This window comes from Ctenopharyngodon idella, chromosome 9, assembly GCF_019924925.1.
Source record: "Ctenopharyngodon idella isolate HZGC_01 chromosome 9, HZGC01, whole genome shotgun sequence".
NCBI classification, from domain to species: Eukaryota; Metazoa; Chordata; class Actinopteri; order Cypriniformes; family Xenocyprididae; genus Ctenopharyngodon; species Ctenopharyngodon idella.
In genome coordinates, this window is record NC_067228.1 from 1,890,714 (window position 1) to 2,131,407 (window position 240,694).

Sequence of the window (240,694 nt, forward strand, 5' to 3'; positions counted from 1 at the left end):
AGCGTGTTGTGGCATGAGTTGAGACGGCGGCCCATGTCCCCTTCACCAGCACCGCAGCCAGATCACAACAGCGCCGGCCGCCAACAAGGCGCTCATGTCCTTCAGGAACCTGCAAACAATAGGTCAGAACATGAATATGGGGAAAAACGTCAAGTTTGACGCTTTTATGATTGCAAACTTGAGTCGAAACTTGCCCTGTTGAGTGATTTCTGAACGAGCACTAATGCAGAACGGATCATAGAACAAGAGCTTTGAATATTTCACTGCGATGCACTTTGACCTTTGACTCTGCGGAGGCCAGAGATGAAAGCGGCGTGTGTGGAACGGAGGATGCAGCTAAACAAACACTGAGCGCCGACAACGAAACGCATTTATCAGCCTAATGCGAGCGTGGCGGCCGCTGCTGCATTATTTAAGAGGCTGATGGCCGCGGCTGATTGATATTCATGAGATCTGTAGCCTCAGGGTGTGTGTGTGTGTGTTGTCATCGCGCACACACACGCTGACAATCAGGTTGCACAAGGTAGCTGTCAAATCACTGCAGCCGAATGTGGGAGTGACGGCGCGCAAACATCCTTCAAAATGAATTCTGCAAACTCCCATATTCCCTCTTATCGCAGCACTCGAACAGCGTTTGGGCCGTGATGCACAGAGAAACAGCTTGCTCTCTTATCCGCACCGGACGCCAGCCTCGACAGGGGACAAAGAGGAGTGCCAGGATCTGGTGACACCATACGCTCGCACGGACACATATGACAGCACCTTCGAACGAGGACAGAGAGCACAAACACGGCGTGAAATTGAGCAACAGAATTTGTCACACTGAATGTAAAATGCACAAAAACAGTTTAACGGCTTAAAAAACATGACTGTGCGTTTGTGTTTTTCCATAAAACGGCTTTTTTCCTCAAGCATCCGAGGATGGAGTCCACATTCAGCGCTAATAGGCCCGTGTGTAGCAGACAGAAACGATGTTTGAATGAGACGTCTCGAGCCTCACGGCCGAGCGCGCCGGGAACTGCTGACAGGAGGATTGGGGAAAATGAAACAGGAAAGAGAAATACACAGTTTGATGGCACTATCAATCCACGCACATCTAAATGAGACATAGGTGTTGCTGTCAGACGAGCACCGCGCATGTATTGATTTTGTCAGCGTAGACAAATAGGCTGTTTGTTCTGCATGCCGTTTGTGAAATGAGACGAGCGCTGCTGTTGGTATCGCCAGTTTGTTCGACACAGACGGCTACCAATATAAGCCACGTCTCAAACCCTGAAAAACCGAGGAAAAAATTAATTCTAAAATACAAAAGGCTGTCTTAAAAATGAACAGTAAATTTACTATTTAACCACAACAGTGCATTTATTTACATTTTGCAGATTAGAGCTGGATATTGACAAATTTCAGAACTCAATTCGATTTCAATTCAGAAGACTGCAATTTGATTCGATTTCAGATTCGATATTGATTATTTTGGATTTAAATAAAGGTACATGGCAAATTTTCTCAAGGAAAAAACTCAGTTGGTACTACATTATAATTTATTAGCCTATAATACTGAAGGTTAAAATTAACGGATTTGTATACAAACACTTAAATTACACAAAGAGTTAGTTACAATACTAACTTTACATAACTAAACATTTAAACAGTGCCTACTTATTCAACCACACATTAAATATTGAAGAACAATAAACATTACAATGAATATGTGATATGGTGCATATATTTAACAAAATGCTCCTCTCCAGAGTTGATTTTTCTAGCTTATTAACAAGTTTATGGTCACTGAACATGGTTTTTCTGAGGTAAAGTGACATCTTGTTGACAAGCTGTTTTCGACGTCTTCGAAGCGCGGTTGAAGCACTGATTAAGCGATAACATGAGACAATAAATTGTCCTGTATCTATTTACATACCTTTTGGTATTCATTCATGTTTATTTCGCGCTGTAGCCCGTTACTGGTATTGAAGATCGACGAAGAGATGATCCGTTCACGTGCGCTGCGCGCGGGCGCTTCACTTGATCTGAGGCGCGCGCCGCGTGATCTGTCAGCACATAAAAGAGCGCCAAAACGGTTTTTCTTGTTTGAATTTCATAATAAGACGGACAGAATTGGAAATCCAAGACTTTGTTTCTTATCAAAAGTAACGAAGAACAAAGCTTACTGCGATTTAATGGATGAGAGGTGCGCTAAAATGTTGTGTTTATTCATCAACTGTAAACAGGCTAGAATAACCGATTTTTTTGGATATACGAATCGATATCGGTTTGTAAAAAATGAGAGTCGATTAAAATCGCGACATCGATATTTTTTTTTACCCAGCCCTATTTTAGATGCTTTCAGACATGTTATCATGTGTAATCTATGCTCTTAATTAACGATTGCTTATAATAGGTTTCCTTCATATCCGCGATTAATACAAGCCCCAAGTCATTATTTTAGTCAATTATGCTCAGATGATTGACAGCTGCCTAAAAACACTGTTTATTACTAAACAAAGAGACAAATTTAAGAGTGATTCTCATGATATTAACTTTGCGACAAAGTGAGTTTAATTCTAATTTTAATTTTAAAAAAAATGCTTTCAAGTCATCTCTTAATACAATACAAAGAAACTTCACAGAAATAAACAGGAAAATAACAGAATCAATGATGCAAACTTCATCAATTATAAGACAAATTCAGCTGTAAAGCAGCCCTAAAAAGACAATATCACCATTATTCCGCTCAGTGTTGATGCAGTTCAAATTTTCAGGTCAAAAAAACTGAAAGTAACAATTGTACTAAACTAAATGCATTTATAAATCTGATTTCACAAACGCCAACGCTGAGAGAACGAGGACACTCGGATGCGGTTCATAAGACGCTTGTGTGATCAAACGCCTCCATCTGCTCAATGAAACACACTGAACAAAACCAATCTCCACAAAAGCCAAATTTCATATTGAAATACAACAAGTCGCCATGATCAACCAGTCACTACACAGATCAAGTGCACTTCACAGCAACTGTTACAGTAAACGGCAGCGCTCATACATTAATAAATCGCACCAGCGCATGAATGTCCTCACCTCACCCGAAACGCAACCAGCTCAGCACTACCACACCGGACTGGAGAACGTCTCCATCTCAATGCATCGAGCTCGGATGAAACGTTTCAGAGACTGTTGAGATCTCAGCAGCACATTCACCTCCTCTGAAACGGCATGAGCCCCAACACCAACAACTAGAGCCATTTTCATTTACAGTCACAAAAAAAAAAAAAAAAGGAACGATAATCACCCCGAAACAAACTGTTTGCAATGCCCTGCCTTGAGCAAAGTTCTGACAACTAATTTCTAAAGTCCCTCTGCATCAAACACTCACCTGACACATGTTCGCGGTTATTATTTCCATCGGTCAGAGGGTTAGTTTCCATAGTACCAGAGGCTGCATCGGCTCCCCAAAGCGCCTCCTCCTCCTCCTCATCCACCTCCTCCTCCTCTCTGTGGCTCAGTCTGCAGCAAGAGCTCCTCCGTCTGCGTCTAACTGCCAGAGCCCATGGCTGAGACTCTCGCCCGAAGCCTCAGAGACAGCGGCAAATCAACGGCTGGCCAACGTGATGTCAGCAGCGCTCAGCCAGTCAGAGCGCGCGGCTGCGCTCGCGGCACGTCACTGGCTAAATTGAGCTCTTCATTAGCCAAACAGCCAAGCCCGAGGTGTCAGGGGGGAGACGTGGGTGGTTTACCTTCACCCCCAACCCCAAAAATACACCGGGAGCGCGTTGTTAGGAGAGTTAGTGGTCTACAGAGGCTGGGTCACACGCCAGCTCGATTTCAAGAGGGTTTAATCAATAATTGTAGGGCGCTTTTCAATTGCCGCTTGCATACGGACAGTCATTATGATTAACGTCGTTCAATTAAATGGGCCACAAATGCCACCAAATATTTCAAATGCACAAACGAGTGTTGAATTGAATGTGGAGCCGTTTTCAGATAAAACGCTGTAAAACACTCCCAACAATCAACAAGTCAACTCACCTATATTTCTATAGTGCGTTATGCAATGCATATTGTTTCAAAGCAGCTATAAACAGGAAGATAACAGAATCAGTGATGCAAACTTCATCAAATATGAGACGAATTCAAATTCTACAGTAAAGCAGACAATAGTGTCATTATTCAGATGAATTCAGTTCAATGTTGATTCAATTCTGTTCAATGTTGCAAAATTCGTCAATTATGAAACAAATCTCATTCAGCTCTACAGAAGACGATAGTGTCATTATTCAACTCGATTCACTTCAAGGTTTGTTCTCATCTGATAGTGTCAGTGCAGTCGAAGAATATTATTGAATATTAATTGCTTTTTAAAAACCAACAAACAAAAACAAAAAACAGTGGCAACAGATTAATATAACAAAGACGTATTCTAACAGAGTGTTTGGTGTTAATTTGATTTTAGACTTAACTACACTCTAAAAGATGCTGGGTTAAAAATAACCCAAGTTGGGTTAAAATATGGACAAACCCAGTGATTGGATTGTTTTAACCCAGCGGTTGGGTTGTTTTAACCCAGCGGTTGGATTGTATTAACCCAGCAGTTGGGTTGTTTTAACCAAGCGGTTGGGTTGAATGTTTGACCCAACCTGCTGGGTAGTTTTATTTAACTCAGCTATTGTTACTATAAAAATTAATATATTGCTTGCTTAATATGAACCCAAAATAGGTTGGAAATTGACAATTATTAATATGTTTAATAAATGAACAAACCTAGCAACTGGGTTGTTTTAAACCAAGCGGTTGGGTTAAATGTTTGACCTAACCTGCTGGGTAGTTTTATTTAACTCAACTATTGTTACTATAAAAAAATACTATATTGCTCGCTTAAAATGAACCCAAAATAGGTTGGAAATTGACAATTATTAATATGTTTAATAAATGAACATTTATTAATAAGTTTAATGAATAATAATTAAATAATAAACATTTATTAAATTGCTTATTAATAAATGTTCACCTTTTGATTATTACCATTGCCTCTAGTAATTATGTGTCTGATTTTTAATTTCCAACCTATTTTGGGTTTATTTTGAGCCAGTCATAGTCATTTTTAAATCAATAGTTGAGTTAAATAAAACTACCCAGCAGGATGGTTCAAACATTTAACCCAATCACTGGTTTTGTCCATATTTAACTCAACTTGTTTTTAACCCTGCATTTTTAAGAGTGTACTAAGGCAATTTAAATATAACTGATGAATATGCATCATGCAACTTTTTAAAGAAGGTAATAACACCACTAAAAATGGGTCCAACAACACCCTGGTTCCACCATCTGAAGAAAACTCACAGTAATTTACATACAATTAAACCAAAATTCTCATTTAGTTGGGCTCACATCTTTACACGTCCACTGCTCTGAAATAATTGCACCGCTGATAAAATGCATGCAGGAATCTCACCCCATAATCAATTTATTTCAATTGTGTGTGTGTGAACTATTACTCAACGAGAGGAGATGAAGGTTTGCTCCCGAACGGACACGCGTGTCTCTCAGACAATTACTGCAGCTGCAGCATCACATGGATGCACTAATATCTATTTGCAATGAAGCACCACAGAGCTGCGATGCAGGAAAGCGTGCGTTCACTGAATGCTGTTACATTAGTCCTCAGAAAACTAGGGATTGCGATGAGTAATAATGCGGTAGCACATAATATCCTAATAATGAGAAGATGATGAGAAACATTATGCGAGCTGTATTTGTGCGCCGTTTTATTGACAAACGTGAGCAAATAGCCGCGAGTCTCGCATTAAAATCGTCTGTGACGTGTTAATATTTGATGACTTCTCCCGAAAGCGCACACGCTCCATCTTCGTGTTATCTGTAATTGCTCAAAGGAACAATGAGGTGCTGAAAACACGACCCAAACTGACACGCGTGTCATTGAGCTGCCGCGCAAGTTTATTACCCGTGTTCAGGTGGTGAAGTCAGATTGACAGGCGGAGGTGCGAGCGATGCGCGAGTGGGCGAGAAGCGTCAACACATCAGGGCGCACGGGTGGAGCTGCTGCCAACAACTGTGGCGTGACCTTCCCGAAAAACCCTGAGCCAACATCACAGCATGATGAGCACACCGCTCTCTCTTCGCTTTAACACGTGAGCGCCGGTGACTTCAAGACTGACGAGGGTTCATGTCACTAAACAGGATGTTTCTCAACACATTAGTCTACAAGATTGGGCAGTTAAAAAGGAGGACCGTCACCACGTGCTGGTGAGATTCACAGCAACGCTACACAGAGAGGATAATGGGAGAAACACACTCGATGGCACTGCACCTGCAGCAGTCTCACTGCAACACCTGTGCGCAGTCAGAGAGCAGACCATCATCATGCGGCGATGGGAAACGATCCCCCCTAATTGCCCTTGACTGTTGCCTACAGAAGTGATCACTTCACAAAGAAAGAACACAACACTGCTGATCATTAACTCATCGATTAATCAAGTGTTCAATGTAGATATCAAGAGAGAAGGGCAATCAATGGCCCGTATGTAGGTCTATACGGACGCTTTTCACATTTCTGAGATTCTCAGAAGTCGTCATAGTTAGGTAAACTTCTATAAGTGTTAGGCCGCATGTCCACCAAAGCGTTTTTAGCCAGCTGAAAACACTAGGCACTCTGCTGAAAACGCCTAGCTGTGAGCACTTGAGAGCGCTTTTTCAGTTGAGATGCTATTCAGTTGATTTGCAGTGGAATATCCATATATATATATATATATATATATATATATATATATATATATATATATATATATATATATATATATATATATATATATATATATATATGTGTGTGTGTGTGTGTCAGGGATGCAGCAATACCATTTTTTAAAGACCGAGTATGAGTACCGATACTTTTTTCTGGTACTTGCCGATACCGATGCCTATACATTTATTAATTTCTCTCTCTCTCTGTTTTTTTTTTTTTTTTTTTTTGGTGATGTTGCAGTTTTCCAAGCACAACACAGTGAGACTAATGAATGTAGGACAGCTTCTTTATTATTACTATAATGAAAAAAGAAATAATTTTTATGTTCTTGTCACAAACAAAAATTTCACAGTGTCCAATAACCTTCAAAGGCCATAATTACCAATATATATAATTGTTATATAAAAAGAAATTTACAAATTACAACAAAATACAACAAATACTATAGAGATACAAATTAAATAAACTTGTTTTTCAGATACAGTAGGTTTATTTACCATGTATACATTTATTTTACATCTTTTGTTGTTTTATTAACATTAATGACAAATATAGGCTACGGTCCCTTTAAGACCGAATCCATGGATGCTGACGCATATCCTGTTTTCACCCAAACGTTTACGTCGACTTAAGCCAAAACCGACTGTACTTACGTGTGATACTCCACACGATGGACACTTTGACAACTATGTGTGCATTTGACCATTCAGGCGCGAGGAGAACTGATCGCGTGCTGTCTGAGAGAACTGGGATCGCGCGCAAGAAAGAGAGAGAGCGCTTCTGATCTGTGTCATTCAGCGCAGTTCCGCCTATCCCGCCTTCACTAATCGATAACAAATTGTGATTGAAAGCATGCAGTTCGCAAAGTGTGGGTTGTCATCGTTAATTTTGAAGTATTTCCACATCCCTGAGGCTGACATTGTTTCTGCTGCTGCCGCCGGTGTCTCTGTGCACGGAAAATTCTGTCAGTTATGTCACGCGAGGTATCGGTCTTTGGTATCGGGGGTATTTTTACGAGTACGAGTACGAGTACGAGTACGAGTACACAAGCTTGGTATCGGGCCCGATACCGATACTGGTATCGGTGCATCCCTAAAATATATATATATATATATATATATATATATATATATATATATATATATATATATATATATATATATTATACACACACAATATAAAGTATTTGCTCTGGGTCTTGTTTTGAATGATTTTGTTCCGTTATTCCATTATGCTTGTTGTTGTCATCTGTTGTACAAGCAGAATGTGGCGGTTGGTCAGTGTTGTATTTGTCCCGCCCCTCCTCCACTGTGATTGGACGGCTGGGTACAAAGTGACAGTGATGAGCACTGCATTTTACCCAAAGTTGAACATTCTTCAACTCTCGCCGACCGGTAAAAACTGCAGAGCGCTCAGCGCTCAAGCGTGAAATAGACGCTCAGCACCTCGTTACGCTCCTGACGTTTTAAAAACATGGCACTCCCATTGAAAACAACTGGAAAAATACGCTAGCCGTGGAAAAAAAACGCTTTGTAGCAGTGAACTTGATAATTGCCCCACCGCGGTGGTAGAGCGCCACCAGTGGTGGTCCTCCAAAACACATTAGCTGCATCCGAAATCAAATACTTCTTTACTTTATAGTACGCAAAAAACAGTAGTATGTCCAAATTTATAGTATTCGAAAAACAGTAGGCGAAAAGTACCCGGATGACTTAGTACTTCCGGTGAGATTCTGAAGTGCGCATACGATGGACACTTTACTTTCCCATGAGGCCACGGGAGAGAATTTGTGAATAGATTTGAAGGGATGTTACTGACGCTGGTTGGTCATGTGACAATAACAACATGGCGGATGTAGTACGTCCGAATTCATTCATACTACACGCATTCGTACTATATAGAACATACTTTTTCAACGGTCGTGAAGTAAATTTAAATTCAAATGTATTACCTACTGAACAGTACACGATTTCGGACGCAGCTACTTTGTATGTATGTGAATAATGATTTACGTGAATATTATGACAAGTGAAGCACAAAGCTTTACAAAATAAAATGTTACATTGCAACCATGGAAACATTTGGATTTGTGCCGAATAAGAGAGGTAGCCTACATGAGGCCCATAAATTTAAGCCATTTGTTTTAGGGGCGTGCACAAATAGTCGAATATTCGATCTGTAATTAATATTCGAAAAATAAAAATACTATTCGAATTTTACTATGTTGCTTTGCTGGCCGTAAATGCAGTGAATCCATGATAAATCCTAAGCAGTAAAACTCGCAGTTATAACTAAATGCACCGGGTGGCGCTGTGGAGCATGTTTAACAAGTTAATTTTATTTAATCATCACAATGTTGTCGTTTAAAAAAATAACGTCATATTCGAATATTCATTTTTTACGAGCCCAAATATTCGAATACAATACTTTGGGAAAAATGCCCATCCTTAATTTGTTGGCTTTGTATTCTGTCTTGCGATCTGGTCACCGGATTTTCCAAGAATTTAACAACATTCCACAAGTTATTCCACTGAACATGTAATCTATGGTTTCTTTTCTCAAATGTCTCACCGATTTTCGCAGGGGATTATAAGCGTTTCTTTCTTTCGTTCAATTTTAATTACTATATTCACATCCTTTCCTGTGGTAAAGTAGAAAAACGCTGTTTACTTGCACGTCAAATTCTATTTAACACCATTTGCGCTGAATGGAAACTACTACAAATATCAGTTTTGCGTTACCATTTGCTCCAAAAGCAAAAGAATAAAAATGCAAAATAGCATTTCTGACTTTCCAAAAGAGGAAAAAAAAACATTGCAAGATTGATTAAGTTGGTCAGAAGAGAGAAAGATGTCAAATTTGTCATCAATTCATAAATTAAATTAAATTTATGTGTTAAATTTAAGTGTTTAAATTAGAAACACTCGCACAGCAGCGTGAACTAGTTTAATGTAATTTAATGCCAAGGTAATATAACACAAAGTAAAGTGTTATAGATGAAAAAAAAATGAAAAAATAAAAACCTTTGCTAGATTTGCAATGCAATAACTGTGGAAATGCATCATTGCAGTCTGTGAAAGGAGTAAATTAAATAAAAGGAACTTTTTTTACACAGTGTTTACTCTCATATTCTACCAAAATATACTTGAAAATATTGTAGTCAACATTTGAAGTGGATCAAAACCTTTCATCAAAGTTGTCCTAAAACCTTCTTCTTAGGACAACTTTGATGAAACTGTAGTTTTGTGTAAAGATTTTGGCAGTGACAGGAGGAGGAACTTTTAATATCAGACAAAGTCTTGCGGAAAAGTGGATCTATGAATCATGGGAAAAACTGAAGGGTTCATATCTTAACATGAACAAATGATTCAATCTCATATATTATGCATCAGCATTTCAATACTGAAAACATGACGGACAGGTGATGCTGAATCTGATTGGCTAGATTCAGGCCAGATTTGCAGGACAAAGAGAGAGAGACGGCAAAAGTTCCTCCAGAATAAATCAACTCAAGCCCAGGATGGACGGCGGCCTCGTCCTCCTCAGTCACTGTCAATTTCCAAGTCATAATCCTTCCCAGATCTCCCTCATCATCATCCCTCGCTCGTGCTGCCGGTGAGAACGGCGGGAGCAGGTGGGCAAGATTAACATTCCACATTTCCTCTCATAAAACCTGCCGCTAAGGGGGAAGACTTATAGATTTTCAATATTAATCAAGCGCTAACCCCTTGGGAGACGCACCCACCCCGTTCCAGGCATTACTGTTCGAACTCCTGGATTTCCAGGAATCAAGTTCTCGGGAAGAGGAGAGACGAGAGAATAAGAGAATCCCGACGCTTGACAGCCACCACATTCGTAAAATCATCATCCCCTTTCTGAGCTCGGCCGCAACAAAGGAAATCAAAGTAGCGTCTTCACTCACAGCGCTAAAGCTGCAGATCGGAGGGGAGGGGGAAAAAATCATCTGTCAAATAATTATAGCTCGTCCTACGATTTCACAGTACAGTTGTCTTTTTCTTTAGCGCGAGGATGAAAAAAGCACCGCCAGCATTCAGCCAGAAAACACCTGGCACAAAGCTTGCGAGACAACAGTTCCAAGTGCTCGGCCGCTTCATTTACATTATAAAGAACGCATAATGGCAGCGCTTACTAATTAAGCCTCGCAATGCAATTTCTCTTCCTGGAAAAAGCAAAATAGGAGGGAGCTAAGTGACAAACGCGTTTATTTACATTTTTCCCTAAGGACGGTGTGATTCCTGCATGGAGACGGTGGAAAAAAAGCCTAATGAGGTCCCCGGAGGCCGAGCAGGAGAGGAGCCTTCATCGGTACGTGACAGCGCTCGGCGGACACTGTTCCATCCTCATTAGAGCAGGGGAAAGATGCCGCTCTGGTTTAGGATGTGTCAGCGAGCAGCGACAGTGTTCCTCTTCACCGTGACATCCTGCTTCTGTAGCACAGGACAGGTGGGGACAGGAAACGGCTGGCGATGTGACGCTTAATGCACACTTACTGCCATGCACCCGCTCGCCGCTCCTTCCCGCATCTGTCCTCGGGTCACACGACAATTACAGCCTGAGAAATTTTCGATTGCATGAAGCCGAGGGCGGCCTTCGGCACTTACTCTCTATCCAGGCTAATTCTGCTTCATTTGATGCAACTGATTCCTCACATTATTCTTCAGTGGCTCAAGACCATGTGAATTGGACTTGTTGAACGTTCTGCGGTCTCAGATGCAAACTATGGACTTTTTTGCATCTTCTGCAAATGTAAAATGAAGGGATTTAAAGGGTTAGTTCACCAAAAAAAACAAAATCATTCATCTTCGAAACTACGGCTGCCCCTTGTAGTTGACCAAACGTTAATCAACAAGAAGCAGGGCCGTAACCACCATAGACACTGAGGGGGACAAGTTCCCCCCAACAGTTCCCCCCCCCAATCTCTGATATTTCTTAATGCTACTCTCCATTACGTACCACTCTGTTTGTTGTTAGGATGACAGACAGTTTAAAAAGTTATATTTTTAGGCTGGTCTGCCTCAGCGGTCTAACAGCGCTCGTCAACGTCAAAATGACGGCCGATCGGATCAAAGAATGTGGGCTTACTATTCACTGAAAACGAGCACAACTTTTAGTTTTTGCAGTGAAAGAGTGCATGTGTGGTATATAGCTAAACCTTTAACATTTGACAACTGTTTTAGGATGTCCTGACCCACAGTAACATACAGTGATGTAAACTACTCAGCTTTTTTATTCAATTTATCCATTTTGTGATGTCATTCATAACCAAATGTGACGTGTACTTGTTGAACGTACTGCTGTGTCATGAACATGTCCAGATGCAAACTATGGACTTTTTTTTTTGCATCAAATGTGTGTGAAATGGATTTAAAGGGTTAGTTCACCCTGAAAATGAAAATTCTGTCATCATTTACTTGGCCTCATGTCATTCCAAACCCATAAAACTTTCACTTATCTTCAAAACTATCAGGCCAAAAAGTGCTGACAAAACTCACCAACCTCTGCTGTCACACGTCAATCTACACCCTGTCCACACCGGACGCGAGCGGCGCGACGCGTCAAAAGACAATAGAACCCATTATAATCAGTGATATTGTCTACACTGGATGTGGCGCGACAACAAATTCCCGACCGTAAACAGATTCCCCGTTCTATTTCTGATGTAGTCCAAATGCTTTGCAACGGTCGGCTTGTCGCGTTAAGTGTAGACAGCCTTTAGCTGCTCCGACACGGCCTGATGAGACAACGGTCGCGTCTGGTGTAGACACGGTGTAACGTTACACCTGGAAAAGCGCAACAGAATTCATGAAGTTCTACACTTGCTCCATAGATGTTCATCTACCACATTCTCAGCTCTCTTTATAATAGTAGAGCTGCACGATGTTGGATAAATTGAAAATCACCATTTTGTTGTTTTTTTTGTTTAAAGGTGCAATATGTAGTTTTTCGTCCGCTAGAGGTCGCCTATTCAAAACAAAAGCGTAGCTTGATGACGCCAAGTTTGAGCGAGGAATCTTGGGACATGTGGTCTTCACCTCACAGCCGGTGGAAAAGAATCGGGACGGGACTTGGGCAGAAATCGTGTTCATGGATGCGATTATTAACATTACTGTAGTATGAAGCAGAGCAGGACCGAGTGCTGTTGGAGCAGAAACGAGTCCGCTGGAGCGATTCCTAATGAGAGACAAACGCCACACGCCTCGCAAGCAACTTAATTTTTATTATGCCACAGTCGCCGGCGCCACTTCCGCTTTTTCCAGTCAAGCGTATGAGGTAACACAGCTCTGTTTATCATATTAGATACACTTGAGTGTGTTGAAAGTGATGTTATAACGTTACCATTGACAGGCGACTCGCTCACATGTCCCGTATCCTTGGTTAAAATAGTAATTTTCCTCACGATTTACAAATAGTTGGAAACATTTGGGATATTGTAAGTACTCACCTGAACAAAACATATAACACTGACCTAGTGGTTTTTGGATATTTTACTGCAAATCTATTGCAGCTTCAAGAGATAACAATTTTGAAAAGACAACTAAAATTTTTTTTAAATAATTTGAATATTTTTTATTTCAAATTCAGTTTGAATGAATGATGATTCATAAAGACTTCCCTTGTTTCATTACTGGATGAATCAGCATTTTTGCATGAATCTCTTGAATGAATGATTCAATGACAAATACATTTTTTTAACTGTCACTCATCATCTCCTATGTAATTGAATCTTTATTTGGAGAGTAAAGTTGCTTTCAAATTGTGATTTACTCTATTTTGATCGCTACTGAAGACATCAATGTTTATATCCGAACTATAAACTTTTATCCAGTACTTCTGTGATAATTTGTATTATTGTAAAACAGAAATAATGATACTGTGTGGTTGAAAAGTGTGTTTGTGAAGCTGTTTCATATCTAATAATGACAACTGCTCTCTCTGGATTCAAACGCAGATCTGAATGTTCGCTGCGATCGTACTTGTCAAAGCTTTAATAGACAGAGACGAATAGCTGTCATTTAGGAATAAGATCACGTGGGTGTTTGAATCAAGATTGCGATCTTTTAACGATTAATCATGCAGCTCTTCTTGAAAGTGTGTTATTGTGATCTGATGGGGTAAAAATAAAGATCATTTGAATTAAACAAAAGCACACGGGTCAGTCCATCTTAAGTGGTCCACCGTTTACAATTTTTTTTAGTGCTTGAGATGGAATGAACGAAAATATTCTCAACATGATTGACCTTTAATAGGATGCAAACCTCAACACAGGAAGAGCTGACAGTATTACATCATTTACACTCTCACAGACCAGCAGCTCTCATTCAACTGCAAATGCAAATATCTACAGAAAGAAACCTTAAGAGAGAAAGAAATGTCACTTCAATCACTTGAGAGACGCCAGCAGCAATTAAAGAAAGAGAAACAACTCTTAAGTTGCAGAGATTGTGAGCGGTACAAACCACACTAACACATGACGATGAAGGGCACCGCTGCACCACGGGACGGGATCCAGCGTTCTGCCAGCACATACTCTAATTAGGTCAACCGTGCACTACACGTCGACCTCTACCTGGATCTGAGGGAACCTGGACAATCACATGGGATACGCTTCCCGCTCATGGGAACATCCTGACTGCGGTTATTCGGTTAGAGCACACAGTCGCTCCTCAGAGCTCGTGCCAATTTCACAAATCTGAAAACGGCAGGTTTTTCATTTGTGTGAGCAGCAGAATATTACAGACCTCCAACTTTCTTGGAGAACTGAGCCGGTGAACCGCACAAGATGCTTTTCTCTGCGAAGTGCAGAGGCGAAACTGTAATGTTGTGGAAACTTAATTGACTCGATGACCCGCTGCATTGATGGATGGCTCTAGATACCCAGAGCATTCAAAAGACAAGAAAGACTGATGGGTGAGCCGGTAATGGCGTTAAACCTGCACAGAGGTGGATGGAAACGGCCACCCGCTGCGTCAAAGCAAGAGCTCAACAAATGTCTGGTGTCAGACGCTTCATATAGAGACGGGAAATGAATGTCTCTAATGGGTGATGGAGGAAAAGATGCAGAAAAAGCACGGATCCAGTTCCTTTAACACAAAAAATCTGTCAGGAACATTTCCATAGCAAAAGGCCAGAAGAGAGGGCCACAAAAAGTGAGAATAAAATGCTAAAAGGTTGTAAGAGAGAGCGTGGAGGGCTTTTACGTGCAACACCGGAGGGACGGGCTCTCTGCGGCGCGACACATGATGGTACAGTCAAGAGAGATGCAGCGTATGCAGCGACAGGCACATCAACGCTCTAATGGAGACTGCGTCTATTATGCTTTGTAAGAAAGCTGCGAGTTGCCATTCATGGACCTGTGCTCGATTCGGGTCAGGCAATTACCGCACACGCTCTGAGAGCACGGCTTAATGTCTCAAACTGCACAACCACTCTTAACGCAACACCAATGAAAGACGACACTCTGAACCAGGGGTGGATGAGTTCAAAGCCGCTCTATACTGCCATCGATTGAATAACATACTAAATGTTCTTTAAAACAACAGATCTTGTCTGATATATCGCAGATGAAGTTAAAACCGATGTAGCGTCACACTGGAGGGATGGACATTACAGTACAGCCTAAAAATTGCTGGGTTAAAAACAACCCAGGTTGGACTGAAAATGGACAAACCCAGAAATTGGGGTGTTTCAACCTAGCGAATGGGTTGTTTTAACCAAAGACTATAGAATAACACAAAACGTGTCTCTCCTATTGTTTTGAATGGGAGAAAGTGCAACGCGCAATATGTCGGAATAAGTCCCGCCTTCTAAATAAGAGCCAATCACTGATTGGTAAAGTCATCGCATCACTGCAGTGGCCATTAGAAGCTCCGGTTCCTATAGAAACAGTCAAACGCACGCCTCAGAAATGTTCGCGCGTCTCGTACCTCGTGACACATTTAGGTCTGCGCATGCGCATTAGCTTGATCCAGCCTGAAAAATACAGGTTTTTTTTGTCATGATTCGAGCGTTTAGAAACAAAATTTATGAGACAGTTGTTGTAAGATTTCATTGGTGATTTCAAATATGAAATTTAAATCGAAAGCTTGGCAAACAGCTTTGGAGAATTTGATGTTTCCCTATTCAAAGAGATAGGAGTTGCACTTGAATGTCCGAGAGGCGTTTCAAAGATGGCCGCCAAGTGAAATTACTTATCTTAAAGGGACTTTGGTTTTAACCCAGCAATTGGGCTGTTTTAAAATTGGGTTGTTTGGAAATGGACAAACCCAGAAATTGGGTTGTTTTAACCCAATGAATGGGTTGTTTTGACACAGCTTTAAAAATTATTATATGTCTGGCTTAAAATGAACCCAAAATAGGTTGGAAATTAAAAAAAATCAGACACATAATTACTAGAGGCAACAATAATAATCAAAAGGTGAACATTTAATAATAAGCAATTTAATAAATGTTTATTTTGTTTGATTATTATTCATTATTCAATGTTCATTTATTAATAGTGATCGACCAATATTGATTTTTTAGAACCAATACCGATAATAAGTGTGTTTATGTGCCCGATAACCGATATGCAGAACCGATATTTATTTACTGTTATACTTGTTTTTGACACGATTACAACACCACTGAACTGAACAAACCATTTTATTTATAACAATCACTCCCTCCTTGCATAGAAAACAAAAATCTTACTTATACACCAATAAATAAAAAAGTGCATTGTTACTAAACTGTTTTTGTTGAAAATTAGTTGTCTTTAATGCTAATTTTAATCTTCATATTACAAAAATAATTGTATAAAAAGCATCAGCAGCAACACTATTGTTAACAATAAGCAAAATAAATGTAGAATGTCTAATGTTTTCAAATGGAGAAAATAAATTAAAGACAGGAGTCAGATAAACTTTGCAGAATGTAATACTTCATTTTAAACTACAGTTTTAGTAGATTTATAAGCTGTTTAATAGGCTAAAGAGTGAAGAATAATGTTAAATAACTGAATAATATTCTCTGGAATATTGGAATATAACAAACAAAACATTGTATTTTATTGCATTTCTCAACTGGTATGTTATATCAGAATTATTAATAATGTTTTTGTCGTTCTAGATTATGAAATATCTGCCGACAAAGCGCTGTTTATCTATGCATTTACACAGAACTATACTTAAACTGTGATCGCTCGCGGAGATAATTATAATTATTTTACGTAGAGTTGCGTTTACTTGGATGTTTATTAGCGAATTAATGGTTATATAGTAAATGTTTATATAATTATGGTGTTTTAAACAAGTGAATCTTGTTAAAAGTTACATATGGCGGCCGTGCTGCTGGAGCATTTCCTGAGAGAGAACAGCAAAATGCAGACGACTTCACGAGACTAATGATGAGCATACACAACAGAGAGAGAGAGAGAATTAAATCTTACGTTGGCTATGTGAGCTTATCTCTATTTCTTTCTATTTCTAATCTAATTTGTGCATTAATGGCTGTTATGTTAAATAAAGTTTACTAATTACAGCAAAGCAGGTAAGTATACTTTACATGTGCACGCCGTTGTCTCGTCTCCCCTCAGATGCGCTGTAATGTTGATCCTGCGCGGAATTCTCAAAACACCCACAAGATGGCGCCGTTTATCAGTAAGTCCGATATTACAAAACCGATATCCGATTATGGCAAAATGATTAAATATCGGGGAAAATATCGGTAAATCGATATATTGGTCGATCTCTATTTATTAAACATTAATAAATGTTAATTTCCAACATATTTTGGGTTCATTTTAAGCAAGTAATACAGTAATTTTTTTTTTTTTTTCAAATAGTTGAGTAAAATAAAGTTTATTTGAGTTAAATAAAACTTATGGAGCCCTGTATATGACATGCAAGGGAAAAAATTGTGCACGATTTACTAATTCGTACCCTCGGTTTGCTAAATCGTGGGAACAAATAAGTAAATCGTATTACCCTATTGCTTTTTTCCTGCATGTCATGTGCAGGGCTCCGTAAAAACAACCCATTCGCTGGGTTTGTCCATTTTCAGCCCAACTTGGGTTGCTCTGAACCCAGCATTTTTTAGAGTGTACATTAGCAACAGTTTAGTGTAACAGTAGTGCTACTTCAGTCTTTCACTGTCATGTGTCCTAAAGACGCCTACTCAGTTACAACAGGATCTTCGCAAAATCGACTATTAAACCGCTCATAGTAAAGGCTTAAACTAAGGCTGCAACTAATGGTTATTTTGATAATCGAGTAATGATTTCCCAAAATTAAGTTCTCTTTCGCCTCTTCCTGTGCTCGAATAGTTTAAAATTGCTTTAATGTTTCAATCGTCAAGACTTGGAAACATATGCAAATCACATGCGGCGTATCACTGTGTGGCGTGGTCCATACAGATGACGGACGATACGATACACCCCTAGTATATAGTATGTAAACTATATGTCATACAAAAAAGTAAAAGAAAAGCACATTGAACCTACACATTCACTTATATAGTAAGTATATTACATTTATACCTCATTACAAGTCCCTTTACATTTGCTGCTCTCATAAAAAATAATATGTAGCAGCATTTTAGATATACATTTAACAAAATGCATATTTAGCAAAGTTGCACTCCTATTGTAATCTGTTTGATGCAGTGCACGCATGTGTTACAGATAAGGATGTAAGTTACAAATAAATGTAAGTTATGCACATTAATGCTTTAAACAGCACACGCATCTGCCAGAGCACCTGACAGTAGCACACACATCTTTATGCATATGTTAAAAGCGCCGAATATAAAGTATTCTCATGTTCAGGATAATCTAAAGCAGCTCACTCGTGTCACTATATTTCAGAATTATTTTGTCCATAGAAATGTGTTACTTACTACTGTAAAATGACAGGATGAACAGATGTTTTCCATGCACAGCATGCAGGCATGATTCATTATTAATCAAATTCAATTATCGATCAATTGTTGCAGCCCTAGTTTAATTAAATCCTTAACACCATGTATGAAGCTTCCCAGTTGAACTCTGACCCAGAACACCTCGACTATATATATATATATATATATATATATATATTATGGGGGAAATTTTGCACAGCCAAGCCACATTTTCTTCTGTAAATGTAAAATCAAATTGTAATATTATTCCAGCACACCTCCTGAACGTTGTGGCAGCAGAAACACATTTCATTATCATGCAAACATGAAAGTAATATCCCCATGCAGCACTGCAAAAGCAACACTAATTCTGCTGATTACAGGTGAGAAGCAATATCAGTATTCTCCACTACTCCTGAAATACTCCTCTAACACCCTGTTTAATTGATAAACTAACGGTTTTGAATTAAAGGTTTGACATTAATGACATTTTTATTTTACTTACTTGAGAAGCACAAGAAATGTGAAAGTTTCTTTACAAATACTGTGACAAAAGGCATCCAGATTGCTACTTATTTTGAGACTGACTTACTGCATCACATCACAGCAGTGAATCTCAGGCTACGTTCACATTCATCCGGATGAGACTGAAAAAGCATCTTTTTCCTCTACATTTCGTCCATGTTTTTTGTTTTTTGAAGACACTTTCTCAATGGGATGAATTTGAAAATGCAGTTATGTTGTAGTTTGGACTGTGCAAACGAAGGTATTCGAGATCGATGACGCGTTTAGTCATGTGACGCATATTGTATCTATATATATCTATAGTTGCACTGGCACTGTTGCGCCGACCTCACTTTCACAAAATTTACTCTCAATTGCTGCAGCAAAACATGGGCTCGAAATTTACTTTTTTACTTGGTAGCACTGGTGCTCCCAACTTCAAAAAATTAGGAGCACCAGCAAAAATTTAGGAGCGCCACAACTAAAAAGCCTTATCATTCGCTTGTCCGAATAAAAAAGTTGTTTGTCTGGAAAAAATAGGATTCTTGTGTAAATATAATTTATTCTGAAGCGATATTCTCATCAGTGTTCATTCAGTTTTGACATTTAAATTTGCATATTTGTGATATTTACTCCGAGGGCATTTTTTTTACCTTTAATAAGGGCTTTTTCCTCTAAACTTATTGCTTCATTTTAAAGTCTTAAATTTGATCAGTAAATTCAATTAGAATAATAAGACACTATAGGGCTGTTACAGTCAAATTAAATAATTTACACTGAAAAATTACAACGGAATTAAATAATGTTATGAGATTGTTTTCGTTTTTTTTTGGAATATACAAAGAAATGTTGGAAAGTATGATACTTTTAAAGAAGAAACTAAACCGCCAGTAGGTGTCGGCAGGTGACCGTTTGAAGGAGTGAGTCATTCATTCAAACGATTCATTCAAATGGATGATTCATTCATGAATGAGGCAGTTGTTTATGAATGGGTCATTGAATTTGACTCAACCGATTCGTTCAAAATGCTGAATCATTCAGTAATGAAAACACGATTATGTTGTCATGAAATGCGTGATGGTTCTGCTGTGATCTTTGTTCGGAACTATTTTCGCTGCTGAAACAGAACAAAAACAGCCACTATTGCGTCTAAAATGTGAGTGATTTAATTTTAACTACTTTTTACAGTTTATTGAACTGTTGTATGATACATTTTCAATCGTGATGGTTTTATTCAGGATATTCGGGAAAACTGTAGGCCTACTCTTGGTCGTGTAATGTTGCTTAACTGTATCATATAAACATAAAAACTCAAGTGTTAATGTCGAGCCCTGTGTAACAGTGTTCTTTTCCATTATCTCTCTTCAGCTCTTTACATTTTGCATGATAGTTAGCTCCCCATCACGTGACAACAGAACGCTGTGAAAGGGCTGAATGACTGCTAATATTAACCAAACTAAAATCTGCTTTAAACTTAAGAATGTAAAGATGAAGTTTAATTGGTTATGTGACAGAACGGTGGACCGGTTACTGCATCAGCTCACAGCAGGCACATGCTGTGCAGTAATACAGCGAACGTTTTGTAGAGAAATTAAAACAGGTCGCACCTCAACAATTATTAGCACTCGCACAAATGCTCCCAAATATATTTTGAGGTCTCAAACATTTAATTTAGGGAGCATATGCCACTAAAATGGTCGCAATTTCGAGCCTTGAGCGGTGTTTTAGACCCAGTGACGCCGAGTATGTGGTTTTCCTATGGAAATGGGCTACTTTAACACTTTTCAGGGGTTGTTTTTCATGTCCGCAGGTTGAAACGAAACGATGATATTTACTATTTAGTCCCTGGAATGCAAATTTTACCAGGGGAACCCCGTCAAAAATGCGGCTTTTTACCAGGGGACCCCCCTGAAACGAGATTAGACTAGTTTTGAGTAGCAATTAGGCGGGTTTTGTTGTGAAAACCTGGCAACCCTGTTTAGACCAAACATGGCATGGCGATTGAGTGTGACCTGGATGCACCAGTAAGTGGTGAGACATTTTGATAATAAAATGATCGTGCCAGAAGAATAGCTTAAGGATTTTATTATATCTGGTCTCAGACTGTGTCCGAAATCGCCCCATACACCCTTAAATATGGCACTATTTGAGGACACACCCATATGTAGTGGTGTCTGAAACCATAGCGGACGTTATTAAGTGCACTCATTCAATCCCACAATGCACCGCAATAACAAGTACAACCGAAGTATGCTCAACGTCTAAAGAATACCCATAATGCACTGTGAGAGTCACGCCGAATGAATTCCCAGATGGCGCCCGCAGCTGAATCATCCATCCATCCATCCATCCAAACAGCACTGGTCCAATGTGGCTACAGCGTAATATCATACAGTTATAAACTCCTTTTTAATTTATTATTAAATTGTTCCATTAAGGTTTATACATAGATTCCATCACAGAGTTCATCTTACTACTGGAATTACCAGTTTGCTAAGATTCAAATGATTATTAAACAGCAAGCATAAACTATGCAAAAGTGGCGACCCTTCCAGCAAATTAAATGTCAGAATTCACATTAACTCCCTATATTAGTGGATCAATAGTGGGAATGGTGAATGAGGGTATAGGGGGCGATTTCAGACACAACTTTTGGAAGACGCTAGTTGTGGACGTAACCTCAAATCACAGCGTTTGCTGCATGTGACGACAGATACGAACCTGCTGATTAAAACAGTTCAGGCTCGGGATTTTTCTGAACGGATTCATGAAGGCCGCTCACGGCTCTCAGGTGAGTTGGTCCCGCGGGGTGAATGATGTGCACTACAGTACATGTGTTCAGTAGAGCTCATATATCACCAGCACACTATTAATATCAGCTGCTGACAGATACAGGCCATAGAGGAACACCGCCGAACAATACTGCTGATAAGAGCACTTATACTGTGATAAGACGCCGCAGCAACATCACACACATGCATCTGGACTGAAAACTACCAAATGGTAAATATATTTTCAACCATAATGTCACCACCACTTGTTTCAACACCTTGTGATTGAAGGCAGATTTGCAAATCGGCTTTCAGTCGATGTGTGTCCTGATGCATTAGCATACAACATTGTGCTATGTCACTACTAAGTGCACTTGACAGCTACAGACTTGATGCATCCCTTATTTAACACGCCTAGTTCAACTCATCCGCTCATTACAAAACAAGCACACTGTGCATCTTCAGTCGCCAAACACAATAAAAGTCAATTCAATAAAGCCTACTGTATCATATTGGATGCATGAATTTCTAAGGCTTCTAAAAATTCAACATGATCAAAACTTTGCTGAACACACAATCTATTACATGCCTTCTGTTGTCTGATTCATAGTTCATACTTTTTATCAAGTAAAAGGCTTTTAGTATCACTGTAAAAAGTCCAACTTCAGGTCATGGTCTTTTTGCTGTATTATAAAGTCAACATAAGAATAACTTTTATAATATTTCACTGAATGAAGCAACTTAGGTTTACTTAATTATCTATACATCCACATAAAGGTACTCACAGTCACCAATTCTTGTATTATTATCTGTTTGATATAAATCTCATCTCAAATCATCTCACAAATATGACTGACTTAGTATGTCATAATTATTATATTTACCAAAGCACAATTTTTCTTCTTTTATGGAGGAAATTGGCTTCCATAGTATAAGGCCAATCAGATGCAGAATAAACAATTGTGACTATACAGAGATCATATTTAACCATATCTAGGTAAATACTGCATTGCTAATATCTTCTAAGCAGCCGTGTCATTCAATCTGACTGAACCTCTCACTGACAACAGTTAGCATATTAGCTCTGCTGCTAACAGACAGTCAATAATAAGATACGTATTTGACAGCAAGTTGACATTTATGAGGCCGAAATGTAAACTCAAAGTGAAATCGATTAATGCAGATCAGTTAATATTAAAAGTGAATGTATTCGTGTGACATGTCAATTACTTAAAATCACAGGCCTGTAGAGTTCAGTCACAGCAGCCGGCGCCTGTTTCAATGAAACACATGGCGCACTTATTTACAGTAGCAGTGAAACCACAACATGAATAAACCGAGCTCTTCAGACGATATACAGGACTACTACAGTCAGCTTATTTTTTAAAACGAGCTGTCTTAACTAACCAGCTAATGCAGATACCGCGTTAGCAAACTCGCTAATCAGCCGCTCATGCAGCCGTTGGACATATTCTCAACATGAATAAACAAGTATAAACATATTCTTACCGGTTCCGTTAAAGTATGTCGTTTGTGGACGGTAATGATAATATTTTGGAAGCGTTTGTTGTCATTTAATGTGGAAACATAAGTGAGCGACCGCTGAAGAGAGCGGCGTGGAACACTTTGAAGGACACCTCGTTTGCTCCAATCAGAACAGTCTATTTGCGATCGAGAGCCAATCACTTCACAGTGTTGAGCTGAGAGGCGGGTGTAAGCGTAAGGGCTCTATAAATATCAGCAGGAGCTGTAAAAGCGACGCACATGAGTGGAGATTGAGCGGTTGTAAGACGTATTCATGTTTATGCCAATGTTTGTGATTTTTCCTGTGATGTATGTGGGTAATTTTAGGTAGATAACTACAGCACTGTTGTCGTATTCCTCATTTGTGAAGTTACCATCTCTACAACTCTTTATACACTACAGATTGTTTTAAAGCAGCTTCACAGAAATAAGCAGCAAAATAACAGAATCAATGATGCATATATTTAATCAAATAACCAGTAAATTCAGCTGTAAAGCAGCTCTAAAAAGACAATGTCATTATACAGCTCAAAATTCAGATCAGTGTTGATTCAGTTCAGTTCAATAACTGCGTAAAGTTCATTATGAAACAAGTTCAATTCAGCTATAAACAGCTCTGACAACAATGTCATTATTCAGCTCAATTCAGTTCAAGTTTTGTTCTCATCTGATAGCGTTACTGCACATAAATGTATTTTCACTATTAAACGCAACTTTTGTATTGTAACATTGCACTCAAAAGTTAAAACTCTAAATTCATTCACCTTTTTTGTTTGATAAGATCACATTTTTGCATTTGGCTGACGCTTTTATCCAAAGTGCATTGCATTCAAGGTATGAATTTACATTTTATCAGTTCTTGCTTTCCCTGGGAAACAAACCCATGACCTTGGTGTTGCTAGTGCCGTGATCTACTGTTTGAGCTACAGGAAAGTTGAAGTACAATGTTTGAATATGATTAATTTGCATTCGAACTGGAAAAAAAAAAAAAAACAATTCAGCATGTATTTTTTATTAGTTTACCTAACAAGTCACATATGCTAACTAATAAACAGGGACTGGGCATTTCGCTCGCTGTCACTCCAGTCGCACCCTCTGAAAAAGATATTTTGTCAGTTTAGTTACACTAATGCATTTGGCAGAAGCATCATTGCATTGAAGGTACACATTTTATCAGTTCATGCATTCCCAAGGAATCGAACCCATGACCTTGGTGTTGCAAGCGCCATGCTCTACAATCTTGAAAATAAAGGTTCTTTACTGGCATCAATGGTTCCATGAAGAACCTTTAACATTTTTTAAATGTTCTTCACACTAAGAAAACATGGTTCTTTTAAGAAGGTTCTTTGGGGAACCAAATATGGTTCTTCTATTGCATCGCTGTGAAAACCCCCATTCTGGAACCATTATAATTTTCCAAGGATCAGCATTCTCCCCTAAAAGTGATCAGGCAGACCAAACCTTAAGTCGTAGAGAGGCTTGCCCGGATCAGCCTGACGGGGGCGCTACAGCGGGGAAAATTATGGAATCGCTTATAACTCCTAAACCGTTAGACGTAGGCTCAAGTGTCTTATATTGTTGGAATCCTTGGCTCAAGACAGACTGCATGCCTCAGAATCATTTGTTGTTCTGGTGAAATTTTCAGGTATATATATATATTTTTTTTTTTTGAAAAACCTACTTTTGCGAACTAGTCTTAGGTTTTTGACCCAATCTGAACCAAACCCTTGCAGCGAGATGAGTCTGATTGTCAATAATTATCAAAAAAAGTTGAAATTCCGATTCACGGTCTCTAAGGGCCGCCAAAACGTTCGAAGTGGGCGGAGCCACTTTTACTAAAATGGCTATAACTCGTGAACAGAATGAGATATTTTCACCAAACTTGGCACAGCTATGTAAGAGCTCATTCTGTGGTCGCTTGTAAAAAGGACGCGGCAACTGGCCACTTGGTGGCGCTATAACAGGAAAAAAGACATGAAAATGGCTATAACTACTTCATCATTAGTCCGATTGACTTGAAACTTGGCATGCAGTGTCTTTGTCCAAGGTGCCATAATTGTCTATGAGGACATTGACATATCTCAAAAAACATGTCCACCATCAGACAATGAAATTTGAGCAGCTATCGGACAAGGTTAACGGAGGCCAGTCAGAATAAAACTCGCTGGGCCTGTTTGACTCACGGCCCTAGAGGTCTGTGAGAAATTCAAAAGAAATCAGCCACTGGGAGGCGCCTTCGCATTTTTCACGTACGTAAAAAATCGTGTATCGCGTGATTTTTCACACACATCCACGACATGGTAGAACTCCTCTTTCTGAGCAACTTTGCCTCTAGGACCGCCGCTGTCCATCGAATCGTTCGTTAAATATTGAAGATTATTTCAAAAACTAACTTTGGCGAACTAGTCCTAGTTTTTTTTGGCTCAACCTCGATAACTGTTAAATAGCTTTAAAAAACATATTTCCAATGGTAAATTGCCTGTATTGTCTGTAATGGTCTTTTCCATCTATGATCGAGATGGTTACAGGCTTGCTAAATAAAACAAAAAAATCTTTTTATGCACGTGCTTAAAGGCCTTAAAGCGCTTGAACCCTGATAATTGTTGCTTGCAGCTATATTTTTTAAGAGTGTCTGTTTGAGCTGCAGGAAGGCACTAAATCATTGTTTGTTTTTGCCCTCCCTCCATTTACAGGAGGATCTTCAGATCCGACAGTCTAACCCTAACTGCACAAAATAGCCTTGATCTGTGGAAACGCTTTCAGAGCCTTTTTCCCCTGTTGAGTTGGACAAAATCCATTTGCTTTTCACAGTTTAACACGGTCCGAAGCCGACCATCAGCACGACTGTAGCAAAGAGCACTTCCAGACGATCCCGCGCCCTCATATAGGCACCGCCAAAGAAAGCCGTAATTCAGCAAGGGCAGCCTCTGCTTCCCGGCCTTCTCTCTAAATTGATTGATACCTTTGAGAAGTCACTTGCTGACGTTCATTCTCCTGTGAAGAGATGCTGTTAGTTTTATATAACGCTGTGTGGGAGGCCGGTGACGATCGCAGCCCATCCAGTGCATACGGCTCTGCTGGGTGATGTGTGGGCAGCCGCTTTTAACAAATGGATACTGGCTCACACTCAGGTTATGGGGGAGTACAGGAATAAAATTATGTAAATACCCTCCAAAGTAGTGACACACACACACACACACGCTCAAACGGAGCTTGAAATATCTATTGATTTGTGTATTTGTTGAATATTGTGTGTGTGTGTGTGTGGGTCTGCTCTTAATTTGGAATGGCAAATCCAGAAAATGAAGCTGAATTTAAACTCGAGATCAAATAAGAGAGTCGCTTCCACTTGAATATTTAGTTCAGACAGCAGCAATTCATTGGATTTCAGAGCATTGGCTACTAAAGACAACAGTAGTTCAATAGCTGATCATACAGACATAAGTATTGGCTGAGGGAAATACTATATGCTGTGGTTTATTGGCTATAAATCTGATCTAATCAATCAGCTGCTGCACTTTACCTGCCTAAATATACCTTTTGGTAATATTTATTGTCTGTATTTACTGTTGTCTGCTACATGTGTCACCCGGTTTTTAGCTGCTTTACAGTCGAATCAAATTTGGTTCATATTTGATGAATTTTGCAACATCGACAATAAAATGAACTGAATCAACATTAAACTGAATTGATCACACTATTGTTTTCTGTAGAGCAGCTGCTTTGTATATGAAATTGAATTTGTTTCATAATTGATTAACTTTACACAAAAAACATGATGGAAACATGTTATCTCTACTGACTGAATGAAGATTGAATTAAGTTATTTGGACATGTCTAAGTATTGCTGAGTTCACACAGTTTAGTTCATTGTACATGTTTCCATCATGTGGAATCACTGTCCATGACTGAATACATTTCAGACAAAGAGATAAATATGGCCTTTTTTTAAATTTTATTTTAAGTTTTGGCAACCAGAAAATGGTTACATCCATGACAGTTGGGTTTTTTTATTAAACTGTAACTTCCCAACAAAGTCTCCCCATTTTCTCATCTTGCCAAAAATGCAAAAAATAACACTTTATTTCAACATTTACTCTCCCTATCAAGCCCCATGCAAAGCATGATGTGAAATGAAAGTCCTATTTTCTATATATAGAAAATGTTTCAATGTTTACATGAAAACATTGAGTTAAGACAAAAAGTATCCGTTTCATGTCAGTGTAACATGATGAGAAACACAATGATGTTAAATCAAAATGAATTATTTAAATTAAGTATGATCTGTAATCTTGTGTAAAAACACACAAAAATATAGCTGCGAGCAGCAATTATCTGGGTCTTTAAGCACATGTGTAAAAAGGAATAATGTTTTAATTAGCAAGCCTGTAACCATCTCGATCATAGATGGAAAAGACCATTTACAGCCAATACAGGCAATTTACCAAAAGAAATATATGTTTTTTTAAAGCTTTTTAACAGTTATCGAGGTTAAGTCAAAAACCTAGGACTAGTTGTTTTTAAAATAATCTCCAATATTTAACGAACGATTCGATGGACAGTGGTGGTCCTAGAGACAAAGGTGCTCAGAATGAGGAGTTCTACCATGTGGTATGAATGTCGTGGGCGTGCACGAAAAATCGTGAGATACATCACCCTTTATGCATGTAAAAAAACATGAAGGCGCCCCCTGGTAGCTGATTTCTTTTGAATTTCAAACAGGCCCAGCGAGTTTCATTACGATTGGCCTCCGTTAACCTTGTCTGATAGCACCTCAAAATTCATCGTCCGATGGCGGCCATGTTTTTTGAGATGCGTCAGTGTCCTCATAGACAATCATGGCACCTCGGACGAAGACACTGCATGCCAATTTTCAAGTCGATTGGACTAACGGTGAAGTAGTTATAGCGGTTTCATGTTTTTTTCCTGTTATAGCGCCACCAAGTGGCCAGTTGCTGTGTCCTTTTTCACCTGACCACAGAATGAGCTCTTACACACGTGTTCCAATTTTGGTGAAAATATCTCATTCCGTTCACGAATTATAGCCATTTTCGTAAAAGTGGCTCCGCCCACTTTGAACGTTTTGGTGGCCCTTAGGGACAGTGCATCAGAATTTCTACTTTTTTTTGATAACAATTGACAATCAGACTTCAGAGAATCTCGCTGCACTGGTTTTGTTCCGATCGGGTCAAAAACAGGACTAGTTTGCAAAAGTAGGTTTTTAAAAAAAAATCCAAAATACCCGAAAAATTCGCCTTGTCCATTTTGAGCAAAGGATTCCAACGAGTTAAGAGCGATTTCGTACTTTTGACGGCTGTAGCGCCCCAGTCAGGCCAATCAGGGTGAGTCTTCGTGACATTGTGACGGTTTGAGTACTACCAGCTCTCAAAGTTTCAAGTTTCTACGACGTATGGTTTGGTCTGCTCAATCACTTTTAGGGGAGAATGCTAATCCTTGGAAATTTGACAATTACAATAGAGTTTCAACGCTACACACTTGAACTTCTAATAACACTCAATTTCAACATTCATTCTCCTTATGCAATCTGATGCATGGGAACTAGAACTGTTGCACTCATTCATCTTAAGTTCAGCTTAATATAATCAGTTATTGAGTTCACTTAACTTTTCTATTAAGTACAATGAAGTTTCAGTCATATTTGAGTGAAATAAGCTTAATTTTACTGTTTACACTCCTCTCATGTTTCAACATTTTTTAAAGGCAAAAAACAAAAATGCATGATGGGGTGATGAAATGAAATCACCTGTGCATGGTGTTTCTTTAGTCAAACAGTCTGTACATTTAAAAGCTGTGCTCTCAGACGAAATGATTCACTGCCAGTAAACACCATGAGAGGATTTCTGGATATGTGTAATGTGGCTTGATCCTCTACAGAGAGCATCAGCTTCAGAATTATAATCAGGTATTCTCTTGCATTCAGCCGCTTGAACAGCAGCCATTCAAGAAAGCAGAACAATACAGCCATCAGCACGACGTGACAGCGCTTGGCTTATCTGTCCGAACCACGCAGGTCAGCCAGCCAGCTTTACGACCCCGTCCAGACCGTGAGTGCACGTACGCGCCGCTATTTCCCCTGATCCTCCAATGACAGCGCAAATCCTCATAGTGTCTCATGATCCCAGGACTTTCTGTTCTGATATATGATCAGCTCTGGAGGCTCGACTGTGCGTGTGTGAAGATACACAACATACTGTGGACAGACAGTCCCCCTCCAGACAGGTTATTTATCTGTAAATTGATCGGCAGGACTTCAAGGGAGGAGGCCGCCACTTGTCTCCTGGTGAAATTGGGAGGGCAGCTTGCGCTCGCACATTCAGCACAGCTTTAGCGCTTTATAATGGAGCAATCTAGCTCCCCTCACATTCCCCAGATGGCTTTTTCCCTGTATTATTCATCCCGCAAAATGTTTTCCAAGTTTATTGGTCCCCTGCAGCCATATTTTACTGGCCAGTTGACCTGCGTCATTCATATTCATTTGCCCGTCCTAGTGAATATCGTCGCCTCAGGGGGTTTGTCTTCACACTGACCCGAGTGCTTGTGTTGGATTTCCGAGCCATTTCATTTAGGAGTGACTGAAGCGCGCGCTCGCAACAGCTCAGTGGAAACGAATGGAAGGATTTGTGGATTCCACGGCACTATTTACAAAAGTAATCGTCACGGCCAATCTGCAGGATAGATCTAGTCACACTGTGGGCGAGTATAACAGATTTCATAGATGTGGACGTATGCAAAGAACCAGAAAGGATCAGAAAGAGTGATGTAAAAGTGCAGACGATACTCAAAACTATACAGTCATTCATCTGCCCTTTACAAGATGTAATATAAGTCTCTGGTGTCCCCAGAATGTGTCTGTGAAGTTTCAGCTCAAAATACCCCACAGATCATTTATTATAGCTTGACAAATTTGCCTCTATTTTGGTGTGAGTAAAAACATGCCGTTTTTGTGTGTGTCCCTTTAAATGCAAATGAGCTGCTGCTCCCGGCCCCCTTTCCAGAAGAGGGAGGAGCTTTAACGGCTCGCGCTTCGGTCGCTCAACAACAACAAAGCTGGAGAATCTCACACAGCCAAAATGAGGATTGTCAGTAACGGTGTTCAGCCTTACATTGTTCAAACCGGAGTCGACACTGATGGAGAGACTCAGGAAGAAGTTACAACTTTTAGACGTTTCTGAATGGTTAGTGGATAAATTTATGTAGTTGCTGTGGAGTTGATTCAACTCATCCACTAGCATGTGCCGTCATGTTAATCTTTTGTGCAAATCCAGCGTTGAATTGACCCTCGTTTGTGAAGCAGTCCGGCGTAAAATGACGGCATGACAACAACACTCTACTACAACAACTCTTCCTCTTCTCTAAAGCAGCCCAACATGGCCTCGCCCCCTTTGTTGTGTGTTCTCGGGGACGGGGTTCATGTAAATTTTGGGGTTTGTGATGTCACTAACCCGGGAAGAAGCTTGTTGTAGTCCCTACCAGCCGTTTGTTGTAGTCCTTAAACAGAGAATTCTGTAAAAGAATATATCTCTCTTTGCATTGAACTTTGAGCATCGTAACTTTGCAGATGTTGTTTATGCTCAAACAGCAACATTACACACTAACTAAAGTTAAAAATGAGAAAAATGTTTTTGAACCAGCTCATTTAAATGGACTGTACAAACCAACCTTTTCACTAAAATGAATCACGCCATTTCAGAGAGAATTTCTAGCGGAGCGTTTGATTTGTGCTTCAGCTCTTCACTGCAAGGCCGAGTGCAAAATATAATGAGACATAAAACCAACCATGTAATCTTTGTAATGCTACTAGAGAAACTAGCTTGTTGCTTGAAAAGCAACACTATTACTGACATGCTACTGGAAAAGATTTAAATTAGCAGTATTTCTACTTTTAGTGAGTTACTCTCTAACACTGTAGCAGAACGACAGCGTTATACTGTCATTAATGGACTGTATTGCCATCTGCCTTTAGGCTTCTTTATATAAAATGTGAGAGTGCTGCGGGCGAGAGAGAGAGAGAGAGAGAGAGAGAGAGAGACTCACCTGCGTGGGCACACAATGACCCGGATTCACCCATGACCCGCTCTATATTCTCTCTGTACAACGACTATTGACTCATTTGGGTCTATTTTTATTTCTCTCAAGGAATTATGTGTGGTTGCCAAAATAATTCTGTAAAAATAAAATAAAAATGTATACAGAACAACCTGTATATTTTACAATTTAAAACAAATTTACAAAAATTTAACTACATTTTAGACTGGTAAATCCAAGAGTCCCTTTCTGCTGAATTAGCTATTAAAACCTGTTTTGATCCTTTAACATATACTGACATCCAAATAACACTGCTGTTAAAGAGAAAGACATATACGTTCATCACAAGTTGAGGTAAATACGAGTAGAAGATGCACAATGTCATACACACAAATACAAAACACCATCACGGCAACATGACACTAAAATAATGCAATAAAGAAGAAGAAACATAATTATTAAAATGAAAAACAAAACCTGAGCCGTCATACAAGGAATTCTGGGAGTGGATTTTCACTGTAAATTATAAGATGATTTATACTTTTTTTATTTCCAAAAATGGTACATTTACGGCATCTTAAAGTAAAATTACATATAATGTAACATTAGATCTATTAGTTTTCCCTAGCAAGGAACAGTCAACCAATGAACAGGTCTTTACTATAGCTTTTTGACAGCCTTTTACAGTTAAAATTACAATCATTTTTTACAGTGTAACTGAGAACCCAAAAAGCCCCATTAAACCATCTTTAAAGTGAACCTATTAAGTCTTGATTTTGTTTTCAGGCTCTGTTAGAACAGGTTTTCATGCTTGAATGTTCAAAAACACATTATTTTCCCCATATTCTCCATTGTTCCAGCTCCTCTCATCCCAGTCTGTCAGTAACGCTCTGGGGTGTGTTTCCCAAAAGCATCGTTAGCTAACTATCAAAGACTTTATATATAGAAAGACGGCGCACTCGTATTATTATGAATGGGAGAAAGTGCAACGCGCAATATGTCGGAATAAGTCCCGCCTTCTAAATAAGCCAATCGCCGACTGGTAAAGTCATCGCGTCACTACAGTGGCCGTTAGAAGCTCCGGTTCCTATAGAAACAGTCCGATTGAGACACGCAGTTAGGTCTGCACACGCGCATTAGCTTGATCCAGCCTGAAAAATGCCGGTTTTTGTCATGATTCGAGCGTTTAGAAACACAATTTATGAGACAGTTGTTGTCAGATTTCATTGGTGATTTCGAATATGATATTTAATCGAAAGCTTGGCAAACAGCTTTGGAGAATTTGATGTTTCCCCATTCAAAGAGATAGGAGCTGTGCTTGAATGCCTGAGCGTTTCAAAGATGGCCGCCGAGTGAAATGACCTGTCTTTAAAGGGACTTTGCTCACTATGGTCGCAAGTTCTGTCATTATCAGCATAGTTTAATGAGTCAGTGCTTCCCAAAACCAAAGTTCCAACAAACATTCGCTAAAGCATCACAAACTTGTGTGGTTGGAACAACAGCTCTCGACTTGTGGTTAGAAGCAGAGTTTCTTGTTTGCATGACATGTGGGCTTGATAAATCCTTATCTTGAGCAAACTAAGCAAGCTGACATTTAGTATAATCTATATCTTTTAGTTCGAATATATACAAATGTCATTTACGTCTTTTAGTTTGTCGAGAGATTTAAAGCACCGTTTTTGAAGAGTGCGTATGTGCTCTAGTATGTCAGAAAATAAATAACTGAGATAAATGAGAATTAGTCCTCAGATGCCATGTCTGTAATTTATAGCAAAAAATCTAGCATTAATTTCGATCACAAACAGATTCATTACTCCACTACCTGCGTGACATCATTCACCAACGTGGTTGAACGACAGGTTTGCGACAATACGTTTTCGGGAAACAGTTGTGACTAGCTAGCTGATTTCTTCAATGATGCATCGCACTATGGTAGTGAAGCAGCGAGTCGTTGTATGGGAAATGCACCTCTGTTTAGTTCCTGTCTCTATGAAGCCCCTCCTTCTGAAAAGCACAATGTGCTCTGATTGGTCGGCTGGAGCAGTGTGTTGTGATTGGTCAAACGCTTACCATAACCACCAGTTTCAACACACTACTAACTAACTCAACCAGGCCCCGCCCCTTTATTCTGCATATGAATTATTTAAATGAGGAATATTGTGACACGTTCGTTCCCGGAAGAAACTCAAGACTACAATGGAGACATTTCAGGGAGTTCAGAAGGACTTTGTAACTTTGAAGAGATTTTTCATGCTCAAACAGCAACATTACACACTAAAGAAAGATGAACATGAATAACATATAGCATTAATGTGACCCCTTTAAGTGAAACGCCAGTGTCTGTTGATATATACTACAGTACGATATTTGAAGAAATGCTCTGGAATGGATTAGATGAAGACAGATTAAAATGCTTCACTGAGGAAAAGCAAAAAATAAATGGCTAATAATATTCTGTTCAGAAACGAATGAATAGCAAACACGGCCACACGGCTCAGCCTCTCCACGGGTTCAACGCTACTGAACTGATGATAACGTAGAATAATGAGAAAGGGAGCGCGCACACAGCTGCGTTCTGAGCGCGCCTGCGAAGGCCAGAAAGACCCACAGAGCAATAATTATGAATCAAGCACAAACTCTAAATGCATCAGCAGGTGAATATCAATAGAGTCTGGATGTATGCTGACACGATCCTGCGGGTCTGCGCCAAAAGCACGTATCCGCGGGGTCGCCGACAATTAAGAGAGATAATTGTCCTGTGTCGCTAGCGTGGCATCGCTGGCCGTCTTTGTTACGGGGCTAATGAATTGTCACAGCTCACGTTAAGATGTCAGAACGAGTTCATAATGCTATCTGACAGAAATCATCCTGTGTCAAATTGTTTGTTTATCTCGTCTGCGTGAGGTTTGGCGAGTCAAAAGATTTCTCACCTGATGCATGTTGAATGTCGGCCTTCACATCTTACTACAGGACGGGACTAGAACAAAACTCGAACTGAATTGAGCTGAATGATGACACTATTGTTGCTTAAAACTGATTTGAACTCGTTTTATAATTTGTGAACTTTACACAGTTATTGAACTAAACTGAATCAACATTGAACTGAACAATGATGATTTCCAGACATACTTTATGATTTCAATTGAACACTTTTGTGTTTTTCCCCAGAAAAAAATGACGCTGCAAATGAAGTGTCCTCTGAGAAATCAAATCCCATCCGGACAGTTTGTGAATATTCCCATTTCTCCTCATTTATTCCGAGCTTCATTGAATACTTTAACTAAAGTCCACATTGTGCTGCCGAATACACCTTCATTATGGATTTTTGCCAACTTTCTGGGTAAAATAACAGTTGGTGGACAGCCAGCTATCATCATTCTCTTAATTAATTCACCAATAATAAATGTGCACACATCCAGAGAACAAGACCTCCTGTAACACCCACATCCAGAGATCTCCATCAATATGCTAATAACTGTAATTTCATTTAGAGAAGCAATTCTGGCCAAACAGTGCTTAAAAATAAAGGTTCTTTATTCGCATCTATGACTTTAAAGGGGTCATAAACTGAGAAATCTAATTTTCCTTGAGCTTTTGACATGTAAGAGGTCATCGTACTATAAGAATATCCTGTAAACTTCCTTATTAGTCCAAAAACAGCTTTTATTGTAACCAAGCCCAGATAACGACTCGTTGTGTAATGTGTCTCTTTATTACATAATAGTGTGACAAAACTCCGCCTCCGCAGAAGAAATCAACGCCTACTTCATTATTGCAACATTAGCCCCGCCCACTGGTGTGTTAGTGAGATGAGGAGGAGAGAAGAGCGATGCAGACTAAAATAACATTACCTTTCAAAGGATCCTAATGCAGGAATATGATTATTTATTTTCAATAATGTGAATGTCTCAGTTGAGCTTTATTTATTTGTATTCGGTACATTTCACTGTGGATTCTTTGGTAAATCAATCGCATTTCGTGTGCAGGCTTTGCAAACAGACTTTTACAATATGGACTCGACAGTAATGCAACAACTGAGTTAATTCTAATGCCTGATCTGATATTAATGATTCATGTACAGTCAGATGATCTTTGTCTATGTGTCAGTAAATCAAACCAGTGACTAAACGCTCAACTTCACCTTGTTTCTCTTAGTAAATGATCTGTTATTTAAATTATATATAGAAAGCGATCAAAGAACGCTCCCTTTACAATCACTGGAGCTGTCAATCAAACAGTGCAAGTTTATCAGTGACTGAGTTCTGGAAAAAGTTCCGTTATAAACGAATCTCTTATTTAGAGAGATTCTCAATGCGTTTGCACTGTTAGTGATGATGAAAGCATTCGTTAGTGTGCAGAAATTGAGTTTCAATGACGAGATCACTGCTTCACATGTCTGTGATCGGCTACAATGTTCATCACTGCAACCTTTCATGCCACAATCTAAATATAATGCTATAATCAACACTTTTCACAATTAGTTAACCTTGAGAGCTGTAATAGTAAAAATGTGCTAAAAGTTTTCGAGAGAGTAATACTATTTCATATGCAAAGATGTCAGCCAATCACAGCAGTGGGCGTTTACACTGAAGTCTCACAGCAGACACGCCCCTTAAAACAGAGCGTTCAAATCAGAGGGCTAAAATCAGGGTAGGAAAAATGCCTTTTATTTCTAAATTATGAAAATTTTTTATGTAAAAATCATACAAACATTATAAGTGCACCGCAGGAAACATTATAAAACAATAAAACAACACAGTTCATGATCCCTTTAAAATATGTTCTAAGAATGTTTTGCTAATGTTCCCATTAAATTATGAAAACATGAGTTTTTTTAAATTTCTTATCGATTGTACAAACATTAAGGAAACATTCCATTTGATCATTTTGCACACATTAATAGAATGTTACTTTTGAATGTTCTCTGAACATTCCGAAACAAGTAGTTACATTTAAAAAACGTTAGACAAACAAAACATTTCAGAAAATAAGTTCACTGAACGATATATAAGTAAAGTTTTTCTGCTAATGTTTGAGAACATTATTAAAGACCAGATAACTCTGAATTAACATTCTATTAATGTTACCGGAAGAACATTTGGTCATAACTTTGAGTGAACCTTGCCAGAGCATTCTCTGTAAGCTGAATTAACATCCATAGAATCTTTCCATTGCACAAAATGTTCTTTCTTGTGATGGTAAAAGGATCTTTAGATGTTCTTCACACTAAAAAATATTTAAGAAATGTTCAACCAAAAATGGTTTTCACTTTGAAAACCCCCTTTCGCAGCTTATAGGTGTTTCTGTGGAGCTCCATCATCTCTGTACTGCAAACATACAGAATGAAAGGCTTGTGCTGAATCAATAGGCAAATTACAAGTGAGTTATAATTTGCTCCTCACTGGGGCACAGAGATTATGGGGTCGAGCTGGAGAGGTTGGTGTCAGCAGAAGGGATTCTCTGCTGTCAGGTGGCCGGTGTGTTGGTGAGATAACATTTGGATGTCCTGCGCTCTGTTGTCAAGCAACCGACCCCAGATGCGTCTGTCTGCAAGGCTCCCGCAGACAGACATGATTAATGCACGGCGAGGCTGCCCGACATCGGTCTGAGACTCTATTGTGTGCGCCGGGTCCGGCGGGGGGAAGGAATCGGAGCAATTAAAAAGGGAACACCGCTGGCGAGCATCACATTACTCAAACGCCTTCAGCGCAGAGCCGAAGAGGGCTGTTTATATCACGCTGATCCTGAGCCGTCGTAAAGGCACAAACACGGCCAGTCTCAACGATCAGAATGAAAACGGCCAATGAGAGCCAATAAAACCTTCAGCTTTGATTTGCAGCCTCCAGTCAGAATGAGAAACGGGACGTTCATGTCCACTGCTGTCAACACTGTCATAGAAAAAACATGTCTGGTGGATGTTTAGATTAGACTGAGGGCAGTTATTTCTGCTAAATATGACCCAGTTTCTAACCTTTTAAAAAATCTTTTGTGGTTTAAAAGACACTTAATATTCAGTTTATTATTGATTTGGCTGCACTGACACTATTGGATGAGAACAAAACTTGAACTGAATTGAGCTGAATCGAATGTTTCATAATTGATGAATTTTGCAACACCAGTTTTATTTTCTTATACTGTGAACTGTCCGAACAAGTTAAACTGAACTATTTCAGACCTCTTTGCAAATCCGATTGATTAATAGTGATTCATTCACAAATCACTACTTCTACACAGCTGATAGCAACATGCATGACATGATTTCTGAATTATTATCAGGGGAAATGATTATCAGTAATGTTTCACTGGTAAAAGTAAAGGCCTAGTAAAAATGGCCTTGACCACAAAAACATGAGATCTGAAACACACAATGACATCAATGTTGCTGTTTTATGTGAGATAAAAGTTGAAATTATGACATACTAAATCATAATTATGAGAAAAAATGTTTACATTCAAAAATTATGAGATAAAAATAAATAATTGGACATACTAAGTCATAATCATGAGATAAAAGTTGAAATTACGACATAAAAACTCATAATTATGACTGTCATGAGAAAAAAAAATCGAAATGGACATATACAAAATCATAATCATGAGAAAGAAAATGTTGAAATTATGAGATAAAAAGTCAAAATTATGATATACCAAGTTATAATTATGACATTCTAAGTCATAATTGAGATAAAAGTTGAAATTATGACATATTAAGTCATAATTATCAGATTTAAAAAAAAAAATCGAAATTGACATACTAAATCATAATGAGAAAAAAAATGTTTAAATTATGATTTAAAATGTTGAAAATTATGAGATAAAAAGTAATAATTATGGCATACTAAGTCATAATTATGAGATAAAAGTTGAAATTATAATATACTAATTCATAATTATCAGATAATCAAAATTGACACAAATTCATAATTATGAGAAAAAATGTATAAATTATGACTTAAAGTCGAACATTATGAGATAAAAAGTAAAAAAAATATGACATACTGTCATAATTATGATAAAAGTTGAAATTTTGACATACTAAGTCATAATGATCAGATTTAATAATCAAAATTGACATACTAAATCATAATAAAAAAAAAAATTAAATTATGACTTAAAAAGTCAATTATGAGATAAAAGTTGAAATTATGTAATGACTGTCATAACCATGAGATTTAAAAAAAATCGAATCGAAATCATGAGAAAAAAATGTTATGACTTGAGTCAAAAATTATGAGATAAAGAAAATCTAAATGATGTACATATGACTTACATACTAAGTCATAATTATCAGATTTAAAAAAAAAAAAAGATTTTTTTTTTAATAATTTAAATTGATAAAAAGTAATAATTATGACATACTAAGTCATTATCAGATAAAAAAAAACTAAATCGACAAAATTATAATTATGAGAAAAAATGTTTAAATTATGACTTAAAATCGAAAATTATGATAAAAAGTAAAAAATTACGACATACTAAGTCCTAATTATGAGATAAAAGTTGAAATTATGACATACTAAGTCATAATTATCAGATAAATAATCAAAATTGACATACTAAATCATAATTATGTGAAATGTTTAAATTATGATTTAAAAAGTCAAAAATTATGAGATGATGACATATTAAACCTGAGACTTGAATGTGAAGCACAGTGACATCAGTGTTGCTGTTCTAGGTGGTTCTTGCTGTCACAAGAGTCTGAATAATAAAAATCCTCTCATGCACACACAGCAAACTGAATTCATGTCATTGTTTGTGAGAAAGCCAGAGCTGACTGTCAATCATCTGTCAGTCTTTTGTCCTGCTGTTGTTTATGTTGCAGTAATCGTGGGGGTGTTTGGAGAAGGTCTTGTGTCCGTTAAACGCCACTTGCTAATGCAGACTTGTGAAATCTGTTCGCCGTCCAAACCGATTAATGGCAGCGCGCTAGATGTGTGGCTTCTCTTCCCTCCGGCGATGATGTTAAATCATTCATAACACTCACTCCCCGTCATAATTCATCTGCCGTTCAGAACCTTCTACTTTGATTAGTGTACACGATCACGGCCAATGCGGTTTAATAACACCAACAATAACGTCCTGCACACGGCGGTGTGTTTTATGTGGAGCAGAAACACAGAGATTAATGATCAAACAAAAAAGGATCATCTTTTTATTCTTTTCTACAAGACTTTCATTTTCAGAGGATACAGTATGGAAGCCCATTTATGAGATTTTTATGAGATGAAAAGTCGTAATTATGACACACATAATTGAGATAACAGTTGAAATGATGACATACCAAGTCATAAAAGGTTTATAATTAAAAAGTTATAATTTACTTAAAAGATTTAAGTTATAATCATGACATAAAAAGTCAAAATCATGATTTAAAGTCAATTATGACATAAAAGTTGAAATTGAGACATACTTATGACTGAATCATAATTATATTTAAAAAAATCAACACTAAATCGTAGAGAAAAAAGTCAAATCTGACATACTAAATCAAAATTATGAAATAAAAAGTCAAAATTTAAAGTCATAATTGACATAAAGGTTAAAATGATGACATACTAAGTCATAATTATGAGACAAAATGTTGAAATTATGAGATTAAAAAGTCAAAATTACAATATACCAAGTTATAATTATGACATTCTAAGTGATAATTGAGATAAAAGTTGAAATTATGACATACTAAGTCAAAATTATCAGATTTTATAAAAAAAAATCGAAATTGACATACTAAATCATAATGAAAAAAAATGTTTGAATTATGATTTAAAATGTCGAAAATTGAGATAAAAAGTAAAATTATGAATTATGAATCATAATTATATCAAAAAATCGAAATTGACACCAAATCAGAGAAAAAAGTCAAATCTGACATACTAAATCAAAATTATGAAATAAAAAGTCATTATGAGATTAAAAATCGAAATTATGAGACACTAAATCAATTATGAGAAAAAGTCAAAATTATGATTTAGTCATAATTATGAGATAAATTGAAATTATGACACACTAAGTCATAATTATTAAATTAAAAATCGAAATGATGAGAATCATAATTATGAGAAAAAATTTCGAAATTAGGATTTAGTCAATTATGAGATAAATTGAAATTATGACATACTAAGTCATAATTATTAGATTAAAAAATTGAAATTGACACACTACATCATAATTATGAGAAAGAAATGTTGAACATTATGACAAGTCTAATTATGACTAAGTCATAACTGATATTAAAAAAAAATACAAATTAATAATTATGAAAAATATGTTGAAATTGACCAAAAGTCGAAATTATGACAGTCATACTAAGTCAAAATTCTGACATAAAAAGTCGAAATTATGATTTAAAAAGCCATAATTATGACATAAAAATTTGAAAGTCATAATCTTGACTTTTTATGTCACAAGAACTTTGACTTTTTAATAGTTTCTTCTTATGTGACGGAAACAGGTTTCCATAGCCAAGCGTCTGTAAGTGTTAAAGTGTGTTTGACCCTTATTGTAGCAGCTAAACAAGAGCTCCAGGCCTCAGAGATCTGCTGAATGCAGCTCATATCCTCTAGCTGGCAATATCTGCCCTGGAATATCACACACACATCATCATATTCTGTGGCTGCTGTGATTAAACACACTTTCCGGCTCAACTTTGTGTGTTTGCTTTAAGCAGAGCTTGAGAAAGGAGTGATTTTCAATAATGAGTGTGTGAAGTATTGCGGTGACATTTATTCTGTGACTGCGGTTTTGAGCGCCGAGACATGCGGCCGTTCTTGACACAGACTTTCTCTCACTGTCATTTAATTAACCCGCCGCCGATTAAAATGTTATCCGCCTTTATCTCAGACCAGCTTTTTGATTGTTGAGATATATGGAAGTAAACTATTCAGTGTTTTCCTATTGTGTTAAGACAATGCAATATGATATTTGGAGGAGTCGCTCCAAACCTGTATGACTTTCTTTCTTCAGTAAATGAAGATATTTTGAAGAAAACTGAACTACACAACATTGGACCCCACTGACTTTCATTATATGGGGACATTTGTCAAAATATCTTCTTTTTTTGTTCCACAGAAGAAAGTAAGTCATACAGGTTTAGAGTGACATGAGGGAGAGTAAATGATGACAGAATGATGCATTTACTTAAGAAGAAACATTTCTGAGATATTAAGTCTTGTTTTCTGAAAAATTAATTAAAATGATGCATCAAAGTGATCAATGCTGAAATCAAAGTGAGTTTATGCTTAAAGCAAGAAAAATATCTGCCAGTGGGGTCAGAAAATTAAACTATTTTTCTTACTTCACTGGCAGATATTTTTTTCTTGTTTTAAGCACAAACTCACTTAATTTTCATACATTTTCAGAAAACAAGACTTAATATCTTCAGTCATTTTGCTTCTCCAGTAAATGTATCTTGATTTAAGAATGTTTAGATATTTGTAATGGAAAATCACAGAAATACTGAGGAAGAACATTTTTTGAAGGTATATTATTAATTCATTTCTTGTGAATTTTAAATTTCACATTAATATTTGTTGTGTCTAGAATGTTTATTTCCAACTTAAAATCCTTAATAGTTTTTGTTTTTTAGTCAAATAGAATGAAGTGAAATGTGGGCTTGAGTAACCCATTTAATGTTCACATTATAATTGGCTTTATTTATCCATATACACCGTGTCCTAACTAGACGCGACGCGCAATAAAAGCTATCTTTTCCATGTGAATCAGAGTTTATGTCCTAACTAGATGCGACACGCGATAAAAGCTATCTTTTCCATGTTAATCAGAGTTTACATCCTAACTAGCCACAATGCGATGCGCAATAAAAAGGTATCTTTTCATTGTGAATCAGAGTTTTTGTCCTAACTAGCTACGACGCGATGCGCGATAAAAGGTATCTTTTCATTGTGAATCAGAGTTTTTGTCCTAACTAGCCACGACGCGACGCACGATAAAAGGTATCTTTTCATTGTGAATCAGAGTTTTTGTCCTAACTAGCCACGACGCGACGCGCGATAAAAGCTATCTTTTCCATGTTAATCAGAGTTTTTGTCCTAACTAGACGCGACACGCGATAAAAAGGTATCTTTTCATTGTGAATCAGAGTTTTTGTCCTAACTAGCCATGACGCGACACACGATAAAAGCTATCTTTTCCATGTTAATCAGAGTTTACGTCCTAACTAGCCACGACGCGACGCGCGATAAAAAGGTATCTTTTCATTGTGAATCAGAGTTTTTGTCCTAACTAGCTACGACGCGATGCGCGATAAAAGCTATCTTTTCCATGTTAATCAGAGTTTACGTCCTAACTAGCCACGACGCGACGCACGATAAAAGGTATCTTTTCATTGTGAATCAGAGTTTTTGTCCTAACTAGCCACGACGCGACGCGCGATAAAAGCTATCTTTTCCATGTTAATCAGAGTTTTTGTCCTAACTAGACGCGACACGCGATAAAAAGGTATCTTTTCATTGTGAATCAGAGTTTTTGTCCTAACTAGCCATGACGCGACACACGATAAAAGCTATCTTTTCCATGTTAATCAGAGTTTACGTCCTAACTAGCCACGACGCGACGCGCGATAAAAAGGTATCTTTTCCATGTTAATCAGAGTTTACGTCCTAACTAGCCATGACGCGACACGCGATAAAAAGGTATCTTTTCCATGTTAATCAGAGTTTACGTCCTAACTAGCCACGACGCGACGCGCGATAAAAGGTATCTTTTCCATGTGAATCAGAGTTTACGTCCTAACTAGCCATGACGCGACGCGCGATAAAAGCTATCTTTCCATGTTAATCAGAGTTTATGTCCTAACTAGATGCGACGCGCGATAAAAGCTATCTTTTCCATGTTAATCAGAGTTTACGTCCTAACTAGCCACGACGCGACGCGCAATAAAAAGGTATCTTTTCATTGTGAATCAGAGTTTTTGTCCTAACTAGCTACGACGCGATGCGCGATAAAAGCTATCTTTTCCATGTTAATCAGAGTTTACGTCCTAACTAGCCACGACGCGACGCACGATAAAAGGTATCTTTTCATTGTGAATCAGAGTTTTTGTCCTAACTAGCTACGACGCGATGCGCGATAAAAGGTATCTTTTCATTGTGAATCAGAGTTTTTGTCCTAACTAGCCACGACGCGACGCACGATAAAAGGTATCTTTTCATTGTGAATCAGAGTTTTTGTCCTAACTAGCCACGACGCGACGCGCGATAAAAGCTATCTTTTCCATGTTAATCAGAGTTTTTGTCCTAACTAGACGCGACACGCGATAAAAAGGTATCTTTTCATTGTGAATCAGAGTTTTTGTCCTAACTAGCCATGACGCGACACACGATAAAAGCTATCTTTTCCATGTTAATCAGAGTTTACGTCCTAACTAGCCACGACGCGACGCGCGATAAAAAGGTATCTTTTCATTGTGAATCAGAGTTTTTGTCCTAACTAGCTACGACGCGATGCGCGATAAAAGCTATCTTTTCCATGTTAATCAGAGTTTACGTCCTAACTAGCCACGACGCGACGCACGATAAAAGGTATCTTTTCATTGTGAATCAGAGTTTTTGTCCTAACTAGCCACGACGCGACGCGCGATAAAAGCTATCTTTTCCATGTTAATCAGAGTTTTTGTCCTAACTAGACGCGACACGCGATAAAAAGGTATCTTTTCATTGTGAATCAGAGTTTTTGTCCTAACTAGCCATGACGCGACACACGATAAAAGCTATCTTTTCCATGTTAATCAGAGTTTACGTCCTAACTAGCCACGACGCGACGCGCGATAAAAAGGTATCTTTTCCATGTTAATCAGAGTTTACGTCCTAACTAGCCATGACGCGACACGCGATAAAAAGGTATCTTTTCCATGTTAATCAGAGTTTACGTCCTAACTAGCCACGACGCGACGCGCGATAAAAGGTATCTTTTCCATGTGAATCAGAGTTTACGTCCTAACTAGCCATGACGCGACGCGCGATAAAAGCTATCTTTCCATGTTAATCAGAGTTTATGTCCTAACTAGATGCGACACGCGATAAAAGCTATCTTTTCCATGTTAATCAGAGTTTACGTCCTAACTAGCCACGACGCGACGCGCAATAAAAAGGTATCTTTTCCATGTGAATCAGTTTACATCCTAACTAGCCATGACGCGACGCACGATAAAAAGGTATCTTTTCCATGTTAATCAGAGTTTACGTCCTAACTAGATGCGACACACGATAAAAGCTATCTTTTCCATGTGAAACAGTTTACGTCCTAACTAGCCATGACGCGACGCGCGATAAAAAGGTATCTTTCCATGTGAATCAGTTTTTGTCCTAACAAGACGCGACGCGCGATAAAAGCTATCTTTTCATTGTGAATCAGAGTTTTTGTCCTAACTAGCCACGACGGCGACACGCGACGATTCTATTAGAAATGGTTTCTATTTTTCTGCGACGTTGCGGCTGGAACAACAATACAAAGTATGGCAATGATAATCTCAGGTACTGTTTATGTGCTTTATTTAATGTTAAAAGCGTCTAATGTAAGTTTAAATATCATTCTGTGTGTCTTTTATAGCCGTACTGAAAGCAACAATGAACAATTCACCTCAGATCTTCAAAACACATGAAAGGAAACAAGAACGTTCAAACTGTCAACTCATTGTGAACAGACAAGTGTATTCTATGACAAAGATTGTTTCAGTAACTCAGTATGTATTTTTAATAATGTTAAAATGGTGTAATATTCATGAATTTGATTATGTACTTATCCATTTAGTTGCGAGTACCATTGGAGTGAGAGACTCCGCCCACGCGCTCTTCTGATTGGCTGTGATTTTTGATTGACTTTATCGTGTCTCAAAGTCGCGTCGCGTCTGGTGTGGACAGACAAATTGTTGGAATCGTATAGTTTTAGGATGCGGTGTCAGCTAGGTTGTTCAGGATAGAGTATCCGTTACACTTTACATTAAAGCTGCAGTCTGTAAGTTTTGCCTCTTTGTCGCCATCTATGTTTGCATTTGCAGTTAATTGCGGAATTATCATCTTCACGTGGGGTTGTGCATCGGCACGGCTCCTCAGCGCGGATGAATCTAATGTTTTGAGAATGTTTGCTGTCAGTCAACACACCGGTGTGGATACTGTACTTCGGAATCACATAATGTAGTCTTGGAAGTATGACCAAAATAAGAATTTTCACCGGAAAATGTCACCTGAACAAGTAAGTAACATGTCTGCCACTTTTGTTCTGACAAACTGAAGCATTACAATAAATCGCGCTGCAAGTGGTGATTAAATCTAAAGATCTAAAGCTCAGATCACATCAAACCGTGCAAATTATTATTATTGTTATACTTTGTTCTCAAATTGTAAATGTTAACAACATCAGCATTGCGTGTATTTAGTGTGTATTAGCGTTACCTGTAGATATCAGTTTCTGTACAGTTAAATCTCTAACATTAATTTGTCATACCACACAATCCGCCATCAAAATGATGATTAATTATTGCAGCTGCTGTGAGAAAAGGCTATAAATGATCCGCCACCAGCAGCATCCTCACATGATATAGCTACTAGCTGGGCCTCGTTCTTTATGTAAACAGACGTGACGTAATGATGCAAAGACGAACGGCTGCATGCTCGAAACCCACCAATACTGATTTTATTATAAAACATTATTACCGTTGTGAATCGGGCTAAAGTAAGAAGATAGTTTTGAACACTGGCTGGTTATGTATTTGCTCAAAAATTGATCTTGGATCATTTTTAACCAAAAAAAATGTTGCGGACAACAGCTTTAACAAATTAATCTTGGTTAATGTGGATTTATAAATAAAAAAAATCATTCTTTTTTTACACTGAAAATAATTATTTTCTAACAAGACAAAAATACTAAACAAGATACATTTACTTGAGAAGCAAATGGTTAAATATGGTTAAAATAAGAAAACAATATCTGCCAATGGAGTCATATATACTGTATATATATATAAATATATATAGTCTCATTTAATCTTCAGTCATTTCAACCCAACCTCAAGGCAATGTGTACGTATTTTACGAAGTGGCTAATTCGTACGAATTTGTATGATTTTTGCTAAATCGTACGTATTTTACGAGTTGCCAAATTAGTATGAATTCGTACGAGTGACCTATCCCTAACCCCGCCCCTAAACCTACCCGTCACTGGGTATTAGACGAATTTTACGTACAATTTGGTCGTGAGATAGTGTTGGTTATTTTGCTTCTCCAGTAAATGTATCTTAAGAACGTTTAGCTATTTGTACTGGAAAACGACAAAAATACTAAGTAAGAACATCATTTTTTTGCAGTGTATTCACACAGTCCGGTCTACAATCACAGTAACTTACACATGATTATGTAACAGCCACACAGAATAATGCTGAACACATTCTTACAGCAACTTCATAAGCTCATCGCACAACTTTTGTTATTTCTCAGGTGGTTATTTCTTTTCCTTTGCCCTTTTTTTTTTTGCTTATGCCCAACATTCTCTATTATTAAGCAGAAGTCTTGGGTGAATTGTCTTTAGCAGCATCTGCTGACCACGGTCTTGGGGAGGATGTGCTCACCTGGAGGCGCTGCATACAGACGGCCAGATGCTGCGTAAGCGAGAACGGGACATCTATCATCTGTGGCTTTCAGAGGAGTGCCGGCATCTGGGGCCGGAGCGCAGCAGCGGCAGACGGACGCCATCACACACCTAGGAAGATGTCGTCACTTCTGACCCCAAAAGTCACAGTTACCCTTAATATCACACACATATGCAAACTTTGTTCAATTTTGAAAGTACTTGCCCAATGTTAGTTTTAGTCATATCAATGGTTCATGATATTAGATTGTGGCGAAATTTTACACTGCAAAAAAACGATTGTCTTCTTCAGTATTCTTGTCTTGTTTTCCAGCACAAATATCTAAACATTCTCAAATCAAGATACATTTACTTGAGAAGCAAAATGACTTAAGATGTTAAGTCTTATTTACTGAAAAAATCATTAAAATTAAGTACGTTTATACTTAAAACAAGAACAAATATCTGCCAATGGAGTAAGAAAAATCTTAATTCAAAGGGAAAACAAGAGTATTCTTCTGACCCCACTGGCAGATATTTGTTCTTGTTTTAAGCACAAACTCACTTAATTTTGATACATATTTCATTGAACAAGACTTAATATCTTCAGTCATTTTGCTTCTCCAGTAAATGTATCTTGATTTAAGAATGTTTAGATATTTGTACTGGAAAACAATCTGATCAAGGTTATTATAAATAAAAACTAATACCATAAAAAGGTTATGTTTTGCTATTTGAAATAAAATAAACATTAACTGACTTTCAAAACGTTTTATTTCAGCAGATGCCCTCTGTGTAACTTGACGTACTAAAATAACTACAACTAAATTACTAAAACTATAAAGTCGGCATAAATTGGAAGTTGCGGTCATCTTTTTTCCCATGTTGTGCCGTATATCCGAGTGAAACTGTGTCATGACAAATCGGGTCCTCCCTCAAAATCAGGTCCCCCCAGAGTATATACAAATGATATTAAATATTAATATAGCTTTTACAGGTAATATAGCTTACTATATAAATGCGTAAGAAAACAAATTAGTGCATAATAAAACTGTAATATCATAACTGTTAGGCTAATATAATTATTATTTAATATTATTTATTAAGTGAATAATTGAATATCATTAATTTGTGAAATATCTGGACATTTAACACTTAATTTGACACATAATTACATTAAAGGTGATTGTGAATACATGTAGGGTAAGTGCAAATGCATGTATAAACTAAGCTATCAGGCTAATACAGATATAAATCGTCATTGTAACGTAGTTGAAACTGCATTTTTATAACATGATTTTGTAGGAATTGCAAACAGGCGCTAAAGAGAGTACCTATTAAAAGCCATTTGAACCAATGGGATTGCGTGGGGTCCTAAAGGAGACCTGATTTCGACCCAATTTGTCACTACAAGGCTTCTGGAACAAGAACAAATGTAGGGCGGGGCTTGATTTTGTCTGTGGGGAATTGATTGGATGGTTGTGGTTTGCTATTGGTGGATCACATGTGAGTGACAGGTTGCCCCGCCCTCGTCATCAGAGAAGAGATGCTGCAAGATGAAGTAATTCTGATTCAAGATTATGAGGAACATGAATTTAAATGGATTTATAATAAACAGTTCTATATTACATGAAACAAAACAAAAAAAAAAGCAAGAATTGCCCATTTTGATGCCATAAAAATAAAAGATAGTGCTAAAATAACAGATTCTCATGACATACTGCTGTGTGACACCACACTGACAATCAAAAGGACAGGCAGCTGGACACATGAGCTTCACACACAACATACACCTGAAATGAAAGCAGAGATCTCAGCCTCTCATGTAGCTCATCATTCCCTGGCCGCCCGTCCTCCTCCGCACCCATGATGCCAATAATCTGCCACAAAACCAGTGTCTGAAAACTGCTGACAGGCCACATATGACAGACTGATGCGCTCGGCCTCATCTCGCTGTGTTTGAGCTGTGAGACTGTGAGCGGCGCAGGTACATACGGCTGCTGACCAGCTTAATATAACACACGGAAAACTGTGAAACAATATAACATATTATATACAAAATAACACCAGGATTCCTGTGAACAAAGTGTAAATTAAACTAGAATGAATCTGTAAGTAGTGTTAAAGCTCACCGCACATCTACAGAGTGCTAAGGCATTCTGGGCGGTTGCATGGATGTTGCTATGCAGCAGGGTTATTATGGACTTTAAGCAACAGCTACTGATGGAACGGCAACAGCGACCAGAAGTAAACTGTTAACTGCCGTGGCCAAAGATCACTAAGCAACAATAAAGAAATCGGCATAATGCAAAGTATAAAAAATGTAATTTAAAGGGGACCTATAATGCCCCTTTTACACAATGTAATATAAGTCTCTGGTGTCCCCAGAATGTGTCTGTGAAGTTTCAGATCAAAATACCCCATATAGCTCGTCAAAAGTTCAAATGAGCTGCTGCTCCCGGCCCCCTTTCCAGAAGAGGGCGGAGCTTTAACAGCTCGTGCTTCGGTTGCTCAACAACAACAAAGCTGGAGAATCTCACGCAGACAAAATGACAAAAGTGTTCAGCCTTACACTGTTCAAACCGGAGTCGGACACTGATGGAGAGACTCAGGAAGAAGTTACAACTTTTAGAATGAAACTGGACGTTTCTGAATGGTTAGTGGATAAATTTATGTTGATTCAACTCATCGACTAGCATGTGCCGTCACGTTAATCTTTTGTGCAGATCCAGTGTTGAATTGACCCTCGTTTGTGAAGCAGTCCGGCGTAAATTTACGTACATTTGGCGTACAACAACTCTTCCTCTTCTCTAAAGCAGCCCAACATGGCCTCACCCCCTTTGTTGTGTGTTCTCGGGGGCGGGGTTTATGTAAATTTTAGGGTTTGTGATGTCACTAACCCGGGAAGATGCTCGTTGTAGTCCCTACCAGCCGTTTGTTGTAGTCCTTAAACAGAGAATTCTTTAAAAGAAAATATCTCTCTTTGCATTGAACTTTGAGCGTTGTAACTTCGCAGATGTTGTTTATGCTCAAACAGCAACATTACACACTAACTAAAGTTAAAAAAGTGAAATCATAATCAACCACCCCTTTAAACAAAAAGCAAGAGAAGGTATAATGCTTTTGGCATTAAATGATATACAGATATAATTAAAATGCCACATAACCATAAAACATAACATTTACTTTTCTAATCTGTCACGTATTAATGACTAGGGCAAATTGGCTATTCTCCAGTATGAGACGGTTACAGTAGAATGTCACAAAGTCGCAGTTAAAGTCGTGCATGAGCAATAGAACGCCGTTACCGTTCCATCAGCAGCTGCTGCTTAAAGTCCCTATGAGTGTTGGGGAAAAAGTTACTTTTAGAAGTAATGCGTTACAATAGTGTGTTACTTCCTATAAAAGTAACTAATTGTGTTACTAACTTCCTTTTTATGGAAAGTAATGCATTGTTACTTTTGCGTTACTTTTTCCTCACCTGGGCTGGGCTTGCTTGTTTGTTTTTTAATAACAACAAAAAAGTTCTATTTTTGGCAAATGTTAAAACCCTTTCACACCAAAAGTGCATATTTACGCCTGTACAGTAGAGGGCGCAGCTCAAACAAACCGTTTTGTTGTAAATTTAAAAGTAATGTGTTACTTTACTAGTTACTTGAAAAAGGTAATCTGGTTATGTAACTCGCATTGCTTGTAATGCGTTACCCCCAAAACTGATTATTATCGTTAACTAAAACTATTTAAAGCATTTTTTGTAATTGAAATAAAGCTGAAATAAAATATAAATATTAGTTGAAAAATATAAAATGTTGCAATGGCAATAAACTGAATTTTAAGTTGAAGCAACGCTATCTCATGACCAATTCTTACGTATTTTACAAGGTGGCTAATTCGTACGATTTGATTGATGGGTAGGTTTAGGGGCGGGGTTAGAGGTAGGTAATTTGTACGAATTCATACGAATTGGGCAACTCATATGATTTAGCAAAAATCGTACAAATTTGTGAGATCGTGAGATCGGGTTCGTTGAAGCACTAAAATTAATAACTGGAAATAAATAAAAAAATAATAATAATAAACCTAAATTGCAATATTTAAAAATAATAATAATAATAATAAATAATAATAATAAAAAGAGAAAAGCACATAACGAAATTAAATATAAAAATAAAAGCTAATTCAAAATATTAATTAACCTAAAATAACATTGCCGTGCAGTTGTTATTTCTTATTGTCTCGTGCGAAAAGAGTCATGTGATCCAATCTTCTGGTCTGTACTTGTGGCTCGGTTTCTGTGGGATTGTTACATTTACATTTATGCATTTGGCAGATGCTTTTTACATTTATCCAAAGCAACTTACATTGAACAGGAAACTATTCCTCATCTGTAGAGCTGCTTGTTGAAATCATTTAATAAATGATGCACTTTACAGTTATTGAACTGAACTGAATCAACACTGAACTGAATTGAGCTGAATAATGGCACTATTGTCTGCTTTACAGCTGAAATTTGTACACTGATTCTGTTATTTTCCTGTTTATTACTGTGAAGCTGCTTCGAAACAATTTATATTGTATAAAGCACTATAGAAAGAAAGCACCTTTCATTTAAGTTATATATGCTATTAGTCCATAGTCCATACCACTTAGTAAAGCTGGATGTGTTTTGTTTCATATATACTGTACAGCTGTTCATTTCTGGATATATATCTCTGCTGGATCTGGTGAAACAAGCCTCGCTGCAAATTAAGAAGCACAGTTTTATTCAATGAAAACCATTATTCACAGATGTAAAATGACTCCAAATGAAACAGAGAAAGTTTGTTAATGAAACACATTGAACTTCTTGAAACAGGCATGTCTAAAGAAGGAATCAAACTAGTCCTTCTTGTTATTGTCGATGAGATCCTCCCCTGAGTATTTCAGCGAGGCAGAGATGACCCGTCTGTCGCTGCCATGGTAACGTCAGAATAAATCCTGCATGTTGCTCGCCAAGCACTGATATTTATAACCATCCTGAGCTTCATGTTAGATTGTTAACCTCTCACCACAACAGGATGTTATTAAATTCATGTAAAATTCCAGAGCCTCTAATTTCCGAGCACGTTACGGACGTTTATTCAAGGGTAAATCTGTTCCCTACAGGAACACTCACATCAGATTGTTCATGTCAAAGCCGGTATGTGAAGTGTGTTCATACACACACGCTGCTTCATGACAACATGACAGCTGACAGCACGACAGAAGCTCATCGAGTTGATTCAAGTTTGATTAAAAACATCTACAATCTGATTAAACTGCTGAGAAAACTTGCATGTTTATCAGGCGAGTGAGGAACTTTATTTTCCGTCTGGATTTCTTACAGTTATGTTCTATTTTAACACAGGTAGCCAGGTAGATTTTTCTATCTTAATTGAAATTTAAAAGATTGCACCAACTTTAGCAAATCAATAATCAAGAACATCATAATTGGAACTTTAAAAACAGATGGGTTTAGTTCAGATGGCTATGGGAAATTGTTTCCGCCACTAAATAAAAAAAAGGTAATTGCGACTTTTATCTCACAACTTTGATCATTTTTCTCAGAATTGCGAGATTTAAATTTGCAGTCAAAAGTCATAATTGTGTTATAAAGTCAGAATTGCGAGAAATAAAGTCAGAATTGTCATAAATTCAGAATCGTGAGAAATAAAGTCAGAATTGTGATATAAAGTCAGAATTGCAAGAAATAAACTTAGAATTGTGAGATATAAAGTCAGAATTGCAAGAAATAAAGTCAGAATTGCAAGAAATAAACTTAGAATTGTGAGATATAAAGTCAGAATTGCAAGAAATAAAGTCAGAATTCTGTGATATAAAGTCAGAATTGCAAGAAATAAAGTCAGAATTCTGTGATATAAAGTCAGAATTGCAAGAAATAAAGTCAGAATTCTGTGATATAAAGTCAGAATTGCAAGAAATAAAGTCAGAATTCTGTGATATAAAGTCAGAATTGCAAGAAATAAAGTCAGAATTGTGAGATATAAAGTCAGAATTGCAAGAAATAAAGTCAGAATTGCAAGAAATAAACTTAGAATTGTGAGATATAAAGTCAGAATTGCAAGAAATAAAGTCAGAATTCTGTGATATAAAGTCAGAATTGCAAGAAATAAAGTCAGAATTCTGTGATATAAAGTCAGAATTGCAAGAAATAAAGTCAGAATTGTGAGATATAAAGTCAGAATTGCAAGAAATAAAGTCAGAATTGCGAGATATAAAGTCAGAATTGCGAGATATAAAGTCAGAATTGCGAGAAATAAAGTCAGAATTGCGTGATATAAAGTCAGAATTGCGAGATATAAAGTCAGAATTGTGTTATAAAGTCAGAATTGCGAGATATAAAGTCAGAATTGCAAGAAATAAAGTCAGAATTGCGAGATATAAAGTCAGAATTTTGTTATAAAGTCAGAATTGCGAGATATAAAATCAGAATTTTGTTATAAAGTCAGAATTATGAGTTATAAAGTCAGAATTGCGAGATATAAAATCAGAATTTTGTTATAAAGTCAGAATTGTGAGATATAAAAACAGTCTTTTTCAATTGGACAATATAACACGCAATTGCAATTGCACACAAATCATAGGTGTATATGACTTTCTTCTTTCTGATGAACACAGTTATAGATAATAGATAATAAATATCTTGACGCATCCGAGCTTTAACGTGTGCGCCGCCATCTTTATAATATTGTCTTTGAACTTCCGTTTTTGTGGTAGCTCTGTTTATTTCTATGGCATTGCTGTTGAGGAATAATTAGCTGGTGAAGTGGATTTTCTTATTGTAAGTGGATTTTCTTCGGTCTGGTGGAAGCTAGATATTTTACTTCATAACTTGTTAAATATGGATATTTTTTTACACAAAGGCATCGCTTTGCTTCAGAAGGTCTTTATTAACCCCCTGGAGCTGTGTGGATGGAGGCACTTTCTTGAGCTTCATACTCGTTGGTCCCGTTCACTGCCATTATAAAGCTTGGATGCGTCAGGATATTTATTAAAATTTTTCAGATTGAGTTCATCAGAAAGAAGAAAGTCATGTTGGCCTAGGACACCTAGGATGGCTTTGAGGGTGAGTAAAGCTTGGGGAAATTTTCATTTTAAAATAAACTAATCCTTTAAAGAGGCTGTATGTAGAATTCAGAAACCCTTGTTATTAGCGACACTGGTGGCCGTTAAGTGAACTGCTCGTGCACACGTGACGCACAAGAGACTAAACGTGATCCAATGACCCAATATACTCACGGCAAAATTATTTTTCGTTCTTTGCTTAAAAGTAAAAAGAAATTGTAAATACCTTTTACGACGTTTAGATGAATATGTAAATATGTGCTGCGAGTTTTCCTCTCAATGACAAAATAAACACACAACAAAAATGACAGCAGTTCAGAAAGCATCTGATCATAGCGATGTGGATGTGTTTGAGCCAGTTCTGCGATTCATCGACAGATGAGGTAGGCTAATTAAAATTACACTGTTATGATAGTTTGCCTCGAGGCTTTCGGGAGCGCGCGTAACTGTCACATCATCATGATTTTCCCGGCAAAAACGTCCCGAGTGCTTCACATAAAAATCAGTCTACTGGCTTTCATAGACAACCTAGAAAGTTGAGGAAAGTCTTGTTTATTATGTTTCATATATATATATATATACATAATAAAAATCAAATAATGAGTCAAAGAAAGATCTTACAAATCATGACTGATGTTATTTCAGGTTGGTCACACTAGAATGTCAAATTGAGCGCATTGCATTGTGGGATACAATACTTAGCGCAGTGTTGAACATGTTGGCAAATGTAATGTAAGGTCAAGGGCAAAATGAAAAATGTTTATTTTGTGCAGGTCATGTGCAGGAACAGACATACTGGAGACACATAGAGCACTTTCACAATGGTATGGAAGCTGTTTCTGCCATGGAATAAAAAAGGTAACTGTATCTTTATCACACAATTATGACACTTTTTCTCACAACTTAACACTTCTAAATTTATATCTCGCAAACTCAGATTTCTGCATTTATATTTTACAATTCTGAGAAATAAAGGCAGAATTGCAATTGCGAAAAAAGTCGGAATTGCGAGATAAAAAGTCACAATTATCTTTTTTTATTTTTTATTCCATGGTGAAACAAGCTTCCATACAATGGCTATTGTTCAAAGCAGCTTCACAGAGAACAATCACAGTAATAATCTCTCAAATGCTGTAATGTCCTCATTTAGCGGTTCAATTAAAATAAAAAATGCCTTAATAGCTGTGTCTATAGTAAGAGTATGGTAGTAAGGTATTCTTTAATTAAATCATTTTGAAGTCACGACTTGATTTCTTCCACTGTTTTTCTCTTTCATTATAAATTTCCTTTTTTCCCTCATTAACAAACGCATTTGCTCATTAACAGTGAATGTGCAGCTCCGTTAATTACGCTGAAACTCTTTAAGAGCGCAAACTATAAAGACACGATACTTTTTAGATGATCACATGACGTGAGGAACAAAAGATTTCATGAATCAAATGATAATGCTGAAGTCAAACATCTCTGTGACTTCAGCTCAGCCTCCTGAAATATAATCTACACATCAGCAGCAGATGCATTAATGCGTTTGATCTTTCCTAATGCCTCCGTCTTACAGTGGATCTCAATGGAGCAGGACGTCACGCTGCTACAGAAAACAGCAGCCTCTCTCAGATGTGTCCCTCTAAATTGTTTGCCGTGACATTTGGGGCCAAAGCAATCCATGCCTCATTTTCTCAGCCTCAAAGACCAGCAGTCCATTAGATCGATAGCGCAGAGATTTCCTGTCCCCGCGCGAGCGTAAATATCACACGCGCACGCGCCGCTTTTGGCAAGAACGAGACACGCTGTCAGTTTGCTGCGCGTCGCCGGGAGATTTGATGAGAGCAATCGGGCCTTTCCGTAATGCACGTGGGCAGCACAAAAGAAGCTTTACAGTAATTGTGAGTTATTAAAACCGGTAATCACCCCCCGAGCGCAATGAGGTGTAATGAACTTCACTGCTGGAACATCGTACAGATAAGAAGTTCTCACAGAGGCAGAAACTGATACGGCTCGTGTTTGTTGCGGCGCTCGTGAGAGAAAGTCATCAGCTGTAACCCCAGAAGTGCGTTTTCCCCGATCGGCACTCAAAGGGAATCAAAACAGCATTGAGTTGAAAAGCTCATGCGCTGCCGCCCACCCGCGCGCACCCACGCGCGTCCACCCACGAAGCCTCTCAAACCCCACAATGCAATGTTTCCAGCAGTGGAGCGCACAGGGACTGTGCTGAAGTGCTCAAATGGAAAAACAGTGGGTCATCACTATATGGAAGCTTATTTCTGCCACATTTCTGATTATATCTCATAATTCCTGGTTATAAACTAGTTAACATATCGCAATTCTGAGTTTTTTCTTGCAGTCTTGCGATTTTTTTTCTGCACTATGGATTGCAAAAAAATGATTGCAGCTTTTTCATCTGACAATTCTGACTTCTTTTTCTTGCAATTGCGCAGTTCTCACAAATTCAGAATTTTGACTTTTTTCAAAATTTTTCGAGCTGATGAACGATAAAAACGTTGACAGCCAATCAGAATCCATCATGCTCTAAAGAGCTTGAGCATTTAAAGCGTCTGCTGTTGTGGACGCTAATAGAGTTATCGCTATAGTTATTGTTCTTGCAATTGCGCAATTCTCGCAAATTCTGATTTTTTTCTCGGAATCGCCTGGAAAAAAAAAAAAAAAAAAAAAAAAAAAAATCGCAAGACTGCAACTCAAAATTCTGAGGAAAAAACTCAGAATTGTAAGATGTTAACTAGTTTATAACTAGCAATTGTGAGATAATCTCATAATTCTGAGAATAAGTTGTGAGATAAAAATTCGCAATTAAGGCCCGTTCACACCAATGATGATAACTATAACAATTACGATAAAGATTGTGAGTCCTTACACAACTATAACGATAACAACGCAATAACACAATATCGTTGGAATCACTTTCAGAATTTTTTTTTCAAGCTGATGAACAATAAAATCATTGTTGAAAGATTTTTCTCAGAATCACGTGAAAAAAGTTAGAATTGACCCTTCGCGGGAGTTTGATTGACAGGTGATCTAACCAATCATAACACCGAATCCGCCATTTTGTCCGACAAAGCAGTCAGGGGAGTTAGCAGATTAACGTTGGACTTCAACTTGAAAAATTATGTGTACTGAATTCTTTCTGTGGTTGAAATGTGGTTCATTCATGTTTATTTGATTATATAAATTAACTAGTAAGAAGAGATGATCGGTTTATGAGCCGCTTGATTTGAGACGCTACAGCAATCTGTCACGACACATTAAAGAGCCACAAAACGGTATTTATTGTTTAAATTTCTTTAAAAATTACAAAATTTGAGATTTGAGACTGTTTCATATCAAAAGTAACCTGCTCTGTCTTGTCTGTCGATACGTTGTCAGTGTCCTCTTTGCTCTGCGATGTATTTTTCACTGCGTGAGAGCGGCATGGCTTGTCGGACATAGCAACAGTAACTAAAGGAGGCGGGTCTTCGCGAACGGTCAATTGTGAGATGAAAAGTCGCATTTGATCCGTAGTGGGGGGGAAAAAACAATCGCATGACTGAAACTGAGAATTGCGATGTTAACTAGTTTATGACTAGCAATTTCGAGATATAATCTCACAATTCTGAGAATAAGCTGTGAGATAAAAAGTCACAATTAAGGCCCGTTCACACCAGGGATGATAACTATAACAATAACGCTAAAGATATAGTTCTAAAAATCGTTCAGAGTCCATACACAACTATAACGATAACGACACAAAGACACAATATCGTTGGAATCACTTTCAGAACTTTTTTTTTTTTCGAGCAGATGAACGATAAAAACATTGACAGCCAGTCAGAATCAATCCTGGTCTAAAGAGCTCCAGCATTTAAAGCGACAGACGACAAAACTGCAGCGTCCTTATAACAAACAGAACAATATTGTCTGCTGTTATGGATGCTAATATAGTTATCGTTATAGTTATCGTTCTTACAATTACGCAATTCTCACAAATTCAGAATTTTGACTTTTTTCTCGGAATCGCCTGAAAAAAAGGGGGGAGGGGGAAGTCGCAAGACTGCAACTCAGATTTGTAAGATATTAACTAGTTTATAACTAGCAATTGCGAGATAATCTCACAATTCTGAGACGAAATTTTGAGATGAAAAGTCACAATTAAGCCCCGTTCGCACCAAGGATAATAACTATAACAATAACGATAAAGATTGTGTGTCCTTACACAACTATAACGATAAGGACACAAAGACACAATATCGTTGGAATCACTTTTTTAGAACGTTTTTTTTTTTTTTTTTTTCGAGCAGATGAACGATAAAAACATTGACAGCCAATCAGAATCCATCCTGCTCTAAAGAGCTCGAGCATTTAAAGCGACAGACGACAAAACTGCAGCGTCCTTATAACAAACAGAACAATATTGTCTGCTGTTATGGATGCTAATATAGTTATCGTTATAGTTATCGTTCTTACAATTGCGCAATTATTGCAAATTCTGAATTTTTACTTTTTCTCAGAATCGCCTCAAAAAAAAAAAAAAATTGCACGACTGCAACTCAAAATTCTGAGAAAAAACTCAGAATTGCGAGATGTTAACTAGTTTATAACTAGCAATTGCGAGATAATCCTACAATTCTGAGAATAAGTTGTGAGATAAAAAGTCGCAATTAAGGGCCCGTTCACACCAATGATGATAACTATAACAATAACGATAAAGATTGTGAGTCCTTACACAACTATAACGATAACAACACAAAGACACAATCACTTTCAGAGTGTTTTTTTGAGCTGATGAACGATAAAAACATTGACAGCCAATCAGAATACATCCTGCATTTAAAGCGACAGACAACAAAATTGCAGCTTGCGCTTATAACAAACAGAACAATATCGTCCGCTGTTGTGGACGCTAATAGAGTTATTGTTATAGTTATCGTTCTTGCAATTGCGCAATTTTCGCAAATTCTGAATTTCTCAGAATCGCCTGGAAAAAAAAAACAGAAAAAAAAAAAAAAAAAAAATCGCACGACTGCAACTCAGAATTCTAAGAAAAAACTGAGAATTGGGATGTTAACTAGTTTATGACTAGCAGTTTCGAAATATAATCTCACAATTCTGAGAATAAGTTGTGAGATAAAAAGTCGCAATTAAGGCCCGTTCACACCAAGGATGATAACTATAACAATAACGATAAAGATTGTGAGTCCATACACAACTATAACGATAACGACACAAAGACACAATATCATTGGAATCACTTTCAGAATGTTTTTTTGAGCTGATGAACAATAAAAACATTGACAGCCAACCAGAATCCATCTTGCATTTAAAGTGACAGACAACAAAACTGCAGCTTGCGCTTATAACAAACAAAATGATATCGTCCGCTGGTGTGGATGCTAATAGTTATCGTTATAGTTATCCTTTTAGGTGTGAACGAGCCTTTAGCTTTATTTTTTTTATTTTGTGGCAGAACAAGCTTCCACAGATCATCGAGGGGGCAGAGGTCAATAATCAAAGGTGCTTGCACGGCCGCCAGCTCACCATTAATGAACGTGATTCGTCATTTATGATTTAATTGGGACCATCTTTATTCATCAGCAAATTTCTGCTGGAGTATTAGAGGGCTCGAGAGGGATTGAGTCGTTTTAATTGCGAGTGAGCTGGCAACACAACACGAAACCATGCGGCGTGGGGGAAATGCAGCCAATATTTCATACATGCATCAGCATTTTACACTATTTCTATGTATTGATAATTAAAAAAGCTGATGACACCAATTTTTTTTTGGTTCAATATTAGCATATATTTAATATGTTCCCACATTGCTACATGCTAGCTTGTTCTCACTATGGTCCTTTCATGGATTTTTTTTCATTCATGGATAAAGACACACTAGTCAAGTCACATTTACTTATTTCTACAGCGCTAGATTGTTTCAAAGCAGCTTCACAGTAATAAACAGGGAAATAACAGAATCAATGATGCAAACTTCATCAAATACGAGACTAATTCAGCTGTAAATCAGCTCTAAAAAGACAAAAGCGTCATTATTCAGATTGATTCAGTTCAGTGTGGATTCAGTTCAGTTCAAAGTGAACTGAAACACACTATTACAAAAACAAAAGAGGTCTGCACTCTAAACAAGTACTACATTTCAGCTGAAAGCCTTCTTCAGTGTGATTATGAAACATCAACATCTTATTGAAATAGTTGCTGATGTCAACAAACACCATCAGAGCACGAACGCTGCAGAGAAACCGCTTTTGAAATGATAATGCGCACTGGAACAGAATGGAAATGATACGGTTCTGTATTGAACAGAAGCTGTAAGGAGTCTTTTTTTCCCGAACGGATCTCTGAATGGCGTCACTGGGGAGCGTTTGAAAAGCTATACACCTGTATTCATTGACAGGCAATTTGCACGAGCTTGAGGCGCGTTCAGATTTACAACGGGTCACACGTCCCGTGTGAATAAGCGTTGTGGGATCGTGTCTTATATTTTAGTGGTCGGTTTGTTCAACTCGTATCCATTAGGAGTGTTCTGACCATTAGCTTCCTGTGCTCACGCGCTCTCTCTCTTTCTTTGTGGAAGAAAAATAGGCGGCAGGGGTTGGAAAGACAGAGGCGCCAAAAATAGAAGCCATTACTCCATTATTACAGCCTATCGTCTGTTGCTAGGCAATGGTATCAGATTAACACTAATTATCATTTTATCACACTTTCTTCTCTCCGACGTTCCCTCTTTCCTTGGCTCTCTGCTTCATTCCTCTGCAGAGCCGAATCGCAAATAGGATCCTATGCATTGAAGTGCTGTCGGAAACCTCTGAATCCATTAATCAACATATCTCGGTTCCGAGGCTTTTCATTCGTTGCCGTTATTACATGAGACTTAATGAACATTGGAGAAGTCAAACCCAAGCTAACAGGGAACGTTCTCAGAATGTTCTGGCAAGGTTCTTTCAAAGTTATGAACAAATGCTCTGCACTCTAAAAAATGCTGGGTTAAAAACAACCCAAGTTGGGTTAAATATGGACAAACGTATTAATAAATGTTCATTTCCAACCTATTTTGGGTTCGTTTTAAGTGAGCAATATAGAAATTTTTAAACAATAGTTGAGTTAAATAAAACTAACCAGCAGGTTGGGTCAAACATTTAACCCAACCGCTGGGTCAAAACAACCCAATCGCTGGGTTTGTCCATTTTTAACTCAGCTTGGGTCACTTTTATCCCAGCATTTTTTAGAGTGCATGTTTGGGTCATACAAACCCAACCATTAGTTTAAATTTTTAAATTACATTTTTAAACCCAATTGCTGGTTTTGTCCATATTTGACCCAAGCATGGGTTGAAACAACCCAGCATTTCTTAGAGTGTCCCAGTAACGTTAATGAAATGTTCGTTTAAAGTCTTTAATAATGTTCTCAAAACGTTAGCACAAAAATGTTATTTATGCATCTGTCATGAAATGTTTTAGTTGGACATTCATCTAACATTTTGTAAACGTTACTATTTACTACACTCTAACAAATACTGGGTTAAATACAACCCAAGATGGTTTGAAAATGTACAAACCCAGCAATTGGGTTAAATGTTTGACCCAACCTGCTGGGTAGTTTTATTTAACTCAACTATTGTTTAAAAATTACTGTATTGCTTGCTTAAAATGAGCCCGAAGTATGTTGGAAATTAACATTTATTAATCAGTTTAATGAATAATAATTAAACAACAAACATTTATTAAATCTATTAATAAATGTTCACCGTTTGATTATTATTGTTGTCTCTAGTAATTATGTGTCAGATTTTCAATTTCCAACCTATTTTGGGCTCATTTTAAGCCAGAAATACAGTAATTTTTAAACAATAGTTGAGTTAAATAAAACTAACCAGCAGGTTGGCCAAACATTTAACCCAATCGCTGGGTTTATCCATGTTCAACCCATTTCGGGTTGTTTTTAACCCAGCATTTTTTAGAGTGTTGGGTCAAATATAGACAAACCAAACCAGTGGGTATAAAAATTTCATTAAAAATTTTAAACCAAGCGGTTGGGTTTGTCCATATTTGACCCAAGCATGGGTTGAAACAACCCAGCATAGAGTGTCCCAGTAACGTTAATGGAATGTTCATTCAAAGTCTTATAATGTTCTCAAAACGTTAGTTGGACGTTCATCTAACATTTTGTAAATGTTACTACTTACTACAGTCTAAGAAATGCTGGGTTAAATACAACCCAAGTTGGGTTGAAAATGGACAAACCCAGTGACTGGGTTAAATTTTTGCCCAACATGCTGGTTAGTTTTTTTCACTCAACTATTGTTTAAAAATTACTGTTTTGCTTGTTTAAAATGAACCCAAAGTATGATGGAAATTAACATTTCTTAATACATTTAATAAATGAACATTTATTAATAAGTTAAATGAATAACAATTAGCCATTTATTAAATAATAATAACCTTTATTTTCTATCACGCCTTTAAATGTCTCAAAGCGCTTTACAGAAACAAATAAAACAACAAAGATACACAACACAATATAAAGATTAAAGTTAAAGCAACAAAATACACTATAATCCACTATCCACTATAAAATAAGCACAATGAAAAATTGATACAATCATTAAATTAAAAGCAACCCTAAAAAATTTGTTTTAAATTGCTTATTAATAAATGTTCACCTTTTGATTATTACTGTTGCCTCTAGTAATTATGTGTCTGATTTTTAATATCCAACCTATTTTGGGTTCATTTTAATCCAGCCATACAGTAATTTTTAAACAATAGTTGGGTTAAATAAAACTACCCAGCACGTTGGGCAAACATTTAACCCAACCACTGGGTTAAAACAACCCAATCGCTGGGTTTGTCCATTTTTTATACCTAACTTGGGTTATTTTTAACCCAGCATTTTTTAGAGTGTTGGGTCAAATATAGACAAACCCAACCATTGAGTTTAAAAAATTAATTTATAATCTTAAACCCAACGGTTGGGTTTGTCCATATTTGACCCAAACATGGGTTGAAACAACCCAGCATTTTATAGAGTGTACTTGTTTCAAAACATTTCACATTCAAAATTAACGTTCCAATAATATTTGTAAAATGATCAAATGGAACATTCATTTTGGAACATTCGCATAAAACATTTAAAAAACTGGCATTTTGAACATTCTGAGAACATTCAGACTTTGAATGTTATCAAATTGTTCTTAGAACATATTTAGTTAGCTGGGCCGGCCGAACGCACCTTTATATTCTCGCACTTGGAACGCAGACGGAAACGCACCATCTGGAAAAGGAAAGTTATAAAAACACAGCCAAATCCAACAATCCTGTACGAACATATGAAGACTTCCAGCTTTTTTTAATCAGACTCGTGCACATGACTGACAATCACTTTCCTCGTCTCTTGGCAAAAGTACAGCGAACGCCGTTTTGTTCTTTGAGAACAGATTTTGCTGCTAATTAACAGACACATGGAGGTGGTGTTTAGGAAGCGCCCTACATTGAGCCGGTGACGGCGTCTGAAAACACCTTCCTCTCAGTTTCTGCTGTGATTTATTCCTGTGGATCTCTGGCGCTCGTGTAGGCCGCAGCTCGAGGGCACAAGCGCATTGTTCCAAACCTGCCCATTGTTTCTGAGCTCAGGGCCAGTAATGAGGGACCGTGGAGGAGCCGAGCGCTGCGCTGCGCTGCTGTCAGAGTGAAGAATGCAGCCGCGCAGCACACACACACACACACACACACACACACACACACACACACACACACACACACACACACACACATATAAATGAGAGCATATATGTCTGTTTAATTAGAGGTACTGACCCAGTGTTGCTTTAATACACGTCTTCCATTAGTCAGAGTAAATTATTCATACTATTGAACATTAAACCGGTTTAAGCTGTGATGTATCACAGGGTTTCTCTTTCTCACAGCAAAACATTTTTGCACATGTTCATCTTTCAAAGTTCTTTGTCTTGCTCATTTGGGGTTTAAAAGATATATATATATATATATATATATATATATATGTATATATTAATATATATATATATATATATATATATATATATATATATATATATACAGTACTAGTCAAAAGTTTGGACTCTACTATTTTTAATGTTTTTGAAAGAAGTCTCTTCTGCTCACCAGGGCTGCATTTAGTTGATCAAAAATACAGAAAAATCTGTAATATTGTGAAATATTATTACAATTTAAAATAATGGTTTTATATTTTAATATACTTTAAAATATAATTTTTTTCCTGTGATCAAAGCTGAATTTTCAGCATCATTACTCCAGTCTTCAGTGTCACATGATCCTTCAGAAATCATTCTGATATGCTGATTTGATGCTCTATTATTATTGGCGCTCTATTAATGATGTTTTTTTTAGGATTCTTTCATTATTAAAAAGTTCAAAAGTCTTTACTGTCACTTTTGATCAATTTAATGCATCCTTGCTGAATAAAACTGTTCATTTAAATTATTAAATTAAAATTTTAATCCATTTTCAACAGTGATAATAATAAGAAGTGTTTCTTGAGCAGCAAATCAGCATGTGACAGTCATTCGTCCTCATTTCCAAAGCTCTGTTTATCTCAATTTTGCATTTACACATCTGAAACAATGTGCAAGTGTGCTTTGATTACTGAAAGACGAGCCGCATTTATGTTTCCAGTAAGTTCCCCATGATTCCTGCACTAAGCGCCTGTGCTCCAGTTCCCACAAATTCCTGACTCTTCAACTTCCTCAACATCTCACCTTGAAAATGAGCCATCCCGCTTTGATTTATAGCATCGGAGGGAAGAGTTTCCATCTTCACCCCCCGAGTTGTCACAGCCATTCTATAATTGGATGAGCCGCGTGACCGACCTAGCCGGCGCTTTTCGGGCGGCCATCTTTGGGAATTTTCCTACGTTTTGCACTGAATCGGAGGCAAAAAGTAGGACGTTGTTCATGTTGTCATTAATTGTGCTTCCGTATCTGGGAAAAAAAAAGCCACTTCATTGTCCTCTAAGAGTAAAAGCAGAGAGCGAGAATCTTTCCTCAACAACCATCACTGACCTCAAAGTGTCACCTGACCACATGACTCGTTTCATCCTCGCTGCCTCATTGTGTCATCGCTCTGTTCCAGAAACCGTCCTCCCATTCAGCATGTGAGAATCGACCTCAGGACACCAGGATCTAGTCGAGGATGGATTCATGACCTTCTGTAACTCTTACACGGATCTAAAGGTGTTCCTGAAGTCATCAGAGTATCGACGTTACACACGTACAGCCGGTTTCAGAGCTGTTCAATCTGCTTTGGGTCACTGCAGACTGTCTCTCCTGAGGATAGAAATCCAATTAGCTGCTGAAAAAACATCATGTATTTCACGCTAATTACTCTTGCTGTGTGTGATACACTATTTCTGAGACTTCACTTCTTTACAGAAGTATATTTGTTTTTTTTAGTTCTGTATCATGTTCACTGCATGAGAGCCACTAGAGTCACTTTTCAGCTCTAATAAGCTCGTGTTTACAGTGATTTTGTTCACAGATGATCTTCGACATGACGTGGAGTGCATAAAACCCTCTTTACCATGGTAAAGTAACACAGCCTCTCATAGATTGTTGCTGTTAAAAACTAAAGGAATTTAAATTAAGACAACATCACAATCAACAATTTAAATCTTAACAATCTTATTCAAAATAATAGATAAATACTATATATACACACACATATACAGTATACATATATATACCCTGTATATACACATATATACGTGTATATATATATATATATATTTTTATATATAATGTATGTATATATGTGTATATACAGTATATATATATATATATATATATATATGTATATATGTATACTGTATACATGTATGTGTGTTTGTATATATATATATATATACTGTAAATACACACACACATATATGTATATACATATGCGTATGTACAGTATATATATATATATATATATATATATACACACACAAACACACACATATATACAGTATACATATATATACTCTGTATATACACATATACGTATATATATTTTTACATGTATGTGTAAGTACAGTATATATACACACACACGTATGTATGTATGTATGTATATGGTGTGTATATATAATCTATGTATATATGTGTATATACAGTATATATGCATATATATATACTGTATATATGTGTGTGTATACATACAAGTGTGTGTATGTATGTGTGTGTTTATGTACAGTATATATATATATATATATATATATATATATATAAATATATATACACACGTATGCGTGTATATAATGTGTATATGTAATGTATGTGTGTATACAGTATATATGTATACTGTATATATGTGTGTATATATACTGTACATACACACATGTATGTGTATGTACAGTATATATACATACACACACATACACACACACACAAACATAAATATATATATACATAAACATAAGTATACATTATATATATATATATAAAATTATGTATATATACACACATGTATTTATGTGTAAATACAGTATATACATGTGTATATATGTATGCTATATAAATACATACATACAAGTGTGTCTGTGCATACATATATACACACACATACACAGTGTATGTATGTATATATACACATGTATATACATATACACAAAACTGTATATATATTTTTTTATTTAATTAAAAAAAAAAAAAACATTTTCCCATCTACCGACAGGCCTAGTCTTTTTGACTTGTTTCATACATCCTACAGCTGCTGAACTCTTGTTATGTGAATCTGCTCACCTGCCCTCTGAACACTTTAATTCAAAACGCTTCTTGTTCAACCTTTTCTTCTGCATCTCACTGAGCCTCTGCATCTCTCTCTCTCTCTCTCTCTCTCTCTCTCTCGGAAACAGTTGTCATGGCAACCCGCAGAGAAGAACTTTCTTCACTATGCCACTTTTAGAAACAAAGTTAGCAGAATTCCTCCAGGGTTCAGAGAAAGAGGAGAGAAGATCTACAGGTACCGCAAAATCACGCTCAACGACCTCAAATGAGGCCTAGTGGAGAAAACGCTGTGAATTAACCATGTTTTACCTGCATCCTGGGATGATGTGCAATGCAGAACAAACTCGAAAACCAACCAAGTCTGGTTTAAGTTAGTCCCCATTCACTTTCTTCGTCAAGCGCAGGCGCAAATCACATCTCGCGCTCAAGCAGATGCACACAGCGTCAAATTGTCTCCCTCGTCGGCTGTCAGCGCCAGCGATCGTGTCAAGACACACATGTAATTTTACCTCAGCAACAGCTGCCTGTAATTACTCCCCGCATGCACCGCTCTTGAAAACAGCTTGATTTTTGGTCGAAGCGGTTCGGCGCTCAAAAGGTTCTGCGAACACACATAAAGACTGCGGAGCTCGTGCTTGTAAACAGTGATGCACAATCAGAAATGTCATCATGTGGGTGAATACTAAAATAATACTCAAATGAACGAGGAAATCAAATATATGATTACAGCAACAGGCTTTCCTAGACATCCACACTGACTAACTTAATGTTTTATTCAATATTATAGTCAGTTAGGTCTCATTCACACTGCAGTTTAAATTCGGTGTCACTCCTAATCTAAGGGTTTTCTTCTGGTTTTGAAAAATCTATCTATCTATCTATCCATCCATCCAATTTATAGGCAAAGAGATGTATCCAGAATATAAACGCAACATGCAGTTTCACATTAAGCGTTTATATTCTGGATACATCTCTTTGCCTATAAATTAGATGGATGGATGGCGGAACAAGTTCACCCCACCAGCTCATTGTGGCTTTATCTGTAGCCGTCGCAAACACTTAGTTAGAGCGGGAATCAAGGCTTCGTCGGGACAGCATTCTTGCAATGCACGGAAAACAGCAATTAAACAACATTTTAAGATGAAGAGGTGCTCTTTGGTTTTCAACTGCGATAACCAGGGACTGACATTAACACCCGCCAAATGCGGGTGGATTTCAGCAGTGGCGTGTATCGCAGTCACTCCTACTAGCCACTTTGGCGGGTTGAATTTTATATATATATTAATTTTTCAATTGTAGTATTTTAAAAACGCATCTGAAGTAAACTAAGTGCAATGTAGTGTTGTCAAAAATGTTGATTTTTCGATACATATCCTTACTGAAATATCTGAAACGCTTCCAATACTCATTTTCCGCAGAATAGATACACAATAGCTGTGCTTTCTTGCTCTCTCATCTCTCTGACAGTGAGTCGACACACAAACCCGCCTTGTTTCATTTGCTCCAGATGAATATTGTTGGTGTTACAGGGCTTAAATTTCGGCGTGGGATTGCACGTATTGCGCATAATTTTACTCATTTTCGCAGATATTGTGCTCACACACCCAAAGCGCGTGTACATAAAGCTGTCTCTCAGTACTAGTTATTTTTCACTGCTTAAACAGTCAAATACACACAAAATAACATCAAAATGCCGGTCTTGGCGAGTATTCATGTAAACACAGTCATGTTTTAAGTGAACGTAAACAGTTGAGAAAGAAAACGCATGTGTAACAGTATAATGGATCCCTGCATCAGGTCTTAAAGTGACAGCAGCCTAATAAACCTGCTGCAAAATCATGAGATAATTTTAAAAATATCTATATGGAAATTTTCCCCCATGGTATCGATGTCAAAATTGTGGCCAGTGAAAATGCTGAGTGGCTAGTAACTTTGGAAAACCACTAGACACAATGGCTGATGAGCGAAAAAGTTCATGTCAAGTCCTGGCGATAACTAATGTGTTCCTCACGGAATCAGACACTGCTTCTTTTTAACGTATATAAGACATTTCCCATTATGAATTATAATAGCGCTTGGCTTGTTGGGTCGGATTGCTTTCTCATCTCAACTGAACCGCTCCAGAGTTTGTTTTCAATTGGGCCGAGACCACCTCGTTCAGGCGATCTTGGAGCGATTGCTTTGGTGCGGATATGAGCATGACTGCCGTGTTCATGTATGCCTAAACGAACCGAACTAGGCAGAAAATGCACCAGGTTCAGAAACAAATGCTCCAAACAAGCCAGGTGTGAAAACGTCCCAAGTGATTTTAACGTTTTTGAACATCCCGCTGTTTCTAGTAATTGATATGCAGGTGCTGATGGATCACAAGTGACCAAAATTTGCATTTTGTTCACATATTTCTGTTTTTCTCCTTTTGACAGGTGATCTAAATAATCATATATAAACACCACAATTGCAATATTCCATAAAAAAGTAGGAATTTTCCATTTTGATTTCATGGTGACTTTAACTCGTCCAAACTCCTGTGTGAGCCGCTGACAAGAGAACGACCACAGATGGCATGATCGCTTTTCATTAATTTACACCTTTTGAGGCAGATGCACAGTTATTTTTATAAAGGTGTAAAGTCTGGGCGCCATCTCTCGCTCATGCCGCTACAGCGAGTTCAACGTCAAACATGATTGTGTGATATTTATACAATCACAGTCTGCATCTGAAAGAAAGTCAAAGTCATTTTTGAGAACTTTAGAGCAAACTGGAAAGAGTTTCAGTGTTTTTAGTGACATCACCCAGCTGAAAAAAGCTGGTTTATACTGGTCTCCCAGCTTGACCAGCCAAGACCAGCCTGGGAGACCTGGTTGGTTGGTTTTACAAATATCTAAACATTCTTAAATCAAGATACATTTACTAGAGAGGCAAAATGACTGAGGGTATTAAGAAAAATCATCAAAATGAAGTGAGTTTATGCTTAAAACAAGTATCTGCCAGTAGAGCCAGAAAATAAATTTAATTCATAGGGGCAAACAAGTTTATTTTTCTGACCACAATGGCAGATATTTTTACTGTACTTGTTTTAAGCATAAACTCACTTTATTTTGATTATTTTTCAGAAAACAAGACTGCGATCAGCAGTTATCGGGGTTCAAGAGCTTTAAGGCCTTTAAGCACATGCGTAAAAAGATATGTTTAAATTAGCAAGCCTGTAACCATCTCGATCATAGATGGAAAGACCATTTTTACAGCCAATTTACCATAGGAAATAGATGGTTTATAAAGCTTTTTAGCAGTTATTGAGGTTGAGCCAAAAACCTAGGACTAGTTCGCCAAAGTTGGTTTTTGAAATAATCTCTAATATTTAACGAATGATTCGATCGACAGCTGGTGGTCCTAGAGGCAAAGTTGCTCAGAATGAGGAGTTCTACCATGTGGTATGAATGTCGTGGGCGTGTGCGAAAAATCGTGCAATACACGATCCTTTATGCACATTAAAAACGCGAAGGCGCCCCCGATGGCCGATTTCTTTTGAATTTCTCACAGGCCTCTGGCGCTGTGACTCAAACAGGCCCAGCGAGTTTCATTCCGATTGGCCTCCGTTAACCTTGTCTAACAGCAGCTCAAATTTCATTGGCCGATGGCGGCCATGTTTTTTGAGATGCGTCAGTGTCCTCATAGACAATCATGGCTCGTTGGTCAAAGACACTGCATGCCAATTTTCAAGTCAGTTGGACTAACGGTGAAGTAGTTATAGCGGTTTTCATGTTTTTTTTCCTGTTATAGCACCACCAAGTGGCCAGTCACTGCGTCCTTCTTCACGCGACCACAAAATGAGCTCTTACACACGTGTTCCAAGTTTGGTAAAAATATCTTATTCTGTTCACGAGTTATAGCCATTTTAGTAAAAGTGGCTCCGCCCACTTCAAACGTTTTGGCGGCCCTTAGGGACCGTGAATTGAAATTTCAACTTTTTTTTTGTGAATTATTGACAATCAGACTCCGCAGAATCTTGCTACACTGGTTTGATTCTGATCTGGTCAAAAGCCTAGGACTAGTTTGCAAAATATGTTTTTCAAAAATTTTCAAAAAGTTTCGCCAACGATGTAAGACACCGAGTCTTGGTGATGTAGACGGTGTGAGTACCACCAGCCCTCAAAGTTTCAAGTCTCTACGACTTACGGCTTGGTCTGCCTGATCACTTTTAGAGGAGAATGCTAATCCTTGGAAAATTTAACAATTACAATAGGGATTCAGAGCTACGCCCTTGAACCCCTTAATATCTTCAGTTATTTTGCTTCTCCAGTAAATGTATCTTGATTTAAGAATGTTTAGATATTTGTGCTGGAAAACGAGACAGAAACACTGAGGAAGAACATCATTTTTTGCAGTGCATGCTGGGTGATCAGATTTAACCCAGTGAAGACCAGCAAACCACTGAGGCTGCTTTGATGTTTTTTCAACTCAGTAAGAATCATACAACAATTCAAAGTGTTCAAATCAAATGTGTGAACGTTTCCACTGCTACGTGATTACTATTAAAGTGGCTTGAAGCTTGAACAAAAGTTAGACGGCAGTCACACACATTTAATGAAGCAGAGGAAAGACTGCGTTCACAATACACAAAAACAAAGGGATGGAAATCATTATTGGAAAATCAGCGCATGTAAAGAGAGACAGGCAAACTCCACCCACAAGCCTTCAGAGATCACATCTACATGTGTGGAAACCTGCATGAAACGGTAAATTCACAGATCAAATGCGTTATGCATGACCTGTAGAAACACTTCTGGGAGGTTAGCAGACCTCTACCTGCCGCTGCGGCCGCCTGCAGCAATCACCGCCGTCTGCAATTACTGCCACCCGCAATTACTGCCACCTTGCCGGTGTCACGGACTCTCCGGCTCGCTGATTAACTGCGCCCGGGGCGGAGGGTTCTGCCTCGCTTGGCCAATGCTTGTCAAGTATGTCTGAACTCTCTTCAGCTTTCAATAAAGTCAGCCAGCAATTGCAACTTAGTTGAAGACGGCGAGAGCAGGATCAGCGTGAAGCTCTCGCTTTAAATAACAAGCTCTCACACGGAGAGTGACTGTCCTTTATTTAAACACAACACAAAAGTCATTAAAACCAGGAGGAGCTCATGTCTCAATCACACTACAGTCAAAATCAAATTAAAAAATGTGCACACTGTACCACATTGATGCCGTTGACCACAAATGAGATCAGTGAAAATGAGTGAATAACGGCTTCAATTTCAGTCTGTAATCATATGACTTACATGACAGTATACAGTAGGAAAACTGACATATTATTGAGATATTATTCAAAGGCTATGTTCAGGCAAATCAGATATTTTCTCAAATCAGATCTTTTCATGCACACTATTAATTGCAGGTGATCAAATAAGATTTGTGTGGCCAGACATGACCAACCTAACGGCATGGATTGCTTTGATAACGGCGTAGGCGTACCTACGTATGTGACGAGGGTTTCAAAACGGATGAAGGAAAAATGAAGGTACATCATCTCACTCTTCAAATAAGCGCCCTGTCGAGCTGAGATGCAAAACTCTTCCGTCACACAGGAAAATGCTGAAATTTTTGGACATACCATTTGAACACCGTATACTTTCGGCATTTACGTCACCAGTTTTGACGTCGCATTAAGAGTGATGCAAAAGATCAGATTTGAGTCCAGACTTTGACCAGGGTTGCCAGGTTTTCACAACAAAACCTGCCCAATTGCTTCTCAATACTAGCCCAATCACGTTTCAGGGGGTCCCCCGGTAAAAATCGTGTTCCGGGGGGTAAAATCTGTGTTTTCGACAGGGTTCCCCTGGTAAAATTCGCAATCCAGGGGCTAAATATCATGTTATTTGGGGTTGCTTCAACCCGTGGACATGAAAAACAAACCTCGACAAATGTTAAAGTAGCCCAATTTCGCGGTAAAACCGCAGACTTGGCAACAATGACACATCTGTAAAGATCTGATTGGAGTAGCATTTCAAACCACCTCCATTTGTGATTTGAATCAGATTTAAAGAAGAGAGGAAAAAAAAAGATTTCATGTGTTTGTTTGTTTTTTGCTGCTGTCCAGACTTTCAAAAACCCATCTGGATAAAATCTGGATATGCAAAAAGTCTTTTTATGGAAGCTTGTTTCCGCCACTAAATAAAAAATAAAAAGGTAATTGCAGCTTTTTATCTCACAATTCTGACTTTTTTTCCCTCACAATTGTGAGTTTATATTTCGCAATTGCAAGTTATAAAGTCAGAATTGTGAGATATAAACTTGCAGTTGTGAGAAAAAAGTCATAATTGCGAGTTTATATCTTATATCTAGTGTTTATATCTCGCAATTCTGAGATTATAACTCACAATTCTGACTTTATTTCTCACAATTGTGTCGTAATAACAAAAAAATAATATCGTAATAACCTTTTTTATTTTTTATTTAATGACAGAAACAAGCTTCCATGGATTTTTGCTAGCAGTCTAAACATGGCCAAAATGCTGTGAAAGATTTTGTAGTCTTATTGCGTAGTTGTGTAGCAACGTCGATTGTGTTATTATCACAAATAAAACAATGAAACATGCCAAATTGTGCCGACATCATTTTTATCCAGACTCTCATAGGCTACAAAGAAATTATGAACACATACAAAAACAAGAGAGAACCAATGAAATATTAATATCTAATTACGTTGTAGTCACTTTATGCTTTTTCCTGTGAGCTTTTTGTTTTTCTATGCATTTTTTTGCACAGTAAAATAAAACCTGTAAAATAATGTCAGATATATACCTTCAATACATATACAATTTGTCTCTAATATTTTAAATCCATTTTTTAAGTTTTTTAATGTTTAAAGTTCTCTAAAATGCTAGTCATTCATTAATATGCAAAAGAATTACAATAGTATGCAAATGCTATTTGTTTCAAGTAATTTCAAGCAGATCACATTAATCGTTGAGGTAAAACATATGTAGCTTGACAGCAAAATGACTTTGTTTCAGAAAACAAGACTAAATATCAAAAGTCATTTTGCTTCTCAAGTAAATGTATCTTGATTTAAGAATGTTTATATATTTTCACTGAAAAACAAGACAAAAATACCAAGTAAGAAGCCGTGTGTTTGTCAATCTTTTCCTTATATCAGCACACTTGGGGCTTCAAACAGAAGGAAACGAGGTTTGTTGTATTAGCGCAGCGTGCGCGAGCATCCCTCCACGCGACCGCTTTCCTCAACTCAGGAAACTAATCTCCTCGACACGCCGTTAATGGCATGCCAGGAAGGTGTAAAAAAAGAGGGAAGAGAAAAGAGTGTCTGCAATCTCACCTCCCCTCACGAACATTGTCACACACTTGCATTCCTCACCTCCAATTAGCAAGAAGAGGGTCCTAAATATAGCAGCCATCACACTCCAATCAGATCGCGGCGAGAGACTCTGGAGAACTTGATTATCTGATGATGCGTGTGTGGAACAATGGAGGAAAGGTTGGAGAGTTAGTTGGCCGGATCGTCTCATCGGTGGCCCGTCCGATCGATGACTTCCTAAGATGGCGCTGCGAATGAATCGATGGAGATAAATTGTCACTGTGATTATCAATTGTGTTATTGATCGCGTCTGAAAGCCCGCGCTTTTGACTGACATCCAGTGTTCGTCGTCAAGTGAGGCCTAATGTGAGCATCACTTCGGACATGATACGAACATCTAAAGCACCGGTGAAAAAATCTTACACTCCAGAGATGACAGCAGAGCTGTCAGCCAACGATTCAGAAGTGCAAAAAAATATTTTCTTTCTTAGATATCTGTAGGCTACTGGAAAAAAAGGACAAAATACATCAGTTATTCCCCCTTGTGGAGGACATTAAAGTCACCATGAAATCAAAATGGATGTTAGCTTGTTTGCACTGCGTCACTGCGTTGCTGTGGCGCGAAATGCAGATGGAGGGCAGGAAGTGATTTTCTACATAGAAACTCAAAATGCCTATGTTTTGCGTCGTTTATGGTTGCTCAAAATCGATCAAACCAAGAAACCACAAGGATCTTTTATCATTTTCAAAAGTTGTTGTTCATAAGGAGGAAAAATGCAAGGAATTGAATGAAAAACGCAGGAAAAGGTGGCTTGTAAACCATTTCAAATAAAGATCACAATTCTGAATATACACCTAAACAAAATAACATGTAATTTACTATGTTCTGACAAAATAATAATTGCTGGAAAAAATGTTTAATTAATTTGAATGGATTATTTAAAAAAAAAAAAAAAAAAAGGTTTTGAATGAATAACTCATTAATAAATAATTGTTTCATTACTGGATGAATCTGTTTTTCAACGAATCTTTCGAATTAATAATTTAACGACAAATATATTTTTAACAGTCACTTGTCGGCACCTAGTGGCGTAAGATGTAATTGATACAACCGTTATTTGAAGCGCCAAGTTAGTTTCAAAAGGTGGTTTGCTCTATTTTGATCGCTATCGTAGACATCAATGTTTATATCTTAACTTTAAACGTTTAATTTGAATATTTGTAACACAGAAATAACTACTGTGTGGTTCAAAACTGCTCTCTTTGGATCAGCACGAACACAGATTTGTCTGGTATGATTTTGTCAAAGGTAGACACTGGTGAATCGTTGCCATTAATAAAATAAGATCGTGTGGGTGTTTGAATCGAGATCTCAATCTTTTTACAGTTAATCGTGCAGCGACATCTCTTCTCTGATGATGAGTTTAGTGGCGTGAGGGCGGGGCAACCTGTCAATCACATCAGATCCACCAACAGCAAACCACAACCACCTAACCAACATATACATCCCGAACACACTCACAAATTTCAGAAGCATTTGATTCTGGAACCAGGCCTGATTTCAAACCACCTCTCACTGCAACTGAACCGCTTCATCAGTCAAAGTCTCAACGGCAGATTGCTCAAAGTCTCAGTGCTTCAACTTGCACTATTTCTGAACACTTCTTCTCTTCTAACTGTGTTCTTTGCATGTGCACAGAGGTAATTAAAAGGTGGGCAATGTCCCAAACCCCCAGAAGCTCATATGAGGCTTGTCAATGGTGTTTGGTGAGACGCAGAGCTAGTGGACCCTGAAGGTGCAGATGTCCTTACCGTTCACACTCAGTCAGCGCGGGACTCTCAAGGAGACATATGTAGGTTTGTCCTCAGTGGTCCTGACATCACATGAAGCCTTTGGAGGTTGTTGAGGAGACACATAATGAAACAAATGGGAACAAACGGCTAAATTCTTCTGGTAAAAGAGCTGAAAAGCCCTTTTTGGTATTTCTCTTAGTCTTTTTTTGTGCTTCATTCACTGATATCAAACAGGATCTGAGGGGCATTTGCTCCGCTTGAGCCTTTCAAACATGTGAAGCTTCATTATCTTCCAACTCTAAATTATGCCTACTTTCTAAAGGGCTAGAGTCTTCGCACACGGGGTTCAAGTGCTTTAAGGCCTTCAAGCATAAAAAGGTATTATGTTTTATTTAGCAAGCCTGTAACCATCTTGATCATAGATGGAAATGACCATTTACAGCCAATACAGGCAATTTACCATAGGAAATATATGGTTTTTAAAGCTTTTTAACAATTATCAAGGTTGAGCCAAAAACCTAGGACTAGTTTGCCAAAGTTGGTTTTTGAAATAATCTCCAATATTTAACGAATGATTCAATGGACAGTGGAGGTGCTAGAGGCAAAGTTGCTCAGAATGAGGAGTTCTACCATGTGGTACGAATGCCGTAGGCGTGTGTGAAAAATTGCATGATACACTATTCTTTGCAAACTTGAAAAACGCGAAGGCGCCCCCATTAAAGTTTCCACGCTTCTTTAGAATCACGTGACAGATATGCACACCCAATTTCAAGAAGTTCTACACTAATCAGGCAGGAAGAGGACCACTTTCAGCCATTTTATGGGATTTGGCATAGAAATACATAGTTTTTATACCTTTTTAAAAGTTATAGCACCGCCTATGGGCCGATCTCCATAAAAGTATGCATGCTTCTTTAGAATCATGTGCCGCATGTGCTCACGTAATGATGCGAAGTTCTGAGTTTTCGTTTAGGAATGATAGGCTTTTGGGTAGACTTGGCCACGCCTATTTTCTAAATGACCCTGCTATAGCTATCCAAAGGACAAAGTTGAACATTTTTTTGATAACTATTGACCTAGAGAGTCCCGAGAATTGTGCCGCAGTGGTTTTATCGAGGTTGAGCCAAAAAGCCTAGGACTAGTTCACCAAAATTGTTTTTTGAAATAATCTCCAATATTTAACAATTTGATTGACAGCAGTGGTCCTAGAGGCAAAGTTGATCAGAATGAGGAGTTTTACCATGTGGTACAAATGTTGTGGGTGTGTGCGAAAAATCGTGCGATACACAATCCTTTGCGCAAGTGAAAAACGTGAAGGCACCCTCCGGTGGCCAATTTCTTTCGAATTTCTCACAGGCCTCTGGGGCCGTTAGTCAAACAGGCCTAGCAAGTTTCGTTCCGATTGGCCTCCGTTAACCTTGTCTGATAGCTGCTCAAAATTCATTGGCTGATTGCGCCCATGGTTTTTGAGATACGTCAATGTCCTCATAGACAATCATGGCACCTTGGACGAAGACACTGCATGCCAATTTTCAAGTCAATCGGACTAACGGTGAAGTAGTTATAGCCATTTTCATGTCTTTCTGTTCCGTTTCCTGTTCTTCCTGTTATAGCGCCACCAAGTGGCAAGTCGCCGCGTCCTTTTACACACAGACACAGATTGAGCTCTTACACGCGTGTTCCAAGTTTGGTGAAAATATCTCATTACGTTCACGGGTTACAGCCATTTTTGTAAAAGTGGCTCCGCCCACTTTGAACATTTTGGCAGCCCTTAGGAACCGTAAATCGAAATCGAAATCTTTTTTTGATAATTATTGACAATCAGACTCCAGAGAATCTTGCTGCACTGGTTTGGTTCCAATCGGACCAAAAACCCAGGAATATTTCGCAAAAGTAGGTTTTTCAAAAAATCTAAAATACTCGAAAATTTCGCTACGCGCTTGAACCCCTAAAAATGAAATCCAATTCAATATCACAACTCATACTAATATGACACTAGTAGAAGATGCGCGTGAATAAATAAAGATGATCTTGGCTTCTCTGTTTGTGTTCATCATGACGTCACTGTAACAAACACAAACACACACTTGTGTTTCAAGTACAAGTGGAAACGTCCTGAGTGTCAGAGAGGCAGGACGTACCGCATATGTCCTCGTTCACCGTGTCTGCCGGTGTCCCGTGGTAAAGGGTCATTCTGTCGCCCGTCCTGCCATGGTGAGGGGACATCTGTTAGCATCGGCGGTCGTCAGGCTGTGTGCCAGCGGCTGCCATGATGACCAGACCATGACCCTGAACACACACACCCACACACACACACCTGCTCCTCAAACATACAGCAGGAGAGTCGCTTTCATTATTCACATTCTCTGTGGGCAGATTCATCTCACAGTCTCTGATGTGAATGTTCATTAGAGCAGGTCAGCAGGATGAACTACCCGGATTTAAAACACATTCCCATTATGCATCTCCAGATCTTTCTTTGTGACGTTCTGAGGATCAAAATATCTGAATAAAGAATCTGGTGTTTTCAAACTGGGCTTCAGGGATGTAAAGCAACGTAAATATAAGAAGATTAAACTAACTTTTGAAATGAATACACTGCAAAAAATTATGTTTTTCCTCAGTATTTCTGTCTTGTTTTTTAGTACAAATATCTAAACATTCTTAAATCAAGATACATTTACTGGAGAATCAAAATGACTGAAGATATTAAAAAATCTTTAAAATTAAGTGAGTTTATGCTTAAAATAATAAGAAAAAAAAATCCCAATGGAGTCAGAAAAATAATCTTGTTTTCCTTTTGAATTAACCTTATTTTTCTGACCCCATTGGCAGATTTTCTTGTTTTAAGCATAAACTCACTTAATTTTGATTAATTTTTCATTAAACAGACTTAATATCTTCAGTCATTTTGCTGCTCCAGTAAATGTATGTTGAACGTTTAGATATTTGTACTGGAAAACAAGACAAATATAACATAATTTTTTGCAGTGTAACTACGCTTAATTTTTAGTTCATGCTAATAAAATGTACTAATAAATTTTTTAAAAATCAAAAGTGATGCAGAAGCAATTTCCACTCAAAAAATTCATGATTATTTCAATGTGTTACTTGCCATTTCTTTGTAAAATTTGCTCACAATTTCTAAGTAGAAAGACTAAAATAGCATTTTCTTGTAAATCATACTCCAGTAATCTCTGTTTTATTTACAAATTCGAAAAATATTGTTTTACAGGGTGAATAAACAATTGCATTAATAAACAAAGATTAAGAAACATATTGATCAATGTTAGCTAATGCATTAAAGATCTAATATCTGCGTTCACATGAGTTTCAGAAGGACAGATCGACGGTCAGCACCTCGGTGATTGACAATCACACCTTATTTATAATCCCAGCAGCTGATTAATTATGCGCTGCAGCTCATTAATTACTGTCAGCACGAGTCTCCAGTCAAAATGGCAGGTAAAACTGTTCAAATCGGTGTGTCATATTTATCTTTAAAAGCAGCTGCACACATACAGGCTTTAGTTTGAGCACTTTAAGGAATGGTAAACACTGACTGGGGTTTTAAAGATACTTAATATTCAGTAATATCATTGATTCGACTGATCTGAATAACGACACTGTTGTCTTCTGTAGAGCTGCTTATAGCTGAACTGAACTTGTTTCATAATTGATGAACTTTATGCAGTTATTGAACTGAACTGAATCAACATTGAGCTGAATAATGACATTTTTGTCTTTTTAGAGCTGCAGAATTTGAATTAGTGTCATATTTGATGAAGTTTGCATCATTGATTCTGTTATTTTTCTGTGAAGCTGCTTTGAAACAATCTGTATTGTATAAAGCGCTATAGAAATAAAGGTGATGGTTTAATTTTAAACAATAAAATCATCATTACAAGGAACAAGACAGAAACTTGAGTGCGACACACATGTACCTCATTAACCTTGTCTTACATTAAACGATGATCTATAGAGCCGGTGGAGATCACCTAGCAACAGCACGCATCCGTCACGAGGAATTCAGTGCTTCCATTTGACGAGTGCATTGGTTTTAATTGGCATTAGTTGCTGCGATTTCATCTTTTTCGAGCGTCTCTATGATAAAGACATTGGGACAAATGACGGTGGTGTGGCTACAGCGATCATCAGTGCAGGGAAAGAGCTTCTCTTGTGCCATTAGAGGTCTGCTGATTTCCCATCGGAGGAGTCGCCGCACCAGTTATAGTACCATAAAAATGCAGATTGTGACATTCTCCTGCGTCGGAGGTTGCGGCGCCCCAGTTCTCTGCTCAGAGTAATTAACGCTGGACTGCAGCTGCCGCTTTGTCCTTAATACAAATCAAGCTTTATATTTCAGGAATCGCTCACCAAAACAAATTATATCATCAATTACTCACAAAAGAAGATTCTTCAGCCACTGTAGCTCAAATTGCTCTAGAAGTTAATGCTGGTTCTGATAGAAAGGTGTCAGAATACACAGTGCATCACAGTTTGTTGCGTATGGAGCTGCATAGCTGCAGACCAGTCAGGGTGCCCATGCTGACCCCTGTCCACCGCCGAAAGCACGTGCTTTGGCCAATGTTCTGTTGGGAAACTGGCATCCATGTGGATGTTACTTTGACACGTACCACCTACCTAAGCATTGTTGCAGACCATGTACACCCTTTGACGGTATTCCCTGGTGGCTGTGGCCTCTTTCAGCAGGATAATGCGCCCTGCCACAAAGCAAAAATGGTTCAGGAATGGTTTGAGGAGCACAACAACGAGTTTGAGGTGTTGACTTGGCCTCCAGATTCCCCAGATCTCAATCCAATCGAGCATCTGTGGGATCTGCTGAACAAACAAGTCCGATCCATGGAGGCTCCACCTCACAACTTCTGATATAAACTCGCAGTTATAAAGTCAGAATTGTGAGATATAAACTCAGTCAGCCCTTTTTTCCTCCAAATTTGACTTTATAACTCGCAATTGCAAGTTTATACCTCATAATTCAGATAAAAGATGTCAGAATTTCGAGATATAAACTCGCAATCGTGAGAAAAAAAGTTAGAATTGTGAGAAAAAATTCAGAATTGCGAGTTTATATCTCACAATCCTGACTTCATTTCTCACAGTTTTGAATTTATATCTTGCAATTCTTAGATTATAACTTGCAATTCTGACTTTATTTCTTGTAATTTTGAGTTTATATCTCGTAATTCTTACATTTTTATTCTTACTTGCAATTGCGAGTTTATATGTCGCAATTCTGAGAAAAGAAGTCTGAATTGTAAAATAAAAAGTCGCAATTACCTTTATTTTTTATTTAGTGGCGTAAACAAGCTTCCATAGTAACATTACCATACACTGTAAACCCGGATAAGTTGGGCTAACTAAAAAAATTTGAGGTAATCAGTTACATCAAATTAACTATCAAGCAGAACTATCAAGTTTTGAGTTTGTAGTACTCATGCATATTAATTGCTCCTAACTTGAAGTACTGAGTTAGCTAACTCATACATTTTGATAGCAATTAACATCAAATATTTAGTTTATTAACTTTTTTATTTTGAGTTCTTGCAAATCAAATGAGTTATTTATATAAAAAAATTCAACAAATGCCAACTTGCTAATTTGGTAACATGTTAACAATAGCATGGTATAGCACTTGAATTAATACAGCAATTTAAAACATGTAACTTACCTGCTCTCATACCAAGCCGCATGTGCTACTTGTCACCATGATGGTAACTCTCCAAAAACCCACATTAACAGAAACTCTTCTAAATTAGCATAACAAAACATTAATCACTACTAAATATCCCTTACCATTAATCTTGCACAAAAAAATAATTTAAAATTAATTTTAGCATTTACTCTCCCTTTCGAGTGCCATGGGCAAAGCATGCTGGGAAACAGAAATCCCAGTCCAGTTTCAGTTAAAATTAAGTTAGTCAAAATTAAAAGAAATGAGTTCATACAACTCAAAACAATAAAAAAGTTCAGTTTACTTGAAATATGTCAGTGCTGTGAACTCAAAAGAAAAAGAAAGTTCTAAATACTCAAAGCAATTAATTTAACTGAAGTAATTTGTTCAATTTAAGTTTGTCCTACTCAAACCATTTAAGTATTTTGAGCGTTAGGGTTTACAGTGTAATGTTAACATTTTTAAAACATTTAAAAAACTGGAAGTTTTGATCATCCAGAGAACGTTCAGAAATAACTTTGACGTAACTTAATGGGAACTTTAGCAAAATGTCCTTAAAACATATTTTTGTTAGCTGGGATGGAAATGGTCTTTAGTATTTAAAGGAATTAAATAAAGGATTTAAATGGATTTCATCTTCCAGAAAGAAAATATCTAGAAAATATAAGCGAGTTTCTTTATTAGCCATTTTGGAGAGAAACACCATGGAAGCCCATTTTCGCCACACAAGGAAAAAAATCATGCTTTGGTAAATCATAATAATTATATATAAATTGAAATTATGACATACTAAGTCATATTTATGAGATTTAAAAGTTGAAATTATGACATAATTACGATTTAGTATGTCCTAATTATGACTTAACATGACATAATGTTGACTTTTTGTCATAATTATAATTTTTATGATATTCCATAACTATATATAAAGTCGAAATTGACATACTGTCATATTTATGAGATTAAAAGTCAAAATTATGATTTAAAAGTTGAAATTATGACATAATGATGATTTAGTATGTCATAATTATGACTTAGTATGACATAATGTTGACTTTTTGTCATAATTATCATTTTTATGATATACCATAATTATATATAAAGTCTAAATTATGACATACTAAGTCATATTTATGAGATTAAAAGTCAAAATTATGATTTAAAAGTTGAAATTATGGCAATTATTATTCACTGTCATAATTATGACTTATAATTATTTTTATGTAATAATTTTAACTTTTTTTCTTCATAATTATGATATAAATTCTGACTAATTATGATTTACCAAAGCATTTTAATTTGTTATGTGGCAGAAATAGGCTTCCATAATTTTTGGAGTGAATTCATTATAAATGTTCACAGGTCAGATTGGTTTACAGACGAAGGACAGGCTGGCTGGTAGTACTATATCAGACTCCCAACCTCTGTCTCACCGGAGACAAGGATGAAATAAAAAGCTGTTTCCTTTACAAACAGAGCGCATTCATCTTTCAAGGCTACTCTCGATGTTGTTTTCCCATTTAGACGTGACCGCGCGGCCTCTTGTTTGGGTCGGCCGTCTGTATGGCTGTCAGGGAATGAACACAGACAGAGGATCCAAGTGCAAGAATAACAATATTTATTGACAGGAAAATGCTGTACAATAACTTCACTCCAAGGGTCAGTCGAGGCAGAGGCTGTGGCGTGCAGAGTGGCGAGGCACTGGGTGGCGCAGGGCTACAGCGGGTATCAGAGAACAAGGATAATCCAACCCAGAAAACAGGGCACACGACGAAAGTCCAGAATCCAAAAACCAGGAAGAAACACACAGAGAACACGACACCGGGAACAGCCTGCAACGAACTGACAAAGACACATAAGGACATGCACAATATATAACAACCACTAACAAGACACGGCTGGCAACAGATCGCAATCAGACCATAATGGGTGACGCCCACACAATCATTCACTCACACCCAACACACACACACACACACACACACACACACACACACACACACACACACAACAACACACGAGGGTGAGTAAGTGAATCCATGAACCGTGACAGTACCCCCTCTCCTATGAGCGCCTCCTGGCGCTCCCAGGAGAGCCTACCTGTTGATAGTAATCATCAATAAGAGAGTGATCCAGGATGTCCCTGGCAGGAACCCAACTCCTCTCCTCCGGACCGTAACCCTCCCAGTCCACCAAGTACTGGAATCCGCGTCCCCTTCGCCTAGCGTCCAAAATACGACGAACCGAATAAACGGGTTCCCCATCTACGAGACGCGGCGGGGGGGGAACCGGAACCGGCGGATTAATGTTAGCATGAAAAACAGGTTTGATTTTAGATACGTGGAATACGGGGTGAATTCTACGGTACGCTGGGGGGAATTTGAGGCGGACTGTCACCGGACTAAGAATCTTGGTGACAGTAAACGGGCCAATGAATTTAGGTGCCAACTTATTACATACGGAGCGGAGCGGAATGTTCCTGGAAGAAAGCCACACTTTTTGTCCGACGACGTATACGGGAGGCTTCAGCCGGTGGCGATCGGCCTGGGCCTTGGTGCGCGCTCCCACCTGAATAAGAGTCTCTCGGGCTCTTCTCCACGTGTGACGACACCTCTGGACGAAGGCGTGAGCGGAGGGGACCGCGACTTCGGATTCCAGACTAGGAAAGATAGGTGGCTGGTAACCTAGACTACACTGGAAAGGCGACAGGCCCGTAGCCGACACTGGTAACGAGTTGTGCGCGTACTCCACCCAAGGAAGCTGCTGACTCCAGGATGAAGGATTCTGAGCTACCCGACATCGCAACGTTCTCCCCAAATCCTGGTTGGCTCTCTCAGCTTGCCCGTTACTCTGGGGATGGAACCCAGATGACAAACTAACAGTCGCTCCCAGTAATCTGCAAAACTCCTTCCAGAATCTGGAGGTAAACTGGGATCCCCTGTCAGAAACCACGTCTACCGGGAGGCCATGAATACGAAAGACGTGATTAATGACAGTAACCGCTGTCTCCTTGGCAGAGGGTAATTTGGGCAAGGGGATGAAATGTGCCGCCTTCGAGAACCGGTCCACTACGGTCAAAATCACCGTATTGCCCTGTGAAGGAGGGAGGCCTGTTACGAAATCTAGCGCTATGTGGGACCAGGGTCTTGAAGGGACAGACAGCGGTTGAAGAAGCCCATCTGGGGAACGATTAGAAATCTTACCACGAGCGCAGACAGAGCAAGCCAAAACAAAATTGCGAACATCGCGAGCCATGCAGGGCCACCAGAATCGTTGCTTAACCAAAAACATGGTACGACTAACCCCTGGATGACAAGCCAGATTGGAATCATGGCCCCATCGGATAACGTCTGGACGTAACCTCTCTGGTACAAATAATCGACTCGGTGGGCACCCGGGCGGAGGCGTTACCCCTTCTAAGGCCGTGTGGACCTTCGACTCGACCTCCCATGTGAGTGAAGAGACAATGAGTCTCTCAGGTAAAATACACTCGGGAGTGGACGGGCGCTCGGAACGATCAAAAATACGAGATAAAGCATCGGGCTTGATGTTCTTAGACCCGGGACGATATGATAGAGAAAAATCGAAACGACCGAAAAACAGAGCCCACCGAGCCTGCCTAGAGTTTAGTCTTTTAGCGGATCTGATGTATTCTAAATTCTTATGATCGGTCCAGACGATGAAAGGTACCCCCGACCCCTCCAACCAGTGACGCCATTCTTCCAAAGCTAATTTGACCGCCAGCAGCTCCCTGTTACCAATGTCGTAATTCCGTTCGGCGGCGGATAAGCGATGAGAAAAAAACGCGCAAGGATGCATCTTATCGTCCGTGGCGGCGCGCTGGGAAAGAACTGCCCCTACCCCCACCTCTGAAGCATCAACCTCCACCACAAACTGACGTGAAGGATCAGGGGCGACAAGAATGGGAGCCGAAACAAAGCGGCTCTTCAGATTGGAAAATGCAGCCTCAGCTGTATTAGACCACCTGAACGCCGTTGCGGTGGAGGTTAAGGCGGTCAGAGGAGCGGCTAGTTGGCTGAAGTTGCGAATAAAACGCCGGTAAAAATTGGCGAATCCCAAAAACCTCTGCAGGGCCTTACGGGAATCTGGGATTGGCCAATCCACCACAGCCTTAACCTTGTCAGGATCCATGCGCACCCCCTCAGACGACACGATATACCCTAAAAATGGAACTGACTGTGCATGAAAAACGCACTTCTCCGCCTTGACAAAAAGCCCATTCTCTAGCAGCCTCTGGAGCACTCGTCTGACGTGTTGCACATGTTCCTGGAGAGAAGAAGAAAATATCAATATGTCGTCCAGGTAGACATAAATGAACTGATCGATCATGTCTCTCAACACGTCATTAACGAGTGCTTGAAACACGGCGGGCGAGTTGGAAAGGCCGAAAGGCATAACCAAGTATTCAAAGTGCCCTCTAGGGGTGTTAAATGCCGTCTTCCACTCATCCCCCTCCCTAATGCGAACCAAATGATAAGCGTTGCGCAGGTCCAATTTCGTGAAAAGAGACGCGCCCTGCAGCCGTTCAAAGGCAGAAGACATCAACGGCAAAGGATAAGTATTCTTTACCGTGATGTTGTTCAGTCCTCTGTAATCAATGCACGGCCGCAGCGACCCGTCCTTCTTACCCACGAAAAAAAAACCCGCCCCCGCGGGAGACGAGGAAGGGCGGATGATCCCAGCTGCCAGAGAATCAGAAATGTATTTCTCCATGACCTCCCTTTCCGGATTAGAAAGTGAATATAACTTGCCTTTAGGCGGAGAAGACCCTGGTACTAAGTCTATGGCACAGTCGTAGGGACGATGCGGAGGAAGAGAAGCAGCCCGGGACTTACTGAACACTTCCTTCAGGTCAAGGTACTCCTCTGGCACGTTTGACAGATTCACCGACGACTCCTGTAACACAGAACGAGACACAGAAGAACAGGCAGACAACAAACAAGACGCATGACACTGGTTGCTCCATTCTGCCACGGACCCCTGACCCCACTCGATCCTGGGCTTGTGTTTGAGCAACCACGGATGACCCAAGACGACCGGATGAGTAGTAGATCTAGAAATAAAAAATGGCAACTGTTCAGTGTGATTACCGGAAGTGATGACGGTTAAGGGCTCCGTGGCGTGTGTGATGGTGGGTAGCTTCTGTCCATTAAGGGCGATGACAGTTATGGCATGTTCCAAAGGGTGAATGGGTATGTGCAAACGCGTGACCAGATCATAGTCCATGATGCTGCCCTCCGCCCCCGAGTCGACCAGAGCCTGGCAGGTGTGATGCCCCGATACCCACTGTAGTCTCACCGGGAGGAGTGTCGCAGATGAGGATTTATCCAAGGAAAGACCACCCGACAATAACCTCGGTACTACTGTCGGGCTCTGCCTTTTACGGGACACTCCCTAAGAAAATGCCCCGCCCCTCCACAGTACAAACACAGTCCCATCTCTCTCCGGTGTAATCTCTCCTCCCGGGAGAGCCGAGCTCTACCCACCTGCATGGGTTCAGGATCGAACGGGGGACCGACCGTGTTAACTCCGCTGGCACCGCTCTCCTCCATTTCCTCGAAGCGCGCTACGGGCCTCTTACGCGCCGCGCGTTCTTGCAAGCGAGCGTCCACCCGCAGCGCGAGCTCAATGAGACCGTCGAGACTGGTGGGTAGATCCAGCTGGTAAATCTCCTGCTGAACACGGTCGGCCAACCCATGCAGGAACATATCCCACTGCGCCTCCTCGTTCCACTTGCATTCCGCTGCCAGGGTGCGGAATTTGATGGCGTAATCAGACACTGGTTGGATTCCCTGCCGCAGATCCGCGAGTTTGCGCGCGGCCTCCCGTCCCGCCACCGAACGGTCGAAGACCCGTCTCATCTCCTGCGACAGGGTGTGGAATGAGGAGCAGCACTGATGTTTGTTCTCCCACACCGCTGTTCCCCACAACGCTGCGCGTCCCGTCAGAAGCGTCATGACCAACGCGACTTTAGATTCCTCAGAAGAAAACGTGTTAGGTTGCAAAGAGAAATAAATAGAGCACTTCGTTAGAAAGGCTCTACAAACATCTGGTTCTCCAGCATACCTCTCTGGTGCAGGAATACGCGGCTCTTGTTGACTGCTGACGTTGGCGGATGGGTGGGGAACAGACGGTGGAGCTGGCGCAGTGGGAGATGAAAGATGTTGAACCTGGGTAGATAACTCAGCCACCTGCGCCACCAACGCCTGAACGGCACGAGCAGTGGCCACCACTTGCTCGTCCTGATGATCCATCCGTTGAGCACTCCTGCTCAAATACTCCTGAAGATCCGACGACCTTGCTGGATCCATAAGTGGTCAGTTCGTTCTGTCAGGGAATGAACACAGACAGAGGATCCAAGTGCAAGAATAACAATATTTATTGACAGGAAAATGCTGTACAATAACTTCACTCCAAGGGTCAGTCGAGGCAGAGGCTGTGGCGTGCAGAGTGGCGAGGCACTGGGTGGCGCAGGGCTACAGCGGGTATCAGAGAACAAGGATAATCCAACCCAGAAAACAGGGCACACGACGAAAGTCCAGAATCCAAAAACCAGGAAGAAACACACAGAGAACACGACACCGGGAACAGCCTGCAACGAACTGACAAAGACACATAAGGACATGCACAATATATAACAACCACTAACAAGACACGGCTGGCAACAGATCGCAATCAGACCATAATGGGTGACGCCCACACAATCATTCACTCACACCCAACACACACACACACACACACACACACACACACACACACACACACACACAACAACACACGAGGGTGAGTAAGTGAATCCATGAACCGTGACAATGGCATAATGCAGCACATCGAGGCGTCTTCAAACCCACGTCCTCATATTAAAGACCTTCCACCCGAGCTCAGAATAGCGCTTTATCTCATGCATGCCGCGTGATGAAGTTTGACTTCTGAGAGCCCAACGTTCAGAAGTATTATAGCGGGAGCAACATTTATTCACAGATGCCAAAGTTGAGCATCTGAAAGGAAGTGCTGACCTTTAGCCTCAGATAAATGAATCTGAAAGCACGGAGCAGCTCAATACGGATCCCATTTCTGCTTGATAATAGCGCCGCTGTGCAGATGTTTCGTGAGAAGGTTTTTATCAATCTAGCCTTGAACAACAGAGATGCATCTGTATACTGGAGATAAAATGCTCAAAATGTGATGTGTCGGTCCGCTTCAGAAGAGGACACACTCTTAAAAATACATTGATGGTTCCATCAAAAACCTTCAACCACTAAAGGTTCTTTATAGTGGAAAAGGGTTCTTTAGATTATTAAAGGGGCTGTATGTAAGAATTTTCATGTATTCATCACATTTTTATTGCCAGTGTAAGGAGTTTGTAATGAAACTTAAAAAACAAGACCTTTCCCAACCTCCTACACTCTAAAAAATTCTGGGTTAAAAACAACCCAAGTTGGGTTGAAAATAGGCAAACCCAGCGATTGTGTTGTTTTAACCCAGCGGTTGGTTTGTTTTAACCCTTAACCCAGTGGTTGGGTTGTTTTAACCCTTAACCCAGCGGTTGGGCTGTTTCACCCAGCGGTTGGGTTGTTTTAACCCAGCGATTGGGTTGTTTTAACCCAGCGGTTGGGTTGTTTTAACCCTTAACCCAGCGGTTGGGCTGTTTCACCCAGCGGTTGGGTTGTTTTAACCCAGCGATTGGGCTGTTTTCACCCAGAGATTGGGTTGTTTTAACCCAGCGGTTGGTTTGTTTTAACCCTTAACCCAGCGGTTGGGTTATTTTAAACCAGTGGTAGGGCTGTTTTCACCCAGTGAATGCATTGTTTTAACCCAGCGGTTGGGCTGTTTCACCCAGCGATTGGGCTGTTTTAACCCAGCGGTTGGGCTGTTTTAACCCAGCGATTGGGTTGTTTTAACCCAGCGGTTGGGCTGTTTTAACCCAGCGATTGGGCTGTTTTAACCCAGCGATTGGGCTGTTTTAACCCAGCGGTTGGGTTGTTTTAACCCAGCGGTTGGGTTGTTTTAACCCAGCGATTGGGTTGTTTTAACCCAGCGGTTGGGTTGTTTTAACCCTTAACCCAGCGGTTGGGCTGTTTCACCCAGCGGTTGGGTTGTTTTAACCCAGCGATTGGGCTGTTTTAACCCAGTGATTGGGCTGTTTTCACCCAGTGATTGGGCTGTTTTAACCCAGCGGTTGGGTTGTTTTAACCCAGCGAATGCGTTGTTTTAACCTAGCGAATGTGTTGTTTTAACCCAGCAAATGGGTTGTTTTAACCCAGTGGTTGAGTTAAATGTTTGACCCAACCTGCTGGGCAGTTTTATTTAACTCAACTATTGTTTAAAAATTACTGTATTGCTTGCTTAAAATGAGCCCAATGTTTGGAAATTAACATTTATTAATATGTTCAATAAATTAACATTTATTAATAAGTTCAATGAATAATAATAAAACAATACACATTTATTAAATTGCTTATTAATAAATGTTCACCTTTTGATTATTATTGTTGCCTCTAGTAATTATGTGTCTGATTTTTAATTTCCAAACTATTTTGGGTTCATTTTAAGCCAACCATATAGTAATTTTTAAACAATAGTTGAGTTAAATAAAACTGCCAAGCACGGTGGGAAAACATTTAACCCAATCGCAGGGTTTGTCCATTTTCAACCCAACTTGGGTTGTTTTTACCCAGCATTTTATGAAAGCCTGTAGAATGATTTTTATGTGAAGGACTCTTGATGTTTTTGGCGGGAAAATCCAAAGGATGTGATGCTTACGCGCTTCTATGACACATGAAACTAATGCAGGATAATCTCAATATGTCATGCAAAGAAAAGTGATTAATTCAAACTATAGTCTCACATAGATCTAGATAGTCTATAGTCTCAAATATACTTTATAATCAAACTATCATAACAGTGTCATTTAAATTACCTCATCTATCAACATGATGCCGGTGAATCGCAGAGCTGGTACGACAAACACATCCACATCGCTATGATCAGATGCTTTCTGAACTGCTGTTTTCTGTTGTTTTTGTTGTGTGTTTATTTTGTTAATGAGAGGAAAGTGTGCAGCACATATTTACATATTCATCTAAACGTTGCTCTCAGCAGCGTGGACGGCGTTGGGATATTTGTTAACAGTACAGGTATTTACAACTTCTTTATACTTCTAAGCAAAGAACAAAAAAGAATTTCGGTGTGAGTATATCGGGTCTTGAATCACGTTCAGTCTCTTGTACGTCACGTGCACGAGTGCGAGAACAAGCAATAACTTGCTCCTGCAGTTCACTTAACGGCCACCGGTGTCGCTAATAATTTCCGTATTCTACATAATATAGTCCCTTTAAAATGTTCTTCACACTAAGAAAAAATGGTTCTTTTAAAAGGATTATTTCCTGATAATTTACTCACCCCCATGTCATCCAAGATGTTCATGTCTTTCTTTCTTCAGTTGAAAAGAAATGAAGGTTTTTGAGGAAAACATTCCAGGATTTTTCTCCATATAGTGGACTTCACTGGGGTTCAACGGGTTGAAGGTCCAAATGTCAGTTTCAGTGCAGCTTCAAAGAGCTCTACATGATCCCAGACGAGGAATAAGGGTTTTATCTAGAGAAACCATCGGCCATTTTCTAAAAAAAAATAAAAAATTATATGCTTTTTTAACCACAAATGCTCGTCTTGCACTGTACTGATCCAGTGTTTACAAAGCGAACATGCAAAGACTAAGTCAGCTCTTTGAAGCTGCACTGAAACTGACATTTGGACCTTCAACCCATTGAACCCCAGTGAAGTCCACTATATGGAGAAAAATCCTGGAATGTTTTCCTCAAAAACCTTAATTTCTTTTCAACTGAAGAAAGAAAGACATCTCGGATGACATGGGGGTGAGTAAATTATAATTATTAATATTATATTAATTCTGAAGTGAACTAATCCTTTAAGAGCTGTTCGCTGAAAGGTTCTTCTATGGCTTAGCTATGAAACCTTTATTTTTAAGAGTGATATGGACCGAACGCACAGCCGTCCACGTGTTATTGAGTAGAACATTTAGCGAAAGTGTCATGAAAACTTTCCTGCTACCATTACAGCCCACCGTGACACGACACGAGTCTGAGAGAAATAGAGAAACGCAAGAAAAAGCGTGACTTTCACAGTCCGTCCGGCTGATGTGCCAATGGCAGCAAAAATGCACAGCGAACCCGAAGTCTTTCGCATGTTCTTTAACAACCTGGCAGCTGTGAGACACATGATTGGACGGCCCTTATCGCCGTGGCGACACTGCCGCTGCATTATATTTTTAACCTGCGCAGAGACAATGGAGCCGGGTTTGGTGTCAATCACAAAGTTGGACTCGCGGCGGCTGATGAGGCCTCAGAGTTGTGTGTGAATGTGTGTTGTCAGCCCTCGCGGTGACACGGATCCTGCTGAGATTCTCCTCAGATGACCGACAAAAGCAAAGTTTCTGCGGGAGATGAGCTTCTGGAACTTCTACACTGACACTAAAAAAGACAGACAAGAGCAAAAACCTCATTAAACAACAGGCTTTATATATCTTTATATCACATCAATCAGTGATCAAACCTTACTGATCTGCTCTTCATACACGTTTGATCTTATTTTTCTCTCAGAAAGCTCCACTTCAAAAAACTAAACATTCTTAAATCAAAATACATTTATTAGAGAAGAAAAATGATTCAAACAATAAAAATTATCTGCTGGTGGAATAAGAAAAATAAACTTGTTTTCTGACCCCATTGGCATTTCATTTAACGTTTTACAATACTTAATATCTTAAGTCATTTTGCTTCTCAAGTATATATTTTTATTTTAGAATGTTTAGATATTTGTACAGGAAAACAACAAAAATACTGAGGAAGAAAGCAATTTTTTTGCTGTGTATAAAAACACGATTAGAGGAATCATTCACACATTATAAAAATATGTTTGACCCTTTTTACATTTCCATGTTTCTCAGACGCGGAAGTCGTCATAGTTGGGTAAACTTTTATAGCGTGAATGAGAGACTACATTAAATTGTTATTTTTTGCGCAAATAGCAAAATAAAAGCTCCACAATAGTGTTTTCACAACCTTCAAAAAGAGGGAAAAATAGAGAGCGATTGATAACAGCAGTTAGAAGAGAGAAAGATGCCCTCACAGCAGCGTTAACTAGCCTATAGTTTTTGTTTGTTTGTTTGTTTGTTTGTTTTTTGGAAATTTGATGCAAATGTAATATAATACTAAACATAGTGTTATAAATGTACATACATTTTTTTAAAAATGAAAATATAAAAAACGTTGCAGGATTTACGATATTGATGACCGTTAAAACGCAGCAGCGTTAACTAGTTTTTTTTTTTTGTAATTTGATGCAATTGTAATATAATACTAAATATAGTGTTATAAATGTACATACATTTTTTTAAAAATGAAAATATAAAAAACGTTGCAGGATTTACGATATTGATGACCGTTAAAACGCAGCAGCGTTAACTAGTTTTTTTTTTTTTGTAATTTGATGCAATTGTAATATAATACTAAATATAGTGTTATAAATGTACATACATTTTTTTAAAAATGAAAATATAAAAAACGTTGCAGGATTTACGATATTGATGACCGTTAAAACGCAGCAGCGTTAACTATTTTTTTTTTTGTAATTTGATGCAATTGTAATATAATACTAAATATAGTGTTATAAATGTACATACATTTTTAAAAAAATGAAAATATAAAAAATGTTGCAGGATTTACGATATTGATGACCGTTAAAACGCGTCATCACAGTCTGTGAAAAGGGCGCCAGAGCAACAACAGTAATATATGTAAACCGTCTGTTCAAGCTTCATAATCATAAGTTTTTACTGTTTTCTGACAGCTGCCGTATAAAGCGCTCCGATGAATCTTGCGAGTCGTCTCTGTCCATTGAACAGATAATGGCCTGTTTGGCGGCGGCGGTCGTCAGATAAACAAGGTGAGCTGTAATCTCTCGGCTGTCGGTGGATTTGTAGCTTGGCTTCAGGAGCCCAAACTAAGATGACATTTGAGAAAATCCATAGGCGTCACTGGCCTTTGGAGAGACAAACTCATGGGATGGAAAAGACAATTAGCAGCATTTCTGCAGTGCGATGGAGGGGGTTTTGCTTTTGTCTCTCTCAAACCTCTCGACGCGTCCACGGCCACCTGAGAGACACAGAAAACAGTCAAAGCGTCATTACACAGAAAATGGCCCAAAGAGCAGCACCACGATCTGTTTCTGCACTGATATGAACGACTGGGACTCATTTGACCCGCAGATACACATAGAGCTCATTTAAAGGAACAGTACAGCGGAAAATGAACATTAACACGGCTAATCAATCATATTCTTCTCCAGTACATGTCTAAATAAACGAATTACAAATCAATACAATGCAAAAAAATGATTTTCTTTGCACTAGAAAATACTAAACATTCTTAAATCAAGATACATTTACTTGAGAAGCAAAATGACTTAAGATATTTGACTTAAGTTTTATATACGACAGTAAATGCTGCTCCTCACTAACTCCATCTCTGTAAGTGCAGTGAGTTTAACATGTATTTGGAAATGCAATGTGCGCTAGGTATACTTAAGTTCACATTTGCATCATTTCAAACATTTTGCGAATATTCTGTCCATATAAAAGCTTGAGGTTTTGACGTTTGAAAGTGAACAATTTAAGACATTAACATTAGTTTTTTAACTTGTAGTAGTATTAGTTGGTAACGGAAACATGAAATCGGAATCTTGCAGTATTATAAATGATTTATCGGTGCACATCATATTTTTTACATTCATGTGCCTTGTAATCTTGAATCAGAATAACTTGCAGCGACATCTCTTCTCTAATGAGGAGGGCGGGGCTACCTGTCACTCACATGAGATCCACCAATAGCAAACCACAACCATCCAATCAATTCCCCATGAATAAAATCAAACCCCGCCCTACATTTGTTCTTGTTTCAAAAGCCATTGTGGTGAGAAATTAAGTCCCCCCAGGAATCGGGTGTCCTTTAGGACCTCAAATGATCCCATTGGTTCAACTGACTTTTAATGGGTAGTATTTTTAGTGCCTGATTACAATTCTTGCAAAATCACGTTATGATTTATATTGTTTAAAATGTGTTATAATGACCATTAATGTCTTTTAAATAACATGGTTCATATACTAGTATGTAACTGAAAGCAATAGGTTGTGAAATCAAGCATTTCTTGTTCTAGTGGCATAGCATACATCTACCCGATTAGCCTACTAGCTTAGCTTTTTTATGTTTTTTGCTTCCAATATATTTACATGTTTCAAATTAATGATGTTTGTGTGTACTTCGCATGACAATTAATTTATTAAAAATGTATTATAGTATTTTTATATACTATAGGCCTACCACATTGCTATTGTGTAAAATTAATATTAAGTTACTTTTAAAGAACATAATCCTTATTCTTATAAAAGAAATATATTGTTAGGCATGGTTGTGTTTCCAGTTTGATTTAATATGCACTAGGCATTCGTTTTATATTTCAAACATGTTGTTTGTGCACTTAATGTAATGGACATCATACAATAGTTAAATAGGTTATAATTAGTCAAGACTTTGCGATAACTTTTGATCAGGCATTACTGTCTGGGTCCTGAAGGAGACACGGTTCCTGGGGTCTCATGACACCGTTTCTCTTGGATATACGTCACAATAAGAAGTAAAAGACTAGCACAACTTCTGTTTCATGCCGACTTTAATGAATATATTTTAAAATTAAAAAACAATCCAAACAAAACACTGTTAATCTGACTATTTACCTCCAGAGAACCGTGAACATGCGAATGCACCATTATTGAAAATTTTGCCTAAAATCTCAGTTTAAGTATTTCAGCTGACAAAAAGGGAAGCCCAGCATTTTTAATGCAGTTCCTCTCCCTCATGTCGTTCCAAACCCCTATGATTTTCTTCCTTCTGTGGAACACAGCAGACGTCACACTTCTGTATATTCATCACTAACAGTGACGCATCTTCACATAGCATGTGAATATACCTGACGAAAATACGCCACAAATGAGATTCACAGGTTGCAGGAGAAAATTTTCATGGAATAACACCTCAAATGAGTGTCTGTTTCTCACACAAAGCATCACTTCTGCACCTGAAGGTCAACACGACCACGTCACAGACTATACGGAGCCCCTAAAGGAACATGGTGATGGGAAAAAAAGAGATGTTATGTTAATGCTTTTGTGTTGTCTCGCAAATGTTTGAGAAACATTGCGTTCGCCCGCAAAGAAAGTTTTGCAAGCGAACGCAAAGTTTCTCGGGGGAACGTAACTATTTTGCGAGCGAACGCAAAAGCATTGCCATATCATATTTATTTTTCCATCGCCATGTCCCTTCAGGGGCCTCCGTAGACTACACCCTCTCAAGATGTCGAAGAGAAACACAAGATTTACCACGTGCAACATCTCACATTCGCTCACAAGTTTGATTCTGACCTCTTGAGCTTCAGACTGCCATCGGTGGTGTTTTGCATCAGTATCTTCTATAATAAGCAGCATGTTTTGTATTAGTTTCTATGACGGAGCGTGTTAGTGCCCACGCTTCGATTGAGACACAGATGGCGCAGTATTTTAGTGGCTGTTGCGTTCGGTGTGTAGGTGTTGATGTTGTACTACATGTACAGAATAAGCCCTCCGCAGTCTTGGGTTATGTAAAGTTTAACTGCATCTCTGCTTACAAAAGTTTCACTAGCCATCCGCCCATCCAACCAGACTAACGCTGATGTGTTTAGATTAGAAGATAACTGTGAACTACCAGCTAAACTAGGAGATGTGGTTGTGCATTAATGACTGTTGTGCTAGAAATACATCAAATACTTTGGAATTAAACCTCCTGCACACACACACACACACACAGAACATTAATGGTGTTTTTACCTGCACTCTCAATTTGTGGTTCGTTCTTCATATGTCGCCAGAGAAACACCAGATCTGGCTAATTCTGTTCTTGAAGCGCACATGCAGATTAATTTAGCAGATCTGGATTGAGCTCTTTGACATATGAATGAATAAAAATCATCATCAAACCCTTGATATTTTGATAGTTGGTGAGAGAAGTCCCATGATTGTGCACAATAAATGATATTGATATTGAAAAATATCAATATTCAATACCACATATATTGTCATATAGATATTTTTATTATCTCATAATTTTTTGATCATTTGGGTAATTTTGTTGTAATAGCTTGCACACTTTATTTGAAACTTTGAATTAACAAATAAGGCAATTAACAGTAAACAATAAAATAAGCGAAAATTGCAAACAATAGCATAAATAAATACAATAGAATAAATAGACCAATTAAATAAACGCCGCTTGAAGTTTTTCAGGTGGGTCTAACAGTAGTATTCGGCTAAGAAATACTACAGAAATTAAATAAAATAGGCTAATCAAATGTAAAATAACACTGGATAGTCATCATTGTAAAAAAAATAAAATAGATACAGATGCTTAAAGTCACGAGCAAAGAATGACTTTCTCTTTGTCTTCAGGATTATTAGGCTGCTGTCACTTTAAGAGCTTATCCAACATACTGTTAATACAAGGTGCAACTATTTACATTCCAAAATTGACTGTGTTTACCTGAATACTCACCAAGACGGGCATTTGGACATAATTTTGTGCGTATTTGATCGTTTAAAGTCCCCCTGAAATGAAAATGTAAGTTTTTTAGCTTTTAGTATGAATATGTTAGCCTTAGTGGTATGAATAAGCTGGTGTGTTCCAAAACAATGACAAAATTCACATTTAGGAGATATAAGCATTCAAAACTTAGTCTCTCACTTTCGCTAAAATGGATCACGGATTTTCATGACATCACATCACACTTCAGCTTCTCATCAAATCTTCTGTCCAATTAAATGCTCTCTAGAATCTGAAGTCCCGCCCCCTCCTACACTATCAAGACACTGAAGCTGCAGCTGAAATCGGTCATTTTTTTTGTTCACACATTTACTAGTTTCTACATGGTGAATGGCACATAGTGCACTATATAGAGAATAGGGAACGATTCAGAATGAATATGCTTTCCATTGACGTGAATGAAGTCTGTTTTCGCGTTAGTATAACGTGAACTGCCGCAGCGGGGCGGGGCTGTTCGATATATCGCCCTGTCTTCCTGTTTCAGTTGAAATCACATCAACACATTGAATAATGCTGCACGTTCCAAGACACTTCAGCGGGCCTTTAAGTGCAGTAAGCCACAAAAATAACTAAATTTGGTACTCACAAGCTGTTTGAGAGGCAGCTTTATAGATCAGTGGTGCGCTCGCTTTTGGTGTGAGTGCGAAACCTGTGGGAATGAGTAAAATTATTTGCAATACCCACAACCCTGCGGCGAAGTTCAGGACCTTTTTTGACAACACAAGATCAAACTCACTAAACAAGTTTATAAAGTTACAAAGAATCATCCAAACATGAACTGAATGAGTTAGAAGAAATACATTATTAAAAATGATTTTCTTCCTCAGTATTTTTGTCTTGTTTTCCAGTTCAAATATATCTAAACAAATATCTGCCAGCAGGATCAGAAAAATAGCCTAATTTAAAGTGAAAACAAGAGTAGCCTATTTTTCTGACCCCATTGGCAGATATTTTTTCTTCTTTTTAAGCATAAACTCACTTCATTTTGATGTTTTTCAGATAAGACTTAATGATTCAAGAATGTTTAGATATTTTTACTGGAAAACAAGACAAAAATCTGGCGGTGTAGATCTGACGGTGTTTGGAGAGGTGTGAGATGTTCTGATGAATTATTAACATGTTTAAGCGAAACAGCCCTCCTGGGCTCATTCGGCCACTGCGTTTGATGTCAGCGCTTTTAAAAACTGCACCTGTATCACCTTCAGACACTCAAAAAGAGAACGGGAGCATATGTTAACCAACCCGCATTCCGGTCATGGAAGGTTGTGCCGCAAGAACAAGAGCATGATGGGAAGAGAGCAAGACAACCTGGAAGATATTTATTCTTGTTTTAAGCATACTTAATTTTGAACTATCATGTTTCGCAGTGAATGCCGTCACATACTATCAGCACACACTCCAATTAACACCCTCAAGAGCGGCTGCGTGACCCAGTACTGCAGAATATTATCTTCTCGCTTACCTGACGCCTACCTAGTGCTCTCACCGGGCAGCAGCATTCAGGAAGCAGCTCTTAAAGGCCCGTCAGAAACGCTGCCACTCAACCTCCTCCACCGTCTTACACATTTACATCCATTTCAGTGCTTCACTTCCATTGCTGTGGTTTGATCCAGGAATCGGCGCCGTGATAAAAGTCTCTGGTGATCAGATGTCAAAAGCTTCACCATGACAGAGCGCAAGCCATCTTTAAGACTTGCTATAGTTTAATAATGTTCAGGGTTTGTTCATGATGAGCACTAGTACTAGAAAAGTTTTGGTGAAACTATTTTGCTGAATCTCAACTACATCCAGATAATTGTTACAATTCTGCTCCACAAGTTCCATTTTTAATCCATCGCATATGACACTAGAAGCTATGCTCAATATGAATCAATAAGTCGCAGCTAATCATCTGTCTGACCCACCAATAACGAAGCAGTTATGCTCCAAAATAATGCACGCGGCGGTCACTTCCTCTTCATTCTTCACTGTGATGCTCAGAGACATTAATTATGGATGCATATGTGCCTCTCCAGCAAACACACACTGGAAAACTTTCATTATGCTCCAGTCGTTCAGACCCGGAGCTCGTGTTACAAACCGAACTGCAGCTATTGGACATTTCTGACATCGAGGTTTGACTTAATGACCAGGAGACGGACATATAGGAAGACACAAAGGCGTGATGTGCCGTCGAATCCCACATTAATGAATAGCGCAGCGTTCCTGTTCTGCTGATGCCACGTGGCTCTTATCAACGCCGAGATGCTGACAAGATACGTCCCTCCATCCCAAAAACCCAGTGCCATAAAAATCGCTGTGTCGCAGCACCTGCCTTTTTTGTCTATTCATGCTGTCCTTGCCACATCTCAAGCGCTGCAGCAGCAAGGAGCTTCTCAACTTGTCGTGAAACTTTCTGAGATGGATCTGCAGCACAGTTGTGAAAAGATACTGAGTCAATGAAACTTTTGAACGTGTAGATGGCGCTTTATACGACACGTGAGAGATGTTTTCACAAACACACAACTATAGAGTTCATCAGTGTTGGTTCCGGAAGTATTTTTTCCACTAGAAATTAAAGGGGACACATCATGAAAATCAGATTTTTTCCGTGTTTAAGTTTTATAATCAGGTCCCCGGTGCATCTACCAACCCAGAAAAAGTGAAAAAGGACAACCCAGTAACTTTGTTTTGGTAAGCCTTTCTCTGCAAGCATGTGAAAAAACGAGACGCTCAGATTTCGTTCCCCTAGTGAGGTAGGAAGGGAATCTTATTATAATATTACCGCCCCTTAATCTGCACGTTTCCACCCACGGCGCCGCCATTTTGTTTTCACAAGCGACAACGGTGAACCAGCTCTAACACCATGGCAAAAGCTCAAGCAAATCATGCTAACTGTTCTGTCGTCGAGCACAGACGAGCACTGAACACTATTTAGAGTCTCGTTAGCTTGGATAGCCTACAAGTTGACCCTGACAAGCTCGATTGCTAAAAAAGGAGCGATATTTTGGAAAAACAATTAGACCATTCACAGCATTTGATAGCAATCATAAACATTAGCCTGGTGTGTATGACTCTGTTTGGCAAACAGGTACGCTATGTATAGTGGGCGTCCATACGGGTTTTGCACAAAACATTAACATGACGGCACATGCTAGTGGATGAGTTGAATCAACTCCACAGCAACTACATAAATTTATCCACTAAGCATTCAGAAACGTCTAAAAGTTGTAACTTCTTCCTGAGTCTCTCCATCAGTGTCGACTCCGGTTTGAACAATGTAAGGCTGAACACCGTTACTGACAATCCTCATTTTGGCTGCGTGAGATTCTCCAGCTTTGTTGTTGTTGAGCGACCAAAGCACGAGCTGTTAAAGCTCCGCCCTCTTCTGGAAAGGGGGCCGGAAGCAGCAGCTCATTTGCATTTAAAGGGACACACACAAAAACGGCGTGTTTTTGCTCACAACCAAATAGGGGCAAATTTGACAAGCTATAATAAATGATCTGTGGGGTATTTTGAGCTGAAACTTCACAGACACATTCTGGGGACACCAGAGACTTATATTACATCTTGTGAAAAGGGGCGTTATAGGTCCCCTTGATTAAATATTACAAGCCAATCCAACCAACCAGCTACAAGGAGAATCATAACATTACAAACTATAATTTCAAACAAAAATTGTTTGAAAATCAGACAAAATAACAAAAGACTGAGACTATAATGCATTGCAATTAAAAAACGATAGTGAAATATAAAACTATTTATTTAAAGTTGTTGATTATATGTTGTATATTATATGTTGTTAAAGTTTTATGCAAAATATGCATATATATATTATGTACATATATTTTGAGAGCATAGGGAGACTCGATTACATCATTCGTGGTGCATGATGGGAGTGGGTGGAGCTAAAGAGCTTTTAGGTGTGTTTGGCTGTATCTGATATCTCCCCCTGTATCCTTAAATAGGGCACTATTTGAGGGTACAACCAAGTGTAGTGGTGTTCGAAACCATAGTGGATGTTTTTGAATGCACTCATTCAATCCCATAATGCACCACAACAACGAGTGTTCAACCGATGTATGCTCAACGGCTAGAAAATACCCATAATTCACTGTAAGAGTCCTTTGATGGTGCTCGGTATGCTTTTGAATCGCTCTCGCGTCATACACCAATCGTTCGCCGCATCGCTACTTCATGTCGAACGCACCAGTTTTGTTGCGATGTGCTTACCGCGACTCTCTGATTGGTGGAAATTTCTGCACAGCATCATGGGTAATGTAGTTTTTCAACCTCATTGATTAACAACATCTGAACTCACAACAGGTCTGTCTTCAAAGGTTTTATAAGTTATTGTTAAAAATCACTTTTCCTTTTGGAGAAAATGAATGGAGGTTTTACTTCCGGAGCCCGACTGTTGCGCTCTATTCAAAAGCAGGTCACTTTACATTGCGAAACACCTAACTAGAGCCTTCAATAGATGCCGGCCTTATCTGCAGCCGCAGCACAAGAGATGGAACGCTGCCCTCCAATGAAGCTCTCGTCTGGATTACGCTAATCCAATAGTCATTCTCCATGCCGCCTTCCTCTTCTCTGGCATCGGCGCCTTTCAAAAGGGAGCCATTCACATCCCTAATGAGATTACGAGTGGAAACCAACATTTCCAGGGATTGTTTTTGGAAGGGAACGAGCGAGTTATCGGTGTCTGTCACTGCCGTTCTAACACCTGTCATTGGAATCGATCCGCCGGACCCGAGCTCACTTAATCTCAGAGGGCAGAGAGTCAGTGACCGGCATCGATCGGCCATTTGTATGCATGGGAACGTGCGAGGGCTGTTCTTTTAGTGAGGGTAAAATTGGTTTTGGACGTGCGTGGGCGTCGCTGTGTCATTAGGGGCTTCGCTGCTGACTCTCCTGCCCACTCGCTGAGATCTCGTCCTGTGAAGAATGGCATAATCCTCCTGGGCCGAGTCAAAAACGGATGGATGGTGGGTGGATGGAGTAGTGAAATCCGTGGAGGAGGATATAGAGCCGTACGGTTTGATGCACAACTAGAACTTAGGGCCATCAAAGTGGTTGGTAATGGTTGAAGGAGGACCAGGATGTTCACGTCCGTGCCGATCCTGGGACGGAAATAGAAAATGTGGTTATGTGTGGCGTCAGGGGTCGTAGAAAAAATCAGCATGTTAACAGAGACACACCGAGTGAGCAACATTCACAGACTGACTGCAAATGTTTGAAAGACAATATTCAGTAATATTGATTTGGCTGCACTGACACTATCAGATGAGAACAAGTCTTGTTGTTGTGAACAGGCCTTTCGCGTGACACCCGTCCACCTGGAAAACATAATAGTGTCAAGCATTAAACAAGGCTATAAATACATGCAGCTCTTCATTGACGGCCAATTACTTGGTGAGATTCCCAGAGAGCAGCTGAAGTCACCGACGAGACCATCGGACATCTCTCTTCAGCACAAATCAATTTACACATCGGCCTTTCCATGCCCATCATTCACACACCCTGAGTGCAGGTCTTTCAGGAAGAGCCTTCATCCTTTCATGCGGCTCTTTTCATCTCTTTGAAGAACGAACCTTCTCCTTTCATGAGCAGCTGGAAATAAACACACATGTAGACAGTCAGACCGGCTTTCATGTGTTTGCTGTGGTGTGGCCTCCATCTCCACCTCACTATATATATATAAAATAACATTCAAATGAATGAATCTCGAAAAAAAATTCAACACATATTAATATAAAAATTATAACACTTTCTGTCTTTATTTGACCTGATTTTGCCCTACCCTATATATATATATATATATATATATATATATATGAGATTATATAAATGTATATATAAATAATATAATATGAAATAAAATATATATTAAAAAATATATCAATATATTATCATATAATTGTAAATGAGGAGATTATGGTTTATATATATATATATATATATATATATATATATATATATAAAATTTAATAAATATAATAAAATTAATAACATAATAATATAAAATATATTATTAACATTAAATATATTAAAAAAGTTATATATTAATACAAAATTATAAACCATGAAATTATATGGTTTTATATATGGAAAATATATAAAATAATATGACATAATATAAAAAATATCAAATAAAATATATATTGAAAAATATAACACTATATGAGATTATAAGGTTTATATATAAAAAATAATAATAATATAATAAAATAAATAAAATATAATATAAAATATATTATAAACATTAAAATATATTAAAATATTTATATAATATATTGATACAAATTTGGTTTTATATATATGAAAAATATATAAAATAAATAATATAAAAAATAATATATATTGAAAAATATAACAATATATGAGATTATATGGTTTATATATATATATATATATGATTTGTTATGTACTAATATAGAAAATGATTAAAAAATGATAATTAAAAATATAATTAAAAAATGATAAACCATGTAAATCATTTGACCTGCTTTGCCAGAATCACCTTACTATATGTATATATATATATATATGTGTGTGTGTGTGTGTGTGTGTTTGTTGTTAAATTAAATGCTATATAATTTTTTATTATAAATGTACTCTGAATCTGTCCATGAAGAAATAAAACCTGCCGTCATATTGAAGACTTAATGTCCCTTTTCAAATAAAAGCCGTGGCTTTGACGTTCACGGCTCTATAACTGAAGTTCAAACTTTTGAAGAGATCACGGAGGTCAGACGGCATCATAACGGTGGATATCAGAGCTGAGATAAAGCTGATCTCTGCAGACAGCGGCGCAGCACGGACTCATGGGTAATGACCCTCTCAATATGCTCTCGACACGTATGTGCAGACTGTTACACTGCAATAACAAGCGTGAAACGCTCTTCAATATTCAGTTGTTTGCAGAAGCGCTCTCATCTATAGCTGTAGAGTCCTAACTATAACTGACAGAGAGGAGGGAGGGGAAAAGAAAGAAAGTAAATCACACATTGCCCTCAGACTGTTTGCTTTTCCAAGCCGTTGGTGTGAAAAAAAAAAGCTCCTGAAAGTGGTGAACGCTGCTCTGCGGGAGGATGAGGACTTAATCCAGTGCCTGAAAGGTAAGCAAGGGCTTCGCTGGTGTGAGGATGTTGCTGTGGGAACCATGATGAGAAATGAGCGCGTCTAGTGGAAGGGAACTTGAACTCTTCCCTGCAAAACAGGTCAACAGGCTCTCACTGGTGCAGCATGGGAAATGTGTAGAGCTGCTCCATCATCACACACATTTCAGTGGTGACTTTTGGACCTTGTGTAGTTTGAAGGAGGTTGGAGAGCACAGAGATGGATCAGAATATAAAATATTTGGGTGGTCGCATATAAAACATCTGCATCATATCGTCACTGATTCACTGTGTGAAATGGCGGTTTTGAGTTTGACACTCCTCGTGCACTAGATTGACAACGCGTCGACAGACAAGACAGAGCAGGTTACTTTTGATATGAAACAATTTGACAAATGTTGTCATTTTTAAAGAAATTTAAACCATAAATACCGCTTTGTGGCTCTTTAATGTGTCGTGACAGATCGCTGTAGTGTTCAAGCGGTTCGTGAACCGATCATCTCTTCCTACTAGTTAGGCTAATTTATAGCATCAAACATGAATGAACATCAGAAGGAATGTTGTTTCAACCGCGGAAAGACGTCAGTACACACCATTTTTCAAGTTCAAGTCCCCACTAACTTCCCTGCCCTGACTGCTTTGTCGGACATAACAGCGGATTCGGCGTTATGATTGGTTAAATCACCTGTCAATCAAATATCAAAATTCTGAGAAAAGAAGTCAGAATTGTGTGATATAAACTCACAATTGACCCTTCACCGGGAGTTTGATTGACAGGCGATCTAACCAATCATAACGCCGAATCCGCCATTTTGTCCGACAAAGCAGTCGGGAGTTGGACTTCGGTGGACTTGAACTTGAAAAATAGTGTGTACTGACGTCTTTCCGCGTTTGAAACAACATTCCTTCTGATGTTCATTCATGTTTATTTGATGCTATAAATTAACTAGTAGGAAGAGATGATCGGTTCACGAGCCGCTTGAGCTGAGGCGCTACAGCGTTCTGTCACGACACATTAAAGAGCCACAAAACGTTTTTTATTGTTCCAATTTCTTAAAAAATTACACAATTTGAAAGCTGGGACTTGAAAAGCTGGGAATATCATAAGTAACCTGCTCTGTCTTGTCTGTCGACATGTCGTCAGTGTCCTCTTTGCTCCGCGATGTATTTTTCACTCTGTGTGGCGTGACAGAGCCATGGCTTGTCGGACAAAGCAACAGTAATAAAGGGGGGCGGGGCTTTGTTATAATGTGCATTTGTGAGGGAAAAAAGACTGACATTTTTTACAGTATATCTCGCAATTCTGACATTATATCTCGCAATTCTGACTTTATAACACAATTCTAACTTTATATCTTGCAATTCTAACTTTATAACTCACAATTCTAACTTTATAACTTACAATTCTGCCTTTATATCTCGCAATTATGACATTATATCACAATTCTGACAATATCTCGCAATTCTGACTTTATAACTCGCAATTCTGACTTGATGTCTCGCAATTATGACATTATATCACAATTCTGACTTAATATCTCACAATTTTGACTTTATATCTCACAATTCTGACTTTATAACTCATATAACTGAGTTTAAATCTCGCAATTCTGAGAAAAAAGTCAATTTATTTTGTGGCAGAAACAAGCTTCCATAGATATGTGTTCTTGTTTTAAGCATAAACACTTTATTTTTATAATTTTTAATATCCTGTCACTACACTTCTCCAGTAAATGTATCTTGATTTCAGAATGTTTAGATATTTGAACTGGAAAACAAGACAAAAACACTGAGGAAGAACTTCATTGTTTGCAGTGTATGTCTATAAATTCACCCTCTGTTCAGTTCAATTCAATGCATTTAACCTGAAAACATGTCACGCCTTAACATGCATGAAAAAACACGACCTGTTCCTGCTTCTCCCTCAAAAACAGTTAGGAGAAAATTAATAAGACGGCTCGCTGAGAACAACGAAGTGCGCGTGAATCGCAGGTGACGAATGCACGCATCTGACACTCCTTGTCAACTACAAAAAGCCGCGTGTTCAAATGGCCCGGATCTCAGCGAGCGCAGCTGATGCAGAAAGCGAGAGGCCGCTCAAACGTTGACAAACGGAGGCAGGAGGAGGGCGTGCAAAGAAACACCAACACACAGCCTCTCTCTCTTGCTATCTGCCGCTTTGTGCTGAGAGAAGATAAACGATTTGGAGCTGTGTGGGATGTTTTCCCCCAGGAAGCCGGTAACAATGCCAAGATGCCGGTGGAGGAGTGAGGGGAGAGCGGCGTAGGAGGGACGGATGCTGTATGTGTGGGGTGGGATACGGGAAAGCGACTAAGAAAGACATGATTTAATGGGATATGGGCCTCAAAGCGGTTTAGAGGGTCACCTGATCGAGCGCTGAAGGCCGCCCGCCGTGCTACTTTTGCCATTTAGCTGCAGATCTCCCTACAGACGACCTCTCAGAAATCAATGGCTGGAATAAATGCTATCGTATGGGGCATGACGGGACTGGAGATGCCGGGCTGACCCGAGCGAGTGTGCGCGTTTGGGGCCAAAAATCGTTCCCGCTCTTTGGTGGCTTCCCTGTGTTTCTCAGAAAAATCCCAACTAATTACTGGCTCTTACTCCAAAAGGAGGATCGATAGCAGCGTCTGCGTCTGTGTCTAACCGGCCCACCGGTTCATGACTCCCATTTGAAAATGCCAACATTTACACTCCATGATTGTTTGAATTCTCGAGACACCACATCGCTTGTTTTCCTGCTACAGATGTGGGAAATCATAAACTAGATTTCTTCAATATCACATGACATGATCAAACTTTACATACCAGGTTGGAGGGATGATTCACATGTGCTGGAGAACAGGGTCACTTCTGAACATAGGACAGTATTTTTGTCCAGTTTTCTAGTACAACTATCAAAACATTCTTAAACCAAGATACATTTACTGGAGAAGCAAAATGAAAATGAGTTTTTGTTTAAAGTCCCCCTGTAGTCAATCATTTTTATCCCTTAAAACTCATCTTTAATCACAAAAATGACATATTTAAATGTTTTTTCCTTTGGAAAAAAACTTCATGCTTAAAATGCCTCGGTCAACTTTACTGTAGTAAACGCTGCACAATGGCGAGTTGAAATACTGGTTTAATTCAACCATATATGTTTGAATCAGAAACTGATTCAGAAGTGGAAGAGTGAATTATACAGCCTCGTCTACAAGTCGATGTATCAGAACCCAGCAAACATTTGGACGTTTAATGACCACTGAAAAGGTGTCCCTCCGACACGTCCCGTCATGGTTGAAAAATAGTTTAAAAATTAAATTTGAATGGACGTCTTTGACGTTATCTAATTAATTCATTATTATATATGGAACTACATGTAGCCGAAAGTAACAATTATACATGCAACCCTAGAGAAGGTACAAACGTATCTGTGTGCACTTTTAGGAAATGTTCTGTTACACATATTTACCAATTTATGCCGTCTTACCGCGACTATTTTTGGCCAGGGACATGACATTGCCGTCGGACCAATTTTTGAGACTCCCTTGCTTCAGAATGGTCATAGTTAATGATATGCTAAAGCCTGCCGGCACGTTGACGTGATTGGTTACAAGGTAGTTTGTGACGTCAGAAACACCAGCGATTTCAAACCGCGTTTTTGAGACTGTCGTTAGATCACTGCAGTTTTAAGGAGAAAAATACTCAGAAATGGTGTTGACTTATGAATTTGCACATGGTTTGTCTTAAAGCATATTAAAACACCACATAGACATATAAACAACATTAAAAACTCCATACAACTTTAAACAAGATCAAATATCTGCCAGTGGGGTCAGAAAAATACATTTAAATCAAAGGAAAAGCAAGTTGAAATTTGACCCCATTGGCAGATATTTGTTCTTGTTTTAACAGTTTCAAACAGTTTTTGGAAAACAAGACTTAATATCTTCAGTCATTTTGCTCCTCAAGTTGATTTAAGAATGTTTAGATATTTGTACCTGAAAACAAGAGAAAGTAAAAACAATTTTTTGCAGTGTAAATATCTTGCATACGAGAATAGAGGCAGCTGAGGTATAATGGTTGCCACTGAGTTGTTTCAGGAGATCAGAGAGGGTCCATTAGCTCTCTTCATCAATGATCAGCCCACGCTCGCTCTTAATTCTGCTTTCTGGAACTGGTAAGAATCGTCTTCAGGACGGCTTGTACATCAGCAAACCTGCACATCACACAGACACATAAAACACAGCCTGTCATGGGACAGGATCGGCTGTGTAATGGTATTTAGCCCTTTCTCCGGTATAATGGGGAATATAAGCCGTACGCAACATGAGGCCTGTGATTGGCTTGAGGTGTTGAAGCCGAACCAGTGAAGCACGAACCACCTACGTAGTCCTATCTGCTCCTATTTAGCAATCAGTTAATCCTGACACTAATCTGCACGTCTGGCTCTCACAGAAAGAGGCCAGTGCAAATTCATTTAGGAGTCAAAGCCACCAGTACAGGCCTCATGATCTTAAAATTAGGTCTAAAATGATGTTTGTTGCCGAGCCGAGTTGAAACAATCAGTTCTGATGTTCATAAATGTTAAAATCTCTAGTTGAAGCGCAACCACATAAGCTGATGGTTCATGAAGACTTTGCGGTTTTCACTTTAAAGAGATCTTGACACAGAAGCTTATGCAACCTATTGCATGTGGGAGTTGGTATTTGAGGCACAAAACCAGATTTAGATAATCTTATATAGCACTTCCTACACACACAAACCATTTTTTGTGGCCAGTGCTGACCTAACACTCGCTGTACAAACAGATCATGTTTTTATTATTATGTGCCGCCTGTTAATTTCAATAAGAGTACACGAATATACTAAAAAATGGATCGTTCACCCAAAAATTATCATTCGCTCGCCCTCATGTTGTTCAAACCTGTTTGACTTTCTTCTGTAAATGAAGATATTTTGAAGAACGTTGGGAACTTTTGACCCCATTGACTTTTATTATACGGACAAAACACAGTTGACCAGACTCATCTTTTATGAACGGTTAATATATTGGTGTCTAGGACGGCGTGAGGATTTAAAAGCTTAGAACAAAGTGTTAACTGTCAGCAGGACACTTGCTGTGCTTTTTTATATTCCCAAACACATATTTTAGTAATCATCATAAATTAGGTATCATTCGAAAGCTTAACACTCGAAGTTCATCCTGTGAAATGTTTTGATTTCAATGGCATGAAGAGCGCTGAAATATCTGGAAAGTGTTTACTGGGAGTCTGAGCAGGGATGTAGAAGTAAAAATCAATAATAGGGCAGTTGTGGCCTAATGGTTAGAGAGTTGGACTTGCAAACTGAAGGTTGTGGGTTTGAGTCTCAGTACTAGCAGGAAATGTAGGTGGGAGAAGTGAATGAACAGCACTCTCTTCAACTCTCATTACCCACAACTGAGGTGCCTATGAGCAAAGCACCTAACCCTCAATTCATCCCCGGGCACCGCTGCAAAAATGGTGTGTGTGTCTGGAAATGTGCAGTAACTATCGGCCAATCTCTAAACTGCCTTTCATCACTAAGCATTTAGAGATTTTTTTAATATTTTGGATGTGTTCCGATCAGGTTTTAGATCATTACATAGCACTGAGTCAGCTCTGTTGAGGGTTACAAATGATATCTTGCTTGCTCTGGATTCTGGCTCTTGTGTTGGTTTTGTTGGACCTGAGCGCGGCATTTGATGCCATTGACCATAACATTCTTCTTGAACGACTAGTGTATGGTAGGTATCAAAGGCACTGCATTTTAATGGTTTGCTTCTTAAATGGAGAATAGGACTTTCTCTGTAAATATAGGAAATTTTTCCTCATCATCTGCGCCTGTCTTGGGTGGTGTACCCCAGGGATCTATTTTGGGACCTTTATTGTTTTCCCTTTATATGCTTCCCTTGGCCCACATTTTTAGAAATACGTTTCATAACACTGTTATGTGGACGATTCTCAGTTCTCCCTTCCAGTAAGGCTTGATCTTCTAATCATTTGCTCTTAACTGTGCCACAGTGTCGCTACAAATCAAAGGATGATTGGGCCTTTTCTGTGGCTGGGACCAAGCTTATCATGTGAGGTTGGACATTTTTAAATCTACTCTTAAATCATATTTTTATTCTTTAGCTTTTGGAAACCTAACTTTTAGACCTGCTTTGTACGCTGTACAGCACTTTGGATCAATCTATACTGTGTTTAAATGTGCTCTATAAATAACTGTTGTTGTTGTTCATGGTGTGCGCACTTGGATGGGTGAAATGCAGAGCACAAATTCCAAGTATGGGACACCATACTTGGCTACACGTCACACTTTCACACTTTCACAGGCAATACTTAGTGTTGTTTGTTGTTCAAATGAAAGAAATCACAAGTGTGACACCATCTGAAAGAAAGCTTCATCAGTGACAGGATTAAAATTGGCATGAAACAAAAGTTGCAACAGTTTTTTCTTCCCTATTGTTATGTATGTGTAATGGCTTCTGGACAAAGAAAAAAATGTAGGGCGGGGCTTGATTTTGTCCACGGGGAATTAATTGGATTGCATTAGTGCCCGCCCCCTTTTTCAGCAGCGCTGGTTCCGGAAGTATTTTTTTCCATTCGTTTTTTCCCATAGGGATTTAAAAAAAGTCTTCATTAAAGACTTATAAGCCATGAACAAAGACAATCAGCTATGAGGCGAATCACAACACTAAAAACATTGCGAAAATCGGACAAAAATACAAAGGTACAAGACTGTGTACTTAACAGCTTTAGTGAGGGAAAGAACTACAATCCCATGAAGCACTGCAAACAGAATAATCGAATTAAAAATGATGGAGAAACATAAAACTACTCATTTACAAATGTTGATTATATATATATAAACATACAGTATATATATTTTAAGTTTATTGCAAAATATGCAAAATACAAACATTTATGTATTTTGAGAGCGAAGCAAGATTACGCCATTCGCAGTGCTTAATGGGAGTGGGCGGAGCTAACGAGACCTTTTGGCGCATTTTGCTTTTTTCAACTCTCTAGCCGCTTTTCCAAAATTACCCGGAACAATTTGTCCCAGGAACTTTTTTCCCAGAACCTTTTTTTTCCACCCAGACCTGTTGCTGTCTACGTTTCTATCGTTATCTAAAGTACCGTAAAGATTAAGTCTGGTGACGTAGGACTGCGCGCGACATTCCGGTTCCTGATGGATTTCGTCATCGGTCGTATTTTTAAACTCCATTGTTGATTCAAATAGCAAACGACTTTTACTACACGCACAGCAACAGGCTTTTAAAAATGGTGGCCAAAATAAAATGCTGCGTGGAGTCAACCAATCAAAATGCTGCATGTTCAGCACCCATGTACCACCCCCAAAAGTTCCGGAACATTGGAAAAGTACTTCCTAGCGAGCAGGAACTTTCCAAGGGGGAAATTTTTGCCCAGAACTTCATTTAGACACTGGTTCCTGCAGTCGAAACACACCGAGTACCACCCTAAAGTCCCTAGCTCCTGGGGAAAGTTCCTGCAGTGGAAACGCGGCTTCTGATTGGTGTAATTTTCTGTACAGTATGGGTAATGTAGTTTTTCACCAGGAGTTCCGCTGTTAAACACAATTATTATACAAAAAAATAATGTGGGCTGACGACTTCAACAGATCTATTAACAACCTCGTAGCTCACAGTAGGTTTGTCTTTAAAGTTACCATTCAAAATCATTTTCCCTATGGAGAAGTTCGGAACCAGACGTTGAACTATTGGTGGATCTCATGTGAGTGACAGGTTGCCCCGCCCTCGCGTCAGTAAACACCCATCAGAGAAGAGATGTTGCTGCAAGTTATTATGATTAAAGATTACAAAGAAAGAAAGAAAAAAAAAAGATGTGCATGGACAAATCACTGATAACGAACACTGCAATATTCTATTAAAGAAAAATAAGAATCGTCCATTTTGATTTCACTTTTAGAAAACTATCAGACAGTGTCAGTGGGTTTATTAGAGTTTATTCAGCTTTTGACAAAAAGGGCAAGGAAATGTATTTGACATCAACTGTAGTAACCCGTCCGAGTAACAGACAGTCGGCGCGGTGCTCAATCACCACATCCAGCTCGTAATCCGCCGTTATCCGGGCCGCATCTGTCTTCTCCAACAGCGCGGTGCCAGCCGTGATTTATGACAACAAGCCCGTGCTGCTCGGAGGGGGTTTAGCGCAAGGAAAAAGAGGGAGACGACACTGAGCGGGAATACAGTTTGAAAGTAGAGCAAAAACTTTGTGAAAATGGGTTTGCAAATATTTTTTTTCCCTCTGCTCTAAAGTTATTGTAACATGTTTGGCTAGGACGCGGTGTTGAGAAGAGCTTTCAAACTGGAACAAAGGCAGAAGTTCTGAACCTCCTTTTGTTGTCGCCGCCGCCGCCTCGATTTTACGCACCGCATCAACTTTGTGTTTTCCGCGCGTTTGATTTTGGACAAGGTTTGGCCTTCGAAAAGGGAATTCAAAATAACAAGGCCTCCATCCTCCACAGACATGTGTGTGAAAATCTGTCCGTCGTCCCGAAGAGACCGGCGGGGGTGTGCGTACGCTCCGCCGCCCACGCGCTCCTCGACGCGCTCTCCTCACGCGTGTGCGTGCCAACACCAAACAGAAAAAAGAGGGGAGTCGGAGAGGTTGGAGACGGGGGAAGTGCTGAACGTCGCCATGGCAACAAGAGCCGTGGAGTGATAAGCGGCGCTCCGAGTGTTAAAGCGTTTCACAGCCATATCTCTGTTTATGGAAACGCTACGGGACCAGCCAGCAGACAGCGATCAAGCTGTGAAGCGCTCTCCCACGGCACCGATCGCACGGTGCCAAGCCAACGATATCTCAAGCTGTCTCCCGCTCGCAACCGCAGAGTAAAACAGAGCGCGATCGGCGCAAGATAAAGTGCTGAAAAGAAAGTTTTGCTGTAGCTCAAGGAGAAGAGCGTGAAACTAACAACACCATGGGTTCGATTCCCAGGTAATGCATGAATAAGAAAAATGTATAGCTTTAAATAAATGCATAAAGGCCCGTTCACACCAAGGCCCGCATTAGAAAACATATAGCAAACCCTTCATAGTTGCCTATCTTGGTGCCACAACGTTTTCTACCGCAGGAATAATTTTAGAAAAGCATATCTTTAACACACAGAGATATAAAATATAAAAATATTCCAGGCTACAACACAAACAGTAACAACTTTTGCGCATAAGACCGGCTTAAAGGGATAGTTCATCCAAAAATGTAAAATGATCCCATAATTTAATCACCCTCAAGCCACCCTAGGTGTATATGACTATCTTATTTCAGACTAACATAATAAGAGTTATATTAAATAATATCCTGGCTCTTCCCAGCTTTGTAATGGCATTGAATAGTGCCTGAGTTTTTGAAGCCCCAAAAAGTGCATCCATCCATCATAAAAGTAATCCATTCGGGTTAATAAATGCCGTCTGAAGTGAAGCGATTCGATTTTGTAAGAAAAATATCCATATTTAAAACTTGATAAACTATAATCACTGGGTTCTGGATGACCTCTGAGCCGACGTATGACGTAGGTGTAGCGTAAGTTTAGGCGAGAATTGACGAACGCGGAAGCGCAGAAGATTGAGCAAAACAAAACTTTAAGATATAAGAAAAGAGGAGCTACATCATCCATCAGGTCGGAGGTCATCCTTCCACCGGAACTCGACTCTCTCGTAAACGCACGTACGGCCGATGCTGGAAGCCAGTGATTATAGTTTATAAAGTTTATAGTTTTAAATATGGATATTTTTCTTACAAAAACCCATTGTTTTTCGCGTACAGACGACAACGTTCACATGAATCCGTGAAAACGATTAAAAACACTGTATTATTCATGCCAGGCCAGTAGATGGCGATGCCACTTTGTAAAGAAAAACTACGTGCCTTTAGACTGAACACGTAATACGCATGTGTATGACATCACAGTTTTCACAAATTCGCATTTTTGTAGTTTACATGGAGATGATACAATGGTATCGTTTTCAAAAATTGTACTTTGAAACCCGTTTTCAAAAGTTTGAATTTTCAGGCCCCCAAAACGTAGCTGTTGTGTAAATGAACAGCCAAAATGCATAAAAAGTTTTCAGTTTTTAAAAAACATTGACAGCCAATCAGAATCCATCCTGCTTTAAACTGCAGCCTGCGCTTAGAATAAACGTTATCGTCCGCTGGTGTGGACGCTCATATAGTTGTCATTATATTGTTATCGTTATAGTTATCGTTCTTGGTGTGAAAGTTTCGAGACGTCATAGAGAGTTATTTATCAGCTGAGCAGAAGTTAACGTCCCGTATTGACGATCTAACGTCAGCATTCATTTAAAGCCCTTAATGGGTATGACGTAGCGTAAGCAAAGGTAAGAATTGACGAACACGGAAACAGAGGATAGAGCAAAACAAAACTTTTCGATATAAGAGAAGAGGAGCTACGTCATATGTCGGGTCAGAGGTCACCCTTCCACCAGAACTCAACTCTCTCGTGGGTACGACCACTGCCGGAAGCCAGTGATTATAGTTTATAAAGTTTATAGTTTTAAATATGGATATTTTTCTTACAAAAACTTGCATGTTTTTCGCATACAGACGACAAAGTTCACACGGATCCACGAAAACGATTAAAAAAACGCTGTATTCTACTGACAGGCCAGTAGATGGCGATGTCACTTTGTAAAGAAACTCTACGCGCCTAATTTTCGCGTTTTTGTAGTTTACATGGAGACGATAACGGTTTCATTTTCAAAAACGTGCACTTTGAAACCCGTTTTCAAAAGTTTGCATTTTCAGGACCCCAACGCCATTGTCGGCCAAAATACATAAAAAGTTTTTCCGTTTTTAGTTGAAAATGGTGTCGTGTAAACACAGCGATTTTTTTTCCATCTGATGAACAATAAAACATTGACAGCCAATCAGAATCAATCCTGCTTTAAAGAGCTTGAGCATTTAAAGCGACAGACGACAAAACAGCACGCTTATAATTATTGTTGTAGTTATCTTTCTTGGTGAACCCGTCACAACTATAGCACAACTATAACGAATGATGTCGTTGGAATCACTTTCAGAACTTTTTTTTTCCTGATGAACAATAAAAACAATGACAACCAATCAGAATCCATCCTGCTTTAAACTGCAGCGTGCGCTTAGAATAAACGTTATCGTCTGCTGGTGTGGACGCTCATATAGTTGTCATTATATTGTTATCGTTATAGTTATTTTTGGTGTGAAAGTTTCGGGGGTCATAAGATGTCATAGAGAGTTATTTATCAGCTGAAACAGAATCTGGAGCAGAAGTTACTCAAACTAACGTCCCGTATTAACGATCTAACGTCAGCATTCATTTAAAGCCCTTAATGCAATTAAAGCACCGCGAGCGGCACAAAGCGCTAATGAGGCAATGATCATGAAACGAGAACAACGACAATAACAAGTTTGGCTGGAAAGCCTAATTATGTTCAGACATTTTATTATTTTCATCAAGTCACTGCGACTGAATTAGGAAGTTCTTACAATGCAGACGATCATATTGGTTTGACATTTAGATCTGGTCAAATGCACGAGACTGACCCTGCCGACTGATAGCACAGACTGACAATACATCATCAGACAGACTTCTACATTAATGACATTAGCAGAAAGCGACTGACGTTATGGCGAAGCAGCACAAGAGCGATATATAAACGTCTGAATGCACTTGACGTGATCTCACCTCTGATCTGAGACAGAAACCGATACAATGCTACATGATCTCAGCTTTTTTAATTCACTACTACTAGTCAATGAGTAACGTGTGTGTGTGTGTGTGTTCTGATGATGTTTCCTAAGGCGAAGTGTTGAGAAGTCAATCTAAAGCTGCTCTCATCAAACACACAGTAGGGGAACTGATATTATTAGCATGTGTGAAACCCAACAGATATAAAACCATTTTAACATCCGAGCCGAGGTGATGAGACCCTCAGAAGTGCCATTGCCTCGAGGGCCGATCCAGAAACAGCCGTTTCCCGTGATTACATGTGAAACGTTTTAACTCTATAAGAACAGCAGGAGACACCATTGCCGTTCGCTTGTTGCACTAAAGCTGTGTCTCATTTAACCAACCCGTCCTGCACCCGACGGATGCGGTCAGAAGAAAGAGGTGTCGGAGGAAAAGGCTCCGGCGAGCCTGAACTCGTCCCGCATGAGCACGCAGAAGAGGCGCTGCGGCAGGGCTTTGGAGTACGGCGCGGGACGCGGCACGCAGGTCCGCAGGAGAATCTCCCGTCCAGCAGGGGGCGGAAAATCCGGAACTGCTTTCTTGTCATCCGTCCCTCCCAAACGGCCCGTTTCTTCCTCCATCGGAGCCAACAGGGCGGCCTGAACACATCAGCACACAAAACACATCAGGCATCACACTTTTCGTAAAGGTTTTTTCTAAAAACATCTGTAGAGCTGCTTTATAGCTGAATCAAAGTTGTTTCGTAATTGACAGATTGTGTCAATTATGAAACATCGACACTAGGGCTGCGACAATAAATCGATGCTTCTCGATTCTGAGATTTTCCGACTGCATCCCGATTCTCTCTCAAATCGATTCTGAGATTAGTTTTTAGACAGACGGCGCTCTAGGCTAGTTTTTAACCGCATGCTCAAATGCTCATGAAGAAGAGCGCTGAAGAGTCTGAGAATGTATTCGCACCTCAGAATGCTTTTATGATGCAAGATTAATGTAAATGTAAACCTTTTCGAAATTTATGAATGATTATTTTATAGAAGGTTCAAGTGGTGTGTGTAAGAGTACGGCTGTTTCTAAAGCACGCAGTGCCATCTGCTGTTAAAAACTAAGCTCAGAATCAATCAGAGAGAGAATCGCAATGCATTCTGAAAATCTCAGAATCGATCCAGAATCATTTCTCGATTCGCGATGCATCATAATCGACACAGTTATTGAACTGAATCAACATTGAACTGAATAATGACACTATTATATTCTGTAGAGCTGCTTTACAGCAGAATGTCTCATAATTGATGAAGTTTGCATCAATTATTCTGTTATGTTCCTGTTTATTACTGTGAAGCTGCTTTGAAACAATGGCCATGTACACACTACAGTTAAATTCGGTTGTCAGTTCATCTTTTAGTGCTTAATCCCGTTCTGCACACACACACACAATTCAGTAATTTTCAGGATTAAAAACCACATTCTACAACCAAATTAACTCCCGAAAAATACAGGTAGTGACAATGCAAAGGGAGATATTTTATTTACAGAAATCATTGTTTAAGGACTACAACAAATGGCTGGTAGGGACTACAACAAGCTTCTTCCTGGGTTAGTGACATCACAAACCCTAAAATTTACATAAACTCCACACCCGAGGGGATGAGGTCATGTTGGGCTGCTTTAGAGTAGAGGAATAGTTGTTGTACGCCAAATGTACGTCATTTTACGCTGGACTGCTTCACAAATGAGGGTCAATTCAACGCTGGATTTGCATAAAAGATTAACATGACGGCACATGCTAGTCGATGAGTTGAATCAACTCCACAGCAACTACATAAATTTATCCACTAACCATTCAGAAACGTCTAAAAGTTGTAACTTCTTCCTGAGTCTCTCCATCAGTGTCGACTCCGGTTTGAACAATGTAAGGCTGAACACCGTTACTGACAATCCTCATTTTGGTTGCGTGAGATTCTCCAGCTTTGTTGTTGTTGAGCAACTGAAGCGCGAGCTGTTAAAGCTCCGCCCTCTTCTGGAAAGGGGGCCGGGAGCAGCAGCTCATTTGCATTTAAAGGGACACACACAAAAACGGTGTGTTTTTGCTCTCTCCCAAATAGGGGCAAATTTGACAAGCTATAATAAATGATCTGTGGGGTATTTTGAGCTGAAACTTCACAGACACATTCTGGGGACACCAGAGACTTATATTACATCTTGGAAAAGGGGCATTATAGGTCCCATTTAAAACAACAACAAAATATCACACCTTTCTATTTTATTTACTCCATAAACTGATCGCTTCTATGAGCCAAGATCAAACAAACCCAAAAATCCTTATTAAAAAGTGGACATGACATCACTTCTGAGAAGCAGAAACAACGACGCCTCTGTAGACGGTGGTTTAGTTAAAATTGCAGAACATAACGAGTCTTTGGTCGCTGTAATATTAATTTAGTCAAAAATAGGATACCAAACACGCGAGGCGCCAGAGAGCTGATATGGTTACCACTCTGTCAATCATCTCATCAGGAGTGAGTGTCCATACACAAGGGGATTCACTCCCAAATTTAAATTCGTTGTCACTCCTATAACTTTAGTGTGTACATGGCCAATCTGTACTGTATAAAGTGCTATATGAATAAAGTCTTGACTTGAAAACGTGTTATTATAATAATAAGCTAACAATGTTACATAAACCTATTTGTCTTTTACCAGAGAACAACAAAGCAAAGATGCTTCTCAACAAATGCTCTTAGTGAGACTTAAATGAGTGTGTTGAGACTGCAGGAGTGAAGCAAATTGACACAGTCTATTTTTTTTCCCCTGTACAGGAACAAATTCCACTAATTGCAAAGCTGATTGCAAATTAGCAAATGTCTGCTCACATCTCAGAGACTGAACGTGGCGAAAGAAAATGTACATTCTTGATTCAGATCGACCTACAGCGTCTGTGACGTGACGTCCATCAATTTGACTCGTCACTTGGACAGTAACACACTTTGGCGGGTTTATTACAGGGATGTTTTTGTTCAATCACACAACGAGGCATGAGCTGAAACATGTGACCTCAAATGACTGCACTACACACGGAGAACATCACTCACTATCTCTACGGCACTGAGACGCATCTAAAAACAAACCTCCACGTCCATCAGGAAGCCCTGGAATGTGAACGAATCAACGTGAGGATGAAAATCAAAAAGCAGCGGTTAGTGACAGACGTTCAGATGATAATCCAGATTGTGTTCCTCATTGACATCAGCATCTGTCTGAAACACTGCAATAAAATGTTTTCTTACTCAGTATTTCTGTCTTGTTTTCCAGTACAAATATCTAAACACTCTTAAATCAAGATACATTTACTGGAGAAGCAAAATGACTTTGGGGTCGGAAAAATAATCTTGTTTTCCCTTTAAATTAAGATTATTTTTTTGGACTCCGATTGCAGATGTTTTTGTTGTTTTCAGCAAAAACTCAGTTCCTTTTGCTTCTCCAGTAAATCTATGTTGATTTAAGAATGTTTAAATATTTGTACTGGAAAACAAGTCAGAAATACTGAGGAAAAGTTTTTTGCAGTGAATGATGGGGTATCGTATATAGTGTCAGATGTTGCTGATTTTACCTCATCGTTGGAGTCGGCCAACTTGACAAGAGTGACAGACAAGCGGTGTTAGGAGAGAACAAACAAACAAACAAAAAGATGAAGAAAAAGAACAACACAAAATACAAGGCCAAATAAGCACATTTTTAAAAGTTCAGTCCATGCCGCATGCTGTAACGTGCAACGGTGAATCTCACCACACCACTCGACACGTGCAGGTCATATTTCAAGCAAAAATCAAAAGGAGAAAAATGCATTTAAAAAAAACAATGTCGATTTTTAAAACCATTACAATATTATAATGACAATTAAGCACAATTAAAAGTGCAAAAACAAGTTAAATTATACAGTATTTATACATCACAGTGACTGCAGTTGTACTGCCTTTAATTGATAAATAATCGTATTACAGTAATGAGAATCATCATTAAGAATAATGCGAGCGGGGGGAATGTGGTTAGTTGTCATGACAATACATGTTACAAAAATCTTAAAGGATTAGTTCACTTCAGAATTAAAATTTCCTGATAATTTACTCACCCCCATGTCATCCAAGATGTTTATGTCTTTCTTTCTTCAGTCAAAAAGAAATGAAGGTTTTTGAGGAAAACATTCCAGGATTTTTCTCCATATAGTGGACTTCACTGGGGTTCAATGGGTTGAAGGTCCAAAAAAATAAAATGTATATACTTTTTAACCACAAATGCTCGTCTTGCACTGCTCTGTGATGCTCCACGCATTACGTAATCATGTTGGAAAGGTCACGTGTGACGTAGGAGGAAGTACCGATCCAGTGTTTACAAGCGAACGTGCAAAGACTAAGCCAAACGGCCTTTACAAACAAAGGTAAAACAACGAAGACGGACGATTTTGAAGTTGGAGTACTTCCGCCTACGTCACGCGTGACCTTTCCAACATGATTACGTAATGTGTGGAGCATCACAGAGCAGTGCAAGACGAGCATTTGTGGTTAAAAAGTATATACATTTTATTTTTTTGGACCTTCAACCCATTGAACCCCAGTGAAGTCCACTATATGGAGAAAAATCCTGGAATGTTTTCCTCAAAAATTTCTTTTCGACTGAAGAAAGAAAGACAAACATCTTGGATGACATGGAGGTGAGTAAATTATCAGGAAATTTTAATTTGAAACTGAACTAATCCTTTAAAGTATATAAGTATATATAAATATTAGTTTTGATTTTGGGTTGAAATCCGAGGGCGAGAAGAGGAAAGAGTACAAAATGTGCTAAACATGAGATTCTTGAGATATAATGTTCCTTCTGAATGTTATTCCTATAAAAAGCAATTTGTTAAAGAAACCGAAAATTAATAAAGAATCTGATTGGTCTTTGGTGCAGTAATGCTTTGGATGAGTCCGGGTCACGGCACCACATGATCTGTTCATTGGTGACACAATGAAAACATCCAAAACATGATCAATCAGAGCATTTCTTTGAGAGATCAGTGCATGCACATATCCATAAACACATGCAACAAAACCCAGCCGCTGTCTCTCCTCCTCTGTGAGGTCCGTCTCTCTTTCTCTTTCTTCCAGGAAATCTCACCTCATTTGAATCCCTGATTTCACATGATTTACATGGGGATGCTTGGGATAATTATTGCCTTTCTATTTGCAGCCTGGCAACACACAGGCTATAATTTAGTCCTCACACACACACACACACACACACTGCAGACGGAGGAGGGGGGGGCTAATTGAACGAGAGTTTCAGGCAAACAAACTCAATTTCAAACAGTTCTCACTTAAAGAAAACTTGTGAGACGTCTGAAGCTCATCTCAAGAACCACAACGGCTGACATTTCATCGCTCATATCGCATTTTCGGCCTGTTTAACTTTAAGTAGCTGAGAATTACAATTTATACTGGGACCATTAAGCACAAGTGCATCCTGGGAATGACGATGACACAAATAGAAGTGTCTAATATTAAGAACTAACGGGGGAAATTAACGTCCTTCCCTGAGGTTTCAGGTGAATCTCAATGGAAGCACCTCAAAATCAAAAGAAAAAATAAATGCATTATAATTTTGAAATGCGCAATTAATTGATTTCCAGGTTTCCAGGTCAAATCAATCAATTGAAATCAACCAATTTCCGACCTGGAAACCTCTTTGAGAGATTGACCAGGCAATAGTTAATGCGAGGACGACATTTAGAGTCGTTCATCAAACACGCTGTTTAACCGGCACACTCCATGAGAATCTTTTTTTAAACAAATCACTCGCCCGGCGTGTTTAATTACCTCTGTGTCACATTAAAGCTCTAAATGAAACTAAGACATCTGCTGCATTTCATTAATTTAGCTAATTATGACAAACAGAAAAACAGCTTGAGCAGATTTTTAAATGTATTTTTTAAACCCTTGGCTCTTCCCGCTGTTAAAGTCGCTTTGAGATGTTACGATGCGAACGAGTCCGGCACGTCTCACAGATATGAAGCATTCATACAGTTATTAACACGCGACCGTCCTGTTGATTTTACGTCTCGGTAATACTTTACTATACAGGTTACATTAGTTTAGTTAAACTACATTGTACAGTTAAAATAATTTATTAATCTTCCATTTACTAATACATCAGTAAAATCTGTTAATATTATTTAATGAACTAAAAATGAACAGAGATTAATAAATACTGTCACTAAAGGGACCTTATTGTAAAGTGTTTTCACTTCACTAACATTAGTAACCTCAAGAACAGAATCATACATTCACATTTATGCATTTGGCAGATGCTTTTATCTAAAGCAAGCATGGATGCACATTGCACGATATTATATATAAAGTATTTTCCATCTCATTTTGGACGATTTTGGCCCAATGTCTCTATGAGAAGAGAGAATCCAGTTCACAATTATGATAAAACATATCGATCGGATGCAGATCTCTGTGTGTGTGTGTTTTTACCCGCTGAGAACTGACGAACAGTTTATGTATGATACTTCCAGCAGGACCTCGACCAGCACCGACCACAGACACCTCAGGCTCCTCCAGCAGACAGCTCACAAACCTGAGAGAGACAGACAGGAATAACGCTATAATGTGAGACAGTGACTGTACAGTACAGTGTTTAGATGAAGGAAGAGGAATATTTATCATGTTCATATTCGTCTGAGAAATGCTGCCGTAATACAGAGAAAAACAACTGCGCCTGTGTGTGTGTGAATTCAGCCTGTTCAACACAATCACACACACACCTGCACTGAACTGTCTGTGTTCCTGCGGGCAGCTCCGGGTCTCGTCTTAATGAGGCCGGTGTGTCTGTCTTGACCAGCCTGCTGTGGCCCCAAGCGGCCCCTGGGAACTAACGAGTATCGGGAGACTCTGCTGACATGCCCTTCCTGCCCCTGTCAGACTGACAGCACATGCTCCGCCCCTCTTGCTCAATACAACACCGTTCCCTTCCTGCTCGATACGGCTCTGCCTCCTTCTGAATGATACGACTCCGCCCGCTTCTGCATTACCTTCTGCTCAACACGACTCCACTCTAGTGCTCGATACAGCTCCTCCGCCCTTCCTGTTCAACATGACACCACCCTCCTGCTCGATATAACCCCTCTCCCTCATTCAACACGACTCCGCCCTCCTGATCGATACAGCTCCGCCCCTCCCACTCAACACGACGCCGCCCTTCTCGCTCAACATGACTCCACCCTCCTCTCCGCCCCTCCCACTCAACACGACTCCGCCCTCCTGCTTGATATAACTCCGCCCCTCCCACTCAACACGACTCCGCCCTCCTGCTTGATATAACCCCACCCCTCCCACTCAACACGACTCCGCCCTCCTGCTTGATATAACTCCGCCCCTCCCACTCAACATGACTTCACCCTCCTGCTTGATACAGCTCCACCCCTCCTGCTTGATATAGCTCCACCCCTCCTGCTTGATATAGCTCCGTACCTCTCCCTCGACATGGCTCTGCCAGCCTGATCAATACAGCTCCACCCCTCCTCCTCAACATGACTCCACCCTCCTGCTTGATATAGCTCCGCCCCCCCCCACATAACACGACTCCACCCCTCCCCCTCAACATGGCTCTGCCCGCCTGATCGATACAGCTCCACCCCTCCTGCTCAACATGACTCCACCCTCCTGATCGATACAGCTCCACCCCTTCCCCTCAACATGACTCCACCCTCCTGCTTGATATAGCTCCACCCCCCACTCCACACGACTCCACCCCTCCCCTCAACATGACTCCGCCCTCCTGCTTGATATAGCTCCGCCCCCGACATGACTCCACCCTCCTGATCGATACAGCTCCACCCCTCCTGCTCAACATGACTCCACCCTCCTGTTTGATATAACCCCGCCCCTCCCACTCAACACGACTCCACCTTCTTGCTCGATACAGCTCCGCCCCTCCCACTTGACACAGCTCCACCCCTTTTGCTCGACATGGCCCCGCCCATTTCTGCCTGACACGACACATTCACTGTTCCAAACATGTATGACTTTCTTTCTTCTACTGAACATAAAAGAAGATATTTTGAAGAATGTTGGGAACCAAACAACATCGGACCCCCTTGACTTTCACTGTATGGACAAAAAAAACAGACATTTCTCAAAATATCTTCTTATAGAAGATAGGACGTCATACAGGTTTGGAGTAACACGAGTAAATGATTAAATCTAACGGTCAGAGAGAGTGTGACATGATCCTGAAAAACTAACATTCACTAACATTGGTGAGCTCAGGAGCAGAATTATACATGTATGCATTCAGCAGATGCTTTAATCAAAAGCAAGCAGGGATGCACAAATTGCATTTATGCCAATATTCAATATTTTCCTACACATTTTGATTGATACACATATTTACCTTTCTGTGAAAAGAACACAAAGTCTCTTCTGTAGCACAATGAACTTCTTGTTGCTTATGATGAAATGTAACTTTCACATTCGCTGAACTCAAAAAAGGAACTGAGTTCAACTTGGCAAGATGTGAGACGTGACATTTTTTATGTTGCTTTCAAACAACACAAAACACATTCTGCTCGAGAGCACTAAGCAGCGGCAGCTTTTTTAAACTTCGACTAAAACGTTTATTTAGAGAACAATGAACAAGGCTGGAAAAACAATGAATGGATCACCAACAGCACACTTTAATTTTAACCTAAGAATATTCACTAAATTAATTCCAAAATAGGAGCATACTGTGGCTTTAAACTGTGAAAATTAAACTAATGAGCAATGTTAAAAATACTGACTATAGCCTCATATTTACAGTATATTATAGGATTATTATTGTTAACTAAAACCACAAAAAACATTATCATTACTTTAAATAAAATTATATATAAAGAACTGTACTTGTTTTATTTCATGAAACAAGTACATGAGTATGGTACATCAGTATGGTCAAACTAAACAGACGTTACCTCTCCAGATCGTCGCCATCTTCCTCCCGCTCTCCTTTGGTGATGCCAAACTTGGCCTTGAGCGAACGTGCGCGTGCAACGACGGCCTCCACCGCGCTCATCTGATTAATAACATCCTGACAACACAGAGCAGACACATGTTCACAATGCGAGCGCAGCAGCGGTCTGAGAGAGTGGCGTGACCCTCACCTCCATTTTCTTGAAGTCGGGGCTGGGGTAACGCAGCAGTTTACTGGCATGAGAGGTGAGCTGCTGGAGAGCCTTACGCACGGACGGGATGTCTTCAGTCGACTCTGGAAGAACATTCACGTCATGTTTAGAGCTACATCAGAAACACTGTAGTGGTGTAGTGGTTTCACACAAACCTTCTTCCTTGATTTTGAGAAGAGCAGCGTGTAGGACGCAGGGCAGCAGATGCCTCGTCAGATCAGACGCTTTCTGCACCGACAGGTAGTGCAGCACCTACACAAACACACGTTTATATAAAACAATCTGTTTATGCCAATATTTTCCCATTCAGATTTAGCCAATTATAACGTCCAGTACCAACTATAACTAACACATACCATAAACTGCTTGCAGAGTTTGAATTAAACAACAAGATTTTATTTATGAATCATTTTTTTCAGGCAAGGATGCTCCCAAATGTCCCCAAAATGTCAGATTTAGTTCACTTCTGAAGATATATATGTGTGCAGACTAAAGCTAATAAACACATCTACCTCTCCCATTGATTTCTATTGTTCTTAAATGAATGACATTGACATTACCACATCTTAGTGTTTTCAGATTGGTCATTAACCAGCTAACAAAAACATGCTCTTAGAATGTTTTGTTAACATTCCTAATTTATGAAATTGTTATTAGGGGCCAAGCACCGAAGGTGTGTAGCCACCTATTGTATCCATTGGCGTTGTTCTTCTTATTTTTTCTTCTTCTTCCGTTCTGGAAGTCTATGGCAGCCCATAAATCCGGTTGTGGGAAAGTTATGAAATTTGGCACACTGATAGACGACAGTCTGAACTGTGTCCATAGCAAATTTGGAGTCTCTAACTCAATCCCTCTAGCGCCACCAGCTGTCCAAACTTGCACTTATATTTACCAATAACTTTTGAACCGTAATCAAAGACTATTTGAAAATTTTCCACCATTTTGAATTTTCCGAAAAACATACTTTTTCGAACTCCTAGGCCGTTGCTCCGATTTTGATGAAAATTGAACCAGATCATCTTCAGATCATGCCGACAAAAAGTTGTGGAATTCAAGTTGATTTGTCAAACCGTTTTCGAAAAACGTGCGAATGATTTTTAAGTAGTGCTTGCTAAAATAGACATAAGTCTGTATCTCCTCAACACTTTATTGTATTCAGACCAAACTTGGTCCATGTCATCACAAGCATGACCTGAGGTAACATGCAGCATTTCGGCGCAGGACCACCTACTGGCCCGGAGATACAAAAATGGCTATTTTGGCTTATAATGATATCAAATTGGCCATTTTGGGCGTTGACCATTTTGAATTTTGTAGTAAAATGCTGTATTTTACGAACGCATGAATGTATCATTACAAAACTCGGTATAGGTCATCGGCGCGATGCCCTGAAGGAGTTTCGGACCAGCATACAAAAATTATTTACATGCTTATAACTTTGGATGTGGTTGACTTATTTTCACAGCAGTCATCTCCTTGGATTCCTGAATCCTTGGCAAGTCCAATGGTTTGTGCAACGTTGTGATTTAGCGTTTAAACAACATTCGCGAATATCTTACAAACCATTAGTCCGATCGAGACGAAACCACAGGTCGTTGACTACATGCTAATGACCAATTGTCAAAATTTTGATACTAAGTGGCAAAAAAATGCAATCAAAGTCAGGTGTGGGTAGTTTTTATGTGTTCATACATATAAATGTCTATAACTCCTAAAAGAAATGAGATATTTTCACCAAATTTGACACGCTTATGTATAAGGACACATAAAAAGCTGGACTCTAATTGAACAAAACATGAAATTGGCTCTAACTACAGTACTGTTGGTCTGATTGACTTCAAAATTGGCATGCAGTGTCTTTGTCTCAGTTGCTATCATAGTCCATTATGACATTGTTGGTCTGCTGCTAGCTTCCTTGTGCGCTTCTGTTGTGCTTGGCCCCTTAATTGCTGCTTGCAGCTATATTTTCTGAATGTTCTCATTCACTTTTAAATATGGTTTTCTTGGGTTATATGAAAATTAAGGGAACATTCCATTTTCATTTTGCAAATCCTAATCTAATCCCCAGGTTGGTCGTAACTGTTGTTGGTAACTCTTTAGTTTAGGGTCCAATTCTCACTATTAACTAGTAGCTTATTAGCATGCAACTAGTTAATAGTGAGAACTGGACCCTAAACTAAAGCTTTTTAATTGTTGAATTATTTGAAAACCATTTGTGATTTAAATGTAATTTTAAGCTAATTACTTGTTATATTTTTTTAACACCGCTTCTGATTGCACATTTGATTTTAAGCATCACTGATGCAGTGGACTGTTGGGAAGGTTCAGTGTGTGTGTGCTTTAGCGCTGCACCGCTGCCCTCGTGAGACGCCTGCCTTCAGGCCGTCCTACCACACCGCAGAATACATGCACGACTGTCATTGGCCGGGACACGTTACTGGAGCAAAACACAGTAGAGGAAATTAAATCAGCAAATGAATTCAGAGTAAATCCTGCAGCTTCCCCACAAGGGCTCGACAGACGGTTGAAGGACAGAAAGAGACGCGACCTTCACGGACGCCAGCGTTCTCCTGAACTCCCTTTCAACTTGCCAAGCCGAGTCCCTTGGTAACACCTTGCATTTTAACCCACTTCCAGCAGACCTGCCTTCTGATTGGCTGGTTTGAAGAATGCATGGGACACACTGAGTTTTTATAGTGCATAAGAGTGAAATAGTGACAGAAAGATCATGATCATTTTGTGAAAGGCTTGAAATGAACATTACATTAATCCAACACACTCAACAAAAGATCAGGCTCATAAGTTCCTGTGAACTTGTTGTTCTGACCTTCTCAGCCTCTTTGGTGTCATCAAACAGCCTCTTCTGTCGGCGAGCTGGCGTGGCTTTGGCCGTTTCCCAGGCCTCAACCCACATGTTGCCCGGGATCTTCATGCGGGCACTCAGTTCACCCCGAACGACCGTCTGGCCTGCCTCATCGCTCACTTCCTCCTCCACGTAATCTCTCGGGGAATACCAGCGCACAAAATCCTCCAGGGAACAGCCTGGATTCGCTGCCTGTGGAAACACACATACACACACACACCTTGAGTTTAATGTCATACCTGAACTTAAGAAATGTTCGGGTCATATTTCATCCAAACAAGGTTGTTGCTGAGCTGTTTTGTGTGGTTTAATCATATTTGTTCCTATAAAAAATAAAATGTTTACAGAAAATGAAGCCTGCTTTTAGCACCATTACAATTGTTTGTATCGTCTGATTCATGACCATAATGATAATACATACACAAATACATACATACATGTATAGATAAAAAATGAGCAGAAATGCTCTGAATAAAGCATTGATTGTGTTTTTATTGGTGCAGTCCTGCAGCACTGAGCTGCGACTACAGCGATTCATCACACGTTTCTATTGTAAATGAGCTGGAGACAAATTCCAGCCGCAAACTTTCTCAGGATGACCTTTCCGTCGGTCGCTGAAGTCCTGCACGCTTTCATACTCCATAATTACTGAGACACAAAAACAAGACATAATGATGCTGCAAGTTTCAGCGAGGCTTTGAGACTTGCAGACAGATACACGTTTAATTCCAAGCGCACTTCATGTCAGACCTCGAACTGTGTGCTGCTTCCTGTGGAAGAAAACGACAGCACAGTCGACGGAGGCGTCGTGTTTGGAAAGGCTTCTTCACAGCAGTGTTGCCATGTCTACTTATTAAAAGCGTTTTTTGGGCTTATTGTTTATGCTTGGCTCATAAAGTGAACAATTTTACAGAGTTATTAAAAAGAGCAGGTGCTATTTCGGTCTTATTTTCTGCATATGATGTATTTTGGTTTATTGTGAGCTTGTTCTTATTCACTGCTTTTCTAGCAAGATCTGGCAACATGAATGAGTCAAGGCTCATCCCGCTTTCCCTGTGAGTTCTTGCACAGCACAGACGAGAGATACATCTTCTGATGCACATTAAAATACGTATTTTAGTGTGCATCAGAGATGCATCTCTCATATCTCTCTTGTCGTACGTCATCAAAGGATTAGCTCACTTCAGAATTAAAATGTCCTGATAATTTACTCACCCCCATGTCATCAAAGATGTTCATGTCTTTCTTTCTTCAGTCGAAAAGAAATTAAGGTTTTTGAGGAAAACATTCCAGGATTTTTCTCCATATAGTGGACTTCAACAGTGTGAAGGTCCAAATGTCAGTTTCAGTGCAGCTTCAAAGAGCTCTACATGATCCCAGACGAGGAATAAGAGTCTTATCTAGAGAAACCATCGGCCATTTTCTAAAAAAATTAAAACTTATATACTTTTTAACCACAAATGCTCGTCTTGCACTGCTCTGCGAAGCGCCACGCATTACGTAATCATGTTGGAAAGGTCACGCGTGATGTAGGCAGAAGTTTTACATTTTTTTGTAAAGGCTGTTTGACTTAATCTTTGCACGTTCACTTTGTAAACACTTGCTCGGTACTTCCGCATACGTCACGTGTGACCTTTCCAACGTGATTACGTAATGCGTGGCGCATCACAGAGCAGTGCAAGACGAGCGTTTGTGGTTAAAAAGTATATAAGTTTTATTTTTTTAGAAAATGACCGATGGTTTCTCTAGATAAGACCCTTATTCCTCGTCTGGGATCGTGTAGAGCCCTTTTGAAACTGACATTTGAACCTTCAACCCGTTGAACCCCAGTGAAGTCCACTATATGGAGAAAAATCCTGAATTCAACTGAAGAAAGAAAGACATAAACATCTTGGATGACATGGGGGTGAGTAAATTATCAGGAAATTTTAATTCTGGAGTGAACTAATTCTTTAAAGGGATTGTTCACCCAAAAATGAAAATTCTGTCATCATTTACTCACCCTCAAGTTGTTTCAAATCTGTATGAATTTCTTTCTTCTTCTGAAAACAAAAGACATTTTGAATAATATGGTTAACTAAACAGTTGTTGGTCCCCTTTGTCTTTTTCCATACTATGGAAGACAATAGGGCCCATTAACTGTTTGGGGTCTATCAACTGTTATATTCTTCAAAATATCTTCTTTTGTTCAGGATCCATTAGTGATTAGGGTCCAATTTTCACTATTAACTACGAGTTTTACCTCAATAAACTCCTAATTAGTGCTTATTAATAGTTGTTAAGTTGTTGTTAGTTTAGGTATTAGGTGGGATTAAGGGATGTAGAATATGTTCATGCAGAATAAGGCATTAATATGTACTAATAAACAGCCAATACCCTAGTAATAAGCATGCTAATAAGCAACTAGTTAATAGTGAGAATTGGACCCTAAACTAAAGTGTTACCGAAGAAAGAAATTCATACAGGTTTGGAACAACTTGACGGTGAATAAAATGTGACAGAATTTTCTTTTTTGGGTGAACTATCCCTTTAAAAACAAGTTGTTCAGTTAGTTAATTGGATTGTAGAATGCGGTTTAAATTAGTGAACTGTGTGTGTACAGAACAGGATTAAGCACTAAAAGCTGAACTGACAAACCGAATTTAGCAAAGTCTTAACAAACACTGGGAAAGCTGTCAGGCCGAATCTGGCATTGTGCTGGAGAGTTTTTCCACAGGCACAACTCACATTTGATAAAGAAGGTGAAGATCTAGTTTGTAATGAGTTACTGCTGTTCATCCTTACAGTCACTCGTTACTGGTTCAGCGCTGACGGCACACTGATCACCTCTTACAGTGGATGAACCAGCTGACGCCTGACTGTGGAGCGGTGCAGCGGTATGATGGTGTGGGAGCGCGCCGTCACACTTTTAAGACGCCCCATTCATCATATTCGGGTCTCTCTGCTCTCCACCCGGAGGGAGATGGTAATTAAAGCCAAAATGCCAAATTATGCTTGGCTAAGCACAATTACAGACAGCACTGCTGCTAAATTTAGAGGCCATCTTCAGCTAAAGGGGCCATTTACTGTGATCGCTGCGCTCACAGCAGTCCGCGCCACTGCAATAAGACGAGCTGGTGTGTCTGCTCAGGAAATTAGAGCATTTTGTAGGGCAGTTGAACAGGCTATAGAGAGGCAAAATAGACACAAAATGTCACCTTTCCACATCGGTCTCGCCCCCCGGTGTTCAAAAACGAGCATTCTCGCTTCATAGCGCACTAGAAGAAGTTGGAAATGAGGCTGCGCTCGCTGTGCTTACGGAACGCTCCATTCCCACACATATCCCTTGTTCCTTAATCTCTCGGGTTTGTCCATGGCATAACGCTGCGGGATAATTTGCCGTTATCCGACGGAGAAAGATGGAAGGGTGGCGCTTATGAAAATGAATGATGCTTCTCCCTCTGGCTTCTGCCAAGCAGTGTTTTTAAAAGGTGAAACCTATGAAAGATTCAGTGAATTGTGCACAGATGAAGATGGGAGGCATTGTCTGGGCTGAGAAAGATGTGAGCGGGTATAATCTGGTTGTTGTCTCATTCTGCATTGCCATGTGAAATCTGTCATTCAGCCCAAATGTCCAAAACAAGCTACTCACACTGCAAAAAATGAGGTTCTTCCACAGTATCTTTGTCTCGTTTTCCAGTTTAAATATCTAAACATTCTTAAATCAAGATACTGGAGACGCAAAATGACTGAAGATATTAATTCTGAAAAAGGAATCAAAATTAAGTGAGTTTATGCTTAAAACAAGAAAAAACATCTGCCAGTGGAGTCAGAAAAATAAACGTGTTTTCCCTTAGAATTATGATGATCTTGTTTTAACATACATTTAAAAATTCTATCATGATATTGTGATTTCGATTTTAAAGGGTTAGAGACTTTAACTTTAGTTAGTGTGTAATGTTGCTGTTTGAGCATAAACAACATCTGCAAAGTTACGACAGTCAAAGTTCAATGCAAAGGGAGATATTTTCTTTTAAAGAAATCTCTGTTTAAGGACTACAACAAACGGCTGGTAGGGACTACAACGAGCTTCTTCCTGGGTTAGTGACATCACAAACCCTAAAATTTACATAAACCCCGCCCCCGAGAACACACAACAAAGGGGGTGAGGCCATGTTGGGCTGCTTTAGAGAAGAGGAAGAGTTGTTGTAGTAGAGTGTTGTTGTCATGCCGTCATTTTACACCGGACTGCTTCACAAACGAGGGTCAATTCAACGCTGGTTTTGCACAAAAGATTAACATGACGGCACATGCTAGTGGATGAGTTGAATCAACTCCACAGCAACTACATAAATTTATCCACTAACTGTTCAGAAACGTCTAAAAGTTGTAACTTCTTCCTGAGTCTCTCCATCAGTGTCGACTCCGGTTTGAACAATGTAAGGCTGAACACCGTTACTGACAATCCTCATTTTGGCTGCGTGAGATTCTCCAGCTTTGTTGTTGTTGAGCAACTGAAGTGCGAGCTGTTAAAGCTCCGCCCTCTTCTGGAAAGCGGGCCGGGAGCAGCAGCTCATTTGCATTTAAAGGGACACACACAAAAACGGCGTGTTTTTGCTCACACCCAAACAGGGGCAAATTTGACAAGCTATAATAAATGATCTGTGGGGGATTTTGAGCTGAAACTTCACAGACACATTCTGGAGACACCAGAGACTTATATTACATCTTGTGAAAGGGGCATCATAGGTCCCCTTTAATCACAACTTTGAAACAATATTTCACAGACACAAACATACTGTCGGTTTTATTGACAATATTTGCGGGCACTACATCTTTGCATAAATGATACGTGATGTGTCGGTTACTTTTCTTCATGCCTTTCTGAACTCTTTTCATAAGGTGCACAGTTCACAAATGCCTGTATTAACGATTGTTGTTCACCTGGTTCAGAATGTCCCATTGATTTTCTATGTACTAGACGGACGTGTTTGACTGCTGCGCTCACGTCTTTTAAGATAAAAGTTCAACTTAAAAACACATCTCTAGACTTGTGTCTCACATTTTTTACCGCAAAAACACATTCTGTGTGAATGGCCTCTATTCTGGACGGCACTGGAGATGTTCTTCCAGTTGACAGTGGTCAGAATAGTTTTACACAGAAGGGTCTGTTGGAGATTTGACAATGAATTGCAGGTGACAAGACTGACAAAAATCTGCTGCCAGGACACAAAAATGAAATGACTCCAGAATGCAGTGTAATCCTCTCATTGTGTCTCAAACAAATAACATACTGTGACATGAACACAGAGCAGCGGCCTCACCTTAAATGACTCCATGTCTGAGAGCAGGCAGGCGCTCTGCATGCGGGCACGGAGATGGGCACCTTCAGCGGACGTGCCCAGTTTGGCCAGCACCTCCGACTGCTCCTCCAGCAGGTCTTCAGTCATGGGCGCGGGCTCCTGCGACACACAAACAACAGTTTATATAACTACACCCGTAAGACCTTTGTTCATTTTCATTTCAGTGAGGCCTCTATTGAGAGAAAAGCCACCAAACCTCTCAAGATCCATAAAGGATCATATTTAAAACATATAAACATATTTCAAAAACATATTTAAATCAGTTTATGTGAGCTCAGTGGTTCAATATTAATATTATAAAGCGACGAGAATATTTGTTGTGCGCCAAAAAAAACAAAATAAGGACTTTTCAACAATATCTCATAATGGCCGATTTCTGAGCTTTACGAATCTTTTGTTTCGAATTAGTGATTCGGAATAGTTAGTTTATCAAATGGATAAACTGCTGAAATCACGTGACTTTGGTGCTCTGAACCACTGATTCGATTCGTAAAGCTCCAAAGCAGTGTTTTGAAATCAGCCATCACTAGATATTGTTGAATAAAGTCGTTATTTAGGTTTTTTTTGGCGCACAAAAATATTCTTGTCGCTTTAAAATATTAAGGTAGAACCACCGTACTCACATGAACTGTTTTAAATATGTTTTTAGTACCTTTATGGATCTTGAGAGGTTCAGTGGCTTTGCTTTCAATGGAGGCCTCACTGAACCATCGGATTTCATAAAAAATATCTTAATTTGTGTTCTGAAGATTAACGAAGGTCTTACAGGTGTGGAACGACATGAGGGTGAGTAATTAATGACATTATTTTCATTTTTGGGTGAACTAACCCTTTAAATTTACCTTATTTGGATGGTGAGACGTAAATTAAATTTAAACCAGACAATTATTGTGGTTATCTCAAATAATTGCAATTAGATATAGTAACCACAATCAGATGATTAATCAATAATCATGACAGGCCTAGTGCTGACAGTAAAAAATAAACAGATCATTGTACTAAATATCTCCAGGCTGCTGTCAATCATACACAGATGTGTGCAGCTCTGTGACCTTCATGCTTCAAACAGGCAGCGAGTCATTTTTGAAAACAAAACACACTGCTGATGTAGAGGAAGAACACACACACATAAACGTCATGCTTGACCTAAAGGAAATCAAAACCCAACCGAATGTGGAATGAAGGGGACGTATTATGCCCTTGTTCAAAGTCTTGATGTTGTTTTTGGCTCTACTAGAGCAGGTTTTCATGTTTGAATGTTGATTATTTTCCTCATATTCTCCATTGTTGCAGCTCCTCTCTTCCCAGTCTGTCAGTAACGCTCTGTTTAGTTCCTGTCTCTATGAAGCCCCTCCTTCTGAAAAGCACAGTGTGCTCTGATTGGTCGGCTGCAGCAGTGTGTTGTGATTGGTCAAGCTCTTCAAGCGTGTTTTGGAAATGTCCCGCCCCTTACCATAACCGGCAGTTTCAACACACTACTAACTCAACCAGGCCCCGCCCCTTTATTCTGCGTATGAATTATTTAAATGAGGAATATTGTGACATGTTTGTTCCCGGAAGAAACTCAAGACTACAATGGAGGCGTTTCAGGGAGTTCAGAAACAGTGTCACTGATATGGAGAATAACTCGGCCTTGAGGGACTTTTGCAGAGCTTTTTCATGCTCAAACAGCAACATTACACACTAAAGAAAGATGAACATGAATAAAAGCACAATAGGACCCACTTTCAATAAACGACTGCGGATGAGTTTGAAATGTTTGTGTGATTCTGAGAGCATCTGGTGTCACATCCCATATAACATCACTGAAGTTACTAACACTGGTTTCAAACAACATCTTTTATCTTCCTGCACTCAAACAAACCTCTCTCTATCTCTTGTTTTCCAGTGAAATCTTAACAACATATCTCGTCTTGCTCCACTGCAGCGATTATGGCAGCAAACTCCCGTGAGACCGGCTCTCAACACATCAGAACACAAACTGGATCTGGTGGCTGCGGATCTCACTGTTCACAAGCAGATGGGTCACTGATGCATGCTGGGAATAATGGCCAGTTCAGAGAAGGTTTTAATACAATTAGAGAAAGCGTAAGCCGGGGGCTTCAAAAGGGCCGTTAGCATTTGGAGAGTATAAATAGTAGTGATGAACAGAAATTAATATTTTACTGAAACTGAAAGTTTTCATTTAGCTGAAAACTGAAAAATAAAGTTTTTAAACATTTACATTGCACATAAGGCAGTTTTTATATAAAAATAAATAAATAAATTTTATATATATATATATATATATATATATATATATATATATATATACACACACAGTGCTCAGCGTAAGTGAGTACACCCCTTTGAAAAGTAACATTTTAAACAATATCTCAATGAACACAAAAACAATTTCCAAAATGTTTAATATACCATCTGTTTAACTTATAACATGAAAGTAAGATTAATAATATAACTTAGATTACACATTATTCAGTTTTACTCAAATTAGGGTGATGCAAAAATGAGTACACCCCACAACAAAAACTACTACATCTAGTACTTTGTGTGGCCTCCATGATTTTTAATGACAGCACCAAGTCTTCTAGGCATGGAATGAACAAGTTGGTGACATTTTGGAACATCTATCTTTTTCCATTCTTCAAGAATGACTCTTTTAGAGACTGGATGCTGGATGGAGAGTGATGCTCAAATTGTCTCTTCAGAATTCCCCATCGGTGTTCGATTAGGTTCAGAACAGGAGCCACTGAATCACTTTCACCCTGTTCTTCTTCAGAAATCCAACAGTGGCCTTAGTGTGTTTAGGATCATTGTCATGTTGGAAAAGCGCACGACGACCAAGGGCACGGAGTGATGGTAGCATCTTCTCTTTCAGTATAGAGCAGTACATCTGTGAATTCATGATGCCATCAATGAAATGCAGCTCCTCGACCCCAGCAGCACTCATGCAGCCCCACATAAGGACACTGACACCACGTTTTTTCTTCGTATTCCTCACCTTTGCGACTCCATACAGTTTTGAAGCCATCAGTTCCAAAAACATTTATCTTGGTCTCATCACTCCAGAGTATAGAGTCCCTGTAGTCTTCATCTTTGTCAGCATGGGCCCTGGCAAAATCTAGACGGGCTTTTTTGTGCCTGGGCTTTAGGAGAGGCTTCTTTCGTGGACGGCACCCATGCATGCCATTCCTCTGCAGTGTACGCTGTATTGTGTCACGGGAAATAGTCACCCCAGTTTGGCTTTCTACTTCTTCAGATAACTGCAGTGAACTTGCATGCTGATTTTCTTCAACCCTTCTCATCAGAAGACGCTCCTGTCGAGGTGTTAACTTCCGTGGACGACCTGGACGTCTCTGTGAGATCTTTTTTAAATTTTTGTACCACTTTTGCTACAGTATTCTGACTGAAAAGTAAAGCTTTGCTGATCTTCTTGTAGCCTTCACCTTTCTGGTGTAAAGAAATGATTTCCTTCTCAGGTCTTGTGACATTTCTCTTCCATGTGGTGCCATTGCTGACAGCATGAAATGGGAAGGGGTTTTAACACCCTTTTATAGTCAACTGTCTGCTGGACACCTGTGTAATGAATAATTAGACTCACCTGTGGTTGAATTCTTGTTAAATTAGACATTTGTAGTCTAAAATTTAGCTTTGCTCCAGAGACTTTCAGTGGGGTGTACAAATTTTTGCATCACCCTAATTTGAGTAAAACTGAAAATTTTGTTCTCTAAGTTATATTATTAACCTTACTTCTTTCATGTTATAAGTTAAACAGATGTTACTGTATATAAAACTTAGTCTTGTCAACATTTTGGAAATTGTTTTTGTGTTCATTGAGATATTGTTTAAAATGTTACTTTTTTTTAAAGGGGGTGTACTTATTTATGCTGAGCACTGTATGTATATATATATAAACTGTATATACTTATACAACAGTTCTTTCTGGTTCTTGAATCTGATTGGCTGAGAGCCGTGCAATATTCTAGTGATAACAGCACTCCTACCTTTTCACCATTTGTATCACTTCGCTTCAAGTGCCTGTCATGGCGGCCGAGCAAAACCACCGTTTTTTTTTTTTTACAAATACTACACTTGTTGTACCACGAACTGTAGTTTTAAGAGTTTTTACGCGAGAATGTAGTTGTTTAGACATGAAATATGTGACTCATATTTAATCATAGCGCCTATTTTACAATTTGTTTAGATGTTTTCGGAAATGCGAGCTCCAGGTCGTCAGCGGCCACTCAGTGCTCGAGTACCCGCCGAGAACAGCGTCATCTCTGACAGTGCTTCGGGATATCTTTTAGTGTTTAAACGTGATATAATTCATTTTGGGTACATAAAATGGGCAATCTTTGGTCTTATTAATCTATTACTTGCTCCTGAGAAAATCGAATTGGGCTACGTTAAATTTGATAATTTAATATTATGACTAAATTTTACTTGCATCCTCTAGTAGAACAATGCTTTTGTAAGTTTGACTGAATTGTACAATTGTGTTTATTTCCTATTGTCATTTATAATGGCTATTGTTGTTAATTTAAATATTGTTGTTCAATAAATATTATTTTATATAAATATGTTGTATTTGGTATTGAGAAAGAGTCCATTAGTGCGTAATATGAATTGAGTGAAAGTTACATTAATACGCCATTAGATGGCGGCAAACTTTACGAGTGAATGAATCAGTCGCAAGAGACTTTTAAATTGAAAGGGGCTTTTGTAAACAAACAATCTTGTTTTAGTGCTGTTATTTTTAAATTTATTTTGTGGAGAAAATGTATTTTTCACTTCCAGAACACGACTGTTGCATTCTATTAAATAGCAATAAATCCCTTTTTATAATGGTAAAAATAAGATTGAAGTTGAAAACAAACCAATAACTAACTTTCAAAGCATGTCAAAATCATCAAAGCAGTAAATCAAGAGTAAGAACAATCTGAGTGATGCTTAACCAGTGTCACGCTGACCTGTGTGACGGGGATGTAGAGCGGCTCCTGTGAGTTCAGCAGTGTGAGTTTGCCGTGCGGCTGCAGTCGACCTTCTGGTTTGCTCTTATTGGCTGTTTTTTTCTCACTGTCTGTCTCCGCCTCCTTCATCTCCTCCGTGTCGCTCAGACACTCAAAGAACTCCTCTTCACTGTCACTCCACGAGTCCCACGACTTCCCGGGCGAAACTTCAGCAGGTCCGGTTGGTGGTCCCGTGCTCTCCGGCCCCAGGCGGTTTTTGTCTCGGCTTCCATCTGATGTGGTGTTCTTCCTCCCATCATCCCTTGCTCTCTTGCGCTCAATGCAGCAGTTCAGCATCTGGGGGTGATGCAGAGCAAAATTAAACATCGTTTAAGATTCAGTGTCACATGACCCTTCAGAAATCATTCTAATATGCTGATTTGCTGCTCAAGAAACATTTCTGATTATTATCAATGTTGAAAACAGTTGTGCTGCTTCAGATTTTTGTGGAAACTGTGATACTTTTTCTCCCAGGATCCTTTGATTAATATAAAGTTCCAAAGAACAGCATTTATTTGAAATAGAATCTTTTGTAACATTATAAATTTCTTTACTGTCACTTTTGATCAATTTATTGCATCCTTGATGAATATAAGGATTAATTAAAAAAAAAAAAAAAAAATCTTTTGAACAAAAGTGCATATGGGTCATCGACAAATAAGGTTTTTAAAAGTGTAAAAGAAACATAATGGAGATATAATAAATTTTGAAGTTTTATTAAGTGTTAACAATGAGATGATGTGGTTTTTATAATCAATTAACACTGATTTTGTCATTTTTTACAAGAGGGACAAAATTTGTCACCAAAAAGTCATTTGGTTTAACCAAAATTTCAGTTTTACCAAATGACACTTTTGGTTATACCGAATGACAATATTTTTTCAAACAATGCTAACAGGCTGATATCTAGCTAGCAAAAGGACAATCAAACATTTTATATTTAGTACAAGTTTTTAAAATATTACAACATTTTCCATGTTTTATAGCGGTTGTACCAAATGACCTGATGTTTCGGGACATGCGTATGAGCAAGTGAAAACATGAATTTTTCAAATAGTTAGGAGAGAGTTAGTTACTTTGCTTCACGACCATGTGGTCCTTTGCAGGCGTCTGAATGATGTCACATCCTGTCACATGATATTGACAACATGACTTGATCCAAAATGGTCCCTTTATATTGGTTACTCCGAATGACATCAATGAAATTCATTTTTCCGGACATTCTTTCTCATAACAAAGCAATGACTTCTACACATAATTTTACACTATGTTGATAAATGATGTTATAAAATCATGACAGAATAAAAAATATATACATTTATTACATTTTAAGATATTTTAATCACAAATGAAATGGCTGTATCAGCCTTTGGACGGTTAAACCGAATGACATTTTGACACTTCAAAATCTACATTTATATGTAGTAAAATCTAATTAAAACCTTTTGGATTCAATAAAAGAGATCTAGTTGTACTACCTTAAATATTTTGGATGTCATATCTTTGTTTTTTATTATTATTAAGGCCTTTGGACAAAAAAATGACCTGTCACGTCATTGACCCATAAACAGTGTTTAAAGCGATAGTTTACAATGACTAAATGTATCATTTTCTTTTTTTGGTCCAGACCAAAAGAGCCAAACTACAAGTGTGAACACATGAAGACTTACCTGCAGCTTCTGATGAAGAAGACAACACCTGAGATCAGGAGGGCCACTCGCCAGTCTGAAACACACAACACAGAGGCGTTCAATACAGCCTCCCATCAGGCCACGGCACGACAGCCGTGAGGTGAACAGAGGCGCCCATGTATTCAAAGACGCAAAAGGCTTCACTCATTTGCACACAATGACATGACAAGATGAAGGACCACAGGGACACCAGAGGAACCGCAGCACACTGCGTTATTGTTTCTCCGCCAATGTTATCAATGATCCGGACGCCTGCAGCTCTTTCCCAAGAGAGACGGAGTACAACAACATTACAGCACAGCCACAATTCATCACCTACACTGAAATGATTCCTGGGCTTTTTGCATTCATTCAGAGGACAGTAGTGTGCAGTACAGTAACCGAGTCCTTGTGAAATATGCGTGCATAGACCACCGAGTCACGAATCTGAGCGCTCATCTTGATTTCACATGCATTCAACTATTTTCACTGCAAAAAATTAGCGCATTTTGCAAACACCTCATTGATAATACACACTAATATAGTTATCGTTCTTGATGTGAATGGGACTTTATTCTGCACGTCATGTGTGTTTATGACTTCTCTTACCCGTAGATCAGGCAGTTGTTTTCCCAGCGGTAGCGCATCTCCAACACGAACTCCTGCCACAGGTGAGCGACAGCGCGCACTCCTCCGTGATGGAAGTTCACCATACAGATGCACAAGGCCAGACGGTACGTCAGACTGTCGCACGGAGCCGATTTCAGCTGATTATAGAGATGCTGTTCACAGGGAAACACGGTCAGGCGCTGAGCGCTTCTGTGCATTGAGCACAACAGTCTGTGATGGCAACACAGCAGGACCTCAAACCACCAGCGCTGCTCAGTTTAACTGCACAGTAGAGCTGAACAATCGTTAAAAGATCGTGATAACGATTCAAACACCCACATAGATTCGTCTCTATAGATATGAAACTGCTTCGCAAACACTCTTTTCAACCACAAAGTATCATTATATCTTACAATAATTCGTATTATCACAAAAGTACTAGGATAAAAGTTTATAGTTCAGATATAAACACCGATGTCTACGGTAGTGATCAAAATAGAGTAAATCACCTTTTGAAAGTAACTTGAGCTTCAAATAAAGATCGATACACCAGTAGGTGGAGACAAGAGATTGTTAAAAAATGTGTGAGTCATTGAATCATTCATTCAAGAGATTTGTTCAAAAACACTGATTCATCCAGTGAAACAAGTATTTATAGTGAGTCATTGAATCATTCAAGAGATTCGTTTAAAAATGCTGCTTCATTCAGTAATAAAAGTCTTTCATTCATTCAAAACTCAAAAAAAAAAAAAAAGATTAATTCGAATTACTTAAATATTCTTAAACAGACTGCAGCAATTAACATTTTGTCAGAACCTCTAGTAAATGACGTTATTTTGTTTAGTTGTCGATTCAGAATAGTGGTAAAATCGTGACCTCTATTTTAAACAAATTAAAAAACGTGATTCTCAATAAATCCAGAAACATGCAGCTCTACTGCACGGCATCTGAATCAATTCATAGCGAGATAATGTGTTCAGTGATTCTATGTTCAGACTCACGTAATCCTCTGATTCTTTGTCCGGTTCAGTCTTTCCTCCTGGACTGTGCTGTGTGGATTTAACATCATTACAGTCTGTTTTATCCAAAGCTGCATCTGGGAAAAGATACTGATGGACAAAGTGGCAAACACAAAAAAGATCATTAGCACAACTGTTTTTGAGCAGCAAATCAGCATATTAGAATGATTTCTGAAGGATCATGTGACACTGAAGACTGGAGTAATGATGCTGAAAATTCAGCTTTGATCACAGGAATAAATTACAGTTTACAATATATTCACATTGAAAACAGTTGTTTGAAATTGCAATAATATTTCACAATTTTTACTGTTTTTGCTGTATTTTGGATCAAATAAATGCAGCCTTGGTGAGCAGAAAAGACTTCTTTCAATGTGTATATATACATACATGAGCTGACAGTGACGTTACAGTCAGAAGTGATTTAAAAATAACTAATCATATCAATCAATTCATGATATTTGCAGATATAATATGATTGCAATGAGAGTAATTTAGTTTGGTCTGGTGCAGACACGGCAAATAGCTAAATATGCAAATAAACTGCACAAATCATCTGGCATGTTTTAATGCGAATCAAACAGCTAATGTGACTCCTGAATTAAACATCAGACTCGTTTAGGCTAATTAAACAGGAATGTGCCACATCAGCGTTTACAGGTGCCACCTGCAATTCCTGCTTCCCTAAAGTTGTGCCAACTTACAAATGTAATAAACTACACAAGCTGAAGCCCACAGTAAAGAAGAGAGAGAGAAAGTAAACTGTTTATTATTACACAATGGCCAGCTTCTGGTGCATCACATGACCAATACATCATCATCCACTTCGTCACACTAATCATGGTGCTGATCAGGCGCACGTTTTAACAGCTCCTCACCAGCAGGATGGAGTTCAGCACGTCGTTGTTAAGAGGCGACTCCTCGACTCGTCTGTGTCGCCGTATGCGCTTGCGTGCGCTGTGAACCATGTTGGAGACAGACAGCTTGTGGATGGGAACAGCAGCCGGCTCCGTCAGTTTCGACAAGGCTTGAGTGATGTCACTGTTCTCTATGGAAACAGCACAGAGGTGGGCAGAGTCAGTCAATCAAACAATACACAAAAAACACATAATGTGACGAGAGTTGAGCAGCCGCTAGTGGAAACTGATGAAATTAAGTGTTTGTCCTCAGAATGATGGTGCACTGCAAAGAATGATGTCTTTGCCATTCAGATAAAAACAACTAAAACCAGTGAAATGTGTCTCAAGAAGATGCTTAATGAGAATTTCAAGTAGTCCAGACATATGTGGTTAATTAATATCTAGAAAGAAATGTTCAGGATGACCTTTCCCTTCCTCTTCAACCGAGTTCCTCCCCAGAATCTCCTCCGTGGTTTCCTTCCGACAGCAAAGTTTGAAGAACTCCATGAGAAACTCACCTGAGGATCAAGACAACACATCAGGCTCAACCGCGCTCATCTAATGCTCCTCATGTCTATGTGTTAGCGGCCGCTCTTACCCAGCAAACACTGCGGGTTGTCTGCTTTCCGCACTCGAACGGACCAGTGAGGCGCCTGAAGTGGATCCAGATCGCTGTGAGAACAGAAAAAACAGATTCATACCTTGAGGAACCTTCACTAAAACAGATCCCATCGGGCCGAACAACTTTTGCACTCTAAGTCATACGCCAGCCCAACAGGAAGTCGGCTATTTAGGGTTGTTTGAAAAACGCATGCTCTGGAACTGGATATACTTCTCCTAGGGGATTCATACTATGTCAGTATGAAGACAAGACATTGAGAATTGTGAGCGAATTTTTAATATCTCAATATTCGTTGAAACGAATTTATGGCGAGAAGAAACAGGAAGTGTTACAACTTCCGCATACATTAACTGATTTTGATGAAACTTCAGCTGCGTGTTCGTTGTAGGAGGCCGATCACATGGATGTGATTATTGTGAGTCAAAGTCATAGTGCCACCAACTGGCAGCAGGAAGTGTGTCACTTTCAAAATGCTTTGAAATCGCCCTCTTACTTTCACCTGATTTGCAATCACTCGGTCAACATAAAAAATAGACACTGAACATGCTAAATTGACTAAATCTGCTGTAATTATTTTTATTATTTTAATTCCTTTTTATGTAAAGCACTTTGAATTACCATTGTGTATGAAATGTGCTGTATAAATAAACTTGCCTTGCCTTAGATATTTTAGGTATTATTTTGACAGTCAGAATAACTTAAGATATTAAGTCTTGTTTTCTGAAAATGTGTCAAAAAAAACAAAGTGAGTTTTCACTAAAAACAAGAACAAATATCTGCCAATGGGGTCAGAAAAATAAAACAATTCAAAGGGAAAACAAGATCATTTTTCTGACCCAATTTTTAAGCATAAAGTCACTTATGTTTAGATATTTGTATTGGAAAACAAGACAAAAATACGGAGGAACAAAATTATTTTTTATCTAAATATATGTGAACACTACACTGCTGTTCTTATTATACTTGTCTTGTTTTCCAGTACAAATATATATATATATATATATATAAAAATTCTTAAATCAAGAGACATTTACTGGAGAAGCAAAATGACTTTTGATGCAAAATGAGTCTCATTTTCTGAAAAATTGTTCAAAATTAAGTGAGTTTTTGCTCAAAACAACATAAAAATAATCTTGTTTTGCCTTTGAATTAAGTTTATTTTTCTGACCCCATTGGCAGTTATTTGTTCTTGTTTTAAGCACTTAACTTTGATGATTTTTTCAAAAAGCAAGATTAATATCTTAAGTCATTTTGCTTCTCAAGTAAATGTATCTTGCTTTAAGAATGTTTATATATTCGTACTGGATGTAAAACAAGACAAAAATACCGAGGAAGAACATCATTTTTTGCAGTGCACGTCCTTCACATCGAGAAGCGTTGAGTGCTGATGCCATCGCAACCAATAACTAAATGAACAATGACATTACCGACGCTGAAAAATCTGTTGAAAAGTCACGCAATTATCGCGTTTTCACGATCGATCGTGTGTGCTTGTGAAATGAGAGTGCTTGCTGTTGGCTCGAGCACACTTCATTGTGTGAATTTTTGTTCAAAATCATTTCAAAAAACTCTTTCAGTACTTCAGAAATAAGAGTTCATCAGCACATGCCCACACACACCGAATGAGACTTGAGAAAACAACACAAAGTGTTAATGTGATGCTACGGCTCACCGAGCAGCACTTCATCACTAAACTAAAAGGCGTAAAATAATGCGGCGCGAATCAATTTTGGCTCCGATGCCGTTCGGCGGTGTTTTTAAGGCGGTGCACGCTTCCCCCCCTTTTCTCTTGAGCTGTGAAAAATTATTATGGGTAACAGGTTTTTTACGAGGTGACGAAACATGGATCTGGCACTGACATCAGCTGGAGTTGTTTTCGTGCATCATGCATATTCATGAATTACTCAGTCCTATAAAAAACGATTACATCGCTGTTCTATTTTCATCATCCACGGTGCACAAGATGTCAGATTTATAAAAGCACTGTGTGTGTTTGGTGGAAACTTGAAAAATACTCACGAATAAACATCATTATCCACAACGATTCCCTCCGTCAGGTTCGGCCACGTTGTTGCAAGGTGCAGCTCACTGAAAAAATGTGATTTGATTTACACATTCAGCCTTTATTAATCATATTTTTTGCTTATAACATTTGACCTGAATGACCCAGGGACATTGTTTTACTCTAGTTTCAGTATCACTATCCTTCTTTAACATTTGGATTTCTGTCAGAAACACATTTCAAACTCCTCATGCAGCTTTCACTGAGTCTCCACTAAATTTGGGTCAGGTGATTGGTTAGGAGTTATGAAAGTATTTTGTGCGCCTAATGCATCTTCATATCTGTCTGACTTGAGGCAACGTCTTGGCAATGCTTTGTCGTTCTGAATGGAAGTGATGTAATCCATGAGGAGTTTGGGGTCAGTGCCACCTACTGGACAAAACACCGCAAACATGTCTATATGGGTTAAGAAATGACTCGTGTCACATTTCACCCTAAAATAAAAACATTTAAATGCTCAGTCGCCTCCTGTAACTGATGTACCTTTACTGTAATGCAAAAACAAATCAGTCAAATATATTTGTAGAGCACAATCGTAAATACACATCATCTCATCATGATATTATTTGGTGTACTGAATTATAATTTATGCTGATTGACAAAAGATTTGTCAAAACACAATATTATTTTTTGAAAAATTACTGTTTTTACTGTATTTTAGATTAACTAAAAGTTTGGGGTCAGTAAGATTTTTAAATATTTTTGAAAGAAGTTTCTTCTGCTCACCAAGGCTGCATTTATTTGTTTAAAAATACAGTAAAAACAGCAATATTGTGAAATATTTTTACTATTTAAAATAGCTGTTTTCTGTGTGAATATATAGTAAAGTGTAATTTATATCCAGTGATCAAAGCTGAATTTTCAGCATCATTACTCCAGTCTTCTGGGTCACATGATTCTTCAGAAATCATTCTAATATGCTGATTTGATGTAAAAAAAAAAAAAAAAAAAAAAAAATTAAGGATTCTCTGATTAATCACTTTTGATTAATTTAATGCATCCTTGCTCAATAAAACAATTAAATCACCTGATTTTAAACATTTAAAAAAATCTTACATACCCCAAACTTTTGAGTGGTATCACGGTTTCCACACAAATATTAAATCAGCAAAAACTTTGAATTAGAAATGTTTCTTGAGCAGCAAATCAGCATATTAGAATGATTTCTGCTAAAACATGCTAGCTTCATGCTAAGACAAGCTAGCTTCATGTTAAATCTTGTTAGCTTCATGTTAAAACATGTTAAAACACGCAAGCTTCATGTTAAAACATACTTAAACTGGCTAGCTTCATGTTAAAACATGCTAGCGTAATGCTAAAACATGCTAGCTTTGTGCTAAAACTTCTTAGTTTCATGTTAAAGCATGTTAAAACATGTTAGCTTAATGTTAAAACTTGTTAAAACATGCTAGCTTCATGTTAAAACATACTTAAACTGGCTAGCTTCATGCTAAAACATGCTAGCAATGTGATAACATTCTCAGATGACCAACACCTTTGAAGAGACGGCGCCAAATCCTGCGAGGACTTCAGATGACGCAATATCTGGATCAACATGCACATTCCCAAATTTCTATATATCCTAATTATTGTTATTATGTAATTCATTATTTCCAGGAGCTCATTGCTTCGACCTTCAATTAAACTAACAGTGATTGTAAATTAAATTGCCTAAATTATTACATTATTAGCTAACTGCATTCTCTAAATTGTAATGTTGACATGCATTCTCTGTAAAGCTGCTTTGAAATGATATGTATCGTGAAAAGCGCTATACAAATAAATGTGAATTGAATTGAATTGAATAACACGTACTATCAACCACCCCAAGTTCCCTAGCAATCACATAACAAAACCCTAGGAACCTGCTTAGCAACACCCTAGCAACCAACCCAAGTACCACTACATATCTATCACTGGCAAACCCTAGCAACTAGCTTAGGACATGCTAGCAATGTGCTAAATCATGCTAGCAACATATTAATTCATGCTTGCAATGTGCTAAAACATGTTAAATCATGCTAGCAACATGCTAATTCATGCTAACAACATGCTGATTAATGCTAGCAACAAACAAAATCATGACTGTAATAATTTTTTACTTTATCTGAGTAAAACCTTCAAACATCAAGCTGTTCAAAGTTATTTTAAACTTTCAGACCTGGCTTTGCCAAGCCAACATCAAAGTTTGTCTACAATCTAGTTTGAAGTTGTAACAATATTTCACAATATTACTGTTTTTACTGTATTTTTGTTTGGTGAGCAGAAGAGACTTCTTTCAAAAAAATTATATATATATATATATATATATATATATATTGTATGTATATATGTTTTACATATATGTTTTGTTTTTTTGCATTAAAGTAGTGAGAATTTGGGCAAAATGTGCTAATTGCGCTGAAAATAATCTCACATCGCCAAAAAATCCTTTGCCTATCTGTCGATGGCACTGCTGCATTAAGATGGATTATGATCAGTTTCTTCAGACTGGTGTAAAGAAAAGCAGCTCTGAACATTAACTACCGCCGTGACCTTTGAACACAAACGCACCTGATGGGATCTTCACACGCTCCAAAAGGAAGTTTGCCAAACTCCACGCCGCCCACCTCTCCAGTGAGAAGCGCATCAAAGTCTAAAAACAACACACACACACACACACACCTTTTCATTTCATATTAACTTTGACTTTCATTTTAGCTTATGATCAAAGTAATATAGAGCAGTGAAATTAATCAACTCAGGATATACGTAGAATATTATCATCTGCCTGTGTAAACATCTTCCGCACTGCTTAATACAGAGGTAAACACTCATAGCGCACCGAATCCACTGAGTAAATGTAATATTGACAGAGATGTTCTGATCGCCACACATGCGACTCCATGGCAACAGCGAAAGCTTCTCCAATGTATCAAATGAAAATTTCCACACTCCCCAGGAAACAGTCTGCTGCGCCTACAGTGCAAAAAATGATGTTCTTCCTCAGTATTTCTGTCTTGTTTTCCAGCACAAACATCTAAACATTCTTAAATCAAGATGCATTTACTGGAGAAGCAAAATGACTGAAAAATATTCTTGTTTCCCCTTTGAATTTTGTACTGAAAAACAAGACAAAATTACTGAGGAAGGGCTTTTTTTGCAATAATAATGCGACGGACTGAAAATAAAGGGCTTCATTACAAAGAAACAGAGGCATCAGTGGTGATAGAAGGAAACAGATTTTAGTGTTTATCAAAACTTGAACTGAATTGAGCTGAATAATGACACTATTTTCTTCTGTAGAGCTGCTTATAGCTGAACTGAACTAGTTGCATGATTGATTAACTTTACACAGTTATTGAACAGAACTGAACGTAGGGCAGTGTTAATTTTGACAGCAAATTTTGATTTAGTTTTAGTCATAGTCTTTTGACTAAAATGGCATTTAGTTTTAGTCATATTTTAGTCATCGGAAATTGTTTTAGTTTTAATCTAGTTTTAGTCGACTAAAAATCTAATTTAGTTAAATTGTAATGCATTAAAGGATTAGTTCACTTTCATATAAAATTTTCCTGATAATTTACTCACCCCCCAAGATATCCATGTCTTTCTTTCTTCAGTCGAAAAGAAATTAAGGTTTTTGATGAAAACATTCCAGGATTATTCTCCTTCCCTATTTTACTTACGGAACGAACGCAGCGCCAGTTAAATTTTTTCCGTAAGTAGAATAGGGAAGGCGTAGGACATACAGCGCAAGCTTTTTGAAGAATACGAAAGTGCGGTTTTGCCGGAAGCACTTGGAAGGCGATCATTTGTTTATATAAAGCATATACATTTACATTTTTTTCGAAAATGACCGATCGTTTTGCTAGATAAGACCCTTATTCATCGTCTGGTATCGTTTAAAGCCCTTTGAAGCTGCACTGAAACTATAATTTTGACCTTCAACCGGCCATTGAAGTCCATTATAAGGAGAATAATCCTGGAATGTTTTCATCAAAAACCTTCATTTCTTTTCAACTGAAGAAAGAAAGACATGAACATCTTGGATGACATGGTGGTGAGTAAATTATCAGGAAAATTTTATATGAAAGTGAACTAATCCTTTAAGTAAGCATTTCTCTAACGATACACAGATCCAATACACTGATATACATCTGATATTCTCCAAACTTATGTTCACTCAAGACAACCAACTGTACTTTATTTCCCAAAGTGGACAGTTTTTGATCGTTCGAGTGCAAAGAGACATGAAAGAGAGCTCAATTCAGGACTTGTCATTTTAATTCAGTTTTTGCTTTTAAATGTCTCTATAGTTTTTTTATTTCTGTTTTAGTTATTTAAGTACATCAGGTTAAGCGAAAGCTTAGAAACTAGATGAAATAAAATAAGTTTACATTTTTTATATATTTATTTTTTCAGTTAATGTTTATTTCAAGAAATGAAGATTTTTTTTTTATGGTTTTAGGTTTAGTTAACTATAATAACCCTTATACTTGTAAAATATATTGAATAATGTGTCAAATAATGTTCTTAGTCTTTCCTTCCTGTGACAGAAGATACAGTAGTTTACTATTAATTAAACAGAAATTAAATTAAGTTAAATACAGTTTATTGTGTAAACAAAATAACAATAATAATAAATAATAATAATGAACCATCCCGAAATACACCGTGACTCTTATTCTGAAATGTCTGCGGTCTGTACTGTAGTTGCAGGCTGCTCATTTAAGTTCAGATGAGGGATAATAAAATATGCATTCTTACAACCGTCTAAAACATATTACCGTATAAACATCGTGTAGTAAACATTGCCATAATTCATCAACATTAGCTCATAAGCAATCGCTTGGCATAAATGTGCGCTATTCATTAACTGCGAAGCAGTCTGAAGTGCTGCTGCACGAGCCTGAAGAGCGAGCAACAGCGCTGCTTTTCCCGCGGTTAGATCAGCACGTTACACTTCAAATGTGCACATTTTCCACACAGGACAGCAGTCCTGACTGGATATCTTTCCAAATCGTCCCTCTCTATGATTTTTGTCTCGTTTTTATTCGTTGACGAAAATTAGAGTAGATTTTAGTCATTACTTTTAGTCACTCAAAACGCATTTTTATTTAGTCGTCTCCTTTTTGTCCGTGAAAAAATGTTGTTGACGAAAATGATGACGAAAATTATTCGTCACTGACGTAGGGGTTGAACGACTTCAGATTTTTCAAGTCGACATTTATGTGATTAAAGACAAGTCGACTAGTCGCTGATGGCGTCATCAATGAACAAATACGCCGGAACCTCGAGCTGAGACTTGAACGCTGGTCGCCTTGTGCACAGCTATGGCATATGACACAGTGCTACCCACAAGGCTATTATTCCGACAAAACAGCTTATTTTCATCAGTTCTTTTGTCTTTGGGTCATTATATTTCTCACAGAATTCTGCTCGTTCTAAGTCAGATACTATGGAAGCTTGTTTCTGAAATGAAATAAAAAATAAAAAAGGGAACTGCGACTTTTTATCTCACAATTCTCACAATTGTGAGCTTATATCTCACAATTCGGACTTTTTTTCTCAGAATTGCGAGATATAAACTCACAATTGCGAGTTATAAAGTCACAATTGCGTGATATAAAGTCAGAATTGTGAGATAAAATTGTGAATTCAGAATTGTGAGATTCTGTTATTTTCCTGTTTATTACTGTGAAGCTGTTTTGAAGCAGCTTCTACTGTATAAAGCGCTATAGAAATAAAGGTGGCTTGACTCAATTGTACGGACTACAGCTAGCCTGATTTCTCACTGCCGTCTCAATGACCTCTCAGCTGTCCTGAAAGCCTTTTTAGTTAAGAGTTTCAGAAGCAAATAACAACAGAAAGCACAAGTCTTCAGTGCAGACATTACGTCCGTGAAGCCATCAAACCCTCCTTCACAAGGCTCCCACGAGAGCAACACGCTGAAACACTGCAGACATCGCAGCTGATCTCAGACCAGACACACACCTGGCGGCTGCTGAGGCCACGAGCACTGCTGCCAGTCCTGAAGGACGTACGTGAAGCGAATGGCAATGTTGATGGGCGGCAGCGGCGTCAGTGGGCAGCCCTGCGGACAGACATGGATATACAAAACATCAAGAGAATGAAGGAGACAGGCAGGAAATATGACAAACAAAAAAGAAGAATATAATCAATTGTGCAATTATTATATTTCAACTAAAAAATACACAATTACCTATCAAATGCTATGACAGAGCTGTTTGTGAAGGTAAAAGCTATGCAAAGTTTCAAAGATCAAACTGCAGATAAAAGGAGTTATTGTCTCCTAAAAGAAAGAAACGATTTTGAAATGCCTGCTTAATATTCAGATATGGTAATGAGTGTTTGGTTTCAGACACATGCTGTAAAGCCCGAAACACACCAAGCCGACGCCGACGAACTAGTGGCGACGAAAGCAGACTGCGGGGTTGGCTCATGTCGGCAGCGCCTGGGTCCAAAGTTGCCCTGACACACCAAACCGACGCTCGACACCCGACGGCCAAGTAGCACGTCTGTTCTGCGCCTGCGTAAGAAGAAATGCCTTTCCGCCCTGACTGACGAGCTCCAACGATGATTCAACACGTCGAACTGGCCGAAAAAAAGCCGGCGAAGACCAACTTCAGCCGACGGTGCGACGAACAAACACTGCCTGACGGCCGACCGTCAGCTTGGTGTGTTACGGGCTTAAATCAGAGCAGAGTAGACCAATCACAACAGACTGGGCCATCTGACCAATCAGAGCAGAGTAGGCTTTTAGAAAGGAGGGGTTTAGAGAGACCTGTTGCAAAAATGTTTTTTAAAAAGAAACGGTGATGCGTTGAACAGTGATGGGCGATTTCAAAACACTGCTTCATGAAGCTTCGAAGCTTTACGAATCTTTTGTTTGGAATCAGTGGTTCGGATCGCGTATCAAACTGCCAAAATCATGCCCCCCAGTGGTGAACCATTAAAATTTCAAAACACTAATTACGTAACGAAGCCTCGTTTACTGAAATCACATGACTTCGGCAGTTTGATACGCGCTCCGAACCACTGATTCCAAACAAAAGATTCGTAAAGCTTCATGAAGCAGTGTTTTGAAATTGCTCATCACTAGATATTGTTGAATAAAGTCGATATTTGTGTTTTTTGGCGCACAAAAAGTATTCTCATCGCTTCATAATATTAAGGTTGAACCACTGTAGTCACATGATCTGTTTTAAATATGTCTTTAGTAGCTTTCTGGGCATTGAAAGTGTTAATTATCTTGCTGTCAATGCAGGCCTCACTGAGCCATCGGATTTTATCAAAAATATCTTAATTTGTGTTCTGAAGATGAACGAAGGTCTTACGGGTGTGGAACGACATGAGGGTGAGTAATTAATGACAGAAATTTCATTTTTGGGTGAACTAACCCTTTAAATGCACTTTGAACTAACATGAAACAATGAACAATTGTATTTTTATTAACTAACATTAACAATGGTTAATAAATTTGACAAGTCAAATATCATTAAAGCTGTAATACAGCAATGTATACCTTGAGTGCAATGTACTGTAAGTCGCTTTGGATAAAAGCATCTGCCAAATGCATAATTGTTAACTATAAATGCAATGCTGGAGGAGCAACAGCATCAAACCTCACCATCTTCATACTGAACCATAAATCATCAACCTTCCTACTTCATACGGCATGTGTTTTTTACAGTTAAACGTCCACAGAAATCACACCTGATCAGCATGATCTCTGTGTGTTAACATGCTCTGAAAACCTAAGACCGATCGCTCATCATCTGAACTCACAATCTTGTTCTTGAAGATGTCGAGCAGGCCGGACAGGTGGTTGTACTGGCTGGGTGCTTTGCGCAGATGCACCATCTCAAAGTCGGAGCGGACGCCGGGCCCCTGACACTCGCCCGTGTACATCCTCCTCCATTTCTGCTGGATCTGTACAAACAGCGGCACGTGGCTGCAGAACACAAAGAAGAGGAGGTGTGTAGATATAACGTGAGGGCTTCCTATCATGATCTGTGGGTATTTTAACACAGTGAGCACCTTTAAGAAGGGACAGAAATGAAGCAAGGGTGCAGAGTTACATTTAAGCTATTTTAAGGCATGAATAAATTATTTTTGCAAGAAAAAAAATTATTAAAGATGAGTTTTAAGGGATACAACTTTAACACATGGAGGTGTTCTGTAGCTCCTGTTCATCTAGCAGGTGAACACACACATGCTAACACAGCTCAACAGCGCCCCCTGATGTCAAAATTGCAGCAGTGCGACTCTAAGTATACTGCGGCAATATGACAGATGCAATTGCATTCATAAAGAATATATTTATTTTCTATTAATCACACTGAGCTGAAGCATCTCTCAACACCCATCATTCATATCATCGTATGAACAATTACAGTGAATATATTAGGCATCCACTGCAGCACAGTAATAACAAAACACATCACAATAACTTAATACACAGCATGTCCACATAAAGCATTTAAAAAGAGACTGACAGTTTATTGAAACAACCATCTATCCCACAACGCCCCAGTGAGCCATGCGATAATCCTCCTCTAGCGTTTCCATATAGCGATGCATGTGTTGCAGCACAGAGATGTTTATAACATGTCAGTCTTACTTCATAAATGATTATGAATGTGTTAAAACATATTTCACATTGACAAAGAGACAGATGTTTTCCAATATGACGCGTGTCAATAGAGTTCATTAAGATACTCATAATTATGAATGCATATGGTGGCATAACTAGTATTAAAGTGGAAAAAAGAACTTGAACTGAAGTGCTACAGCGATCACGTCACATGTAAGAGTGTCAAAAAGCCATTTACTGTTTAAATTTTGTGATAAAACAGACAGAATTTAAAGCTTTGTTTCTTATCAGAAGTAACAATATTAGATGGGAGGAGCTACAAATATTGTCTGGTGTAGGGAAAACTGTGGACCTGGCAACCCTGACATGCTTTTCCGCCCCCTTTTGATTGACAGGATACAATCGGCCCTGATCATCGGCTGTTTTAAACAATCAGCCAATAAGAACTAAAAATTGTAATGATGATAATAATAATAAACCATAACGATACATTATTATTATTAATAAGGATGATGGGTTCGCACTGTGACTGTAACACCAGATGCTTTCAATCTGAACCACTGAATCGTTTGAAAATGAATAAAATGGCCATTAAATAAAATTAAAAATAAAAAGGTAATTGTCACTTTTTATCTCACAATTCTGACTTTTTTCTCACAATTGCAAGATATAATGTCAGAATTGCGAGTTATAAACTCACAATTCTGACTTCTTTTCTCAAAATTGAGATATAAACTCGCAATGGCAAGTTATAAAGTCCAATATTGAGGAAAAAAAGACTTTTTTCACAATTCTGACTTCACAACTCACAATTCTGAATTTATAACACGCAATTGTGAGTTATAAATTCAGAATAGGCTATATGCACGGTTACTTCCTGGTTGTCGTTAAGCCAGCTCGAGCATTTCCGGTGAACTGTTAGCTGTTCATTATGTGCTCGCTGTACATTGACACAAAACCATCAATGGTTGACTTTTTAATGTTGTATTCATATTTTAATGCAGATATCACATTTACCTAATTTGCCAATAAACCAGTTTTACTGATTGCAATAAAGACGAAGCTATTGGGACCGTTTAAAAACGCTGTGTCTGTAATTAGACACGCACACGCATTTTTCCCCCAGCACTTCAAATGTTATTTTTAATGTGATTACCACAAACATTATTTGTTCATCCTTCTGAGATTATCCCCATTGTAAAACCGAACATTTAAAAATGTAGGAAATTCAACATTTGATAGAAAACACTTATTAAAAAATAAAAAAAGACAATAATTACGACTTTAACCAGCAGGTGGCGGCAAAGTAGCATTTATTTGTGCATATATCAGCCATTTCCTCTAATAGTTTCGGTTTTGACTAAATATTAAACATTATAAAATAACAAATAAAATACATTTTGACAATGTGAAGTATGAAGTACTTACAAAATCTCATGAAAAACAATAACTTTTCTTGTGAATGAATGACACAGAAAGCTCTTTCCCTTTATAACCACAGCAGCTGTCAGTCATTGCAGCGCAAGATCAAAGATTTCAGCACATTTGTAAAAACACGTAATATATTCAATGAATCCAACTAAAGTGCATATAAATATTTAATTTGACGCTTTTTTTTTTTTTTTCACACAAAAGTGTGAAAACTGATGGTCGAATTGAATTTAGCCGAGGATGAACACTGAGGTATGTCTTTATTTATTTATTTTTTATGCTGTCTTACGTTTGAATAACTAAATTAATGCTATGCCTTACTATTTAAGTGACTATATTCTGATTATAAACTAAGTATTACACTACTGATGCTCAACACACCAGCAAATGACATCTCACCGGAAGTTTTCGAGCTGGCTTATATTAATGCGGAAGTTCTAAAGAATATAGCCCATTGCGAGATATAAACACAATTGTGAGTTATAAATTCAGAATTGTGAGTTGTGAAGTGAAGTTGTGAAGTCTTACAATTCTGAGAAAAAAAGTCGGAATTGTGACATAAAAAGACGCAATTATATTTTTTTTATTTTTTATTTAGTGGTGGAAACAAGCTTCTATCATTTTACCCTCAAAAAATGCAGAATTTACAGGCAAATGAAGCAACGATATTAACGATGTGAGGATCACAGGTGTGAAGGAAACACGTTCATCAGAGATACAGGAGCATGCTGGGACTCACTCACCAGCCTGTGTTGGCCAGAGCGATGGACACGGAGCTCAGCAGCAGGTTACACTTGGACTCACTGACGATGGCTTCACAGTTTGCTCCAGGAGAAATCACCACAAACTCACGCATACCATACCTACAACACAACAGAGACGTGCGTCAGGCTCCGACGGAAGGATTTCTGGTCCATTCAGACACACTGAATTATATGCACACGCTCAGGTGAACCTGGAAAAACATCTTTCTGAGCAATACTAAACATCGAACTGCATCATATTTGAGATTCTCAATCGCTATTACTTTGCAAAATCTGACGCGGTCTTACAGAGCTTCTTACCATCTGACCAGACAGTGAGCTCGAGGAGGAAAGTCATTGTTCATGCAGAGCAGGTCCTGCATGGCCAGCGGATACGCATCTGAAAGCAGAAGACACAGTTCAACACACGCAGAAGAGGTCAAAGATCAGCTGACGAGGTCAAAGGCCAAGCGTACCTTCCTCTGGTTCATCCCTGCCTTCACTATCTGCTGACTCCTGTTTCAGACAGTGATGTGTAATGGAGAACTTGAAATCAGCGAAGTTAATCTCTTGACACGTCTCTTCCCAGCTGCTGCTGGTGTATTCGCCCTGTTAACATCAACACTGTTAACTTCTGCGTACATCATTTCATTTACATCATTTGTGTAACTGTAATCATGGGTAATGAGTGACCTTCTCCGGTGGTTTCCCAACACGACAACCAATCAGCTTCCAGTCATTGAGCACCTCCTCAACCCTGGATATGAATCTACAGAGACGCACAAGTACAAAACTTCAGTGTAAAAAACTAATGCAAAAATTGAGAAAATCAGCAGATGCATAATAAAATGAATGCTGTATATTGTGTGCATGTGCTGCATAATAGTTACTGTGCCGTCATATAAATACCAATCAATAATATAGTTGTAATGAACGAACTCACAAAAAGCTTCCTGTTGATTTCATTTCATGTCAATGAATCGATCTTAATTCAATGAAGGGTTCGGCTTTAAACTGAACAAGGTGCTTTAATAGTTTTACAATAAATAAATAACGGTACATTTGCATTTTTCACATGAGTTTACCATTATCTGCTTGAGTTTTATTTGATCAATACATGTGCTCATTACTGTATTCATGTTGCTGAAAATAACCGCAAACCATCAGATCTTTGTGTCATCATCATCTGTGGTCTGAGTTCATGTTGTTGTTGCGTTAAAAACCACAGCATGACAAACAGTTACTTGTTTCTAGCAGCGCAAATAAAGTGATTCTGAACATCTGCAGTGATTCTAGATGAAATGACGGCACGGTTACCAAAGCTGCTACATACGGAAGCCCATTACCGCCACATTAGAAAAAAAATCATGCTTTGGTACGTCATAATTATGACATAAAAAGTCAATATAATGACATACTAAATCATTTATGACATGAAAAGTCGAAATTATGACATACTAAGTGATATTTTTGACGTGAAATGTTAAAATTATGACATACCGAGTCATAATAATGAAATGAAACGTCAAAATTATGACATACTAAATGATATTTATTATGTGAAAACTTGAAATAATGACAGTCATATTTATTATGTGAAAAGTTAAAATTATGACAAACAAAGTCATATTTATGAAGTGAAAAATTTTAATTATGGCATACTAAGTCATATTTATGACGTGAAGTCGAAATTATGGCATACTAAGTCATATTTATGATGTGAAAAGTTGAAATTATGACATAAGTCATACTTTTGACTTGAAAAGTCGAAATTGACATACTAAGTGAAATTTTTGACGTGAAATGTTAAAATTATGACATACCGAGTCATAATGAGATGAAACGTCAAAATTATGACATACGAAGTCATATTTATGATGTGAAAACTTGAAATAATGACAGTCATATTTATTATGTGAAAAGTTGAAATTATGACAAAGAAGTCATATTTATGATGTGAAAAGTTGAAATTATGACAAACAAAGTCATATTTATGATGTGAAGTCGAAATTATGGCATACTAAGTCATATTTATGACGTGAAAAGTTGAAATTATGGCATACTGAGATATGTTTTTTGACATGAAAAGTCGAAATTATGACATACTAAGTGATATTTTTGACGTGAAATGTTAAAATTATGACATACCGAGTCATAATAATGAAATGAAACGTCAAAATTATGACATACTAAATTATATTTATTATGTGAAAAGTTGAAATAATGACAGTCATATTTATGTGAAAAGTTGAAATTATGACAAACGAAGTCATATTTATGATGTGAAGTCGAAATTATGGCATACTAAGTCATATTTATGATGTGAAGTCGAAATTATGGCATACTAAGTCATATTTATGACGTGAAAAGTTGAAATTATGGCATACTGAGATATGTTTTTTGACATGAAAAGTCGAAATTATGACATACTAAGTGATATTTTTGACGTGAAATGTTAAAATTATGACATACTGAGTCATAATAATGAAATGAAACGTCAAAATTATGACATACTAAACTATATTTATGACGTGAAAACTTGAAATAATGACAAGTCATATTTATTATGTGAAAAGTTGAAATTATGACAAACAAAGTCATATTTATGATGTGAAAAGTTGAAATTATGACATAAGTCATACCTTTGACTTGAAAAGTCGAAACTGACATACTAAGTGAAATTTTTGACGTGAAATGTTAAAATGATGACATACCGAGTCATAATGAGATGAAACATCAAAATTATGACATACTAAGTCATATTTATGATGTGAAAAGTTGAAATTATGACAGTCATATTTATGTGAAAAGTTGAAATTATGACAAACGAAGTCATATTTATGATGTGAAAAGTTGAAATTATGACAAACAGTCATATTTATGATGTGAAAAGTTGAAATTATGACAAACAAAGTCATATTTATGATGTGAAAAGTTGAAATTATGATATACTGAGATATGTTTTTTGACATAAAAAGTCGAAATTATGACATACTAAGTGATATTTTTGACGTGAAATGTTAAAATTATGACATACCGAGTCATAATAATGAAATGAAACGTCAAAATTATGACATACTAAATTATATTTATGACGTGAAAACTTGAAATAATGACAGTCATATTTATTATGTGAAAAGTTGAAATTATGACAAACAAAGTCATATTTATGATGTGAAAAGTTGAAATTATGACATAAGTCATACTTTTGACTTGAAAAGTCGAAACTGACATACTAAGTGAAATTTTTGACGTGAAATGTTAAAATGATGACATACCGAGTCATAATGAGATGAAACATCAAAATTATGACATACTAAGTCATATTTATGACGTGAAAACTTGAAATAATGACAGTCATATTTATTATGTGAAAAGTTGAAATTATGACAGTCATATTTATGTGAAAAGTTGAAATTATGACAAACGAAGTCATATTTATGATGTGAAAAGTTGAAATTATGACAAACGAAGTCATATTTATGATGTGAAAAGTTGAAATTATGACAAACAAAGTCATATTTATGATGTGAAAAGTCGAAATTATGACATACTAAGTGATATTTTTGACGTGAAATGTTAAAATTATGACATACCGAGTCATAATAATGAAATGAAACGTCAAAATTATGACATACTAAATTATATTTATGACGTGAAAACTTGAAATAATGACAGTCATATTTATGTGAAAAGTTGAAATTATGACAAACAAAGTCATATTTATGATGTGAAAAATTTAAATTATGGCATACTAAGTCATATTTATGATGTGAAAAGTTGAAATTATGACATAAGTCATACTTTTGACTTGAAAAGTCGAAATTGACATACTAAGTGAAATTGTTGACGTGAAATGTTAAAATTATGACATACCGAGTCATAATGAGATGAAACGTCAAAATTATGACATACTAAGTCATAAAACTTGAAATAATGACAGTCATATTTATGATGTGAAAAGCTGAAATTATGAAAAACAAAGTCATATTTATGACGTGAAGTCGAAATTATGGCATACTAAGTCATATTAACGTGAACACTTGAAATTATGACATACTGAGATATATTTTCTGACATGAAAAGTCAAAATTATAACAGCCATATTCATGACGTGAAAAGTTGAAATTATGACATACTAATTCATATTTATAACGTGAAGTCGAAATTATGGGATACTACATCATATTTATGTGAAAAGCTGAAATTATGACATATTAAGTGATATTTTTGACGTGAAATGTTAAAATTATGACATACCAAGTCATAATAATGAAATGAAACGTCGAAATTATGACATACCAAGTCATAATACATTTGAATGAGCTTGTAAGTCAACAATAACTATTTTACTCATTATTTTGACTTATTTTTTAATCCCATAACGACTTATGTCATAATTTCGACTTTGCATCTCATAATTATGGTTTAGTATGCCATAATTTCGACTTAAACAATTATGTTTTACCAAGTCATGATGTTTTACTCTTATGTGGCGACAATAGGATTCGTTTTCACTCAACAACACAAACACAAGATGACTTTAGTGCACACTAACTAATAAACCCCAACCTAAAGCCACAGAAACATGATTACAGAGGAAATGTGTATGTTCAAATGTTTATTTCTGTACCTCTCCCACTCCGATGCGGTAGTAAAATCAGTGATTTCAAACACTTCAGACTCGGGCTGAAACAGAAACCCGTGACAGTTAAAGAAGCGAATAAAGCAGAAACATGTCAAATAACTGCGTGCATTCATATGACACATGACACTGACATTATGCAGATAATAATGATGCGCATTCAAGACAGACAAACAAACTCACATCACTGTCAGCCGCCATCTTGGCTCTCTGTTTATCCTGTCAGGTGGGGAATGACGTGTAGATGAATCATACACTTTACGTTATTTACGCTCATCCGTGGTTTACTTCATATAACAAAATTTGCTGTGTGTGATTTGATTAAAAGAATCTTCTACCCCTGTGTGAATATTAGAATGCGTGTATTGACAAAGTGCGCATAAAACGACATTTCCCAGAGTTCCTCGGTTCGAACTGCTTCCGTGTTCCGAGCGCAGCTTCCGGCAGCTGTGAGTTGTCGAATCTTTTGGAACCCGCAGAGCCACTTAGCAGCAGCAGTGATCTTCATCATCGTCATCTTCATCATGCGCTGGTTTGACGGCTCAATCCCAGCGGCCATCGCCACAGCTAAACGGCGCAAGTGTGTGTTTGTGGTGGTGATCACAGGTACCTGACTATCATCGCCATCTTCGTCACACACATTAACTGCTTCACTGTGTTTTACAGTCTTACTCGATGACAGATGATGAGGGGATCCGGTTAATGTGTCACATATGCGCTTATATTCACACATCGTGTCCATATCAGCTGTGTCATTATAATATTTTACCATAGTAACGGTTTTTGTGTTCGTATCCAGTGTAGAGTTGATTTGTCCAGTCAGAACCGGATCTTTTTTTATTAAACTGAGACGATCATGTGATTTCAGGAGTGTGTGTGTGTCTGTCGGTCTGTTTATCTATCTATCTGTCATTAATCTCTCTATCAATCTGTCTGTCTGTTGTCTAGGGAATGACGATCAGTCCTCTCAGCTGATGTCCAGTTGGAGGACGGACATTGTGTCGAATGCAGCTAGGAACTGCTGTGTTGCGATTCAAGTGGACGCTCAGAGGTGAGACTGACACACATCAGATCAATGTCGTCTCAATGATGTCCTCCAATCACTCCAGTCTCTCTCTGTCTCTCTTGTTCTTTCAGTGAAACATGTGTCCAGTTCTCACAGATCTGTATCCTTTGCTGTGCTTCTGAGGACGGATGGTGGGATTTTCTATGATGCCCCTTTTGCATGATAAGTGTCCCCAGAATGTGTCTGTGAAGTTTCAGCTCAAAATACCCCACAGATCATTTATTATAGCTTGTCAAATTTGCCCCTATTTGGGTTTCAGCAAAAACACGCCGTTTTTGTGTGTGTCCCTTTAAATGCAAATTAGCTGCTGCTCCCGGCCCCCTTTCCAGAAGAGGGCGGAGCTTTAACAGCTCGCGCTTCGGGTGCTCAACAACAACAAAGCTGGAGAATCTCACGCAGCCAAAATGAGGATTGTCAGTAACGGTGTTCAGCCTTACATTGTTCAAACCGGAGTCGACACTGATGGAGAGACTCAGGAAGAAGTTACAACTTTTAGACGTTTCTGAATGGTTAGTGGATAAATTTATGTAGTTGCTGTGGAGTTGACTCAACTCATCCACTAGCATGTGCCGTCATGTTAATCTTTTGTGTTGAATTGACCCTCGTTTGTGAAGCAGTCCGACGTAAAATGACGGCATGTCAACAACACTCTACTACAACAACTCTTCCTCTTCTCTAAAGCAGCCCAACATGGCCTCACCCCCTTTGTTACTTGTTCTCGGGGGCGGGGTTTATGTAAATTTTAGGGTTAGTGATGTCACTAACCCGGGAAGAAGCTCGTTGTAGTCCGTACCAGCCGTTTGTTGTAGCGATTTCTGTAAAAGAAAATATCTCCCTTTGCATTGAACTTTGAGCGTCGTAACTTTGCAGATGTTGTTTATGATCAAACAGCAACATTACACACTAACTAAAGTTAAAAAAGTGAAATCATAATCAAGGACCTCTTTAAAGCACATCTAAATTATAAATACGCCTAATGTAATATCCAATTTCGATGGAGGAAAAATGCAATAAAAAAAGTTCACTTCAATAGCAAATACTTACTGCAAACAAGATATGTGAACAGGGCGCTGTGTGCTTAAAAAAGAAACAACTAGAAACTCATGACCAATTAGACACAATCTTTTGAGTCAGGTGCTCCTGTGACAATCTAAAAAGGACGTGTTTATTATATTCACGCTGGTTTGTTCTACTAACAGCACATCTACAGAGAGTCTAATCTGATTTATCAGATGAGTTAATTATAGGTCCATTTGTCTCGTGTCCTGACGGACTTTAACTCTGAGCTCACACAGATCCGGTCGTGTGCATCCCGTCCAGCTTCTTCATAGGAGAGAACGGCATTCCTCTGGAGGTCATCGCAGGCAGCGTCACGGCAGAAGAGCTGAAACGGAGGCTCGACAAAGTCACTGAGGTGAATAAACGCACGTCACAACTGAAAATGTTGTCTTGTACAAACATCAAGATTAAAGTCGGGTCTTTTCTTCCCTATTGTGCCGTATATCCGAGTGAAATGGCTTCTGGTGCAAGAACAAATGTAGGTTGTGGTTTGCTATTGGTGGATCTTATGTGAGTGACAGGTTGCCCCGTCCTCATCATCAGATAAGAGAAGAGATGCTGCAAGAGGGAGGGGAAGTTATTCTGATTCAAGATTATGAGGAACATGAGTTTATGTGCAGGAATAAATCATTCATAATAAATACTGCAATATTCCATAAAATCATGAATTGTCCGTTTTGATTTCATGGTGACTTTAATGTGAGCATAGCCTCAGGTTTCTGTCAGGTTAGACACACACATGCAGCACACTAACAAACCTTTCTGTACAGATGCACAAGCAGCAGATTGAAGGCGCAGAGATGGACACAGAGAGACCCGATCAGACGCCCGCGCCGCCCGTCTGTGAGCCACAGGACGCTCTGAACGTCACTTCCTCCACATCTAAAGGTGACGCTCACAAGAAACCTGCTCTGATTGGATGATGGTTTGCTCACATCTGGTTTTGCAGGAAAGATTGATTTGCTTCTAGTGTTGGTTCAGCTGTGTTTCACACAAGCGAGAGAGATTTACATGTTTCATTTCATGGTTTCAATTTCATTGCTGTTTTGGTGAAGAATGTTTCGTAGAGCACTGGACTGATCCTTCTGTTTTCCCCAGAATCCCTGTCTATGCCAATGGAGGAAGACGGAGCGTCAGGTCATGCGACTCCAGTTGATGATAAAAACCTGCTGTCAGAAGATGCGTCTCAGCCAGATGAGCCCTTAGATGCCAGAGTGGAGAGGTGAGTGGCGTATCAGTCAGAGAAACGCATGAATTCAGCTTATTCTGGACAAGAACTGCCAAGATAGACAGCGAGAGCATGTCTGATGTACATGCGAAGCGGCCATTCACAATTCAGTGTGTTTTTACACTGCAAAAAATGCTGTTCTTATGTAGAGTTTTTGTCTTGTTTCTAGTCAAAATATCTTAAAGTTCTTAAATCAAGAAGCATTTTCTTGACAAGTAAAAATTATTTTCTTGTTTTCAGGAAAAATAAGTCAAAATTAAGTGAGTTTTTCCTTAAAACAAGCAAAATAATCTGCCAATGGGGTAAGCAAAATAATCTTATTTCAAACCAAAAATAAGCTATATAATCTTGTTTTCATTTTGGATTAAGATTATTTTGCTTGTTTTAAGGAAAAACTCACTTAATTTTGACTTATTTTTCCTAAAAACAAGAAAATAATTTTTACTTGTCAAGAAAATGCTTCTTGATCTAAGAATTTTTAGATATTTGGACTGGAAACAAGACAAAAATTCTAAGTAAGAACAGCATTTTTTGCAGTGTACATACCATAATGGAGGTATTGTCTGAAATACATTAACCCTCATGTTGTGTTCTGATAATTTTGACCTAGAGGTTTTTTTAACTGAAAATGCTAGTTAATGTTATAACATTGGACTAAAACTTACTGACTTTGCTTGCACAGGGTATAATAACTTTCCAAAACAATTTTGATGTACTTCCCACCTTGTTACAGTTGGTCAAAAATGAACGGCCATACAAAAAACTGCCTAGAAATCTCTCGCTATGCTTTGTTATTGCCACATATTTGATTCAATGTTATGGTAACACTTTACAATATGGTTCATTTGTTAACATGTATTAACTAACATGAACTGTGAACATAATGTGAAAAACACTTAAAGTGCCTTAATGTACTAAAACAGTGATATTAAAAGATCAAATTCAGTATACAGCTTATTGATGATGCATACTATATACAGGTGAGCAGATGAACCTAGAATATGAAGGCAAGGCACTAATGGGTGAAGTGTTTTCTTTATAATGGTTTTCTATGGGAAAACGTTTAACGAGAAATTAATGCATTTATATTGTGGGTTAATCTGTACATAGTATGCATTATTAAGTTGTATGCTGAATTTGGTCTTCTAATATCACTGTCTTACTACATTAGTACTTACTACAAGCCAAGTAAAAATGACTGGCGGACAATGGAGTTAAGCCTTGTTTTGCCCCCCAGGTGGGTGTTCCTATAATGGTGTGATGTCACATAAAAACTATGAATTTGAAAATAAAGGCCTAAGATCAGTTAGTTCCTAAAGTATTAAATGGTAGAAGAAAAGTCAAAACGTGGCGATGTTGCACATTCTGCAGGCTCATGGTTTCAGAGCAATTTGCATCCATGAATAGCCCACATTTATGCCAAGTGATTGCTTGTGATCTACTGTTGATGAATTATGACAGTGTTTATCTTATGGTGTTTATATCATACCTGCAAACGTAAAAAAAAAGATACTCTAAAAAGCGCAGCTGCATTGTATTGTACAGCAGAAATATAGCGGTGACCCTGGTAATCCCTATATTACCAGGGTCACTGCTATATTTCTGCTGTACAGTACAATTCAGCTGTGCTTTTTAGAGTATCTTTTTATGTTTGCATTATATTTCTGCTGTACCAGGGTCACCGCTATATTTTTGCTGTGCCATAAGTACACACACACACACTGTCATTTACGTTTTAGGATGTTAAGGTTGATTTATACTTCTGCGTTGAGAATCAGCTGTGTGTAGCACGCGTAGCCTGACGTGCACCTCTTCAAAAATGTAACAACACGTCAATTCTATGCGGACCGCGAGCGCTGTGATTGGTCTGCTAGAACCCCTCCCTCGGATCAAAAAACTGGCGCAGAGCAATAGGAAAAGAGCGAGCGTTTTCAACTTCCAAATGCTCCGTAAATGTCGTTACCTATTTGCCGCATCTCTGCCGCTTCTATTTGTAAGCTTCTCTGACAGCGTACATGACCAGCTGCTGCTTCTTCGGCTTTTGCCTTGATCCTCAACATGACTGCGGACACTGCCTACTAGTGGTCTGCATGCACGTCGACGCGGACAACGACGCAGAAGTATAAATGAAAACAGGCGCATAGCCTACGGCGCAGAGCCTACAGCGTAGGTCCGACGCAGAAGTATAAATCAGCCTTTACTTTGTTGCTCTACCTTGCCCATATGGTGTTTATTTTATTTGGGCAGGTCTTATTAAAGGCCTTAAATGTTTTAAAAACCCTGCAGATACCCTGGACTTGTATTTTTTTAAGGTTTTAATCTGTTTTCATTAATTTCCTTATGAAGGTTAACGAAGAAGCTGGAGGAAAGACGTGAGCAGAAAAAGAAAGAAGAAGAAGAGGTAATTCTCTTTTAACACATGCACTGAACTCTCATTTACATTAAAGGATGAAAGTTTAACACTGGTGCAACGTGAATGACACAACGTCTGTGTATTTTCCTCTCACATGGGCAGAATGAGCTCAAGAAGGAGGTGGAGAGGCGTAAGCTGGGAAAGGAGATACTGGACTACAAGAAGAAGCAGGAGGAGGAGAAAACCAAACGCCTGCTAGAGGAGAGGAATCGAGAGAAGGCGGAGGAGAAAGCCGCCAGAGAACGAGTCAAGCAGCAGATCGCTCTGGTATCACACTTTTGATGCTTCAAACGCAGATCCTGATGCTGTTTCTCACATGATTTCATAATCTGTTCGAGAATTGAGAAATCAATATTTTTACCACACTGTATTATACAGAGATGTCTGAAGGGTGCGAAGTGATTCATTGTACAACACGGCCTCAAGTGTCTTACTGCTTTTAGACAAGCATACTAAGATCACACGTGTTCATGATCACAGTAGGAGATCTAGTTCCTACACGAGTTGTGCTGTTGATCGCCCTGTTCTACATACACACATCATCGCACATGCTTGATGCTGGTTTCATCCACAGGACCGTGCGGACAGAGCGGCCCGTTACGCTCAGAACCAGCAGGAAGCAGAGGTGGCCAGACTAGCAGCGCTGCAAGCCAGAGCCGCTGAACATGAAGCCAAGAAAGACGCCGCACAGCGAGAGAGAAGGTGACATCACTCATAAAAGATTAGATTTCAAAAGCAAGCCTGTTTTTAGAACCTTGAGAATTTTTTTTTGTGACATTTATGACAGATGACATTGTTTCTTCTCCATAATTCTCATCACCGAAAAGCCAAATAATCCTCTTCTCATTGCTGTAACGCATGAAATGTTTTGGATGCAGCGAAATGAAAATTCTGGACAGAAGCTGTTAAAAGAGTTTCTGCCTTTTTTCTCTGCCACTGCAAAAAATGATGTTCTTCCTCAGTATTTCTGTCTTGTTTTCCAGTACAAATATCGAAACATTCTTAAATCAAGATACATTTACTGGAGAAGCAAAATGACTGAAGATGTTACGTTTTGTTTCCTGAAAAATGTCAAAATGCTGAAAGTTTTCGCTGAAAACCAGAACCAATATCTGATAGTGGGGTCAGAAAAATAATCTTGCTTTTCCGTTAAATTATGATTGTTTTTCTGTCCCCATTGGCAGATATTTATTTATGTTTTCAGCAAAAACTTTCAGCATTTTGACATTTTTCAGGAAACAAAACGTAACATCTTCAGTCATTTTGCTTCTCCAGTAAATGTATCTTGATTTAAGAATGTTTAGTATTTTTGTCTTGTTTTCCAGTACAAATGCATATTAAAAATGAAAATAATTGTGCTTAGCTAGGCCTGGGCGATAAAACGGTATTGATATTTATCGACAGTACGTCTTAATCGATAACGATAGAAAAAATGTTCGATATAACTCTCGATATAGTTTCACTTAAATGACGCGCTACGAGTGACAGCAAACAAGCTGCTGTGGAGTTCAGATGTGCAATCACCACGTGAAATCAGAACACGCAAACGCATGAAAATGAGTGCTGTACCTGCCGGTGACGAGGAGATTGTGACTAAAAAAGGACATTTCAACTCGTCAGTTTCATGGTTTCTTACAGTTGATCTACTTTAAAGTTCATCTTGAGAGAGCGGTTATGTAGGTATTAACAGCTGTTTTTCAACCACACAGTATCTTTATTTCTGTGCTACAGATATTCAAATTATCACAGAAGTACTGAGATAAAAGTTCATAGATCAGATAAAACTAAAGTCTACGTTATCGATCAAAATAGAGCAAATCAGCTTTTGAAAGAAATTTGAACGCGCTGGAAATGACGCATTTATCGATTAAATTGTTTCACCACCAGGTGGCGAACCAGGTGACTGTTAAAAAATTTATTTGATGTTGAATCTTCATTCAGCAGATTCTTTCAAATACACTGATTCATCCAGTAATGAAACAAGAGTATTTATGGGCGTGTCATTGAATCATACATAGAACAGATTTGTTTTAAATAATTAATTCAAATATATTTAAAATTTAAAAAAAAAAGACTGCAGCAATTAATAATTTTGTCAGAACCTCTAGTTAATTACATGTTATTTAGTTTAGTTGACATTCCGAATTGTGATCTTGGTTTGAAACAAACAAAAAAGTTTCTCAGTTTATCCAGAATTGTGCAGCTCTAAGTTTCTTCAACACTTATTTAATCTTCATATAAAATATAAAAAAGATTTGTTTACATTTTCATTTTGCTTTGTTTTAAAAATTATTTGTTGTTTGCCTTAATTAAAAATGCATTGGTTAAATTCAAATATTTTTTTTCTACTATAATTATCGATCAATATGAAACATTATATCGTGATAATTTTTTTAGCTGTATCGCCCATCCCTATGCTTAGCTAATAATTCTGGGCATAAGAATCTGCATAAATTAAATTCAGTTCATCAAATGCTGCTGTGGTGCATAAATAATTTATGGTTTAACAAAATAGAAAAGCTTTTCTTTGCTGTAGGCATAAAAGAATGGAATGATATTTTTTTTTAATAGAATTGTAAAATCTAATTGAAATGAGTTAAATGAGCTAAATACTGAGCTGAATAATCACAATATTGTCTTGTATAGAGCTGCTTATAGCTGAATTAAACTCATTTCATAATCAGTGAACTTTGCACAGATATTTGCTTTTGCTTTAAACATAAACTCATTTAACTTTGACCAATCTTTCAGAAAACAAGACTTAATATCTTCAGTCATTTTGCTTCTCCAATAAGAATATTTTTTTAGAAAATGATTTTTGCAGTGTAACAGGATGTCAGTGTTGGTGTTAGATCACCGTAGAGCTGATGTTTTTCTCTCTGGTTGTCAGTGCGGTCGCCAGGATTCAGTTCCGTCTGCCCGACGGCTCATCCTTCACTAACCAGTTTCCGTCAGAGACGCGTCTGCAGGAGGCCAGACAGTTTGCTGTTCAGGTCGGTCTGTATGATGATGACCCTGATAGTGATGACCTGACTGAAATGTAGTTTTACATGTTGTCGTCTCTCTCTGTTCTATTGTACAGTATGAATGTCCTGTGACTCTGATGATTGTGTTGGCCGGGTTTGAAGTGCTCTTTTACATTCTGTGCTGCTGATTCATTAGCAAAAACCTCAATGGAGGCTCTCTTCTTTTCATTTCCATCCGGAAGTATTTTCATTTATTTATTTAACAGACGCTTTTATCCGAAGCGAGTATTTTTCCTCCATTGAGATGTTTTTTTACAAATTTAAAACATTACAAATGATTAGATGTTAAAATTACAGTGTAAACTTTTAAATATGAGTGGGATTTTTACTCTGAAACTGTTGTATTAAGATAATGTTAGTTGATTCTGGTAGTGTCGGAGGTTCAGCAGCAGCTGCAGACGGACGTGTTTGTTTGCCACTGCAGGTGTTAAACTCTATGCAGATGTTCATAACAGAGTCTTGTGTCTTCCTGCAGGAGGTTGGGAACAGATACGGTCAGTTCTCACTGGCCACCATGTTTCCCAGAAGAGAGTTCACAACTGAAGATCTGGAGAAATCTCTGCTGGAGCTGGAACTCGCGCCCAGCGCCTCCATCGTCCTGCTGCCTGTGAGTGACACACACACACACGCGTAGGGCTGGGTATCGTTCAAAAATGTTCGATATCGATACCGATACCTTGACTTCGATACTGTTTCCTGAACGATACCAATTTTATACATTACCTCAAAAAATCTTTGGTTTTATATTTTAAGTTTGTTGACTTTTTCTTACAGACTCAGACTCCTGAGCCACTGCACAAAGGAATAAAAAAGGCTGCTTATAAAATAACATTTATATAAATTAAAGTTCTTATTTGGCTAAATTACATTTCATTAACAGCCTTTAAACACAGGCTTTACTCCCTTCAAACTTATATTTTGCCAGCGTTTACCTACATCATTGTTGGACATATAATTATATATAATGTATAATTATATCATTTCTGTTACTTAAGCTTGTGCATATTTTTAGTTAAAGCTGTTAAAGGTGCAATATGTAAGATTTTTGCAGTAAAATATCCAAAAACCACTAGGCCAGTGTTATATATTTTATTCACTTGAGTACTTACAATATCCCAAATGTTTGCAACTATTTGTAAATCGTGAGAAAATTGCAATTTTAACCAAGGCTCCGGGACGTGTGAGGAGTCGCCTGTCAATGCCGTCATACCCGCGTTACCCTCGGTTTCCGGTTTTATTTTGTAGAAACTATGGAAACACCAAAGATGCTTTAATATATTATACGTTTTAATAGACAAGGGAACAACTTTTTTGATATATTGATAGACAGAAAACTAATTGTTATAGCTCAACACGTTTAGTCTTATTGTTTAAATCTAATGTTCTTGATTTTTTGCGAGTACAGCGAAAACACAGAGTAATGTTATAACATCATTTTCAACACACTCAAATGTATAAACAAATCTGTGTTACCTCATACCCATGACCGGAAAAGCGGAAGCAGCGCCGGTGACTGTGGCATAATAAAAGCCCCGCTGCTCGTGAGGCGTGTGTTGCGCAATCGCTCCAGCGGCCTCGTTCAGCTCCCACAACACTCGGTCCTGCTCTGCTTCATACTACAGTAATGTTAATAATCGCATCCATGAACATGATTTCTTCCCAAGTCCTATCCTTATTTTTGTGCACCGTCCGTTGAGGTGAAGACCACATGTCCCAAGATTCCACGCTCAAACTTGCCGTCATCATGCTACGCCTTTGTTTTGAATAGGCCTCTAGCGGACAGAAATTCTACATACTGCACCTTAAAGTTATAAAGCAATATCTCATGTAGGGTTTTCCTTTGTGTTTTATATAATGACCACTAGGAGGTGCTCTAGGCACATGCTTTCCTTGATTGGTTTTCTCTAAAGAGAAATACATTCAGTTGAAAACGAAAGTAAAAGAGTGATGCACGTTCGCGTTCTGGAGCCAGAGCCTGTGCTCGTGTAGGCGAACTAGAGCCCGTCACGAACCGGTCGCGTGTTTTCTATAGACTTGAGGAACGAACGCTGATGTAACGCTGTTGTGTGTTGTACCTGCCTATAACTAGTTTAAAAAACATTGCGCGTCCCGCTGTTTGTGCAGGCAGTGCGGCACTTCTGTTTTCTGTTCACAGTATCTGGAGTGACTGTAGTGAGTACTCTCACCTGTCCTTTTCGGAGAAAAACTGAAAGTGAAACCGTTGATTCACTCGCTCTCTCGCACCCAGGGTCTCTCTCGCGTGCATAGTTTTATATATTTAGATATAAATAACAGTGTAATGCAACTTTATCACATTGCTCAACGAGACTGCATTTCTCAGCCCACCCTCCCCTGCTCTGTTCTGAGGTATCGAAATTTGGTACTGAATGACAAGACACTTTTGGATACTTGATAGTATCGAGGCAATTCGATCGGTACATAAAAAGTATCGAATTCAATACCCAGTCCTACACGCGCGTACACACACACACACACACCCTGATTCACTGGATCAACATGCTAAACAATAACCAGTCATGTTTTCTCCAACATTTGTAATTTTTTATGCCATTTAGAAACCCTCAGGGGTTTTATTTTGTGAATTAAATGTTCACAGTCTTAAAGCACAATCTTGCAGCTCAAATATCTGATGGTGTAGTCACATGACATGAATGCTCTCCCTGTGATTGGTCCCAGCAGCAGTCCAGCCGGCCGTCCAACACTGTGGTGAGCTCGTCTGCGGGAGGAGGCGTTTGGGCCATGCTGGGCTCGCTGCTCTACCCGCTGCTGGCCGTCTGGAGGTTCATTAGCGGATTCCTGTTCAACTCCACACCGCCACCTGCAGCTGCTCAGAACCAGCACACAGCCAACGCACAGGGCTCCGGCTCCAGCTCCGGCTCCAGCTCCAGCTCCAGCTCCAGCTCCAGCTCCAGCGCAGAACCAAAGAGGTGCGTCTGTGACCTCACTGTCACACATGTGACCTGTGGGCTTCGCTAGCTATGTTTCCATCCAAAGTTGCGAATTTCAAGAGGCCCTATTCTTTTTTCCATGTTCATCTTTCTTTAGTGTGTAATGTTGCTGCTTGAGCATGAAAAAGCTCTGCAAAAGTCCCTCAAGGCCGAGTTATTCTCTATATCAGTGTCACTGTTTCTGAACTCCCTGAAACGCCTCCATTGTAGTCTTGAGTTTCTTCCGGGAACAAACACGTCACAATATTCCTCATTTAAGTAATTCATACGCAGAATAAAGGGGCGGGCCTGGTTGAGTTAGTTAGTGCTTGACCAATCACAACACACTGCTCCAACCAATCAGAGCACATTGTGCTTTTCAGAAGGAGGGGCTTCATAGAGAACTAAACAGCGTTACTGAAAGACTGGGAAGAGAGGAGCTGCAACAATGGAGAATATGAGGAAAATAATCAACATTCAAGCAGGAAAATCTGTTCTAGTAGAGCCAAAAACAACATCAAGGGCATAAAACGTCCCTTTTAACTTGTGCACAAAATTGCAATATCGTATAAAGTATTAGTGAATAAATCCCAGTCAATACCTGGGAAATTATTGCAAAATATCTATTAAAAATGGAAGTTGCTGCAGTAGGAGAAGCCATTGTGGCTCTTTTTCCTCAATTTTAAATGACTTGAGCCTCAAACCGCTCAGATGACATGCAATAAATGCTGTTATGTTATCTTGCATTCAGAAATACGAAAATTAGCATAAAAATAGCTATTGTAATGCTGGGAAAGAGACCATGATGTCGCTGGATCTCAATTCATAACAAATTTTTAACATTAGATTCAGCATTTGAATCCTTTTTGTCAAATGTTTTGCTTATAAAGTGTTCGCGGCTGTTCTATCTATATTGTGTGTCGGTGAGAGGAATTTCTATTAAATTCTACTCGTTCTGTTGTTTTCTGCTCCAGAGATACAGTTCGTAAGAGGGTTCTTGAGAAGAGGCCTGAGGACTTCAAGAAAGATGGGAAAATATACCGGTTAAGGACTCAAGAAGACAGCGAGGACGACAACAACACCTGGAACGGCAACTCCACACAGCAGATGTAGCGCAGCGAGCTGCATCGGTCCGAAGCGGTTTGATTTGACAGTGTTTCAGTCTTAACGGTGGGTTTTATCATTTAGGGCTGTGGTTTCCATTTCCCCGTCCCTCCCGCTCCATCCCGCATGGGTAAATCAAATCAGGTTAGCCTAATTCGCTTCTGCGTGCCGACTACTTTAACCAGGAACGACTCTAGGCTTGACAAACATACTGGTTCAAAGACGATGCGTTAGCTGCAGCGAGCATCTGTTATTGCCAGGATTGATTTAATACAGTAACCAGCGCTGTTGTGAATATCCGAGGGCTTTGTGGCGTTTTATATGGCGGTTTTGACCCCCACAGCATCATAAAATGCCTCGGCAATAGAATGTCTTTCTACTAGTTCAGCACAGATGCTACTTGATCCTTTAACCATAGAATAAAATATGTTTTTCAATGAAACACTTGGACTGAGGTCATTCTTCTCTTTTTGATTTTGTTGTGGTTTAATCCTCTCGAACTGTCTATTCATTAATGTGTAAAATTGTAGGACAAGTCAAATTGATTCATTACGTGACACAATCATTTGCAAACATACATCCAGTTGCTATTATCTGCTGTACTCGGTGTGATCATGTTTTGTAATTCATATTAAAGGTAAACATATTTTGGATGCTCATTGCTTTCACTTCTTTTACTGTATCATCAGTTTCTGTGTTTCTTCAGTTACGACACTCATCTCACAGAGATCAGAATGCCAACCAAAGCAGGCAATGAAAATCACAAAAATGTTTATTTTTGTTAAAAAGTTTCAGATACAGACTAAATCAATCCTTCATACATTCAGAATGATTAAAACACTGAAAAACCTTCTGTAGGGCTGTTGATTTAAAGGCCCCCTGTGGTGAAAATCAAGTTTAAGATAAACCATGTGCAAATTCATAAGTCGACACCATTGCCGAATGTTTTCTTCTTAAAACTGCAGTGATCTAAAGACAGTCTCAAAAAGTTGAAATTGCTGGTGTTTCTGACGTCATAAACTATCTTGTAACCAATCACGTCAACGTGTGATCGAGTGGATCTCTGAGCTGGTGTGAGTGAGTGGAGGCGGGGCTATTTTGCATATTCATAGAACTGTGTATACTAAATGAGGCAAGGGTGTCGAGTTACATTCAAGCTATTTTAAGGAATGAAGATTTTTTTTTCAAGGAAAATATGTAATTTTGTTTTTAAGGGATAAAATTATTGACTACAGGTGGTCTATATGTTACCTATATGATTAATTATTAAAATATTGTGACAAAGGGATAATCATAATAAGTCTTAAAAATGTCCAAACACAACAATGTGTTGTGTGTGAACGGATCACAGAGTTCAGTGATCATCTGATGGGCAGTTATGATGAATATATTCACCATTACACTTTACAAAATTGTTAACATTAGTTAACAGGAAACTAACAATGAAAAATACTTCTAAAGCATTTATTAATCTTAAATGTTAATCTCAACATTTACTAATACATTTTTAAGATCAAAAGTTGTATCTGGTAATATTTAATACGCTTAAATGAACTAACAATGAACAATACTTCTACAGGATTTATTAATCTTAAAAATGTATTTGTTGACATCAGTTAATGCACTTTGAACTAACATGAACATTTAACATTAACAAAGGTTAATAAATGCTGTAAAAAATATATCGTTCATGTTAGTTAATGCATTAATTAGTTAACAAATATGACCTTATTATAAGTTGTTACCAATTAATTTAGTGATTGTTGTTTTTTGTTTTGTTGTGTTTTGGTGATAGACAGCGCTACTGATAAAAGTTGCATCTGAAAACATTTGTTCTTGTGTTTGTCCTGGTAATATATTTGTGACAAGGTCAAAGTCATCTAGACACCCATCTATCTGTCTGTCCGTCTGTCATCAGAGTTTGTAAACTTGGTCATGTGCTTGTCAGATAGAGATCTGAGTGCATTCAGAATTTAGATTTGAAGGTGATGAGGTACTCTGGATACGCTCCTGCGTCACAGAACACCACAAAGATGAACGGGTTCTGTAGGCTGTCCACAGCGCAGTCGTGCAGACCGGCCCGTGGGTCAGCAGGGTTGATAGGATCCGGCTCCTTCATTCCTTGTCTGCTCTTACACATGTTCCCCGTCACCACTCGCGCTAGGTAGATGTACTTCAGCCCTTTGTCGTCTGGGTTGGAATACTGATCCTGGCAGGAGTACCAGGCCTCTTTAGCGAAGTATGTGCCGTCTCCGTGAACGACCGCTTGAAACAAACCACGTGTCAGAGGTCAGTATCGTGAAGAAACCACAGAATAAAAACTGGCAGATATTTGTTCTTGTTTTAAGCATAAGCTCAGTTAATTTTGATGATTTTTCAAAAAACAAGACTTAATATCTTGTCATTTTGATTTATCTTGATTTAAGAATGTTTAGATATTTGTACTGGAAAACAAGACAAATGTTGAGGGGAAAAAAAACATTTTACAGTGTAAAGTCACAATTCTCTATAAATGTTTTATTCCATGGTGGAAACAACCTTCCATAATTATGAAATAGAAGATTCTGATGTTTTTATTTAATCAAACTTACTATGTTTTTGGCTATATATTTTATCCACAAGTGTAAATTTAGTCATATTAACCTTTTTTTGAAAACTTAAAGTCTGACTTTTGATTCTTCTAAAAAGAAATCCGTGTAAATCGTTTCAAAAAGCGTATTATTTTCTTGCTCCCTGGCATATAATAGAACGTGCATGTCATTTTATATATTTTTTTATGTTCTCTAATTAATAAAAGAAAAAAAACAGGCAATTTTGGGTCAGCTGTGCAAACGAAGACCTGAGACGTACCGTTTCTCCCACAGAAGCTTCGGTTGAAGCCATTCTTGTTGATTTTTTGGCATATGTCTTTGGTCGTTCCGTGATAAAGCTTGCGCTCGTTTGTCTGTTTGGGATATTTCTTATCCACGCCCTGTTTCAGCACACAGTATCTCTGCCACAGGGACTGATTCTGAATCCTGTCAATCTGAAAAAAACATTTCAGACATTAATAATAAACACAGGCCTGTAAACATGAAATCAAAGTCACACAATGTAAAAAATGTTCCCTTTTGATACGGTTCACTCATATAAACTCCTTTTTCTCCGATTTTGAAGCTTGTGTAAAATTTAACAACGGTGTTCAAAGGTAACATAACATGCCTCCCTTGATTAATAAACTTTATTTAATTAAAATAACAACCATTAATTCACAAATGATGTTACATAAATGCTTGATATGTGGCGCTAAAAACTCAGAGTCACATAATCGTCAAGTCATGTCCCAATAAAGACTTTACATGAATTTAATGACCCAGTTGACAGATTTTTTTTCTTGTTTGAAGCAAAAGCTTTTTCAGAAAACAGGACTTAATATCTGAAGTCAATTTTCTTCTCAAGTAAATGTATCTTGATTTAAGAAAGTTTAGATATTTTATTGGAAAACAAGATTAAAATACTGAGGAAGATCATTTTCAATCGTCATTTTACCTGTTCAACCTGTACGGGTAACACGTCAGGGTGGATACTGGAGCTCAGAAAGGCTGTTTTTATCTTCTTGTACTCCTCTGAATCTGATTGTAAGGTGATTATTTCTAAATCCCGTCCATCCATTTTGGTCCATGTTGGAGGAGGATGAATGATTGCTGGGAAACAAACAAGTGAAGTTACAGAAAGCACAGCCATCATAAATCTGATTCAGCTTCAGACGACACTCACTGGACATCTGATGCTTAACTGTAAATCAAACTGCACTGCAAACAAATGATGTTCATCCTCAGTATCTTTGTCTTCTTTTCCAGTACAAATATCTAAATAGTCTTAAATTAACTGGAGAAGATATTAAGTTTTGTATGCTGAAAAATTTATTGACTTCATGCTTAAAACAAGAAAAAATATTTGCCAGTGGAGTAAGAAAAAATAGGCTTGTTTTCCCTTTGAATTAAGTTTATTTTTCTGACCCCACTGACAGATATTTGATCTTGCTTTAAGCAAAAACTCACTTCATTTTGACACATTTTCCAGAAAACAAGACTTAATATTTTAATATAGTCATTTTGCTTCTCAAGTAAATGTAGAATTAAGAATTTTTAGTATTTTTCTCTTGTTTTCCCAAGTACAAATATCTAAGTAAGAAAATCATTTTTTGCAGTGATGTACAGACTGATGCTTCTGATTCTCATGAAAAACATTCGGATTTTTAACTCGTACCCGTATCCGAATCTCCCAGCAGAGTCCTCTTGATCCTGCAGGACTCCTGCTTGCTGTTCGTGAGCTTCTTCTCGCTGAAGTCCACCGTGTAGCTCTCGCCATTCTCCTGGTACTGAAAGCTCTTCTGCTTGGTGTGGTAGGCGAGCTCGATGTCGTAGCTGACGGCGGGATCCAGCGGCTCCCAGAGATCTCCTCGGGCCCGCTCCCAACACAACGTCTCCCGCAGACGCTTCACCTCACCTGCTCGCATCTCTCGGTCTCGCGCTGCTTGGATGAACCCGTTTATCTTCAGCACGGCATCCAAGACATCGTCTTTTTTCCCTGATACTGTTAACTTATCTAGACTGGTCACCAGAACGCTGACCTGATTGGTTCGGCTGAGGCTCACGATGGCCTTCTTGTCTGTTTCAAGAAGGTCGGCGATGTGTCTCGACTGGACGTCTTTACTGATGCACTCATCAGAGATCAGTTCATCCAGGTGTCTCTTGACCTCGGCCAGGTTTGTATGGGACGTTCCGTAAACGTCAACCGACATAACGGGGAACGACACAGCAGCCGTTTCTTTGGCTAGACAAAAAATTTGAGTAGTTGAGGTAGGTAGTTGAGTCCGGCTCACCGGTGGCTGCTGACGTACTGTTAAAAACACACAAGTAACCAGGTTAGTTCCAGCTGAGGAATTTTTTGCAGTGTATAGGAGCAGATACAGGAGTGTGCGGGTTTTTTTATTTCTGTAATTTTGACTCTGCACCTGTCCAAGTTTGTATGTGCGCACTCTGTTTAATGCACTGAAACCTACCAGAAGCATTCCGAGAAATCTTCTTGCACTTCTTGACAGCTTCCTGAAAGTCAGGCAGCAGTTTCGCTTGGAAGATCACAATGTGGACGTGCTTCAGATGTTTCGGTGAGTCCTTTATGAATTTCATCAGAGCTTCAGTCATTGCATTGGCGACTCCTGCTGCTGCCAGGTTTCCAGCTCCTAAAGGACATCAGACATTTTGTTTTCATCCAGAACTCTTGGTTTGTCTTTGCTCATCTGTATTTCTCAATGCATGAACTTACCCGTTCCAAGAGCTGGGAATGAGACTGACTGAATGTGGTTTTCTTCACACAACCTCAGAACTTTATACATGGAGCTGCTGATGCCTTTCTCACTGGTCTGCCCAACCATATGAACGATGTGTTTGATATTTGAAAGCTTTCCTGCTTTGGTCAAGATCACGCCATCGGCAGGCTGAGGCACTTTATTCAGGAGAGAATAAATGAACAATTATTTTGTTTAGAGGTTGTGATGGGCAGAAATGCCCGAATTTATGAAGGTTGTACCTTTTGTTTTGCACTCGTTCACCACTGTTTGTCCTGACGCTTTGAGAATGGCTCCTGATACACCTGTGCGTGAAGACATACATTGGTTACTTTTATTTCTAAATAAGCAATAAGGTACTCGAGGCTGTGTTGTATCGTGAATAATTCACGGCTGAAGGGCGTTGTTAGGCACGACGTGAAGCGGAGTGTGACTTATTCACGATACAGCACTAGCCTCGAGTATTGCTTTTATAAAACATTTACCACACAATACAAACATTAAAGCCAAAAATATGTATCAATGCAACTTTCATGAAGTAAACTGTCACTAAAAGCCTTCCTTCCGCCGGAAAAAATAGTCCCTGACCATGAACAGCAACAGAAGTTACATTATTACGCCATTAGATGGCAGTAAAGACTCTCTTTATGAGTGTGTCAGTCAGTAGCGAAGACTTTTATATTGAAAAGACTGAATTGTTGTGAACACAGAACAAGACGCAACTGACAAATGCTTTGACTAGCGCTGTCAGTCATGGGAAAACCCCTTAAATGTTAAAAGGACAAGATAATACATCTGACATTTAAACAGATTTTTTATTATGAACACAGGACTGACCTGAAGGAAAATGCTAAATCTGAATAAACTCGCTCACTCGATCTCTTTCTCACAATACTCTTCTACATAATACAGTAAGCTTCAATGAACAATATCGATTGAGAACAAACAGTTTACATTGCTAAGAGTGGCTGCTAAAGGTGTTGTGTAGTGATACACAGAACCGTTGGGTGAAGCGGTCATAGACGTGTTTTATCGTAAATAAAAAACAGCTATTGACCAATCAGAATCAAGGACAGGAACTAACTGTTTTATAAACCGCTTTATACAACACAGATTGTTTCAAAGCAGCTTCACAGTAAAAAAACAGGAAAATAATAGAATAAATGATGCAAACTTCTTCAAAAACGAGCCAAATTCAAATTCTGCAACAATAGTGTCATTATTCAGTTTTGTGTTGATTCAGTTCAGTTCAATAATCACGTAAATTTAAAAACAAACTCACCTGAGTTCAGATCGAGGCTTGTGTTGGTGCTGTTAACAATGGCCTCAACGGTCTCTTTGGTGATGTCACCACTACAAACCTTGACTCTAATTGGGCCCATTCTCACCTCCATTGGGTTTGCTGGTGAAGTGTAAATATTTTAAGCAAATGTGAAACATCTATAGCAACACATTTACAAAAGGATGCATCATCAAAATCCGCATTACCGCTCGCATCAGCTTCTTGGTCAGATGAAGAGCTTTCGTCTGCTGAGCTATAATCATCCCACTCATCATCACCATCACCATCTTCATCATCATCATCATCATCATCCTCCTCACTTTCCTAGTTGATGTTAATTAAATGTGCACAAAAGCATTTACACTAAACTGCAAAAAAATTATGTTGTTCCTCAGTATTTTTGTCTTCTTTTCCAGTACAAATATCTAAACATTCTTAAATCAAGATACATTTACTTGAGGAGCAAAATGACTGAAGATATTAAGTCTTAATTTTGATACATTGTTCAGAAAACAAGTGAGTTTTTGCCAATGGGCTCAACAGCATAATAAAATTGTCAGGGAAGATGAAATTGTTGAATAAATTTTTTTTTTTGCTCACAAATAGTATTCTCGTCACTTCATAACATTAAGGTTGAACCACTGTAGTCACATGGACTATTTTAACAATGTTTTTACTACTTTTCTGGACCTTGAATGTGGTAATTACTTTGCTTTCTCTTAGGGAAGCCTCTCGGATTTCATCAAAAATATCTTAATTTGCGTTCCGAAGATGAACGAAGGTCTTACGGGTGTGGAACGACATGACGGGTGAGTGATTAATGACAGAAATTTCATTTTTGGGTGAACTAACCCTTTAAGTCTTGTTTTCTGAACAATGTATGAAAATTAAGTGAGTTTTTGCTTAAAACAAGAACAAATATCTGCCAATGGAGTCCCTTTGAATTCTCCATTGGCAGATATTTGTTCTTGTTTTAAGCAAAAACTTTGACAAACTGTTCAGAAAACAAGACTTAATATCTTAAGTCATTTTGCTTGTCAAGTAAATGTATTTTGATTTTAAAGGGTTAGTTCACCCAAAAATGAAATTTCTGTCATTAATTACTCGCCCTCATGACGTTCATGTCGATGTTTTTACTACTTTTCTGGACCATTATGTTTCTTGGGGATCAGAAACCTCTCGTATTTCATCAAAAATATCTTAATTCCGGAGATGAACGGAGGTCTTACTGGTGTGGAACGCCATGAGGGTGAGTAAATGATGACAGAAATTTCATTTTTGGGTGAACTAACCCTTTAAGAATGTGTAGACATTTGTACTACAAAAATACTGAGGAAAAAAAACATTTTGCAGTGAACAATCATTCATTTTTGCACAATCATCTTGGTTATGGTTGGCGTCACTACCTGTATATTTGCAGTCCATGTTTTGAGACCTTTCTGAAACTCTTGCAGGACATCGTCCTGGTTAATCACAATGTAGATGAGCTTGATCACGGTTGAGACGTTTGGAGTCAGATGATCTTCAAAGGCCTGCAGCATGGCAGCGATGGCATCCGCAGCCTGAACTCCTCCTCCACCTTTAATAACGGCCAGCAGATGGAGTGAGACGTCATTCACATGCAGCATTTAAAACCTGTTTAACAGCCATCATCCGTACCAGTGCCGACGGCAGGGAAGGAGACCGTGGTGATCTGCTTCTCCTCGCAGCGCTCCAGAACATTCTTCACGCGTGATCTGACCTCTGCGGCCGCGTGCGGGCCGACCATGTGAATGATGACATCACAGTGCAGGTTCCCACCGCTGGTCACAGGCTGCGACGTCATTCTGGAGCGAACCTTCGGTGATGAAGAAACCAGTAGGTCAGATGCTTGTTCAAGTCAGGTCATCTTTACTTCTACAGCGCTTTATGCAATACAGATTGTTTCAAAGCAGCTTTATTACTGTGAAGATGCTTTGAATCAATCTGTATTGTATAAAGCGCTGTAGAAATAAAGGTGACATGACTTTTTTTCAGTGTCGACGTATGTTTGTGTGTGGCTATCATTTAGTCCCACCAGACTTGTAGACACATAATGATTTAATACGTTTCTGACTTTAATTTTGTATCAGTATCAGTGCGGCCCAATCACAGCTGATATCCAGAACATCTCTTGCTCATGTGATTGATTATTATCAAGGTCTGATTATGTGGTGTGTAAAGCTCTCACCGTGTTTTTTACACTCCTGCTCCACAGACGCTCCCGCTGCTTTAAATATGGCACCCGATACACCTGAAGAACAAGGAGATTTTGAGCTTGTCATGCTGAGACACACTGAACATGTTTTAAAACTTTAGATTTCAGTGTCGGGTAGTCGACTACTTGAACCACTAGGTTGGCACTGTCGGAAGCCATTGAGTATCTACTTAAGCATAACATCAAGCCATGACCGTGACCGAAGAGAGTATGTGGCAGGAGGATGATGACAGCAAACAGACTGTATGAATTTTTTCTTATTCTATTATGAACTATTTTTGAACGATTTGAGTGAAAATTTTAAAGGGGTCATGAAATGAGAAATGAAATTTGCCTTGATCTTTTGACACAGGAGGTCTTTGTACCATTAAAAAATCCTGCAAGTTCATATCTTAAAGGGTTAGTTCACCCAAAAATGTGTCATTTATTACTCACCCTCATGTCGTTCCACACCCGTAAGACCTTCATTAATCTTCGGAACACAAATTAAGATATTTTTGTTGAAATCCGATGGCTCAGTGAGGCCTGCATAGCCAGCAATGACATTTCCTCTCTCAAGATCCATTAATGTACTAAAAACATATTTAAATCAGTTCATGTGAGTACAGTGGTTCAATATTAATATTATAAAGCGACGAGAATATTTTTGGTGCACCAAAAAAAACAAAATGACGACTTATATAGTGATGGCCGATTTCAAAACACTGCTTCATGAAGCTTCGGAGCGTTATGAATCTTTTGTGTTGAATCAGCGGTTCGGAGCGCCAAAGTCACGTGATTTCAGCAGTTTGCCGGTTTGACACGCGATCCGAATCATGATTCGATACGCTGATTTATAACGCTCCGAATCTTCATGAAGCAGTGTTTTGAAATCGGCCATCACTGTATAAGTCGTTATTTTTTTTTTTTGGTGCACCAAAAATATTCTCGTCGCTTTATAATATTAATATTGAACCACTGTACTCACATGTACATGTTTTTAGTACATTAATGGATCTTGAGAGAGGAAATGTCATTGCTGGCGATGCAGGCCTCACTGAGCCATCGGATTTCATCAAAAATATCTTAATTTGTGTTCTGAAGATTAATGAAGGTCTTACGGGTGTGGAACGACATGAGGGTGAGTAATAAATGACATTATTTTCATTTTTGGGTGAACTAACCCTTTAAAACATCCTTCTCATTATAGACAAAGCATTTATTTAATAAAGCTCCAAAAACTGCTCGTTTGGATATTGCGGGATCTGTGACATCACACTAGCAAATACATTTGCATATGACTGCCTCCAGTGCATGACATCATCATTGTTTTACATCATCACACCATAGGCCCCGCCCACTGGCGTTTAGTTGCTTAACAGCTGATCTACACTGATACAGTATACAGATGCGCGGTCAGTTTCTGACTCCACACATTTAAGTTTGTCGACAACAGAACAAATGGAAAAGTGAAAGGACGATCTCTTTGACGCGTCCAGTTTAAACAGCTCATTTGCTAATTTCTGTGGAGACTTCAGAAGGATACCAGCATCAGGAACAAGTGGATGTATTATTTTTAACGGCGTCCCGGATCGCGTCAGAGGATTATATGTTTGTTCGGAGCATTTGACTGTAGATTATTTTGTAAACGAGGCACGGTGTAATAGAGTTCGCAAAGAAACTTTTGCTGACAGATGAATCAACCAACTTTACTGGATCTGACAGCAGCTGCATCATAAACCGCAAGTAAATGATTTCATAATGTAAACGATGGTTTCATATGGATAATGTTTTCAAAACATACCTACTCGTGTGCAATAGCGAGTGGGTGTTGAAAATGTTTCCTTTGCAGTGACGTTAGCCAATCATAACAGTGCCATTTACAGACAAGACATAAAAACTGACAGAGGGTCAGAATGAGGGTTTTTTTCCACATATATTTTTGTTGGTTTTTTGTGCAAAAAACTTTATTAAAATTATAAGTGAACCTCGAGGAACATATTAAAATAAAAAATGCATGTCATGACCCTGTTAAGTGATGTGGGTACAGATCCATTATTGATTTTACTGTTGAAGACCTGCAAAATGCTATATGAGGAGGTTAATGTTGTAAGCTAACTGTTATATTAATATGAATAAAATTCATTTTATGTATGCACATATTGTTTGACGTCAAAGACGAGGATGTTAGGGTTATAATGTTGCGTGTCAGTTTACAACATTTTTTTGCATGTTAAATACAAAATTAAAACACGTCATTTTAATGTTTTCACACTGCATGTAAGAGAGGTAATTGTTGCAAACATTTGGCTGTCAATTAATAAACACTCGCTAAGACAAACTATTATTATTTAATAGTCTTTTTTTCAACGGTTACATACTCAAGTAACTCAGGTATTGTTCTGACAAGTATTTGACTAGTAGAAATCAGTAGTCGTGCATGGCTTATTTTAAAGTAAATGTATATATATGGTATATACAGTATATTTTGAGGTATATTTGATCATACAGACCTCCTCTCAGACTCATGTCTCTGTTGGTAGTGTTTACAATCCCTCGGACAGTTTCATTAGTGATGTCACCTTTCTTTACCTCAATTCTGACGCTTCCGATTTTGACTATAGAGGACAAGAAAAATTAAAAATAAATACTTAATATTCACTCCTGGAAATAGCAGAACTATTACATGGAAACAGACTTATCATGCATCTAAAAATCTATAGCAAATTTTTTTGCGAATAAGCATGAAGGAGTTGTCAAAACCTTGATTTTCGGGCATCTTGCCGCATGCAGGCTGGGGAAAAACAAATTTAACAAAAAATTTAAAATGATGAAAAAGAAATCTGGACACTGATGCACTGGACACTTTGTTATTTTATCAGCATTAACCTTGTTCCACACTTTAAAGTATTCACGAAAGGCATCAAAGGTCTTCTGTTCGAACGCCACGACACTGATGCTCCTGAAGCAGGATGAGTTCGGCTCCTTCAGATGTTTCTCGATTGCTGTGAGAATAGCTTTGATGGATTCTTTCGGATCAAAGCCACCTCGTCCTGCGGAAAACAAGATTATTGCTTAAGACTTGATACTTCTTATGGATGCCCATTTCCACCACAAGAAAAAATATGCTTTTTGTATAGCATTATTATGACATTTTAAAAAAATCATAATTATAAGATAAAAAGTCAAAATTATGATAATTTTAAGAAAAAAGTTGAAATTACGACTTAGTACATCAGAATTAGGACTTAATATATCATAATTTTGACTTAATCTCATAATTAACTGTTAATTTCGCCTTTTTGTCATAATTATGACTTTATATCTCATAATGACTTGCGTAATAAGTATATGAGTACGTAATAATTTTGACTTGGTATGCCATAATTTTGACTTTTTATCTCATAATGACTATGTATGTCATTATTATGACTTTTATGTCATAATAATGAGATAAAAAGTCAAATTTCGACCTTGTCCAATTTTTGATTTTTTTTATCTATATAATTATGATGTCATAATTATGACTTTATATCTCATAATGACTTAGTATGTCATAATTTCAACTTTTTATCTCATTATAACAATATGTCATAATTATAACTTTTTGTCATAATTATGAGATAAAATGTTGAAATTGAAAAAAAATTAAAATATTTTTGACTTTTTATCTCATAATTAAGACTTGGTATTTCATACTTACGACTTTTTATTGTCAATTCCGACTTTTTATCTCATAATTTCGACTTTTTATGTAAATTCCGGCTTTTATCTCATAATTTCGACTTTTTATCTCATAATTATGACAATATTGACATGTCAGGAAATCCCTGTTAATAATAAAATATAGGTGATCAATGATAAGATGCACTGCAAAAAGTGATTTTCTTCCTCAGTATTTTTGCCATAATTATGACTTTTTGTCAATTATGAGATAAAAAGTCAAAATTATAACTTAGTACATCATGTCACTTAGTACCCTTAATATGTCATAGTTTTGACTTTTTATGTCATAAATAAGATTTATCAAAGCATTTTTTCCCTATGTGGCAGAAATGGGCTTCCACAATTACTCTGAGAAAGAATATTTGTAAATAACAAATATTATGGTTGCTGTCGTGCCTGTTCCAATGGCAGGAATGGCCAGAGTTGTGGCCATTTTGCCCTCACAGAGGTTCAAAACCTTCCCCAGAGAGGCTGTGATGTCTGCGACGTTCCCCGGCCCGACCATTTGAGCGATATTCTTACACTGAAGCGCTCCAGCGCCCGTCATCACTGCTGCACCTGATTTCAGAGGAGCTGCAAACACAAGTCTGAATGAAATCACTCAGCACTACCATTATAATATAAGTATTACTCAATATTCAGAGCCATTATGATGATACCTTGCTTTTTGCATTCGTCAACAACAGATTGTCCGGCAGCTTTTAAGATGGCACCAGAAACGCCTGTAAAATGATGATGATTAGATGGAAACAAGACTGGACAACACTGTACTGAATAATGTATTATGTACATTAATAACTATAATAACCCAAATCTTTGCAGTAGTCTCAGGTAAAAGTGTGATGATGTAATTTTAGTATTGATGCTACAGCAAAAAAAAAAAAAAAACACTTACCGGTGTTAAGATCTAAACTTGTGTTTGTTGAATTCACAATGACGTCCACTGTCTCTGTGGTGATGTCACCCTTTTTGAGGCATATCGGCACACCATTGATCAGCACTGATTGAATTCACAGTCATGTGAAAAGAAAAGTATATGAGTAACTTCTAATCCTTCAGATGGAGTCTAGGAAACATGATGACCACCAGTAGTACATTTATGCATTTGGCAGATGCTTTTATCCGAAGCTTTCAAGGTATACATTAAATCAGTTTATGTATTTCACTGGGAATCAAACCCATGACCTTGGGGTTGCTAACACTGCGCTCTACTATTTGAGCTACAGGAAGGCAGAAAAAAATACGGTACCTCTTTTGTCTGATCCGTGTTTAAGCTTCCAGGATGGTTGGGAGATTTTTGTTGACATGTCAGGAAATCCCTGTTAATAATAAAATATATGTGATCAATGATAAAACATGCACTGCAAAAAATGATTTTCTTCTTCAGTATTTTTGTCTTGTTTTCCAGCATTAAACGCACACTGAGTTTGTACATTTCCAAAAAGTGACAGATGGAATGTGTCCATAACAAACTATATGAAGTGAATCCAGTTATAAATGAAAGTCCTAATTGTTTTCATTTTGAAAATAGAAATGATCAGACTGTATATTTGAGATGTCAAATTGGTCACACAAGAATTACCCATGTATGTTTATTGAAAGCCTTTATATGATTTTTGTAAGTCTTCCTTGACTGTAAAGCATATTTTATTGGAATGTCCCGCTTTAAATGATATTAAGCAACATTTTTATTTTCATAAAGTACATTTATGGACATTTTTAAGAAGGTTTCTCCTGGGAAAATATTAGCATTTTTATTGAATATCAAATTGAAATATTAGTAGTAGTAGTAGTACCGTTGTTTTTAATTTAATTTGTTTTGTTTGTAGAGATAATATTGTTAAATGACTGTATATAATTAATTTAAATATTTTTGCTATAATGAGTGTTTTGCATTTTGAGTTTGCCTTGAATATAGCTTTGATGCTGATATGAAATGAATGTTGTTTTCCAGTACAAATATCTAAACATTCTTAAATCAAGATACATTTACTTGAGGAGCAAAATGACTTAAGATATTAAGTCTTGTATGCTGAAAAAAACATCAAAATGAAGTTAGTTTGTGCTTAAAACAATGACAAATATCTGCCATTGGGGTCAGAAAAATAACTGTTTTCTCTTTGAATTAAGTTTATTCTTCTGACTCCACTGGCAGATATTTGTTCTTGTTTTAAGCATAATCTCACTTAAAGGGTTAGTTCACCCAAAAATGAAAATTCTGTCATTTATTACTCGCCCTCATGGCGTTCCACACCCGTAAGACCTTCGTTCATCTTCAGAACACAAATTAAGATATTTTAATGAAATCTGAGAGCTTTCTGTCCCTCCATTGACAGCCTACGCAACTACCACTTTCAAGACCCAGAAAGGTAGTAAAGACATCATTACATTAATCCATGTGACTCCAGTGATTTAACCTCAGTGTTTGCGGAAAAAAACAAAACATAATTTACCCCTTTATTTACAAAATCTCCACACTCAACAATGTCTTCTCTCGCATCAACACAACATGCATGTGTGGTGCTGCTCTCGTGAATGTGTGTTTTAAATTAATTTGTAAATAAAATTATGTTTTTTGCACAAACAAAGCACTTGCGTCGCTTCATAAAATTGGGGTTAAACCACTGGAGTCACATGGATTACTTTAATGATGTATTTCCTTCCTTTCTGGTGCTTGAAAGTGGTAGTTGCATAGACTGTCAATGGAGGGACAGAAAGCTCTCAGATTTAATCAAAAAGATCTTAATTTGTGTTCTGAAGATGAACGTACGTCTAACGGATGTGGAACGACATGAGGGCGAGTAATTAATGACAGAATTTTAATTTTTGGGCGAACTAACCCTTTAATATCTTAAAATGAAAATTCTGTCATTAATTACTCACCCTCGTGCCGTTTTACACCCGTAAGACCTTCGTTCATCTTCAGAACACAAATTAAGATATTTTTGTTGAATCCGATGGCTCCGTGAGGCCTACATAGGGAGCAATGACATTTCCTCTCTCAAGATCCATAAAGGTACTAAAAACATATTTAAATCAGTTCATGTGAGTACAGTGGTTCAATATTAATATTATAAAGCCACAAGAATATTTTTGGTGCGCCAAAAAAACCAAAATAATAACTTATATAGTGATGGCCGATTTCAAAACACTGCTTCAGGAAGATTCGGAGCGTTATGAATCAGCGTGTTGAATCATGATTCGGATCGCGTGTCAAACCGCCAAACTGCTGAAATCACATGACTTTGGCGCTCCGAACCGCTGATTCGACACGCTGATTCATAACGCTCCAAAGCTTCCTGAAGCAGTGTTTTGAAATCGGCCATCACTAAATAATTAGTTATTTTGTTTTTTTTTTGGCGCACCAAAAATATTCTCGTCGCTTTATAATATTAATATTGAACCACTGTACTCACATGAACTGATTTAAATATGTTTTTAGTACCTTTATGGATCTTGAGAGAGGAAATGTCATTGCTGGCTATTTGCGTTCTGAAGATGAACGAAGGTCTTACAGGTCTGGAACGACATGAGCGTGAGTAATAAATGACAGAATTTAAATTTTTGGGTGAACTAACCCTTTAATTCATTTTGATTCTCAAGTAAATGCATCTTGATTTTAAGAATGTTTAGATGTTTGTACTGGAAAACAAGACAGAAACACTCAGGAAGAACATCATTTTTTTGCAGTGTTGGTAAACATTTGAGGTCTGTGAAATAGGAAGGATCATACTAGTTCCTGGATCAGAGCGTCGTACTCCTCAATGATCTTCTCATCTGAGTCCACTACACTGATATTTCTAATATTCGTAGGTGAATTCTGATGGTCGGCGCAGAACTGCAGTACAGCTGCTCGAAGTGCCATGCAACTTTCTTTAACAGAGAATCCAAAAGTTTTACAACCGATTGCTGGCATTGCAATGGAGGCGCATCCTTTCCTCTCGGCTCTCAGGAGACTGTTATGCACGGCCAACTGAAGGTAGTGCGAGTCCAGCGTCTGACCTTTCTGCGGGAGCACTGCATAAATGAGCGTCCCGGCGCTGAGTTTTCCAGCATCGCTGAGCAGCACATCTCCAGGCAGAAGAGACTGCTTTTCTTTCTGGGGAGTTTTACACACTTCTGTAATCTTGTCGCCTCCAAACTGGAGAAAGCGCTGAGCCACAGGGTTATTGAAATTGAGATTGCCATTCATCGGACAGGTCAAAGCGTCGGCTGTAAAATGCTGCAGGTCTCCCTCTATGATGCTCAGAGTCATCAAATTGCCTATTTTGTGTGTGAAGCTCTTCGGAGGGCCGGACGTAACCATTTGCTCTTGTGATAAATACAGGCTGCACTGCTTCTCTCTGGCTTTTGTCTTCACATTGGCTTCGTGCTTCTCCAGAACCTTCGCTTCTCCTGCTTTGCAATACTTATGCTTCTCCACGACAATTGATGACAACTGCTTCTGTACAACACCCACGGCATCTTTAATGTTGTCTTTAGCTGCCGTGACCTTCAGACAAGGAGAATTTGATGCTCTGTAAGCAAGTACCGTTGCACCAAGCCGCTTGAGTTCAGGGAGTTCGGACAGATTTAGGCAGGAGTCGACAAATTCGACCTCTCGCACAGATTTGAGAGGGACGTTCTCAGTCGTTGGTTCCTTGTTCTCCAGATATCTCCTCACTTTTCCTGAAACATCTGCAACTGCATTAGAAAACCCACATATTGTAACCTGCATGTTTGATTGTGTGATCCTGATGTCGTTGGCTTTCTGAAATGACTCTTCATCTTGCAGATTCCTGAGAAAGCATGTCCAATCTTCTCCAGTTTGATTGGGAGGAAGTTGTATAACCTCCTCTTTGAGAATCTCACCGATTTTGTCTTCAGCTCTCTTCAGGTTTACTTTCTCAACCAAGATCCCAAAAAAATCCTTTCGGTTTAGAAGTCTAGCTGGAATGTGGTTGTCTTGCTCAAACTTCTGAAGATCCAGTGACTTTAGAAAGTGAATCAGATTAGAAGATAGGTTCAGCTGGTGCGTGATTATGTTCTTCTGTGCGTCTTTGATGAACATCTCCACTGAGTTTACTTTGTCCTTCAGACCTCTGAGAGATATTATGTGCTTATTCTCATCATGGGATAAACTCACCTCCCCTAATTTGGACTGCACACGCTCTTTTATTAGATCAAATGTTTCTTTGCAGTCTAGTTGAATTGTTGCCTCGATCGTGTTTCTTTCCACTTCCACCTCAACAGTAGCGTTCTTCAGGAGTGTCCTGATCTTGTCCGAAAGGATCCTGACCTGCTCTTTCACTCCAGTAATTACAACTTTAGAGTTGCGCTCCTTGTAGAAGAGCGCTGTATCAACCGTGAGGAGACCGTCACAGTCGTTTTCAACTCTCTTCCAGACGTCCTCGTCCAGTGGCAGCTCTTCTGTAGCGTATCTGCTCAAAAAGGATTGAACTTCCCTCATTGTCTTGGACTCCCAAGTGGGTGCAATTAGCAGTGCAGCCAGGGACTCTTTGTTGACGTCCATCTCCAGTATAATTTCACTTGGTGCTGCAGTGCTGTCAATAAGAACTTTGGCATGAAACAGTTTGGCATCACTCTCCAGCTGTTTTCTACATCCCTCATTGGTTTCAAAGAAACGAAGTAGATCTTCACTGACAGAAATGTTGACTTTTGTGATGGTATCAGTCAGGGTTGGTTTTTCTCCAGTTAAAGCCTTTTGCAAACTTGAGTAAAACAGTGAAGTGTGAACTTCTGTGCCGCAAACATTGTGTTTTTGTTCCACCACTGCATGTGCATCTATTAAAATAGAAGAGACAGTAAAATTACTCTTAGTAGGCATGTTCTTAACCAAGTCAAGTCAGCTTTATTTCTTTAGCGCCTTACACAATACAGATTGTTTCAAAACAGCTTCAATGTAATACACAGGAAAATAACAGTCAATGATGCAAACAGGGGCATCAATTGAGTATGGCAGGGTTTGACGATTGCTATACCTTGGCTTGCCCGGTCAGGTCAATGCAAAGTATACCACTACGTGTATCATATAATTTCTAATGTTTTAATAGAACAGAAAAGTGACTAAACTAAAGCGATCTGGTTGTTATATTGGTGTCACGTCAGTTCAGTGGCGCTGCAAATGTGTCTATTTACAACATGATTTTGCAGCATTGAGTATTGAGGCCAATCACAGGCATTTTTGTTGAAAATAATGACCAGAGGTGTTTAAGTTACCAGTAGTAAGAATCCACTCTGTATCTCTCAAAATGCTGAATGAGTTTGTTTAGCGCAAGTTTACTAAGATCTACACGTGAACAAATCCTCTCGTTGTAACACACACTTCATTGTGAAGTTTAGTCAGATTTATTGATTAAAATGGGAGTTTTCGCACTAAATGGATTTGCGCTGAACTAACTGACAGCTTCAGTGATTATAAAGGAAGCGCTTTCTGTATAATATCATTTGCAATTTGAAGAAAAGTTTTTGTTTTTCATGAGACTGTCTTTTCCTACAATTATATACTTCATACTTCAGTATAAAGTGACATAGCCTAAATAGACAAAAGATAGTGATTTCATGATGTCTAAAAATAAATTCAAAAGCAAAATGTGGGGGGGAGTGGAAATGAGCCAATAAGTGTTCCTCTGCCTACTGGTTATATTTAATGACTTTTTATATTTGAAAATAAAAGTGTTTGTTTTTCACCAAGTGTTATTTTTTTCTACATCGTGAAACTTTTGGTTTTACAAATCTTGATGAAGGATGAACAGAAAATATTTTTGGTCATCACATTTAAAATTGATAATATACAGACTTTTGAGCTTTGAAGTGATGAAAAAGTTGTCTGAAGCTCTTGAAAGTCCTTGAAAAGTCCTTCATTCATATAACAGTGGTCTATAACATGTCTAATTTGCTGGGTTACGATTAAAACTATATGTGACACTCGTCATATTGTCAACAGTATTTTGGTTGTTTTCTCTCTGTTATCACTATACCTTTGCATGAATTTCAATTTCATGTATTTCAATTTGTCAAAAAAAGGCTTCAGTATGTGATTGTTGTGATATTTGAGGATGGATGCAAAATATCTTGGACTGTGACGTCGAGGGAGTAAAATTTGATGGCATCGTCAGATTTTGCCATACATGCCTTTTTTTTCCTCAGTGTTTTTGTCAAGTTTTCCAGTACAAATATCTTAACATTCTTAAATGATAAATAAGTGAGTTTTTGCTAAAAACAAGAACAAATATCTGCCAATGAGGTCAGAAAAATAGTTGTTGTTTTCTTCAGTGTACTGTGCTGTAAATCTAAACGAATGTTTCATCACTGCAACTAATCTGAAAACCTACTATCACAGTTTTCAAAGGTGATGACTGCGCTTGTTCGTCTGTTGATCCATATGAAGTTCTCAATCTCTCCTCCTCTGCTCTTCTTCTTATTGCTGAAGTAAAGGGTGAGAATTTCTTCACTGATCTTCTCCAAATCTCCCTGGACCAGGATCGAATCCGTTCGCTCCAAACGCGTCACTCCGATGTCTCGACCCAACAGTTGCTTTGAAGTGCATTTTTTTATAAATGACTTCACATCTGTTGATAAAATGAAAAAAGAAGAAAAATTATCTATACATGTTCTTTTGAAATGTTCACAGAATTGAGCATGTCGTCATTAGGGGCCAAGCACTGAAGGTGTGTAGGCACCTATTGTAATCGTTCTTATTATTCTTCCGTTTCTGCTCTGGAAGTCTATGGCAGCCCATAGAACCGTATGCGGGAAAGTTATGAAATTTGGCACACTGATAGAGGCCATTCTGAAATGTGTCCATAGCAAATTTGGTGTCTCTAAGTCAATCCCTCTAGCGCCACCACCTGTCCAAATTTTCACTCATGTTTATGCTAATATCTTTTGAACCATAAGGGTTAGAAACAAAATTCTTTTTTTCCTCTGATTCCTTGGCTCAAGACGATTCAATTGCACCCTATGATGTCATTTTCTGTCATGAAAATCTTCCCGCCATTTTGAATTTTCCGAAAAACCTACTTTTTCAAACTCCTCCTAGGCCGTTACTCCAATTTTCATGAAAATTGAACCAGATCATCTTCAAACCATGCCGACAAAAAGTTATGGAATCCAAGTCGATTTCTCAAACCGTTTTCAAAAAACGTGCAAACGAATTTTACGTAGCGCTTGCGAAAATAGACATAAGGCTGTATCTCCACAACGTTTTGTCGTATTCAGACCAAACTTGGCACATGTTATAACAAGCAAGACCTGTGGCAACATGCAGCGTTTCGGTGCAGTGCCACCTACTGGTCCAGAGATACAAAAAATGGCTATTTTTGCTTATAACTTCCGATGGGTTTGTCCAAAAATCATAAATTTGGTAATGATACCCAATTTTCCCATATCATCCATTTTGGCCGTTGGCCATTTTGAATTTTGTGCTAAAATGCTGCATTTTATGAACACATTAGCGTATCATTACGAAACTCAGTATGTTGGCTGGCTTGTCGTGCTGCCTTTGTGCTTGGCCCCGTAATTGCTACTTGCAGCTATATTTAACTCTTAGGGCCCTATTTTAACGATCTAAGCACATGGTCTGAAGCGCATGGCGCAGGTGCAGGTGCTGAATCCTCTTTTGCTACATTAATGACAGAAAAATGGTCTGTGCGCCAGGCGCATGGTCCAAAAGGGTTGTACCTAGTCTCTTAATGAGTCATGGAAGTGTTTTGGGTGTAACGTGCAATAAACCAATCAGAGTCTCATCTTATTGCACCATGACGGATTCGCTATTTACATGATGGAATTTGCAAGCGGAAAGACTGAACACTTCTCCAGAGAGGAATCCTTATATTTTTAGTTTTTAAAAATGTTTGTGTGCTGCTGCGAGTCCCTGTGTGTATACAATGCAGAGTGTATGTGCATTGTGCACCCACCTATACTAGCACTAACGCGCTCTTTAAATAACAAAAAAAAAAAAAAAACACTGCGCCATTGACTTTAGACTAGGTTTCAGTTGGTCAATGGTGCAGTCATTTTCAGTTGCCAACACGCCAACAACGCGCCTGAACACACCTCATTTTCAGACCAGCACGCCCATGGGTGAACAGATGGGCATGAGTGCATTTGCTATATAAATAACATGGGTGCTGGACGTGAAAATGATAACTGCGTCAGACTGAAACTAGCAAAAAACACTTGTGTCATACCTGGTGTCGCATTACTTCTGCTGATGAAACTGCCTAAGCAGCCATCCCAGAAATGGTCAAAACACCACAGAGAGAGACGATAACACAGACACCCAGAGGGAAAGTGCTGTGGCTTCCAAACTTACCAATATCTTGTTTAAAAGTGACAACAATCCTATCTTCATCAAGTGTCTCCCAAGTGTGTTCTGTCGTCTTGCTACAGCTGCCAATGAACACTGAGATTATCTTGCAGGTCTGTGTCTCCATCAAACCCAGTCAAGATGAAGCGACGGGGGTCTGACTTCTCTCCCAGACTTCCGTCTTTATACACTTTTAAAGATACACCAAAATCATGTTCTTCCTTGCCAAAAATCTCCTTGAAATCTGAGAAAAGGGTCAACATTATGTTAATTTTGATCTCAAAGATGATTCCATCACAATCTTTTAGGTAAGCTCTGACTGTACGCTAGTGCTAGTCGTTTCTTTGAAACAGAATTAGGCATCATGAGTAAGTGATGCACCAAAAATAGAGTAGCAAAACCAGTTTGTTTCATGTTACATTATGACACTTTTGAATGGATAGTAAACACACTCCCAGTGCAGCTTTGGTCTGTAAATCATACCTGATTGGCTGTAGAGCTTCAGAATCCAGCTGTTATTTCCATGCTTTGCTAGCTCAAATTGCTCTGCAAACTGCTCAAAATACATCTGAAGTGTGTCCTTATCAACTGGACGAGGGGTGGTAATTAGAAGATCTGGTACTTCTGAATCCTCCTCATTGTCTGTATTATGAACAAATATATACATGTGACCAAAGTGTCATTGGTAATGTTTTGAAATCTGAATAATTTTAAACACTAAGAGTAAAAGCATTATAGTCCAACCTTTATGACCTTTAATTTCTGTTCCAGGCTGTTTTACTGCAGAGACCTTTGTACAATAAGGAGGAAGTGTGTGAGTACATGAACATTCATCTGACCTCATTTTAAATTACAGTAATGTAACACTTCTTTTCTCAATCACACATCTGTATTTATGGACACATATTAAGCTGGAGTTGCTTAAATGTCCCATTGCTTCCTTGTCTTTCAAAAGAGGCATGGATCAGGAAACTTGTACTCTAATAATTCTAATAATTCATAAAAAATTACAGAGAATGACCTGGCTTGCAGGAGTGGGCTGTGACTTGAGGAGAGTGCTCTTCTCCAGCTTGGGCTTTGGCAGAACTGGTGGTCTGATCTTTTTGCTTTTTGTGTCTTCTGGTAGTTTCACTGTCACTTCAACTGATCCATGACGTTTGAAATCAACTTTATGGATTCTTTTGTCAAGCACCTTCGTCAGATCTGGAAAACAGGGGAATTCTCTGTAGAACTCTTCCATTTCTATTTTTTTAAATCATGTAAGTTGTACATAAGGTTGTGGAAGCTTGTTTTCGACACAGAATAAAAAATTTAATTCCGAGCTTTTATCTCGCAATTCTAAATTTAGCCTATAAGAATTCTGACTTTTTTCCTCAGAATTGTGAGTTTATATCTTAGAATTCTAAATGTATATCTCACAATTCTGATATTTTTCCTCAGAATTGCGAGTTTATATCTCACAATTCTAAATTTGTCTCAGAATTCTATTTGTCCTCAGAATTGCGAATTTATATCTCACAATTCTAAATGTATATCTCAGAATTCTGATATTTTTCCTCAGAATTGCCAGTTTATATCTTAGAATTCTAAATTTATATCTCAGAATTCTATTTTTCCTCACACTGTAAAAAAGAATTGTTGGTTTAACTTAAAAAAGTCACTTGGTTGCCTTAAAATTTTGAGTTCATTGAAATTAAAAATTTGAGTTAATACAATGAAGGTGATTGGTTTAATCAACAGAAACTCAAAATATTATGTTGTCTAAACCACATTATGTAAGTTTATTTGACAAAAGAAAAAAATGTTTTGTTAACAAATCGTGAAAATTTACAGCGCAGAATTGCGAGTTTATATCTCAAATTTTAATATTTTTCCTCAGAATTGCGAGTTTATATCGTATAATTCTAAATGTATATCTCACAATTCTGACATTTTTCCTCAGAATTGTGAGTTTATATCTCACAATTCTTTTTCTTAATACTTTATTTGTTGGCATTTATAACAAATATAGAGAAAATCCACTATGTAAAAAAAGAAAAGAAAAAAAAGAAGGAACATTCCTAACCCAATCCCACAACAGGCTATTTCCCTTTCCCCTTATTGTAGCTTTGGCATAATAAAAACAAAAAATAGATCGCAGTCACCAACAATCTATCTTCAAGGCAACCGACACATAGCAGCACTAAAACCATTGTTTGTATGCAAGAAGATATCCACCTTTTTCCTAATGAGCCTACTGTGTTTCAGATTATGGGAGGCACTTCCGGTTTGGGGAAATTCCACTCAAAAAAACTGAAACAAATTGTTTCAAATCCTAAGGCTGTACAACAAATAACCCTTATCTATCAGTTTGACTGAATGAACATTAAAATTTCCTTCATTTACTACTTCCAGACGTCAGGAGAATAACTTAACACTTGATATTTTAACATGACATATCAAGAATATCTGGCAAGAACTGTTTTCAGTCACTGCATTCTTTTCCTCATGATTTTCTCTTTTTTCCTTCCTCATTCTGCTGTGACAGTGTGAAAAAATACAAAATATTCTGTGCATTTGTGGCCCAATTTAATTTACGATATATGCCATGAATAATTCACTGGAATGCACTCAGAATCTCTCGTTTTTCTCCTCAAAAACTCACCGCCTCTTTCCAGGTTTGTTTTTACACGGATGCTTTAAAATGTAATTTTTTTCCCTTTTCACTTCTAATCCCTATTAGCAGGGTTTACTATAACGTTTCTAAATCAGTTAAATACAACATTTATTGTCCGTGAAGATCACTTTGAAATATTATCACTCAGTGTTAATAAACTTTTTTTGATTAAGGCAACATACACTCTTCAAAAATACAGGTTCTTTATTGGCATCAGTGCTTCCATGAAAGATCCTTTCATTGCCCAAATGGTTCTTTATAGCAGAAAAGATATTTTTAAAATGTTCTTTATGCTAAGAAAAATTATTTTGTTTTCAATTGGAGAACCAAAAATTGCTCTTATGGCATCACTGACATGAACCTTTATTTTTTATGAGTGTATGTTACATAGGCAAATATTAACCTACTACAGTAATATAATATGCAAAATAATAATATTGCAGCAGAAAATATGCTAATCGAGCTTTTGGGGTATTCATGGTCTGTTGTAGTTGTTTATTAATATTTTCACACTTTTAAAATACTTTTAAAGTTCGATGGTTGAAGGGTGAGTAGATTAATGTAATTTCATTGTGCCCAGTTTAAATGCTTTTTAGTGTTTATAGAGCGAAACTTTCACTGATTGTTTAGAGTTTAACGGAAGTTACTCCCATAATTCGCGCAAAGCGTTGTGGGGCAAAAAATATGGATATATAAAATCGATAAAAAATCAATAAAATAACAATAATACATTAAAAATGAGTAAATAACTTAATGAAAACATAAAATAAATGCATGAATAAACCATTAAAAGCAAAACTTACCTACCTTTCTACTAAATGTATATCAAAATTATGACTTTTTACCTCAGAATTGCGAATTTATATCTCATAATTCTGACATTTTTCCTCATAATTGCGAGTTTTTATCTTACATATTTCAGACTTTATATATTTTCTCAGAATAGCGAGGGGGAAACGTCAGAATTGTGAAATAAACAGTGGCAATTACTTTTATTTTTTATTCTGTGGCGCCGGTGGCGGAAATAAGCTTCCATAAGTTGTCTATGTTGAAGATAGACTCACCTTCTTCGTTCATATAAATAAGAAGTGCTTTTCGTTTGTCCTCTTGATGTTCTTGAATCTGCACGATCTCTCCTCCTGATCGTCTTTTATTTTTAAAATAAAGCTCAACCTTTGATTTCACACGGTCAAAATCATCCGGCAAACCCTCGAGAATCAGACTTCTCTCTTCCATGTTTCCAAAGAGTTGAGAAGTAACTTTCTCATAAAGTCACAAAACTGTGACAAAACGCTCATAAGTGACTGTCAACCTGACAAGACATATTTGTACACTAAGAAACTCGGATCACACAACACGGAATTAAAGTCGCACCGATTCAGTCTGTACTTTCACTTTTACTTTAGGATTCGTCGCTCATGTGACTTCTAATCAATACGAGGCGAGTTCAGGATCAGGAAGTTGGGAGGTAAATAATAAGTGGTGACTAGGCTAATTTGCACTAAAAATATCTTATCATATAGTCGTTCGACAAGTATTTGGTGGTTTGATTCGTCTTTTTTACCTCAGAGACACTTTCGATTTCGCTTGAGACATGTCTGACAGCGCTCGAGACCGAGTAAACGACGAGGTACGTGTTTTATAACGTCCATTTCACACTTTTTAGGTTTCTAGAGTAATTTAGTTCGACATGCTTTGGTGAAAATCTTGTTAACTTGTCAAAAATCGTGTTCAGATTCAAAGCTTTGAAGACGAGATGAGCGCTGCTGTGGCGGAGCTACAGAAATACAAGGTAAACACACACACACACAAACTATACGAACAGTTCATAATAAATGATCTATATCGAACATTTGCATTATTAATGATGTCTTCGCAGGATCTCATAGAGTCTGCTGATACTGTAAGATCCAGATTGCTGCTGGAAAAAGCTGAAGCAGACGATGAAAAGAGAAAAGCCGAGGCAGAACTCCAGACATTCATGGATCGTGAAGAAAAACTGAATGAAAAATTTAAGATAGATTGTCAAGAAGTACAGGTACACGAGTCGTGATCAGATAATCTGGAACTTTCTCAGACCTTACTTGCCAATGTTCTCTCAAAGTTATGAACTTAAACGTTCTTCCAGTAACGTTAATAGAACAGAGTAATAACGTTAGCACCAAAACATTATTTATAGAGGGTAATCACGTGACATCATTGGTTTTCAGCGTGAATGCCGCGAAAAATACACTAATATTCATTCAAAACGAGATTGAGATTTTCTGTACAAATAGATTTGACAAGAAATCTGAGGTATATATTTGTGCAGACTGCCGAAAGCTAAAGAACAGATAAATGAATCTGCAATTCACATAAATAACTGGACTCCAGGCAGAGAAACGTGGTTTTGCAGTTATCATTTTGTCAATATGTTGGATTTTGGGGTAAAATCATACCCTAGGCTATATATTGTATTATTATATTGACAACTCAACAATTAAATATTTACCATCTTATATTCTGAATAATTTGATGTTTTTAAATAAACACTATAACAAAAACTATAGAAGTTTTAGGACTGGATTTTATATACAGGTGCTGGTCATATAATTAGAATATCGTGAAAAAGTTCATTTTTTTATTGTAAATTATTTTAAAAAATGAAACTTTCATATATTCTAGATTCCCTACATGTAAAGTAAAACATTTCAAAAGTTTTTTTTTTTTTAATTTGTTGATTAGAGCGTACAGCTCATGAAAGTCCAAAATCCAGTATCTCAAAATATTAGAATATTTACATTTGAGTTTCATTAAATGACCATCCCTACAGTATAAATTCCGGGTATCTTTTGTTCTTTGAAACCACACTAATGGGGAAGACTGCTGACTTGGCAATGGTCCAGGAGACAATCATTGACACCCTCCACAAAGAGAGTAAGTCACAGAAGGTCATTACTGAATGGGGTGGCTGTTTACAGAGTGTATATCAAAGCATATTAAATGCAAAGTTGACTGGAAGGAAGAAATTGGGTAGGCAAAGGTGCACAAGCAACAGGGATGACCGCAAGCTTGAGAATACTGACAAGTAAAGCTGATTCAAACACTTGGGAGAGCTTCACAATGAGTAGAATGAAGCCGGAGTCAGCGCATCAAGAGTCACCACACTCAGACATCTTCAGGAAAAGGACTACCAAGCCACTTCTGAACCAGAGACAACGTCAGAAGCATCTTACCTGGGCTAAGGAGAAAAAGAACTGGACAGTGAACAGTGGTCGAAAGTCCTCTTTTCAGATAAAAGTAAATTTTGCATTTCATGTTGAAATCATGGTCCCAGAGTCTGAAGGAAGACTGGAGAGGCACAGAATCCAAGCTGCTTGAAGTCTAGTGTGAAGTTTCTGAAGTCAATAATGATTTGGGGGGGCCGTGACGTCCGCTGGTGTTGGTCCATTGTGTTTCATCAAGTGCAAAGTCAATGCAGCCATCTTCCAGGAGATTTTGGAGCACTTTATGCTTCCATCTGCTGACAAGCTTTATGGAGATGCTGATTTCCTTTTCCAGCAGGACTTTAGCACCTGCCCACAGTGCAAAAACCACTTCCAAGTGGTTTGCTGACCATGATATTACTGTGCTTTATTGGCCAGCCAACATGCCTGACCTGAATCTATGGGATATTTTCAAGAGAAAGATGAGAAACAGTCGATCCAACAATATACAGATGATCTGAAGGCTCAATAGTGCCTCAGCAGTGCCACAGGCTGATCACTTCCATGCCACACTTCACTGATGCAGTAATTTGTGCTAGGAGCAAGTCGTTTGCTGTAATATGTCCTGCCGATCAAGTATTGAGTGCACAAAAGAACATACTTTAAAGAACTTGAACTTTTCTGTTTTGCAGATCCATTTTTTGATTGATCTTAGGAAATATTCTAATATTTTGAAATACTGGATTTTGGACTTTCATTAGCTGTACGCTCTAATCATCAAAATTAAAAAAAAAAACTTTTGAAATGTTTTACTTTACATGTAGGGAATCTAGAATATATGAAAGTTTCATTTTTAAAAATAATTTATAATAAAAAAATGAACTTTTTGATGATATTCTAATTATATGACCAGCACCTGTATATATATATATATATATATATATATATATATATATATATGTTAAAATTTTTCACATTTTCACAGATTCTGCAAGGGGTTCACAAACTTTCAAGTGGCACTGTATATATATATATATATATATATATACAGTGCCACTTGAAAGTTAAAAGAATTTTACAAAATAAAAGAGATAATACAAAATGCATGTTATTTAAAATATTTTACATAAAAGATGTTTACATATAATTCACAAGACAAAAAATAGCTGAATTTATTAAAATGACCCCGTTCAAAAGTTTGTGAACCATTGATTCTTAATACTGTGTGTGGTTACCTGGATGATCTACGACTGTTTTTTTGTTTTGTGATGTTGTTCATGAGTCTCTTGTTTGTCTGAGCAGTTAAACTGAGCTCTGTTCTTCAGAAAAATCCTCCAGGTCCTGCAGATTCTTCAGATTTCCAGCATCTTCTGCATATCTGAACCCTTTACAGCAGTGACTGTATGATTTTGAGATCCATCTTTTCACACTGAGGACAACTGAGGGACTCAAACACAACTATTAAAAAGGTTCAAACATTCACTGATGCTCCAGAAGGAAACACGATGCATTAAGAGTCGGGGGGTGAAAACTTTTGAACAGGATGAAGATGTCTAAATTTTTCTTATTTTGTTTAAATATCAGTTTTCTTCATTTAGTACTGCCCTTTGGAAGCAACAGAAGATACCTACATGTTTCCCGGAGACAAATTAAGTACAATTTATCTTGATCTTCAAATTCAAAACGTTTTCACCCCCCGGCTCTTAATGCATCGTGTTTCCTTCTGAAGCATCAGTGAATGTTTGAACCTTGATTAATAGTTGTGTTTGAGTCCCTCAATTGTCCTCAGTGTGAAAAGATGGATCTCAAAATCATTCAGTCACTGCTGGAAAGGGTTCAAATATGCAAAAGATGCTGGAAAACTGAAGAATCTGCAGGACCTGGAGGATTTTTCTGAAGAACGCTGGGCAATTTAACTGCTCTAAACAAACAAGGGACTCATGAACAACATCACAAAACAAAAAAACAGTCGTAGATCATCCAGGTAACCACACACAGTATTAAGAATCAATGGTTCACAAACTTTTGAATGGGGTCATATTAATAAATTCAGCTATTTTTTTGTCTTGTGAATTATATGTAAACATCTTTTATGTAAAATATCTTAATCAGGACAGTACTAAATAAAAAATAACATGCATTTTTTGTATTATCTCTTTTATTTTGTTAAAATTTTTCACATTTTCACAGATTCTGCAAGGGGTTCACAAACTTTCAAGTGGCACTAATATATATATATATATATATATATATATATTTATATATATATATATATAACATTGATATAAGTGATCACCCGGATTTAGACCTACCTATATTGTATTTATATAAAGCGTTAACAGGCAAATTTGCTTTATCTATTTCCCCGGCGTCGAAATCAGGCACATATAAATGTCAGGAAACACGATTCCTGGCTGCATGTCAATATCCATGGCTTACTGGATCTTTGGTAAGTTGTAACAGGAACAACCTTCGGGTCCAACCTTTAGTTTTTTTATTAGTTTAACTCGTGTTTTACTCGCGTAAATCCAGTCATGCAGTAGCAGGCTCTTTTGCCACTCAGTCCGGCTGAGGGGGCGTGTTTCGGCGGGAAAGTGACATTAATGCATACCCTCTATACATTGTTTACGGAACTTAGTTGGACATTCGTCTAATGTTTATTAAAGGTGCAATGTGTAAAATTTGGGAGGATCTACTGACAGAAATGCAATATAATAGACATAACTATGTTTTCAGTGGTGCATAAAGACCTTATATAGTGAACCGTTATGTTTTTATTACCTTAGAATGAGCCATTTCTATCACATACAGCGCGGGTCCCCCCTCCACGTCGAGTCGCCATTATGCGCCGGCATGTTTCTACAGCAGCCCTAAATGGACAAACACTCTACAGAGTGCGTTTCATCACTATGTTGTTGTTCTTTTGAATCGTTTGTGTTTTTAGAGGCAGCTTGCATCGTCACTACGTTGAATACGCACAAAGTAGTAGTAGTAGTAGTCGTAATCGCCTGGTTTATTAGAAGCAGAGACTGTTTTTTTGTTAAAACTAAGAAGAAACCTCATTGTTTCACACAAGCTACTCTCCGCTCTCTCAGACGACGACATGTCAGCCAGACGGCCACAGTAGCTTCTCCAAAAGGGAGGGGAGCGAGGGGTGTGCGCCGTTAGTTGAAGTTCGCAACCTCACCACTAGATGCCGCTAAAATTTACACACTGCACCTTTAAATGTTACTGCTTGTTTCATAATTTTCAGAGAACCATTTAAAAGTAACATTCCCATGATGTGTGCAAAATCCTAAAATGGAATGTTTCTTTTAACATTTGTATAACCAAGAAAAACATTTTTAAAACTTGATGTTTAGAATGTTCAGGGAACATTCAGAAATAAGTTTTCATAGCTTTAAAGGGAACTCTTTAGCAAAATGTTTTTGTTAGCTGGGTAACCACTCTAACTGAAAGCAGCTGATGAGTATTTGTGCTTATCCTTCATCGTTTCAGGAGGAGATGAAGACTATTGATCGATTCAATCAGGATCTGAAGAAAGAACTTGATGATCTTCGAAAGAAGCTTCAATTTAAGAAGGCTGAAAGTGACTCTCTGCAGCGGAAATTCAAGGTTGACCTGTGTTTTATTATTACAATGTGCACATTTATATTTACTGTTGCCCAAGATGGATTATTCATTAATTGATTACAGTCTAAAGTTGTACTTGCATTTATCAAAGTTGCTGAATCATATAACAAGTGTTTCATGATAATATAAAGCACAAAGGTGTGACAGAAGATGATGTCAAGTCAAATGTATTCATATTAAGCAAGAACAGAACAATTTTTACTAACTTATACACTCTAAAAAATAAAGGTTCCAAAAATGGGGGTTTTCACAGTGATGCCATAGAAGAACCACATTCGGTTCCCCAAAGAACCTTTTCTAAAAAGAGCCATTTTTTAAAAAGAGCCAAGAGAACATTTCAATCATCTAAAGAACCTCTAGTGGTTCCAGGGATTTTAAAGGTTCTTCATAGAGCCATAAATGCCAATAAAGAACCTTTATTTTAATGATAAATGTGGTGCTTTTGTTCCTCAATGCCATGTCACATCCTTCTTTAATACATTTTTAAAATCTCCCTACTAGTCTAAGACTCAGATATGGTCCTTTCCCGAAATCTAAGGTAATGTATACGAATACATGTCTGTAACTGGCCAATAACTCTTCATTCTCTCTGAACGCAGATACAAGCCAAAATCCCAGTGAAACCAGTGAAGTTTACTCGTGGTCTTGAGACGGGTGAGGGAGAGGAGAGAGATGATCTCGTGACGTCTGTATTCACAGTCACACAAAGACCATCGTTCCTCTTGAAGGGCGGCCAGGCTCTCATCACGTTTGAGGAGGAGAAGGGTATGGACAAGATCAAATTGTTCATGATCTGTATATTTGTTCTGGTTTTATTTGCGTGTATATATTATGGAAGAGCTGCCACAGAGAGGTCCTGGTCCTTGGATATTTATTTATCCTTTCTTTTACCAGGAAGGTCCCATTGAAATATAAAAACTCTTCTAGGGAGTCCAGGTGAAGATGGCTACATAAAGTTTCACATAAAAACATGAATACACAATTTAAACAACAAAAAACTTGATTTTCACCACAGGGGGACCAAGTTTAGTGTTTTGTTCTTCCCTCATATTTAAAATATTTTAAAAATATCGAATATTTTCCTCATAATTTGATGGTTTAATTATATTTGTAGGGTCATTAAAAACAAATATCCCCTCCGGACATCACTTTTGGCCACTACTGTGTATATGTTTCTCATAATGTGTCGCTGTTTTGTGTCTTTCAGTGGCGGAGCAGATCCTCAGACTGGCGAAGTGCTCGGTGACCTGTGACAAAGCCAAGATGGATATAAAGCCATACTCTTTAACTCTGGATCCTTCTGTGAAGTTTGAGGTAAAGTGATTTGAGAGGTTTTCCATCAGAACTTTCTTCTGTGTCCAGAATCATTTGTTCTTTGTTGATGTGAACTGCTGTCCATGCAGATTCATGTCAAGGTATCAAAGAAGACCATTAAGTTCCGCAACGCCCCGCCCACTTTACCTGAGGAGCGAATGAAAGACCGGCTGGAGCTGTCCTTCTCTAGAGCCAGTCGAGGTGGAGGTGAAGTGGAAAAACTGGAGTACGACAAGAATAACGGCACAGGCCGCGTTACCTTCGTCAACACCGGAGGTGTGTCTTTTTCCACACATGATGTTGTTTTCAATTTCTATATTGTTATGTGAAAGATTTTGTTGATCATAGAAGTTCACTATGTACTCAACTATCTTATGTATGTCTAGTCTTATAGCCCGTCTTCATATGCTACATAATTAACTCTTTCCCCGCCACTGACGGAATTTTCCCGCAATCCATGTTTTCACCGTTATATATTAGAGGGTGCTGAATGAGTACAGAATCTCCAGATCAAAACACAGGTGAAGAAGAAGCAGAAACAAGAGTTACAGCTGTGACAGTTGAGTGCATAAAGCATCCAACATTCCACATTTTGTGTCTTCAAGTAAATAAGTGCATCATCCGGGTATTTTTCCTTTTGGAGTTGGATAAACGTACCTATTATGTTAGAACTGCATCTTAAGAACTAGTATGACTAACTAGCAGTTTGTTAGGGGTACTTTTACTTTTCGATATCAAATTAGACCAAGCTATGTTTTTATGTAACTGACTTAAAAAAGTTATGAACAGTCTGAAAGAAAAGAAACTGATGTCTAACTTGTAAGACTAGTCTAAGCAGTTTATGTAATCGGCCCACTATTTATGCTGCAAAATGGCATAGAATAGTGCACAAGCACACAAATTGGGACGCACATACTTAGCTAACAAAAACATGTTCTAAGAACGTTTTGCTAAAGTCCCCCTGAAATTAAAATTTAAGTTTTTTTTAACTCTTAGTATGAATATGTTTGCCTTAAGGTTATGAATAAGCTGGTGTGCTCCAAAACATTGACAAAATTCGGATATATATTTAGGACATATAAGCATTCAGAACTTACAGTCTCTCACTTCAGCTAAAATGGATCACGGATTTTCATGACATCAACGCGGACTTTAGCTTCTCATCAAATCTTCTGTCCAATCAAATGCTCTCTAGAATCTGAAGTCCCGCCCCCTACACTACAAACAGACGCGGCGGGTGAAATCGGTCACTTGTTCACACATTTACTAGTTTCTATATCATGAATGGCACATAGTGCACTATATAGGAAATAGGGAAAGATTCAGACAGTGTAAATATGCTTTCTATTGACGCAAATAAAATTCATTTTCGCGTTAGTGTCACGTGAACCGCTATAGTGCGAGCACAGTCTGCTCCGGTTCAGAGACACGAGAGCACAGAGCGGATCATATGCGCAAGTCGGGGCAGACCACAAAACGTTCGGACACATTTGAATTCTACAAACAATGCTATATTTTAAAGCAATATGGAGGAGAAACAGTTAGAGATTATGAGGAAAATGGAGTTTTACGAGCTCAACAGCTCTGGCCGAGCTGTGATCTAGGCAAAATGCTATTGGCTATTTTGAAAAAAGGTGAGGAGTTTCTAGATACATCCCACCCTGTCTTTCTGTTTCATTGGAAATTATGTCAACACAGTGAATAAAGCTGTGTGTTCCAAGGCACTTCAGTGGGCCTTTAAGTTGCAGAAATGTTCTTTAAATGGCTCTGGCCGTTTAAATGTTTTAAAAACGCTTCTTCTTAGTGCAATCGTTAAGGGAACATTCCATTTTATAATTTTGCAAACATTAAGAGAATGTTACTTTAGAGAGTTCTCTGAACATTCTGAAACAAGTAGCGACATTTAACCCTCTGGTGCTGTTCGGTCATTTTTGACAGAAAAATTTTACGTTTTGTTTTTTTTAGAATTTTTTACTTCATCGGAATGGTACGAAACTTGGTAAAGGTTTTGGCACTTGCTGTGTGAACACACACAAAAAAAATCACGGACATGATTCGAAAAGATTAAATGGTCCTGAAAAAAATGGACACACTTGTATTGTTCGGGGTCAAAAATGAGAAGCCGAATTTCATCTATTGGAAACGTTTGGTACTGCGCCCAAACAAAGTCTTACTGATAGCTCATTTTTTGAGATATCAACCTCAAATTTGGAACATGGCTTGTTTAGATTTATGGCTTTGATTTTCTCACAGTTTTAGAGTAAAACGTGTTTTGGAAAATATATACTTCATATAAAAATTTAAAATGGTATTTTTCTGTATTTTTCATGACAAATGTAAAATTTTAAAACTTTTTTCACTTTAGCAATAATTTGCCATGTGTCGTCTTTAAAAATAGACCAAACTTCAGTCAGTTTATGACAGTTTTATGACAGTTTAAGTTAGAAATTTAATTTTCAGGTCCATGTTCAAAAAGTGAATAAATGGATAGTTACTGCATACATATAATTTAGTACCATAAAACCTCCTAAAAATACAAAATATTAATTAAAAAACATTATTGATCTAAAACATAGTACAATCATTTCATTTAAATAATTTTTTCGGTCATTTTTGACTGAAACATGAATATTACCAGAGGGCTAAAAAAACATTAGACGAACATCCAACTAAAATAATGTTCCATGAACGATGTATAAATAATGTTTTTGTGCTAAATGTTTTCAAAACTTTATTAAAGACCAGACAACTTTGAACTAACATTCTATTATAGTAGTAGGCAGTGGTGTAGTCTACGTGATGCGCAGGTATACGCCGTATACCCACTAGGAAAGGTCAAGGATATCCGTATACCCACTTAAAAAAGCGTGAGAATATGTAAACCATCCAATAAATCGCAATAAGCTTTGTGCTTTGGTGATTTTGACATGAAACAAAGTTTCATATTTCAAATTCTGCCCATTTTACTACGAAATAAAAAACATAAATACAGTTCTGGCGCTCTTTAATGTGGCGTGACAGATCGCTGTAGCGCCTGCAGTTCAAGAGAAGGAAGCGCACGTGAACTGATCCTCTCCTCCGCTTTAATATTAGTTACAATGCGAAATAAACATGAATGAACATCTGGAGGTATGTTAAAAGATACAGTACAACTTACCGAAATCATGCCTCGTGTAATTGCTTAATCAGTGTTTCAACCGCGGAAAGATGTTAATAAAATAGCTTGTAAACAAACAAACATATCGTCACATTTACCTCAGAACAAACATATTCTGTGACCATAAACTCGTTAGCTAGAAAAATGAATAGAAAGAAATGATATGCACCGTATTACATATTAAGTATAATTTTTAATGTTCTTTTTAATGTTCTTCTATAGCCTATATAATGCATGTTTGAATAAATCTGTCAAGTTGACAGCCACCATTTAAATGTTAATATTTCAAAAAAATGAATTGGAGTAGAAATTATTTTAAAGTTAGTATAACTTTATTATTATAAAAAAAAAAAATCCTTAACTGTAATTTAAATTTGTATACAAATCAGTTCATTTTAACCTTCAATATTAATGTAGTACCAACTGATTCCCATGTATATTATACAGCATTAGTTGAGAGATTTTTTTGATATAGGTTACATAACATGCATAACCATGATGACAGACTGGTGATATCAAAACAGAAAGTAAACAGGGTGATATTGTGACATGCTGATAAGCGTCATCTTTCCATTATTGTTAATAATAGTTGCAACTTTCACTCTTAAATGTGCCAGCTGATAAAACTTATGATCCAGGGACCATATAAATATAACATCTAAGGCTAAATGTAGATCTTAACTGGCTGAGTTAGATGGTGATTGACACTAAATAGTAGAAAATCAGTCCAGAGTCTCTCCAGCTGTTAATGTCACTGGCTGTTAAAGTCTTGTGTTGTTTATAATAAATTGACATGTTGATAAAACACACATAAGGAGTCTTTCAGAATGCTCTCAATTACATGTAGCCTAGATCAGATGCATACTACTGTATTTGCATTAGTGAGTATGGTATGGGGTGTCACGCTGGGACAGGTGTAAAAAAATCACAGTATGCTCACTACAAAAAACTAGACTACACCACTGGTAGTAGGGATATCTTCATTGAAACTATATTAGAATTAATTCCCAGTACATGTCCCATACTGAACTGCACTCATTAAGAGTACATTGTGCTTTTGTCATAATTCAGCCACTATAGGTTTTTCAGGTACTTCCCCTGATTTAGTCTGTTGTGTTTGTGGACAGATGTTTCAGCCCAGTTATCAGATATCATTTTTGTCAGATTCATAGTTCTTCATGGTTTCACTTTCAGTTGCAGAGAATTTGGTTCTCAGAGGGAAGTTTTGTGTAGACGCCGGCAGCGACATGGTGGTTGACGTGTCTCCGCTGTATGACTACCAGCTCAAGAAATTTCAAGTATGTTTCCAACATCATGTTAATTTTCTATATCAGAAATATGTGTTCAGTGAGGTAGAGCATGCATTTGTTTTATAGACGTACTCGGGGGCCCCGAATCGCACCGTGCTGCTGGGGGGAATTCAGGGGCTGATGGATGAAGAAGATCTTCAGGACCATCTAGAAATCCACTTCCAGAAGCCCAGTAACTATGGAGGAGAGGTTGAGAACATACAATATGTTCCTGATGGAAAGGAGCTGACGGCGTTCTTCAGCGAGGACAACAACAAAAAGGACAACTGAGGGCCAAATGTTGCTTTCAGTACTCTGCAAAAATGATGTTCTTCCTCAGTGTTTCTGTCTTGTTTTCCAGTACAAACATCTAAACATTCTTAAATCAAGATACATTTACTGGAGAAGCTAAATGACTCGGCAAAACTAAGTTTCCTAAAATACAATTATGACTGGAACAGAAAAAGGTTTATTAAGGTTATGAGTCTATAAATTACATAATGCATTGTAAGAGCATTGTATTTTAACTATATTAAAATAAAGTTTATTCAAAAAAGTTATCTACATGGGCTGCAGCGTTAATGTTTAACCACTTTTTATTTTGAATGATCAAACAATGAAGGAATCCATATGAAAATGAGCCATATTTACAGCCTATAATAATTAATATCCTTTAATCACAGCTATCTTTGGTAAGATATTTGAACAGACTGATAGCTGTAAATCAGGCAGGTGCACGGCACAAGCTTATCTGGTGTTCTTTTGGTTCAAGTTGTCATTTTTGTTGTTTTTGCTTTTTTAAATTGTCTGTATAGTTTTTAATTTTAGTTTCAGTTAATGATAATAACCCTGGTATAGATAGATACACTGAAAAAAACATTGGTGTAGGATTTACTATGAATCCATTTTCAATATAAAAAGAAAGACAAGTAACACGAGGAATTAAATGTGGGTTGTTGTTTTTTAAGTAGAAAGACTGAAATAGTGTTTCTTGTAAAAACTCCTCCAATAATCTTTCTTTACAATCATTTCTTACAGTTAAAAAATAGATAGATAGAGAGATAGTGAAGGTTTGAGATGAATGGGAATGAAAACACTTATAGAGATGACTCTGTTTAAAAATGTTTGTTTCCTGAAACATTATTAAACAGGTTTTATGTGGCCTTTATTGTAATTCTGAGCTTTTCCTGGTTTCATTAGGGTTAGTTTCTTGGCCTCTCGTTCTTATTTCACATTTGACCCATGTGCTGCTGCTTGTCCTGCATCGTGATTAAAGTTTGCAAACTCTGGCATCTGTTCTACAGTGGTCTTCAGCATTCCACCGCATGTACTAAAGCGGGTTTGCAGTGGTCTGTACAGTATTCTACAGTGTTCTACAATCTTCTACAGTGGTAAGCAGTGGTCTACAGTGGTCTATAGTGGTCTGAAGTGTTCTACAGTGTTCTACAGTGTTCTACAGTGGTCTATAGTGGTCTGAAGTGTTCTACAGTGTTCTACAGTGGTCAGCAGTGGTCTGAAGTGAGCTTGCTTAGTTGGGGACACTTGACATTTGACTTGACATTTGATATTCAACAGTGCTTTGATCTGCCTGCATTGACACTATTCTTTAAGAGCTGCTGTGCAGCCAAATAATGTACCAGTTATCAATGTAAAGCTGCTTTGACACAATCTACATTGTAAAAAGCGCTATATAAATAAAGGTGACTTGACTTGACAGTGGTCTGAAGTAGTCTACAGTGATCAACAGTGGTCTGCAGCGGTCTACTGTGGTCTGAAGTGGTCTGCAGTAGTGATCTACATAGGTCTGAAGTGGTCTACGTTGTTCTACAGTGGTCAACAGTGGTTTGCAGTGATCTACAGTGGTCTACAGAGTTCTACAGTGGTCAGCAGTGGTCTGCAGTGATTTACAGTGGTCTGAAGTAGTCTACAGTGATCAACAGTGGTCTACTGTGGTCCGAAGTGGTCTGCAGTAGTGATTTACATAGGTCTGAAGTGGTCTACGGTGGTCAACAGTGGTTTGCAGTGATCTACAGTGGTCTGAAGTGGTCTGAAGTGATCTACAGTGGTCTACAGTGTTCTACAGTGGTCAACAGTGGTTTGCAGTGTTCTACAGTGGTCAACAGTGGTTTGCAGTGATCTACAGTGGTCTTCAGCATTCTAGAAAATGTTCTAAAGTGGTTTGCAGTGGTCTGCTGTGATCTACACTGGTCTACAGTGGCCAACAGTGGTCTGCAGTATTCTACACTGGTCTACAGCAGTCTTCAGTGTTCTACTGTGGTCTACAGTTAGTTACAGTTAGTTTGTTCATTAGTTAGTTTGTTCATCAGTTAGTGTTAGGTAGTGTGCTGTCTTGATTTCTCTCCTCCTCCTGTGGTTCAGAGGTCAGCGCATCTGCGCTCGGTGGCCAGTCTGTGGGGTTCGGAGTACTTTGTCTCTCTTCTGATGATTGAGGCGTCGATCTGTCACTGGTGGCTGTCCGTATGCGGTTTAAAGATCGCCGCAGCAGGGGGTGTAATGTGTGCCTGGAGCTCTTTGAGGCTTGACTGCTTTCCAGTGTTCTTCTGTTGACATGCACAAGAGACAGACGGCATAAGAGCGTCTGCCAGAAAGCAGAGCGGAACTGGCGCGAGGAGAGGTTATACAGCAGCGGATTCAGCACCGAGCTCAGATAGAAGAAGCTGTCGGCCACCAGATGCAGCTTCACGTAGCTGCTCAGGTAACTTGCGGTCCACGATTTCTTGGGCAACGCTGCTGTCATTAGCCTGCGAATCTGGTTTGGCATCCAGCACACGAACAGAGCGCAGACGATCAGCACTAACAGACACAGACAGACATGGAGGAGAGAGAACAGAATGATTTGTGAGAAGAGAATCAAGTGTAATAAGAATCTCGTGTCAGGATCCACTAGGGCCCTGTTTACAGCTGGTATTAAGATGCATTTTGGTCGATCGGATCACAAGTGGACGACGCTGAATACAGGTGTAAACAGGGTCTACAACGTTTTGAGCTTGTCCACTTTTTTTGACCACTTACAAAGGTAGTTGAAAACGCATTCGACCGGATTGCTTTTGTAATGTCATGTGGTCGAATGTGTTCGAACAGACACAAAAGACTGTCTACTCTCCGCCTACTGACCTAACGTGGAAACATTATGGGAAGTGCGCTAGTTGTCTGCTGAAGACCCAAGTTTGGTTTGAAGATGAAAAACATACCAAGCACAATGTTCTCTCACAATGTTCGTCGTGGTCTTGCGGCTTTCAGAGCAGAAACAAAAGCTGCTGCTCGCTGTGTGTTGTTCTGTCGTCTTCAGTGCATTCATATATAAATTGCGTGAGCTTATTTCGTCGATTAGATCGAAAGATCTGAAAAATCCCATCGATTTTACCTACCCATAGACCCTGCCCTCGAAGAAATCAGGACAGAAGCGGTCGAAAGCGGACAAAAGAGACAGATTAAAACACAAGGTGGAAACGGTAATGTGTCTCCCTCGTCTACTTGTGATCCGATTGACCAAAACGCATCTTAATACCAAGTGTAAACGGGGCCGAAGTGGACAAAAGTGGAAAAGCTCAAAACGCCTGTTTACACCTGTATTTAGCATCATCCACTTGTGATCCGATCGACCAGTGCGCATCTTAATACCAGGTGTAAACAGGGCCTAGGAGAGGTACAATACAATACAGATGTAGAATTATAAATAAAGTGTTTGCATCATTTTAGTCAAAGTATCCTATGCAACTTTTTAACTGTGATTTCATTCCCTTTTCCTCAGCTCCAGAGCACTCGAGAATGTCTAATAATAACTCATTTTGAAAGCAAATACTGATTATACCGTATGGGAGTGAAAGAGTTGGTTCTTATTACTGATCCAAATGATCTGGCTCACTAAAATGAGTCAGAATTCCCATCACTATTTCCAAAGTATCTCAGTGGACTTGACTGATAGAGAGAATGTGTTCAGTGTATGTTTGTGTAAGGTTGGGTCAGGTTAAAGGTAAACCTTTTCTGTTTCAACAGGAATGGTTTTGTTAAAATCACTGCTGTTTTATACTGCACTGCACTGACACCATTAGATCTGAATAATGACACTATTGTCTTTTTAGGGCTGCTTTACAGCTGAATTTGTCTCATATTTGATGAAGTTTGCGTCATTGATTCTGTTGTTTTCCTGTTTATTACTGTGAAGCTGTATTGTATAAATAAAGCTGACGTGACTTGTCTTATTGCCCGAGATCTGAGAGGAGACAAACATGCAATATAACGAATGATAGAGAGCGGACGGTGTCCTACCCAGGAAGAGGATGGTCTGTTTACGGGATGCTTTCACACGGGCGCTCTCGTGTTTGGGAGTGTCCCGTCCAGCTCCATTTGTGCCGGCTTCATTAGGCCCCATTGGGGCCCGAAGAACTACAATCATGGCTCTGCACATTAAGGCCACGCCGACCAGGACGAGAAGATAGAGCACGAACGCCGTGAAGATGCTGGTGCGATACATGACCCAGTGCTGGCTCAGGTTGGTGCAGAAGGTCAGGTTCTGCACTGGCATCTGGCGGCCTTCGGGTACGTACCCTTCGGTTCCTGTGGCGATGAGCAGCGGCAGAGCGATGAGGGCCGAGCAGAGCCACGCGAACAACAGGAGCTTCATCGTTCGACTGCCGCCCAAGGCTTTATAGCGGAACGGGTGGCAAATGGCCAGGTAACGCTCAAAACTCAACGTAGCCACATTCAGGATGGTGGCATAGCTGCACGCCTCGAATAGGAAGTTGTAGATCCTGCAGGCGGCGTCGCCAGACGAGGACATGAACGGGAACCAGATGGCGCTGTAGAGCTCGACCGGCATCCCGATCAACAGCACCAGCAGATCAGAGCAGGCCAGGCTCACCATGTGATCCGTCACATTCTTCTGCAGGTAGCCGTTCCGCTGCAGCACCTGTGCCACATGAATGGTGACGCTGTTTCCCACAATGCCAAGGCTGAGAATGAGACTGTACAGCACTGTGAGGAAGACCTTCACCTCGTGAGTCGGCTCCAGTTCTTTCCAGTCTCTCTGCTCTTCCTCATTCTGATCCATGATGTCAGTCACTCAGTTTGATGTTCACTTTTGGACTTGTTGACTTTAGTGCTGCTTATCTGCGCAGTTATCGCCACCATTAATCATCAATCTCACAAAGCACAAATGCTGTTGGATCTCAAAATCACAGCTCTGGGTGTGAAACAGAAAGTCCATGAATCCTTCATGATGAAGATCACAGTGTCTCACCTCAGTCGTGTGCGATGCTTTAGACTCGTCTTCTTCCTACGATTAGTTTGAAACGTTTGAAAGCTCCAGCTCTTGTGTGAGTTAATGATTAGAGTTTGAGAAATGAACACAGAGGCGGTGCAGGTTAATGCCGTGAGCTGAACTGAGAGGCGCTATTTGAGGTGGAACTATTAGTCATGTGATGCTTGTACAATACAAGGGTGTGTCCTGATCGGCCCTCCTCAAAACTGTGTGTGTGTGTGACAAAATGTCCCCACACGGATAGTAACACCAGAAATGTTTGATCTTGTGGGGACATTTTTTGGTCCCCATGTGGAAAACAGCTTATAAATTATATATATATATATATATAAACTGTAAAAAATGAAGAAAATTTCAAAATGTGAAGGTTGTGTTTAGGGGATAGAGTATACAGTTTGTTCAGTATAATTATTATGTCTATGGAAAGCCTGGAAACACAACATGAGTGTGTGTCCTACTTAACCATATTTTGGAGACAAAATTGTACCCAGAAGAGCAGCTAAACCTGACAAAAACTCCCAAAACCTCTATTTGGGGACGTCCTCATTTGTAAAAATGGCGTAAAAATAAACTAAATACAGTAAAAAATTTTAAAAATGCATTTTATAGTATATGGTTTATTTAGTAAAGTTTTCTGTTAGAGTAAGGATCTAGTATTTATAACTAGCTGCATATATTAAAACAACAGAAGAAAACTTCCTGCATTTTTACAATTTTTACTGTATTTAGTTTATTTAGAAAAGTTTTCTGTATTTATAACCAGTGTTGGGGAAAGTTACTTTTAAAAGTAACGCATTACAATATAACAAAAATGAAATGAATAAGCCTCAGGCTTAAGGAAATGCATATTTACTCCTGTACAGTAGAGGGCGCAGCTCAGACAAACCTTTCAGCTGTGCTGCAGTTCTGGATTAAAGAAGAATAGGATACAGGTACACTCTTATTTCTAAGGCCCTGTCCCAAATGGCACACTTCATGTGCACTTTCGGTCTTGTGGACTTACAATGGCCGCTGTGTGCGCGTGTCCGTTAAGTCCACAAGAACGTAGGACCGTAGCTTAAAGAAGGGTGCTCGTGAGCGCCCCCTTTGCGGCTGCTATGCGCTCTCGATACGCACTTCCGCTGAGCCAGCAAGACTGCGAGCTACGCAGAGGACTTTATCCGGCAGTCAAAGCGGCATTACGTCGTGAAAGTGTGGACTCAGAGGAAGACCGTGAGGGTTTAGGGTGCCATTTGGGACAGGGCCTAAATCTAATCTAAAGTAAGTTTTTCGTATTAGTATGGGAGAATTAGATCACTAAAGGTCAGCAGCAAAGACATTGGTTAATAAAGTGAGATTAAATACATAAAGTATATTTGTGTAATTTAATATAGTTAATTATTACAGGTTTGCATAAAATTCTGAGATTGCATTTCACTGTTTTTTATTCATTTTGAGGAATACTGAATGTTTCCGAGCAAGTTCAAATGCATGTTCACATTTAGTCTAGAACTACAATAACCATCATGTTCACACACAACACCTCTGACCTTTATTTCTCTCAACATGAGGACAGGAGAGCTCTCAGTCAATAAATGTGAAAAAATGACTTGTAAATTGAAAAAGTAATGCGTTACTTTACTAGTTACTTGAAAAGGTAATCTGATTACGTAACTCAAGTTACTTGTAATGCGTTACCACCAACACTGATAATAAATGTAATATGTACACTACCATTCAAAAGTTATGGGTCAGTAAGATTTGTTGTAGGGTGTAGTGCACGCCTAGTGCACTAGGTAGGCAGACGTCTGTAGGGTGTAATGCACGTCTGTAGTGTGCTAGGCTGATGTCTGTAGGGTGTAGTGCACGTCTAGTGCACTAGATAGGCAGATGTTTGTAGGGTGTAGTGCATGTCTAGTTTACTAGGTAGGCAGATGTTTGTAGGGTGTAGTGCACGTCCATAGTGTGCTAGGCTGATACCTGTAGGGTGTATTGCACGCCTAGTGCACTAGGTAGGTAGATGTCTGTAGGGTGTAATGCACGTCTGTAGTGTGCTAGGCTGATGTCTGTAGGATGTAGTGCACGCCTAGTGCACTAGGTAGGCAGATGTTTGTAGGGTGTAGTGCATGTCTAGTTTACTAGGTAGGCAGATGTTTGTAGAGTGTAGTGCACGTCCGTAGTGTGCTAGGCTGATACCTGTAGGGTGTAGCGCACACCTAGTGCACTAGGTAGGTAGATGTCTGTAGGGTGTAATGCACATCTGTAGTGTGCTAGGCTGATACCTGTAGGGTGTAGTGCACGTCCGTAGTGTGCTAGGCTGATACCTGTAGGGTGTAGTGCACGCCTAGTGCACTAGGTAGGCAGATGTCTGTAGGGTGTAATGCACCTCTGTAGTGTGCTAGGCTGATGTCTGTAGGGTGTAGTGCACGTCTAGTGCACTAGGTAGGCAGATGTTTGTAGGGTGTAGTGCATGTCTAGTTTACTAGGTAGGCAGATGTTTGTAGGGTGTAGTGCACGTCCGTAGTGTGCTAGGCTGATACCTGTAGGGTGTAGCGCACGCCTAGTGCACTAGGTAGGTAGATGTCTGTAGGGTGTAATGCACATCTGTAGTGTGCTAGGCTGATACCTGTAGGGTGTAATGCACGCCTAGTGCACTAGGTAGGCAGATGTCTGTAGGGTGTAATGCACGTCTGTAGTGTGCTAGGCTGATGTCTGTAGGGTGTAGTGCACGTCTAGTGCACTAGGTAGGCAGATGTTTGTAGGGTGTAGTGCATGTCTAGTTTACTAGGTAGGCAGATGTTTGTAGGGTGTAGTGCACGTCCGTAGTGTGCTAGGCTGATACCTGTAGGGTGTAGCGCACGCCTAGTGCACTAGGTAGGTAGATGTCTGTAGGGTGTAATGCACATCTGTAGTGTGCTAGGCTGATACCTGTAGGGTGTAATGCACGCCTAGTGCACTAGGTAGGCAGATGTCTGTAGGGTGTAATGCACGTCTGTAGTGTGCTAGGCTGATGTCTGTAGGGTGTAGTGCATGCCTAGTGCACTAGGTAGGCAGATGTCTGTAGGGTGTAGTGCACGTCTGTAGTGTGCTAGGCTGATGTCTGTAGGGTGTAGTGCACGTCCATAGTGTGCTAGGCTGATACCTGTAGGGTGTAATGCACGCCTAGTGCACTAGGTAGGCAGATGTCTGTAGGGTGTAGTGCACGTCTGTAGTGTGCTAGGCTGATGTCTGTAGGGTGCAGTGCACATCTAGTGCACTAGGTTCGCAGATGTCTGTAGGGTGTAGTGCACGTCTGTAGTGTGCTAGGCTAATGTCTGTAGGGCGTACTGACAGGAGACAGGAATAAGTGCCCTTAAAAATCCACACTATCTCTTATACACACACACTAACACACTTCAGGCACACTTGAACACAAGTCTCTTCTGCTCACCAAGGCTGCATTTATTTGACCAAAATACACTAAAAACAGTAATACTGTGAAATATTATTACAATTTAAAATATGCTATCTGTTTTCTATTTTGATATATTTTAAAATGTCATTTATTCCTATGATCAAAGCTGTGATCTGCCCACCCCGAGCCACAGTAAATATTTAGTGTCTTAAGCAATAGTTTACCCATAAATGATCATTCTGTCATCATTCCACTCCAAACCTGCAACACAAAAGAAGTTATTTTGAAGAACACTGGTGTTCAAAACAGAAAACTTCATTGTATGGAAAAAAAAAAGATCTTTTTGCTCAACAGAAGCAGCCTAATTTAGGTTTGAAAGGACATGAGGGTGAGTAAATGATGAGAGAATGATATATTTTTGGGTAGATAAAGCAGAAGTTGTGATTTTGAAAGATGAACTAGACTACACCACACACACACAAAAAAAAATGATTTCCTTGCTCAGTATTTCTGTCTTGTTCTCCAGTTCAAATATCTAAACATTCTTAAATCAAGATACAAGCCAAATGACATTAGATATTGATTTCTTGATTTCTGAAAAAATGTATCACAAGTTTTCATGAAGCTGCTTTGAAACAGGTTTTTGGAAACTGGTAAAGCTACATTAATCATCAAATTGCTCACTGATGCAAACAGCAGTTAAAGTGAGTTAACAAACTGCGTAATTGCTTTATGCCTGTTATTGCAGGTCTCAGTTCAGCACAAATGCAGATAAACACAAGAGCTGTAAAACAGAGATAAGTGGTCAGGTGAGCACTAACTGGGCTAGTTTAGCCCGCTGTGATGACTGTCTTGTATATCAGTCTTATATTACGTTTTATCTGATTGTGTCCACTGCAGACTGCCACAACTCACGATGGATGCTTGTAAGAAGTGTTTGGGTAAGAAGGTCACCTAATGTACAGCTTGAAGAAAAACAAATGATGTATTAGCAACAACTGCCAATGTTGGAGAAACCATAGAGGTCCACTTAGGGCCCTTCGGTCAAAATGGACACACACCTAATAAGGAATTAAGCATGTGGTTTGTATAAATAGAGGATCTCTGTAAACTTTAACAAACTGCCCATGTAAGGCATGTGAAGAACCTTATTTGTCCACATGTATGTCTGACCTTCCGGTGAAGGAACAGATAGAGCCCATTTCCCTAAAGTTAAACTGCATACATCTAATAAAAGGACATGTTCAGTGTTAGATTCACAGTTTGTGATGTTGCAATTACAAGATATAATATTTGTATTGTTTTGTATTTTACTCCCTTTCAGAAATGGTGTGGCGAGTCGGTGACCAGAAAGGGTCCTGAAGCCTCATATCAAAATCCGTCCTCTGGTTGTTCTGCCGTCTATGTTGGTTTTTAATAATTAGTTGCAGTGCCAAAAAAAAAAAGACCTTATCAAATAAGCGTCCATGTAGAATGATTGACAGCTGAGCGCGCTCTCGTGGCATCTTCTCTCGCGCGCAGGTCACTGTAGTGTCCAGCAGATGGCGCGCTTCGCCCTCATTCTCTTTGTCTCAATCAAAAGTCAATTTGCCATGCTTGCTTTTACATTCAAATTTGTCAACGTGTCAACACACATTAAAAAAAGAACATTAAAACAGAACAGTGCTGCTTTCAAAATATTTAACAAAATGGCTAAACACTTTAAAGCAGGAGTTACGGGGCCCACACTTGAGCTCTTGTCCACTTTAAAGTGTGCACGAGACAGGAATAAGTGCTTTTAAAAATCCACACTATCCATACTTGTGTGAAGTGCACTATAGGCTGATTTCTGTAGGGTGTTTTGCACATCTGTAGTATGTAGTGTGCTAGGCTGATGTCTGTAGGGTGTAGTGTACATCTGTAGTGTGCCAGGCTGACATCTGTAGCGTGTAGTGTACATCTGTAGTGTGCTAGGCTGATGTCTGTAGGGTGTAGTGCACATCTGTAGTGTGTTAGGCTGACGTCTGTAGGTTTTAGTGCATGTCTGCAGTGTACTAGGCAGATGTCTGTAGGGTGTAGTGCACATCTGTAGTGTGCTAGGCTGATGTCTGTAGGTTTTAGTGCATGTCTGCAGTGTACTAGGCTGATGTCTGTAGGTGTAGTGCTTGTCTGCAGTGTACTAGGTAGGCAGATGTCTGTAGGGTGTAGTGCATTTCTGTAGTGTGTTGTGCACGTCTGTAGTGTAGGGTGTAGTGCATGTCTAGTGTAGTAGGTAGGCAGATGTTTGTAGGGTGCAGTGCATGTCTAGTATACTGAGTAGGCAGATGTCTCTAGGGTGTAATGCATGTCTATAGTGTGCTAGGTTGATATCTGTAAGGCTGATATCTGTATCACGTCTAGTGCACTAGGTAGGCAGATGCCTGTAGGGTGTAATGCATGTCTAGTTTACTAGGTAGGCAGATGTTTGTAGGGTGTAGTGCACGTCCGTAGTGTGCTAGGCTGATACCTGTAGGGTGTAGTGCACACCTAGTGCACTAGGTAGGCAGATGTCTGTAAGGTGTAATGCACGTCCGTAGTGTTCTAGGCTGATACCTGCAGGGTGAAGTGCACGCCTAGTGCACTAGGTTGGCAGATGTCTGTAGGGTGTAATGCACGTCTGTAGTGTGCTAGGTTGATGTCTGTAGGGTGTAGTGCACGTCCGTAGTGTGCTAGGCTGATACCTGTAGGGTGTAGTGCACGCCTAGTGCACTAGGTAGGCAGATGTCTGTAGGGTGTAATGCATGTCTGTAGTGTGCTAGGCTGATGTCTGTAGGGTGTAGTGCACGTCTATTGCACTAGGTAGGCAGATGTCTGTAGAATGTAGTACACGTCTGTAGTGTGCTAGGCTAATGTCTGTAGGGTGTGCTGACAGGAGACAGTGTAGATTTTTAAGGGCACTTATTCCTATCTCTTATAGACACACACACACACACACACTTCATGCACACTTGGCCCAAATACAGGAAATGTAGGCAGACAAGTGGTCAAATGCAAAGACTGCAAGTGTGTGTTTTGGGACAGACCCACAAAATTACTGACACATCAACATTCAACATTGAATTTTATTGGATATTGCTATTATTGCTTTTTTCCCCTGAGATCCCCCTTTTTCCATATCACAGTTGTGCGTCGAGTGTGTGCCCGTGCTTTGACAGTATTAGGCAAAACAAACAATCTCTAATAATGTACTTTGGAAAAAAAAACAGCGTTCTTCTGGCATTTGAACAGCCACGTGTTTGAGCCGCTCTGCCCCGCCCATGTCATCACTGTGTGACGCTCGCGGCCGCTCTAGGGTGCGCGCTTTCTTCTGTGATTGAATGCGGAAGTGGAAAAACGCTTCCCTTCGCGTTTCCGGGTTCCGCCTCGCGCACAAACGGAGCGACTGATCATTCGTACCGGGAGCTCACCGGCGCTTTAACCACTCGATATGGCCGCTCGGTTACCGGCATGCGTTGTGGATTGTGGCACAGGGTGAGTAAATCAAGCAATCTGTCCGCTGCTAACGAAAACCGGCGCGAGACGCGCGTGCACTGGCGCTCCTGCACGGATAACATTCTCCTGCTGAATGGGTGTTTTCCGTTGATCAGCTGCTGTTTGGATTTTGCGATATTGGATTTTTCCAGCTCAGAGATGCGCGATAACTGTCATGAAATCAGTTATTTGAGCATGAAATGTTACTCGAGCTGATTGTGTGATGCTGAGCATACAGACGCGCGGAACGGCGAGACGCGCCGCTTTAACGCTCATATAACATGTTATTTTGCGGAACAGACCGCCTAATATGATTATATCAATGATAAAAATTTAAAACTAAAAGAGTTTGAAAAGCAGGGAAATGATTGAATCTGTTGTGTTTTCTTGTGCGCATGCGCACAGCTGCTTCCTCTTCCTTTACTTCCGTATTCTTGCTGCGGCCTTATATGGGCAAACACAGAAAAACACGAAATCCTTTTAATATACGTAACTTGTATTAAAATAAAATACTGAACATACACGAATGTGTAAATAATTATAACCGCAGTTCTGTATCTGTTTTGATTCTGTCGATCTGATCAGAACAGATCGACAGTGTTAAGATGGTTTGACATGTTGAGACACGAAACTCTACAACACTCTTCGATTTATGTGTGATTAATTGATTGATTAATAAATATTTTTTCTTAAATGCAAAAGGTTCGTGTGTTGGTTTATGGCAGTGTATTTATCGTGAGAAAAACCGTGTCAGTGTGTGAGATGTTGACATCCTTCAGGAAACGAAAGCGGTTTGGAGTTGTTTTGATTTTAAAGAAAAATGTATCTTTGATTTACGAAGACATTCTGAATAAAGTGCTCATCATAAAGAAATATGATACTGACAGAATGAATTGTTCATTGGGTATAAATTTGACCCGTGGTGTTTGTTCAGTGTTTGATTTATTTTGATTTGCAGCTTTAAAACCTGCTGCTCTCCAACCAGGAACTGCAAAATGAGAAATGAATGAATATGAGCAGTAATGTGTGTGTTTCTGTTTCAGGTACACTAAACTGGGATATGCAGGAAACACGGAACCACAGTTCATCATTCCGTCATGTGAGTATCTGTTCTTCTGTGCTGATGTCTGTAGGGTGTTTTGGAAATCTGTAGTGTGCTAGGCTGATATCGGTTGTGTACTAGGCAGGCAGATGTCTGTAGTGTGTAGTGCACATCTGTAGTGTGCTAGGCAGATGTCTGTAGGGTGTAGCGCACATCTGTAGTGTACATCTATAGTGTGCTAGGCTGATGTCTGTAGGGTGTAGTGCACATCTGTAGTGTGCTAGGCTGATGTCTGTAGGGTGTAGTGCACGTCGGTAGTGTACTAATCAGGCAGATGTCGGTAGTGTACTAATCAGGCAGATGTCGGTAGTGTACTAATCAGGCAGATGTCGGTAGTGTACTAATCAGGCAGATGTCGGTAGTGTACTAATCAGGCAGATGTCGGTGGTGTACTAATCAGGCAGATGTCGGTAGTGTACTAATCAGGCAGATGTCTGTAGGGTGTAGTGCACATCTGTAGTGTACATCTGTAGTGTGCTAGGCTGATGTCTGTAGGGTGTAATGCACGTTGGTAGTGTACTAGTCAGGCAGATGTCTGTAGGGTGTAGTGCACATCTTTAGTGTACATCTGTAGTGTGCTAGGCAGATGCCTGTAGGGTGTAGTGCACGTCGGTAGTGTACTAGTCAGGCAGATGTCTGTAGGGTGTGGTGCACACCTGTAGTGTACATCTATAGTGTACTAGGCTTATGTCTGTAGGCTACGTCTATAGTGTGCTAGGCTGATAGATGTCTGTAGGGTGTAGTGCACGTCGGTAGTGTACTAATCAGGCAGATGTCGGTAGTGTACTACACTAATCAGGCAGATGTCGGTAGTGTACTAATCAGGCAGATGTCGGTAGTGTACTAATCAGGCAGATGTCGGTAGTGAACTAATCAGGCAGATGTCTGTAGGGTGTAGCGCACATCTGTAGTGTACATCTGTAGTGTGCTAGGCTGATGTCTGTAGGGTGTAGTGCACGTTGGTAGTGTACTAATCAGGCAGATGTCGGCAGTGTACTAATCAGGCAGATGTCGGTAGTGTACTAATCAGGCAGATGTCTGTATGGTGTAGCGCACATCTGTAGTGTACATCTATAGTGTGCTAGGCTGATGTCTGTAGGGTGTAATGCACGTTGGTAGTGTACTAGTCAGGCAGATGTCTGTAGGGTGTAGTGCACATCTGTAGTGTACATCTATAGTGTGCTAGGCCGATGTCTGTAGGGTGTAGTGCACATCTGTAGTGTGCTAGGCTGATGTCTGTAGGGTGTAGTGTACATCTATAGTGTGTTAGGCCGATGTCTGTAGGGTGTAGTGCACATCTGTAGTGTGCTAGGCTGATGTCTGTAGGGTGTAGTGCACATCTGTAGTGTATATCTATAGTGTGCTAGGCTTATGTCTGTAGTGTGCTAGGCAGATGCCTGTAGGGTGTAGTGCACGTCGGTAGTGTACTAGTCAGGCAGATGTCTGTAGGGTGTGGTGCACACCTGTAGTGTACATCTATATTGTACTAGGCTGATGTCTGTAGGGTACATCTATATTGTACTAGGCTGATGTCTGTAGGGTGTAGTGAACATCTGTAGTGTACATCTATATTGTACTAGGCTGATGTCTGTAGGGTACGTCTATAGTGTGCTAGGCTGATAGATGTCTGTAGGGTGTAGTGCACATCTGTAGTGTGCTAGGTTGACGTCTGTAGGGTGTAGTGCACGTCTGTAGTGCACAAGCTTCTGACGGCTGTAGAAATGCTTTTAGGAAGCTGAGTTTGAGTTCATTCTCAGATAGAAGCGTCAGAAACACTGAGATGAACGTGAATGTTTGAAAGCAGCTCCCAAAGCCAGTTTCTATCATTTTGTTTAGGCTTCTTCTTGTTAGTACAAATTTTTCTAGTGTTTTATTGGCTTGAAATTGCATTTTTACTTCAATCTCAAATACAATTAATTGGAAAAAACAGTCATCGTTATGATAATCCCATTTTAGCGTACTCCTGTTGCGTCAGATATTTCTATTAGCACTGGATCTGAGTAATCGCACATGACTGGAGAGCTCATTGGTCGAAAGATGTAAAATCATCTCACTATCTTCAACACACGCTCAAAATAATCCTGTACTCACGTCAGCGCTCAGTTCTCTTTACTTCCTCTTCATGTTTGACTGAAATATGATTATCTCACGCTTCTCATCGTCTTTTTCTTCTGTCAGGCATCGCCATTAAGGAGTCAGCGAAGGTTGGCGACCAGGCTCAGCGGAGGATGATGAAGGGTGTAGATGACCTCGACTTCTTCATCGGAGACGAAGCCATCGATAAACCCAATTACGCCACCAAAGTGAGTAAACATTCATGGGAAAAGGTGTTTTTGTAGGTACACTACTGTTCAAAAGTTTGGGGTTGGTAAGATTTTTTTTTTAAAACATTTTAGAAAAAGGTCTCACCAAAACTGCATTTATTTGATCAAAAATATACATTAAAAATTCTGAAATATTATTACAATTTCAAATAGCTGTTTTCTATGTGAATATATTGTAAAATGTAATTCATTCCCGTGATCAAAGCTGAATTTTCAGCATCATTACTCCAGTCTTCAGTTAACAGAAAGTTTAAGGCACAATATGTAACTTTTCGCCACTAGAGGTCGCCTATTCAAAACAAAGGCATAGCTTGATGACGCTGAGAATAAAAATGAATTTGTCAGACACAGGAATTAATTCGATGTGACCCTCACGGTGCATTATGGGTATTCTCTAGCCAATGAGCATACATCGGTTGTACACTCGTTATTGCGGTGCATTGTGGGATTGAATGAGTGCACTCGATAACGTCCACTATGGACACCACTACAAATGGCTGTCCCCATAAATAGTGCACTATTTAAGGGTGTAGGGGGTGATTTCTATGGAAGCCCGTTTCCGCCACAATTGAGTAAAAAAAATATAATTCTGTAAGTCATAATAATGAGAAACTTCTACGCATGCGCAGAGCAGCGGAGCAGAAGGGCGTGGCACGCTAGCGACATCCGCTGGTCAAAGTCTCGTAAATGCGAGAACAGCAAACATGGCACGTTGTGCAAAACAGTTGTTTTCGTTAGACTGCACTTTGTAGATTACTTTATCTATAGTATCATTAAATAACATCGGTTATTATAAATTATCAGTATATCTTCAAAACTTTTCCATGCGCACGAGAAGGTGGAACGCAAAAGTGGTTTCCGTCGTAACGGTGGAAACTGTTGCATGAACGCGACGGCTTACAAAACTATCAGATTAACGAAGGAATATGACATGTATTCGTTAAGTTTAAGTGCAACGTTTTCATAAAATGTGTGGGTTTATGTGTTAACGTTAACACGTATTTCGCGGATGAGTCTAGGCTATTTGATGTGCAGGTTTGCCTAGACAAGGCGCTGGAAAGCTTTTCTAATATAAACCGGGTCCTAAAGCACTTGCCCAGTCATAAACCTTCATTCCAGTGATATTCCTACAGAAAACACCTTTTAAGATGTTTATGACTCATTAGAATGTATGCAAAAGACAGCTTTCCAGGTGAAGCGTTCTTTAACAGACTTGGATATGTAGGTGTGTGCTGTCTTATTCCTCTATCTGTTTGAAATCCATGGATCACCACTCTGTGTTTCTGCTTGTTCATACACAAAAATACAAATGAATGTTACAAATGAATAAACGACTATATCCCGTCTCATAGGCTACTGATAATTTATTAATAATTTATCTATAATAATTTAATGATATTATAGATTACACTTTTGCAGAACGTGCCATGGTTGCGGAGTTATCGCATTTGACCAGCGGATGTCGCTAGCGTGTCACTGCTCCGCTGCTTTGCGCATGCGTAGAAGTTTCTCATTATTATGAGCAACTAAGTCATTATTACGAGAAAGTTTCTCATTATTATGAGAAAGTTTCTCATTATTACGAGAAAGTTTCTCATTATTATGAGAAACTAAGTCATTATTACGAGAAAGTTTCTCGTTATTATGAGAAACTAAGTCATAATTACGAGAACGTTTCTCGTTATTATGAGAAACTAAGTCATTATTACGAGAAAGTTTCTCATTATTATGAGAAACTAAGTCATAATTACGAGAAAGTTTCTCGTTATTATGAGATACTAAGTCATAATTACGAGAAAGTTTCTCGTTATTATGAGATACTAAGTCATAATTACGAGAAAGTTTCTCGTTATTATGAGATACTAAGTCATAATTACGAGAAAGTTTCTCGTTATTATGAGAAACTAAGTCATAATTACGAGAACGTTTCTCGTTATTATGAGATACTAAGTCATTATTACGAGAAAGTTTCTCATTATTATGAGAAACTAAGTCATTATTACGAGAAAGTTTCTCATTATTATGAGAAACTAAGTCATAATTACGAGAACGTTTCTCATTATTATGAGATACTAAGTAATTATTACGAGAAACTTTCTCGTTATTATGAGATACTAAGTCATTATTACGAGAAACTTTCTCATTATTATGAGATACTAAGTAATTATTACGAGAAACTTTCTTATTATTATGAGAAACTAAGTCATTATTACGAGAAACTTTCTCATTATTATGAGAAACTAAGTCATTATTACGAGAAACTTTCTCATTATTATGACTTACAGAATTTTATTTTTTTTACTCAATTGTGGCGGAAACGGGCTTCCATAGATTTCAGACACAGCCTTAGTGACCCTAAAGTTTTGAATGTTAGTGTAGTTACAAAACGCGATACAATCAGGTTCTGGTCCACTAGTTTGATTGGTTAAGAGTGATCATATGTTTATTTGAACACATGGTTTGTGACGTGGTTTGTGTTTTCATTAGCAAGAGTGAAAATCACATTTCTGGCCATAATGTCAAATGAACGTCTTGTTATAAAACATATCTTATTGGACTGTTGTGATTTTAATGCAAGTAGATGATGATTTTTTTTTTAAGGACTTGTTCAATAAAATCCTTCCAGAAAACGTGTTAGAATTTTTATCAAATGTAAATGTAATTTAAATCTGTTGTACTTCTCTATTTTATTTTGTTTGGTTTTACTTTATTGTATTTATACAGCTCCTGTGTAACTGCTCTTGCTATGAAAATAGCTTTTAGTTGCTGATATCGCATTAGTTTATACTTATAGACTGCATAATGTGATCTGGCACTCATACCGAATCAGTCATGTGATGAAGACCTGTGGCTTGATCGCAGCCTTGATGACGAAGTTTTGAAAATCCGTTCCTCCAGACGCATACATGATCTCTGAGCGTGTGTCTGTCTCTGCAGTGGCCCATACGGCACGGGATCGTGGAGGATTGGGATCTGATGGAGAGGTTTATGGAGCAGGTGATCTTCAAGTACCTGAGGGCCGAACCAGAGGACCATTACTTCCTACTGGTGAGTAAACCTTAACTTATACGTTGCTGCTCATGTGATTATCTTGTCCTTTAGCACCATGACATGTGATGCAAGGAATCTTTTCCATGTTAATCAGAGTATTTGTCCTAACTAGCCTCGACGATACGTGATGATTCTATTAGAAATGTTTTTTATTTCTGCAATGTAGTGGCTGGAAAAACAACATGCAAACTATGACAATGATAATCTCAGATAATGTTTATGTGCTTCATTTAATGTTAAAAGCATCTAATGTGAGGTTGAATATTATTTTGCGTGACATTTTATGGCCACAATGGATAATTCACCTCAGATCTTGTAAATTAAGTACAGGAAACCTGAACATTTAAACTGTTAACAAGCAAGTCTGTTCTATGACAAAGATTGTATCAGAAAGACTCTGCCCACACGCTCTTCTGATTGGCTGTAATTTCTCAAAACAATATTTTCCTCATAATCGAAGAAATGGAAACCATTTCAAATAGAATCGCATTGAGGCTGGTTAGGACAAAAACTCTGATTAACATGGAAAAGATGGCTTATAGCGCATGAAGCATGTGGTTAGGGTGTGTTACTCTACTAGAGCAACTAAAATGTTCATTTGGATGCATCACTTCCTGCTGTTGGTTTCTCTGTTGCAGACTGAACCGCCTTTAAACACTCCAGAAAACCGCGAGTACACGGCTGAGATCATGTTTGAGTCCTTCAATGTGCCAGGGCTGTACATTGCTGTGCAGGTATACACACACACACACACACACACACGCACACACACACGCACACACACACACACACACACTAGAGCTGCACGATTCTGGATGAATCGAGAATCACGATTTTTTTTTGTTTAAAATAGAGATCACGATTCTGACTGGACAGCTAAACAAAAATAACGTAATTTACTAGAGGTTCTGACAAAATGTTAATTGCTGCAGTCTATTTAAAATGTTAAAATCTGATGAAATGATTCAATGACTCACTCATAAAGACTTCACTTATTTCAATACTGGATGAATCAGCATTTTTAAATGAATCTCTTGAATGAATGATTCATCATTCATACATTTTTTAGCAGTCACTTGTCACCACCTACTGGCATAACAATGTAATTGATACAATATATTTAAATTTTGAAGTTGTATTTGAAGCGTCAAGTTACTTTCAAAAGGTGATTTACTCTATTTTGATCATTACTGAAGACATCAGTGTTTATATCCGAACTATAAACTTTTATCTCAGTACTTCTGTGATAATAGGAATTATTGTAAGACAGAAATAATGATACTGTGATGTTGAAAAGACTGTTTGTTTCATATCTATTCATGACAACGGCTCTCTCTGGATCAGAACACAGATCCGAATGTTCGCTGTCATCGTACTTGTCAAAGCTTTAATAATTGTAGCTGAATTGCTGTCATTTAAGAATAAGGTCACAAGTTTAAGTTCGCTTTATTTCTAGAGCACATTTAAAATGGCCGCAGGCAGACCAAAGTGCTGTACAACAACAAAAAACCCACACAAATTAAGCAAAAAACTGCTAAAAACAACAACAGAAAAGGAAGGGAGGGAGGGGGGTATGTAAGTATGTAATTAGTAAATACTAAAAGCCAAAGAGAAAAGATGAGTTTTAAGGCAAGATTTGAACTCAGATAAAGCGGAAGCCATTCTAATAAAATTAGGAAGATTGTTCCAAAGTGAAGTAGGTTTGTCAGATAAGAAGGTGCTAGATTATTTAAAGATTTATACACAAGTAGTAAGATTTTATACTCAATGTAGGGATCTCAGGAGGGGCGTAATGTGATCGAATTTTTTATGTACCTTCAGAAATCTAGCTGCAGCATTTTGGACTACTTGTAGTCAAGAAATTTGGGTCTTTGAGATGCCATAATAGAGGGAGTTGCAATAGTCCAGCCGTGATGTAATGAAGGCATGGATTGATTTTAGAAAGAGAACGAAGACAGAAAAAACTTGAACCTACAACAGTGCTGATTTGTTTGTCAAATTTCAAGCAGTTGTCAATTACCACACCCAGATTCCGCACGTGGGGAGAGATAAAATAATTTAAAGACTCAAGATCAATTTGATTTTGTGTTCTAGAGTCGAAGGGCTGAAAACAATAACTTCTGTTTTATCGGTGTTCAAGAAAAGAGAATTTTTGGAAAGCCATGATTTAACATCGTCCAGACACGCTGATAGAGTATTAAGAGCACCGTTGTTTTTCCTAGTTACAGGCAGGTAGATTTGCATGTCATGGGCGTAACAATGGAAGGAGACGGCATGTTTCCTAAAAATGGAACCCAAAGGAAGTAGATATAGAGAGAAAAGAGTGGGTGCTAAAATAGAACCCTGAGGTACACCACAAATTAGATTGCCTAAAGAGGAAGTAATCACGTGAGTGTTTGAATCAAGATCACAATCTTTTAACGATTAACCGTGCAGCTCTAACACACACACACACACACACACACACGTGTCAGTGTTTATTGTGCTTGACTGATCTTGTGTGTGTTCGTCAGGCTGTTTTGGCTCTAGCAGCATCATGGACATCTCGGCAGGTGGGTGAGCGAACGCTGACAGGAACCGTCATCGACAGCGGAGACGGAGTTACTCACGTCATTCCAGTGGTACGTCACACACATGCATTACGGAACAACCAATCTCTCAGATGTGCTGTTTTAACTCTGAATGATTCTGTCCACGTCAACAATGTTTGACTCGTGTCAGTCCTGAGAGCTGGAATATCATGAGTGCCGTTAATGTGTGCCGGTATTCTGTAATATGATATCATGGTAATGAACAATATTGTTATCGTGGACTAATTCTACAATCTTTATTACAATTTTGTTTCCATTTTTAGAGTGTTTTTTCCCCCTAAGCATTCTAAAAATGGAAAGATGTTAAACAAACAAGTATTTGGTGTTTATCAAACAACACCAAATACTTAAAAATTTGAAATTTATTTTCAAACATTTATTTACATTGAAACATTTACATTTGTAATCTGAACTAAAACATGCCAGAAATTCCTTATTGTTCTTTATATTTAATCTGTTTAAAACATTTGTTTACTTGATACATTTTTGTGTATTGTTTTACTGCATTTAAATTTTTAGCATTCATTTTATTATATGGAAAAAAAATTGTTCTTAAAAGGATAACACTTATGTTTATGTAACTTAATTTAATATCATGGTAAAAGTTTTAGCAATTATAATGACACACTGCAAAAAAATTGTTCTTCCTCAGTATTTTTGTCTTGTTTTCCAGTACAAATATCTAAACATAAATCAAGATACATTTACATGAAGTAAATTATTTAAGATAATAAGTCTTGTTCAAAGAAAAATGTATCAAAATTGAGTTTTTGCTTAAAACACTGTAAACCCGAATAAGTTGGCAAAACTCAAATTTGAGGCAATCACTTAATTTTAGCATTTACTCTTCCTTTCAAGTGCCATGGGCAATGCATGCTGGGAAATAGAAATCCCAGCCCATTTTCAGTTAAACTTAAGTTCATCTAAATTAAAATAAGTTCATAAAACTCAAAACAATGAAATAGTTCAGTTTACTTAAAATATATCAGTTCTGTGAACTTGAAAGAAAAAGTGCTAAATTTTCATAAAAGTTAATTATTAATTAAGTTTATAATTTATATTTTGTCATACTCAAACCAATTAATTATTTTGAAAGTTAGGGTTTACAGTGAAGAACAAATATCTTTCAGTAGAGTAAGAAAAATAATTTTATTTTCCCTTTGAATTAAGTTTATTTTTCTGACCTCGTTGAGAAATATTTTTACTTGTTTTCAGCATAAACTCACTTTATTTTGATGTATTTTTCAGTAAACAAGACTTAATATCTTCAGTCATTTTGCTTCTCCAGTAAATGTATCTTGATTTAAGAATGTTTAGATATTTGTACTGGAAAACGAGACAGAAACACTGAGGAAGAACATCACATTTTGCAGTGAATGAAAATTTGATACCGTCACAAGAGTTTCATGTAGTTACTGCAGCCAAAATGCGTTCAGCTGTGTTATTTTGATGTGTATCTGTCTGAGCAGCGGTTTGTGTTTCCTACTGTGTTTTGATCCTGTTGAAGTCGATCTACAGACTCACGGCCGCTTCTCTACAGAATACAACAGAGCAGGAAAGATAAAAAAGTCTTTGCTTTGATTGGATTGACAGGCGGAGGGCTACGTGATCGGCAGCTGCATTAAACACATTCCCATCGCGGGCCGGGACATCACGTATTTCACGCAGCAGTTACTGAGGGAGAGAGAGGTGGGCATCCCACCGGAGCAGTCGCTGGAGACCGCCAAAGCTGTCAAGGTGAGTGTGAACATGTTTGTGATGATCACACAAGCGTCTCGTCCTCCAGACTCTGAACGTGTCTGTCTGCTGTGCAGGAGCGCTTCAGTTACGTCTGTCCCGACCTGGTGAAGGAGTTCAACAAGTACGACACAGACGGGTCCAAATGGATCAAGCAGTACACCGGCATCAACGCCATCAGCAAGAAAGAGTTCACCATCGACGTGGGATACGAGCGCTTCCTGGGACCTGAGATCTTCTTTCATCCTGAGGTTTGCACATGCGCACAGACACGTTTCTATTATTGCTAATAAAGACTAAGAACACTATAGGTTTGTGTACTAATATCTAGGAATGCGAGATATATCGGCCACAATATCGGTATCGGCCGATATATAGTCATTTTTAATGTTATCGTTATCGGCCCGAAAAAAAAATTTGGCCGATAAATATTGGATTATTTCCTTCAGCTGAGACTCTTCAGATGTACACTGTTCACCATGATGGTTTTAAATTGCTTGAAATATGATTGAAATCACTCCAAAAAGGAAAATACAGTTCATTTCAACACGTGCAGCGACAGTCTGTCATATAGGCTACATAATATTATAATGAGAACATTATAATTGTGTGTTTAGGACATGGCTTTTAATGGTGAGACTTTTGTTTTTGTAATCAGGCTCTCAAAAATTATACAAAAATTTGGATTTAGATTTATCAGCCAATATATCGGTTATCGGCTTTCAAATATAAAGAATTATCAGCTATCAGTATCGGTCAAAATGTTCATATCGGTGCATCCCTGAATTAAAGGTGGACTGGTAATGAATTTTGCCAATTTCAGTACATACAGTAGTGGCCAAAAGTGATGTCCGGCCTTGGAAAATTTACATCTTCACTCTTTATTCAAAAATTATTCAAAATATGTTAAAGATTTTCTAAGCATATTGTGTAGTGCTTGGAGTCGACTGTTTTATTTGTGATGATAACACAATGAAACATGCCAAATTGTGCCAACATCATTTTTATCCAGACTGTCATACACAGAAATTATGAGCACATGCAAAAACAAGAAAGAACCAATGAAATATTAATAACTGATTATGTTGTAGTCAATGTTTGCTTTTTCCAAGTTTAGTGTTTTGTTCTTCCCTCATATTTAAAATATTTTGAAAATATTGAACATTTTCCTCATATTTTGATGGTTTAATTGAACTTGTAGGGTCATTATAAACAAATGACTCCTCTGAACATCACTTTTGGCTAGAACTGTAGGTACAGCTTGAGTATATTAAACATGTTTGATGATAAGTAGTATTAAGTAAAATAATCAGATACATTATTTAGATTTTTTTGGGGAGTTGTTCTGTAGGGACATACTGTATTAATTTGATTTGTGCAGTTCTTAAAAAATGTCTTAAATTTGATATTAAAAATAGTCCGCAAACTGCAGACTCACACAGCAGCGTCACACACTCTGTTTCCTCTTTCAGTTTGCTAATCCAGACTTCACTCAGCCCATCTCTGAGGTTGTCGATGAGGTCATTCAGAACTGTCCAATCGACGTGCGCCGTCCGCTCTATAAGGTCAGTAATGTTTCTCTGTGCTGACTGTGCGGGTCTTAAAAACTCTTAATTCACCCTTCCACAAATTAAGGCCTTAAAAAGGTTTTAAATCAGAGCAGAAAGTCTTCAATTTATAAAGTCTTGGATCTACACTGCAAAAAAAATGTATACAAAATATCCAAACATTCTTAAATTAAGATATATTTACTGGAGAAGCAAAATGACTGAAGATATTAAGTCTTGTTTTCTGAGAAATTGAACAAAATTAAGAGAGTTTACACATATCTATCAATTGGCTATGATTTCCTTTTAAATTGATTTTTTTTTTTTCTGACCCCACTTGCAGATATTTGTTCTTGTTTTAATTATAAACTTAATATCTTATGTTGTTTTGCTTGTATGTTGATTTAAGAATGTTTAGATATTTCTACTGGAAAACAAGACAAAAATACTGAGGAAGAACATAATTTTTTGCATTATAATACAAGTTTACATATTCTAGTGCCTGGTAGCAGAGGTATTCAAGCCTTCAGCTATTTCTTTTTTGCAAACTTAATAATTAAAAAGTAATGGAGATCTGTTGGAATTTGTATTTTCAAACTCTAGAGTATTGCTAATACAAAATGTCATGTGTTTCTCCCTATACATTTACATTTAGAGAACATATTGATTTATTGTGTTCCCTTCAATTTATTCCTTAAAATTAATTTAATTGGTCTTTATAAAGTCTATCATTTTAAAACCTGCAGAACCCCTGATATTGACATGTTCCCTTCACTTTATTCCTTATGTTTTCATTACTTGGTCTTAAAGAGGTATTTATAAAGTCTTAAGTCTGTCATTAAACTGCAAAAAAATATTTTTTTCTTCAGTATTTCTGTCTTGTTTTCCAGTAAAAATATCTAAACATTCTTAAATCAAGATACAGTTACTTGAGAAGCAAAATGACTAGTATTAAGTCTTGTTTTCTGAAAAATGTATTAAAATGAGTTTGTTTAAAACAAGAACAAATATCTGCCAATTGGGCCAGAAAAATAATCTTATTTTCCCTTCGAATTAAGTGTATTTTTCTGACCCCACTGGCAGATAATTGTTCTTGTTTTAAACACTTAATCGCTCAATTTTGACACATTTTTCATAAAACAAGACATAATATTTTAAAAGGATAGTTCGCCCAAAAATGGAAATTCTGAATTCTGAATGAATAAATTTTTATTCTGCTGAACACAAAGGAAGGTATTTTGAATTATCCCTCTAAGTCATTTAGTTTCTCCAGTAAATGTATTTTGCTTTAAGAATATTTAGATAATTGTAATGGAAAACAAGCCAAAAATACTGAAGAAAAACATATTTGAACGCGTGTCCTCTTTTGCAGAACATCGTTCTGTCGGGCGGCTCCACCATGTTCCGTGACTTCGGCCGCCGTCTGCAGAGAGACCTGAAGAGAACGGTCGACGCTCGTCTGAAGCTCAGCGAGGAGCTCAGTGGAGGAAAACTCAAGGTCCCGTTTAAAGATCAACATCAGCGTCAGTGTGTTTAGAATGAGAAATTACCCAAACTCAATATGTCCTCTGCATCTCTTCTGCTCTCACAGCCTAAACCCATCGACGTTCAGGTCATCACCCATCACATGCAGCGATACGCCGTGTGGTTTGGAGGATCCATGCTGGCGTCAACTGTAAGTCTCTCTCACACACACACACACACACACACCTTATATTATTTTTGGTGAAATATTGATATATTGAAAAATAAAATATTAACACTTTACTCAGCCATTATGTATAATGCATTATAAAGGTATTCATAATGTACACTTTAATGCATTGTCTTTTGATAAATAATTTGAACCAAAGTTAAATGCATTATAATATTTGCAGATTCCTTGTTACATCTGAAATTGGTTGTTTGCCACGTGTTTTAATGCATTATGCTTTTTAAAGGCGTAACAAGTATTATAACTGTGGTTACAGTTATTCGAGACCATACAATGCATTACATGGCATAATTAATGCATTAAAAATACTTTTATAATGTTTTATAATATATATATATATATAAAGGCTTTAAGTAAAGTGTTAGCGAAATATTTTATTAGCTTCTGCCAAGATGAAAGAACAAGTTCAAACTAGGTGAACATTTAAGGGATAAAGTACAGTCATGCTGCTTATTACGCAGCTTTTGACCACATAAAAAATTATGGGGACGAGAGGTATTGATTTGAGATGAAACTGTTCTGAAATCTGTTTATTAGCCTAATAATCTATTAGTGTACAAAACAATTGGTGGTGAAATAAGATAAACACAGCAACAATATTACTATTAATACTGAAGTCCGCTGATTTCATTTCCAAAACAAACGATAAATATAACAGAGACGCAAAATGGCAGCAGCTGCATTTGTATGAAACAAGCCAGATACCCGGATGGGCGGTATGTTATTCAGCATTTCTATTGATGATGGTTGTTATTAATATATGACATTAAAAGTCAAAGATATAATGCATTAAAACATGCATTATGAATACCTTTTATAATGCATTATACATAATGGTTAAGTAAAGTGTTACCAATATTTCAACAAAAATAAAATAAGTAGCGGTATGTTATATAGCGTTGCTATAGACGACGGTTGTAATTAGGGAATAACACATCTCGGAATGTCGCGACTGACCAATCAGAGTTCAGAGAGGTGTTCCCGAGAGCCTTGTAATAAAAGGACAATAAGATAGGGCCAATAACAGAACCCTGAGGAACCTCACAAGTGACAGGCACTGTTGCTGAAACAAAGTTAACATACTTCACTGAGAATGCTCTATTTGTAAGATAAGATGCATTTGCATATCCAGTCATTCCTGATTGACTGGATAAGGATTAAGGATGAGCATATAAAAAAATATCTTTTACGCACAATTTCTGCCCAGTAAAATAATAATAAAATAAAAATATATATTTGTTATAAATAATGTCATTTTAAAATTGAATTTCCAAAGCTTTTCCAGAAATCAGACTTTTGAAATGAGGTTCCTCCATATATCCAAGTTTTCCTGGATCTTCAAAGACAAAAAACACGAAAAACTATTGGCTTTTCCCCCGTCACATATTTTAGTAATCATCACAAATTAACATTGAAAGCTTAAATGCTCAAAATTCATCCCGTGAAAACAGTTTTGAAATTGTTACAATGGAAACGATACTTTAAAACCTTTTCGCGGCTCAATTTCTGTGATCAATTTCAAATTTGGAACTTGGTTAGACGAGGCTTTGATTTTCTAGCAATTTTGTATAAAATAAAAAATGTTTAGTTCAGTACTTTTTTTACACTTTTACAAAAAAATTCCAAAGCATTCATGAATTATAGGCATTTCAGTTCAGATCTAAGCTCCTGCTGGTTTTAACAGGTTAATGCTCGTTTTGTCTGACTTGAAATCACGTCATCTAGTGAGTGAACATCTGAGAACGTCTGCTTTCAAGGGCTCATCTGACGAGGAATCTGACTTTCCTTGATCATTGAGGTTACAGTTCATTGTGCTGTGAAACATGCGTTCCAGCGTTCACTGTTACACATTCACGTATAGAGACACTTGTATGAATAACGGCCTCTTTTATTGCACAAGTCAGAGAGAAACCGAGCCGCTGTCTGCTGGCCTTATAATAATTAATCAATTAAAACGTCCTGTCTGTGAATCACTGTTCATTGGAGCGTCTCTGTGAGAACTCAATTACACTGATGTTTAATAATGACCCTCATTACATTCACACTGCGGGATGTTAAATCAGGGTCCCCGCGGGTACTTCATTTCAGTTTGATCAAATTTAAGACCATAAAAAGTCTTAAATGGTATAAAAAGTCTTAATGATCAGTCTTAAATTTGGGGAAGGAAAAACAGGAGTCGTGAAGCAAATTGATTTTTAAACCTCCAAATGTGATTATTTAATTAAATGTGAGTTTGAAAATAGACATTTTCATTCGGCCGGTAATGTGCATTCTTAAAATTTAAACAATTAAACTCTTTGTTTCTTTTCAGCCGGAGTTCTACCAGGTGTGTCACACCAAGAAGGACTACGAGGAGATCGGCCCGAGCATCTGCCGCCACAACCCTGTGTTCGGAGTCATGTCCTAAACTATCGCACACACGCACACTTATGGGATGGTAGGGTGCAGGTGCAGAAATGAGAAATACTTTTTCTATTGTTGGTCCCCTCAGAGTAGACATGTGTCCAACGGTGAAAAGACCCAACTGCTGGAAACATACAAACATAAGTTTTTGTTGATTTTTATCCCAGTGTAAGCAACCGAAACAGCTTCAGTCTTCAGTGAATGTGTGACAGCATGTAACTGAACTCAGATTGATGATGATAACTGGACCGGCATCATTATTGTCTTTGAGGTGTAAAGAATCACATGTTGAACTGTGTGTACGGCTCCATCCTGTCCTTTATTTTAATGTTTTATGACCCTTGACCCCTACCACATTAAAGCAAAGTGTTTCCTGCTCTACTTTGATACTTGCTTTCAATCTCTCAAATTTGTGACTAAAAAAAAAAAAATCCCATATACTGGATTTTCTTTGTCTCTTTCTTTATTCATGGCATTTTAGATACTCAACTGCTTTTACCTTCAGATGTCATTTATTCATGATTGCAGACCATTCATCTGAACATGTGCTTGAGTGGAATGATGATTGTGCCAGTATTAGCTTGTTTTGATAAAGGCAGATGACACATGGGTGGGATTTATAAGTGTAATGGTGAAACATTCCAATAAAAGCTCATGGTTTCTAATGAAAAGGCTCACAGGTGTGTTTGTGATGTTTGTCAGGGTGTTTTTGGGTGAGTAAATGATGACAGTTTTCATTTTTGTGTGAACTATCCCTTTAATAAGGTCTCAAAATGTAACCAAAAAACTTTATTCATGGAATTTGTTTCTGAAATGTTTTTGTTGGATGTCCATCTAACATTTTTGAAGTGTTTAACGAATAGTTCACCCACAAAAGGAAAATTCTGTCATTACTCTCATGTCGTTCCATATCCATAAGACTTTCATCCATCTTTGGAACACACATGAAGATCTTTTTAATGAAATCTGAGAGATTTTTGTACTCTCCATTGACAGGTTCGCAACTACCACTTTGACGCTTCAAAAAGTTCATAGAGATTGTAAAACTAATCTGTAATTATTGAGTAGTTTAGTCCAAATTTTCTAAAGAGACATGATC

The 240,694-nt window shown here is 38.4% G+C and overlaps 7 protein-coding genes and 1 long non-coding RNA gene across 22 annotated transcripts in view; 3 read left to right on the plus strand and 5 right to left on the minus strand.

Moving 5' to 3' along the window:
* Positions 1 to 23,590, minus strand: part of LOC127518519 (R3H domain-containing protein 1-like) — a 65,616-nt gene extending 42,026 nt beyond the window's left edge. For 5 of the 10 annotated variants that reach the window (XM_051905305.1, XM_051905310.1, XM_051905306.1 and 2 more), the window contains exons 1-2: positions 3,371 to 3,564; positions 1 to 109 (exon numbers count right to left, since the gene is read on the minus strand). The exon at positions 1 to 109 is cut by the window's left edge and continues 69 nt beyond it. The gene's annotated coding sequence lies outside the window, so the exon portion shown is untranslated. Of the gene's footprint in view, positions 110 to 3,370; positions 3,565 to 23,433 lie in introns of those variants that run through there. The other 5 variants (XM_051905308.1, XM_051905311.1, XM_051905309.1 and 2 more) reach the window with 2 other exon arrangements.
* A 77,580-nt stretch (positions 23,591 to 101,170) lies between these two features.
* Positions 101,171 to 103,209, minus strand: LOC127518529 (uncharacterized). Its single transcript, XR_007931585.1, has 3 exons — positions 102,860 to 103,209; positions 102,726 to 102,786; positions 101,171 to 102,570 (listed from the first exon to the last, which is right to left on the minus strand). It is a non-coding gene; the product is annotated as an uncharacterized LOC127518529 (long non-coding RNA).
* A 12,853-nt stretch (positions 103,210 to 116,062) lies between these two features.
* rab3gap1 (RAB3 GTPase activating protein subunit 1) lies at positions 116,063 to 161,452 on the minus strand. Of its 4 annotated transcripts, none has more exons than XM_051905298.1 (26): positions 161,227 to 161,450; positions 161,032 to 161,087; positions 157,092 to 157,167; positions 156,875 to 157,007; positions 156,720 to 156,798; positions 156,399 to 156,518; positions 153,417 to 153,582; positions 151,602 to 151,701; positions 148,179 to 148,260; positions 145,583 to 145,651; positions 143,540 to 143,613; positions 143,367 to 143,459; positions 142,921 to 143,090; positions 142,025 to 142,132; positions 141,024 to 141,196; positions 140,415 to 140,469; positions 138,706 to 139,041; positions 133,697 to 133,834; positions 128,358 to 128,585; positions 125,686 to 125,782; positions 125,510 to 125,613; positions 125,321 to 125,436; positions 122,844 to 122,946; positions 119,936 to 119,956; positions 119,454 to 119,474; positions 116,063 to 116,966 (listed from the first exon to the last, which is right to left on the minus strand). In XM_051905298.1, the coding sequence occupies exons 1-26, from the start codon at positions 161,242 to 161,244 to the stop codon at positions 116,736 to 116,738; spliced, it is 2,967 nt and encodes a 988-aa protein (XP_051761258.1). In that variant the 5' UTR covers positions 161,245 to 161,450; the 3' UTR covers positions 116,063 to 116,735. The 4 variants fall into 4 exon arrangements, 3 of the variants coding, with proteins under 3 accessions (XP_051761258.1, XP_051761260.1, XP_051761261.1); XR_007931584.1 differs by having other exon boundaries at positions 116,741 to 116,966; positions 119,454 to 119,590; positions 161,227 to 161,452; XM_051905300.1 differs by lacking the exon at positions 119,454 to 119,474 and having other exon boundaries at positions 161,227 to 161,449.
* Positions 161,445 to 174,546, plus strand: ubxn4 (UBX domain protein 4). 3 transcript variants are annotated; one of them, XM_051905321.1, is made up of 13 exons: positions 161,445 to 161,649; positions 161,992 to 162,094; positions 162,181 to 162,209; positions 163,405 to 163,523; positions 163,939 to 164,056; positions 164,321 to 164,390; positions 166,743 to 166,797; positions 166,912 to 167,076; positions 167,384 to 167,511; positions 169,700 to 169,802; positions 170,311 to 170,442; positions 172,533 to 172,783; positions 173,758 to 174,546. In XM_051905321.1, the coding sequence occupies exons 1-13, from the start codon at positions 161,568 to 161,570 to the stop codon at positions 173,894 to 173,896; spliced, it is 1,494 nt and encodes a 497-aa protein (XP_051761281.1). In that variant the 5' UTR covers positions 161,445 to 161,567; the 3' UTR covers positions 173,897 to 174,546. The 3 variants fall into 3 exon arrangements, with proteins under 3 accessions (XP_051761281.1, XP_051761279.1, XP_051761280.1); XM_051905319.1 differs by having other exon boundaries at positions 161,447 to 161,649; positions 164,267 to 164,390; XM_051905320.1 differs by having other exon boundaries at positions 161,450 to 161,649; positions 164,267 to 164,390; positions 172,536 to 172,783.
* Positions 174,547 to 174,641: 95 nt separating this feature from the next.
* parp14rs3 (poly(ADP-ribose) polymerase family member 14-related sequence 3) lies at positions 174,642 to 199,724 on the minus strand. Its single transcript, XM_051905297.1, is given in 28 exon segments — positions 174,642 to 176,152; positions 176,738 to 176,912; positions 177,416 to 177,570; positions 178,136 to 178,768; positions 178,932 to 179,111; positions 179,195 to 179,374; positions 179,459 to 179,521; positions 180,499 to 180,618; positions 180,705 to 180,822; positions 181,905 to 182,077; positions 182,158 to 182,308; positions 182,310 to 182,335; positions 182,708 to 182,770; positions 185,227 to 185,331; positions 185,477 to 185,507; positions 185,603 to 185,766; positions 186,836 to 187,012; positions 187,099 to 187,161; positions 187,335 to 187,439; positions 187,689 to 187,758; positions 190,173 to 192,223; positions 193,774 to 194,010; positions 195,756 to 195,861; positions 195,863 to 195,993; positions 196,233 to 196,391; positions 196,494 to 196,539; positions 196,771 to 196,952; positions 199,470 to 199,724. Coding segments are annotated over 28 exon segments (6,135 nt in total). The 5' UTR covers positions 199,642 to 199,724; the 3' UTR covers positions 174,642 to 175,853.
* Positions 199,705 to 211,543, plus strand: nmi (N-myc (and STAT) interactor). The gene is made up of 10 exons (XM_051905324.1): positions 199,705 to 199,873; positions 199,975 to 200,035; positions 200,141 to 200,197; positions 200,285 to 200,443; positions 205,089 to 205,205; positions 205,823 to 205,988; positions 206,431 to 206,537; positions 206,627 to 206,813; positions 210,889 to 210,992; positions 211,071 to 211,543. The coding sequence occupies exons 2-10, from the start codon at positions 200,000 to 200,002 to the stop codon at positions 211,272 to 211,274; spliced, it is 1,137 nt and encodes a 378-aa protein (XP_051761284.1). The 5' UTR covers positions 199,705 to 199,873; positions 199,975 to 199,999; the 3' UTR covers positions 211,275 to 211,543.
* An 18-nt stretch (positions 211,544 to 211,561) lies between these two features.
* Positions 211,562 to 216,471, minus strand: gpr39 (G protein-coupled receptor 39). The gene is made up of 2 exons (XM_051905322.1): positions 215,274 to 216,471; positions 211,562 to 213,797 (listed from the first exon to the last, which is right to left on the minus strand). Exons 1-2 carry the CDS (start codon positions 216,052 to 216,054, stop codon positions 213,307 to 213,309), a joined length of 1,272 nt encoding a protein of 423 aa, XP_051761282.1. The 5' UTR covers positions 216,055 to 216,471; the 3' UTR covers positions 211,562 to 213,306.
* Positions 216,472 to 222,917: 6,446 nt separating this feature from the next.
* actr3 (actin related protein 3) lies at positions 222,918 to 240,266 on the plus strand. Its single transcript, XM_051905323.1, has 12 exons — positions 222,918 to 223,126; positions 224,170 to 224,225; positions 226,407 to 226,531; positions 229,490 to 229,600; positions 230,242 to 230,337; positions 232,117 to 232,224; positions 233,788 to 233,931; positions 234,009 to 234,182; positions 235,404 to 235,496; positions 236,851 to 236,976; positions 237,070 to 237,153; positions 239,504 to 240,266. The coding sequence occupies exons 1-12, from the start codon at positions 223,083 to 223,085 to the stop codon at positions 239,597 to 239,599; spliced, it is 1,257 nt and encodes a 418-aa protein (XP_051761283.1). The 5' UTR covers positions 222,918 to 223,082; the 3' UTR covers positions 239,600 to 240,266.
* Positions 240,267 to 240,694: the final 428 nt, after the last annotated feature.

Bases quoted from the DNA above. Each gene is read 5' to 3' on its own strand.
- ubxn4 (XM_051905319.1), top strand. From the start codon at position 161,568: ATGCGCTGGTTTGACGGCTCAATCCCAGCGGCCATCGCCACAGCTAAA. The intron at 163,524-163,938 runs GTGAATAAACGC...CTTTCTGTACAG, and splicing joins GGCTCGACAAAGTCACTGAG to ATGCACAAGCAGCAGATTGA. The intron at 164,057-164,266 runs GTGACGCTCACA...TGTTTTCCCCAG, and splicing joins CACTTCCTCCACATCTAAAG to AATCCCTGTCTATGCCAATG.
- nmi (XM_051905324.1), top strand. From the start codon at position 200,000: ATGTCTGACAGCGCTCGAGACCGAGTAAACGACGAG. The intron at 200,036-200,140 runs GTACGTGTTTTA...AATCGTGTTCAG, and splicing joins GAGACCGAGTAAACGACGAG to ATTCAAAGCTTTGAAGACGA. The intron at 200,198-200,284 runs GTAAACACACAC...ATGTCTTCGCAG, and splicing joins CGGAGCTACAGAAATACAAG to GATCTCATAGAGTCTGCTGA.
- rab3gap1 (XM_051905298.1), bottom strand. The intron at 125,614-125,685 runs GTTTGTGTGAAA...ATGTTCTTCCAG, and splicing joins TCTCAAAATCAAGGAAGAAG to AGTCGACTGAAGACATCCCG. The intron at 119,957-122,843 runs GTAAAAACACAC...ACTCTTGTCAAG, and splicing joins TGTTCGTCAGTTCTCAGCGG to TTGGCCGACTCCAACGATGA.
- actr3 (XM_051905323.1), top strand. From the start codon at position 223,083: ATGGCCGCTCGGTTACCGGCATGCGTTGTGGATTGTGGCACAGG. The intron at 224,226-226,406 runs GTGAGTATCTGT...TTCTTCTGTCAG, and splicing joins ACAGTTCATCATTCCGTCAT to GCATCGCCATTAAGGAGTCA. The intron at 226,532-229,489 runs GTGAGTAAACAT...CTGTCTCTGCAG, and splicing joins AACCCAATTACGCCACCAAA to TGGCCCATACGGCACGGGAT.
- gpr39 (XM_051905322.1), bottom strand. From the start codon at position 216,054: ATGGATCAGAATGAGGAAGAGCAGAGAGACTGGAAAGAACTGGAGCCG. The intron at 213,798-215,273 runs GTAGGACACCGT...TGTGTCTGTTAG, and splicing joins ACAGACCATCCTCTTCCTGG to TGCTGATCGTCTGCGCTCTG.